This window comes from Echiichthys vipera (assembly GCF_963691815.1).
Source record: "Echiichthys vipera genome assembly, chromosome: 11".
In the NCBI taxonomy this organism is placed as follows: Eukaryota; Metazoa; Chordata; class Actinopteri; order Perciformes; family Trachinidae; genus Echiichthys; species Echiichthys vipera.
The window spans coordinates 15,743,310-16,031,667 of NC_139836.1; the positions used below are offsets into that span (position 1 = coordinate 15,743,310).

General features: G+C 39.5%; 14 protein-coding genes across 35 annotated transcripts in view; 9 read left to right on the forward strand and 5 right to left on the reverse strand.

The window, feature by feature from the left end:
• Positions 1–3,567: 3,567 nt before the first annotated feature.
• On the forward strand, positions 3,568–18,231 carry fam135a (family with sequence similarity 135 member A). 3 transcript variants are annotated; one of them, XM_083922358.1, is made up of 21 exons: positions 3,568–3,796; positions 6,032–6,161; positions 7,002–7,081; positions 7,825–7,988; positions 8,694–8,764; positions 8,882–9,055; positions 9,380–9,506; positions 10,576–10,729; positions 11,290–11,367; positions 11,759–11,808; positions 12,693–12,851; positions 12,951–13,024; positions 13,187–13,341; positions 13,484–15,389; positions 15,502–15,662; positions 15,748–15,839; positions 15,960–16,057; positions 16,352–16,503; positions 17,299–17,409; positions 17,494–17,607; positions 17,749–18,231. In XM_083922358.1, the coding sequence occupies exons 2-21, from the start codon at positions 6,085–6,087 to the stop codon at positions 17,952–17,954; spliced, it is 4,203 nt and encodes a 1,400-aa protein (XP_083778484.1). In that variant the 5' UTR covers positions 3,568–3,796; positions 6,032–6,084; the 3' UTR covers positions 17,955–18,231. The 3 variants fall into 3 exon arrangements, with proteins under 3 accessions (XP_083778484.1, XP_083778485.1, XP_083778486.1); XM_083922359.1 differs by having other exon boundaries at positions 7,849–7,988; XM_083922360.1 differs by lacking the exon at positions 11,290–11,367.
• Positions 18,232–20,050: 1,819 nt separating this feature from the next.
• On the forward strand, positions 20,051–31,870 carry LOC310953641 (FERM domain-containing protein 6). 3 transcript variants are annotated; one of them, XM_083922732.1, is made up of 14 exons: positions 20,051–20,184; positions 22,986–23,167; positions 23,345–23,435; positions 24,699–24,778; positions 24,979–25,055; positions 25,175–25,370; positions 26,226–26,381; positions 27,488–27,553; positions 28,037–28,105; positions 28,206–28,380; positions 29,304–29,567; positions 30,152–30,283; positions 30,706–30,776; positions 30,862–31,870. In XM_083922732.1, exons 2-14 carry the CDS (start codon positions 23,090–23,092, stop codon positions 31,150–31,152), a joined length of 1,746 nt encoding a protein of 581 aa, XP_083778858.1. In that variant the 5' UTR covers positions 20,051–20,184; positions 22,986–23,089; the 3' UTR covers positions 31,153–31,870. The 3 variants fall into 3 exon arrangements, with proteins under 3 accessions (XP_083778858.1, XP_083778860.1, XP_083778859.1); XM_083922733.1 differs by lacking the exon at positions 20,051–20,184 and adding an exon at positions 20,820–21,035; XM_083922734.1 differs by lacking the exon at positions 30,706–30,776 and having other exon boundaries at positions 30,862–31,002.
• A 2,125-nt stretch (positions 31,871–33,995) lies between these two features.
• On the forward strand, positions 33,996–42,195 carry rab23 (RAB23, member RAS oncogene family). The gene is made up of 7 exons (XM_083922776.1): positions 33,996–34,265; positions 37,698–37,925; positions 38,017–38,102; positions 38,384–38,540; positions 38,628–38,710; positions 38,803–38,895; positions 39,012–42,195. The coding sequence occupies exons 2-7, from the start codon at positions 37,771–37,773 to the stop codon at positions 39,143–39,145; spliced, it is 708 nt and encodes a 235-aa protein (XP_083778902.1). The 5' UTR covers positions 33,996–34,265; positions 37,698–37,770; the 3' UTR covers positions 39,146–42,195.
• A 486-nt stretch (positions 42,196–42,681) lies between these two features.
• Positions 42,682–45,482, reverse strand: bag2 (BCL2 associated athanogene 2). The gene is made up of 3 exons (XM_083923490.1): positions 45,288–45,482; positions 44,860–44,969; positions 42,682–43,912 (listed from the first exon to the last, which is right to left on the reverse strand). The coding sequence occupies exons 1-3, from the start codon at positions 45,407–45,409 to the stop codon at positions 43,518–43,520; spliced, it is 627 nt and encodes a 208-aa protein (XP_083779616.1). The 5' UTR covers positions 45,410–45,482; the 3' UTR covers positions 42,682–43,517.
• A 1,426-nt stretch (positions 45,483–46,908) lies between these two features.
• znf451 (zinc finger protein 451) lies at positions 46,909–60,826 on the reverse strand. Of its 3 annotated transcripts, none has more exons than XM_083922831.1 (14): positions 60,732–60,826; positions 53,308–53,377; positions 52,949–53,038; positions 52,749–52,862; positions 51,931–52,042; positions 51,470–51,617; positions 51,242–51,368; positions 50,947–51,106; positions 50,642–50,789; positions 48,784–50,285; positions 48,641–48,703; positions 48,143–48,211; positions 47,773–47,838; positions 46,909–47,041 (listed from the first exon to the last, which is right to left on the reverse strand). In XM_083922831.1, exons 2-14 carry the CDS (start codon positions 53,371–53,373, stop codon positions 47,001–47,003), a joined length of 2,706 nt encoding a protein of 901 aa, XP_083778957.1. In that variant the 5' UTR covers positions 53,374–53,377; positions 60,732–60,826; the 3' UTR covers positions 46,909–47,000. The 3 variants fall into 3 exon arrangements, with proteins under 3 accessions (XP_083778957.1, XP_083778958.1, XP_083778959.1); XM_083922832.1 differs by lacking the exon at positions 60,732–60,826 and adding an exon at positions 54,633–54,641; XM_083922833.1 differs by lacking the exon at positions 47,773–47,838 and having other exon boundaries at positions 46,944–47,041.
• A 959-nt stretch (positions 60,827–61,785) lies between these two features.
• Positions 61,786–160,779, forward strand: dst (dystonin). 14 transcript variants are annotated; one of them, XM_083922814.1, is made up of 102 exons: positions 61,787–61,898; positions 62,055–62,268; positions 78,322–78,383; positions 80,117–80,206; positions 82,779–82,814; positions 84,106–84,183; positions 85,498–85,590; positions 91,896–92,062; positions 92,194–92,306; positions 92,489–92,595; positions 92,683–92,802; positions 93,177–93,272; positions 93,371–93,498; positions 94,854–94,947; positions 95,055–95,209; positions 95,298–95,766; positions 95,860–95,988; positions 96,123–96,200; positions 96,315–96,476; positions 96,791–96,895; positions 97,063–97,158; positions 97,242–97,367; positions 97,472–97,624; positions 97,701–97,855; positions 97,997–98,123; positions 98,253–98,436; positions 99,141–99,298; positions 99,397–99,575; positions 100,040–100,178; positions 100,264–100,457; positions 100,579–100,741; positions 100,827–100,910; positions 101,084–101,191; positions 101,290–101,388; positions 107,783–107,929; positions 109,455–109,543; positions 109,631–109,739; positions 110,357–114,451; positions 114,771–114,917; positions 115,019–115,234; positions 115,310–115,453; positions 115,541–115,774; positions 116,967–117,119; positions 117,233–117,466; positions 117,608–117,892; positions 118,480–119,028; positions 119,260–119,436; positions 120,294–120,417; positions 120,810–121,018; positions 121,116–121,433; positions 121,567–121,733; positions 121,852–122,008; positions 122,514–122,640; positions 122,806–122,856; positions 123,440–123,675; positions 123,820–123,949; positions 124,314–124,513; positions 124,619–125,117; positions 125,477–126,945; positions 133,724–133,885; positions 134,099–134,269; positions 134,554–134,720; positions 135,612–135,771; positions 136,013–136,339; positions 136,500–136,584; positions 137,387–137,628; positions 137,779–137,985; positions 138,094–138,213; positions 138,380–138,487; positions 138,572–138,790; positions 138,873–139,076; positions 139,607–139,838; positions 140,316–140,542; positions 140,631–140,753; positions 140,871–140,972; positions 141,672–141,773; positions 142,113–142,286; positions 142,976–143,131; positions 143,349–143,546; positions 144,169–144,297; positions 144,824–144,994; positions 146,595–146,750; positions 147,062–147,268; positions 147,495–147,614; positions 148,126–148,295; positions 148,382–148,541; positions 149,096–149,290; positions 149,372–149,500; positions 150,258–150,401; positions 150,615–150,803; positions 150,917–151,046; positions 151,247–151,410; positions 151,497–151,659; positions 151,752–151,906; positions 151,987–152,061; positions 152,254–152,271; positions 154,502–154,619; positions 155,822–155,935; positions 157,680–157,870; positions 158,100–158,210; positions 158,848–158,974; positions 159,726–160,779. In XM_083922814.1, exons 1-102 carry the CDS (start codon positions 61,896–61,898, stop codon positions 159,980–159,982), a joined length of 21,609 nt encoding a protein of 7,202 aa, XP_083778940.1. In that variant the 5' UTR covers positions 61,787–61,895; the 3' UTR covers positions 159,983–160,779. The 14 variants fall into 14 exon arrangements, with proteins under 14 accessions (XP_083778950.1, XP_083778940.1, XP_083778948.1 ...); XM_083922822.1 differs by having other exon boundaries at positions 155,822–155,887; XM_083922820.1 differs by having other exon boundaries at positions 114,786–114,917.
• Positions 101,454–107,822, forward strand: LOC310953707 (uncharacterized protein). The gene is made up of 2 exons (XM_083922830.1): positions 101,454–105,100; positions 105,422–107,822. The coding sequence occupies exons 1-2, from the start codon at positions 102,185–102,187 to the stop codon at positions 107,456–107,458; spliced, it is 4,953 nt and encodes a 1,650-aa protein (XP_083778956.1). The 5' UTR covers positions 101,454–102,184; the 3' UTR covers positions 107,459–107,822.
• Positions 160,780–162,271: 1,492 nt separating the features above from the next.
• On the forward strand, positions 162,272–176,300 carry LOC310954204 (uncharacterized protein). The gene is made up of 27 exons (XM_083923565.1): positions 162,272–162,355; positions 162,821–162,931; positions 163,991–164,114; positions 165,250–165,643; positions 165,747–165,824; positions 165,919–166,014; positions 166,087–166,140; positions 169,783–169,836; positions 169,931–169,984; positions 170,066–170,119; positions 170,274–170,327; positions 170,408–170,461; positions 170,543–170,596; positions 170,960–171,013; positions 171,137–171,181; positions 171,258–171,311; positions 171,401–171,454; positions 171,551–171,604; positions 171,727–171,798; positions 171,884–171,919; positions 172,201–172,245; positions 172,355–172,387; positions 172,951–173,097; positions 173,555–173,731; positions 174,462–174,552; positions 175,512–175,589; positions 175,889–176,300. Exons 2-27 carry the CDS (start codon positions 162,853–162,855, stop codon positions 176,089–176,091), a joined length of 2,292 nt encoding a protein of 763 aa, XP_083779691.1. The 5' UTR covers positions 162,272–162,355; positions 162,821–162,852; the 3' UTR covers positions 176,092–176,300.
• Positions 176,301–182,433: 6,133 nt separating this feature from the next.
• On the forward strand, positions 182,434–208,775 carry col21a1 (collagen, type XXI, alpha 1). Of its 2 annotated transcripts, none has more exons than XM_083923358.1 (29): positions 182,434–182,521; positions 187,348–187,475; positions 187,674–188,234; positions 188,521–188,686; positions 188,767–188,995; positions 190,082–190,255; positions 191,780–191,857; positions 193,838–193,921; positions 195,133–195,195; positions 195,588–195,641; positions 195,729–195,782; positions 195,888–195,941; positions 199,846–199,899; positions 199,983–200,036; positions 200,118–200,171; positions 200,511–200,564; positions 202,024–202,068; positions 202,162–202,215; positions 202,304–202,357; positions 203,941–203,994; positions 204,166–204,237; positions 205,368–205,403; positions 206,097–206,141; positions 206,857–206,889; positions 206,980–207,126; positions 207,206–207,260; positions 207,342–207,533; positions 207,608–207,685; positions 207,761–208,775. In XM_083923358.1, exons 2-29 carry the CDS (start codon positions 187,379–187,381, stop codon positions 207,946–207,948), a joined length of 2,883 nt encoding a protein of 960 aa, XP_083779484.1. In that variant the 5' UTR covers positions 182,434–182,521; positions 187,348–187,378; the 3' UTR covers positions 207,949–208,775. The 2 variants fall into 2 exon arrangements, with proteins under 2 accessions (XP_083779484.1, XP_083779485.1); XM_083923359.1 differs by having other exon boundaries at positions 190,085–190,255.
• A 1,192-nt stretch (positions 208,776–209,967) lies between these two features.
• Positions 209,968–219,622, forward strand: bmp5 (bone morphogenetic protein 5). Of its 2 annotated transcripts, none has more exons than XM_083922353.1 (7): positions 209,968–210,952; positions 213,364–213,556; positions 216,671–216,819; positions 217,138–217,335; positions 217,827–217,903; positions 218,029–218,139; positions 218,274–219,622. In XM_083922353.1, exons 1-7 carry the CDS (start codon positions 210,439–210,441, stop codon positions 218,421–218,423), a joined length of 1,392 nt encoding a protein of 463 aa, XP_083778479.1. In that variant the 5' UTR covers positions 209,968–210,438; the 3' UTR covers positions 218,424–219,622. The 2 variants fall into 2 exon arrangements, with proteins under 2 accessions (XP_083778479.1, XP_083778480.1); XM_083922354.1 differs by having other exon boundaries at positions 218,029–218,074; positions 218,274–218,425.
• An 8,350-nt stretch (positions 219,623–227,972) lies between these two features.
• On the forward strand, positions 227,973–244,010 carry hmgcll1 (3-hydroxymethyl-3-methylglutaryl-CoA lyase like 1). Its single transcript, XM_083922663.1, has 9 exons — positions 227,973–228,102; positions 230,755–230,832; positions 231,353–231,460; positions 231,846–231,941; positions 232,112–232,260; positions 233,637–233,700; positions 234,237–234,425; positions 243,309–243,434; positions 243,809–244,010. Exons 1-9 carry the CDS (start codon positions 228,007–228,009, stop codon positions 243,929–243,931), a joined length of 1,029 nt encoding a protein of 342 aa, XP_083778789.1. The 5' UTR covers positions 227,973–228,006; the 3' UTR covers positions 243,932–244,010.
• Positions 244,011–248,196: 4,186 nt separating this feature from the next.
• gfral (GDNF family receptor alpha like) lies at positions 248,197–251,513 on the reverse strand. Its single transcript, XM_083922503.1, has 9 exons — positions 251,447–251,513; positions 251,031–251,156; positions 250,468–250,623; positions 250,227–250,286; positions 249,780–250,095; positions 248,834–249,093; positions 248,661–248,741; positions 248,414–248,495; positions 248,197–248,314 (listed from the first exon to the last, which is right to left on the reverse strand). The coding sequence occupies exons 1-9, from the start codon at positions 251,481–251,483 to the stop codon at positions 248,242–248,244; spliced, it is 1,191 nt and encodes a 396-aa protein (XP_083778629.1). The 5' UTR covers positions 251,484–251,513; the 3' UTR covers positions 248,197–248,241.
• Positions 251,514–255,936: 4,423 nt separating this feature from the next.
• hcrtr2 (hypocretin (orexin) receptor 2) lies at positions 255,937–278,087 on the reverse strand (the record flags this gene model as incomplete). The annotated part of the gene is made up of 7 exons (XM_083923340.1): positions 255,937–256,094; positions 256,412–256,533; positions 256,755–256,975; positions 257,079–257,194; positions 262,831–263,074; positions 266,766–266,944; positions 277,871–278,087. The coding sequence occupies 7 exons, from the start codon at positions 278,085–278,087 to the stop codon at positions 255,937–255,939; spliced, it is 1,257 nt and encodes a 418-aa protein (XP_083779466.1).
• A 6,996-nt stretch (positions 278,088–285,083) lies between these two features.
• Positions 285,084–288,358, reverse strand: part of fam83b (family with sequence similarity 83 member B) — a 12,259-nt gene continuing 8,984 nt past the window's right edge. Inside the window, exon 6 of the transcript XR_014593400.1 lies at positions 285,084–285,962. The gene's annotated coding sequence lies outside the window, so the exon portion shown is untranslated. The remainder of the gene's footprint in view (positions 285,963–288,358) is intronic.

A 288,358-nucleotide genomic window follows, 5' to 3' on the forward strand; every position in this document is an offset into this window, starting at 1 on the left:
TCTACTGGATTTCTCCGTTAATAGTTTGTACACGAGAAAAATGTCTCAATGGCTTATTTGATGTATGTAAGTACCGGAAAAAACCATGGGATGATTTTGCACCGGAATTACACTTTAAGATCCAAAAAAATGTTTTTCTCATAATGTCTGTCTGAATATATATTCACCCTGCTTTTCAGACAAAACCCCGGTCTGCTCTGATTGGTCAACGTTTTCTGGTCTCTGCATGCAGTATGTAGCAGCAGTTTATACTTATATATAGTATAGTTGTGACATCACAACCATATGGCACATTTTCCGAGTACGGGTTTTGTGTGTTTCTTTGTGGATTGAGCGTTTTGATACTTTCACAGTATTTATATAAGTGATTTATATCGGCCTCCTTTATAATAAAAACATATATCAAAATCTAATGTGACCTTTAAGTATTGCTATAATGACTCTTTAGATACAAGTGTTTGTATTCATGTTTCAAACAATAGACTTTTTTGCTTTTTCCAAGCCATGGTATTATGATATTATATTTTATAGCTTTACGAACATACAGCCTCTGCATGATATGTGTAAGTTTTACTCTAGTATATATTCTTATATAAGACTAATAATATGTAGTTATTTTCTTGTGCAGGCAGGGCAGATGACAAGCAAATAAAAAAGCAAACTTTGCTTAGTTTTTGTGAATCCACCTGGAAAATGATCCTCCCCGATGCTGATCTGAGAGCACATAGATTGCTGCTCCCTATGAATACCAACTTGAGATGAAAATCTCACTGCTGCAAGGTGGAAACAAAACAATCCGTTAGTAGTGGCAGAGATGGAGACAAAGAGGGAGAAAGAGAGAGATAGAGAGAGAGAGAGAGAGGCTGTGTGTGTGTGTGTGTGTGTGTGTGTGTGTGTGTGTGTGTGTGTGTGTGTGTGTGTGTGTGTGTGTGTGTGTGTGTGTGTGTGTGTGTGTGTGTGTGTGTGTGTGTGTGTGTGTGTGTGTGTGTGTGTGTGTGTGGGAAGGGAATAAAAGCTTAGTGTTTGGAAAGCTGCACCGCTGCCTTGAATAAATATTAGGTTATCGCTGGATGTTTGTGGTTTCCTCTTTAACACTTTAGCTCTAGATTTGCCTGTTTTTACACATCTGGACAGGAACTTAAATGTTTTTATCAAGTTTGAAGAAATGCTTCACATACATACAAAAGCCGTTCACCATTTAACAAGTAAGTGACATTCTGTTAAACATCTGACACTGTTCACATGACTCAGGATTGATACAGTAATGTTATACGTTGATGCTTTTTCAGAATTGTATTAAACAGTCTATTTGGGTATTACCATTGAGTGCACAGTTGAATCTGTAATATACAGGCAGGCACACAGCTGGACTCCCTAACCAAGCCATGTTAGTGCTGCAACACAGGCCCACTCAGGATGCATGTCATAAAATATAGATAAGAGCAGCAGTGTAAACTGAGGGAAAACACAATGTAGTGCAAAAGAAACGATGTTTTCATATAACAAGATGAATATCAATTAACAGAGATTGTCAGCTATAAAAGAGTTTTGTAACATGAAACAGCTAATATAGCTCTTTAGACCTCATTGCATATGCATAAGAAAAACTGCACACATGTAGTGGGTTGACAGATACTGATAATTGGCATGTGAGTGTACACGACTCAATTTTGCAGCAATGCAGTGCACTGATAATTCTGTTACTTCAAAAGTTTTTACATTATTTTACTTACTCTGAGAATGAAGTCCTGTGCAAAGATATTGCTGGATAACATAGCAGCAGCATAATGAATATAGAAGGATATTTCTGCAATATAATCAGAAAAAAACACAAAACTTAACATTCAGTTTGAGTTAGACATGTATTGGTTTGCATTATGGCTGCCATTGTAGGATTAGAACTGCAAGACAGTAGTGGCATCAATTACAGGTCACATTACTCACAAGGTCACTATTAAGTAAATTATTTACCTTTTGGCTCCACCCATTTCATAGCTGGATATGAAAATGGAAAAATAAAACACCAGCTGCTGGATGTTTCGACAGATTGGCTTCCAGGAGAGAACACCCTGGACAGTCGCTCCCTCAGCAGGAGTGGAAACCTTCAAGTCAAAGTGAGGGGTCTCTTATAGGCTTGACTGTTGTCATTTATTTGGGGGAGTGAGTCAACAGTCACAGTGTCAACTTTACATTCCACTGCAGTTCTCCTGCACAAATCTTGCACTTGATGCTAATGTTTCTTCAAGCACACACAGTCAAGGTATTATACCCCATTTGTAGTGCTATTATCATGACTGTGTACCATAAGTAGGCCTAATACCAAGTAGCTTCGAAAAAAGAGAATGTTACCCTGCGGTGGCTTTAATTGCAAAGCACTTCTGGGATCTAAATTCCCTGTGATCTCCATGGTTGCGCAGTATTCAGACAGCATTGTTTCAAGTGCAGTCCAAACTGAAAATAAAAAGAAGCGGTCTAAGAAGAATATTAAAGACAGGTTTTTTCTGTCAGACCAAGAGACAGAAAAAGGAGGCAAATTCCTCAAATAAGGTGAATTATTTTTTAATTTTTATTACAATGATAACATCCAGAATCAATGGAAATGCATTGTTTATTACAAGGACACTTAACTTTGATGATGTTTTCACAGGGGATTTGTTTTAAGCATATGGAAATGTTCGATTCATAGGAAATAAGAAATGAAACTGCTGATTATACATTAATGTCCCTCCCTCACATTTGCTCAGCACATCCTGCTATTTATCACTTGTGACACCACTGACAAATAGCTTACTGGACAAACTGTTGCTACCTGCGACCTCAGACATACACACAGAGATCATAACACAAAGCACAGCCAGCCTACCCAGTGACCCAAACAACAAAGATCTTAGATAGCAGTATTCATAAGCATGTATTTTTAATCCACTAACAAGTGACATGCATAGTGTCACACAAGATGTGTATATATTTAAATTAAAAATGTATATATTTAAAAATGTATAATCCTTAAGTCCAAGTATTTTGAGAGAGCTACACCAGAAAATTACATATATTTAGCTGTTTGACAGTGTAGTTGGAATATAATAATAATAATAATAATAATAATAATAATAATAACATTTTTATAGTGCCAAATCATAACCAAAGTTATCTCAAGACACTTTACATAAAGAGTAGGTCTAGACTACACTGATTTATTTATGATTTACAGAGACCCAACAATTCCTCCATGAGCAGCTGCAAGTTTCAATATCTATAATAACCATCATAATAATAACAACATCTATAAACAGTATTTATAATAATCTACAATATACATTTAATAATAATAGTATCTGACAGGTCTTATGTGTATTATTATTATTATTATTATTATTATTATTATTATTATTATTATTATTACATGATATATAGAACTGTTCAATGTTTTCATGTCCATCTCCTACGGTCCATCCCCAGGCAGCAATGTTTCATGTGCGTGAACTGCGCCTGTGCTACGCGCAGTTGAATGCTCGTAAACGCGCAGGTGGAGCAGCGCCCGCTGTCAGCGCCTCAGATTGAGCACAGTTAGTTAGCTCGATGGGTAGCATACAGCACTGTTCAGAGAGGTAACATGACCAGTCTGCTCTGTGTATCATTTTTGGCAGTGTTTCTCCTATAACGTTAGCCAGACTAGGAAGTGAAATATCCAGTGTAGTAGTGTTTTCTTTCTGAGACTCTCAGTGAAAAGACGACGAGAGGACTGAAACTGGAGCTAACGTTGGTTAGCTAATGTTAGCTTCCCAACGCAATAATGGTGAGTAGCGTTAGCTCGCCTCTGCGGCTAATGTTAGACCCGGGGACAACTGCTCGGTGGGTGGCTAATGTGACGCTAACTTTTACCGTCAGCTAACTGGCTATCCAGTGGGAGTATTTTTCGTTTGTCTGTTGTGTGTTTGTCGGATCGTTGTTGACCTTTTGTGGGCCCTTGGTTAAAACGTTGGTTTGGTGATATATTCCCACCTGTAGGTTCTGTAGAAAACCCTTAATAACGTTGCCGGGATTCTGCCCACAATCCAGGGACCTTTGCCACTTCACTCACTCTAGTAATAATAGCATCAACCATGTAGCTTTAAGTCGTAACTTTAACAGCTGTTCTTAAACTGGTCTGCATCACTTTGGGGTTTTAGCTGGTGGCGTACATGTTCCACCTTTTTATTTAAAGAAGAAACAATCAGCCAATCTATGTAAGGCCTTGGCATGTGTACTTTAAATGGCACTAGCTAACGTCATATGTTGTAATGTTCCTTTATCCTAAATGTGGTGGGTTGTTGATAGATTTGCCAGCCAGCTCGCATTGACAGGTCAGTGGGTTTATTATTGGCAGCGACATTTCACCTTTTCAAACATTCAACGCCTTTGTTTTATATTAAGATAATATTTATTTATCCCAAATAAATTTTTGTTCCAGATTGCACCAAAATTGCAAGAACAATAACATAAGACGATAACAATAACAAAAGAGCATCAAAAGGGTGAAGTATTAAAAAGTGTCTAAGGGGTGAAGTGCAAATTACATAACATGATGTAATAAAGATACATTGCAGATAATAATGATCATAATATCGGCCATGGTATTGAAATTTAAAATATTGTCCATATTAATAGCCTTTACATAAATGTGGTGTTGCACTTTTCGGACAATGTTCTAAGACCTGATAAACCAGTTACTCTCACGACCCCTAAACATAACATTGGAATTTCACAGGGTCACATATCTACAATGTCAACCCTAAGTGTAAACTTGCTCGTTTGCATAACTTTGCAGTACAGTTGCTCATGTAAACATCTGCAGACCTCTACATTAGAAGTTGTAGAACTGTCTGGCTATTGTACATGTTCAACAATGACTTTTACATCCCCCTTCCTTCCCATGCCATTATTGAACACTTGCAGTTTAGTCACAAAGTAGCCTGAACAAAAGCAGCTGTCATTGGTTTGATACGAATGAATAATTTAGCTCGGTATAATGTGTACTTGCTTGCTTGATTGATATGAATGAGTTGCTGAATTGTCTGTCAAACTAATAATTTGTGTCACTGTATGTAAAACAATGACAAAGTGGCTATTTCAAGGTCTTAGTATAGGGTATTAACACCTAACTTAAAACATAAATGGATCAGGGCCAGCCCATTTAATCATTCAACTACTGGTGTGCGTGTGCGTCCTCGTTTGTGCTCTGTGTTGAGCCCAGTTTAATTTTGTTTTTAACTGACAGCTTTAAAAGATCACTTCTTCCAGGAAGGGATGCATATTTAGATATCAACATAACTTGGTATTATTTGCTCTGTCAGCCAGGTCAAATTCATGGTGGCCATTTGTGTCTCATATTGGTTTTCAATGGCACAAACACAATGACCAATTGTCTCCCAATGGATAATTTATTCATCTCACACATGACTAATTTAGGGACCCGTCTGTATGATTGTTTTTGCCAGTTTTATTTTGCCCCCGCTACAGCTAGAAACAACTACAATGACGTTTTCTTTAATCAGGTCTAAATAAACCTGGAGCTAAAACCGTTTGCTTTAAATGACAAGGATGTTTGTGTTTATTTCTAACTCCACCACGTATATTGATATTGTATTTCAGGGCTATTTTTGCAATGTTACTTATAGTATTTTCGCTTACCCTGTCATACTAATGCTATAATTGTCAGGGCTGTTAATGTTAACCAATTAGGCCCAGAGGACATTATGCCTCCTTTACCAGTGTAGACCTCATTCCCTAGTAATAATAATTCCCCATAAAAGTTGACCAACTCCCAGGTTTTGCATATTCTTAAACTTGCTCATGTGACAGTATGACCTCTGTTGATTTTTCTTTTAGTTTTTGGCTTCTGATTTTTTAAGACGATGAGGCATGGCCTTGGCTTTGTGAAACGTATATTTTAACCAAATGAAGAAAGTTTTGCAAAAATCTATTTGCTTTAGCTCAGATTCTTGAAGAGTTCTGGAGCTGAAATGACTCATTTGATTACTTTAACTTGTAGGCCTACAGGTGTATCCCAGATGATGTAAGGCACATCTGCCTGTAGAGACCAACATGACTGAAGTTCAGGCCACAGTGGAGTTTTCTGTGGAGCTCCACAAGTTCTACAATGTGGACCTGTTCCAACGAGGGTGAGTGTCGTCTCAGTGACTTTACATGCCTAATGTTGTACTCCTTTTTGTTGTTTCCAGCAAGTGGCAATGCATAAATGCTTTAACAAAGGCAATGTATTTTTTCTGAGCATATATTATAGACACAATTACCTTGATAATTAAAAGGTCAGCTGTGATGGTATGCTTTGAAGAGACTTGGAACAGGCTTTGGTTTGCAGCTTGTGGTAGGAGGCGTCCAGGATGCTGTTACAGAAAAAAAAAAATCACTGAACACATACCAACAGTTACACACAATTTGCTTCCCTGGTGTTTCATCTATGCAGCCTTGGGTTGAAAATGTAATAGAGATCTAGTTTTTTTTATAGCTTTGATACATTTGATACTATAAAATGTAGGTATTGCTTTGGAACACATGGTATTGATGCAGCGATACTTTTGACAACATTTTATACTGTACACTATATTTGTTCAAATAAAACATGAATTAAGGCTGTATATAGCGACAATAACAACAGAAACAGAATTTTCATGTTCATGGAAAACTGAGGAAAAATTGCATTGTTTAAACTGCACGGCTCTAACAGTGGTGTTCTTTAAAATCGGGAGATTCTTCCTTACAGCAGCATTGTAATGATACTCCGTTTTGCTGAGTTCGCTCTATGCTCCTGGCTCATCAGTGCTTTAAGAGCTCAGGTTTACTACTTGAGTGACTGCAAAAGAAAGTGGTCATTATTTATTCATGAAAGGTGTAGTGTCATTTTACACGTAGAGGCACTTGTGGTTAACCTGTGCAGTTTGTTCCCCTTCCACTGAGCCTCTGATGATTTTCCAGATCTAATACAAAATGTGTTTTTTCAGGTTCTACCAGATTCGTGCCGGTCTGAAGGTACCACCCCGGGTCCCACACAAAGTTGAGACCAGTCTGCTTCACCCGGGAGGTAGGGGCAGCCCTTTACCCTCACTTCTCCTAATAAAGCATAAAGTAATATTTTGGTAACTAACATTATACATAAAGCAACACACTGTTGCTTTGTTATCAGAGGGTTGATTGTTTCCTTGTAAAATTCAGGTATATGCATGTCTACATAAATTTCATTTAAGCTCAGATATTAGTGCTGTTGTTGCTGGTAGAGCACTGGCTTATTTCACAGGCCACTCCTTGTTCTCAGTGTTTCTCTAAGGCTTAGTGTGTATGCTACACCCCCTTGCTAATAGACCTGAACTGCACATTTCACATAAAGCACTCAGTTCTTTGTTTTTGTAAACAGGATAATCAAGAGAGTGTATAATTCCAATGCTTACATGTTTTATTTTCCATTTGTATGACTTTGAAAACCTTGCTTGATAGACTAGATGGGGAAACAGCACTTCACCACACTATCGTCTTCAATGCAGACCTAATTAGATATACCTTGTCAGATAATTCCTGACACAAGTTAAATGAACATAATTACCTGTAGACTGGCTCATTTCTAATTTTTATCTATACTTGGATTGACAAAATCCATCAAGATTTCTCTCCATCTTTGAACTGTCAGCCATGTGTTAAAACACCTGGCATACTTAATGGTTTTGTGCCTGGTCGCAGCACCAGATCATGTGTTTCTAAAGTGTATTCAAAATGATTTTAGTGCAGACATAGTGGTTATAACTGCTCAATTGTTATTTTTCATAAACGCAGTTAATCCTAGTGGCTTCTGTCCAGGCTCTGATCTGGCGTTTCCTGCTTCAGTCCAAGATGATGTCATCTGCAGCAAAACCTTCCAGATCCTTTACAAAAATGAAGAGGTTGTGGTCAACGATGTCCTCCTCTTCAAAGTGATGATGCTGCTGGATGAGAAGAAGGTAAGTTTAAAAAAGAGAGGTGGTTTTTGCCCTTGGTCCCAATCCAAAACATGTACTATTATATCCCATGTTGTGTTATATTTTTATACATGATGCGACTTATCTCTGTTCTTGTGGCGTAAAGAAGACATACATTAAAAGCCAATCCAATTTACATGAGTTTGATAACTGAATGTAGCCTACAGTATATTATTTTTTTCTGCAATGACTTTCTATAGTGTTTGTCTATTGTGTCCCATAGTGTTTTATATAAAATAAATCAAGAAAAGAGGCAATCATTCTTTACCACCCATTTGAACACAAACTGGAATCTCAGATGCTTTCTTTCACTAAAAGCAGTAAATTAGAAGCATGCGGCACCTGAAAAATGTTACTGGATTTTTTTTTTTTATCAACCGAATACAGCGTAGCTATCAGGATGAATGTCTTCAAAGAAATTGCTTCTACTTATTTGTTTGTGTGGCTCCACAGTTTACTCTCATGGGAAGCTTTGTTTAAGGAATGATGAGGTTCAACTGTTCTTCCAGGGAGTGTTTTTAACATCTGCTGTGCCTCAAACTGACAGATTACAACCACCAAAGGTTTTAAAATGTGTCAGGCTTATTAGTGCTGATTCCATCAAATAAAACCAATCTTGCAGATGTACTTGGGACATCACTTGCGTTAGCACACTAGCTCTAATTTCTGTTTTTCAATATTCTTCAGGTGGAAGAGTCCCTCAATGACATGGATTTCCAGCTCTTCTTGGATTTATATTTCACAGACGGGGATTACACGTAGGGGTTGCAACATTTTAACATCATGTACTTATGTCAGTGTTTTTGAATTTGCTTATCTTGTGTATATGTGGCTCTAATATGGGCCTCTGTATCTACCTTATTTGATTTCCACAGGCCGGATGATCCAAGCTCTCTACAGAATATCAGTGGCCGCACACTTCGTTTGCACTTTAGCCTTCAGCGAGGCATCCACCAACACGTCAATGTCATGTTTGACTACTTCCACCTGTCTGTCATCTCTGTAGCCATCCATGCCTCCCTAGTGGCACTACATCAACCCCTTATCAGGTACCTATAGTAACCCGATGAGTTACTATATATTGGACGCTCACTGAATAAAGTTATACTTTCATGCTGCAAGTGTTGCAGCTCTTTCATAAACCTTCATGTTATTTACTATTGTTGTTTGCAGTAAATTCCTTTATGAACCTTTTTACATTCTCCACACATTGTATTTAACATTACAGTTGAAGAGAATAACATAACTGTTGAATTTAACTTGATATCCATGACCAACAGTGAATGGGAAATGGAAGAAACCTCATGCGAAGTGTTCCATTAAGTTATTGTGGGGATTAGCTGAGTTTGATTTCACACTGTTGTTTTACACAGTTTGCCTCGACCAGTCAAATCCACATGGCTTAATCGTAACGCTCCACCACAGAGCAAAGACTCAGTCATCCCACCTCTGGAGAATGTGGTGTTCGGCAGCAGCTATGTCAAGCAAGTATCACCAGATGTAAGTGGAGCTCCTTTTTTAAAGCAAGGACAATGTCTGTTAATCTTTTTTTTTAGTAGATGCTACTTAACCCCAGAGCTGTCATGAAAGTCTGAAAGATTCCACCGTTGTATCATATAATCAGGTTTTGCTGTATTACAAAGGGCTAAATTAAGCACGTGATAAAAAAAAAAGTTGTCATAAACCTAATAATACTCCAGATATGCTGTGAAACTTGGGTTGTTTTCCTTTTTATGATGGAGACATAAACCTGAAAGGATAAAAACAACCCTGCATGTATTGTTTAAGCAAGGCTTCCCGACAGTGAAACAGGCTTTGATGATCACATAGACATGGCTTTGCACTTGGCTTTGACAGTTCTTTGCCTCAGGTAGAATAGTGTCTTACATTCGTTGCATTTGAAGCATGTGGAGATGTGTCAGACTGCTGACAGATAGGGCAGACAAGAGGAAGCTAATCAGACCACTGTCACATTTGGCCAGGAGTAATTGGCCTCTCCTGACAGAGAAGGGTGGCTAGCTAAAGCTGCCCCTGAGATGTGGTAGTGTGAATGTACCAAAGTCATCCAGACAGAACAGAGGCAATGCCCCATATCATTTGTTGATGCCGCACTAATGGACAGCTTGGGATAGCAACACATCGACCACTTTGTTTCACTACAGGTATCCGTGCAGAAGCAGCTGTGAAGCATTGTCTCGTAGAACTGGCACACAAAATGAATGTTAATCAGGTTAATCTGTTTTTATTCATAGAGCTTTAGTGATTACAGTAGTACCATTTTTTTGGTTTCACTATTTTCTTCTCAGTGTTGAATTCATCATCAGGAATCATGTTTTTAACAGTCATTTAACTGATGCACTACTGTTTTTCACTAAATCCTGTTTTTGACCAAGGACTGTGTAGCTATACACAGAATACATTCTATTTTTTAAATTGCTTTATCTTCTCCCCTGGCAGTGGCTACGGTCCAAATGTTTACAATTGCTCAGAATGTTCAGAACAGCATTAATATTGTTTACATAATTTAATCATCTGTATCTTCTTCTCTGTGTCCCTTGTGTTCCATCAGGGCAGGACATTCCTGGTGTCCGACCACTGTCTGCAGCATTCCTTCAGTCTGCACCATAACCTCTGCTCCAATCTCCTACTAGCCTACAAGGGCCTCTTTGATTACTTCACCTCTATAACCAAGGACCTGCCCTCCTCCCATCGTATGGAACTAGGTATACTGCACTGTGGCTTCACATTTACTCATGTCAGAGTGCGGGCTTAAAATGGGTTGTAAAGAAACCCTGAATCCCAAACTTATTACAATGTGTCTCTGCACACTCTTTATTATTATTTAATGTAAGCAGTGAGAATCAGCATGTATTCTCAAGGTTATACATTACAATATCTTCTGTTACATTTTTTATTTTGATTTGGATGGATTTTCATTGTTTTGTCTTTTCAGCATCCGTGTTTGTTGTATATGGCAAGTTTGTTGAGTTCTCATGTCATTTCACCTGCTCCCTACACGTTGACATATTCTACCCTTTAAACGGACTATACAAGTAGCAACCGACTATGTTAATTGAGGAATCTAACTGTTAACTCATCCTAGTTCACTATACTTACAAAAACATACTTGCACTCATTAGAATGGTCTGTTAACCAGTAGACTGAAGCCCACACAACTCATCATTGTAACTATAGCTCACCAAATCTAACCCACACAAGTGGACAGATATTAACCCATCCCAGAGGACCAAATAATAAAAAGGTTATTATGCAATCTTACTAGCCAAGCCCAGCATGCAAGTCCTATATGAGAGAGTACTCAGAAGACCCTATCCCCGAAGTCAAAGGCACGTCTACATAGGTATGTCCTGACCCTTACTGTACCTCAAATCAGCCTGCCTTTCTTTCTTTTTTCCTCTTGATTCCAGTTTCCTTCTTGTAGAAAACACCATGTCCTCTCTATGTTCAGCTTTCCAGAGACATGTTGCCATGTCATTTTTTTCACTACTTTATATAGACTCAATCTTTCTTTCCATCTTTATAGTAAGACATTGGTGAAAGAGTCTCATAACACAGTGGTTCTATAGAATTTGTAATCTCTGGTCATGTCATATAAAAAGTACCAGTGCTCTCTAACATCACTTCTGTATTCTGCCTGTATTATAGGCTCTTTTAAACACCTTCTGTATGAATAATTTAATAGATAAATTCTAAAAGTGAATCTTAGTAATGCTGTTCCTCTGCCTCCTCAGAACAACTCGATTTAGAGGCCCGTCTAGCCGAGTTATGTGAACAAGTCAAGGTAAGACCGGTCTCTGATATTTGTTCTTTAGTAGCCAATCATGCAACACATAAATAGGAAGCAACACGCCTGGTGCTTAGTTTATGGGGCAGGAGGGCTTAACCGGAAATATGGCAGAAGGCCATTAAGATGCTGTTGGAAAAGTTAAAAAAATCTTTCATTGGAACAGGGTGTCTCAATAAGTGGAGGGCTTGAGTATGAAGTGCTCTCATGTTGCATTTTTTATAAATAATAAAAGTAGTACTAAGATTGGGTGCCCAGCAGCTCACCCTATATACAGAGGCTCAAAGTCCTCACTGCAGGTGTATCACCAAATGATAGAGAGAAGGCCCAACTAGAGTCTGTGGTGAGAATCCTTTATAGATGCCAGGTGGCGACTCAAGGTGTGTCAGTAATTTATGAAGAAATTCCACTGAATCCTCTGTACTGTTAGAGAGTTTGTGAATTTGTGAGCAGACTGACAAACATTCAGATGGTAAAATGGAGTCTCTGAAACATGTCATAATTGTGAAGGTGAGATAACCAATCTTTCATGATTGGGTCCTTGAGCCCTGATAGGTCGTCCCACTGAAGATTAGGAGTAATAGAGAATGTTTTGCAGAGCTGTTGATATGAATTTCTGTAGATGGTGGTGGTACATTTAACAGGTCAAGTGCCTCTTGTATGTTTCATTGTATAGCACTTTGTTTCTAAATATAATAGGTTAGACAGAAACAGGAATGGAAATATATTAACTTGCATTCATTTTGGAGATTTCATATGCAGCTTTGTGCGGTTATAAAAAAACAGGTTTTAATGATGTATAGAGCTGGTCTTTATGTTGACGTTAAGGAAATATGTTCACTTGAGCCCTCTGTCGGATGCTTGTGTCTCTATGCTTTTAGCAAAAAGCAGAGTCCCCTGACGAGCTGGCAGAACTGGTAAATATGAACCTGGCTCAGCTCTGCTCTCTGCTCATGGCACTCTGGGGACAATTCCTAGAGGTTGTGTCCCTGCAGGAGCATGTCGCTGCCCTACTTGCTATGGAGCACCATACACTAAGAGTGAGTCACAAGTTCTTAAATCATCTACATCGTTTCAAACTATACTCAAATGTCTGTGCAAGACTTAATCCTGCTCTCTGAAATGTGGTGTTATTACAGGTAAGGCGCTTTGCTGAGGCTTTCTTTTGTCTCGAACATCCAAGACAGTCTGCTCTAGCGTATCAGGAACTACAGTAAGTTACAGTGGCATGTTCGTCTTGATTGTGAAATATAGTGTTGCTGTGTCTGTCAGTAACTGCTTGTCTGAAATACTATAGCCAAAAGTATGGAAATGTCTTTTTTTTTTCTCTGTCTGACTCTTACTGTCTCCTTTCCTCCCTCCCCCTCTACATCAGTGCTCACAGTCACCAGCAGATGACTAATGCTATCAAAAGCTCCAGCTACTTCCTTTCTTTGCCTCCACTTCCAGTGGAATGTGCAGACCTGGATGGTGATGTAAGCTCCCTGCCAATCATCTTTGAGGATAGATACCTGGATTCTATCACTGAAGGTCAGTGAAACATCATTACCACTCAACTAGATTGACAGTCAGGCACTGCATTTAAAAAAACAAACAAATATATTGGTTAATATATAAGAATTGTTTTTTTTCTGTTGCCTTTTCTTATGTTCAACTTGGCTTGATTCTGAAGACCGCGATGGACCCTGGCTGGGCATGCACAATACAAGGACGGGCTCAGTGTCCAGTAAAACAGACAAGCCCAACTCCAAGGAGTGTAGTGCAGCCAGCCCCATACCTGAGCCTCGATGTGCCCCCATGGATAACACCTGGCCAGACAGCTATGATCTACCGCCTAAGTCCAAAGGCAAGTCAGTCAAACTGAAGAAAAATTCAAAGACTGAGAACTCTAAGAAGCTAATTAGACAGGGCTCCAAGGACTCTGTAGTGTTGGTGGGCTATAAGAACCTCAAAGCTCCTTATGGTGATGCAAAGCACAAGGAAGGAGAAGCTCCACCAAACCAAGAAGAGGAACGAGATACTTTGCAGAGGGACTTGAGTAGTTATTTAAGGACTATTGCAAATTCAGTTTTTGACTCTGAAGCCACATCAGCACATTGTGGTAATAGTGCTGTTGATTCTGTTGCAGATACCAATATAACTACTGCTGCTTTTCAAAAAGGTTTTTTCAAAAAACCTACAAACTTGGACTCACAGAATAATCCTCAGGCGGGTACTGGGGTTATTGCTACATGCAACCAACCACTTTACAAAGATGAGCAAGTTGAGCACATTGGCCAAAAGCTGCCACAGTGGTCTGCTGGGCTGAAGCAAATTGAGGTAAAGCCAAGTAACAAGGATCCATACCAAGGGGACAAAGTAACAGTTCTTCTACCTGAGATCACTCAGACAGACCTCTGTGAGTCCAAACAGTCTGTGGTGGACTCTGTGTTTGAAAGGCCAGGTAGAGAGGCATCTCTGCAGTCCTGTCTGGTCTCTGTACAGGTGAAGAGTGATTCTATCAGGCTGCCAGATGTTGGAGCCCCCAGTGCCTCGTCTCGCCTCTCAGACTCAGGCATTGAAAGTGAGCCCAGCTCCTTCGACACTCAGCTTGTTCCAGGACTTCAGACTCGTGCAGGACTAGGCGTCGCTGACTGGAGTGTTACTGCCCCACAGACCGAGAGACCCCTCCTGAGTACTGCACCACGGCCTTCTCTGCAAAGCACAGTGCAAAAACCCAGTGGGCTTGCAGAAATTCTTAACCCAGAAAGTACCAGTGCTGTCAGTGGAGTCCAGTCCTCTCTCACTTCCATCAACTCCTTGCCTTCAGATGATGAGGGCGAAGGTTCCTCGAGGGGCTCTAGTGGAGCTGAAGTCCAAGGCAGAAAGTCCAGTGTGTTGGTGCAGGAGCAGAGTGTAGTCTTCTCTGGGCATATCACTGACAGACCTGTCATTAACGTGTCCTGCACCCCTGACTTTGTTGCAGGTGATTCCCAACTTAGAAAACCCTCCCTTGACTTGGAAGCAGAATCCAAATTAATAGGTATTACTGAACTCGGACTAGAGGGAGCAGGTGGTTCTGGGGCTGTTAAAGAATCCCGTAGCGAACCCCATACCGCCTGCCCCTCCAGTAACTCTGCCACCAGTAGCACCGACCTGGTAAAGCGTGGGATGGTGGAGAACTACTTTGGCTCGTGCTCAAGCGCAGATGTGTCCGAGATCAGCCCCGTGGAAACATCTGCTATCACACTCGGTATCCAGGCAGGACCACAGGTCGAGGATGATGAGGACGAGCCCGAGCATGAGATGATCGAGAACGGTTACTACGAGGAAGGTGATGGCTACGCTTTTGTTAATGGTGTTGCGGATGATGAGCAAAGCGGGGTTGGGGATGCAGCCGCTTCAGAGACATGTCTTCTGTTTGAACAGCTTGGCATCGGCTACCCCCACGAAGCAAAAGATTTATCAAAAGCTCCCATCTGCTCCAACCTAGCTTCCGGCAGTGTTGGGTATAGCTTGGGAAGACCTCCCTGTCCCTCCACCTCCTTTTCTTCTAGCCTGCGGTGGTATGAATGTGTACCCACACCACAGATGAAAGCGTGAGTCATCTTGCACAATTTTTCTCATATCCCACAATGTTGTACTTTAAGCAGACATTTGTCTTATCTCCCACATTAAAGTTGAATCTACTATTTAATTCAAATTATGCAGGTTCATTAAGGCCAAGGAAGAAATGAAACAGCTTAGGCTGCCTGGCTTCCTGTATAGTGAAGTAACCGAGCTGGCATCTACTGTGCCCTACTTCAGCTTGGAGGAAGATGAAAGCTGTGAAGAAGGCATCCATCTTATAGTCTGCGTCCACGGCCTAGATGGTAAAAAAAACCTTCTCTACCAGAGTAAATTGGTTTCCTTTAGAGTATTTTTTTCTTACTCCAAAAACACATTGATGTTTCACAGGAAACAGTGCAGACCTGAGACTGGTGAAGACTTATCTGGAGCTTGGACTGCCTGGTGCTCGTATAGACTTCCTAATGTCAGAGAGGAACCAGGTGAGTGGATAAGCACACAGACACTACTGCCATTAGCAATAATGAGCTGTGAACTCTAAATGGATCAAAGACACCCCAAGCATTGTCTTTTCTTTTCATTCAATGCTCTCTCGTCCACAGAATGATACTTTTGCTGACTTTGAATCAATGACAGACCGATTGCTGGATGAAATAGTCCAGTACATTCAGATATACAACCTCACAGTGTCAAAGATAAGGTAAAATGTTCCCTTCTACCCAAATGTGATGTATGTATATTTTTTTTAAAAAAAGGATATGTTGGTGGTTCATTAAGTAGCTGCATGATGCAGTCGGCCTTCCACTTGTGTGTAGTCACTCGTTACCTTAGCAGCCAGTTTCATTTTCCCATGTCTTTAAGGCCGGCTTTATCACTTGGATTATGTCGAAACATCCTGTTATTTAAATGTTATATCGCAGTCTTAAAGTGTGACAAATGTACATATAAATGTTGTTTGGTGTCATTATAGTCACTAAGTATTCCTTATTTGCAGCTTTGTGGGTCATTCCTTGGGGAACCTCATCGTTCGCTCTGTGCTAACTCGGCCTAGGTTTAAATGCTACCTGAGCAGGCTGCACACTTTCCTCTCCCTCTCTGGACCTCACCTGGGCACATTGTACAACAGCTCTGCTCTGGTCAACACAGGTGCGTTTCAAAACATTTAGCTGCTGCTGGGTGATGGCACATCTAATCATTTTCAGATGTTTCACTAAAACCTAATCGCTTCTCTCGCTCTCTTTCTCTCTCTCTCTCTGTCTACTCGTCATTGTGGTGAAGCCAAGAACGTTCCCATTATCATAATTTGTTGGTAGAGAAAGAAGTAAAGCAGTTCAGAACGTGGTTTCCAAATGTAACTGGCAAACTGCACACGAAACACGTTGATAAACTATTATAAACAGTATACATGACATATACTATATAAATGATCTGATACTGCTGCCCCTCTTCCTGCTGTTCTCCTAGAGTTTCAATTCCCCCTATTTTTACATGAGGATATAGATCAAAACCTGCCCATCCACTATATTTATTAGAAATAGCCTGGTGTCACTGCTGTATGTGCAGTTAGATTAGAAAACCGCAAAGGAGCAAAATTGCTGTTCCTAGTTAAAACAGCCAGGGGGCGGCTTGCCCTTCCCTGGATATATTGTGGTGCTTTGCTGCGCTTACACCCAAATTCAAAAACCTGCCATAAGCCAGTTTCGTTTACTAATTACGCCTCCTCCAAAACATGCCAACTTCGACCCCTAACCTTGAACAGCCAAGCGACAAAGATCAATGTCATCACGTTTCAGGCACAGTCTCGTACTCTGACCCAACCTGTCCACTAACCATATTTGGAAGTTCAACTTCTTTCATGTTTGTCCTCCACATACATGCTGCTGCTGGATATACTTGGTGAAGCCGCTTAAATAAGTGTTAACTATTTCTTTCTACTCCTAGGCTTGTGGTTCATGCAGAAGTGGAAAAAGTCAGGGTCTCTCCTACAGCTGACATGCCGTGATAACTCAGATCCTCGCCAAACTTTCCTCTACAAGCTCAGCAAGAAATCTGGTTAGTTTTGTTTCTTTTTTTTTTCTTTGAATATAAGGAATATGAAATTGTAGCAATAACTTTTCAATTGATCTGCTTTTGAAGGTCTGCAGTTTTTCAAGAATGTGGTGCTGGTGGGGTCACTGCAGGATCGCTATGTCCCCTATCATTCTGCTCGAATAGAAATGTGCAAAACTGCATTAAAGGACAAACAATCAGGTGAGTTTGGATTGATTAAATTTCTACACACTAATTGGTATACCATCATACAATTCCATACATAGGGGCTTAAAGGTCTAAAGAACATCAAATGGACCAAACCTTGCCCTGCTCAGCCTGTTTCACTTTTGTCCATACCAGGTCCTGTGTATGCTGAGATGATTGAGAACCTGCTGCTGCCAGTACTTCAGAATAAAGACTGTAATCTAGTGCGATATGATGTCATTCATGCCCTGCCCAACACAGCCAATTCCCTCATCGGCCGGGCCGCTCACATTGCCGTCCTTGATTCTGAGATCTTCCTGGAGAAGTTCTTCCTTGTTGCAGGCCTCAAGTTCTTTCAGTAGAACTGTGGCAGAATCAACCACGAGTAATGTGGAGCTAATACCTCAAAGCATCTGAACCTTATTCTGGTTATGGTATCTGAATTATCTCCTTGGTTGTTTTTGTTTTTTAAATACATACAGTGTAATCACTTTTCAAAGTCCTATGAGCAAAATCACATTTTCTTTCAGTTCATGTTTATATTGTAATCACAGTGGATACGGACATTTTTATTTTTCTACTGCCATCTTCGTGTGTGTGTGTGTGTGTGTGTGTGTGTGTGTGTGTGTGTGTGTGTGTGTGTGTGTGTGTGTGTGTGTGTGTGTGTGTGTGTGTGTGTGTGTGTGTGTGTGTGTGTGTGTGTGTGTGTGTGTGTGTGTGTGTGTGTGTGTGTGTGTGTGTGTGTGTGTGTGTGTGTGTGTGTGTGTGTGTGTGTGTGTGTGTGTTATTTATGTTATGTTTTTACTCTTTAATTATTTTTCTTCAAGTTATTCAATTGATATTAGATGCTGAACTGGAAATGTAGCTGCTACAAAAATGAAATGGCTGTTTTGGTGAGCTGGCCCAAGTCACGTCTGCACATATTGTCCTCACCATTGCAAATGTTTCCCACCAATTTTAAGAGACACTGCATTGATTTGCACCACAACTACATTTTACAAGCTTTTGTACTGAAAATGGTCATTTGTAAAAGTTACTTTTTTATCAACAATTTTCCATCATTTTTAATGGCAAAGACTGCATTTGAAATAGGATTGTTGCTCAGACTTCGTAGCCTTGGCTTTGGTATAAACGCTTTATGCTGTCCCTTGCCATTGCAGCATTCTGCACAACATTTACCCAAACTGGTGTTGGGAGTATAAAGCTTTGCCTACAACATGACAACATTTTATTACAGGGGTTTTAAGAAATGATCATGATTCATCAAAAGCACATGTTGGTATTATGAACTTGTCTTATTGAAAGTATTCAGTTGGTATAATTTGATGATTATGTGTTTAAACTGGAAAGTGTTGCTTGGAAATAAAAAAAATGTTTATATATCATCATAATCTACCATTAAATATGCGTACTATAAAGTTGGTTATGACTTCTTTCTTTCTTATGTGTCACTCCTGATCTCAGAGGGCTTGGTTCTAGGAAATAGTTGTGAAATGGTTTCATATCATCTTGTAATGCAGTCTTAGCCAACATGATTTAAAAGTGTTCCTGCAGTTTATATAGAGGAAAAATAATATTTAAATGAGCTTACTAATGTTAGCCTCTGTTGTTGGAATGCATTTCAAGGTCTATTAAGTCTAGTTTTGATTTACAGCCCTTGGGCTTGGTTCATTAATATTGAACAAATGTAGCAGTAATGGTAATACTCTAGTTTCTAAAGTTCTTTCAAAGTTTGTATTGTTATGGTGGTGCCATGTCTTTAAATAGAACACTCCCTTTATTATTTTAGATGTCTTTATTTCAATTGACCAAATGGCCCTGCAGATGGCAGTGTCGTCACAGTAATGTGTTAAAGTCCTACGATACATTTAGAAATTTGTGTGTAGTTTCTTAGAACCTGGTTAAGTGATTATAAAGAGGTCATACTATTTTAACTTGAGGTACCATGATTATCAATGATCCAATACCTAAAGTGTATGCATGTATTATGCATGTGTGATCTGCGGAATGTTGCATTGTAATTCCCCCTGAGGTACTTTATATTTTATAGTATTTATTGAAATATTAAACCTACATAAATACAGTAAAGACTACTTCATTTCCAGATCTGACAGTATTCATCGCTAACATGAGTCCTAGGGTCTCACCCATAGGTCTCAACCGATCAACACTTTGCTTGGCACCCCGTGTTTTACGAACGCAAAACATGGGGGTGGAGGCATGTCTGGTCTGTACTGTTTTAAATATATATTTATATTCCCTATATGAATAAATAAGGGTCCTCATTTTAGGTAACATACACACGATTAAAACTAAAATGATTAATTAATAGATCTCGAAAATGGTACGAACATATCCAACAAGGAGTCAATCAGACAGAGTACCCCTCCCAACTATCCAAAATGGTATGGTCCAATCGTTGAGGGCTTTGCTTCACGGTGGTTGAAAGGAGTTGCAACAGGCAAAACGGGTGTGCTCCTTAATTCTGTCATGTCTTTATTCGGATAAAAAACAGAAGATTGTGTGTCCGAACAAGCATTGAGAAGGCCTGCGTCTGAATTTTGAAACTCTTCGCCCTCGTATAATGTGATGGTAAGTAACTTACTGCTTCATATAGCCAGCTAATTGAAAGGTAACAGGGATGCACTTGTTGCGTTAGGTTGTAACGTTCACTTACCATCCCATCCAACCAAACACACACACACACTTTTCCCGTAGGAAAATGTCACCACGGTTAGGTGTAAAAACACTCCATCAAAGCTCTTGTTTTCTGATTTGATGCAGCTCACTCAAAAAGTAAATATGTGTAAGTTAATTAACTAACGTCAGCTAGGCTACACCGAAACTTTGACAGAACAAGCGGCTACTAACAGTTAAGTTAGGACGTTATGTTGCGTTCATTGACGTTATCGCCCGATATGTAAATACCAGAGTTTGATAATATGGCGAATAATCAAATGCACCTTAAATGCAAGGCTGTACTCCAGGGCCAAGTTCGTGGGGCGAAGTTTTTGTTCGCTGAAATGAATCATTGAACCCTGAATGTGCCTGACAGGGCTCTGAGTCACACATAACAAATGCACTGCTCCCCCCAAAACTGAAAAGATGGCTCACCCTATTGTTTTCAAGTGATGAGCGGGGTCCCGCCCCCTGTTTATTCAGATACCCCCTTCTTATCGTATTCCTTTATGGTTTTAGCGGGCTGTGGGGATTCCGGGAACTTCACAGAGCATGCACAGTGCAGAGGGGATGTTTTTTCCAGCAGCCAGCAGTGTGCTCAGAAGCAGGGATTATGACAGTCTTGGAGGGGAATTAAGGCATGGGCGTACAGATGGCTGCTCTCATGTGATGCCAGGTTTCACCCTGGTCAGCAACAAGGGGGACGTCTGAAGACGTCAGCCAACACTGGGCTGATAGTAAACTTGTTTTGGAGGTGTGATGCGGTGAGTGGGGCTTATACCTGATTTGTCCTCTGGGTGTAAGGCTGATTAAGGTCTATTGTATCTTTTTTCAACTATGCTCTTAAGTAAATTTGTATTGCATTTAAGGCAAGTGTGGAAAAAGTCTATATACATAAAAAATCAATTGCTTATTGGCCAAACATTACATTGCAAGTGTAGTTGAGCTGTCTAAGGAGGCCCATACTTATTTCTTAAACAAAAATGTTTTAGCTATTGAAATGTACAGTGCCAAACAGTTTTCAGCAAAGTCAGGACAGATGCAAAAAACACTCACAAGCCAATCCAAATTTCTTGTTTGAAATCTGTCTCTATAGTTTAGTCTCATTGCTTCACACACAATTTGCTTATAAATTCCTCAAATGTCTGCAACTACCTCCTCTTCCAATATATAAGTAATCAACAAATCAAATTGTATTATTATCATTTGGTTATCATCACAATCTGGTTATATTGCCTCAGTGTATAATATTATGATTATTCAATAAAAATACATGTGTCATTGAAGACTAAATGCAACAGTACTGTAATATTTGTAGCAGTAGGGTGGGACAACACTCAATTATAAATTATACTGAAGAAGCACTCCAAGAATGAAAACGTAGATTATGATTAAAACGAGTAACGTAAGAATTATTTATACATTGTCACTGTGGAAATAATAGTTGGGTTTGTTGTTGAGTTTTTGTACCATTTTCTACAGTGTCATTGTAAATGTACAATATAGTTTGACTCATAAACAACTCAAATGTTCAAGCTACTGGAATATCAGGTTTTTCAATGTCTGTTTGCTCTGACGCACAGATGTAAGTGGGGCTGTGTTTGAACATGTCCATAAATCATATTCTGAATCACAAATGTTTTGCTTTCTGAGCCAAGAACATATATTTCTGTAGTACCCACAACTAATTTTTTACACTTTCTTATGATTTCTCTCAACACTGAGGTGCTTTTAAACATAAGTAAACATCTGTTTCCCCTTATGTGAAACAAACTCCTGAAGACGTGTAAAAAGTATGACGCAAAGAAACGCCAGTTTTGTTTGAACAGAAGTCTCTTACCATGCTGTGGGCCTGTGAATGTTCTTATTTGTCCAAAGCAATTTCAGTCAAAAGCAACTGGACTTACAGTATATGTAATTTGTCCTACCATGCTGTGTTTTCAAATACTTTTTTACTTGGATAAGATTGCATCAGTTACATGTACATTTGTTTTTTTTGTCCCTAGTACTTTTTTCTTTTTCTTTTTTTAACTGGTTATCGTCAAGAGAAGGATTTAAGGGGATCAGAGTCGGCGCGCAGCAGTAATTAACCTGATTAATTGATTCTGAGACGTTAATCAGATTAGCCTCCGCTTGTACCAGTAGCTGCTTCAGATCAACATAGCGAGGCAAGCTTCAGATGAGCCCTGGTTGCAGTAACTGTCTCCTCCACCATGGCCATGTTGGAATACAAAAGAGTATGCACAATGATTATCTGATCGATTGTTTCCAGTGACTATTATTAGGATTACAGTATGATGAGCTCATTGAATTTGCTCAACTATATCCCTGTTTTTCAACTATACACTCTTGCAGTGTTTGCTGATCATTTGGTTCAAGATCCTTTTTAAGGTCGACCAACTTATGTCATGTATTCGATTCATTTTTTGGTCGCTGTCTCTGGAAGATCATTGTGATGGTTAAACATTTGGCCTCAGTGGGGACACGCCATGTCTAGCTAATCTTGGTTATGGGATAATGGGAGACATCCATGTACTTATGTCTGAGTATGGGATTGTTTTTGCTTTTAATGGTTGACAGCATGCAGGAGGTTGCCGTCAGACAGCAGAACCGAGATCTGTTTTAAATGTTCGTGTCTGTTTCATTGTTCACATCGAACCATAGTTGCACCGTCTTTTTCAATTATCTAACTCTGATGTCATCTATCTTTTCAGATACAATATGGACGAACTGCCCTGGAACAGATAAAAAGTGAAGCAAGAGAAGACTGAGGTTGTTTAACAGAGAAAGCACTTATCGCCGACTTACACAAGACATCATGTCCACCTCGATAAAGCAGGAGAGAAGCATTTGTGTTCTCCTCCCTAACAAAGAACAGCTGGACATCACTGTCGGGGTGGGTGTTAAATATGTCTCTAGCTGTCCTATTGACTATCACTAGAGGTCTTCACATGTGGTCAGTAGGTGAAAACTTCTAACATGGAATTTGAGGTCTACATGTTTACATGTTAACTACATGTAGTTTGTGAATGCATATTAAATACCGAAGTCTTTGTCTTTTCACCTGCTCCAGCCAAAGCCCACTGGGCAGGATGTTTTAAATCGAGTGGCCGAACTCCTTGGAATCAAAGAGCTGCACTTCTTTGGCCTCACAGTGGTCAGAGGTAAGTTCACTCCTCATTGACCCCTCAGCCTGTGAACCTGAAAGCACTGTTCACACTAGAGTACACTGCAGTATTGCCAGAAGACTGTTTGTTGATCGGTTGTCAGATTGTAAACAAGAGCATCATGTTTGGATTATGATTTACCGCGGGGCTTTGTGGTGTTACGCCTTTAATGACACTTTATTTTTGTTTATCTATTATTGTGGAAAAAAGTTTTCTGCCAAAAAAAGGCTTAGGTAAAGCCAAAACGTTTTTTTATACCCATTTCAAGTCTGCATAACTGAATGGTGTAATCCACTTTATCCACAGAGCAAAGTTCTGAACTTTCTGTTTCCTAGCATTTCTGTTCTCTTTCTTTGTAGAAATGCGTTGAAATGCCTTGGTAATCTTGTGTGGCTCACCACTTGAACAAGCAGCCTTTTGTTTTTGTGGTGTTGGTTCAGCGATCACTTGGGCCTGGATTCCTGCAATATTAACTTCATTAAGCCAGGAATGCACCCTTGCATTCCTGCTTTTCACTGAGGGGAGGGATGGATTGATGATGGGAAAAGAAGGATGAGGGAGGGATGGGGAACGGGGGGGCGTATTCGTCATGACACAGTCCACCTTACTCAACTCTTACTTCAATGAAGGATGAGAGGTGAGGGAGTTGGAGTGAGTCAGAAGAGAAGGCTGAAAAGAGAGATGGATGGTTGAAGGAGCGTGTTGTGAAACAGCTCGAACATGAGTTGGCTGCACAAAGTTGAAACAAAAGAGATAAGGTGGATCAAATAGAAATTGCCCATGTCATGACTCATAGGATCGGGTCGAGAGTGATGCTACGTACATCTTCATTCTCCGCACAGATTGCAAACAGCTTTTAAGCCCCTCCATTGAAATAGCAACATTAAAGGTAAATGTTATATTCGGGTGATTCTATGATAGATAAAAAATAAAATATCAAGATAAAAGCTATCCTATGTTGGATGCAACTATTGCACCCATCACTCAACACATTTTTACTGCATGTTAAACTGACAAAGTACCTAACAGCAGTTTGGTCTGTGCTGCCATGCAATAAATACGTTTAAAAAAGAGACATTAACATTAACATTGTTGTCATTTGCTTTCTAGTAGCCTCATTCACAAAAGAATGAACAAAGCGCTTTTTTTCTTTTACCCCACTGAGTCCCATTGTTGGTCAAATTTAACGCTTGGTCACATTCATGTTTTGTTTGCTTGCTAACTGTCTGCTTGTTTCCTGATTGTCCTTCTCCATCCCAGACAATGAGCACATATTTTTAGACACGGAGGAGAAACTGACTAAGTACTTTTCTAAGGAATGGAAGCAAGATTCAGGAAAGGTAAGGCAGCCTGTTTGAAGGGTAGAATATTTGATTTTGAGTAAATTTGGAGCATTTTGCATGTGACCTACTCTCCAAACTATTGTACGTGTCAGTTAATTGGGAGGCACAGTTCAGTGGCCTACATGCCCCAACTTTTCATTCAGCATGACAAAAAGAAGCACACAGGCCTTCTCTAACATGTCTCTTTCTGCATGCAGGGATTCCAGAGGAGACCCATGTCTCCAGTGTTATGCCTCAAAGTGCAGTACTACATAGAAAACGGTAGACTCCTTTGGTATGTCCTCTATATGTTTTATATGCATCTTCTTCACTTCTGGATAAGCTTGCTTTTTATTCATTTATTTTTCCTTATCGCTGACATTTTCTTTTTCTTTTTTTGGTATGTGGTACCAGTGAACGTAAGGCACGGCATCTATACTACTCTGACTTGCGGGAGCGAGTGCTTCGCTCTGAATGTCGTCAGCAGGAGGAGGTGTACTTCCAGCTGGCAGGTTACGCCTTGCAGGCTGACCTCGGTGACCATGCGCTCCACAGGGAGGATATGGAGGTCACTCCTTACTTTGAACCCAAGCAGTACTTTCCCCCCTGGGTAGGTGTTATCAAGTGGCAGCAGCATTTAAAAAAAGAAAAAAAAAACAAAAAAACTTGAGTCTAACTTAGATGGCAGTCTGCACATCCCCAGACTGGAGAAGCAGGCTGGAGGACAGGCACAGAAGCAAAGCAATGTGATGTTGTGGAGGGGGGGAGCAGCTAAACATATTTTAGCCACCTTAAAAAAAAGTTTAAGTTCACACTATATTTGATATATTTTCACAGCCTTACCTTGCCATCAGACAGCCCTGTTTAGGTTTAGACAGGGGATCTGAAGCCTTTCTAGACTCTCGTCAAATCCACCAGACTGGATTGACAAAAAAAGTAATTTTACCTTGCAGAACACGGGAGTTGCTACTCTGCCGCTGCCCGATCGGTTAATTTAATTGTATTGTAGACCAGCAACTCCCATGTTCTGTGAGGTAAAATTACAGTTTTTGTCAATCGAGTCTGGAGGCTTTGACAAGAGCGTAGAATGGTTTCAGTTTCCCCCGTGTACATTTAAACAGGGCTGCGTGATTGCAAGACAAAATTATGAAAATATTCTAAATATACCGTGCACTTACACGTATATTGATTTTAATCTAAAGTGGGTGGTTAAAATATATTTTTAGCTGCTGCCCCCCTCCACAGCAGTACATTGCTTAGCTTCGTTTCCTCTTCAGGGAGGATCTGCTTCTCCAAACTGAGGTCTGACCACCATCTGCCATCACTGACTATGGATAAATAGCTCATACAACCCTACTTCAACTAATCCAAACTATCCCTTTTTAATAGATTGTAATGTATTATATTTTGAGGCTATGTTGTGCTCTCTGCTCTAATACGTGTCTGTCCATTCTTCCTTCTGCAGATTGTAGCTAAGCGCGGAGTGAGCTACCTCCTCTGCCACGGGCCCAAGGTGCATCAGGAGCTGTGGGGCATGTCTACTCGTGATGCCATGCTGCTCTTTATCAGGGAGTCCTGTCGACTGGAGGATGTACCTGTCACGTTTTACAGACTGCAAAAGGTACATTTTTGTTTTTTAGTATCATAGATTGAGTGGCTTTGTAACACACACACACACACACACACACACACACACACACACACACACACACACACACACACACACACACACACACACACAAAAAACAAAAAACCCCTGTAATAAAATGTTGTCATGTTGTAGGCAAAGCTTTATACTCCCAACACCAGTTTGGGTAAATGTTGTGCAGAATGCTGCAATGGCAAGGGACAGCATAAAGCGTTTATACCAAAGCCAAGGCTACGAAGTCTGAGCAACAATCCTATTTCAAATGCAGTCTTTGCCATTAAAAATGATGGAAAATTGTTGATAAAAAAGTAACTTTTACAAATGACCATTTTCAGTACAAAAGCTTGTAAAATGTAGTTGTGGTGCAAATCAATGCAGTGTCTCTTAAAATTGGTGGGAAACATTTGCAATGGTGAGGACAATATGTGCAGACGTGACTTGGGCCAGCTCACCAAAACAGCCATTTCATTTTTGTAGCAGCTACATTTCCAGTTCAGCATCTAATATCAATTGAATAACTTGAAGAAAAATAATTAAAGAGTAAAAACATAACATAAATAACACACACACACACACACACACACACACACACACACACACACACACACACACACACACACACACACACACACACACACACACACACACACACACACACACACACACACACACACACACACACACACACACACACACACACACTACTGTACATAGAGATGTTTTTTTGCACAATTGCACTGGTGGGTCCATTACAGACGTATCCCTTCCATCTGACTGAAGTACTGTCTTTTCCAGCACAAATAAATTAAGTTTGGCTTCATTCGAGCTGTGCTGGACAAATGACTATGGGGTTATGTAACCTTCCATCTAATCTAGTTTATTGTCCTCCCCATTCCAAGATCAGCCATCTACTGAGTGATTTTTTGAAGGCTGGCCCGTCCATTGCATAATGCGCTATCCCTTTTTTAATTTGTTGTAAGCAGCAGCCGGTGAAGTAAGAGAGGGGCTCAACTGTGGAATAGATATCTTATCTGAACTGCTCACATGCCTCTCTGACATCCCATCATTCATTTGTCCAGGACAAAAAGGCAGAGAGAGGAACGGCGTTGCTCGGCCTGACCCTACGAGGAATGCAGGTTTATCAGGTACGTGCATGCGTGAGTGTGTTATTGATGCACAGTATATGCGTCAACACATACGTACATAAGACTGAATCTGCGTTTGCTCAAGGATTCAGTCTTTGTATCTGTAGCCCTATAAAACCTCTGACCAGACGTGTGAAGAATGTGTGGGATCACCACCAACAGCAGTGCATAAAGAGATAGGAGCCTTCTGCCATGCCCGTCAGTTGTTTGATCTGTCCATCAGAGGCCATCTGGGGAGGATTAGGGCTCCAGGCCTGGCTGATTAAAGAGCTAACAGACCGTGAGATACCTCGAGAAGCCCTTGGCCTCTTCGCCAACTCCAGATGGCTCCTGTGAACAAAGAGACAATTGATTGATCACTAATTTTAGAATATATCCTCGTAGATTACACATACAGAAATCCATTGTTGCTCAAACATAAAAGCTCACAAACATTTGAGCTATTTGTCTTAATTATATGTGTGTATGTGTTGTATTTTTTAGGAGGTAAACAACACGCGACAGCTGCTGTACGACTTCCCCTGGTCAAATGTGGGACGTCTCACCTTCCTGGTAAGTACACTGCTCATTTCACATTCTCCGTAAAGATTAAGGCAAACCGTAATTATTTAATGAGCTATGTATACTATCTCTAATATGTCGTCCCATTCAGGGTAAGAAATTTGAGATCCAGCCAGATGGCTTGCCGTCAGCGAGGAAGCTGGTTTACTACACTGGGTCATCGTTCCGCTCTCGTCACCTTCTCCTGCACCTGAGCAGCAGCCATCGCCTGTACCTCAGCCTCCAGCCCGCCCTCAAACACCTACGCCAGCTGGAGGAGAGCGAAGGTAGTGGAGGGAGAATATGAGGACAAGATTAGTATCAGTGATAATTACAGTTTGGCTGGGCACCACTTTTCCCTAGCAGAACACTTCTGTAGCCACTGAAAGTTAAATGTGCACTTTTTCTCCCACACAATGAAATCAAAAGGTGTTTGATTTGATTTGTTGGTCAGATTCTATAATGTGTCCCGATCAGTTTTCTGTGTGGACAAAAAGCTGGCCTAGAGGTTTTTTAGCATCAACGTAACTGTTTTGTCATCTGAGTCCAAACACAGTGTAGATGACCTGTTTTCAGTTTTTCAAAGACTGTTTCTTTTTTCCGCCATTGATTCCTTTTTTGTTGCAGGTTTCCGGCAGCGTAGACACATTAGTTTGACATCATTAGGTATGCACTTTGAAACTGTCAGCAAAATAAGCCAGCATCGATAAAAGGAATTGATAAGCTCAGGGACGTCCGATTCCAGTTCGGATTTCAGTTTGTTACCTATGATATCTATGGGGTAAACTTGATAAAATGCATCTCACAGTATAAGAAAAACACAACTCTTGCTCCTCCGATTGAATATGAGTATTTTGATTTGTCAAATATAGACCTTTTTAATGGAATTCCATTGCTAGTCAACAGCCTTGGTCCTTATTAACTTCCTGTCAGCTGGTGTCCTTCACATTCACTGCAACAGGAATCAAACTTGCACATAATAAAAATGCTTTTATTTTATTTATTTTTTTATGTATTTATTAATCAGAGCATTCACAATAATCACAACAGCAGTCGGTGATAAGCAGCTCGTTCACTGAAGAACTAGTACCTATTCACTTCAGTTCAATTCAGTTCACTTCACTAGTATTCATGTTGTATCTTCAGTACTCAGCTAACTTCGAAATGGTTTATCCTCCAATTAAAAAAAAAAAAATGTCTTCCATTTTAGATAAAAAGCGTTACAGAGAGTCCTACATCAGCGATGACCTTGACTTGGATCCTCCGGGCAGTGAGAGCAGCCCTGGTCTGTCCCGACACTCCACCAGCAGCTCAGGAATTGAAGCTGACGCCCGCCAACACAGCATGGCCTCCATGGAGGAGGGAGGTCGACGGCGAGCGGAGAAGTGTTTCGGCTCAGCGGCCAGCTCCTGCACCTCTGGGTTCGACACAGGCAGCAAGGCTCGAATAGAAGATGAAGGGTGGCAAGACGGAGGTGAGAGGATTTTTATACTGAAACATTTGTACAGAACATTTTATCTACCCCTCAGCATGTTTTTGGAGTAAACAGTTGCTTCATTTGGTGAATTAAATTGCTGAAAGTGATAGAGGCTGTTTGTGTGTTTGAGAGAGGGGAAGAGATGGTAGAATACTGCACACAATGCTTCTGTAAGTTATTAATGATTCAGGCTACTCAGAACGGTGCTTTGACACTTTTTAACCCTCCTGTCGGTTGACTCGGGCATCACTACTGTGTGTCTCCGCTGCCAACTCAGAGACGCAACAGATCTGTCCCCCAAATTTTGCCCCTATACCTTTCCCACAGATGACCTGGCGTAATAAATAGCCCTGCAACAAAAAGGCTGTGTAGAAGGGGTGAATGCTTCCTCGGGCTACGCAATTACAAAACACATGGCTCAATAAAGTTTACACTAAGTTATTTTTCCACATGCCTGTGTCCTTGAGCTATAGTACATGCTGTATGCAAAGTTATTCTCTTTTTTGTTTCATCTTAAATACATATTTGACGGTTTTATTTTCAGCTTTTTCATAATCAGATTTCTGAAACTGTTTTTCCAGAGATCAAGACCAATATTGGAAGTCCCAAGGAGGTTCTTGTGGATGATCCTGATGAGATGTTCCATTTGGCTGATCTTCTGGAAGGAGTGTCAGTGGATTGTTCAGAACTCACCTCGGGGACTTGCTCACCAGGTGTGAATCATTTGATTGTGACATACTAGATATTATTTAAACAATATTTTATTTTATTTTCATCCCATAAAATTGATATTTAATTGTTTGTATTCTAGGGGCGTAATGATTCGCAAAATTAACAGCTCAGTTTAGACCTAGATTTCTGTAGTAGATTAACTATATAAATTAATTTCCCATAAATTAACTAGATAAAAAAGGACCAGTAGATACATAGACAGGCAGACACTTTATCAATCCCAGCTGGAATTCTCATCTAAAACCACTGAGTGGGCACCGTCACTTGCTACTGTACGTCCCGGCAGCAAAGACGGAGCATGTAAACTTCCTCAGCAGATAATATGGATGGAGACTCGCAGCTAACATTTCGATCTCCATGTTACAGAGAGTTTCTTTGAGCAACGTCTTTTTGGTCTCTACAGAAAACAAAGTGTGTCACCAAGAGTGTGATGAAGACCTCGGTAAAATAAGTAACAAGGATTTGTTAAAACAGGTTTGTCATCTATATTCTTTCCTCAATCTCCTTTGGATTCTTCTGTTGTATTAGTTTTAATCTTTACCTCCTGTCTCTGTTCTAGATGCTGAAATCTAGGGCGCAGGTTTGCGTGGATCGGCACAGTCACAGTCTAGATGATGTACGTCTATTTCCACCTCCGGCACCTCTGGGGACGACACTGCCCCCTGATTCATCCCACAGCTATACCTTTGGCCTCCCGGTTGCCTCAACAAACACAAAGGCCCCCAACGAGCACAGTTATTGCCCCCTTTTTGACTACCAAACCGAACCTTCCTTCTATGGCCGCAGGTCTACTAACTGCCTGTCCCTGGACATGTTAGGTGATGAACAGTTCCTGGAATTCATACTTTGAATACGTCAAGTGCTGAAGGCCGCAGATACGCCAGTCCTCTTCCTTCATTTACAGCACATCCTAACTCGTAGGTTGCCAACACGTGAATGTCTGTTTTTTTCTACGGTATGTGATGATGATGACATCATGGGATGTGTTTCAAACTGCAGAGAGACATTGTTAAAAATGACGGGACCACTCATTCCTCTTAGAAAAGCCGTGGATTAGAAAAGTGCGATCTAATTCAGCAACATTTCAATCAGTAAACAGAGCATATTTATTAAAGTTGTATATTGTGTACATAGTATTTCTAATCGTTTTATTTTATTAAGTTTGCGCTGTTAAAATCTCTCTAAAATGTCTGAATTGGTTAATATGTGGTGCGTAACGTTTGACAGCAACAGATATTTTGATATTTTAAGGCTATGCAGTCATGTGCTGGATTGGACATTCATAAGATGGGACTTCCTCTGGCATTAGCTTACTTGCTAATGCAAAAACTTATATGTCCTTGTTTTATTCACAATAATCTCCAGACGCCACAGTGCTAATGTTGTACTCCTGTATTCCTTTTATCATGTTTTTTTTAAATAATATTTCATAATATACTCTATTTTTGTACACTGTGCTCTGTCATGCTTTTCCTATTAGTCTGCCACAGCAATGTACTGTAGCTGCCGATGTGGAAAATTGAACCTCTTTACAGCTGGTTATTCATCCAAAGCTTCCCTATTCTATACCCCCCCCCCCCCCCCCCACAGAACAGAAAAGTATTCTTTGTAAAGCACTATTTCTGTAACCAACAAGTGTATAATGAATCTGCAGTATTTTTTGCATTACGTAACCCCCAAACAAAGAGCCTTTCTGTCATCTTCCACTGTTTAATGATAATTGGTATGCAAAAGAACTGATGTCTTTAGCTTATATGAACTCACTTGGAAAGATTGTAAGTCATTAAACACAGAAAATACCTTTTTCTCAATGCCAGTCATGTATGAACTGTCAGTGTTTATTCACAATACTGAACAAAGTAATGTTTTTTTTTATGATAGTGAAAATAAATTCTTAAGCCACTAAAGGAAACCTTGTGTTTTCACTGTTTTGTACTGTTGCATATACACCAGTATAATGTTGATTTAATGATTCGATTTGATATCAATTTACCGTTCCTTAGGACAAATATTGCTAACTTGCCATTTGCCATTAGAGTTTTTTGTTACAAGAAATAGGGCAGACTACAAGAGGATAATCTCTCCAACATGATTATCAAGATGGGTTTTGCGCTCAACATTAGTGGCTCCATCAACACCCTAAATCTGTTTGTTTTTTTTCTCACTAAAATTAAATATTTCCTTCTTTTTAGTACTTTGTTAATATAGGGGGTCAGCAGCATATGTAAAGGACTAATGATATGGATATGAAGTATGATTGATTGATTATTTTAATGAGCACACAGCCATAAACATATCACGTAGATATACTGTACGTACAGACAGACACACTACATAATGCATAAGGTCAAGGCTTATTCGTATTCCTCACCGTTCAGAGTTTAAAATGATAATGTAACGCCTCCCAGAGGGCAGGAGCTGGAAGGCCTAGTGTGCAGGGTGAGTGGGATCAGAGAAGATCTTACGGGCTCTGCGAAGTGTCCGTTTACGGTAAAGTGATTCAAGGGATGAAATATGAACAAAGATTCTTTGACCTTGACAGCAGTATTTCTTAAAGACAAAAGCAAAATGACAGTCCCCTCATCCAATCTTGGACTGGGACCGCTCTCACACCTCTTTACAAATCCCAATTCAACCCCTGCTGGAATTGGAATTTCAATTTTACATCAAGAATCTATGCTTAGCCTATTTTTTTAGCTTGGACAACTGAGCATGAAAAATTGACAATTAGTAGGATTTTTACATAATTTAAAGCAATCTACATCCTTTACCAATGAATATTTGATAAAATGCCCTTCATGTGGGCTTGAACAGTGTAAAGTTGTTTTACACAAACCTAGCAGAAGTTTAACTGTAGCGTGCCAGGAACAGTCATGAGTTTTTAGGGGTGTTTTTGAAACCAAGAGAGCCAACTACCTGAATGCTTAACACACTTGAAGGAAATCATAGATGACTTTCAGGGAAAGGCTTTCAAAAATCCTTCCATGCGAAAAGACGGTCTGTGTCTCCATCTAGTGGTTGAATGAGGCCTAATGCATTCCCCTTAAATGCCTTGGCCCGCATTAGAGGACTGAGCTGTATGTATGTATTACCTATGATGATATGTAGATTACATTTTAGAAGTTTTACAGTTACCTACGAAAATTTCAGAAGGCAAAGGAAGACTTAAGATGCTTTTTAGTTTACAGATAACCTAAAGTTCGGAGAATCTTATATCCTCTTAAGGTTTTTTATATTTATATGAAACCTTCAGATAACCCTCAAGAGAACACCTGAAAGGTATTTTTCTTTTCTTTTTAAAAAAAAACTCGTTTAATGTCGGTGAAATGCAAAAACAAAAATGATTCCTCAAGTCACAGAAATGTCTATGGTTAGAGTTATAAGAAATCAACATTTTTAGATGTATTTTTATTTATTTATTATTATTATTTATTTTTATTTGATTACAAATATCCGCATTCAATACCAGCTGGTGGCAGTAATGCGATATTTCGTTGTTTGTCAACCGCGAAAGACTATCAAGAAGAGGGGAAGAAGACGGTGCGCTCCGCTGCTTAGCAACAAGCATTAGCGAGCTAGCTAGCCAGCCCAGTTGCTTGGCTTTCATACGCAACCAGTCTATGTACGCAACGTTAGTTAGCTGGAAAGAGGGCTTGCGGATAGACAACGATGCATGTCCATCCCGTTTATGTCACATATTTTACTCAGTTGTCGACGTTAATTATGCCAAACATTACCTGCCGTTGAAGCGGAGCATAGAGTCATAGCTATTAGATATCACTAACGGGCGGCGCAGAAGGGTTCTTCTCTCTGGGAAAAGTGGCTAACCTTAGCTAGCGTCGTTAGCACCGGAGTCACCAGCGTCTCCTGCCACAGAGAAGAGCAGTAGGAGGCGATATGTGATTGTGTGTTAGCTCATCTAATGTTAGCGGACACCGGATGAGTTAAAGAGTGCTTTTACAGGTAAGAAATTTAACGTTACACCCTTCCTCACCGGTACAGTCAGTCCTTCAGTCAGCATTAACGGGCTGTACCAGCAGCTGCTCGGTACCCGAAGACCCTTCTGCCAGCTGTTCAACAGTATTCAACAGGTCGTACCTTAACCAATGCTATGGATTCTTATTTCAGGGATTACTATTGCAGAACTAAACGTTGACTTAATACTCCTTCACAGCCTTTGGAAAAAACAGCTAACGATACAGCAACAGTTACCCTCAACAGAAATAAGTAACATCTAATAGCATTACAATGTTGCTATTCTCTCTGTATGCCTTTAAATATGGGTTTTATTGCCCCGCCTTGAGGCCTGGTAAAGTAATGGTGAGTCTATGAAGATGACTCACTGTGTCCATGAGGGTTGGTGGATTCTCTTCTAAATACTTATCAGAGTAATTTATATGTATGCATAGGATACCCTGCTGCCAACTATAGGTATTTCGGACTTCTGTCATGTCTTTAAATTATGTATGGGGTAATGGTCTCCTTGTAGGTAATAAAAATGATGATGTCAACCAGAAGACCCACAATAAACAGTAAATAGGCCAGTTGTCTGTGCAGTTATGGACAATCACTTGTGTAAATGTTTTATTGGTGTTTATCGTACTGGAGAGTTGATGGTAATGGACAGTCAAACTGGAACTGTCATTTTCAGCTGCCACTCTCTGGTATTTTAGAAATTATTTTTGGGAGAGGTATTGCATTTTTAGATTGAGCCACACTTTATGTAGAATATTCAAGATTTAAAACAGAATTACAGTTATAGACAATAAATGATCATTACTAATTAATTGTCCTATTGCTCAATCCCGGGACAGGCAGGATAAATCTGGACGGGGAACTTAGCTGGCAGTGCCTGCCCCTCCCTCATTACTACCGCTGAGATGCCCTTGAGCAAGGCCCTTAACCGTATCTGCTCCAGTGGAGCTGCTCAGTGACCACTAGATCAGACTGTGGTTGTACTGGGCAGCTCCCAGATGTGAATGTGATCAGGTCATTCCTGAAAAAGAGAGAATTGCTCTCAGTTTTGTGTTAGCTGACTTTCTAAAACTAGTGGTCAACTCTTCTCCAAATACTGATTGTTTATCCCCTAGTCTACAGGTGGTGAGACCAAGCAACAGCCTATGGAAAATACAGAGCTAGCTTTCCACTTTGACTCAGTTTCTGTGACCCTAAAACTAATTTTAACAAGTCATCTAGAAATGGATACACTGAGAGATGTTTGATATGTTAGTACACTGAGAGACGTTACTGCAAATGTGTAACTTGGCTTGTGAATCAAACTTGAAAGAAAGAAGGTGGTGCTGGATCGTTTTAAGAGATTGCCTAAGTGAAATCAAATTCCAAGTATACATACTCACACAGAGCTGGGCAATGATTCAACATGATCATTTCGATTTTTTCAGTGGAATCGTATCGTGATGAAATCCTTTATCGAGATATCGTGTTACACAATTACGTCAATTGAAATCAAGCACATACTTACTCCAATTTTCCAGAAAATCTGATGTGAAATATTGAGTTTTATATTTTTGCACTAAAGTTCTAAATAAAATTAAAAACTACATTTCATCTACACAGGTGTATACAAACTATGTTTTATTTCATACAGACAACTTATTTATTCAGTTACGAGAAAACATGCTATATCGTGTATATATATACGGTGTATATATACAGTGAGAGTGTATATCTGTAAAATATGAAATTACCTGTATCTAGGTAGAAGATTTTTGCCTTATCGTCCAGCCCTAAACTCATATTTAAAAAGTGTACAAATAAAGTGTAGGCTGTTTATTTTAAGCCATGTTTTGCCTCCATGTTATAACAAGTGTTGCATCATAAACGTCAATTATAGCTGATGAATAATGATTGTTTACTGTAATCCATATTGTGTGACTCAAATCCAGACTGTTGGACACCACAGTCACACAGTGGGTTGTCAGTATCCACTGGAAACAGCTTTCCCACATTATGTTGTTTAGCTTTGCACTCAGCACTCATACACTCATGTAACTGTGGAGGACCCAGTTGCTATGAGGACTCTGGAGTCTGCTGCTCTCACTTCTAATGGAACAATAAACACATTGCGCAGTTTCTCAAAACTAGAAATTTACAACACTTAGTTCAATGTGAGCACACATAATAGTTTAAAGGACAATTCCAATCATTATGAAGGCTATGAAAAGCCCTTTAAGAAAGTGCTTTCCCTCCATAATTAAATATTCATGGTAACCTGTAGTGCTGACAGTAATTACATTTCAGATTTGACAAGCTAATATCTAGTTTGACATATATACAAAAATATCAATTGAAAACACAAGATTAAAACATAATATTCCAAATATAGTAGTTTGCACTGAAACTGATTTTTCAAGATGGGCCTTTTTTAGGTGATTATAGTGCATTTTGCTGCTTCCCCCGCCAACAGCAGTACATTGCTGTGCTTTCATGTCAGGACTCCATTCTGCTCCTCCACACTGGGAGCGTGCCAAACGGCATCTACTGTAGGTAATACTCTGACTATGGACAAGTACCTCATACAACCCCACTACAGAAATTAGAACTATCCCTCTCTCTATCCCAAATGTAAACCAGATCAGACATCATGTGTTAAATTCTTACCTTTCTGGCATTTTTACACTTTTCTTTTGTGATCTTAAAATGCTCCTAATAAGCATATGGCACACTAAAATGTAAAAGAAATCCACCAGGTGTTGAAACTCATCAATATTCAATTATCATATATTTCTGATAAAAGTCTGACCAATCATTTGACTCGGTCCGAATCAAATGATTTGCAGAGCTTCCTGCCTGGCATCCGTCGCAGCGTCCCTTCCAGTTTCCTACTGCTGTCACTGCTTGCGAGTCGCGCGCCTCTCTGCACAGAGACAGTGTGGTCTGTGAGAGATGGCACAGAGCAGCGAAGAACTGATGCCTCAAGAGGCAAGATGCGAGTCAGCAATGGCTCTGCTTTCCAACGATGGCGGAGGCTAATGCAGCTTCATTCAGAGCTAAAAAAAAAGATCAGATAGTCATGGAGTTTCTGCTGGACAGGTACTTTTACTTTGCCTTATCCTAGAACGCAACATTACATGTGATAACGCAGCATCAAAATGCAATCAGTTCTGTAATACTATGTTATTTGTGCAAGGAAGATTAATGTTAGCATCAGCACTAACGTCTCCGGTGTTTGTGTTAACAAACTAGCCATTTCATTTGCGCTGCTCACTTTCTCATTGCACGCATCGGGGGAGGATGGAGCGTCAGATGTCAGACAGAGGGAAGAGTGTACGAGTTGTGCATGTTCAAATTTTTACTAAGTGCTGTACGGCATGCCAGAAAGGTTTGTGTTTAAACGTGTCGTATATTATTGTTTTTTTTATTCTACACTTTCAGGTGGTATATGTGTTCATGTCACATCACTGAAGCTACCCAGTTGAACTGAGTAAACCAGCCAGACGTCACCACCATGTTGGAGGAGGACATGGAAGTGGCCATCAAGGTGGTCGTAGTTGGCAATGGAGCTGTTGGCAAGTCCAGTATGATCCAGCGGTACTGCAAGGGCGTCTTCACTAAGGACTACAAAAAGACCATCGGAGTGGACTTTCTGGAAAGGCAGATACTGTAAGTGTAACTTTTTTCACAGAAGTTTACATTCCTGTTATAAATTAAAGCATATATTTTATAAATCCTCATTATCTGCTCCTGGTTTTAGTGTTAATGACGAAGACATCCGACTAATGCTGTGGGACACGGCTGGGCAGGAGGAGTTTGACGCTATAACTAAGGCCTACTATCGTGGTAAGACCCCACCACTGTGAAAAATATATATCACTGCTTCTTGAAGTTAGTGACCTCCCTGACCGCTGAGGTTAAGTCTAGATTTGTCACCGATATAATGGTTTACTGGTAGCACAGCATTTAACCGAAGCACATGCACTGGCACACATACTGCAAGCTAAAAGAATATCTCCATTGGGGCTGTTCTGAAGTCGACCCAATGTTTTTACATCCTTGAAGAGTGATGTTTCATGTTTAGGTTGTTTTTAGAAGAATTAACAGCTTGTATTCTTGCATTCCAGGTGCCCAAGCATGTGTGCTAGTCTTCTCCACCACAGATAGGGAGTCGTTTAAGGCTATTGACAGCTGGAAGGAGAAGGTGGAGGCAGAGGTCGGAGATATTCCCACTGTTCTAGTGCAGAACAAAATTGATCTCCTGGAAGAGACAGTTATAAAAAAGTAAATAGTAGATCCTTTTATGCAAAAATCACACAGCAAAGCAGTTGAAAAAGGGTAATAACTGAATTTTATTTTCTTGCATTGCAGCGAGGAGGCAGAGGCTCTGGCCAAAAGGCTCAAGATGCGATTTTATCGAGCTTCAGTAAAAGAGGACCTTAATGTCAACGAGGGTGGGTTACTGAAAATTTAACAACCGGTTTAATCCAAGTGAACCAGTCTCAGTGTGGTTATTGCAATGGTAACATTTCTGCTCTCTTTTTAGTTTTTAAGTACTTAGCTGACAAGTATCTTCAGCGACTCAAACAGCAAACGGCAGAAGAGACAGAGGTGCTCCATACAACAAGCAATAAAATAGGTGAGGAGTCTTTCTATATATGATTTTTTAATGTTACATTTAAAGTTTGAATTTTTTAGCAAGTAGTGAAAGTAGTGATAATGACATTATTCATAATTATTATTTTGTTCCCACAGGTGTTTTTAATACCACAAGTAGTAATGTCTGCAACCAGAGCTCCAGCAACGGCAGAGAAGTCATCACTTTACGACCTAACAAACAAAGGACCAAGAAAAGTAAAAATCCTTTTGGAAGCTGCAGCCTACTGTAGAGGAAATCATATAGTTTTAGTGACTGTCTATTGTTTCGAAGACTAAATTGGTCATTGTTGTATTTTGTGGAGGTAGCCACAGTTAGAGACCAAAGCCCAAGCCCACTGGGAAATACTACCCTCTACTACTTTAATAACCCAGACTGTATAAAGATGGTCGACAAATCTCCACTTCCTACCTCTATACAAAAATGAAGCCGTAATATCCCAGATACAGCTGCTTCCATTTTGCACTGGTGATGTCATTTGGAGCTAGAGTCTGCGCAATAGTTTTCAGGGTTTAAAGCATGCGGCAATCTCCCGGGGGGTGAAAAATTTAGCAAACATGGAAGTGCCAAAGACTGCAGTTCCTCTAATGGGCACTTGAAGCTGGTTCCAAAAGCCAGTCAATCGGCATAACATTTTTTACAACCTGGTATAAATATCTGTTTTGGTTTCTATTGCTAATTCCCTGTTCATGACAACTGTACACAGATTGCATCTTTATGAAACATAACCATTTAAATTATCTTAAAACTTACTGTAGATATGCATAATTCAGAATGTGGACGCTTTGAGTGGCAGGTGGGTGCTGTCACAGGAGGCTAGCATAGACTGTGGGCTAAATCTGAGTCGCGGGGCGGAAGGTGGCACAGTGGTTAGCAGTCGCCCCATGTAAGGAGGCTGAAAGTCCTCGAGGCAGCTGCCGCTGTCTGTCCTATATAATAAAAAGGCTTGAAACTGCCAAAAAAATAATCTTTAAAAAAAGAAAATTCGTAGCCGCGGTATGGAGATCCTACCCATATGCCCGCCACACTCGATCGAGTCAATCACCGCTGTCAATCATGACGCTGCACACTGTTTTTATAGCATCAAATGACATATTCCGCTAAGCCTGTCAACAGAATGAACACTTGTCACACATCAGCGTCTTTTAAAAACTACCTAAAATGACAGGAACCCTCTTTCCGGAAGAAATGATTTGACGTGTAATTTGACTTTTTAATTTGGCCCATATCCTGTCCACTAACATGGAGGGAACAGCCACCAAAGGGGCAATTGTAGTTTTTGGCTTCACTTTTGGGGAGCTGTCATGTCGTCCATCTTTATTTACAGTCCTTGTAATAACCTGATGTTTAATCTCCTTAAGTTGTTTCCCAACATTGATGGTTAAATTTCCCTTGATTCAGCGTTGGAATCTTCGCACAAAACCTGTCCTTGTGGTTGCCTTAAGTAACAGCAACAGCTGCAGCTACAGTAAATGCATTTTGTTTAGATATGACTTGACATATAATCCTCTCGTCAAAATATGTTACAGCAAAGGTTGCACTCTTGCTCTGTGAAAACCCCTGTAGGATTTTTAGTCACCCATTCCTGTTTCATTCACATTTAAACTGTGCAATATATGTTTGCATGTATAGAAGATACACAGATCATTTTGTACCATATTTTTCTGTCAGAATATGGTTCAAACTATACTGTTGATTGCGGGAAAGCACTATTGAATCCAGAGGGAAATCTATGTGCAGAAGTATTTTTGTACGAATCACAACAGTGTTGAGTGATATTTTCAGTTAAGTGTTGAACTTAACATAGTGCCAAATTTTGTCTTTCTGAGCTGTCGTTAAATATTAACACTGTAGTGATATGGATGCACCATGAAATTAATAGAATGTGCTTTTATGTATAACCAAATATCAATAGCTATTGAAACTAAAATGTTCTCTTACACTCCAGTTATTTACAAATGTCTTGATTTAAAATTCTAAGACAATGTTTAGGACTTTGTGATGTAAAACATGAGTTGAAGCCACAACCAGTTGCAGCACTATGTTTTTGATTGCAGTTTAAATTTTACGTTTAACTGTGCTTTTCTTTAGTGTTGATTCGGTTTTGAGTAACTCATTGATAAGCCTCAGAGTAAATAGGTTTCAGTACCTGTGTATTCAGATTTCACCTTATTTCTAGCATTTCAAACACTGAACATGGGAAAAGATTTTGGCTTGTATCTCTTGGTTTGGCTCGTGTAGTATCTAATCCATTTCTTTCTTCTCACTCCACGATCTAAAAAGATCCCCCAAACTAATGCTCAGTCCTTAATACAGCAGCTGTGAACTGTATGTTACTGCCTTGTCTGCATCGCGCTTTCTTACATTTGTTTTTCCAAAACTCGTTATCTGAGAGACACCAGGTTTACTAAGCACAAAGGAATATGTCTGAAATTATTAACATTTCCTTAATAACCGTTGTTTCATGTTTAACTATTTTACATGCAATTAGAATACACAGGGCATCTGGGAAAGTGGGAATACATGTGCATGCAATCTTTGTTTATTTTGTAACTGACCTCAGATCTGTGTTGGAAGCTTTTTTTCCATATTCAAATAGACTTTGTCAAAATGTTCAGATGGGACTGTTGTGAAAATAGGTGCTGAAAATATGTTCCAGTTATACCGTTGGTACTGACATTGTGTGAGTCACATTTCTAGCTTATTTGGTTGTCTGTAAACAGTGCTGTTTTGCAAGAAAAAAAGTGGGTAACTGTAATGCATGCAAGCCTTTTTTTTCACATCAGTGAATGTTCGACCATACAATGCCTTGTCCTTGTTTACATTCTACCCCCACAGACCTCCAGTAAGCATTTTAATCTCTACTCTTGCTGTTTAAAATGGCCTGCACAGTAATCTGTAAATAATTATTTCCCAAGCTTTCTCTTAATACAAACTGGTAACATTGTTTACTTTGCCTTTTTTGCTTTTTTTGGCTGAATGGATTTAGCGCACTTTATCATTAAGATGGCATATAATCTTAAAGAACCATGAGTTAAAACTAACCATACTTATGTGCTGTCACTCAGGTGTTGTAATAATATTTGTGTCTTAACTGTTAATCTACCTTTTTACACGACTTCATAAATCCGTTTCAACACATTTAGATAGACAAACCAACAGACGTATGCTTTCAGACTGACAAAAACAACACTCTTTGTTGGATTATTTGTTTTTCAACAGTAAAAAATGTATTATAACTTTTAAGTGTGCCACACAAATGGGCATCGGATGTTATGTTTGGGGGGGTGGCTGATTGTAATCTGACATTAATAAAATTTCACCTTTTTTTTTGAGCATCCAGTGTGTAATTTCAAATGATGATGAACCAAAACAATCTTCAAACCAAATCTTTACATCAAAACCATTTTGCTTTGCAGTATATAGTCAGAGTGAAAAAGGTCAAAAGCCAATGGATGTTGTTGAAAGCTCCTGTAAAACCTGAGTTAGGACTTGCACTATGTTACTATTGCCTTTACGTTTTCCTTTTGTCTAATTTCATACAGTAAAGGATTATGTCTAGGTTTCCATTTAAAAATATCTGAAGCCAGCAGGATTCGGTCTACTAACCTAAAACAATAACGATAGCTGCTTCATCTACTGTACGGTGTTTCCCTAATCTTGAAACAATAGGCCACCCTTGACAAAAGACTTGACTCCTTAGCACTTATAAGACAATGTGTTTTTATTTATGTTTTGACACATAATCTAACATAAAAACTGCTGTGTGCAAATATGAAGTAAAGTCTCACATCTTAATGTGATTGGTGTTGCCTTCACACAGAGGTAGTGTATGCACATCCAAAAAACAAGTGCCTGATATAAGGTTAAACAGAGAAAGATATTTTAACATTTGATTCATTGTACAATAATATGTGACCAAACCTCCAATGGGGTAACTATTCCATTGCATGTGTGAACACACATTGTGTACTAGGTAGAGTGGTAGGAGTACTAAGATCCTTCAGTAAAAATATCATGTCATGCATTCAAAATACATTTGTAAAAGTACAAAAAGTGTTGGCATCAAAATGTACCAAAAATAAAAGCACTCATGCAGAATGACCACTTCGAGAATAAAATATATAATTGGATTAGAATCACTGATGAATTTAATGTGTTCATCAGTATCAAATTTGAATTACTTTATATACTGCTGGGTAGTTTGATATATAATAATATATCATAATCTATGAGTTTCTAGTATTTACTATTAATTATCTGAATTTGCAAAGTAACTAAAGTTATGAAACAAATGTAGTGGAGCAAAATGTAGAACATTAACCCCTGGGTTGTATTGGAGTACAGATGTACTTTGTTACTTTCCACCACTGACTAGGTATACACATTAATCCATATTAAGTAGGTCAGTATAAATGACAACAATTTGAAGGAAAAATTTGATTATGTCACTGTAATATATGTATTTTTGGCCCTAAAGTTAAATATCAATATCATAATTCCCCATAAGGGCCGGCCTTGCTGCTACATGTAGAGCCCTCTAAAAGTTGGTAGTTCTTGGTGAGGTTAGTGGTTAGTAAAGACACATTTTAGGTTTTGGAGTCTTATTGACAGCCATTGGCTTTTGGATCCTCAAGTTTTTGGTGATCCATAATCTTGATGTTCTTTTCAGCATTTTCAACGTTCCTCAACAAAGTCTCCAGCCTCCGCTTGATGTTCTTCTGGTCCTCCAGAGCACAGCTGATCACTATGGCCTGAAACTTCTGGTTGATGGGGACGGGCGGTGCCTCGGTCACACAGGCCGCGTGCAGCGCCAGCAGCTGCTGCCGGCCACTTTCCATGTCATCTAGTAACTTCTTCACTATTTCATCGATTGCAGATGTGGCCTTGCTCAGCGCCTCCTCCTGCTGGGCGCTTCTGATCGTGCCAACAGAGATCTCCACAGACAGCGTTCGGCCCATTAGACGGTTTGCAGTTAAACTTAACTCTTCTCTCTCCCCTAGAAAATACAAAACAAGGAAGAAATGATTGCTGCATCTTTAAAGAAGTATACAGTTGTGGTTGAACACCTTTACTGTGGCTCAGTGTCACCTCACAGCACAAAGATTCTGGTTTCAAAACCTGTTGTCTCTACTGTGTGGAGCTCCACCCTCCTCCCACCACCCAAAGACATACAGCTCAGATGAATGTTATTATACTAATGCATGGTGGATCTAGTCTAAATCTGATGCAATGTAATTCAACAGGATGGCCCTGTTACTGTATGAACTTCCACTTTTTAAAGTGTGTGCCAGGAAGGTGTGAAAACTCTGATTTGTGGGGTTTTTGTTTAGGACATTGTTTCTTTTTACACAGCTGACAAAACAAGACTTCAGTATATAATATTTTGCACATTTTGTTTAGCAGTCGAAAATAAAACAAATGCTTTACATTACAACAGCCCATTATGGCAGGGGTACTGCACATTAAACAGTGTTCATGAAATGTCCAACCCCCTGTTTTAAGCTATTGTGACTATTGATGTAAGGCTGGTGGATGTACTTAATGTGAGAAATGAGGAAAGTGAAGGTAAATGTAATGATGATCATTTGAATGCAAGTTTCCTGTCTTTGTGTATACTCTGTAATATCAAGCATGGGCGGAAAAACAAACCCAATGAACTTAGGTTCTCTCTTGGGTGGGGTGCAAAAACTATCATGTTGCCTTGTTCCTTATTAAATCCATTGAGGTTCTTGAACAACACCACCCAACAGTGTATCATTCAAAGCATAACCTCATTGGATCACAATGTTAGAGAAATCAAAGCAGCTGGAAGTACTTTACAGTCAACAAGGTGTATCAGGCCCTGTAATAGTATAGTGATAGTAATTTTTAAATGTAAAGTCAATGTTAAAACACACACACACACACACAGACACACACAGAGTAAAGCTGTCTGTGTCTCACCGGCAGAGATGTTTCGCAGTTCCTGGCCGTTCTGTATGGTCTGGATCATTTCCAGGATGCACTCCCTTTCCTGCAGCATGGCCGATGCTTCTTCGCGTAAACTCTCCACCCTGACAGACACAGTAAGACAAGCTACATGTCCACAGACATCCAGTTCAAACCACACCCTGTCTCTGGAAAAATAACGGGCTGTTGTAAAGGGATAGGAATAATAATAACCATCTGAACATTATAATCAGTCCTCACACAGTATAAGAGTGTTGTTGTATTCTATTTTTACACACCCTTTGAATTAGACACAATCGGCTGCATCCGCTCTCTTCTGGCAAGGATTACATGTCTGTATTATATTAATAACATATGCGGGGAGTAATGACAGAAATGCCTTAAACTGCCCGTCAAACGCACATGGCACGGCCTAACTTTACCTCATTTCCAGCTGATCCAAACTTTCCAGGAGTTGTCCGGAGCGATCTGCCATGGACAGCGTCCTGCTGAACTTACTGCACACAGCATCGTTCATTTTCGCCTGTATTTTGGCTTGAGCCATGATGGTGAATGATGATTATGATTATGATTATTATGATCCGCCCCGGAGAGAGATCCTGTGCGCGGTACACACTCTGAGCTGTCCAGCTGACTGCAGCAGCGCCCCAGGGAGAACATTTCCTAACATGGGCTGCAACTTCCTCCACTAAGTCCTCCCAGAAGCTTCCAGGGGAGCGCAGAACTGGTACCCAACATCAGGTTCGAGGACCCCGACAGGTCCCTGAGAAGCTCCAGCAAGTCCCCTGAAGCTGCAATTTCTTTCCCTACACATTTTCAGATGTGTAAAAATATATATATTCTATATTAACACATTTTTGTAGGTCTGGTTCTCTGTGCCTAAAGTTTTAGAAAATGAGTACTCGTTTTTAGAATTAAGGGAACCCTGGCTCAGAGTGGACTTGGTTTTCATTTTAACTGGTTAATATTTAACACAAAGAAAACAATTGAAGGGTAAAAGAACCTGGCATGAGGGCAACATGTGTGTGTTGTTTGATGTACTGTATATGTGGGCATGTAGCCAAGTGTTAATCCTGGTGAATGTTTCAGGGCATAGAAGTCTTTAGTGCTAACGGAACTGCAGATGGGCGGCCTAAAATTTGGTTTTAGGGCTTAATATTCTCAGCACTTTAATCTACTCTGGAAACATTTTAGTGATATTGACTTCTATCAGACTGTTATAAAGGATTGTATATTTTACGTATACTTTAATCAGTGTTCCACCTGCCATGTTCTACACGACCTGCCAAAGGCTCTGTGGATGAATGTCTTTACATCTAAATGAGAATTAGGACTTTCCTCAACACATTCTATGAGATACAATTTCCCCTCTGACATTAGAGAGCAGCTGCCAAATTCTACAACTTGTTCCATGAAGTATATAAACAATCAGCACTCACTCACTAGGCTATAATCAAACTATGTACAAGAAATAGACAAGTGACTAAGAAGATGTGAAGAAAATAAGCAAATGAAACCTATTTTTGAAATATAGTATGTATATCAAAATTACGAAGGCAGCAACATAACATGCATCTGAATGCCATTTTGTAGTGCAAATCCACTTTTAAAAAGGACATATTTAGTCACCTCCTTAAACAGGATGTAGTTTCCACTTCATTTTGGAGGAATGGTCTAATATCCTGTCATAAAAAGATTCTTTAAGACAGCACTTCTGGAAAGAGTGAAACTTTTCCACACACAAATGTTGACTCTGCTACTTTTGGTGCATACAATACACTGGATTTCAAGTCTGCAGTTGGAGATACATTTAGCACTGTGGTCACAAGTTCAGCTTTGGCATTTCGCAGTGTCATCGATACCATCTATAGCACGTGTGGACAAACCAAAGTGTCACAACGGAGGACATAAATCCAGTCACAAACAAACCTTGTGCCGACTGCAGTATGATCTGGGTGGTTCCCTGTGATGTGAAAGTCCAATATAGATTTTTTTTATTATGTATTCATAAATTACAATAATTAAAAACCCAAAAATAGTGAAATAGCAACTGATATTTATTTAATAGATTCTGAACACAAATACCTGGTACAAAACATGTACACATGTGTCACAAAACTCATCACATCATGTCCTTAGAACTCCAGGAGACTTCTTTTAAGAGCTTCTTCCAACTCTGTAAAAAACAACAACCACAGAATTTAAGTAATCAAATTACACTTTTTCCAAGTGAAACATTGCAAACCACAACACCATAACTATGCTAGAAAAAAGTATATTAAGCAAATAATTGTGTGATTCTCTTTTTTTGTCTCCATACTATCACATTTATGTTTGTCAGTTTTAGTGTTTTAGTATTTTTTAAAGACCTTCATTAACCAATTAACCATTACCATTACACAAGCCTATTGGGTTGTTAAATGTATATCCACATAAAGCTCTCACAATCACATAAATGTTGCCACTGCAACAAACTTGCATGGCCAGACCTCACCACAGTGCTCTGTCAGTGCTGGAGTACGGTCTGGCTACACTGGTTTATCATTCAGAAAAAGGGGGAAAACGCTCTCGCTTGTTTTTATTTCATTAAAACTTTAAAAAAAAAACAATTGTCTTGAGCCAAGCAGAAAGGATGCCCTCGCAAAACAGATAGCATATGTCAGGTTTTATCAGAGCACTGTACATCCGCTTAGCCAGGCTACCGTTGCAAAGACTAAAGGGGGCCTTCACATGATAACCTCTTTGCGCTGTGCTCCCTGTGACGTTGGGCAGAGCGACCAAGCGAGGCTATATCTACTGACTTTTGTTTTTTTACTTTCGGCTTAAACTTGACAAGCACCCACTACATATTGGATATTTGCATACATTTAATTGTCTCTGCATCAGTCGCATACAGGAAACACATACCTGCTGACTCTCTTTCTTCTGCATTAGAAGTCAATTCATGGTTCATCTCCTCATCCTCCGATTCATCTGTAATAGATCACACAATAAATGAGCAACCGATATATAAAAATCGGTATCAATTAAAATGGAAGATACCCAAACACCATTCCTTATAAATGTATATGTAAGGGCCTGTGTCCAAATAGCATTTATGGCTATATGTACTGTCTTCGGTTTATCCTTGACTTGTACATTCTGGACAATCGTAACCTGACCTAGCACTTTTTTTTTTTTTTAACTACCAGCGTAGCCTTGACAAGCACTGATTACATATTGGATATTTACATAAATTGAATTGTCTCTGCGTCAGCCGCATACAGGAAACACATACCTGCTGGCACTCTTTCTTCTTCTGCATTGAAAGACGATTCATGGTTCATCTCCTCATCCTCCGATTCATCTGTAATAGATCACACAATAAATGAGCAACCGATATATAAAAATCGGTATCAATTAAAAGGGAAGCTACCCAAACACCATTCCTTATAAATGTATATGTAAGGGCCTGTGTCCAAATAGCATTTTTTTTCCTGACAGAAAGGCACTGGCTTGTTCCCACAAATGCGCTTTTCTGTCAAAGTCTCCTGAACAGTCAACTTGCAGATGTAATGCAGTATGCCTAGTCTGACATTTATCAATCAGGGTTCCCACACAAACTTTTTCATAGACACAATTTTAAAACTTTTCAAGGACCCATACTAAATGACCATGACCATTCCCAACGTATATTATAAACAGGACTGTATAGTATACTTAACCCCAAGTGTGTATTGTACGAACATGTAACCACAACCATTTCCAGTCTCTAATAGCCCTGTTTATTGCTTACTTTCAGATGCTTCACTCTCTTTGTTGTCCTGATCCATGTTCAACAGCGTTTCATCTTCAATCTCTGAAATTACAAAAAGGTAACAGGATTAAATGCTGCAAGCAAACGAAGATAATAAATGTCAAAGATTGTGACTGATTTACCATTGGTGTCTGGTATCTGTATCTCCACAGCATTGACTACTTTCACAGTGGTGGGTTCTACTTTAATGCCTTTACGGCAGGTCCTGGAGCTCATGCAAGATTCCAGTGTACAGTGTTGGGAGTGATAGTGTTTATGGAAACTTGGTACATCCGTGAAAAACTCATGGCAAGCTTTGCATTCTACATCAAATGTCTTGTCCAGGTTTAAGGCTGCGTGCTTTGTGTGGACGTGAGTCTTTATCTGTACAAAGGAAGGCACAGACACCCCGCAAGGAGCGCACACATACTGACATTTTCCTTCATTGGACAGATTCCTCATGCATTGTGTATATGTAGTTTTCCTCTCCGCTTTGCTCTTTTCTGAACCCATGCATGGGCATGTTAACAGACTGGTGCTTTCAGCAACAGCAGGCTGAACAACTTCAACATCATCCATAAAGTAGAAGTCCCTACTGTGAAGACTCTTGTAGTGCTCCAAGAACTCGTCCTCAGAATAAAACTGCATGCTGTTGCAGAGGCCGCAGAAGTGGAAGCTCTGTATCTGCCCGTTGTGTTCATTCATACAGTGTCTCCGTACAGTGGACTCTTTAAAAAACTTCTGGGGGCAGTGTCCACAGAGGAATCTCTGAAAGCTGTGACTGCTCATGTCACTACAGTGTTTGCGGACGGCCTGCTCTGAGTCAAAGATGTCCTCGCACATCCTGCACATCCAAGTCCGCGCTGCTTTTAAACACGTCTCGACTGGGTTCTGCTGGACTGTGGACTTTGAGGATGAACGGAGGGCGACCTCGCTGCTGGTTGACGGCTTGGCATAGGTGACTGTGGTGAGCTCCTCTGGCACTTCCTGTTCAGTGTAGTAGTTGTGTCCGCTGTGAGCTTCTGACACGTGTGACAGGATATCTTCATACCGAGGCATTTCCACTTTGCACTTGCGGCAGTAGAAGAGGAAGTTGGAGAGATGAGCTCCCCCGTGAAAGCGACTCATATGCAGGCGGGTAATTGAGGACTCTCCCATGTGTTTGCCACACACACCACACTGATGGAAAATTTGGTTCACAGCCAAGAGATGCTTAATGGCTGTAGCCTCCTCTGAGAACTGTATACCACACTCGCAGAACCACGCTGTTACTGACTTTCTCGTAGTGCTGACAGCCACACTCAGTCTCTTACGTTTGGCTGAAAATTCTTCACATTCACTTCTAGTCTTGTTTAATTTTTGAAAAGGTGTTTCAAGGCCAGTGGACTGTCTTTTCCTGCGTGCGTCTCGAGCCGTCTCGGTGTGCTGAATTTCACTAAACCTGCAGTACTGAAGGAGGGCTTTCTCCATTGTTTGGTTGACCTCCACATCGTGCTGGGTCGATTCTTTGTGCCTCTCAATTTCAGCTTGGCTGAGGAAGATCTTACAGCAGAGGGAGCACTGCCCTCGCACTTGCAGCTGTTTCATTACCTGCACTATGGTTTTGTCAGCCTTGACCACCGCGCAGCCCTGTCTGCAGTGCACACTAAAAGAAAAAAATGGAAAAAGCAGAAGGGAAAATCAGTTCCACAAAACATCTGAAGAAAATATGTTATTGCTATATAAAAAGATTAGTAGTATTTATATAACACCTCAGCCTGCATTAAAGTATAAAAACACTCAGAACAAGCAAATGCACACAGCCCGTATTCAGAAAGGTGCTAAAATGGAGCATTTTATACAGAGTGAATGCAGGTATTTTTAGATTGACAGTATGAAAAAAATAGTGTTTATGAGCATGTTCTAATAGAAACCCAAAATACAAGTATGTACCTGAAACTTGGCATAATATGGGTCCTTCAATACGTGCACATGTACTGAATAAATCCCATTTAAACTTACTTAAAGTGAGCTTGAGCTGCCTGATGTGAGATCAGTACTTTGTGACACAAAGAGCATCGGACATTGAACGTTGCATCCTTGCACAAAGTGATGAGACGATTCTTAATGTATTGTGAGACAGGAACTGGCCGTGGTCTTTCTCTGGTTTCTTTAACAAGAGGAGAAAAGTAAAAAGGAACACTTAATCTTTCATATCTAATACCTCAACACTCAAATAAGCCTAAAACAACAAGAGAGATTTAAGATTTGAATATATAGGTGTTAATGACGATGTATAGAAAATAAAAACATTAAATAAAACTTACCACTCATGGCGAGTGACTCTGTGAAGTGGTTTTTGGCTGACATGTGCTGAAGACACTCATCTCGGAGATTAAAGAGGCAGTAGCAGGCAGGGCAGGCAAAACACACAATTCTCTGATATGTCTGAGTGATGCTGTGGCCATCAGCGGTAGATGAGGACACCTAGTGATCAAAGCATGTTTCTCCTTAAAATAACTGTCATGCTTATGTAGATGGTTATCAAATACTGATTGAAACATTAACGAATCATTCAAATAGCAGGAGTCTTTCATAGCACAGTCAGAAAAGTGTATAAACCTTAGACTCGAGATGTTTCCTCCATGCTTCTTCAGTCGGAAAATGTTGACCACAGGCAACACAGGCAAAGAGCTCAGGTGGACATCCTTTAAGATTGATGGTTGGGTCACAAGGGGAGTGATCAAACCTACATACAAGATATTTCATTGCAAAATATGCCATATTTGTAGTCAGGGAAATGTTTCAAAGAGTGTTACACCTACGTTGAAATGAACAGAAAATTATTACCTTTTTAAGTGGCCTTCAAGGAGGGATTTATTGTCATAAACTCGACCACAGTTGACCACTGGACACGTGTGTCTAGAACTATTTCCTGGGAAAGAAGCAGGTCTTTGCCTTCTTCCAAAATTAGAAGTGATCACCCCAGGTCGAACACCTAAATAAACACAAATGGTACAGTATGATAAGTTGACAACTCTTCCAACATGTAGTATTGCTGCAAAAGGGTGCCCTGTTATTGACACCCCTATAACTCTTAAGACAAAATTACATTTCAATCATGCCTGTGAAGAAAGTGGATCATTTCAGCAACACAAAATAGTATACTGGTTAATATACCAAACAGTACATGACAGGAACAGGCTTTTAAAGTTGTTGAACTGGCTTGAATCAATACCAACACTGACAGATTTACAAGTGACAAAGTCAGAGATTTTGCAACAGATTTCCCATCAAAATTAAAAATGTACCTGGCATCTTTAACCACATGTCTACACAGTGCTTTGCTTCCCGATTCATTCCATTTGTAGAGCTAAAAGCCAGCTCCTGCTTTCCATGAGCTCTTTGTAAGATTTGCTTCTCCTGAAAAAGAAGCATACAGAGATGAAAGATAATGGAACATATTCTGCAGCTTTTTACTTATCTTGTATGACAGATAATAGATGCAAGTAGAAACCTACAGGCACTGTTCCCTAAATCCCAAATTGTATGATGCTGTATGACGCGAGTACACCACTGTTTTTCATTCTACAGTACCCACAAGGTGGCACTGTTGCTTCTATGACTGACCTTAATTGACCCGAGAAAGAAATACAGCACAAAAAAGAACATTTCTACTGAGCATTTAAATTGACATTTACTCCAGAAAATGTTGGATATAGAGTTATTAATGAAGTTCTTCGAGCAGTCAAGCTAAAAACAATGCTTTGCTTCGCTTTCCTCTGATAAAGATACGAACACATTTCTTATAAATAAAATGTGTATTTATAATACTGCACCACTTTTTATCTCTTCCAGCAGCCGTAATGTGATTTGCCACGCTGGATAAATGGGAAAGTTTGGATGGATACATGAGTGGAATACAGTTATTATCTTAGGATTATTACATTCAATTTTAAAATGGGAACTATAAAGTATTAATTGAAAACTTTTTTTTGCCCTTTCATACCATTTTGGGTTTTTCTTTTGGAAAAAAATATGAATAAAAACCAATAATCTAATGTAGACCAAAATGTTATAGCTCAATTACAGTCAAATAAGCAAAACATTTATTTTGAAGCAAACTTACCTTGAATGCTCTACATTTATCTAATCTTTCTTTTTTCTCTTGGGCCACCTGGTGTGCTAGTTTGTCCAATGTAGAGGTAACATGTGCTTTATGGCGGGTGATTTTATCTTCAATCTGCAGAGAATAAAAGGGCACAACAACTTAAAACTCTAGACAGATACTATTCAATAAAAAAAAACTGGTTCTATTCAGCAACTCACCTCCTGCTCGCCTGTCAATGATGAACAGGCCTCATCATCACTATCACTCAGCAGATCAATACATTCTGATATTCTTCTGACAGAGCCCTCCTGAAGCAAGTGCAAGACACCATGTAATTTAGAGGTGATCTATGTCTGAATCATGGCTACAATAATACCATATATGGAGCGGCAGGTTATGGTGTTCAGTTAATCAAATATGATGAACAAAGTAAAGTGGCAGGCTGGCAATCAGGCTATAATTATAATAATTATTATTCCTGTCAATGACAAGAGACAGAAAGTAAGCGAATGATATTTTTTAGTAAGCCTTTGAACCTACTGATTTTAATAGAAAATAAAGTGTACATGTGACTTACTGATACAAACTCCACTTCTTCCACCTCATCATCATCATCATCATCTGCTTGAGTTGGGGAAGACATTTGTCTGAGGAAAAACAAAATAATGTAACTTTTGAAGCGACAGCCCGCCAACTTTGAACATGCATGAAAGGGGAGTGGATTTGTAACTAGCTAGCTAACCAAAGCCAGATAATTGTGTCAGTAGTACAACTGGAGCTTAGCTTTGGACTTGCTGACTCAAGATCAGGACATAAATCTGTAGAATACACCTGTTAACAGTTAAAATTATGGTTTAGCCAACCATGAACAGAACAGAACGAAAATACTATCTGTTATTTACAGTCATAGTTGCAACTATGATGAGTGAACTGCATCATCGGGACAGCTGGCTGCCCGAGTACAGTTCTCATATGCAGCAGACATTGCTAGCAGAGGTTTCAGCAGGCAACTGCTTGGGGCCCCGGGGCCAGTAAACTACAGCAGTGGCGATGCACAATGCTTGCAATGATATTAGGAGCCATGATCACCCTAAGGGGGCCCCCACCTGGCTCAACCCAAGTTTTTAACATTCTGGTTTTGTTGTTTTTTTTATATTATGTGAGAATTACAAGTTTTTTTTATGTTTATATTTTGAAAATAAGTATGTTAACTTAAATGTGCACTTGTGCACATTTTTGGTTCTGTCAGGTTATTTATAGAAACTAATGGTGATGAACACTGGTTCTGTGAATTTTTGCCTAGGGTTGTAGGTATATCGCCTCTGGTTGATATAGTAACAGTTTCTCAAAAGGATAAATATTAAAATATTGTAAAATAAATCGGAGGACAGTAATTAGCCTATGTTATTATTAGCCTATCCTCAGCAACAGTTCAGGTAAAGTTACGAAGGGACGACCCCCACTGATGGGTGGCGTTGTTGTTGTCATTGTAGTACCACCCCCGGCCACTGAGCGCGCGAGCTGCTGCACTGCACTCCAACCGTAGAGCGAGGAAGACGTTGCGCGCCACAGCTAGCTGCACACACATCAATGAAAGTTGTACTTCTCAAACTCACACACATTGGTCATTGATGTTAAGTACCCCACTTATCTTCTAGTGTGTTTTTATTATCAATTAACTCCTGTTCAGCAACTTTATTGGTATCGAAATCTTAAGAATGGGTGCTTCACTAACGGCAGTCCAGCGTCCAGGCCATGGACATATCTGGGTAAGCTAACGGTAGCTCTCTGGCGCTTGCAACGTCGTAACCCCGCTTAACTTATACAAGGCAAGCACGCTTAAGTTCGACGACATGTGGTTGCGATTCACAGAAGAATGAAGTTGAACGCCACATTACCTACTGGTTATTCTTTCTGTTAGCTCCTCAGTTGACAGATTGGTAGCTGGCTACACCGTCTCAAATCAAGGTAAACGCAGCTCGTCTGCCGGGAACGTCACATGGAAGTGAAGCGCTCCTTTTGTAAGGAGGAGCGTGCCGTGCGGACGGGGTTACCGGTGGATGAGAGAGAAAACACGCGGGAACAAACTCCGCCCGTCTGTTCTTTTCTTGTCCGGATCGAAGTGTGAAGCTATCACCAACTTTCATTCTATTAATATTATAGTTCTGAATAACTAAATAGCTAACTATTTCAAGTACCAGAGGTCTCACTGCAGGGGATCCGCCAAATAGTTTGATAATCTTGCCAACGTTTTGTTTTGTTTTGTTTTTATGAGCAAAGATAGATTTGTGAAAAAATAAATAAATACATTTATACTACCTTGATGATAGGCCTACAGGCTTACAGGCAAGGCAGCCATGCACAGATAAAACTGAGCTGAAGGATTCAATGTCCCTTCCAATAAAATGCACCGTATTACAATAAATAAAACGGCATATGCAATACAGTGTGTAAAATTGTTGCAGATAACACATGTTGACATACTCGAGATTAACCACACATGGAAATTAACAATACAAAGTTAATTTATTTATAATTTTACAACACAGTGTTACACAATAAAATGCAAGTTAGCCTCTTCAGCTACACACATAGAAAATGACACAAACTGAACATTTACTCAATGTTGTCATGTACAGTAGGATTCTATATACCATTTACCACATCTCATTTAAATACGAATATGCTTACCTAAGGACTTATTCCTATTTTTTATTGCCTGTATGCAAGTGTAGCTTGTGGGAATAGAATACACACTTAATACTGTGAAGTCAGTATATATTCCACTAATGTGTAGGCCTATGTAACATGAAAAAATCTATCTTTTTTCAATAGGATATATTGACACATGCAATGTATGATATATATTGTTGTTGTTTTTTAACACTAGATGAATATGGCGGAAACAATAGCCTGACTTGCATACTGTGTGTAACATACTATAACCATGTCAGTGTCAATTTCAGCAAAATGGCTCTTTAAAAATTGCAAATAAAACGTTTTTGTCTCTCACTTTGCATGCCTGACTCTTTCATCTGAATGAAGAAAAACGCTCTAAATGGTATAAAAAAAATTACATAACCCATGTTGGATTATGATTAGAGTTGGTTCCTATTTTCTCCCTAATCCTGATAGTGTCTGTTCATAGCACCTGCCTCTTTCCACGGCCTGTCAGTACAACAGAGTACACATTTCACTAACCCTATACAGCAACATATACTGAAAATAAACTAGATGTTGTATTGCCGATAATAACATTTGCAATAACATTGTATACATGCCTATATCACAGGATACAAATGCTAAATATGTTCCCTATAAACTACCATGTAACTATTGGTCTTCACAGACAAACAGGGCTGTATTAGTCTTATTACACTTGTTGTTATTAATATGACAACATTATCCTTTTGGGCAGCCGACTCTGCAGCAGATTACTGCGATGCTCAGCTGAATCTGCTGACTCTCCCTACCCCTGGTAGAAAAAAATAAATAAATAAAACTTGCGCCTCTGCTGAGTCATGCATTGTACCTCGCAATAATGATATCAATAGTCGGGGCTGTCTACTTTGAACCTGTACGCTTTGCGCGGTTTGCTCTGCGATGCTTCACGTGTGTCAGTCGGTGTCTTTATTCTCATCTTGAGCTTTCAGCGACACATCGGCCGGAGAGGAGCCTGCTGTCTGAGGCTGCGGGGTCTGTCCTACATCTCGCCTTATGATGATTGCTGCGGCGTTTTTGGTCCTTCTAAGGCCGTACAGCATTCAATGTGTGCTGCTGCTTCTGTTGCTTTTGCTCGGGACTATAGCGACAATTTTGTTTTTCTGCTGCTGGCACCGCAGGCTTCGTAATGGAAAACATCCAATAAAATCAGTGCTCTCCGGACGCACCAAGAGCCGCGGTGAGTATAGCGCAGGCCAGCCGCATCTCTCCTCATCATGACAGCTCATGTCTGTACACTGCATGTTCTGGATATGTTTCATATTGTCTGTTTTATCTCTGCTAGCGGTAAAGTCATATCTGCGGTATGGTCTGTAGGATAAAACATTGCCTACTCATATCGGCGTTAATAGACACTGAGGGTATTATTTGCTTAGCCTATCTGGAATTACTGTTCATTAGAAAAAGACCATAGTTGATATGTGACATGTCTGCTTGATAGCAAATGTTAGATCATCATATCTCATTCTAACACTCTTATCTGTCCTGTAGTTGGCCTCCGAACACATCATTTTCGATCCGAGGTAGGATGAACTTTTTTAATTATGGGTTTGAGTCGGTCCCCTGTGATATGTGACAGCTAGGAGACACCAGGAGTTATTGTGTGGAAGTCTTATGTAAACTATGAGCTCTAAAAAAAATGATATAAGGAATGCTTCACCCAAAAGCATGTTTTCTTTGGAGTTTTACAGAACTGCGTGACTATTTTTAGGACTACGATGCAGTGCGCATGTGTTATCAATAAATAATGTAGGTGATGTTGCAGTTTCATTCTATAGGGGGGGTTGAAACTGTACAGTGTATTCTTAGAAACACATATTTAAACTGATGTAAAAGAGCCAATAGAGACCAGCTCTATTCTACGATTGTGCAGAAGCTATGTCATCATGTTTGATGCTTCGTCAAGTAGAGTTTAAGTCTCTGTTTCCGTTTTACGCACTTTGCTTTCAAAATAAAGCTACGAAAATGGAAGTCATCTAAATGAACGGGGGGAAAAAGCTTAAAACCACAACCGCCGCAAACGCCATTTTAGAATAAAAAATGCCTTATTATGGCAAAATCTGTCTTAGTAGAAATCATTTCTGTATGGCAGTTGATCGTCCTTGCATTGTCAATGGAACATATTTCCTTCAAACCAAAACTACAAAGGGGTTGGTCAAATCTAATTGTGACACAGCTCAGTAAACTTTTAGCAAACCAATTATTTATAAGCATATACGTTTTATTTCTGTAGATTACATTTGTACTTAATATACAGAGACCTACAAATAAACCTTTAGTGTTTTGTGGCTCTATGTGGATTAGAAGTTCCATACGCAAAAGCTTCAAAAGCTTGCCTTTCTTTTGCAGGTAGCCTTATTGAATGCTATGTTATTGAACCACAGGACAATGAATCCCTGCTGGCTCAGTATGTAGCTGGTAGGGATTCAGTGTCATGTTCAAGGGCACAACAGTTGCTTAGTGTTATTGTTGAAGAAAGCTCTCCCTGATCATTCCCTTCAAAATATTAGCTCAAACAATAAACATCTGTGGAAGAGAAATAAATGGTCTAGCAAAGAAAACAATAGATACAAACTCCAAATTGATACATTTGCTCTTCCTTCTCCTGTGGTGATTGGTGTTGCTGAATCATCTCTCTCTGAAAATTCTGACTCTGAAATCTAGGTCATACACCACAACAGTGCCTCCCTGGCTGCAGGAACCTGAATGCAATCACAGTTACTATTCATATTATGATGAGCGCTTATGATTTCTCTTGCCACGTCTGCTGAAAGTAGAATCTGTTGCCAGCTAAACATTTGCCCATGTCTCTAGGGCTTCAGGCACAGTCCACGTCACGCAAGAAGGAGCATACATGCTCGAGCGACAGAGGAAAAACCCAATCTGGTCGAGATCCCTGAGAGTGAACCTGATTCATCATCGACTCTCAGAAAACGCAAAGTGAAGAAGAGAGTTCTGCCAGAATTCTACCAGTCAGTACAAGTCACTCCCACACGAAAACCTGTAGGTACCCCCCCCCCCCTTTAACTGTAAACATATTTAATTCTGATACCATTGTGTGCTTGCTCTTCTTCACATGGACACCACTGTGCCTCTGAACCTGGTAAGGATTCAGTAACTTGTTCAAGGACAAAGGGCAAGTGTTTGTCAAGCCTACAGGGTGTAAACTTTGAAGGATGCTCTTTTAAAGGTCCTATGAAATATTTACTTTGTTATTGTCATGTTACCCTGTATCGCTGTGTGTATTGTTTAGTTATAGATCATAAGATGAAAAAACGTGGATAAAAAATAGTTTTATCATAGTCAATCTCCTCCAACATAAGGTTTAACAAAAAGGGAAAAAAAAGATCTCAAAGTAATTTCAAGGGGCATTCAAATGTAGGTGCTATATAACTTAACATGGAAAATTCAACATTTGTCTTATAGTTAATGTAATTTGACTTTAAATATTATATTTTAAAGAAATGTTGTTGATCACCAAATTAAACCATGATCTATCTAATACAAAGTTTTATATTCAAATTGGGTCCCCATACATATGCAATTTCTAAAGTGTGTGTTGTGTTAAAAAAGGTGTGATGGATATCTTATATCAGTAAATCACAGCACACTTAAGTCATTTGAAGATCATTAATCTAGTCTTTAAATCAAGTTGGCCGTTAAGTATTATCCATCGGGTGTCCAAAAACATATCTGACAGATTTGACTGATTTCCAGTTTGAATTTAAATGATAATCCAATCCAATAATGAATTTTGTCCTAGTCATTTTAGTTGACATCTAAGAATGTTTTTCGTGTTCCAGAGACAAGAATCCAGATCCCACATCACTGAGTCTGTGTCTGATCTTGAATGTCATGTATTGATGTCCAAAGGGCTTTAGCTGTTACAGTTGTATAAGCATTTAATTTAGAACAAGACTTTACATGTCAATCATGTTTGAACTGACTGAATAATTGATCTGTGTGAAGCTATCGCAACTCCAGCTCCCATTAGTTGTGTTGCAACAGTTTTGTGCTTTCACCTAATGACGTTGTCAAAAAACAACACACATCACTTTTACATCAACAGTTGTTCGGATGTCTCTCAATCAAGTATTTTGTTGCCAAGAGTAAATCAAAATCCACTTTTCCTTTGAATTGTATTGATAAATCTTTTATGCAGGTGAAATACTTCAGCTGGCAGTGAGCAGAAGGCTCAAGAGTTTAACATGTTACTTGAACCACGACAAGAATAGCAATTTGAAGATTTATAATCACGAGAGCTCCAAGACGTGCTGTAAGTGAGCCGACTTTAATATATATTAGTCCTTCATAAACTATTGCAGGATCAACTCACCATTCATTATTCACGATATATTAACACAAGTGTAGCCAACACTAAACTGTGCAAAAATGAATACTTCAGAATGTTTGCCTTGTCTTTGTAAAACCGTATTTTGTGTTTTTAACTGATAATCTCTTTGAATGACCCTGACGATTTTAAAGGAACTACTGCCTTCTTCACATATTCTTTTTTTTTTTTATCACAGCAGGTCATACAGCTGCAGTCCTGTTTTTCTTTTAAGTACATCACTAAAACAGAGTGTGCGACACTGATAAATCTGGTCATGAATGGAATATTTTGTAAAAGCGTCTGGATGTGTGAGTCTGAATGTGACTTTTATTGAATAAGAACTGCTCATTTAGCAAATAGGTTTCGAGTGTTCTGTCAGGGCTTAACCAAAATACTTTCTTTTGCCTGATGGATACCCTGTAGCAAGAAATATTAACAGAAAAATAAAGAATATAGATTTCTCATGGAGAGGATAGGCTTTTATAGGATGAAGTGATGGGAGTGAGGACCTCTAATCCTTCAACTATTCTTAACCCTGTACATTTGCTCCTTATCTAGACAGTGAAAACTGACTCAGGAGAACATATGCTTATTCCTATAGCAGCCCAACTAATATTATTTCATAATAGTGAGCATTAACTTTCTTCAAATCGTGTAGATTTTTCCTTTTACTGGTAAGAATTATGAATAAGCAGAAAGCTGATAAAAATGGCCACACTAAGCTGCCTTTTCAGCACTGACTTTTATCCTGATGAAAGGTGATGCAATCATGACAACACTGCTAATATTAACACCATATTGCTTTTATCAGCTCTGACCCTGCACCCAGAACAGATTCTAACCACTACTGCTGTTCAAAAATAGAAATGATTTTCTGTACCCCTGTAGAAACACAAAAGCTTTCAAGTCCACATATACATTTGATGTGCTATAGCTCCAACTTTTACCTTTTAATGACATCAAGGCAATCATTCCTTCATGTGCACAAATGAGCACTGAAGTCTTCAGGATCGTGGCAGTCTGCTAGGTTGCATTTCCCCTCTAAGTACTGTTTTATCATTAAGCAAATGAAGTATCATCAGACAGGTATTTTGTGCCCCACCCCTCTCCTTCCCCATTAAGTTGTGTTTACCTGTGTGTTGCTCAATCCCAGGTGTGTCAGGGTGCAGCAGGACATTGCAACACAAAGTCATCCTTTTCTAATTTTCTATATGCAAATTATAGTAAGAATAAAAAGCCTGCAAAGATTCAAGAAATGATATCCCCCAGAAGGATGCATTTAATGGTTTAAAGATTAATTCGATTTTGGTTAAGTGGGTTTAAATTTAAACCCGGTTAAACCAAGTGCAATCCTTTTTTGTGCTCCCTTGGTCCTCTCCATACTCTCAGTTAATTAGCTCAACATATGTGAAAGCTTTCACTGCACCCTGTGTTGTGAACACCCCCATCTACATGCAATTATGTAATTGTGTCCAAAGTCCTCTCAGCAGTCTAGTTCTTTGGATCAAATATGCATCTGTTATGAAGCCCTTGTCGTGATATGGTAGGCTGTGGTAGTAGCCCATGTCCTCTCATTACCAGCGCTTTTGATGTATTTTGGAGCCACCCAGCACCTTTGTGCAGGGATGGCGCTCTAACACCCCCGCCGCTGTTGGAGCTGCTGCTGTTGCTGTTGGCTGCCGGGTATGACGCGGAGACACATGCAGTCTGCTCTCCCATCACGGTCCAGCTCTGCCTCGACAGCACACAGCGCACCGTCGTTTCGGCCCTCTTGAGATCTGACATCACCTCACATCCTTAATGCGTAGATAAGCGACGAACTCGTGGCCAGAGCATCCCTAAGAAAGGGCGTGGCGCCCCTGTGGAATTGACGCACAAAATGTGTGACAAGGGTGGAAGCTAATAACGGGCAAACAGGATTGTTATTTATTTTTCTTCCAGCTGACATCTCTCCATGTATACAGTGGTAAGTCTTATTGTTGACCTGGCGGGGGAGCCAGATACTATTGATTTCACATTGCCTTTATTTGGCTCAATCTTTTATTGTTATGGATTATTGCGAAGCTGGTGGCGTCCTCACACCTACACGTTATTACGCACTTTGACCCGCGATGGTGAGAAATAATGTGATTTTGCGTGTTATTCCTGTGCCGCGTTCTCTTTCATTTTTAGCTGTGTGTGTGCGAGAGGGAAAAAGCGAGCGAGAGAGAGAGAGAGACCAAGAAAAGCATTGTTCTTTTGCATTACCCCCGTTGTCTTTTGTCTCACAGAGCTCCAGTTCGGGGAACCCTTCCCTACACTGCTCCATGTCTTCCTCGGCGGATATCTCAGACGAGGATGATTACAGTGTTAAATCGGGCTCGGCATCACCTGCTCCCGGGGACACTTTACCCTGGAACCTGCCTCGACATGAGCGGTCCAAGAGGAAAATCCAGGGAGGATCCGTGCTGGATCCGGCGGAGAGAGCCGTGCTCAGGATCGCAGGTGAGTGTCAGTTTCGTTGTTGTGCAGTTATCAGATGCTAATGTTCTTTAACGGGAGTAACAGGGAGCGAATATGCTGCAATTTAGCCTACGGTGCATATGCATGAGCTCATATAGCCACTTGTTAAGGTAGCCTGTCCCCGGTTTTATTTAGACATAAGCAGCGTCTGGGTTTGTGGTAGCCTACATGTGTCGGTATTTTGGTCTGCTCTTATTCTGCAAATGATGCTCTAAAACGGATCGTTTGGTTTTTGGATAGGCCTATGTGTTGCAATTTTTAAAAAGCCATTTATTAGTCTATTTTACTTTGATTTTCATCCAATCAGTTGCTGGAATACACGTTTAATGTATATCCATGTTAAGACTATTATTTTAACAAAAGTTGATAATAAAAGTCCGGCTAGGTTCAGGTAAATAACATGAATTACTCTAACATTGAGTCTTGTTAGTTTCACACTTGATGCCAGCTTGGAAGACTTAAGTTTTACAGCTTTTAATCACTTTATAATGATACTTTGGCTCTATTTGACGCTGTAAAATCCCTGTTAGATATACTACACTGTGTCAGATCTCGATATAGGGACTTTTGTGAGTGGAGTTTGGCAACTTAAGGGAATCTGTATAACATTAGTGACAGCTGATTTCAAACAGTAGTCTTTGAAATCCGCCAAAGTGTCAGGACAACAATGGAAAAGGTCCTGGTCCATGTTACGACCCGGTACAAGAGACACCTGACAAGGAAAACGCGTGCATTATTACACACTGTAAAAAAAGGAGAATCATTCAGTCTGGTTTCTTCTTATCTTATTTTACCTACTGATGCCAATCCATGCATTTTGGGTTAGACATAGGGATATTTAGCCTCTTGTGTTGAGAAAATAAGATTGCATTTTTATTCTTATTATAAATAAGAGTCAGTAGCCGATAATAGCGCAATAGACTTTTTTAAGACGGGCATTTTTTGCAGCGCAGCACGTCCGGCAGTCCTTCCTATCAATCTAGTGAACCCCGGAGAGGAAGTGTCGCCTATTGGACAGAGCGCAGACAAGGGAGGGATGTAGGGCGTTTCCTTCAGTGCAACAACAGCGCCGATCACTCTTGAGTCCTCAGCACATACACATGCACACAAACGCACACATACACACACTCCCCCACAAATACACACACACGCTGTGTCCCTGTCCGCCGCTGTTGAATGTCCCGTCTGTGGAGCCCCGGTTATGGCTCAGTACGCACCGCAGGCTCATGGTCTCTCGGACGAACAGGAATACCTCCAAGCCTATGAGGATGTTTTGGAAAAATACAAAGGTAGGATTAATGCTGATTGGGTCCCGTACAGGCTTTGGGACGATGAAGAAATTGCCCGATAGCTGCTTGACAGTTCAATAAATGTCAGCCTGCCCCCTCTCTCTGGTGACTGGCTGGTCTTAGTGTCTTTTATCCCTGCAGTGGAAAAGTGGGAATATTTCCTGCATGACATCACAATTAGGCTGCATTTTAGTAGCCAAGACAAAGGCTTTATTATTATGAGTAAAAATATTATCTCAGCTGATCTGGTTAGAGAATTATTTCTCTTTGTTAGCTGGTTTATGGAAATATTGATCTTGAATTATGTCTGTCAAGCCAGATGAATACAGTGCCTGCATTGTTCATTGTCAAATTGAAAGGTCGAAACAGAGAAATCAAGACTGTTGTTTAAGTAAGTCGCACTTTTTACAAAATAAATGGTCTATTTTTATATTTTGAGGGTGAATATCATTGACTGAATATTGCTCAACTGACCTGTGTGTTGTCACAAGGCTGACAGGGACAGTGACATACTGTAGCAGGGTGAGACGTTAGCACATTAGCTCATGTCACTTCATTCATAGCTGCTCCTTTTGAGACTACATCTCATTAATTAGAGCAAATCCATCACACATAAGAGGTCTATGTTATTCAGTGTCTCTATGACAGCTATAGAGCTCGCTGACAAAATCATACACACGCACTCTGAGGCCAGGCCTGTGGAGCTGAATTCAAACTGACAGCAGCGGTTTTAACTCTTGTGTTTCCTCTCCACAAAAGAAACCAAAGTAAAACGATAAACAGCATACACCATGCACTATTGTACTGAATCCTTGCTGTGTGCGTGTTCCCTCAGCTGTTAGCCAGCAGGGCCAGTCAGCTGTGGTATAAGGCTTAAACGCCCCGACTGGACTAATGGGATCATATGATGTAGCATCATTAGGAATCTGTGGCTGTTATCTTCGGGCAGATGAGCTGTGACACACAATGTGCCTCTATTACTAGCTACCATTCTGCAATTAGTTTTTAAAAGGTACATATTGATTTTTTTCGGGGATATTCGACACCCCGCCAGCTGTTGCATGGGCAATGAATTTTTTAAAGAAGGGTAAGGCATTTTTTTTGTATTTTCTTGATCATTTTGCCAACAAAGATTCAAGGTTATGAAAGCGTTATAGCGCCACAATAAGGGTGATTGTTTTTAATTGTAGTCTTAATTCAACAATTTCTTATAACCGTATTTAATTTAAAATTGAATCAATTTCATGTCATTTACTTATTAATTTTATTCTACACATAAACATTGAGAGATCCTGGTAGAAACATGAGATCAGTCTGTGGGCTAATCATTACTTCTAGCAAACTCACCTACAAATTACCTGTTTCCATCAGCTTTGATTACATTAGTCTCCTCATGAAAAAAACAAAACATTTTAGCTTTGACTGCTGCAGAAAGAATTTCCCAACATTTATTTACTAGACGTCAGTTAGGAGAAAGGGTTACCAAGTCATATTTTCTTTGGACGGGTGAGATGGTCACTTGCGAGTTAAGATTTACAAGAGTAAGAGAACATTTTATGTGAGAGGAAAGCTTTAGAAGGTTAGATCTTAATTTGTAGACGGTTAACTGTTCCAAATACCCTTTACATTCTTAAAACAATTTATTTCCCATCATAGGGCTGGGGGATATGACTATGTATAGTTAAAAATATCTAAAAAATATCTGTTGTATTTATTTTTTTATATCATTTCTACCACAGGGTCGAAAAACATGCAACCAAGCGTCATTTCAACAATGCTTTATGTACTGGTCCTTTTACGTTATTTTCATTTTACACTGAAGTTCTTAATACAATGAGAAAATACTCAATACCTTTCATTTGTCAGGTATTTAATTCACATGGAATAGGCTTAACCATGTGGTGACATCATATAGACTATTTATTTGTTTATTGAATTACCAAAGAACATGCTATATGGTGATATACCGTAGATCGTTATGGAGATATGAAATGACCTACATTGGGATAGAACCCAGGCCTATCTCATTGTAAATATATAGTCTTCCCAGTCTTGAAAATGGCTTAGAAAGGTGTATTGTTTTTATAAAAAAGTTTGTGTATTTGATTCTCCGTAGCCAAAATGTTTTTCTATTTGGGCGCTGGCTAAGTTTATTTTAAAGACGAGGGGATCATCCACAGCCCCAAGCTTCTGTCCATGTGATGCGTAGAGAAACACAGGGAGGCATTTTCAATAACAAAAACCAACAGTAACCACACAAACACAACCAAACAGCCAGTGGGCCAGCTATACACAATCATCTTTGTCTAACCAAGTGGATCATTTTCATGCTATAATGTGGAAGTTGAGGCAAATGTACTGTAACTCATTGTTATTATCCGTGCTGTTGGGATGATCTTTTTGTGGGTACTTGTTGTCTAGCTACAATTATAGACTCATCAAACACTTCTGAGTGAATGTCAGCTGTCACCGGCAGACAAAAGATAATTTAGATACATAATAATGTGCAGGCATCATTGTTGGTGTTATGTGTTATTCTGTTTATTAGGAGTGATTCTTTGGTTTTATCGAACTCTTCCATTGATATAAATATCTTGATAAAATAAAATAAATGCTGTATGTTCTAAGTTCTGTGCGGTGTTTGACATAAATGCGAGTTTAGGATTTTTGGTGATTAGTCGAGCAACCACCATTGACTGTGAGCATGCATGTTAGTCTTTTTCCTCCAGCTGTAAGAATGCCACACTAATAAGGTATTAGAGTTAATAGTACACTCAACAGAGGATTTGCTGTGGGTAGGGCTGAAATTCAACGCAGGCTTCACAAAAGACTGTAAACTTGAGGAATGAGCTAAAGATACGGTTTCTTAGACACACACAACAGTTAATGGCACACCGACAGTGGCTGTGTGATCACACTGTTCCTGCAGAGCCTGCTTGGTAGGCCGTCAGCACGAAGGGGCCATAGAGTTTCCCAACAGTTGATCATCCTCTGAAATCTGGGAAGATTTAATGGATTAGACATTTGGTGTTTCTGTCAGCTCTTCTTGCAGTTCATTTTGTTTTTAAGATGCCATATGGTGTAAATTGTCAGTCAGTCAATCAGTGTCAATCAGTTTGAAACAAAATAAACATGTTTTGCCTTTTCGGAGTACTGACAGCCCTTCACTTAATACCCAGAAAATGTTAATTCAAGCTGGAGATATATTTTATTTTGAGAATTTAACCTGCTTTTCTGTGCTTATGTTCAGATTTTAAGTGTCCCATATTATGCGGATTATATATGCTCATCCTTGTATTTTGGTTGTTTACATGTTTTAATGTAAAAAAAAAACATCTGCACTCTATGCATCTCTGCACCACCATTTCAGCCGGTGGAATGACTGTAGCATCACTGTAGTGACACTTTCTACCCATATGTACCGTATATAATAAAGTTGTGACATCACAACCGTACAGAAGTGTTGACGGCTTGTTTGGAGGCACAGTTTCTTACTAGCTTAAGCTAAATCTGTGAAAGGATAAATTCAATCTTTCTGTAAATGTGAACCAGACATACACAACCTATTATCTGCCATATATACAGCACAGAGCCAGTCGTTAGGATGCCAGCTCTGTGAGTTGTGTGTTATAGTAGGGTGTGGTCTGTCAGTGAATCATTGCGGTCTGCATTATGACTTAATCTCTCACTACAAAGGGGATTTCTGTAGATACATTTAGGAAACATATGGTTATTGAAATCAACCTTTTTACACTTGAATTATCTTGCATTATGAAACATAGAGACGAGTAAGAGAGCATTGTGTTTTTTGCACAGTCACTGCCTTTGTCCATCCTCCTGGGCCGTGCCTAGCCCAACCCCTCTGCTCTATGTCGACAGCCCACTCATCACATTCAAACGGCCTAGTGGCCCACACACACACACACACACACACACACAGCACGCTGCCTCTATGGAGACTGTCTGCTACCATACAAAAGACACTTTGTTTTTATGGGCCCAGCATTCAAGTTCCAGAGACTTGTCCATGTGTCAAGTTGATGTCAGTGACAATTCCTTTTTGGCTTTTCATTAAATGTCTGGAGCCCCACTTTGAAAGTGGTCTCTACCCACAGAATACATCAACATTACACACACAACATTAACCCACTAACTTCTATTAACATACAATAAGATCATGCTTCATAGGTTTAAATTAAACTATGTTTTTAAGATTTGATTAATAATGGTCAATAGAAAGAACACAAACATATTACATGTACATACATAAAATTACTGCCAACCAATCATTTTCCACTGTAATCAAATAATATCTTTTTTAAAGCAAGTGGTGTTTTATTATTATTTCCATACTAGGAGATGAGGAGAAAATGTGCTTGGCATTTCATGCATTTGATAGCTGGAAAACTAGAACTAACCTTTTTAAACTAACACAGTAGATCAGGTTTAATAAAAATGTGAACAAATATGATTTAGATAACTTTATAATAACCCAGCTATCTAATTTTCAAGAGTCATTTCACAGCTACGATAGCCAAAATCCTAAGTGCTAATGGCTAATTAAGTCCATTAGATTTTTGGATTGGTGTGCAACTGCGGCTCTGCTTTCCACTCCATAGTTTCACAAGAACTTCTTGCAGCTGCTTGTGGTTTCATTTTACAGGTTTCACCCACAGTAGATGTTTTCTCATATCAGTAGTTTGTATCTGAAATAATAAGCATTTGGTTGTTTTGCGCTCATCGTCCATCATATTTTATATGGAAAGCAAAATAATAAACCTACAGTAAATACACCGTACAGTATATGTACTTATACTAAAACATAATGTTTTTTGTCGTGGCTAAGCCCCTCATTGATCTAATCAATAGGCTTTATTCAAAAAGGGCAGTGTAATCTAAACCAGCAGAGCTCTCAGAAAGCTTTTTACTGCTCCATTACTCTTTAGCTAAAGAAATATGTCCGTTTTATTTAGTCTTTAATCACATATTAGTCTTACATTTATCATTTATAAATATACATGTATTCTCCTGGAATACATTTGATGCAGTTGCATTATATCTGCGTCTGATAGGAGCCTACTGTTGAAGTGTATTTATACAGAATGTTGTCATGGTGATGGGAAAACCAGCATGACTGAATCCCATTCCACAGCTTTGCTTAGCTCTTCTTACATGAGATCATCTTGTGCATCTGTGTTGGACCCCTGACTCATGCTCTGTAGCCTCACCTCTCTCACTCCAGCAGCACCACCCTTCTTTCCTGAATGCAGCAGATGCTGGGAAGCGATCCCATGCTAGCAGTAGGGAACAGATTTCTCCACTGTTTCATAGGTGGCCAGGAAATGATTAGTTCCATCTGTTTTCGTGTTGACTCTAAAGCCTAGCCTTTTAGAACCTTCGCAATACACACATATCAGTCGTGACCTGTAAAAAAAAGAGATCAGAGAGCGTGTACTGTGAACGGGTGACAAAATTAAAGCAAATACCTGAATAAATGAGAGAAGGAACACTATTTGCAAATGTTTCCATACAGGGCAAGAGATGTGACTGAATGGTTTGAGTATGAAAATGATTAGGGGTGTAACGATACATCGATCTGGTTTAATTAGTACTGGGCTAATCACACAATTGGATCAAATGCAGGTATCGTTTGACTGGAGAAGTTTCTATACTACTTGGTTTGGAGTACCGATCCCCAGCACCTTATTAAAACACTTAATTTTTGGAATAGTATTAGTTTATTTACATCTGTGGCACTTGTTGTTTTTTCTATTTTGGCATTGTTAAGCCATCTTTAGTGGTGTTGTTGTTGTTTTTCAAGATAGAAATCTGTTGATGTTGAATCACAGATAATTAAGACACACCGGATTACCTTTTAATTCTTGTTAAGGATTCTCCATAATCTGTGAGTGAGTGAGTCTGGGGAGGAAAACAGATTTTCTTACATGCACAAATACTCAAATGTGGAAGTCCAGCTGTTGCACATATGCAGGCTAGTATTGGACTGTTAGCAACCGTGTGAATGTGTTCATGCTTTTAAGTGTGTATGTATGTCCCATTAGCTGTCATTAATGCTTTCTCCTTTCCTCTGCTTGACTTTCCTGAGTGCTTTTGTAGTGATAGTTCATAAAACATGAAGGGGGTGGCACATTGCCATCTTAATCTTCATCCTCCATTTGCTTTTCACCAAGACTGATAAAATATTTCAATTTCACAAGAAAATTATTCGATTTTAACAACCCAAAACATAATGCTGCAGATGTCAGTAATATTATTGAGTAAGGAACAACTCTTGTTTGAAACAGTCCCTCTGCAATGTATGCTGTAGATACTCATAATCTGTTGACTGGAAGGGCAGCTTTGAAGGCTTGGCAACCTGTTTCAGTCTGTGAGCTGTTCCAGTCACATATTTCAGATGCTGCTCTGCCCTTCTGAGAAGACTGACTAGTGTATTCTCACTTACAAAAAATGACAAAAATGCACCTGCAAGTATCTCCCCCTCATCATCACACTTGTAATTTTGTTTCCTATCCAATTACCATGTTCACACAGCATGCCTATTAAAAGGCAGTGGAAGAAGGTAGCCATATTGAGCTGAGTCATCATTTCAGGGGCTTCTGTTGTAATTGGAAATGTGCATTAAACTGATTGTTATGTTACCTCACAAGGATAAAAGTTTAAATATTAGTATTTTAGGTTGCTGTAAATTGCAAAAATGCCATGCTGCCGGCATGCATTATGGTTACTGCTAATTTGCAAATATTAAAATGCAGAATATGGATATATAATACGATCTGGGGCTGGTTTCACAAAGACAGATAGACATAGACATCTAAATTCATACAACTAAGATGGCTTGTAGTCCACAGCTTGGGGAAAGGTTGGCTAACTTCTTAGGCTTTTAAAATAAGTCTAGACTTATCAAGCAGCAAATTAACAGTAAGACTGGTCTGACAGTAAAGACCAGTCTAAAATAGCTTTGTGAAACAAAAAAATCCCCTGCAGCCCAAAAATAATTTTCCCCATAGGCCACCATTATAAAAGAGACATCTGTAAAACTGTTGATAGGACACCTCTAACTGTCAACAAAGTCAATCATGACTCTTTTTATTATGAGTTTTTGATCCATGGAGTTTTCAGATTTGTTAAACTTTATTTGAAGTGAGAAAAACTTTTTATTTGACTGAATAGGCACCATCTTTGGGTCCGATATCCATTATAATACATCCATGTGTAAACATTAATATCCACTAAACATCTGCATCTTTGCATCTTAGCATTGTCACTGTGAGCATGTTAGCATTCTGACGTTAGCATTAGCGCAAAGCACCACAGTACAGCTTTACAGGGTTGCTAGCATTGCTGTATGTTGTAGTCTTTTTACAAAATATAACTTGTGATTTAACATTGCAGTGCTTTTGAGGAGACTCACTTCAGTGATAGTTTCGGTGATTCATGTCCTGTGCATTTCAAAACTTTGTCTATCAAAGTGCTTATATGTTGACGTAGATCAAGTACACAGTGATGTAGAACTATATTTTGAAATCTTTGCCTCTGCTATGCAACACACTTGTAGTCAAAACAAAACATGGTACACATGCCTTTGCTCTCTGAGCTGGTTGTCACACAAGATATGTGAAATGAAAGCTGTTTAGCGAGAATGTTAGCGAGTCCCTGTCATGGGCTGGAAGGTCTTAGGTCTTTTCAGTTCAGTCTTTAGGTCTGTTTTGATTTCCCTCCTATATGAGGTCAAGAGGATTACACAGGCTGGATTTTGATTGCTAGGACTTTTTGGCTATGCTTTGCTCAGAATTCGAGGATATTTTAGGCCCCCTGACATAACAAGATGCTAAAGGGTTCCACCGGCCCCGTGTGCCAGTCATTCTGGGAAATCAATTTAACCGTCCTCCTGTCCAATGAAGCTTGATTTAAAAAAAAGTGGTGTAGACTGTTCTGCTGCTGCTGGTTGCATTTCAAAAAGTCTGGCAGTGTGTTGTTGGAAGCAGTGTGTTAACTAACAGTCATGCAGACCCTCAACCAGTGTCATGTCCTAAATCTGTAGTTTCTGAGTATGTAAAATCAATACTGACCAAACATATCCTCACATCTAATAAACATTGCGTGTGGGATGGATAAATCACTTTCACAAACCAAAGAATAGCCCCTTTACACAAATACATAAAAGTCAACTCTACTACAAATTCAATTCTTCCTTGAGCATTTACTTCATCAGTCATAGTTCTTGTATGTAAGGAAACGAAGGACGTCACATAAGTGGCACAGATTATGTGGTCTGCAGTTGCAGGGGCAGCATGGTTTAGGGTTGTAGCTATTTATAGCCATGCACATGTGCTTTGCTGAGGTCTACAAATAAATGTCTCAGGAGCTCTATGCTGTCGGTTTGAATGCTGTGGTGGACTGAGCTCAGACTGTAGACAGGGTGCACACAGGCCAAAAACCTTTGCTTTCATACTAAACTGACTAAACTGAAACAGTGTTTCATCATTTTCAGTGTTGTCTGCTGTCATTGTTATAATAAGCGACATGCTTGACTGTGTTCATATACTCCATAGCAAATAACAAATACTACTTCAATACTACAATTTTAACCTCCTACCATAGGGTACATTTTCACCTCTTGAGTCTTAAATTACTACATTTTCTAGATAACCCCAAGGTATTAAATTAAACCAAGGAGTTCAAATGTAACATGAGAGGTGGTTAGTCAGGCTTTCCATGATCTGACGAACATCAAGCCATTAAAGTTAGAGGTCACAAGCTGTTGGTTAACATGTTTCTAAACTGTTCCAAATCCTCTTAAAGTGAGACAATTAAAACATCATAAGAAATGATGTGTTATTCTTAAATACTTAAAGAAATTGAAGTGTTCTCAGTAAAATCATGTTCGGTGTGTAGCTCTAGATGTTGTGAACTGATGTCACTGTCATCAAATTTTAGATGATGTATTAATGTTGAGTATCACACCAGAGCTAAAAAAGTTGTTCCCTCAGTCACAGTTGGATTTGCACCTTAGCGGTTGCTGTTCAGCGGTCAGACTCCAAGTTTTTGCAGAGACTTGATACAGTGGCTTAATTCAAATAAAACACACACCTGCTTTCTAAGTAGTGATAATTTTTCAGTTCCTCTGTGTTTTCGGGTTGATTACAGTTATGTATGTGTTGTTTTGTTGCTCGCTGGTGAAACCTATTGGATAATTTGATGTAGCTGTGTGAGAAATGCATTGTTATTAGCCATATGAAACAAAAATATATCTGCATAATTAGCTGTAGTATTATACTGTAGCAGTTTTATGGCTAAGAAAATCAAACCAAAATGGGTAAACCCTGCAAAGGTCCAAGTAGCATTAGCAAGTAATTTATTTGATGCGATTTAATAGAATGAGACTGATTTAGCTGATAAAGTGTATGATCATAATTGTTTTGAGATTATGGAATTGTTATCGTTACAGTGACCGAGCTGTTTTTTTTCCCCATCTGATATCTGTTCTTTACTAATCTTTACTACTGCTTTCATGTTAAGACCAAATAATGTATGACTACTGTTTTAAAGTTCACTCTCATTTGGACTGATATCAAACCAGAGTCCATGCTCACTTTTTTATTCTCATAAGATCCTCAAGAGGGCACCATACTATTAAACACACCCTCAGGTACAGAAATAACTTTATTTTAGATAATCTCATGGCATTTCCAAACCTGCTCTGTAGAACTGCTTCTGTTTAAACTGCTAGTATTAAATCCATTCAACATAAAGGGCAGAGATGATGAACATTGGTTTTCACACCTTTTGCCTTTTGTGGCTATACGTTTTTTCCTTTTTTCAAGTTTATTAAGTGTTTATTAAGTGTAATCTGTGCAATATCTGAAGTACAGTAGCCTTCTACTGACTTTGTCTGATAGCTGGTTGATGATAGACTCTTTTAGTTCCTGTCCTTTGCTTTGAGTTGGAGCATTTCCTGGAATGCTTGGCTAATCTATATTAATGAGTTTCTCAGGAGAGGTTTATATATTATGCAGCAAAGAGCTTAGATATGGGATACAAACCAAATTAGTGTCCCACTCCAGGCAGCACTGCTTTATTCCTCTGTGATTCTGATACATCAGCAATGACACAGCAGCACTGATTGCATGTTGTTTCAGACAGACTTGGATGTGATATGCAGATGTGCTGCTTCCTTTATTTGATGTTTGGCTCCATGTCATACCTCGATCTAGATGTAAAGACTATCATACAAGATAATTGTCAGAGCAACCCACTTTTCAATTCTCAGCAGCTTTTACACATGCACTATTTTTAGATGAACTAAATGTAAGAATCTGCAGAGAGTACAGTCACAGGGCTATTAAGGTACCCCCTTTATCCCGGAAATCCATGTTCCAGGACTTATGAAATTTCAAAAGCATATAGTATGTTTATTATATCATATATAATATATATATATAATTATGAGTGGAACACTTGCAAAAGGATATTAGTAGCATGATAACATTACTGTATATTGATATGCATCACTAAAGTCCTGCATGTTAAGACAGGAGCACTTTTATTTTCTGTACCTGTCCTGTGTAACTGGTATAACCACATAAAGAAACTGCTGAATAACTTGCTATAATAATTGCTGGTCCTTTTTTGTATTTTGTATGTCATATCAGAAAGGGTGTTGATTGTTATTTGCCTGGCTGTGTTCTCGGTTGTTTCTGCTCATGTAAATGCTGTAGTGAGTCTTGGCAGCTGCACAATAGAATTGATTACCTGAAAACTTTTGCACTCTTGAAAATCAAGGTATATTATAGTTGGACATATTGCTCAAGATATATTGCATGTTGTCATCAGAAATCATGGCATTGCTCCTAAATTGCAGCTTGAATAAACTTGTATCATGCCACAGTAAGTTGGAACCACCAAGAAAAATGTAAAGGAGGAACTTTTCTTCTTTCTTTTCCTTTTTTCACAAGAAGCACTTATTTCTTTCCGTGGTTTTGACTGCTGCTGTTAGATAAACACTCAATCGCGTGGAAACTCAAAATATTGAGGAGCCATGGAAAACCTGACAGGACTCGTTCTGGATGCTTGATGAGAAAGGGAGTCACGGCTGCCCTAGAGGCTGGTAGGCAGGCAAGCAGGCAAGAGGAAAGAGAATATTACTTCTTCTCTAGTCGCTTATCCACATGGCATCCGTCTACCTGAACCACGATCCTCTCGACAGCCCTCAGGAACTAGTGCAGAGGATGAAGTACCTGCTTAAGGCCGAGAGGGAGCATAGAGCTCACCTGGTAACTCTTATGTGCTGCATGGGTCAGTATTTATCTTACTGCTACTTATTGTCATGTCCTTGAAAGGTTAGGCATGTCTGTGCTTGCTCATTACTAATAGTAGGCGAGATATCCTTGAGCAAAACTTCTTTTGTAACTAAGGATTATTAAAAGAGAGGATCTTATTTAGTTAGTTAGTCCTGTGGTCAAAGTTCAGGAAAATACTGAGGGGAGTAAATGTGACCTAGCAGACAGATTGTTGTTAACGGAATCGATTGTACGTGTGTCATTTTGGGTGCTCCTCGGGGGATGATTGAGTGCAGTTGTGTCAGGCAGACTGGGAGAAGCAGTGGAATGAGTAACTGTGGTGACTGGCGTGAATCCTGTTCTGCTCTGACACTAGATCGAGGCCAATGTCAAGGAAGCACACAGCAATGAAAAACATAGGTTGTTCATCATGTTGACGAGAAAGCATTATACTGCAAGTTAAGTTTTTAGTCCTTTTCTTCACTACAACTGCTTGGAAGGTAGTCATTTTTAAAGAATTTCTATAATCGGATCCCTTTTCCTTTCTAATTGCACCCATTTGCGTCCTGGTTTCACATATCATTGGCTGAAGAAAGTCTGGTTGCTATGGTAATGGAAAACAAAAAAACATATTGCGGTCAAGAGCATGCAGGATAGAGTGATGTCATTTCAGCCTCTGGGAAATGACATCCTTCTTTTTACTCGCTGTGATTTGCACTCTTCATACAGTATGTCTTTTCTTTTCTACATCACTTTCATTGAGACATTCAAAAATGACACGTCACATTGACTCTGGGCACCAGGAAGCAAAGGATTAAGCTCTAAAAATGATCTGCTAAATGCTTCAAAACTTAAAGGTCCCATATTATGCTGATTTCTGGGTTCATACTTGTGTTGTGGGTTTCTTCTAGAACATGTTTACTTGCTGTCCCTTTATTCAACCTCTGTCTGAAACGCTCTGTTTCAGCGTCTGTCCCTTTAAGCGCCCCTCCTGAAAAAGCCCAGTCTGCGCTGATTTGTCAGTGTATTCAGTTCTTCCACATCTCCACTCTCTGCATCTCTGCACCATTATTCAGTGCGTTTACATTCAGTTAAAAAAAACCTGATTATATTCGGAATAAGGCAATACTCTGGTTTGTCAAATGCCATGTAAACTCTGTACCCTAGGTAAAATTTTTCAGTTTTTATACCCCAGTTAACAGACCTAGATAACTCTATTCCTGCATGTAAATAGCGTACACAGAGTAATATTGGGTCACGCTTCTGCACATGCTCCATGGGTTATAACTAGGGATGCTCGATATTGGCTTTTCTGCCGATATCCGATATCCGATATTGTCCAACCTTTAATTTCCGATACCAATATCACCCGATACCGATATCACCCGATACCGATATCACCTGATACCGATATATGCAGCCTTTTTACACCAAAATTCATCACATATCACCTATTATGGAATTAACACATTATGCCTAATTTTATTGTGATGCCCCACTGGATGCATACATAAATGCAACACGGCTTTTCAAATGTAAACACAGTCTGTACAAAATAAGTTATTGAAAAAAGTGCCATTCATTTAATTGTTTGTGTTTTTAGAGAGAATATTTTGCCTCAAACAACACTACAGACAACATCACAACAAGGAAGATGCATATCTTCAGTCCAGAGTAGTAAACAAACTTAGTTTTCTTTTTCCAGACTGAGTAACGACTGAGCCGTAACTTGACAAATAATACAATCAATAAATCAGCAGTTAAGCTCAACATGCTAACCTGTATTGGATCTAATGGATACAGCACCAGAAATTACCTTCTCGACGTGACTGTAAACAATGCTGTACAGTTCGGGTTCCACTGGTCTGAGAAATACTTGTGACTGGGCGTTATACAGACATAACGTGGCTCGAGGAACTCCACACGTTTGGTGAATCCGGCATCCTGAACGATAGAAAAAGTCTGTTTCTCGGTGTCGGCTGTTGCTTCTTTTCATCACTGTGCTGCACAGATGTAGCGTTTAACTGCGCATGATTCTTCTTGAGGTGAGTGATCAAATGTGATGTATTAAAGGAAGACGCCTTGTTTCCTCCTCTCATAACTAACGCCTTGCAGTAATTGCAAAGCGCACATTTACTGTTAATAGGTGACACTTGGAAATACTTCCAAACCACGGACATCTCATGCACCGGGAGAGCAAGCTTGTTAGCCACGGTTAGCAACCTACGAGTGAAGCGTGTTGTTGTTATACGTCATCAAGCACGCGCCTGTAAACGGCCCGTGTTGCATTCAGGTACACTCGGAAATGCTGAAGCCTACGGCCCGTGTTGCATTCAGGTACACTCGGAAATGCTGAAGCCTACAGAACTAACATCGGTTGTAAAAACCCGATACCGATAATTCCCGATATTACATTTTTAACTCAATATCGGCCGATAATATCGGTGGGCCGATATTATCGGACATCCCTAGTTATAACTCTTCCTCCCCACTCCACAGCAGTGGTTTTTGACCCGGAAATAGAATAAATTAGGGAGAAATGTCGCCTAAACAACATGAGACAACACAACAACAACACAAGCGTTACCTTTAAACCGAGGCTGGACTTCGGAATGGCAAGTAACATCACTACCAAGAAGACCCGTTTCAGTCCTAATTCTGTAAAAAAGTTGTCTATTTTCCCCCCACTTCCCAAGTTGTTTTGATTTTGACAAAGGTCAAGGAAGAAAAGGCCGTTTTCCGACCAAATGTATGTAGGTCGAGTACCAACTACTGTACCGAAGGTTACTCTCAACATTTCCCATTCCTCCCTGCTCATGTATACGAGGTGAACTTCAATAATCGGATTATTCCCTTAACCAGGGAGAGACCATCTTCGGGTTACTGCTGTGCATGTTAACACACTGATTGCAGCTGGGGAATGACTGTAACAGCGCTGAAGTGTCACTCTCTACCTCAATGTAGTACAGCTGTGACATCATAACTGTACAGAAGTCCTGACGGCTCGTTTGAATTCGCAGTTTCCAAATACGAGTTGTGTGCATTCCTCTTATTGAGCTTTTTTGATACTTGCACAGTATTTATATAGCACCTCAACCTGCTTTATGATAAAAAAAGACTTACTTTTTACAACATGGGACCTTTAAGTGAAGGGCTCTAAATATCCCCTTAACCGGGGAAAGACCATTTTTGGGTTACTGCTACAGTATGCATGTAAACACAATTGTGGACCCATCAGAAAGGAACTGCTGTTTCCTCATTGGCCTCTGTTCTCAGTTACCACTAAACATAATATGTTACATAATAAGCTTATACAAAGCAGAATTAGGCTTGTCTAATGAAAGCCTTCTCCATAAGAGATTTGTTTCCCAAACACATCTATGGTGATTGCTTTACAATGTAGTAAAAAAACACAGGTTGCATTTACTTTTTTCTCTCTTCCTCAGATGAAAGAGACAGAGTGCAGAAGAAGACATTTACAAAATGGATAAACCAACATCTGCTGAAGGTAAGAACTAATGTGTGATAGTTACATGTACAAATGTACAATATCTGTATGTGTCCCATGTGTTCCTATGGAAACTATATTAATTAATACAAAGGTGAAACCTAAATAATAGTTGAAATTCTCCCCAAAATTCCCCACAATATTTAGCAAACCATTTTTCTCTAACATAAACAATCCATTACAGAAGAACTGGCAGTAATAACAATTACTGCTCTCCAGGTCCTAACATGCTAACATTCCTCCCCAGATATTATTAAATGTTGGCTAAAAGGTATTTAGCATGACATGTGCTCTGCTGCAGCAACAGGTTGCTAATTGTTGTCAGGAATTTGAATCGCTTACTGTGGCACTTAAGGTGTGTGCGTGGAATTTAATGAAACACTTTAGCAGACACACAAGCACTGGCAAGTCTCATCTACAGGGAACTATGCCTTGAAAATGAATCACTGCCCGGGTCAACATCCATCATGTGTAGTGATTTAGGATTGATACATCAGTGGTGCATCAGTCACTAAAAATGTCACTCATTTAATTTATGTTAAGCATAATCGTGTAGTTATATGATATAGAAATTAAGGAGAATTCATTAATACATTTCCTTCACTGTTATTAATGTGCATAAAAAGACATGAGATGTTGTGAGCTCCTCATTGGTACTGATATAGATGCATTAGTTGATGCCATGAGTCCTGTATATTGGATGTCTTTCAGAAAGTAATTTGCTTGCCCGATCAAAATGAGCAGCAGCAAATATGGCCGACCATACACCAACATATTATGTAAACTTTGTCAAAATCGGAAGAAAGAAGGAAATCATTTTTTATTACATGTCTCTCACTGCAAAAAACATGACACGTGCAATGAAGGTGTAGAGAGACACAGCAACGTGTTTAAAAACAATATGCTCTATACTGTTTGAACCTGTTTGAATATATTTTTATTTCATGTGTGACAGCCTGATTGTGTACTCTTAAGCTTTAGCCTGTTTCATCCAAGGTGCTGAGTAATAGTTGGGGAACTGCTTTGTTGACCCAATAACACAAGGGTGCAAGTCTATTTTGGCTCCACAGCTGTGGCTGCTATCTGGGATTACAGTGCTGAAAGCCCTGTGTGAAAGCAGGTCAGCGGGCAGCAGGGTGATTTCAGAGGCGCGGTATTTAGGACAGGAAGGAGAGATGGGCCTGCTGGAAGGAGAAAGCCTCGGACTGGAGTTGTTAAGTGCCTCGCTCAAGTGCTAAGATAAATTGTCACATTGATATCCTGCATGTTTTATGCTTCATTCATTTCAGTATAGAGGTAACTGTGTGGGAAAAACACAAACACAAGCTTGTAAAATGCGAGGTTAACATGCCATGTTGAACGCCGGTCAAGACAGATTGTTGCTGAACATGGAGGAATTGTTGGGTCTCTGTTAATCATAAATAAGTCATACAGTGTGGTCTTTACCTACTTTATATGTAAAGTGTCTTGAGATAACTTTTGTTATGATTTGGCACTATAAATACAATTGAATCTAATGGCATAATAAAGAAACATTAAAGCCAGAGTCAGTTATTGTTACATCAGGTATAAAAATGTGAGACATTCAAGGTTTCTGTTATTATCCTCAAAGATCTCTTCTTTAGAAATTGAGATTATTATGGTTCATTAACTGCGATCAGGCTCAGTTGTTGTAAAGCTATATTTGTAATGAGTCATCAATGAACATTTTTCTTTCTCCCTCATGTCCGTAGGTACGGAAGCATATAAATGACCTGTATGAAGACTTACGAGATGGACATAACCTGATCTCACTGCTGGAGGTGTTGTCTGGAGACACATTGGTGAGTTTTTCTGTTATTTCCAATGGTCAGAGTTTCTTGAAGAGAAAAAGAACTCAGAACAAAAACATTTATGAAAAAACTGATGGTATTTATGTGTTTTTATGATCCTATTGCGTTCTTAGAACAATCTCCATTGAGATCAGTGTTATGAAATCCTAACACATTGACACCAGTAAGGAAAGTAAAAAATGTATTCCTCTGCCAGTAGAGTGACTTATCACACCTTTGCATGGCAGATGCACTTCGTCCTTCTCACTTACATAACTGATGATAGGAGGACATCCTGGGATTAGAGGGTCTGTAATCAGATCTGCTGTGATAGTCACATTTTTTGTTATTATCATGGTTTCAAACATATTAAAAGACTACTTTCTTTTTCATTCCTTTTTCCTTATCAGCTCTGGGATATCTACGAACATCACTTGTGTGTTCATCAATGTGATTAGTCAGGTGGTTTTACCAGATGTGTGTAATATGAAATAGGGTTGTACAGTACTTAGACTTAGACTTCTCTTTATTGATCCTTTGGGATGACTTCCGCAAGGAAATTGAGTACGCCCTGATTTACATGTTTTCTTGGATACACTAAGGGATGGGTCAAGTAGCAACATACATGAGTGGGATTTTAAATGTGGTGATTACCCGCAGAGGTTGTTGTCTTTCAGTCAAATGTAAGCATAAAAAGGAAAAGCTTGCAAGAAGCAAAACTAGCTCTCTTGTTTACCACTTGAGTTACCGGCGAGTTTGTGACCCTGATAATCCGTCATTAACAAAGTTTAACTTGCTAACTAGCCTTTTTTAATGCACTAACTGCCAAAGGCTACCTTAATTCTTTATTTGGATTTCCATTCCCCAAGCAGGAGCTAACCATAACATTTAAGCTTGGCAATAGGAATACTATGGTCAGTGACATCAAAAGCTGCATTAAAATCCAAAGGCACAGGCCCAAATGGTTTCCTGTCATCTGTATTAGATAACTGCTCTCATGAAAAATCCCCCACACGCTACATGGATACAATGGCACCAATGTATCAGTTTGTACAGAGTTTATTGTATTTAAATCATGTCTGTGTCTTGAACTCTTTGAGCACTTGACCTTCAGGAGACAAACATTGCTGCACTTCTGTGCGTAAATATCACATCACATCCTTTTGAGAATGCTCTGTTGCAAATATGGAAGCTAAGAAGACAAACATTACATGACACAGCCATCATGAAAATGTGATATAACCATCAACAACCATCAAAGCTAGGGGTTGGACAAAACGTCAATATTGCAATATATCGTATTACTTCCTCTTGCAATACATTAATGATACACTAGTGACAAGTCTAATATTCTATTTTAATCTAAGAGGAAAATACATTTAATGATGACATATGGACAAGTTGCAGTCAGCGTGTGTGTTAAAGAGGCACTAAGCTAAGACAGTATGCACTTTGTTGTACATCGTTTCATCCTAGTCGTTACATTCTGTGAAACTATGCAGTGAATAAATACAGAATTCCGGCTTTTGGCCTTCTTAGGAGCATTTTTCTTCTTTAGTTACATAGATATTGGGATGCACCATAGATGAATGTCTTACGATGTATCGAGTATCATGATACCATGGTTAACGTGGGCAGCATATTGTGATAGCATCGTACTCTGTGATTCCCGCCCCTAGTCCCCTAGTCGAAACTAGAAGTTGATTGTCTCTAGGTGTGGAACCTTTTTACAGATGCTGAGTAACCAAAACCTTACACATATGTGAAAGTGTTCTTGTACTGTACTTTACTCCAGATGCCCACCAGGTTAATTTTGTTATTTAACCAAAAAGTTAAAATAATGTGTGGAAAGTGGGCTACATCTTTTAGAATTGTCTAATGGTAAAGAAATGTAGGGGGAAAAAAGTAAATTTAAAGTCCATTTTTATATGACAGTGAAATACAGTTATAATAGCTTTTTGATGAACCCCATTTTTTTGTATTGCAAAACTTTAAATGGAGTTACTCTGTAATATTGTTGGTAAATATATACAAAATGTCCAAATATATAAATAACCAAAAGAGGCAAACTGTCTGACTTTGGTTTGTGACCTTGTTATAGCAGTACGGGGCCTTTTTTACGGGCTTAAATTCTGTGCAGTTCAGTATGTACATTTGTCTAAATCCTCGCATATAGAGCTGCACAGTATATTGTATGTAGATGTACTGGCCTCAGCAGTATTCTTTCATTTCTCTGTTAACATGTCATTCTTTCATCTTATATTGAAGTATGTTAATACAGTCTTTGTGCTGTCCTGAGCTCCATAATGTTATGAAGCTGTGATGTCCCTTACTGTATTTAAACTGCATGTATTCCTGTGCAAAGAGCCGTAGCAGTTACTCCCTTCTTCAGTGTGACTAACTTTCATCCTCTATGAGCTATCTATTTTCTGTTTACATCCTGTTACCCTTCTACTTCCCCCCCTCCTCTGTTCTCCACTCTTTGATTGCTTTCTGTCCATTGTCTAACTTCCTTTTGATTTTGGCCGCCGTGTGTGTCCATGTCTTCCTTTCTTCCCCCATGTGTTGCCTTTTCGGTGATAAGCCAAGGGAGCGTGATTTTCTGAAGACATTGCGGTTGGTGAGTGGGACAGAAGCATGTGCAGTTGAGCAGCATGGAGACACGGTGGATGATGATGATAAGGGGGTACGTGTGGCTAGCCCTTCCACCCCCTTTTAACAAACTAATTCAGAGTTGTGCTGTGGCCAGTTAACAGGAGTGTAGAAACAATCCCACTGTATGATTTGTCTTTTTCTAGACTTTCACAATTGCCTTAGGAGACATTGTAGTTATTCTATATGCGTATAGAGAATTGTTTCCTTTCCACAATTTAGCTTAATTTTTTATTTCTATGCAACATAATGTTTCATAATGCCACTTCTTCTGATCAGGAAATCATGTCAGAATCCTTGTTTACATGACCTGATGATACTGATGATGCAGAGAAATGGGCACGTGATCTAAAGACTCAGGCATCTTAATGCTCAATTTTTCTTTGTGAACATACACTGCAATGAATTCGGCATGCTGATGCTGCAAAAGCATTCAAAAGATGCAATCAAATATAAAGTGACTAGCTCATAAAGCTTGGGTCTTTACATCCATCTCACTAGGTTTGCCCATAATTGAGCCATCCAATCAAAGCACTACGGAATCTTTGTGAGCATCAGGACATTTTTCATCTGCTGCTTTTGGGTATTTCAAAGCCTCAAGGCTCTTCATAAATGTATGAGATTCATTGAATGAAAGCTATGGGAGATGGGTTTATTAAATATTGTTGCTTTTCTACCGAGATCAACGGGATTCATCTCTCAGCTTTTATCAACTTAGAAATACGGCTGAATGCAGCACAAGTGTTTCGCTGCTGCTGCTGCTGCTGCATCCTGGCTTCAACGCATTTTCCATTTCATTACCTCATGCTGTGGCTCCTGACCGTTGCATTTGCCACAAGAGATTGGATACTTGTTTGAACAATGCAGCATTCTGCCATAATTTTTAAAATGTACATTTAGTGTCCACAGCCAACCAAATGTATCAATGTGTTTTATGTACACTTTATCTGTTAGTGTGTTCACTAGCAGGGTTATTGGTTTGGTATTACACTTTGTGAGATATTTCCTAGCAATGCAAATGGTGGAAAATGTTCTGTACATGCACTTATTTTGAGTGGGCCTGCAGAAATGGCTGCTCATGTTGTGGGTAGAATTTCGTATATGTTCTTGAAGTCTTTATCTCACCAAATCAGCAGGTAAGAAAGTAGGCATGTTCTGTGTCTACCATGTTACTAATCATTTTTTTTTAAAGATATCTTCTGATACTGATAATAACTTGATTACCATACATGACCCTTCTTCCCTTTTTATGTCCACAGCCTCGGGAGAGAGGGAGGATGCGCTTCCACAGACTCCAGAATGTACAAATAGCACTGGATTATTTAAAAAGGCGGCAGGTATGGATCAATCCAAGCACACTCTCAAACACTTGTTCTGACACACTTTTGATTGGATTACACTGAGCCAACATTTCAAAGTTTACACTGATGGTTTGAGCCTGCAGTGAGAGTCCCATTCATCATGCACTGATGTAATAGCAAAACAAATACATTTTTCTGCATTGTCCTATCATGGATCCATATAAGTATATATTCATCTCAGTAACTAAAAATCCACATTAATAAATAACTTAAATATAAATAAATAATCCAATTTGATGCAGGAAGGAAATTATATTAAAGGTTGGAGCTGAATAGCTCACATGCAAATGTAGCAGTTGCTAGTGTATCTTCGGAGTTGCATCACATTACATGAGATTTGTTCACTCGTGACAACTAAGGCGGACAAATGCAAGCAGAGGAACACATGTAATTGAACTGGGAATGCAAGTGGGGGCTGAGACATACAGTGCCACATTGTGTGGGACAGCCCCATTCAGTGGTAAATGCCAATCCTCCAAAATCACACACTGTTGGACCCATTGTATTTTCCATCTTTCATGATGAAAATTACAACCTAGTTCCCCGCAAGTGGTAATAATAGCAGCGTTTTAGGAGCGCTGACTGCAAATCCCATCGATGGGGTTTCGGAGAGAGTGAGAGGTTTGATTGCCCTCCCCTCCCCCAACACTCAGGATGTGATGAGGAACGCAGCCCGACTGAGCAGCCATAGCCAGATGTGACGTAAGGCTTGAGACAAAGGAATCATAGATGGTCACAAATGAGTTGTTCTGTTGTTTTAGCTGCAGTACACGCAAGACACCTCCATACATCCTCTGTAGTCATTAAATAAAAAAACTGTTTACACTTCTTTAAATCTCCTCCTTCAGCTTATCGATTACAGATATTACAGATGATCAGGCTGGAGGGATAAATGGACTGCTCCATTAAAACTACTGCTTTCTGATACATATCTTTTTGTGATGTCATTAAACATGTTTTTTTTCCCATTCTGATATGAGGGAGATAAAAGAGTCATGGCAGCTTTATAGCATTTAGTAGCAAGCATTCGTTCTCTCTGTCACCACAGACCCACGTGATTACAGTAACATTGTCCTATGACATAATATATTGACTATTGTGCCCTCTTGTGGTGCTTTTCGAATGACAGGCATATGAGCCAAATAGACACACACACTTTGTACTCGATTAATACACCAAATTAATATTAAAAAGGTGAGTTTCATCATTCAGAAATTTAAGAGCAGTGTTTGAAACCTAAGACATATTGTAAATATGCAGATATGTTAATCATGTGTTTCCTGTCTTCAGGTTAAACTTGTAAATATCAGGAATGACGACATCACAGACGGCAACCCAAAACTGACCCTGGGATTGATCTGGACCATAATTCTGCACTTTCAGGTCAGTGTTTTGCAATCCTTTAGTATAGTATTATACTCTGGATTATCACTTTAATTTCCTTCTGTTATATGTAACTGTTGATTTCATAAAAAGGGCTGTTATACTTTCTCTTTACATCCTACTCCATGTTGATCTGCTAGGTATTTGAATGCAGAGAATTTGCAACAGTCTTTGTAGATGTTTCAGCGTAAAATAAATGCTGGCATGTTTTGTGACCAAGTTACATAATAGGGTTTCAAATACCCTCCAGATTAATGCTTTTAAAATTATTCTACTTTTGACCACAGGGTGTCAAAGATGTGCATCATACATCATGCTGAATGTTGTGATTGCTGTCGTATTCTTACAAGGTTATAGTTTAGTATGACGTTCTTGTTTACTAGGCTTTATTTAATTCATGTGTGTTTCGGCTAAAGTTGTAACTTAACGTCTGTGGTCGAAATGTTTTGGTATTAACAGAATGTATTGAGACGGAGAATGTCCTTGCACACAGTTATAATGAGTCCATGTCTGAATACAGTGGGAAATGACTTGTAAGCAGCTTTGCTTTGTTATATGTAGGTATGTATGTATTCGGTATTCAGCATTTCCAAGAATCTACATTTATTTAGAGGACAAAAATATCTGTAGAGTAACATCGCGAACAATTGTGCACAAATCAGTACAACCAAGCTTTTCAGTTTGGAGAGTTGTGATGGTTTTCAAGATTTTGCGTGCTCGTAGGCTGAGTTTATAATTCTCCCTGAATGTTCTAAAAAAGGTTCTCCCTGGGGAATTCTTGTCATGTTATTGCTGGAGAGGGACACACATCATGTCAAGTAGGTTAGCCTGTGTGTGTATGCCAGGAATATCCAGGTTTCTGAAGTGTCTATCCAAAATCCAATAGCATGCAAACACGTCACACTTTAACTGCTTCTCACTCACACTCTCTCTTCCCTTCTCTCCCTCCCTCTGATTATTAATATCTTTGGCACATGCCACAAGACATGAAGAATATTGCAATAGTCTTTCACACTCAGCTTTGATTGAGACGGTACTGAGTTAGCATCTGACAAGCGCCCTCAATGAAATAATGGGGTAGAAAGTAGTTAATATTATTTTGCCTGGACTTGCTGATAGGTAGCATCTGTGATCATGCCAACACCTGCTGCTGTCAGTCTCACGCAAGCCCTTGAGGAGCAATGGGCCTGTTTCTTCTTGATCAAGAAGGAAAACAGGGCGAGAGTCACTTTATAAACCTTTGGCGTTTTTATTCAGGCGCAGCTGACAGCAGATTGGCGTGTACAAACAGCTTTTATATGACTGGCTTTGCCTAAAGTATCCACGATCAGTTCCTGTAGTATAAGGACAGGGGTTGTTTTGGGGACACACTTTATGTGCTAAACTCCTCATAGCTGCGGGACATTTTCTTTTAATATGAACTTATTTAAACTCTACTCTACTGTTATACCTGAACGCTCTACCTCATACATGGTCCGTTGTATAACTGTTGCTGTTTTCTTCAGGTGTTTCAGATTTGCTGTTTAAACATGTCTGTACAGATAATAAGTTTATTTCATTCTTCACAATGGTGACCACACTGTATTTTCACCTGGGGCATGACGTTGAGAGAATGTTTATTTAGGTAAAGCTGGTGACCTTGCACATCCGTGACAATGCACTGTTGTCAGGTATTTCTATACTTGTTTGTCTTGTTGGTTTGTTTTGCCCTGATTGACTGTCATCGTCTCTGCGATGTCTATTGCTCTGCACACAAACAGGGTCATGATTCATTTATTTATTTCATTAACTGGTGGAAAAAAAACCCTGTTAACAGGTTAATCATATTGAATGCTGTAGACCATCATTTTACATAAATATAACATATGCAAACATAATCTAATGCTGCAGTAGTACCAGTATTTGATAGTTTGGCTCCCCCTACATAATCAGTACACTGTAGTTTGACCTGTGTTGGCTGTCAGGTGACGTTGACCTTCAGGGAAACTACATTGCCGTTATTCTTAGTCGAGGAGCGGTGTGGTGGCATTATATTTACCCTTTCACACACTTCTTATTTCTCTTTTGCCATGTACTAAAAGTATTGATAGATTCCTCTACAGTGGACTTGTGCCTCACGCTGTCAAGGCAATGTTATCTGGAAATTGTTGTAATGGTGAATCACTTCCTGGTCCGAGCATTTGCCCCCCTGTGAACTTGCAGTGGTGGTGATCTGTTCAGATAATAGTGTTTGTTTAAACCATTGGACTTAAGCCCCACCTCTGGCTATGCCATTGTACGTAGTTTGATTAATAGACAAAGTGAAAGCACTTTGTTGTCCAGCTCGGATTTGCCTCTGCTTCAGCTGCGCTCGTTGACCTAGGCTGTTTTCCAAAGCCCTTCTGACAGGCTGGGACTCTGTCTGGTTCACGCAGCCAAACTTGCTGAGCCAAAATTTCTCATAGCATAATAGGTGGCCATCAGCTGGCACCAACTTGCAGTTTAAACCGCGTCCTCCCTCAACCCCTCAATACAGAAACAAATATTTGGAAACCTAAGAGGCATCTGTGACGTGCACTTTCCTGTGTTTACTGTGTAGGCGAAGCAGACAAGCCGGCACAAAACAGGTCTGTCCACAAGTCTTTCCCACTCTTGCTCAGCTGAGAACTATAAGCACATGGGCTATGTCTCTGTGTGCATTTATGGTGTTTGTGCTGGATTAGCAAAGCCAGGGAAATGTTTCAAAGGTCAGCAAGGATTCCAGTGTCAGAGGAGAGACGCAAGAGAGAGCACGCAGGCAGGAGAGAAATGCAGGGAGAGGGAGAGAGAGAGAGGCTGACCAGTTCTCAGCTGTGAGTCAACGAAAGTCAACTTTGCTCTTAGTGGAGTGAGCTTTATGTCTAGCTGCCGGCTTGTCTGTCACTGTTTATTGTGTGCTTGTTGCACAGCGTGAAAATGGCATTCTGTCAATGGGATAGTGGCTCTTCAGAGCAAGCTGAGCTCACCGGATACTTTGCCTGAAAACAGCTCACTGTCAGGAGTGCAGCACTGTCAATGGATTATAGACTGTACGACTGTCAGCCATGGGAAACATCTGTGGTTGTGTTCGAGGCCCTAAAGAGGAATGCTATGTTGACCCCAAAAAAGCCCCACTGAGCCTTGAATCTAAAGAGCACAAAGGGCGCCGCTATTTTCAGAGAAAGAAGAGGAAATCAGAGGTCTTTCAGCCTGCTGGATCTCTCAGGAGTCATGGAAGGGAGGCTATTACAACCGAGGCCGTCTGCAGTACTGCCGATCCTCAATGTGCGCCAGATGGAAACGCAGAAGAGTCGCAAGCAGAATTGAATAAACCATCAGAGGTGGAGAAACGTCTGTCCAGGCAGGATAGCATCAGCACAGGCGTCTATGTTGGAGAGGTACCAGTTTTAATCCTCAGAGATCCCTGTAATCAATCAACCAAGAGGTTAGTTTACAGGTCGGGAAGGTTTTCCGCCGAGCAGACAGACAATGACAAAAGCAGGTCCACTGTAGAAGGAAAGCTTCGCTGTATTAACACAACTTCCAGAGGCGTCCCAGCTAAGGACGGACTGCTTGTGAAGAAGCTGTTACAGCGCCAGTTAAGGAGGGCTGTTAGCTTTGGAGCAGTGGAGCACATGCTGCGGTCTCCTAGGGGTAATGACAGACCCGGGAGTGAGGAAACGTTTGCCAAGATTATATGGGACTCTCAAGCACACAGGAGAAGGAGACGGAGGGCCTACACCTGCTCAGGTTACGTAGAACATCTTCAAGCTCCTGCCAAATGTATCCCCACCCAAGACGAGGTAAACTTAGAGCATGTTATTTATAGCCATTATTGGTGTGATTCATGATGGATTTGATTGGGGTAAAATGTAGCATGAACATGGCAGGGCTGGTGTCTAAATCATGGAAGTTATTGACATGAAAATATGTTCAAATAAAGCAACACCAGCTCACTTTGTTTAACTAATTTTCTTATTATATAATTTTAAACTTCATCAGCATGGTCTATTGTGCAGTGTATAGCATTATGTCATCGCTGCTGTGTTTTTCTGTCTGTGTTCACAGTTATTATTGTACACACAGTAACTCAAATCATAGGTTATAGAATGTACACAGGCTGTGGAGAAGATTATGTACTTTAGCTGCATAATTTTGCATGATTACCTTAAAACCTGTGTTCAAATATTTATGCCGCTCATCTGTATGTAACGACAGGAACAGTATGTTGACAGATTTTGTTTTTTGTTCAAGTCCAAACAATAGTTGACAAGTGTTATTACTTTGATCTTAATCAATTCTGGAGTGATAGTCGGCCCTTGTGTGTTTTTCGTGTGTTTTTCAGTTTCATTGGTGGGGCTTTGGTTGTGTAAACTGACACAAATGCTGTCTTATTTTATTATTTATATATGATCTCAGTGTAACAGTTGGTTTTGCATATTATAGTGATTACTGTGAAGTGATGAATGAAGTGCAGCACTCCTTCAACCCTGCACAGTTGCTGTTTGTCCCTCTTTATATTGGGTACACTAATGGCTGCCAGAGTTTCTATGAAAATTGTCACATTGTAGACTCTGCTGCTGACACAGTGACTGTCAGCCTGCTACAGGAACAGGAACAGGGTCAAGACTGTTAGTTAGAGTTTGTATCATATAACAAAGGACATTATTGTATTGTTTTCAGGCAACCTCCCTGTTGTTTAACATCAACTGTTATACAACGCTCTGAAACCACCCTGGTAGATAATTACAAATGCCCTGGGACAAATGTCAACAGCAAAATGTCTCCTGACTCAAATGGTAATTTTGTTTGCAAAAAAGAAAGCATGACAATGACTTTATAATAATAATGTTGATGCTTGTGAATCCATGATGGCTCAGTCGTATCCAAGTGTCCAGTATATGATTATGGGTAGGCTGGTTTGCGGGAGATTCTTCTTCTATCTTTTTGTCTTCAGGATGGCGCTATTTATGGCTTTAAGTCTGACCTAAGGCTGGGCAATAATTCAATATGATCATTTATTGTCATTCAGTGGAATGGTATTGTGATTAAATCATATATAAAGATATTGTGATACAAGTATGCCATCTAAATTGATAATAACAAGCATATTCTATTTCATTTCTAAGAAAATCTTATGTGAAATATGTTGAGGTAATATCATTTGCACTATTTGTGTGCATTTATGTAAACATAGTCATTGTATTGCATATTTCTTCTCTCTAAAATCTCACTTGAAACTGTTCTTTTGGTAAATTTTGCACAAAAGTTCTTAATAAAATATTAAATACTCTTTCTTTTAGTATATTTCTTATACATTTTATTTGTCATGTATTTAATTCACACAAGAGTCTACACAAATACCTTTACCATATGGTTATTTCATATAGACGTTTTATTTATTGAATTACCAGAAAACATGATATTTCGTGATATATATTGTTATCGAGATATGAAGTGACCTACTGTATAACGGACAGATAGTCATATTAGGGCATATCCAGCCCTAGACTGAGTTGTAGTGTGTCACTGTTGTTTTTATGGCTGATTGAAGTTCAACTTTTTAATATCCACATCTCTGTTTTTCTGCTTCTTGGTTTTTGTTCAAACCATGTTGTGAAAAATAGAAACAAACCTTTCAAGATGTATCCCATGTGCCTTCCGTGGCAAACTGAATTACAGTATTTCTGACATACTATAGTTGTTTCCACAAATTTGGTTGTTTGGGATGTTTGTTACAGGAAAAAAGTCGCTAAAGGCTTGAATCAATATTGGGGGTGAACTGTAGATATAAACTCCTGTTCAGAGGTGATAAATCCAGGTTTCCAACAACACTGTGGAACTCAACCTGTCAAGTGGCACTGTTTGTCTGAGGTCATCTTAATCCTAATAATAAAACGTTGCTAAGCTATTGGGTGATTTATTACACAACTCTATCTCACATTTTCCATGTTTCAAGTGCAAACAGGACTGTTAATGAGCCAAATAAGGAAACTATTACCCCATTTACACTTAATTCACACTTGAGTCTTGTCAACTATAACTTTCATTTTAAGTATGTCTCATTATTATTTGTGTTTTACAATAACTACTATCTCTGTGAAGCTTAAAACGTTACGCCTTTGGGACATATAGGTGTTTCTTTCATGCTGTGGTATTAAAGGCTGTAGCCTGTGTGTTTCTGATTGATATCACTCAGTAATGTTTATTCACAGAATTGTGGGTTTGAGTATCTGCGTCTCTGCACCAAGCCCCCACAACTGCACATCTAACGTCAGTGCATCTTGTATTTACGTCCTGTTTGACAGATCTCAGAGATCCATGTGACGGGGGAGTCCGAGGACATGACAGCCAAAGAGAGGCTACTGTTCTGGTCCAGGCAAATAACAGATGGCTACGTCGGCGTACGGTGTGACAACTTCACAACCTCCTGGAGGGATGGGAGGTTATTTAACGCCATCATTCATAAATACAGGTACTGTAACACCTGGAACTGCAGGGGTTTATTGGTCATTAAGTGGGTTTAATGGTCTTTTCTCCACATCTTTTGTTTCTTTCTTTTAGTTACTATGCCCTGTTGCCTTACTGATGTATTTTTCTCTCCAGGCCAGACCTGGTTGACATGAGCCGTGTGTCGACACAGGCCAACCGATCAAATTTAGAGCAGGCGTTTGGTGTAGCTGAACAGCTGGGGGTGGCCAGACTGCTGGACCCTGAGGGTAAGCTCCAAACACACTGTCATGTTTGCTTTGATTTAGAAAACCCGCTGAAACTTTTTCACACCTTTTTGTGCAATAAATCATGTGGAGTGAAGCTAAGAGATTTGTCTTGAGTAATAACTATTCTGTGCAGAGCTCATTGTTATGTGTTGCATCTGTGACCTTTTTACTTCCATCATCAGACGTAGACGTTCAGTCACCCGACGAAAAATCAGTCATCACATATGTCTCAACGCTGTACGATGCTTTCCCCAAAGTACCTGATGGTGTTGATGGAATCAGTCCTAATGTAAGTAGGTGGCATCAGCCCACCAGTGATTCCAAGTGAAAGCGCTGATAAGTGTGTCATTGCTGAAGATCCTTTTTCTCTAAACAGGATGTTGATATCAAATGGGTGGAGTATCAGAACATGATCAAATACCTCAGCCAGTGGATCAAACACAATGTGTCCATAATGTCAGATCGATCATTCCCCAACAACCCTGTGGAACTCAAGGTAAGGAAGAATATTAGCTTTATTTTGCAAAAGTTGAGCTTCAGCTGTCTCATTTTACAGAGTGCTTAGACTGAGCATGTTGTGTCAGTAAGGTGAAAGATAATTGTCTGCTTTAAAATAGCCCACGTGCAGTGACTATCTGCTGTAACTGAGACTTAAAGTGATATTGATGGATATGAGAGGGCAGCAGCATCCATTTGCTGCAAGAAGTCGATATTTTCTAACAGTGAAGACACTTTAATGTAGTTGTTTTAAAGAAAAAGGTAGAGTCCGGACAGATGCTTGGAGATCTTTCTTCTGCTTAATATCTTTTCTGATGCTTAATGGTACAAGTGTATAAACATATTTATTATAATCCCTGCTTTCGTTCACAGGCACTTTATACACAATATCTACAGTTTAAAGAACATGAAATCCCATTGAAAGAGAACGAGAAGACCAAGATCGAGAATCTCTATAAAATGCTTGAGGTAAAAGCTATGAATCCCAATTAAAAGAGCACGTTGCTTTGTTTGTAGTGCTATGCACTGTTGTGATAACAAATGTGGGTTTGTGGCATATCTGACAGATGTGGATCGAGTTTGGACGTATTCAGTTACCCCAGGGTCATCACCCAAATGATGTGGAGAAGGAATGGGGTAAATTAATTGTTGCCATGCTGGAAAGAGAGAAGAGTCTGAGGCCTGAGGTGGAAAGGTATGTGGAGGCACTGATTGTATTGATACTTTATATTTTATAACCTAATATAAGGTGTCATGTAGCTGGAGTCTTGATATGACCAAATGCATGATTTTAAGGCAACATACAAGGATTTAAAGCAAGAAATATTGTGGTCATGTGCTGCTTTTCTAAACGAAAAGTATTTAGATAAAGGAGCAAATATGAAGTACAATGTGTTTTTTTAAGGTTGGGGAGTGCATCATGTTGCAAGCTCACTAATGTCTCTACTGCAACCTGACACTGATGCTCAGAGATTGAGATTGATTAAAGTAGAAATCCCCTCACTGAATTTTTGCACGCTATGATATCATTTCTAACAACATATTTATGAGCTATTGTACACAGTATCTCTTGATCAGATTGACTGCAGAGTACAATGTATGATATGAGTATGATATGATTTAGTTTTGTTCTGCTTTAACACAAGATCAAGTGTTTTGCAAAATAAGCAGAAAACTAATGAATTTTGTGTAATAAAATAGTGGACATTAGGTGTTTTCAGGAACAAAATCATGACTGCTCTAAGATCTAGTTACTTTAAAAACAGAAAGTTACAAATACAAAGAACACAAAACAAGCTCAGTCAAGTTTTTGAGCTCTATCTGGTGCTCTGTTTCCATCAGTGTTTGTTTGCTGAGTCGATCTTGTTTCTATGGAAACTCAATGCTAAGTCGAAAAACTGGGAAGTTCTCTGCTGACTATAGTTTAAACAAAATTACATCTTCATCCCTGCCTCTGTGGTGTGTAAACACTACATATTTACAGCCTTAATGTTGGGTGTGGTAAAAACAGGCAGAAACAGCAATTACAGCAGTTTGGCAGTGCTTTGTACATTCTCAGTTCATATAACAGCGCACTGCCTCGACCTGCTATTTCATTTTTATCCCCTGAGGACAGCACATTATTTCAGGGTGGGAGGCACTTTACACACTCCACACCTGGCTCTGGCACTATAAATATGAGCAAGTTGAAAGCAGCTTCACCAGTTAAGAAACTGTCAAGGCTAGGTCAAGGCTTGGATCCATCCAGAGGGATGTTTAGGATGAGAAATGTAACATTAATTTGAGTCACTGGGAATAGCAGCAGCTGTTTACCACGCAAGATGGCCTATTTGAGTGGGTTCTCGTCCGTTAGCAACAGTAGCGTTACCAGTTTTGGCTCCAGTGACACTGCTCTCACTGAGCCATTACGAATTAACAGATCAGTCGTTCTCAATAACAGCATTGCTTATGGATCCAGGTGAAGTTACACCGTGTTTTGTGAAGATTTCTGGGATTTTGTTAAAGTGATAACAACTGCAAACTAACAGTTTAATCTTTTTGTTTTTGTAGACTTGAGATGTTGCAGCAGATTGCCAACAGGGTCCAGCGGGACTGTGTTAACGGAGAGGACAAGCTGGCGTTTGCAAGAGTTGCCCTACAGTCTGTAAGTTTTGTTCAATCTCGGTTTCCCAATGAAACAGCACTGTGTGTACATTCTTTGTTGTGAGTTTTTAAGTCTCTCTCTCTCTCTCTCTCTCTCCCCTTTTTAAGGATGCAAAACGTCTTGAGTCTGGTATTCAGTTCCTGAATGAAGCTGAGATTGCTGGCTACCTTTTGGAGTGTGAGAATATTCTTAGGCAACAAGTGGTGGACATCCAAGTTCTTCTGGATGGGAAATTCCCCTTTGCAGATCAACTTGTCCAAAGGTACAAAGTATATCCTCCTGCAAAAACAACACACTGAATGTTCTCATGCTTTAAGACATCTCATATTGTTGTTTTTTTTTGGATACAGGGTGTCCAAACTCCGGGATGACCTTCTTGCCCTGAGAGCAGAGTGTTCTTCTGTGTACAGCCAAGGTCGCACCTTGACCACAGAACAAACCAAAATGATGATTTCAGGCATCACACAAAGCCTGAACTCTGGCTTCTCTCAGAACATCAACACAGGCCTGGCACCAGCCCTTACTCCTGCACTCACCTCAGGGGGGTTAGGTACCCCCGGGTCCACATTCACCTCTAGCCTTACACAGTGCCTGACCCCGTCTTTAACCCCTGCCTTGGCCCCCGGTCTGCAGCCTGCTTCTGTCCAGAGCTACATAGGGAGTGGTGGCGGCATGGACCCAGGCAGCCTCAGGCATTTGAAACACATGCAGATCCGCAAGCCCTTACTGAAATCCTCACTGGCAGACCCCAACATGACAGAAGAGGAGGTCAACATGAAATTTGTTCAGGACCTCCTGAGCTGGGTGGAAGACATGCAGGTGAGTAAGCGCTATCAGTTTGTTTATTATGGACTGTATAGCTTTAATTGTAAAATAAGATGCTTATTATTTGATTTTATTTCTGCATTAAAGTTGCAACTAGATCGTTCAGAGTGGGGATCTGATTTGCCAAGTGTGGAAATGCATTTAGAGAACCACAAAAGTGTACACAGAGCCATTGAAGAATTTCAAATGAGTCTTAAAGATGCCAAACTGAGTGAGGTAAGCATGTTTGAGTTTTTCCTCTTTCTAGCTTCTAATCTAGATGGAGCTGCTGATGCCTTAACCCACTCTCTGAATATTTTATTTTTCTGAAGAGGAGACAAAAAAATGAAAACATGTTTTTCTTTTCTCAGATTCAAATGACCATCCCCCTGAAACTATCTTATTCAGAGAAATTGAACAAACTAGAAAACCAGTATGAAAGGCTATTGGTAAGGGATCTGTTTAGTTCAACAGTCACAATCTAAAGTTTGTGCTGCTATACATGCTATAAATTAAATTAGTGTTTTTTGCAGACTGACTTTATGAATGTCTGTTCCTTTCAGAGCTGTTCAAGAGAGAGGCAAAGTCACCTGGAAAGCCTGCAGGACATTGTGTCAAAGGCAACTCAGGAGCTCATCTGGCTGAATGAGAAGGAGGAGGAGGAAGTCGCCTTTGACTGGAGTGATCGCAACAACAACATCTCCAAGAAAAGAGATTACCATGCAGTACGTTTTCTTTTTTTGTTTTGTTTAAAACAATCAATTGTAACTCGACCTATGAAATCTTCCATGCAGAGAGATGAACAAGGGCTTGTTCAGGCAATTAATTTTTGGTCTATACAGTAGGTCTGGCTACATTACAGCTGCATTAATTAAATAAAACAATGATCTCAGTGAAGGGATTTATACATTGCGGCCAGAATGATTGGCTTCATACTCTGCTCTGTGAGATAGGATATGGGATTGTGTGAGAGGATGGAGTGACTGGGTCTTTGCTATGGCTGGATGCCAGAGATACTCAGCTTAATGTCTTTATACAGGACCTGATGAGGGAGCTGGATGAAAAGGAGGAAGTGATCAAGTCTGTGCAGGACAAGGCAGAACGCCTTATGATCAAGAACCACCCAGCCAGGCTCTCAATTGAAGTAAGCCCTATATTTTTTTTCTTTCTTTTCTGCATACTCAGCTCTGCGGTCAGTATGTCGGTAGCGTCTCCACCCTGCATACGGCTCCCACAATAATTAATGTGAAGTCCTTTAATCTTGTAATTTTCCAGCTATCCAGTCTTATTTCTGAGTTGCTTCTCTTCCAGGCATACAGGGCTGCCATGCAGACGCAGTGGAGCTGGATTTTACAGCTCTGCTCATGTGTAGAACAGCATCTCAAAGAGAATGCTGTTTATTTCGAGGTGAGTTGCTGCTTGTTTTTTTTTTCCAATACAGCACAGTGTATTGTGACCCATCTAATGTCTTGTTCTTTTTCCCCGTGCAGTTTTTCAGTGATGCCAAAGAATCCATGGACTACCTTAAGAGCCTGCAAGACACCATTCAAAGAAAATACAGCTGTGATCAAACAAGCAGCCTACACAGACTGGAGGATCTCATTCAGGAGTCCATGGTAAACTGATTGAAAGATGTGTGAAGTGCGTGTGCATGTTGAGATAGTTGCAAATAAAAATAAAGGACACAACCTTTTTTTCTTCCTATGTGGCGTGTCCGTAGGATGAGAAAGAGCAGCTTCTTCAATACCGCAGCACAATAGGTGGGTTAGTGGGAAGGGCCAAAAATATTGTGCAGCTTAGGCCCAGGAACCCTGAAAGCCCTGTGAGATCCTCCATCCCTGTCAAAGCCATCTGTGATTATCGTCAGATTGAGGTATGCAGAGGTTCTCTAAGCCATATTACACCATATTTCTTCTCAGTTTATGAGAAGTTTGTCCCAACTCTTTCAGATTACCATTTATAAAGAGGATGAGTGCGTACTGGCCAGTAACTCTCACCGGGCCAAGTGGAAAGTTATCAACCCAGCAGGGAACGAGGCCATGGTTCCCTCAGTCTGTTTCACCGTGCCTCCACCCAACAAAGAAGCTGTTGATATGGCGACCAAGTGAGATGCTAGGATTCATTTTGTGTCCTGCAGTATGCTTTACTTCAAAATAAATGTTTTTGAATGTTACTGAATGCACAGGCTCTGGTGACCTTACTTTGGTGGGATACATGACTATTTTGTCTCTGGCTTTTCCTGCAGAACTGAACAGTTGTACCAGAATGTCCTGGCACTCTGGCACCACTCCCACATCAACATGAAGAGCGTGGTGTCTTGGCATTATCTAATGGCTGATATACAAGCCATCCGCAACTGGAATGTGGCCTCAGTATGTTTGTGTTAATTTAGTTTAGACTCATACATTCTGATTTTTATAATCAGCCTCAGTTTTGATTATCATTCTAGGAAAAAATACAACGCTAATGTTTGTGTTATTCCCACTTTTATTTCTCTGCAGATAAAGACCATGTTACCAGGTGAGCATCAGCAGGTATTAAGCAACCTGCAGTCCCACTTCGATGAGTTCCTGGAAGACAGCGAGGAGTCCGAGGTATTCACAGTGGCAGATTGTGCTCAGCTAGAGAGAGACGTTACGGCCTGCAAGGAGTACTACCAGGAACTGCTCAGATCTGCAGAAAGAGGCAAGGCTCAGAGTCCCTTCTTGTCCCTCTGAACAAGCAGCTGCTAGTGTACATTATACACAGCACACGACGGAACTCATGGCTCTTTAAGCCTTTTAAGTCTTAAGTTAATGCCTTTTGGAATTATGTTGTTATTTTATGGAATCAAGAGTTTCTATGATGTTTGTTTTTTCTTGGAATGAAAAGAAAAATCTGAAATGTTGTCAATGTTTAGTTATGGTTTTTGAACAGGGTGGAATATCTGGAGAAAACTATACAGAATACTTACGTTGTTACGTTGTGATGTTAAATAGGGGACGAATACACGCATACAAAGTAATTTTAATATATGCCCCCTTTCCCTTTTCTCCATTAAGTTCTCATCATATTCAAACAATTTTCCTGATTTGTGTATGACCTCACCTGAGCAGTGTACAAAATGTCATTGATTTATCTGCATTGCAACAGGTCCTACTCCTTATACTGTGATAATGATGCCACCTAGAGGTGCTTTTATGTACCAGTTAATGTGTGTGAGTCTTAATGTAGGTTCAGCATTCCCTTTGTTTCATCATGTGGTATTGTCTATCAAATAGTTGTGATTTTCAAAAGCAAATGTATTCTAGCCCCCCCAACCCCGCCAAAAAAAAACCCAGAAAAAAAAACCTGTGCTTTCTCAGTTTGAAACTCAAATGTTTTTATACTCATATTTTCCCGATAAACAGAGGAACACGAGGAGTCGGTGTACAATCATTACATCTCAGAAATACGCAACTTCCGGATGCATCTGGAGGCACATGAAGAACACCTGATCAGGCAACTCCGCACACCGCTGGAGAGAGACGACCTGGAGCAGAGTCTGCAGCGCATCACAGATCATCAGGTATAATGTGCATCTGGGTAGCAATAGTCATTTCACTTTTTCAAAAATGTACTGGTTTTCTTATTTTAATTCTGATTTTCTGCCATGCCACTCTGTAGAAGAAGGCAGCGGAGCTGAATCAACTGAAGGGGGACCTTGACGTTATGAAAGAGAAGTGCGAGCTGTTCCTCAGACAGGCTGCAGGTTCTCCTTCTGTGCCAAAGCTTTCCTCTGAACTCACCGTCATTGTTCAGAGCATGAGCCAAGTGTACTCCATGTCTTCTATTTATATGGACAAGTAAGTTGCCATTGTCTGCAAATAATCATGGTCTCATTTGTTTAATATTATTTTTACTAGATAGATTTTTTTTTTGCATTAAAGGAATACTTCACCAGTTGAAACATTAATATCTATTGAAAGTGGACCTTATATGTAGTCAAAACGTAACATACATTTCTAATTTGGTGCCTTCATGGCAGAGAAAAGGCTTTATGGTGCTTGTGGATTGAAAACAACAACTCTCATAATGCACCACAATGCACAGCTGTGCAGGCAACGCCCACTGGTACAAAAAAACAACAAAACTCCCCCTGGACTCAAACTAAACAAACCAAAAGACGGCTCTCTCCTGTCTCAGGGGAATGACGCAGGACCATTCAAAAATATGACTTGGTTTCTAACGATACAAATCTTAATGCAAATGGTGAAGTATCCCTGGTGGTGAAGTAGCTAAATTGAGGCATGATCCCTTTGCACTGCAGGCTGAAAACAGTGAGCTTAGTGGTGAAGTGCAGCCAGAGTGCAGAGGCGCTAGTTAAGGCCTATGAATCCAAACTCTATGAGGAGGATGCTATGAACCCTGATGTCAAGTCCATCGAGACAGTCATTTCAACACTAAAGGTGATACTCTATGGGATTCAACATTTCACCAACATTGGCTGCATTTTAGTTCATTTTCAGTTACTATTTAACTTTCTGATCATAGCAATGGCGGACAGAGATTGATGAGAAGCAGGAGGTGTTCCATGATATGGAGGATGAGCTGCAGAAAGCACGCGTCATCAGCGACCGCATGTTTAAGGCACATAATGAGCGTGACTTTGACCTCGACTGGCACAAGGAGAAAGCTGATCAGCTGACTGAGAGATGGCAGAACATTCACTGCCAGATTGATAGCAGGTTAGTGTTATTTACTTCTTTTATGATTTTTTTTTTTGCTCTATAAGAATTTACATTTGCCATTTGTGTGCAAGTATTTTAAGTATAAGTGTGCTCATTCAGATTAACCGTTCAATTTCAGGCTTCGGGACCTGGATGGTATGAGCAAATCTCTGAAAAACTACAGAGACACCTACGGTAATCTTGATGAATGGGTTAGAGAAATGGAAGCAGTACAGCTAAAGGATCATGAAAACAAACCTGAAGATAGCAAGGCATTGGCTGAGCTGTTGAACAAACAGAAGGTACGACAAGAGTTAACTTTTTAACAACAAGATAAAGAAAGTATATACATGGTTGTATACATATTTTAAAAAATGTATTTTTCAGGTCCTTGTTGCTGAAATTGAACAAAAACAGAGCAGAATTGACGAGTGTCAGAAGTACTCAGAGCAGTACTCATCTGCCATAAAGGTTAGCTAATTTATCTTACATTTTCTCATGGTTTCTCTTATAAGATTATATAAAATAAAAATTAGCAGTTAGTTCCAATTCCAGCTTTGTTGGGAAACCACCAAGATATGATCTTAACTGAAAATTGCTGTAGTTAAGAAAGAAACAACTTTGCACATAAATCTCTTTTTAAGGACTATGAACTCCAGCTGATGACCTTCAGAGCAATGGTGGACTCCCAACACAAATCACCTCTCAAGAAACGGAGGATGCAAAGCTCTTCGGATGCCATTCAGCAGGAGGTAAACAAACAACTAGAATTTGAACCTTGGTAGGACTCAAGATGTGTGATCTATGTAGAGTGTGTTACACTTCTTTTTCTTTGTTTAATCTCACACAGTTTATGGATCTACGAACCCGCTACACTGCTCTGGTAACACTCATGACACAATATGTGAAGTTTGCCAGTGAAACACTGAAGAGAACGGAAGACGAGGAGGTGAGAAATTCATATTTTCAACACTTACTGACTTTCTACATTCACAGAAGCTTATGCAGAACATTTTAGACCTTTGGGGCTATGTGGACGCTTAAACCTGAAATGCCTGTTTAGCTTTACCTTCTTATCTTTGCATTGTTATTATGTCTTCCGTTTTGCATCAGCATATTTTGCAAACTCTGTGTAAATAATGCAACATTTCTGTATTCCCTTTGAGTTCTTGACTTCCTCTGAGGGTTGTTTTTATTATCATATATGGTCAGCTCATCACAGGTGAAGACATTTGTTTCATTGCGCAGAAGAAGCTTTGGAAATGCGTGAATGCGGTGCATGTCTGCATGTACAGTAACTCTTTATTGCTGGTGATGGTGACTTGCTGGGAAAAGAAACTTTTATATTCTTTCACAGAAAGTCTTTCTCATATGACCTTTCTGTGGGAAAATAAAGGCATCTCCAGGAGTTTGTGTAATATTATTTTGTAAGTATTAGTATTGACAAAGGTGCAATGATCAAGTCAGTGACAAGTGCAATTAAGATAATCTTAAATAAATCTAACATATTGTTAACCCTTCACAATATTTCTGGCTAAAATCATGCCATCTTGAAATTGCAAAGTCCTGGAGAGTTTGTTTAATATGGCTTCCGCAAACAATTAATTTCACAAATTATAATTTAACATGAATCAGTGGATGACTTTTTTTTTGCATTATAGAACAGAAAGGCTTTTGAGAGAGCAGAAAATACAAAAAGGACAGAAAGCGAGGAGCTCCAAAAATCTGCAGGGGAAATAGAGATTATGCAATTAAAGCAACGGCTCCAGGAGCAGGAAGCTTTGCTGGTCGAAAGACAAGCACAGATGGAAAACTTGGAAGGAGAAGTAGAGACACAACAGAAAACAATTTATGATTTAAACATTCTCAAATCACAGTTTGAGCATGATGTTAATCAGTATTGCACTAAGTTAGAGATAGCAGTAAAAGACAAAGCTTCCAGTAAGCAGGAATTAAGTCACACAAAACAGTCCATTGAGCAGTTGGAAGCCAAGTACTCTTTGGCTCAGAAGAAACTAGAAGATCTCTTTAAAAAAACCAATGATGGCCAAGATCTTAACAAACAGAGGCCCAAACTTCAGAGCAAAACAAAAGAGGATGATGGTACTGAGGAACAGGTGCAAAGTCGAGTCCAAGCTAAAGGAAACGATCAGGCTCAGCAGCCTTTGGCATATGACAATGAGACAGAGTTATCTGCAGTCAGAGAAAATGACAGCATGATGGCAGATGCCCTGCAGAAGAAAGTAGAGGAACTAGTCCTGATCCAGCAAAGAGCAGAAATTGCTGAGGAGAAAGCACAAAGTTATAAAAAGCTGTTGGATGACAGCAATAATAGGCTGAAGAAACTTCAGATGGACATGGGAACTGAAAGGAACAACATGAGACAGAAGGCAGAGGATCTCCAACAGGAAGTGCTGAACATGAAGAAATCCATCAATGAACTTCAAGAGGAAATCAGATCTCTCCAAAGAGCAAAGTCCTCATTGGAACAAAATGTTTTTTTCCAAAGCACTGAAGTTGAAGGCCTTAAGGAGCAGCTAAAGATCACCCAAGGAGAACTGCACAAGAAAGGCTCTATGGAGCAGGAACATATTCACAAGATTAACAACTTAGAAGAAGAGGTAGCTTCCAAGCAGGCAGTAGTAGATCAGCTGAAGTTTAAATGTAATGAGCTGACAAGCATACATGTCTCCTCTGACAGGGATTTTAGAGATCTGCAGAGCCAGGCAGAGTCATTGAAGAAAGACAGATCCCTTTCTGAACAAAAGATCAAGTCTTTAAAGGGTGAGATAGAGAGCTGGAAACAGCAGCTTCAAACAGCTAAGGAAGAAAACACCTTTATGAAGAGATCTGAGCAGGAGTCACAGCTCAAATGTAAAAACCTTGAAGCAAAACTTCTGAAAAGTGAAGCAGTTGCTTCTCAATTGCAGAAAAGTGTAGATGAGTTAAAACAAGTAAATGCGGAGATGGAAAAGAATCTGAAGAACTTAAGAGCCAAACTCGATCAGGTGACAATGGAAATTGACAGCAAGGAACAGCAAATTAAAATTTTAAAGTCTCAGGTGGAGGGCACCAAATCACAGGTTAAAATTATTGAGGAGGAATTAAATAAGAAAACACAGACTTCATATGAGCTTCAAATGAAACTTCAGGATTACAGTGAGGAGGTAAGGCAAATGACTGAACTGCAGCAGAAAATTAAAACACTTCATTCAAAAATTGCCAATTGCGAGAAAGAAATAACAACTTTGAAATCAGAGCTGGAGTCAGTGTTTGCTGAGAGGAATTCTGCGAATCAAAAGATCCACATGCAAAATGCTGAAATTAATGATTTGAACATGATGCTAAAGAAAAGAAACACAGAACTGCAAAAAGAATCTGCAGAGAGTCAAAAACATCACAATAAAGTCACGGCGTTAGAAGATGAGCTTTTCAAACAGAAGCACAGTATTGAAGGGTTAACTTGCAGCTCAGAGAAAATGACAGAAAACCTGAAGCAGGAGCTGTATGCTCTTCAGAACGACAAGAGAGCATCAGAAAGGAAAGTAGAGGACTTGAATGGTAAACTGTCAGAGCTCAGCTCTTCCCTAGAAAGAACTAAAGACGAATTGTTGAAAGAGACCAGAGAAAGGAAAATCAAAGAATCAAAAATATTGCAGATGGAGAGTGAGCTTCAGAAAAATAAAGTAACAATGAAAGAAGTCATATCAAGTTCTGATGAATCCCGATCAAATCTGCAACACGAAAATGCAATCCTTAAGAGGGAGAAAGCTGAGGCACTAGAGAAAAGCATGTCATTGGGATCTGAAGTTAGAATGTTGAAAGAAAATATGCAGCGCACCGAAAAAGAAGCTGAGGAAAAGCAAAAAGAAAACTCTGTCCATCAGCTGAGGTCCCAGCAGATGGAAGAACAACTTGAGAAGTGCAAGAAAATGCTAGAGGAGTTGAAAAGTAAACTAGACCTGCAGAAAGAGGGCTACGAGAAGCAGCTATTGCTTGTGCAAACTGAAATAGAGAAAAAACTAATTTTACTTCAATCTGAAATATCAAATGAAAGTGGGCAGTCAAAACAGCAGTCACATAGTGCAGAATTAGAAGAGATGCTTAACAAGTATTTCAAACAAGAAGTCAAACAGATAAAAACAGTGCATCAAACCAATGTAGAAACAAAGCAACAGCCGGAGCAACAGCTACAATTACAGATCAAAATGGACCAACTGCAGCAAGAAAAAACAAAGCTTGTGAATGACCTCTCAAAGGCAGAATCACAAGACAGACTTAAACTCAACTCAAAAGTAAGCACTTTACAAAGCCTTGGCAATGAACAGTCAAATGAGTCATCTAAGTTGACAGATGACAGTGAGCGGAAACTGATACAGAAGGAAAATGAAGCAAGAGCTCTTCGGGAACAAATTGAGTCCTATGTCAAAGAGGTGAGAAGTCTTCAGGAGAAGCTTTTGACGCTCGGGGTCAGGATGAAGACTGAAAATCAGAGGATAAACAAACAGGAGGTCGTAGAAACCAGTCGCTACTACGGGATAGATGACAAGGCCGCTTCGTTGCAGCCAGTACATACAGTGAAGCAGAAGATGGAGCCCTTGTATGAAAGTGGAAAATGGAACCTGGACGACGAGATTCTCAAAATGAAAGCATCCTCAGAGGTATGGTTGAAGTTAGTTCAGCATAACTGCAGCATAATATTATATTTATAAGAAATACAGTATATTTAAAGAGCTATTTTTCCAATTTTATTCCGGGTCTGTGTCATGGCAATGAAGGCACTGTGTTCACATGAAAAGTGTTTGGCCTGTCTGCGAGGAACGGTACACAATGCCCGTATTGACATGATACAGACCTGGATTAAAAATGGGTAAAGTATTTCCTTAAATGTAATGCAGGTTTTTCAAACATATTTAAGTTATTTGTTATAGTAAACTGTAGTCCTCTGTAACTTAAAAGTTCTTCCAATGTCACATCTACAGATGGCAACAATGGACAAAGTCAAACAAGATAAAATGGAGGTCACTCAAAGCCAAACCCTTCAGGATTCATTAACCAAGAAAACCTTGAATAGCTCTACTCAGACTCTCATACAAAAAGATGTGCAAGATGTCAGTTATAAAAGCCAAATAAAACCTGATGAGCCCATGACAGCTACAGCACATGGGTACATGGCTCTGTGCGGACTAACTGACCAACGGCCAAATGAAACACATTGCATCACTCAGACAAGAACGTATCGGATCAAAGAAACACGAGAAACTATGAAATCATCAGACAGTGATGGAAAACTGAGTGTGCTATATTCACTTTCACAAAAGCTCCCAGAACTCAAAGGCAGCCCAAGTATTCAAAACTTGATCAAGTTTAAGACCTTGGATGAAGAGGTTTTGCGAAAGTTTGAGATGGGCCTCATCACAATGGAAGAGTTGCAAGCGTCACTTGCTCAGTACGCTGGCAAACCAACTACTATTGCTGGAGTTTATGTGGAGTCAAGTCAGAAAAAGATATCCTTCCTGGAAGCTGCTGAGAAGGGCTTCTTAGCAAAGACATATGCTCTTGAGTTCCTGGAGGCTCAGGCTGCAACAGGAAGCCTTACAGATCTGGCCACAGGTCAGACACACTCAGTTGCTGAGGCTCTGGAGAAAGGTTTTATAGAGACAGGCCTAAAAGAGAAACTGATAGATGCTCAGAAAGCTGTTAGTGGTTATATTCATGCTGGCAAAAAGCTTTCTGTGTTTCAGGCAATGGAAGAAAGGATTCTCGATAGATACAAAGGCAAGAAGATCCTTGAGGTCCAGGTAGCCACTGGAGGACTGATCATCCCAGAGATTGGTGTCAGGGTGCCGGCTAGCATTGCTGTTGATCAGGGTCTTTTGAACAAGGAGACTCTACAGAGTCTTTACGATCCAGTCAGTAACCCCAAAGGTTTCCACAACCCTGACAGTGGACAGAAAGCATACTACTCTGAAATACTGAAGACATGCCTTTATGACATAGACGGTGGTGTGTTTCTCTTCCCATTTGGGGAGAAACATCTAACGAACACCTCTCCCATGAGCTGTCATAGAGTGTCCGTTGTCAGCAGCAGCTGTGGCATCGAAATGTCTGCGTATGAAGCATTCAAGGGTAGACACATTGACAAGAGGACCTATCTGTTTCTGTCACAGCAGGAAAGTGAATGGCAGGAAAAGTGCATAGTTGATGCCAGCGGAAGCCCACTTCACATCATCACTGATGTCAAAAATGGCCGACAATTTTGTCTAGAGTCTGCCCTGAGTCAGAGGTTTCTTGAAATATCTGAGCTCGAAAACTATCGCAGTGGGATTCTTAGCATCTATGAGATTGCGGACATCATATTTTCAAGAATGGTTGTTGTGGAAGATGTTAACAGCCCCATTGCTGGTCTCTGGGACATCACTCGGAGGAAGAGACTGTCAGTTCTTCAGGGTTTTCAACAGGGCTTCACTGATAGATCCACCGCCTTAAGGCTTTTGGAGGCCCAGGCCTGCACTGGAGGCATTTGTGATCCCTCTTCAGGGGAGAAAGTTACTCTTTCTGAGGCTCTCAAAAGAGGCCTTTTAGATGAAGCATTGAATCAGCAGCTCGAGCAGTTTGAGCAGGCATTTAATGGCATTGTTCACCCCAAGACTTTGAAGACCTTGTCTATTTCTCAGGCTCTTCAGGAAAATCTCCTCCCAAAGGATGCCGTTTTTCGCTGTATCGAATTCCAGCTCCTGACTGGAGGATTGATAAACCCTGACACTCATGACAGAGTCTCACTCGAAGAAGTAATTCACAGTGGCCTTGTTGACAAAGTTACCGCCTCTGTACTCAAAGATGAGAGGTTCCAGACCAAAAGCCTCACTTGTCCAAAGACCAAGAGAAGAATCACATTCAGGGAGGCACTTGAAAGAAGTGTGTACGACTGCCACACTGGGTTAAGGTTACTGGAGGCTACAAAAACTCATGGTTTTGGAGCCAAATCAACACTTCATTACGTTTGGACGTATAAATAATAAACACATGTAATATATTCTGGTCCATAGCATAAAAGAGAAAACCTGCAAATAGTATTTCCTTTGGTTTTGTGCTTGGTTGTGAAGTTACGTTGACTTCACTGTTGAATGTTCTTTTTTTCATTTTTTTTTTTGTTTACACATATTTTAATACAGTGGTTGATATAACTGACAAGGGCTCTTGAGCTTTGGTGGTTTTTAGTCTGATTATAAATGTATTTTGGCAATGCCCCTCCCTTTTAGGATTCTTCCCTCCAGCGTTTTTTGTTTGTTCACTTTGATACAAAAATAATATTGTCAAAAACCCATCTGTTCTAATTGTAGAGATCTGTTGATGAGGAGAAGAGAGAGCATGGTGATAAAGTTAGCAAACTATTGCACTGGATGTCCAATGTGAAACAGACCCCCAACAATGATGGGAATGCTATGAAAGATAGCAATGCCAACACAGACGCTTCTAATAAGCCCCAGGTAAATAATGTGTATTGTTTTGGTGTTTTTCTGGTGTGTCCTGTTTGAAAATGATATGTTGTACATGGGATAAAACCTTTCTAATCAAAATTATATCCCAGCCTTTTTGCTGTAGCAGTGTATGATTTCTAATAAAAACACACTGTTTACTTTCTGATTCATGTAATCCATATATTTTACACTTTAGGTAGAGGGTGTCATTTCTTTATCATATCCCCTGTACACAGAACGATGGTAAATATTATGGATTCCATGATATATTTGATGATTTCAATCACCCCCAACTGATTCAGTCACACCAAAGTTGCACAAGCACTCACATTTTAGAAACAACCTCAGTGACAAATAAAGTCACCTAGGTGGTAATTGAAACATTAGACTACACCTGAGATTTTTGTCCCTGTGCATTCAAGGAAACACGTATTATACATATGGTCCAAAGCTGACATTATTCAAGTGAAATTTGAAATACATTTAAAATTTCCCTTATGTGTCCTGGATTTCACACTGGATTTCACAATGTAACTGTGCCAGAAGCAGTTTGGTGATCCTGAGGGGATTAGTTGTCATTGTCATGGTTTGTCAGAATTAATTATATCCAGTGTGATAGAATAAACAGATACATTAAAGGAGTTTAGACTATCGTAACACATGTACAAAGCAACTTGCCAAAAATTAGAGCACTGACTTATTTAACACGTTGCTTTTTCTGCAGAAGGTGCTTTGCATCTCTGTGGCCAGTTTGTGATTAAAGTTTAGGTAAATTGTGTACATTTAACTGATTTGACATACACCACCCAGCCGAGTGTTAACTCTCTCCGTTCAATACCTTTATGTAATTAATTGTGCTGTCATCTTGGCCGTGAGCCCTGGACATTTGATTTGATTTTTGTTGTAAATATTGGAACTATTGTAATTAGTTATGTACTAGTGATTTTAGCACAAATAAAATATGCCAGTCAAGTGTCTTAAATGAAAATGTATTTCATCATTTACATTTTCTTGTACATTATGCACACAAAAATATAAATTCCATTCCAATTCTAACAATTACAAACTAATAATGACAGCTTTGGACCTCCTATTTTAATTTTTTTTTGTCAAATTATGAAAACTCTTCTCTGAAACGGTTTCTAATATTCTGTCCCTCTATTTAAGGCACTCAAATAATGCATAATGCAGTCAAATACAACAATGCCACAAATGACACTTGAAAATGAATTGTTCTGCACATTCTCGACATTTTAAGTTTGAAAAAAGTTAATATTTATTGCATAGGCTTTTAATTGGATTGTAGCATTTTGTGCAGGGGATTACATTTAATCTACTCAAATTTACAGTACACTTTTATTTTATTTATAATGAATTGATGTATTTTATATAAATAAGTGAGATATGCATCCCTGTTTACTGTAATCATATCCGTGACTACTATTGTATTAACTACTCAAAGAGTAGTCATGCAAAAGTAAAGACATTTTTTCTGTACTGCATATAAAGTATTAATACTCCACTGTTGTTCTAGGTGTCGGTCGAGGAAATGCTCACTAAGAAAGAACAAATTGCAGAAGCCCTGAGGGCCACGCAAATGATGCTGAACAAACACAGTGACAAGTAGGTCCTAGCTAATGTGACTGTCATGCACAATACTTTGTCAGCAGTTTCCAGTCTTAGCCGCATTGTTTGCATTTTATTTTACAGAATGACAGAAGGGGAAAGAGAAAAGGCCCAGGAGCAGTTGAAGGCGCTCAACCAGGCCTACAGTGAACTTTCCCAGCAGTGTTCTGATCAGACGACCTCTGCAGAAGAGGTTGGACGCAAGGCTGTTTCTTCTATTGAGTGGTTTGCATTTGTGTCCTTTAATGTGTTAGAAAACAGTGCCACCTGATGTTCAGCTGCATGACTAACCTTCTTCCTCTCCTTCTTAGTACAGTGTAAGCAGTTGTCTTTTCTGTCTCTCTTTTTAATTTTTTACGTTAGGGACAAAAAAAACAAGATTTATACAATCGAAACCCAGACGATCTGAGTATGCTGTAAACATGCGTAGTTGCGCCTGGCTTTGGTCTGACATTTCACCATTAATAATGTGCTTGACTTAAGAAGTCAACAGAATAACAGATATGACACATAACCCTTTACCTTCAGTATGTGATGGGACTAACTACCCTCTTTTTGCAAGATGAAGGATACTGCATTCCCAGATGCATGATTGCTTTAAATGTATTATCCGTCGCTCTCCTGTTGCAACCCTGATGCCGTCTTGCACTCGTGCACATGTTTTAACATGCACATATTTATCTGGTGGTGAGTATACGTTTTGTCTTGCTTTTGAATACTTTAAATGCAAATTTGACAAACAGCAGATAATACAGATTGTGATTCTGAAAGCAGTTCAGTAATTTGACATTTTTTTTTAATTTTCATTAGGATTCTAAATCCAGTGATGCTGGGCTTTTGGCCGGGCCCATGACTGGCCTGAATAATCAGATAACTGGGGTCACCCTCCCAAATTCCCAACCTGTGACCTCACCACATGTCTGTCTGGACTGGGATGATTCTTTCAAAGAACTAAGTTATAAATCCACCATGAGCCACATGCCAAAGTTGAACGACGCAAGCAAGTACATACAGAGTTCACAAGTTTCTTCCATGTCACTCTCTGACATCACATCGGCTAGGGAAGGGGCCACGTGTGAAGACCCGATCATCAAGATGATTGAGGTCAAAGAAGTCAGTGATGGATTGAAGGTGTGCTACACAGGGGACACACTGACCCTGGAGAAGGCTTTTCAGTGTGGTTTAATACCTGCTCCGGTCTATGTAGAGATTCTTCAGAGGCAGAAGACCTGTCAGGATGTGATGAATCCCAGCGCTCCTCAAGATGTGTCACTTTTAGAGCCTGTGCAGGAGGTCAACAGATTGATATTAGAATGCCTCAGCAGAAATAAATCACTGACATCAGGGAGGGATATTAACAATTTGAGGTCTTTTTGTGATCAGGAGACCATGTCAGAGGATGTGATGAGTGATGGGCTAAAGGTGGATGCAGCAGTTCAGTGTGATTTGATGAGCTCTAGTAGCACACTCATTGTGCTTGAAAATCATCAGCAGTTTATGGGACTTGTGTTGCCTCCTGGGGAAACCCAAACTGTGTCCACCTCATTCCAATATGACCAACAAATCACCACGGATGAGTTTACCAGCACACTGTTTGTAAATCGGGAAAGAATAACAGCATTTTACATTCCAGAAAATTCAGAGGTGGTAGACATCAGCACTGCCATTCAGAATGGTTTGATTGACACTTTTACAGCAGAGGTCTTGAAATCTGTAGAAATTCCTGATGTGTTTCCTGATGTTGATCACCTTAATGAAAAGTTTTCATCTTGGCTTATGTACAAAAAACTCATAGTTGATGGCTGCCATCATGCTGCAGATTGCATAAAAGTTGATAACATCCCTACTCACACGGAGGCAAAGCGGCTATTCATCTCCTACCTATTGTTGAACAGTTACATAGATCCAGAGTCAGGACAGCGGGTCTTAATTCTCGATAGACAGCTGAGTAAAATGGTTAAAATCTTTCTTGACGATTCAGTCTTTTCTGAAAACACTGAGAAAAGTGTAACTTCTCTGACTTTCAATGTTGGTCATATTTCAGAACAGGTCGATTTAGAGACACCCCTACACATAAATGAGGAAACGGAGGACTTAATGAAATACACGCAACACGCTTTTGATCCTCATGATTTTGTTTCCTCAGTTGACGGCAGTATTAGCTTTAATGAACAAACCTACGCAGATGACGATGCTCTTAAACAGGAAGTTTTAGTAGATGATGGCATTGACATGGATACCCCAGAGCCTGATGTAGCGGAGGAAACCATGTCTCAAAACAACACGGACTGCACAAAGTCAGATGAATATGCAGAGAAAATTTGTGTAAATAGTTTCCGAAATGATGTTGGCGGTGCTGAAGGTCTTGATATTCCAGGGACACCTGTCTTTCAAACGTTATGCTCTGTGAACAGAACAAATAACAGCTCACCGTCCATAATGTTTGACTCTGAGTGTTCAGTAGAATCCTGCCGTCAAACGCTACCGTACTTTGACGCTGAGTCACTGTGCAGTGAAACAGAAGGTACATATGTTACCCAAGGTGAGTTTTTATGCTCGGAGGACATGTTGGAGGGTGAAAATGAGCAAGACTGCGCTACTGGTCTTCTGAAAGGAGAACATCTAGATGTCACCTCTGGGCGGAGTTGTGACCCGAAGGCAGCTCTCATTCATGGCCTATTTGACCAGACGACAGTACTGCAACTGCTTGACCTACAGTCAGATGAAAAAGAAAGTGTTGTAGGAGAAGAACCCCCAGTATTAGATAGAGCCATATCCTCAAATGCTTTTTGTATAATGGAACAGCAGAACCTATTGATGTCTGGTGGCACCATTTCTATCAGCGAGTCTTTGCAGCCTGGATTAGTTCAAGAAGACCGTATTGACTTAGACCCCGAAGCCAGCATTTACCCAGAAGAAAACTGCACTCACTCCATCTCTGATGATCATAATCTGCATTTAATTAATCATAATGAAGAAGCAGAAAACAGGCAGACTGAGAGGGAGGTTACTGCTGTGTTGCTTGATCAGACCAATGAGGAAGCTGATAACAAAGAGACAGAGAGTGAAGACGGAGATGCAGAGGTAGATTGTGAAACAACAGGAAATGTAGGAGAGATGTGTAATGATCGACATGATTCCCCTCCTTCACTTAGCGGTCACAAGTCTCCGATGATCTCACCCTCCTCATGGAGTCAGGTTCACGCAGAGTGTCTTAGTCACATTGACAAATCGCCTTTACCGGCTGAGGACAGTGACTCACAGGGTGTAATCAATAGCCAGCCGACGGGTACAGCTGTTGTAATAGATAACGTTGCTCCAACTACCCAGTCATGTCCATCTAGCTTGAGTGACAGAACCTCTGGCATCAGAACTGATCCAGAACGCCAGACTCAATCTGCCACTTCAAGTAATACCTTTAGATCTTGCAACTCACCCACTAATGATGCTTTTTTTATTGCCGGATATGATGCCCAAGTGGGAACTCAGTCTGTTAGTGAGAGTGAATTAGACACGAAGGAAAGTAGAACTGATAATGACGCAGCTCAGTCACCTTTGGACGGGGAGCTAACTCCAATTATAGATTACTCATCGCCCAGAGATTTGGTCAAAAGTGCAATCGTCTCAGAGTCCTTGGGTGATGGTAACTATAACAACAACATTACAGAAGGTGGCAGCGGAATCACATTACCTCATCAAGCAGCACTCCATTCAGAAAGTGATTTGAACGTTGGATATGAGCCTGGCTGCTCTCAAAATGCTCAGAGCGCGCTCGTTGGTGAGAGATCTCCGCAGTCACCCGTTGTTTACGATGAAGTCACTGTAACAAATGCTATTAATCTGAAATGTGTGGATGTAAAAGAATCAGAGCACTGCACTCTAACTACCACCAGAGTTTCTCTTGAAACAGTTGTGGCCGGTAAAGATATGTCAGGTTCACAGCACAGTGCTGCAGACGGTGTTGAGTTAAGCACAGACGGTCTTTCCCCAGAGAGGCAACGTGAGGACGTTTTCACAGTCATCTGTGATTTGGAAGAGATCTCTGTGTCAAGAAATGCACAGGTAGCAAGTGATAAAGAAAATGCACATATTGGCGGAAATGTGTCTGCGTTGGAAATGAACTCAGGGCAGTCTGATATTATAAAGGGAGACAGGTTAGCATCAGATATTCTACCTGAAGAGAGGATATTAGCTGTTTATGCTTCTGAGCATCTCCAGGTAGATACTGACTTCCTCTCAGACAGCTGTGTTACATCTGATGCTTCCTCTTCAGCTCCTTCATTGTTTTTCAATGCTGCAAGGACACATGTAGATGACGACGGGGAAGTGATTGCAAAGGGGACTGATGTCAGTGATTTGCAAAAAGCACAAACTTGTGACAGTGAAAACACTTTAGCTGTGGTTCAGAATACTTCACAACCTTCAGACGAAGGTGGTTTTCAGGAGGATGCCACATCTCATGGACTTATAGAGAGCAGTCACCCAGACCTTCTCATGGATCTGCTGAAGCAAAACACCCTCAGTTTAACCAACAAAGAAATGGGAAACTCAGAACTGATACTGCAGGGAGAGGACATCAGTGAAAAGACAGAGAAATCGGATTCTCCAAATATCCAGCTGCAACTGCTGCAGGTTCTTAGAACTGTTTCCTCAAGCCAAGACCTTACAATGCTTCAGGAAGTGATGGACACCCTGAACATTGCTCTGGGCGGTGACTCTCTGGGGGAAGACACTCTTGAGGAGCGGCGGCACATATTGGAGAGCATCAAGGAGGAGAGCTCAGAGGAAGAAGATGAGGGGTCAGCAGAAGATGACTCGGGTCGCTCTGTTGCCAGAAGTCAACAACCATCTCCTCAGTCATCTGACAGCTCAGATGCCTGCAAAGTTGAGGAGGTCAAAAATAAGGTACTTTTTCATTTGTTTCAGTGTTCAAGGTCAGATATTGTAGAAAGTGAGATTTATATGGCATTTTTGATTATAAAACAGATCAAGCTGCTCCAGTTTATGAATGTTGTGAAAGTATCAAAAACACTCGATCCATAGAGAAATGCACACAATCCATATACCGTAACTGTGCCTTTAAACGAGCCATCAGGACTTCTGAAAAATTAAAGCATGTACACATGTTTATTAGAAACCCAACAAAGTATGAGCCCTATAATGACCTCCCTTTGTTGTAAGTAAAATACGCTCTACTTTTGTTTTGTGTTTTCTCTCACCTCAGCTGTTCTCCATCCAGGATTTTTTGGAGTGTGTTGGGAGACTGCAGGATCACGCTGATGTTTTGGAAGATATCAGAAAAGACCTTTTAATCCAGGCACCCATGAGCAACAACATGGAAGAACTGCAAATTCAAATAGAGGATTTCCAGGTTAGACATTAACAATATTAAACAGTGTATGTTCTAAAATATTCACGTGAGTATATCCATTCATACATTAGTTCCTTACCAAATGTGCTTTTTTTATCCAGTCTCTGGAGTCCCAACTTTCTAGACTGTCTGGGGTTATGACAGCAGATTTGGAGAAAGCCAAATGGCTCTTAAATTCTGCTGATGAGGACATTCCCATACAAATCCATCAAGATTTGGCCACAACATATCTGGATTTAGAGCCAAATCTTACTGCTGTTTCCCAAATGTGCGCAGAAAGGAGTCGCTCCCTACTTCAAGCAATGGAAACAGGAAAGGTCAATGCTCATTGCTAGAAATTAAATTGATGTAACATTTGCATCAGCTATTGACTAATTTAAATGTGATTTTAGGTACATCTGGAATCAACGTACCAGAAACACCTTAATGATCTTGATGAACTAGCAGGCCTAATCCAAAACAACTCAGAGATGTGTGATGTGGATTTGAACTCATGTGATGTGGACGCACTGAAAAATTTGATTCAACAGAACAAGGTATATTTAAATGAATGTTATTCAAAACATCCAGTAAATACAGTAACTACAGAAACGTAATTTGTATATTTCCATCTTTCCTTCCAGGTCATGGAGAGCAGTCTCAAAGAAGCCAGGCTCAAGTTAGAGGATGTCACATTTGATATCCAGTGCTTTATTTCTGAGCACGCTCAGTTTCTGAGTCCAACTCAAAGCAGCTACCTCCTCAAGTTCCTCAGCACCACACAGCGATCATTCAGGGACCAGACAGAGAGGCTTGTTACCCAGAGGAGTGCCTTAGATGTCCTTCTGGACACCAGGGAGAGGGAGAGCCAGGAGAAGGTCTGCATGTGGATGTATACAATAAAAACCCAAGATGTTTCCCTAAACAAACTTAGTATAGACGACTGGTTTGCTGAATGAAAATGAAAATTGATCATGAATGCTTACAGTGCATGAAGAGTGGGCTGTATAGGCCATGCTACTGGTCACATTTAAGCCTTGTTAGTATGATTTGGGGATTAGAATAAAAAAGTAGATCAACTCTCAAATATTGAATGAGCATGTGGAGTACATGCAGAATTATGAGCAAAAACTTTAAAAAAGATTTATGACAAACCATTTCACATATGTGGTTTTCTGAGAATAGGCATGTAAGATTTTTTTATTTTTTCTGGTGATCCATTTTCTAAATCATTTTTCAGTGTAATTTCTTTGGCAGGGAAAAACTTTTTTTTTGTCAGACTCAAGTGTTTGTTGTTGTAATACCCAATAGTGCATCTCTACCCCATGTTCTAAACAGACATTTTTTGTACAAATATTGAACTTCTATGTTGATTTTTGTGGATTTTGATTGGAAATTAGATTTTTTTTTCCAAGTAATGAGTATTTAACAGTACCCCCCATGTTTATAGCATTTACCAAAATATTGCAGTGTATTTTTTAAATATGTACCCTGAAGTGAATTATTGGCTTTTGTTTCCAGGATTTCCGATTGAGAGGTTCTGCTGTGAATGCCTTACATGTTTAGGAAAAATATTAACATTGCATGCTCACTTGCTTGATCACTCCTGCAGACTAACTCTATGTGCTGGTTGTATCCTACAGGCCTCCAAGACCCAAGTGAACAACTAACAGTGGACAATGCACCTTCTCTGTTGGAACACTTTCACACACAACAAACCCATTAACACGCTAGACATGATCTGCTTCATTACGAGACCAGTGGCGAATGGCGAAATAGCATGTTTACAGCATACTAGATTTTTACACTATGAGGATGAAAGAAAATTTAAACTAAAGAAGATTTCTGTGGTACCTCTAGTGCTTGAATATCTTCTCCTCCCTTGTTTTGACGTATGCGTAATGAATTGACTGGGCTGTTTGGACCATAGGATCAACACTCTATGTGACTGTTGTTGGGTTTGGGGGTTTGTTTCATGTTAATGAATTGATTATGTGTGTGTTTAATGATGGTCTTTCATTGCCAAAGTGTGATATTTACTTGGTGTTTTTTTAAATTCTTAATTAACAGTCTTTGTTGGAGAAACACAAGGAGTTTGCAGAGAAGTTGGAGGAAGTGTGTGACAATCTCACCCTGACAGAAAACCAGCTGATTGGTCATCAGCAACAGGCTGAAAACGCTGAGTGTGTCACAGATCTGCAGCAGTACCAGCAGGAGCATCAGGTTTGAAATACTTTCCCTTTGCTTTTAAGAAGTACAGTATGTATCCAAGTTTTCATAATCAGTTATAATCATTTCCCCTTGTGACAACCCTATTCCTTCTCTCTGATTTCAAGGCTCTGCAAAAAGACGTATTGACAAACGCCAGTGCCTTGAATGAGGTCATCACCAGTACCAAAAAGTTTCTGGAGGAAAACCGGAGCAAGCTGATGCCAGATCAAATCGCCCTCATTGAAAGCAAGTTGGAAGAGGCTAAAAACAAAGCCAAGCTCATCAACCAGCGGGCTGAGGAGTCCAGGAAAGATTTGGAGAAGGTTGTGACCACAGCCATAAAACAGGAGAGTGAAAAGGTCAGAGTTCAGATTACCCCAATATATGTACAAACTATGTAACGTATCAGAATTTGTGTTATTAGTTACCGTGTAATTAACATATTCCTAAACTGGATTTTATCTGTATTTTGTTAATATGTAATCCATCTGTCTTTTCAGGCAGCAGCTGTTGAGCGGCTTGAAGAAAGTAAGAACAAAATTGAAGGTCTCCTGGACTGGATTTCCAACATAGGCAATGAAAAGGAGAGTGGTCTGGATCAAACTGACCATATAAGTAAAGAGAATGGAAACCTGCCAGAAGAAACCTCAGCCACGGGACTGATAGGAGAGGATGACGATGCCAATGGAAACGCTTTACAGACAGCTGAAAATGATTTTGGCAGAGAGACCAGCGGGAAGAACGCCGCCCCGCTGGACCTGGATAAGCAGTATGACAGGGTCAAGGTATAGTTGGTTTGTTGCAAAGATGTATAGAGAGTGTTGTCTAATGTTTGTACCACAGCTGTTCTTACTTACATTTGAGGCTTTTCCACAGGTACTGACTTCCTTTCTCAACAGTACACAGTTAATAAAGATCCCAGGGCATTAATAATAATAATAATTGAGGCAGATCATCAGGCTTGAATGTAAAGTTGAAAGACACAAGTAGTAATGAAATGCCAATATTTCCAAAGTCAGATTAAGTAATATATGTTGTAATTCATTTTTAAATCTGTTGAACGGTAAATGGCAACATTTATTAAAGCAACAAAATTGAATTTCATAGAAAATGAAGAACCTACCTAGAGCTTGTTATCTGGAAAAAATTAAATGATGACAACATTTTTTTTTAATTAAAATAACATGTTAAAAAAACAGATAATTTAGTTTAATAGTATTTAGCAGAAATGTTATATTAAAGAAACAGGGAACGCCAATACAGCATACGCGCCTTTGAAACCAGAAAAGAGTTTTTAATAAGTGTAAAGAGAGATAATAATTGTAGCTATATGTATTGGTATTGTGTCCTCAAAGCTAAATTGTTCCCACAGGCTCGTCATGAGGAAATTCTGTCCCAGCAGCAGGATCTGATCATGGCCACCCAGTCGGCTCAGGCTCTACTCGACAAACAGGCTAACGTGCTGTCTCCGGAGGAGAAGGAGAAACTGCAGAGCAACATCCAGGAGCTGAAGGGGCGCTACGAGGCCTCGCTGACACAGGCTGAACAGCAGATGAAGCAGGTGCAGTGCGTCCAGGAGGAGCTGAAGAAATTCCAGGGTGACTGTGAGGAGTTTGAGAGCTGGTTAGACCAGGCAGAGGGAGAGATCGAGGAGATGAGCGCTCCTGCAAGCTCCCTCAATATCCTCAGCGATAAACTCCAGAGGCAGAAAAGCTTCTCAGAAGATGTGATTTCTCACAAAGGGGACCTACGCTTCATCACCATGTCGGGACAGAAAGTGCTAGATGTGGCTAACGCCTGTGGATTGGCTGACTCTGCAGCTAAGAACGCTCTGCTGGATGTAGATACTTCAGGAGCCTGTTCTGCTGTCAAGGACAAGTTGGCATCAGCAGCTAGCAAATACAAAACACTACATTCACAGGTATTTAGTCTGTGGTTGAATGGATCTTTAGAGGTTGCAATGACTTATTCTTGCCACTGAGTGGGAGCATTTGTCTTCGTTTAAAACTAATGCGTCACAATCTCTTCTGTAAGCACTGTGGAAATGTCAGAGAAAGTGATGGTCATTTATGCATTGAGCCTGTGCACTTAATCATCTGTTATCTGAATATCTTATCACACACACAGTATCATATAATTTTCTTTGTTTCAGTGCAATCAGCTCGGCAACAACCTCAAGGATGTGGTTGACAAATACAAGAAATATGACGACTCGAGCGCTGGTCTTTTGATGTGGCTCAACAGCTCAGAGGAGGAGGCGAGAAAGCAGCAGTCAGAGGCTATAGCAGCTGACCCGCGGACACTACAGAAACAGTTGGAGGAGACCAAGGCAAGACAAAGTGTTCAGGCCTTGCCTCGGTATCGGTACAGATTTATCTCAGATTGGGGTCTTTTTTAAATCTTGTTCTGTCCAGTTTTTCACATATCTGTGAGGCCTCTATAATTCTTGAGTTCAACAAAGGGGTCACATGAGAAAAGGCCTTTTGATCTCTCTCTCTCCATGTAATGCATTAAGTTTTGCTGAAAATTAGATTATTACAGATATACAGTTCAAAGAGGAAGTGATAAAATGGTATTTGTCCCCAGGTGATTTTGCTCTGCAGCAATTATTTAACGGATATTAGGTTATGACTAGTCTAAGTAAAGAAATAAAGAATGGCTTTGTTAAGAAGTAACATATGCAGAATGTGGAGCATTGACCGGGTTATAAGATCATAGCACAAAAGACCTGCCTTACCATATACAGTGTTTCCACTGACTTAAGTACAACATAGTTATTTTTAGCTCTGTGTTCAAATTCAAACCCACATGTGAATAGTTTAACTGTGGCCTACATACTCCTACAGGAGGATAAGAAACGATGCTGTCTCTGTCAGAGCTTTTGGCAGCGGGTAGCTTAAACATTTCTCTGTAGGGAGGTAGTGACTTACAGCATAGATATGCCCAGATAAGAGGCGCCTGTGGGCCAACCAAGGAACACTATACTTTGGTTACACTGCATATAATCTTAAGCCTTTCTGTAAGTGTAACAGTTGAGGCAGACAGGTACATCTAACCATATCTGTGGAGTGACTCAATATTTCCATAGATATTATCCAGATATTCTTGTGCTGAAAGGCATAATCTGTACAGTATAAATATACAGTTTTATTTTTCTCTGATCTCTTGTTACTCATTGATCCATAGGCCCTACAAGGTCAGATGACAGGACATCAGACTGCTATTGACACACTACGCAAAGCAGCTGAGTCTTTAATAACGTCTGAAGGAGACCTGCTGAGCAACTCGGATGACATCCAGGAGACAGTAGGTGAGGAAAGAATCCAAGCAGGGAGCAGGTTGTATTTTGAGTGTCTGCTGGTACACATTTATATGCTTTTTTTTATGTTCAAAAAACATTATTTTTCTCATACCCTCTGTCTGAAACGCACTGTTTTAGCGCCTGTCTCTTTAAGCCTCCCCTCCCCAAAAAGCCAAGTCTGCTCTGATCTCGGGGCGTTGTGCATTTCTCTGTGAAGATTTCACGCTTTTACTCTACCAACATTTTAGTAACTGTAACCCTCTGTTATGATCACAGCCCTAATAAACTCATAAATGCCAGATCATTCTTTGGTTTGAAATGTTTGTATCACGATGATGTCCCAAACAATGAGAGTATTGTTCAGTTTTAAACATGACCTGATTTGTTTCTCCGTGTTGTAGATGACATAGTTGAGCGCTATGACAACCTGTCCAAGTCTGTGAGTGATCGCAATGAGAAACTGCAGATCACCCTAACTCGCTCCATGAGTGTCCAGGATGGTTTAGATGAGATGATGGGATGGATGGAGGGAGTGGAGGCCAGTGTGAAAGAGAAAGGAAAAATTCCCCTGGACTCTGCATCTATTGGAGATATCCTCAGCAAAGAAGTAGTATGTATTCTTGTCATCATTTCAGCCGTTCAATAACTAGACACTGTATGTGTTATTTTACGCTATCAGTGTTTTGATTTTTTTCTTTTTCTTTAAGGCTTTAGAGCAGGACATAGCAAGTCGCCAGAGCAGCATCTCAGCTATGAAAGCCAAGGTGAGGAAGTTTGTGGAGACAGCAGATCCCTCTGCTGCTGCCCTTCTGCAGACTAAGATGGAAGCTCTCTCCCAGCGCTTCTCTGATGCTTGTGACAGTCATAAACAAAAGGTGTCCCAGCTGGAGCAGCTGAAGGAAAAGGTGGAACAGTTTGAGGAGGTTGCAGATAAAGTTCAGCAGTTTGTAGTGAAGCGTTCACAAGATCTACACGAGACAGATGGGCCGGGGAAAACTTTCAATGAACTGTCGCAGCTAATGCAGGTAACTAATGTAAACCGCTGATGCTATTTATCACCATACATGGATACATTTGGTGTCCTTAAGTAATGTAACGTTTTTCATCAAAAATTTAATTATATACTGCTAATGACTGTTAGTCTTAATTTCATTGTAGGATACTAAAGCTGAGATGGCTGAACATGCCAGTGATTTGGAGAAGCTGCGGACTCTGTCCAAGGAGCTGTCTGAAATAAGCCCTGATGGAAACAAAGCCCAGATCCAGAGCAAGATGGACAATCTCTCAAATATTTTCAGGACCTTCAAAGACACTGTCAAAGAAAAGTAAGTTGGGACAGGGGAGAGAAAAATAAGGTTCTTGTGTCCACTTTTAAGAACTAGAACAAATGTTTGTATATCGTACAGACTTGTGCGTGATATGAGTGATTCTTGTCTGTTACAGGGAAGAGGAGGTATCATCCTGTCAGGACCAGCTGGGGGAGTTTAGATCTGCAGCTAACACTCTGACCAAGTGGCTTGAGCAGACCAATGAGAAAGTACCCGCAGCTCAGCCAAGTAGCAGTGTGAAAATTCTCGAGAAGGACCTACAGATAGTCACTGTGAGTAAGAAGAGAAATAAATAAAGTCTTCTATGGAGACAGTGTTATTCTCGTAGATATTTTTTCTAAATGCACTTAAAGTGCTGGAACAAAAGCCACTGACGTTACACTTTGCATCCGGAACAGTAGAGGAGTCCATGTGTTTCGCAATATATAGATGTAAGTGTGTTTTTAATAGATTAATAGTCCTATCCTCCCTAAACTCTCCTCCATCCCAACAGAACCTGCTTTCTGTGCCAACTAATGACAGATGGATGGTATGTGTTTACACAGGGCAGATCTGGGAGTGAAACATTATGTTGTCCAGCAGATAGACTATTTGCTTCACAGGATGTTACAGAAAATATCACAGAAGTAGCAACAAATGCAGATAAAGAACCTTAGAGAAGCAAAGTCATCCATTTTTTTTCTTGTTTATCCCGTTTTCTCATGTGGTATTTAAGATGTCACCGTTATTATGAGTGAGTGCCATACTCCTATACCATTTGTCTGTCTGATTAATCAGGGATTACTAGAAGAGTGGACATCTAAAGAACCTGCTGTCCAAGACCTCAACAGTAAAGGATCAGTGCTTTGCAGCCTCATGACATTCCTCACGTCACCTGCCAAGACGAAGACCCCTAACAAGTCAGGTACAACATCAGCTTACTTCACCTCATATGTTTGACCTTCAGTGGAAAGGGGAAGCATGGTGTTTGGGTGCACTGTCTGAACTCTCACTAACCATTAGAGATCTGGGAAAGGACAGACAGTCTGCCTGTCCTTTACACAAACTTTGTCTTATGTCTTTGCATCAGCTCTTACTAATGGTGGTGGTCCAGCGAGCCATTCCTACTTAACCAATAAAGGTAATCAAGTGTATATGAATTACATTGTATATGCATTATTTGTGTGCTGTGGAGGTATTATGGCTGTTTTTCAAAGCACGACTATGGCTGTGGGGGCTCTATGCTAAACAACTTTTGAAGATCACCGCAACAGTATGTTCAGATTATCAGTTATGAAGTTGCAGGAACTTAGACAGTTATTACTTTCTTAATGTCTCAATTTAGCAATAAAGCCTCATCCTAACTCCATAGGGAGCAAATGATCATTTCCCATTGAGATTTTTCATAAATGAATCGACATTTAAAGGCCCAATCATCCATTCACACACACAGGGGGACATATGATAAGTTTAGATAGAAGTTATATTCATTGGGCTTCATGGAAGAAGATGATTGAGTCTATACATCAGCCGACAATTTCCACAAATATTTCAATTCCATTTGCAGGGAGTTAGTGTTCCTTTCCTCACTTATATTCTGAACATGCTGTACCATCAGACTGCTAGTACATTACCAGTGCCTCACTTATAGCCTAACCTCATGAGGACAGTGACTATAATCTCGAGGTAAGGAAACTTGATTTAATTTTTTTTGATGTCCTCAGAGCTGATGGTAATTCAGCAGAACATGTCATTCGTCAATGAGGGATACGCGAGCCTCGGGGAGACGCTCAAGGGTCGAGTGGCAGAGCTAGGCAGTTCGGTGCAGGAGGTGAATGAGGCCCAAAAGGAGACGGACAACATGATGACATGGCTGAAGGACCTGAAAAAGACTACAGCTTCCTGGAGCAATGCAGCCACAGAGAAAGATTCAGTGAAAACACAGCTTGAACAGCAGAAGGTACAGAAGGCTCGCTGGCACTCAGCAAATGGTTTAATTATGTTCTGAAACTGCACACACTCCTCACTGATTTTTTTTGTTCTGCTGCGAATGAGATCACAGGATTTTAGCGATATATATATATAATTTGCTTTATTCTCTCAGGCATTTGAGGATGGCATGAAGCAAAAGCAGGAGCAGCTCCAGAAGCTCAGAGAGACGCTCCTCAACTTGATTAAGACTCATCCGAACTCCCCAGAGGCAGCAAAATGGAAGCAGATGCTGGCTGAAATAGGTATGGGCGCCAAGGTGTTGTCTCCAGATGGCCCTGTGTGATTTATGTCACTGAAACTGTCAGAAGTATGTTGAATCCCGCTGACGAAAAATGTATCTCATTACAGCACTGGCCTTTGAGTAAAAGCTTTTACAAAATAATATGTTCAACCAGCTGCTAGAGTTTATCTAGTCCTCTTCCCACCATGTGCATGCAGAACCTGTCTCAGTACCTGCTCTCTGACACACCAGTTGGATTAACACATTTGCAGTGCCAAGTCCTGCGCAGAGGGAGGTTCGCTTGGAGAACAGTAGGAAGGTGGATAGAAAGGTGTTGTTATGCTGACTAATGCAGACTGGTGTGATTGTCCTGCCCTCCTGCTCAGATGCTGCTTGGGAAGATATCAGTGGCTCTGTAGAGGAGAGGAAGCAGCACCTAGAGCAATCCAACAAGAACCTGGACATCTTCCAATCAACTGAGCTGCAGCTTGGTCAGTGGCTGTCAGAGAAGGAGCTGATGATGAGTGTCCTCGGACCCCTCTCGATTGACCCGAACATGCTTAAAATGCAGAAGCAACAAGTTCAGGTAAGCACGGTGCCTGTTGTTGGGAATAGCTTGAGGCTCGTAGGAACAAGAACACCTTGTGGTTTTCTGAAGGAATGTTTATCTCGACTGCTTTTTGCCCTTCAGATACTCCAGAATGAATTTAAGAGCCGCAAACCTCAATATGAGCAACTGGAGGAAACCGCTTCTGCCATCCTGAGCTCCTCAAGCAACCAGGACCCTTCAAGTGGGAAGCTGGTGAGGGATCAACTCGCCTCCATCACCCAAAAGTGGCAAGGCCTCACAGGACAGCTGGACCAGCGGGACAGCCTCATCGACCAGGCCGCAGTAAAGACGGGGCAGTTTCAGGATTTACTGAGGAGTGTCAGTCAGACCGCCACGGAGCTGGAGAATCAGCTTACCACCCATCAAGGCCACAGCACCCAGCCTGATGCTGTGAAGAAGCAGTTAGAGGATGTTCACAACATCTCGGCACAGCTGAGAGAGGAGAGTAAGAAGCTGAAGGAGGCTGAGGTCATTAACGCGGAGCTCACAGCAATGGTGACTGAGGACTATCTCAAAGCAGACTTGGCCAGGCAGCTGGAGAGTGTCAGCAAGCCTTTCAAACAGCTGGAAGAGAAAGCAGGTTGGCCTTTTAACTTAACCAAATATTGAAGTGTTGCAGTGTTTGGAAAGAAAGAATCATTCCATTTGTGTTGATTCACACAACAATGTATTTTGTTTACAACTTCCCAACAGGCTAAATGGTAGAAGACACAATCACTCGTGAACTAAACTCTAGTCAAGGCTCTTTTCATTCCTTTTTACAATTAATTATATTGATAATTCATTTGAAATCTTGTATCATTATAATCATTATCATTATATCAGAAACGTAGAATGATTTGTATGCAACAATATTCTTAGCTACCCTTTTGATTCCACTTTTTGCTTGAGAGGTGTTGCAGCATTTAACTCACTAATTGTCACATTTCTCTGTTGAAGCAAAACGGATCGAGCAGCTCAACTCAACCTTTGCCAGCTCTCAGCAGTTCCATCAGACCTCCAAAGACTTCCAGTCATGGCTGGGTGAGAAGCTCCAGGACCAGTCTAAGCCCCAGCCTATCTCTGCCAAGGTGGATATCCTGCAACAAACTCTGGAGGAGCACAGTAAACTCCAGAAGGCTCTCAGTGAACACGAGGAAGCTTATAAAACAATCATTGGGGAAGGGGAGACACTTCTGCAGAACACTGACGGGGCAGAAAAGTTGGCACTACAAGGGCAGCTTACTGCACTCTCTTCCAACTGGGAGGAGGTGAAGAAGAGCTCTGTGGAACAAGCTGACAAACTCCAGACGGCTCTGCAAAAATCTCTGAAGTATCAGGAGCACGCAGGGAAGCTCGGCTCTTGGATTCAAGAGTGTGAAATTAGCGAGGGCCGAGTCAAACTCATTGTTGATCCGGTGGCCGTGGAGAGCTCGATTTCACAAGTGAAAGCTCTCCAAAAGGATGTCGACAAGCACAGAGGGATGGTGGAGCAGCTCAACGCGGCTGCAGATAGCCTTCTCGAGGTGGCCAACATAGACACTGAAGCTATCAAAGAGGAGAAGGCTAGCATTGGCAAAAGAGTGGACAGTGTAGTGGAGGGTCTGCAGAGCAAAAGGGAGTCCCTAGAGAGGATCGCACACACAGTTAAGGAATTTAATGATGCCTATAAAGAGGCAAATGGTCAGCTTGAGGGGGCCAAGAAGCAGGTGGATTCTTATGAATCACAGGGAGTGCAGGCACACAGCAACAAGAGCCTGACCAACATGAAAGCCCAACACAAGAGTTTAGAGGGCGTGCAGAACCAAGTAGAGCACCTGAAGACCTTGGCCAAGGACCTTGTGGTTGATGTCCCAGATGCTGATGGAGTGACAGACCTCTTGCTTCAGGCTGACAGCATGGAAAAAGACTACAGCACTCTTAACAAAAAACTAGAGGAGACGTGCCAAGTGTTAGAGGGCAAACTGCAGGGTATCGGGCAGTTTCAAAACCGCATCCGTGAGATGTTCACTCGTTTCACAGACCTGGATGATGAACTGGACAGCATGGCTCCTGTGGAGCTCGACTTGGCCACTCTCAAAGAACAGCAGGACAGCATTCAGAGCTTTGTGGCTAAGCTGCAAGAGCTGACAGCCAACACGGCCAATGCTGGAGACAGCTGTAAGAAGATGCTAGAGACTGAAACCTCACCTGACCTGTTGGGCCTGAAAAGAGATCTGGATGCTCTGAGTAAGCAGTGTGGGAAACTGTTGGACAGGGCTAAAGGCAGAGATGTGCAGGTGCAGAGCACTCTCACCAAACTGGAGGAATTGTACAGTAAACTCCACCAAGCGGAAGATACACTTTGCAGTGCTGTGGGCAAGGAGGCGTCGCAGGAGGCAGTCGGCATGGAGACAGACGTCATCAATCAACAGCTGGAGGCCTTTAAGGTATTGTTTCCCAATTTAACAATTATTTCATTGTTTAAGCCTAAACAAGGAATGCCATTAAATTCAGTCGGCTGAATGATGATAACTGATGGAGTTGGATGATGTATATGTGAAATCAGAGCAGCAGTTTTTGTCAGTTATTTTCTTTTTTTGCATAAACTGTCTTTCCTATATAGACTAGGGCTGTACCCAATGATTATTTCAACACTTGATTAATCTGCTGATTATTTAAAATCGTTTGGCCTACACAACATTAAAAGAAGTTAAAAATGAGAGCCCAAAGTCCAACTGTGGAGGACCAACTGGCTAATACCCCCAAAATATACAATGTACTATAAGCTGAAATGTCACATTCAAGATTCTTAAACAATAGAATCTTTTTGAACTTAAAAAAAAATGACAACAATAATAAAGACAACAGTGGGATGAATTGCTGAAAGTAATAACATGTAATTAGGCCGAACATAAAGCACAAGAGTCATGTGGGGTCATGACTTACAATTTGTTCACATAAAGTAGAACTAAAACAAATTTCAGAAAAGCCTTCCTTTTCTGAACATGCATACATTGGTTTTGGTTAATAAAATTCTGTTTTTAAACATAAAAACCTTCATCTTATTATCTTTTTCTTTTATCCAAATTTTATTTTGACCAGTGTGACAAATGTCCCCTTTGATATTAAAACAGGCAGTTACTGTTTCTTTTTATTGTTGCTATGAATTAGTCTTAGCTAAACACTTTATTCCTTCCTGGCTTGCACATATATTTAAAAAGGTTAATATTTTTGTTATGTTGTCTGTCCACAAAACCTTGCATTGGGGCAGCTTAAGCAGGCTCTGAGGCACTGAGCACACTTGCTATATACATGGCAATCCTCTAGGGACGGCTGGTTCATTAAGGGCATCTGGTGTTAACAAAAGAACTGTGGTCCATATGCAACGATGGTGCAGGAGGGATGGACCGTCACAGCCAGGTGGTCGCCAGCAGGGTGTCACTTGATTCAATGGTCTCAATAATGAAGCTGGGCCTGCATCCTGATCTCTTAACATCGATATTCTTCTTCTTTTACATCTGAACCTTCATCGCCTGACGTTATCTCAGGCTCTAAGATTAGAGTAGCCTGGTGGTAATTTGACCATCTTGACATACGCTGGACTCCAGTTTGTAAAATAATGGTTGACCACTGTGTGACCACTAAAATGTCCTGAAACCCTCCATTAAAGCTTCTGGTCATATTAAGACACTAGCAGATATTATAGCTGGTGCAAGCCCAGCAGTCCAAATGTAACTTTTGTGTAATTGAATATAGGTTATCATATATACAATAGTACAAACATACCACACATCTTCCTGATTGTCCTAATGGTCTGTCTTCAATTACTCTGATTCTGCACATTATCTTTAAAATTGCGGAGGCCTTTGTTGGCATCAGTGAGGGATAAAACAAGGGAAAGCCATTAGCAAGATTTACCGACAGATGCAAAATATTTTAAAAGCCTGTAAATTCCTGTGGAGGTTTCCAAAAGAGGATTAACCTATATTTAGAAGTGACGTTATGAAACACGTCTTCATTTATAGTATTAGGTAGTATTAAGATACAACAATGTAAACAGCAAATGACACAGATGTGTCCATAGATATAGGTCAAGAGATTTTTGTTTGTAATTACCGGGGTGCTGCACTCATGCAAGTGGGCTTCATCCAAACCCCCAGTTGAGATGGATTAAAATATCACTGGGGTAGCAGTGGTGGGGTGGGGTGGTGGGGGTTGTTTGGTGGAGTTTGATTTAAATGCTTTGTAGGGAAACTATTAAAGAAGTGATTGATTCAAATTGTTGCTGAGCAGCGTTGTCATGGTGCTCGTTTTTAACCTCCTCTTTGTCCTGTCATAAGTCTGGGTTGAGAGGGCATATATGGCCTCAGCTGCTGGTGGAAAAACCCCTTTGTACTTATTCATACCAATACTTAGCATCAGAAGAACTGCCAAAGTCCAATCCAAGCAGTACTGGAACTTGAGTTGTTTCTTTATTTAGTTGCAGCATGAAAACATTAGATGATTGTGTCATATTCTGTTTTATGTGCAGCGGCTCAGGCTCTTATTTCTGTAGATAAGTGGGCTTTATTGGCAGCTGCTGAGAAAGAAATAAACAGAGAAAGACAGCACTTGGATCTGTCTCTTTCATGTGCTGTTACCATTTTAGGTCAATTTTTGAAAGAGACATGCCTGACTTCATGTGTTTACTCTTGTTTTTCACATGAGATTCGCAGGAGGGGCTGAGGGAGTCCTGGCGTATGTATATTGTACCTTAAAGGGCAGCTCTAGTGACTCAACACCACTGGGGGTTAGCGTGGGTGTCTGTGCTCTCAGACATTACATCAGTGTCTCTTATAAATTCAGAAAGGAGTTTCTTCCATCTGAATCATACTACAGCCATCCCAGTTGTATGAAGTTAACGAGGGCAAAAAGTGTCATCGTGACCACCTGCAGTCGTGTTGGCGACTCACTGCCACATAGTAATGACACACTCTTTTAAAGTGAAACATGAAACTTGTGTGGGAGAGTTGCTGTGCAGGCAGAGTACACATTGTTTTGCTGTAAAGAAATTATGTTGAGTTTTCTATTCATCAAAATTTTCTAGTCTTTGTTTCCAATGCAGACCTACATCTTCAGTATTAAAGTAGTCCTAAACTTAAATAAAAAAGCATTGCAAGGTTGAAGACAATACTCAGTACACTCCTCAGTTGAGCAGATTTATCCTATTTTATAGTAAATATAATAGTCGGCCTTGTTGGTTTGCTGAATAATAACTGAATAAATCTTAGCAAGTGTATGTATAAGTAAATATAGTTTCTTTTTTTTTACAAAATCTACAACAATTGTTGCTTCTAGCTTCACGAAAATGTATTTTTGCTGATTTTTGTAGTTTTCTATGATGGTAAACTGAATATCTTTGGTCAGACAAAACAAGCAAATTAAATATGTCAAATTTGTTACTATAGTATGACATCTTGTTTTAGATCAAATTACTATTAACTGATTAATAATGAAAATAAGCAGCACATTTAATAATGTTGAACATAATTAAAGTATTTATGCACGTTACAAGTTAGTTAATGATCCAGGAAGTTCTCCTCCAAGTTATACTTTATTAGGAGTTACAGCTGAATACAAATAATCTGATTTAAAGATAGTATTATTTATCTCAGTGCGCAGATATCTGCTACACAGATAGCACGTTTCTTCCATTGACTCAGGTTTGGTTCTTAGATGCTACTGCACTGTTATGTGAAGTGCTTAAATGGAATGCAGTTTACAAAGTATAGAAGATATTTGGGACAGTCAGTAAAATGAGGTGTTATTTGAAAATGTGTATTCAAAAGCCTAAATATTTAAAAAAGTATGCAGGTCTCAGTGGCTGAACATCCCTTTTTAAAAATCCACCAGATCTTAACTGCTTATTTATCTCTGCCAGCGTCCTCTTTCCGTCTCCTCTCATGCGTGCAGAACTGGACAAAGAAGTCGTGATTGTTCAGCTCCTTTTCCGAGCTACTGTGGTGTAGACAATCCCGGAAACAAAAATAAATTCCTTTCATTATCTCCCCCTGTTCTGCTTTCTTCTCCCACCCCTGGTCACTGGACATAAAAAGAGCCTTCATGCACTTGGCAGAGCTGTCGGTGTTAAATTACCTGGGACCTGTGCCTCCCTCAGCATTCCACAGTAATTAAGAATATCTGCAGGGTCCACAGCAACCGTCCACGACAAGAAAACAGAGGGCAAAGAGAAAAAAAAGGAAAAATGTGTATCTATTTCAGCATAGTGTGATGTCATCAGAGTGGGAGCCGCTGCTGCCTCCTGGTCTAGGTTTTTTTTTTTTTTGTGAAGTAGAAAAACTGGTGCGTATCGCTTCCCCTCCCCATTCCCTAAGTCACTGAAAGAAAAGATGAAGTAAAGTGAGTGATTGTGTCAGGATGCAGGAGAAGGCTTAGAAGTGAAGTCATATGGGCCATGCTGACATAAGGGGGAATTAGGAAGGAGGAAAAAAAAGGGTCATGTGTCCACCAATCAACATGTGCAGGAGCGGCTCTCAGCACAAATGGAGTTGTGGCAGATGTTGTCTGAATAATGAGCGGGGGCGGGGCATGTAACCCTCTGCCAGGAGGGTGTCTGTCATAGCGAGGGAGCAATGAGAGAGAAAGGGCAGGCTTTTTTTGTTTATCCAGGAGTACCAGCTCTCCCCTGAACTACCCATGGTGTTTAGAGCCTGCTGGATTTGCCTGTGGATATTTTCACTTTGCACTGAAGATTTTCCTTTAACCCGCTTGGATGCTGCAAGGATTTCAGGAAAAAGAAGCACTTTGGACCAGAGGAATAGTGATTACATTTTGGCAAAGCATGGAGAAGTCCCTAGAGGAATATTTCTGGGATAGGTGACTGTATTGAAAGCCTGGATAATTTATCCCTAATATTGAGTATAATGCTGCTTTACAGTCCAAAGCATTTCTTTGGGATTTTTTAAATATTCTTTGACATATCTGTTTTTCTAAAGCCTTTATTTAAAAAGAAATCTAGATCAACTTAATTGTGTTCATTTAAAAAAGAAAATCTCAAAGGGCAATTGTAGATTTATAGTAATTTTGAATAATATACAGATACGTTTACTATTTATTTGTGAACTTTTTATTTAAATGAAGAGAACATTGTTATTTTGCACACAGTTACTTCTCATGTAAAGCAGTCACTTTGTGCTCCTTTTTAAATTACTAGAAAATAGAAGCGTGCACTAAAACAACATACACCTCAAAGTATTTTCACTACATCCTTAATCTTTTCTCTGTAGTGAATAGTGACAATTGTTTTAGCATGGGCAAACCGCTGAGCAGACCAGATTGCCTCAGACAAAACCCTTCCTGTGTGGGGAAGGGGGAGGAGGAGGACCTGAACATTGATGACTGCTATGTGCCCCAGAGGTCCATTTATGACACCGTCCGGCTCAACGAGCAGATAGACTCGGGCTCTAAAGGCAGCCTTTCTTCCCGGCACTTCACAGGCACCCTACCGTACACTCACCGCACATTAGACCTCAGCAGCCTGTGTGGAAATGGAGCTCTCTCTGCCTCCAGTTCGTTTGAGCTACGAACCCGCAAACCTGCCATGCTAGATGAACGTGTCGTCTTTGATGGACTTAAACTCAATGGGCACATAATCAGGGCGACTGATACAGTGCTGCCTAAGTCACGTATCCAGGGAGGAGAGAAGAAGGATCATCCACATCATCGACGTTCATGGCGAACTTTTGCCCCCACTAATATGGGCGAGTATGCAAGCCGTAGTGGGACCTTGTGCTCCGGGAGTGTGGAGAGGCCGGGGTTGATCAATGGCAGGAGAGGACAGAGTATGACAAGCTCACTGACATCAGAAGAGGACTCAGGTCTGTACAGCCCAACTGTGGAGAGGGAGCGACATGCTCATAGATCCCACAAAAGAGCAGGCCCTGGTACAAGGAGCCTCTCGTCTTCAGAAGCGATGAATATGTCCGGGGACCTGAGAACTGGGAGATCGCTCAGCTCAGGTCAGGAGGAGTTCCCTTTCTCACCTGAGAGGGACAACCGGTCTCTTTATCACAGCAGCAGCTTGGTCCAGGAGCTGCGACAAACAGAATCCGGTGTGGTGGATCTAAATGAAAAGGATACACTCAGCAATGGAGAGTACAAATACTCCACAGGGAGGTTATCCTCGGGGGCAACATCCAGAACTCAAAACGAAAACTCTGGATGGCGTTCCAGGACTTTAACAGACTACGATGAGCTGTCCACCGCTGAGCTGTTAGAAGACGTGTCATCTCAGGAGGACTGTGAGTTGGTCAGTGTGGTGGTGACCCAGCCTGAGACATACGGAAACTCTGTAACTCTACCCATAGATAGCCGCCAGCAAACAAAACCATGTACTGTGCAACAAGGAGCAGCCAAATACAACATGGAAGATCTGGAGGAGTTCCTGCAATCAGTGGAGGCCTGTCTGCCTAAAAGTTTACAGACCTTCCAAAACGCAGGAGAGCAGGAGATAGAGGCCTTACTAAATGCCATCGCTGCTTGTCCTGAAATGGAATCTTTGGGTCATTTCTCCCCACAGGTGCCCAAAAATACCTTATTCCTTCATGCTTCACTAGCTCATGTATCTCTTTAGATTAATTTTTCCCAGTTCTGGCTTGGTTGTTTTTCTTATATCTGATTAAATAATGAGTGAAATAGGTTTTGATCACTAGCTCAGACTTGAAGTGTGTCTGTAATAGTTAACTCAACTTTTCTAGAAGCTCCTGACTGATTAGAAAGTTTATGTCAGTGCGATTTCTAACACCAAACTTAAGGTGATGTTGCGACAATCGTGTCTCTGGATTCGGGATAACTTCCTGGCATTGTTTTGGACTTTTTTACCCTATTAAATCTAGATCTAAATCATCCAATTTTACTTATTTTCATCCTTCCCTTTTTGATCTGTTTCAGAGAACAGATTTATGTAAAGATCAGCAATACAAAGTTATTTTTAGAAGACGTGACAGGGAGTAAGATTGTAATCAAACTCACTTTTTAAAAAGGGGAAATGCTCAGAATGAATTAAAATACTAAATGTGGTCCAGCACTGAAACGAATGCGTCATGAAATCTCTGATCTTTACAACTGGAACGGCAATCCACTTAACAAACCTCCACATAAGACTGAGGACATTGTAATTTGAGCACTTATAAATTATTTATTCAGATTTGTTCCGTTTGTCTTTAGGCCTTTCAGAAAGAGGACATTGATCCGTTGCAGACGCAGCTTCAAGACATCAGTTCCCTCGGCCAGCGCCTGATCCAAAATGCATCCAAAGGCACCAGCACCAAGAAGCTTGAAGATGACCTCGAGGAAGTCAACACAAAGTGGAACACCCTCAATAAAAAGGTTGTTTGTTTTATAATACTGGTCTGACTGATATCTGATCTTTGCTTTTGAATAGTGGGCATTAATGAAACTATAAAGAGATATTGTCAGTCTAATAACTCATCCGTTTGTTATTTGTTAGTGTAATACCGTGTTATACTTTGATGAGTCACTTGGTGCAGTTTTGAGTTGGCTTAAAACAGGTGACATCTATATTTACCATGTGGTCTGCAGATTGCTGAGCGTTCAGCCCAGCTGCACGAAGCCCTGTTGCGTTGTGGGAGGTTTCAGGATGCTCTGGAGTCGCTGCTCAGCTGGTTGACTGACACAGAGGAGCTTGTGGCCAATCAAAAACCTCCATCTGCAGAGTTCAAAGTGGTCAAGGCACAGATACAAGAGCAGAAAGTAAGCTGGTATAACGTGGTGCAAACACATAAACACACACTTACACTTCTGTTTGAACTCTTTCCACTTCAACACGAAAAAATCCACACAACATCATGACTTTGCCATTCATCTTATTTAATTGACATCCATTGTTAAACGTGAGTGTTGTACAAAAAGCTTTTGGTTTAACGGGCACTTAATTTGTGACTGTTAGATTTACTGTTCTTCACCACCAAGCATGCTCGCGGTCAGAGTGTGTTCAAGGCGCCCAATAACTCTCCTCCTTTGTTCACCTTTGACAGCTCTTACAGAGACTACTGGATGACAGAAAGCCAACAGTGGAGCTGATAAAAAAAGAGGGAGAGAAGGTTGGAGAACTGGCAGAGTCTGTGGATAAGGAGAAAGTTGCAAAAGAGATCGAATGCCTGGGGCAGAGGTGGGACACGCTGCTCAAGAAGGCTGAAAACAGGTCTGTATAGAACCCATGTCAAGTTAAACATCCTTCTAAATGCAATGCTTCAATGTGCTTCACAGTTGATTGTTGCTCATCAAAAGTTTTCCTAAGCTTTAAAGCATTTAGATTTTTCCCCTAAATTGAATTTGTGTTTTTTTTTTCCTGGGTTTGGATCTAGGGAAATATTCAAAACTTAAAAATATAAAACTCCTAAATTCACCCTAGCCTTCCTCCTACCAAAGCTTAAATGACTAGTTCAACATTTTAGGAAATACACTTATTCAATTCTCACCCAAAAATAGATGAGAGGATCAATATCATTCTAATGTTTCTGCTGTAAATATGAAGCTAGCCAGCAGCCGGTTAGCTTAGCACAAAGACTGGAAACGGGCTAGCCGTCGCCCCTTATTTCAAGTCTTTGTGCTAAGCTAAGCTAACTGGCTGCTGGTTGTAAGTAGCTTAGTGTGGTAGCATACCTATCTTCCCCGGGTCCTATGTTCCCCGGGTCCTATGTACCCTGCTTTGTGTGTGACCGGGAAACATCGGACCCTTGTTTAAGAAAAGGGTGGTCTGTTATTTTTTCCACAAACAATGCCGAATTCTCCGGCAAGTAGGCCTTTGTAGACCCTAACCCTAATCCTGACCCTAACCGTGATCCCTAACCCTAACAAAATGCTGAATTAAATCACCGGAGGCATAGGCTTATGCAACTGGGGACCATAGGGATGACCCCCTTAGTGTTCACTGTACAGACACGAGTGAAAACAAGGTTGTAAAAATGATGTTGTTAACATTAATAACATATCTGTTTAATAGGTTTGGTTGAAATAAGCTTGTCCGTCACTCTTTCCATTACTATGCTTAGCTTCTAATCCTCTGCTTTTACTATTTGCATAAATGTGTCAGGCACAAGCAACTAGAAAGCATCTTAGTGGTCACTCAGCAGTTCCACGAGACCCTCGAGCCCCTAAGTGAGTGGCTCGCCGCTACAGAGAAACACCTGGCCAACTCTGAACCAATTGGCACCGAGACGTCTAAACTGGAAGATCAGATCTCTCAGCACAAGGTAGTAACCATAATCTTAGATCATTACCATATGTCTTTCATTTTTATGACAATCAGTTTTGTCCAGATTCATTATTTTTAATTTTGTTACTTTAAGTTTGCGCTTTTGAGTATTTCCCATCCTGTAATTCATTAAATTTCAGTTTCTTATCTTTGTTTTGTGTGTGTGTGTGTGTGTGTGTGTGTGTTTTGTGTTTTGTGTCATATTTCCCTGGTTTGTTTTTCCCATCCCCTGTGGTCAGGCCTTAGAGGAGGAGATTATGAATCACAGTAAAAACCTGTTACAGGCCGTCAGTCTGGGTCAGATGCTCAGAACTGTGAGCTCGGTAGACGAAAAGGAGTTTGTTCAGTCCAAACTGGACGTCGCCCAGGCAAGTTACATAGAGCTCCAGGAGCGATGCAGGAGGAGGGCCGAGATGCTGCAGCAGGCTCTAGCAAACGCCCAGCTTTTTGGAGAGGACGAAGTGGCCCTCATGAACTGGCTCAACGAGGCCCACACGAGGCTGAGCGATGTGTCCGTGGAGGACTACAAAATAGATGTTCTAGAAAAGCAGCTGGCAGAACAACGGGTACACACTCCTCCTCAGGCCACACATTATGTTATCCTTTCATTTAAGTTGCATCAATCATGTTTCACTTTATTTTATTACGATTTGTGTGTCATGTATTGTTTATATTAGAGAGTTTCTTGTCACTCTCAATGACTTTCAAAGTTGTTTTTCCTTTTAGGCACTTCAAAGTGATATTGAGTTGAGGAAGAGGAATGTTGACCAAGCCATTTCTAATGGGATGGAACTTCTGAAGCAAACAACAGGCATGTCTGACTTTATGACTTTCCTATCACTGTTCATACCGTTGACTCTCAAGAAACAATGATGTCTCTGTAGTACACACCAAAGGCTTCTTGTGTTATTCATGGTACAGTACAACAGAAGACAAGGTCTTTTTCAGAATCGTCAATAAGCATTTTTGGAAAAGCACCAGGGTATTTAGACATTTTTCTTCTTTGGGAAATGCAGTTGGTTGCTGAGTTAGATGAGAAGATACCACCACCAGTGTTGTTGTCACCTTAAAGACTAGACTCCAGGGTGTTACCTTAGATAAAGCCAGACTAGCTGCTTCCCCATTTCCAGTCTTAATGCTAAACCAAGCTAACTTTCTGCTGGCTCCAGCAGACACAGAACTTACCATTGAGATATGTGAATAGTATCAATATTCTCATCGAATTCTCTCTGAAAAAGAGAATGAGTGAATTTCCCAACAAGTCAAACTATTTATTTAATTATAAAAGGGTTCATAATTGGATGCACATCAATTTCTGGATCCTGAATTGCCCCCCGGGGACAAATAAAGTTTTTTGAATTGAATTGAATTCTTTAATGTGTTGTGGGGGCATTCTTTCTTTTTTGACATGTTCCAGGCACTATTGCATTGAAATGTGTGGCCTCAAACACCTTTTTGTCTTTGAAACGTCACGGTCAGAATTTGTACGAGACGCTTCACACCTCTTGCTCCTGCTCTGTGTTCAGTCAAGCTAGCAGTATACTTTACTTCCCCATACTGAGGCAGAAATACGAACCCCCCTAAATTAATTTATGAAAATTGACTTTCTATAGGTGATGAGGTGGTTGTTATCCAAGGCAAACTGGACGGAATAAAAACAAAGTACTCTGAGATCAGCTCCATGAGTGACAGCGTTTTGAAGACATTGGAGCGGGTTTTGAGTCTCTCCACCAAGCTGCAGCATACTCATGAGGACCTGAGCTCCTGGCTCCAGAGAGTAGAGGCTGAGGTCAGCGCTTTTGCTGCCCAGGACCCAGTGGGCGAGCAGCTCATTCATGCACAAAGCAGACAGAAGGTAAGAGTTTCTACAATAAAAGTTTAAGGAGGAAATTAATACCACATGTAATAATAAAGATCAAATACTTCTGACACTCAGTGAGCTGCTTTACAAAAACACATCTGTGCATTCATCAAGCTGAAGTGTGTGTCATGTAATCTTATCCAGGCCTTATTGAAGGAGAGCAAAGGCCAAAAGCCTGTGATGGACAAGCTGAATGAGTTGAGCAGCTCTCTCCTGGATCTGATCCCCTGGCACACTCGTGAAGCACTGGACAAGCTGGTGACTGAGGATAATGAGCGGTACCGAGCCGTCTGCGACACCGTCACCCTGCAGGTCGACCAGATCAACGCTGATATACTCAAGTCACAGCAGGTAAAACAGAGGCACTATTATCGTTTTTTCCCCCTCTTCAACTTTAATTTCCGTATTCAATTAGCAATGGAAAATGATGGAAATGAGGTTTTTTTTGTCTCTTTTCAGTTTGAACAGGCCACAGACACTGAACTCTCCTGGCTGACTGAAGCTGAGAGGAAGTTGCTGTCGATGGGCGAGATCAGGCTGGAGCAGGACCAAACCACAGCCCAGCTCCAAGCACAGAAGGTTAGCCTATCAAGCCGTGTGTGTGTGCGTGTGTGCGTGCGTGTGCGTGCGTGTGCGTGTGTGTGTGTGTGTGTGGATAGACACAGGCCTCCATTTAAACAAAGTACAGTAAACACATCAGCTTGTTTTGTAACATCCAGCTGAACTCACTCTACCGGTTTTCCAGATCTTCTCCATGGACATCATGAGGCACAAAGATGCTGTGGATGATATTGTGAGAACAGGAAAGGCCATCATGAACAGCAAAAACCCAGAGGAGAAGGCAATCTTGAGGGTGAAAATAATTTATTTCCAGTTTTGAAACAGGTAGTTAATTATTAAGAATAAAAGTTAACAGATCTTCTTGGTTGTCAATCAGGCCAGGACCCAGACTCTCTTGGAGAAGTACGGCTTTGTCAGTCAGCTGAACTCAGAGCGCTGTCTGCAGCTGGAGCGAGCCCAGTCTCTGGCCGGTCAGTTCTGGGAGACCTATGAGGAGATGGGACCGTGGCTTCAGGAAACCTTGAGCGCCTTCGGCCAGCTGCCTCCACCGTCCATCGAGTATGAAAAACTCAGGCAGCAGCAAGAGGAACTCAGGGTAAGAAGCCAACAGACGCAGATGTTCAGTCCAACACTTTTATTTCCACAACGAAAAACTTAATGTGTTATATCCTCTCCAGCAAATGCGAGAACTGATTTCTGAGCACAAGCCCCACATCGACAAGATGAATAAGACCGGGCCTCAGTTACTTGAGCTCAGCCCGGTGGAGGGAGAGCCAATCAGAGAGAAGTACACAGCTACAGACCAACTTTACACCAAACTCAAGGCCGATGTCAAGCAGAGAGCCGCTACTCTGGATGAGGCCATCTCCAAATCCACCCAGGTGAGGAGCACCAAAAAACACATTTTATATTTTCAATGTGATGTCATAATGAAGTTTTTTTTTAAGTGCCAGGATTCTCAACAATTTCTGACATAGAGCCTTTTTGCTATGTGTGAAGTAGATAAATAAATAGAAACAGAAGAATACATTATTATAATATGTAACATGATATTAGTTTTACATGATGACCACGTTTTACCATCTATAGCTTTTTGAATCATGATTATTTTGTATTATGACTACAACGAACTATTATTTTTTGATTAATCTAATTTATTCATTATTTTCTTGATTCATCAATTGATAGTTTAGTCTATGAAATGTCAGAAAATGGTGAAAAAGGTCCATCACAATATTCCAGAGCCCAATTTGACATCTCCAAATGTCTTGTTATGTTAATCTAGCACTCCACAAATCACAGTTTCAGTTTTTTCAAATTTTCTGAGCCCATTTCCCCATCTTTCTTTAGTGACAATACTACGTAAATTAGAAATACAAACTGAGGCATTTCCTTCCCTCTTCTCCACCAGTTCCATGACAAAATTGACCCGATGCTGGAATCTCTGGAGCGGATCGCTGAACGCCTGCGGCAGCCTCCGTCCATCTCAGTGGAGGTGGACAAGATCAGGGAGCAGATTACTGAAAATAAATCCGTCTCCGTGGATTTGGAGAAGCTGCAGCCCTCTTATGAGACACTGAGGCAGCGAGGCGAGGAAATGATTGCACGATCTGAAGGAGCAGACAAGGATGTATCTGCCAAAGGTATATTATATCATCTTATTTGTTTTGTTTTATTCCCTTTATTTTTTATTTAAGTGAATCCAGTTAGAGGGTTTTTTTACTATCATGGGGCTTTGGAGTGATTACAAGAGCCAATAAGACAAATAATAATAAAAGGTCAACTGTAGTAAAAATATCAGAGGTATACACAATCATTGGCCAAAGCTTTAATTCTCCCCCTATCAAAAAATGTGCAATCATTCTTAAAATCCTTGGCTTAAGATCTCAGTTTGAGTTTTGGATTGGACATTTTTGGTTTACAACAGCTTTTCTCCAGGTGTGGCTTTAATGGGAATGGAAAAATCAAAGAAAGAGAGAAACAGTTTCTCATTAAACCTGTGAACGTATGATATGTGTTCCCCAGCACACACAGTTGAGGAATAAATGCTGCATTCCACATTTAACACATTTTATGTTAATATGTATTGTATATCAACCCCTCCACCCTCCACACACAAGTTGTTCAAGACAAACTGGACCAGATGGTGTTCCTCTGGAACGACGTCCAGGCCTTACTGGAGGAGCGGGAGGCAAAGCTGCTGGATGTTTTGGACCTGGCAGACAAGTTCTGGTGCGACCACTGCGCTCTCATTGTCACCATCAAAGATAGCCAGGACCTGCTGAGAGAGCTGGAGGAGCCCGGAGTCGATCCTTCAGTTGTCAAACAGCAGCAGGAGTTTGTTGAGGTAGAGAGATCCCCAAAAATGAAATTATTGAATCAACCAATGAGCGACGGAGCATTTTTTTTTAAAACTGCTGTTATTGTTTCTACAGGGATTTAAGGAGGAGATTGACGGGCTGCAGGAAGAGCTCGATGTGGTTCAAAACCAGGGCGCAGAGCTTATGACTGCCTGTGGGGAACCTGATAAACCTGTCATAAAGAAAAGTCTTGATGAGGTAATAAATACAATTCAAAAACCATCATCTTTACTCAGCCTTTTTTTTCTTCTTCACTTGCTGATACTTTGGAGTGTCCACATGGCTTGTGGTGACGTGCTTGTGTCATTTTTCCAGGTGAACTCAGCGTGGGAAAATCTCAATAAGACTTGGAAGGAGAGAGTGGAGAGACTGGAAGAAGCAATGCAGGCTGCTGTGCAGTTTCAGGACGGTCTGCAGGTACTTTGATCACTGCCGGATTGAATTTGAAAGGAATAACTTGAAATCATTTTCTGAATGAAGAGACGCTTTAAATTCTAAAGCATTGAAAACATCTTAAAGTTTAAGATGTTTTCAATGCCTCTGAAACGTACCCTAAATCCTAATTTTACTCACACAACTGGCTGTGTTTCATTACCGTTATTTCTATTCATCTTTATTATATATCTAATTATAGAAAGTAATTGTTCATCAAGACATGCACATGCATTTGAAAGTTGAACACACACAAGGAGCCAGACAGTTTTAAGACCCTCAAATTTAACCACAGTGCTTTTTTTTATTGGAATTGATTTTAGTGATACATTTTATGAGAGACCTATTAATTCTGAAACAATAAACACCAACCGCAGTGCTTTGCTATAATTGGCTCAAACTTTGACTTGTGTATAAAGTTCTTCTCTTCATGGTAGTAAACGTACGTCTGCTCTAATTTGACTAACTTTAAGGATCACACTCCTTTTAAGATTACGGTACTTTAGTTCAGAGCTTGTTTTTCATTTTTATTGCGTTTGTTTACATAGTTTGTCAGCTATATAGATTTACTACAGACCCACTGTTAGACTTAGCGCAAAACAGGACACTAGGTGTGAAACATGACTCTCAGTGCCTTAAGCTTTGTTTTTCTCTCAGTAACAATGGTTTCCCACATTTGCGCAGGGTATGTTTGACTGGGTGGATATTCTGGAGAGCAAACTGGATTCAATGTCACCCGTAGGCACAGACTTGGAAACTGTCAAGCAGCAGATTGTAGAACTCAAGGTAAAGTCTTGTTTTTGTGTTTAAATATACTTATATTTATATATATATATATATACTTATCTTATAATTCACTTCTGCTCTAGCTTATTCATTTAATTCCTTAACATTGCTGCTGTATTCAGTGCTACAGAGCTTCTTTCATATAACAGCCGTGTTTATGTTCAGTGCTTTATTCATAACCTGCCCTAGCTGGTACAAAAGCTCTATAAGAAAAATCATCTTTGATGTACAATAAGACGAATCTTGTGCTGAAGCGGTTGAGTCAGTAGGGTCAGATGTATTGTCCACATAGCTTTGTACTTGTGTTGACAGATTGGGTTGTACCACTGTATGTTTCAGGAGTTCAAAGGGGAGGCGTACCAGCTGCAGATCGAGATGGAGCGCTTGAACCACCAGGCAGGCCTCCTGCTGAAGAAGGTGACGGAGGAGGCAGATCGTTGCGCCATCCAGGAGCCAATGTCCGAGCTCAAGATGCTGTGGGACAGCCTGGATGAGAAGATCATCGGCCGCCAGGTCAGAAAAGAGAACCATGTAGATGGAAAGCGTCATTTAAAATGTAAAATTCTTGGCTAATGGACACTTTGCAGTTTGTAATTAAAGGTCCCATATTGTAAAAAGATTTCCATTTCTTTATGATAAAGCAGGTCGAGATGCTATATACATAGTGTTAAAATGAGCCATCATCACTTCTGTATCGTTATAATGTCACAATTATACTATATATAGGTAAAAAGTGGCGCTACAGTGCCATTACAGTCATTCTCTTCCTGCAATCACGGTGCAGAGATGCCAGGAGCGCAGATACGGAAGACCCAGAGAAGCTTACCAATTAGAGCAGACAGGGAGAAAGAGAAAGGTGCTAAAACGGAGCATTTCAGGGAGAGGGTAAATAAAGATTTTTTTCAGCCAGACACTATGAGAAAAATAATGGGATTTTTTTGAATATTAGAGCATGTGAAATGTTCTAGTAGAAACCTAAAATTTAAATATGAACCTGAAAATTGGCATAATATGGTCCTTAAATTCAGCATGTAAAATAACTCTTACAGAATCATATTTGCAATATACATTTACAGCTTTCTATGGACTATAAAACAGGCTCAACAATGGATCAAATAGACTGTGTAATATGCTGTATTATGTGCATGTCAAGTGTTTTCACGCTCTGCAATATCTATTGGTTTAATCTGTCATTAATCCAGCACAAACTGGAGGGAGGCCTTCTGGCTTTGGGCCAGTTCCAGCACGCACTGGACGAGCTGCTGGCCTGGATGAGCCACACCGAGGAGCTGCTCAATGACCAGAGGAAGGCTGGAGGAGACCCGAAAGCCGTCGAGATAGAGCTTGCTAAGCATCATGTATGACAAAAGTTTTTTTTTTCTACAAGTAAATTGACACATGTTTCACTAGGCAAAGGTACCTTTATATGACCATGAGATTGGCAAATGAGCATCGGAAAATGAACAAGGAGACGGTAGATTTATCCCATGCATATTTAGTGTTATCCTTTGTGCTTCAGATCCATCCATCCATCCATCCATCATCTTGCCATTTCTGGCTGCTTTATCTCTACAGGTTCTCCAGAATGATGTGATGGCTCATAAGGCGACAGTTGAGACGGTCAATAAGGCCGGTAAGGATCTGGTGGAGTCCAGCGCTGGAGAGGAGGCTTCTGGTCTGCAGAGCAAACTGGAGAACCTGAACCAGCGGTGGAAAGCAATCCTGGAGAAGACAGGACAGAGGAAACAAAAACTAGAGAGCGCTCTGCTTCAGGTATGATGATCACTTGCGGCATAACTTGATAGGCTGTGATTGATTATTTTCTCCCAGGGGAGCAAGTAAGTTATGTCAAAGTTGAACATTTGTTTTTGGAGGAGTAATCCCTATCTCTGTCCCCCTCCCTCCTCATTCTTTTTCTATTCATAACTTTGACCTTTAGAGGGGCGTCTGCATGTGAGGGAGGATATGAGAACCAGATATATGTCCTGGTTTTAAATCTCTATTCAAGAAATGTTTTTAAAAAATTCTTTGAAAACATAATCTGTTCCAGGATGAGAGGGTTTTTCATAGATGAGAATATTTATCGTGGAATAAGTGTGCCAGATAATCCAATCAAAGTAGGTTTCACTTGGTACCCAGCTAACTTACAAAGTTCAACTGTTTAAACCATTAATTTAAAATAAAAGCTACACTTTATTATTTTTGTGATTTTTTTTCTAATCTTCATTACATTACTTTTTTAGCCTTCTTCATTTATACTTCTGAATACTGCAGATAGCCACTAAATGAGTCGAAGGAATCAATAACTCAGACATCCTCCTCTCTGAGCCATAGGTTGCTAACAATGAGTGTGTGTGACACCTTTTGTCCTGACTCAGGTTGTATTGTGTTGTAGGCCCAAGGTTTCCATGGTGAGATAGAAGATATGCAGCAATGGCTGAAAGACACAGAACGTCAGCTGTTGGCATCAAAGGCTGTGGGAGGCTTACCAGACACGGCCCGGGAGCAGCTTAACGCCCATCTGGTATGTGTTTAACAATATGAAAGGCTGCATACAGATGGCAGGCTTGTGAGGAGACGACGGTGTCTTTTCTGTGTTTTAGCTGAAGTGTGAAAATTAAATGACACTGCAAAATACACTACTTGCATCCCCCATGCAGAAGACGACAAAAAAGCCTTTAAAGTGTTTCAAATTGATTCAGCCATGTCCGACTATAATGAATTTAGGAATGTTTCCCTTCTTTGTTTTCCCTTTCTCTAATGGAGAAACCAGAGACACTTTCACAACAAACTCTCCCTGAAGCAGCATCAGTAGTGGCATTTTATGGAACCAAAAACAGAGGGATTACTTGTGGGAACAAGTCTCTGAGCGTTTTTCGCCATTTTCGGATTAGATGTGGACATACAAATAAAATGTCATGAGAAATTCATCACACACAAACTTCAGCCATTGCAGACTCTCATATTGTTATCCAAAACTCAAGCAGAGCTGTAATTTAGTCTGTTTGACGAATGCATTGCTCCCCTCATATCATTGAGTTTTCTTGCAGGAGTTGTGTTCTGCCTTCGAGGTGAAGGAGGAGCTGTACCAGGAGTTGTTGAACAAGGGTCACCAGCTGCTCGCCATAACACCGGAGGGTCCAGACAGCAACACAGAGCAGGACCTATCCAACCTGAAGGACAAATGGGATGGCGTGCAGGGGAAGGTGGCTGAGAGAAAGGTAGGGAGTTAAGAGTTGTGGTGAGGGCGGTAGTGCGAAGCTGCTGTCAGTGTAATGATTCAAAACTTCAGCTTCTGAGAGATCGCTGACATACACTTGAGCCATGACTCTGTATTTGTAAGCCTCTAATCCCAGTGTTGATGATGAATGGTGTAAAGATGGCGTGCTGGCCATGGACACACAGGATGTGGTTACACTGTAGACCACAGCAGTCTGAGTCAGTGTGGAACAACTGTGGTCTTGTCTCAAACTGTATGTTGCCACAGTGACACTTGACAAGCATTGAGTAAGTAATAGAGCTTAGATAATATTAAAGCCAAAATAAAGACTCACTATCTTGTTCTTTTTGAAATTTTATTTATGTGTTATTACTTTCTGACAATGTTTTCTCACTTTTGTTGCTTCAATAAATAATCATCATCATTTAACATGACTAAACCTCTCTCCCTTACTATACCACTCTCGCTCCAGATATGGAGCTCCTCATTCTGGCCCGCTTGAGAGTTTGCTGTGACATTTTGATTTTGCTTCCTATTTACTTTGGTCCTGTTCCCGGGAATTCAAAGTCTGGTAAATCTTAGAGCTGCAGAGAGTTGCAGCTGCTGGCTAAACTCTCTTCAGCAATGTGACACCTCTCTAGTCGAGTGAGTCGGACACATTTTCCAAAGAGAAAAGAGTTTATTCAATAATAGAATAAGTACTGTCTGTAATGCTTTACATTGACATCCTTGTAATAAGCGTTAATAAATCCGTAGTAAGGGCCTTATAATTCCTTATAAGATGCTTAATTATAATGTGTAATATGACAATATAAGTGTTAATAAAAGCATTATAAACCGGTTTATTGTTAGATTATAAGACATTTAAAATACACTTTTAAGAAATGTATTATTATGAATTTATCAGCAGTTAACTTTGCACTGACCAATATTAACTATACTCTTTGCAAAAGCAAGAACAATACCTTATTAGGGTTTATTGCTATTATTAACATTTATATAGTCTTATTAATACATATTTTGAACAACCATTTTTTTAAGGACTTGTAAGGCCCTATTACCAATTATAAGGATATATAAATATATATAACGTTACCGTACCTTCTATTAAACTTCCATTCCATATTTAGCAAGACTCTCAACATGACCCACACGAGTAATACACAGAGAAAAATACATTATTGTCCATAACTGCCGTCAGGTTTGTAATGTCATCAACACAGCATTTGCAGCCATGTGATGAGCCAGTGGCCTCAGCTATAAAAAAAAAAAAAAAAAGAAGAAGAGGAAGAAGGATATTTTCCATTAATGGAGTCACTGTGGATGTTTCTCTTATTCAATTTAAAGCTCATCATTCCCTTTCTGCTCCGCCATCAGCCTCTCCAGAGATGTTAACTTCCTCTGTTTAAGTAGAGGTCATGTTCAGCACAATTGGAGTGTAATTGTTTTTTCCCCCTCCTCTTCATCTAGTGTTGTGGCAACCAAACGGTTTGTTTTTTTCAGCAGGAGGATACAGGTTATAACAGTGCTCTGTTCAGAGAGACAACAGGATTATGTCCATCTCTGTGTGTGGAGAGCCTGATGCAGTGTTGTGTCTACAGGTGAAACTAGAAGAAGCCTTGACGCTGGCCACAGATTTCCACAACTCGCTGCAAGACTTCATCAACTGGCTAACCCAAGCAGAGCAGACACTTAACATGGTTTCCCCTGCCTCCCTCATTATGGACACCATCATGTTTCAGATTGATGAGCATAAGGTAATGTTTGTACAAAGAGGAGGGTTACACGGCGTCTGAAGTGAAAATGAAATGCTGATGACATCAATGCTTTTACTGTTGTTTCTGATTCTAAGCGGAGGTGTTTTTTCAGTTCCCTACTTTTATCCAGCTGCTATACCAGTGAAAAAAATAGACATTATATAACTGTCATATAGAAAAAAGTTATTTGTTTACTAATTTAATATTCAGCTTTGCAATAAAGCCCACATTGACTGCTTTGTTATTCAGAACAAAGCTATTTTGATATTTTAACAACTGACCTGTACTTGTTTTCTTTCTGCACTGTGCAGATGTTTGTGACAGAGGTGAACTCCCACAGGGAACACATCATTGAGCTGGACAAGACAGGAACACATTTAAAGTACTTCAGCCAGAAACAGGACGTGGTCCTGATCAAGAACCTTCTGCTCAGTGTGCAAGGCCGCTGGGAGAAGCTGGTGCAGCGGTCTGTCGAGCGGGGTCGTGTGCTGGATGACGCCAGGAAGAGGGCGAAACAGGTACTTTTGTATTTTATTATCACTGGAAAAGCTCTTGAAATAGTATATCAAACATGTTTCATATTCTGTCTGCAGCTCACACAGCATGTTCATTAGTGTGAGCCCTTTTTTGTTACTTGAGCCTGAAAAAGCTAATCATCTGAACATTTAACAGGACTCGGCCATAAATCAAGTGAAATCATACCTCTTTTCAAAATGCCTTGTTTGTTTCTTTATCCTTTATTAGTTCCATGAAACATGGAATAAACTGATGGAGTGGTTGGACGAGTCCGAGAAAACTCTGGACTCAGAAGTGGAAATTGCAAACGATCCAGACAAAATCAAGACGCAGCTGGCACAGCACAAGGTGACTGAGCATCATCTTGTCATGCTTTACAGAGAAAATAATTAAAGTTATAATAACCAGGCACCTCTGAAAGCAGAGTTCCATTCATTTAAAAGAATGAATATTGAGGCAGCTGTTTAAGAGGCATATTAAACATGTAATAAATGAGTGTTGGAAGGACACGATTCAATAGCAAAAGCCCACATTGGAACACAGGGAACACATCATTGATGTATCTACAAAATGCATTAGTCGTGCATTTGCTTGCGTTACATACTACCCAGTCTCCTCTTGTGGACTCTTCAGTGTTATGTGGGGATATTGTGCTAATCCAGTCATAATCCCGGGATGCACCAAATGTATTAAGAGAGATCTTACTTTTGCATACCTTTAATCTCTGTGGAGCAGTGGCTCTTGAGTTTTGACCCTTTTTTTGATCCCTCACAGTCTCCTTAATCACAAAGCACACACACATACAGTGGCATTTCTTTAATGCATGGAGCTTTTTGATGACAGTGTTTCTCATACACAGGATTTCCAAAAATCAGTGGGCAGCAAGCACTCAGTGTATGACACCACCACTCGAACAGGACGGGCCCTTAAAGACAAGACCTCCCTTCAGGATGATAATCAGAAGCTCGACGACATGCTGAGTGAGCTGAGGGACAAATGGGACACGGTTTGTGGCAAGTCAGTAGAAAGGTAAAGATACACCTTCCCGCATTTTTGCTGTTTTTTTTACCTAATCAATTCTTCATTCCCCTTTAATGATTTGTTCTCTCCCGCAGACAAAACAAGCTCGAGGAAGCCCTGTTGTTCTCCGGACAGTTTACAGACGCTCTCCAGGCTCTCATTGACTGGCTGTACAGAGTGGAACCTCAGATGGCTGAGGACCAGCCCGTACATGGAGACATAGACCTGGTTCTCAACCTGATAGACAACCACAAGGTAGGAAACGACACCAGACCACATCGCAGCAAAGCTTTGTTGATCTGCTGGTCAAAAAAAAGTCTTTAGCGGCAGCATCAACTTTAAAAGCATAAAGGTTTTCACTGCTTTATTAACCTCACCCATTTCCTTTCATCGCTGTTTGTTTCTCATCATAATAGACAACAAAGGACACTTAAACCACACCAGGTTGGATTATTAATCCAAACAACAAAAGGGCTAGCATTGTAGTACCTTTCCACAGAGAGTCCCTGTTCTTTGAAGTTTTCTGTCCAGCAAAGATGTCTGTGAAACTGATGTTATGTTTGCTCATCATGTTGTTGTAATAATAAATGCACTCAATCAGTGACGGAAGTAATTCTGTGTATTGTTGCACCAACAGCTCTGACTCTCTTGAAGTTGAATGTTCCACAAGTGCAATTTCCCCCTGTGCCTTTTCATTGAAGTTATAAATATCCGAAATACACTTGAATTACATAAATAGTAAACTAGTTAATAAGATGTATTTAGGTTCATGTTGTTTGACAGTGTCCTTACCTGATTGGTGGCTCCAGGTTTTCCAGAAGGAGTTGGGAAAGAGGACAGTGAGCGTTCAGGCCCTAAAACGTTCAGCCAAGGAGCTGATTGAGAGCAGCCACGATGACTCGTCGTGGGTCAAAGCCCAGATGCAGGAGCTGAGCACTCGCTGGGAGACGGTGTGCAACCTCTCAGTGTCCAAACAGGCCCGACTGGAGCAGGCCCTGTGTCAGGTACTGTGGATCTCCTACAGGGGTTAGACAGAAGGTGAACTGACTCTGTGAGCCTAACTGATCTGTGTCCTCTGGCTGCAGGCTGAGGAGTTTCACTCGACCGTTCATATCCTGTTGGAGTGGCTGGCTGAGGCAGAGCAGAGTTTGCGTTTCCATGGCACTCTGCCTGATGATGAGGAGGCGCTACAGGCGCTCATCGAACAACACAAGGCAAGCACTGCAATTATTTATATTGTTTTATCTTCAAGCCATATTTGCTCATTTTCAGGTTCATACTTGTGTTTCGGGTTTCTACTAGAATATGTTTACATACTTGAATGTTCAAAAAACAAAAACTGCAAAAAAAAAACTCTGATTCAGTCAGCGGTTTCCAGATCTTCCACATCTGTGCTCTCTGCATCTCTGCATTGTCATTGCAGACTATAACGGCACTGTAGCATCACTTTCTACCTATATATAGTATAGTTGTGACATCACAACTGTCCAGAAGTCCTAACGGCTCGTTTAAAAGCACAGTTTCTGAATACAGGATGTGTGAAATTTCTGTGTGGATTGAATGTTTTGATACTTTTTATACAGCTCCTTGACCTGCTTTATAATAAAAAAGAGAGATGGAAATCTATATGGGACCTTAAGATAAATTCTAAGTTTTCATATTTGAATTTGACATTTTCACCGTTTTGGTTGTTTTAATACATACATTTAACATGCTGGCATCTTTTTTGTCTTTTGCTTGAGTTAACAGTTAAGACCCTCATTCTGTAACTGGATCATGTCTTCAAATAGATGCCATGTCATCTTTCGTGCCAATAATGCAGTGCTGTAAACATTTGTCTTAGCTATGATTCCCTCTTACTGAAACAGCTCCAACTCCAATATAAAAACAACTTGCAATCTATCATTTTAATGTTTGCTTAAGAGAACCCGCTTGTTAATCTAAATCTTGTTCCCATTTGCTGTTTTTAAGGAGTTCCTGAAGAAACTCGAGGATAAACGAGTGGCTTTAAATAAAGCAACCGGTATGGGAGAGGCCATTCTGGTCATATGCCATCCAGACTCTATCACAACCATTAAACACTGGAACACCATCATTAAAGCCAGGCTTGAAGAGGTCAGTTCACAGCTGCATGCATGCCTTTCATACCAACAGGTATAGCAGGGCACAATTACACAATTTGGATGCGTCAAACTACAACAGACTTCCTCCGGCTTTTTTTTTCTCAAATTTTAATTTTATGGTTGCCTCTTATGTGCGTGCCTCGTCACACAAAGGGAATTTCTCTTTTTCTATTTAGTGTGAATAATGTGTGTCATGTTACTACAGGTGCAGGCTTGGGCAAGGCAGCACCAGCAGCGACTGGCCTCAGCCCTCACTGAGCTGTTAGCCACTCAGGACCTGCTGGAGAATCTGCTGACCTGGCTGCAGTGGGCTGAGACCAACCTCAACGATAAGGACAAGGAGCAGCTGCCGCAGGAGATCGAGGAGGTCAAAATCCTCATAGCAGAACACCAGGTAAAGTAAAGCTGCAGAAAAAATTACACAAGCGTAGGGTTTTTTTTCTTTCAGTAGTTGATTGATGTGTACATGAACCAAACTGGAATCATACTTATTGCTTTTCCCTGCAGGCATTCATGGAGGAAATGACCAGGAAGCAACCAGATGTTGACAAAATCACAAAGACACACAAAAGGAAGGCTGCTTTGGAGACCCCAATCCAGTCACACATCCCCGTGCTCGAGAAAGGAAGAACTGGAAGTACGGTTCACACAAATAGCCCTCATAGAGCGTGACCCGAGCCATCTGGCCTGTTGTTTAGTCACTGCACTGTTGTTTTGTGAAATGACATCCTCATCGTGTACATTTTAACACCTGGAATGATGTCACTGCTATTCTATTCCTCCTGATTACACGATGAGAGCACAGTCATTATGAAGATTTTTGTCTCTCACTTGCAGGAAAACGTTCTCCCACACAAACGATGTATGCGTCAGCAACACAGCCTCCCATTGAAACCAAGAACCCGCGTGTTAACCTGCTTGTTACTAAGTGGCAGCACGTGTGGCTGCTGGCTTTGGACAGAAGGAGGAAACTCAACGACGCCTTGGACAGACTGGAGGAGGTAATCAAGCGTTCTAAGTATGATTGCAAATACTTTGTCTTTTACTGAAAAAATGGCACTCATATCACCCTATTGTTTCTGTGCAGCTGAAGGAATTTGCCAACTTTGACTTTGATGTATGGCGTAAGCGCTACATGCGCTGGATGAACCATAAAAAGTCTCGTGTCATGGACTTCTTCCGCCGCATTGACAAAGATCAAGATGGCAAGGTGACCCGACAGGAGTTCATAGAGGGCATCCTCTCTTCCAGTAAGTGTCCGACATTTAAACTCACACCTGAACAGCATGTACCCCAGCCAGCAAAATGCTCATCTTGTACCACTCTAATGGCTCTTCAATAGAATTTCCCACCAGTCGTCTGGAGATGAGCGCCGTGGCAGACATCTTTGACAGAGACGGTGACGGCTACATTGACTACTATGAGTTTGTGGCGGCTCTTCATCCCAACAAGGACGCTTACAAACCGCTAACAGATGCTGACAAAATTGAAGATGAGGTGAAATGAACTCTCATGCTCAGTTTTTCATTTTAACTGTTTAGGGAATTGCTATTTGATAAAATGTTCTCTGTTTGTAGGTTACACGGCAAGTAGCAAAATGCAAATGTACAAAACGATTCCAAGTGGAGCAAATCGGTGCCAACAAATACCGGGTAAGCACATTTTTAACCAAATATTTTACTAAAAGTCAATGGTTCAACACATAAACACAGTGCTACAATTGTGAAATGTTTTAAATACTTGCTGCTCAGTTTCATGGAAAGGTAAGTGCTGCATATACAGTGAAGGCAAATGCATGGTAAAAACTAACTTTTCTATATTTTTACTGTTCCTCACATCACCAGTTCTACCTTGGAAACCAGGTACATATGAAAGTCGTCTTCTGCTTTCACCCCTCTGTTCTGTGCCTTATCAAGCCTTATTTCATACACCATGTTTGCTTTCCAATTAACACTCTCTGCCCAAAGACCTGGCTGATGTTTACAGACTGAAACTCATAAGTAGAAATAAGGCTCTATGGCTGTCTGAATTAATCTATAAGGAACTTTGGCCTAAGATGTGTTTTAAGTCTATGTATTTTTATTTATTTAAAATGACTAATGAAGGAAGCGTTTAAGGTCCTATGTGTTTCAGTTTTATGATATTGATTGTAAAACAAAACAATCCAGGTGAATAATAGTGCAGTAGTTAATCTGCTTTTGAGTTTCAGAAAATACAATATTACAAGCCAATATCATTTCAGCCCATATTTTATTAGTGAACGGGCATAAATTCATCTGCTGGGCAGTTTGGACAATAAAGCTTTCTGTGTGCTTGCCTTTGGCGCTTCAGTATCATTGGAATGATTTACCTCAACACTGGCTGACATACTTTTGTTTAACTGTTTTATTAATTTATTTTCATAGTGGGGCAACCTTGATGATTTCAATGAATACTTTGCTTTTCATTTTACCCACTGAGTTAACATGTCTTGACAAATTGCATGTTGCAGTTTAAAAGTCATTACTGATTTGTATGTGTTCATATGCCACATGCTTCCTGAAGCTTGTTTGGATTAAGATTAATAATGGGAGGTGTTAGTAAGAGGGGATAGGGGCATTAGTGTTGGTTTGTGAACTAGTTTGTATTGATGTGTTACACAACAATGAATTTAAATAATTCTTTTGACAGTTTGGTCTGGTTCACTGCTTACATGACTCCTTAATCGGCGATGAGACAATAGCAAACAGGGAAAATCAAAATCTTACCCCCCACCTACACGTTGCAGTTTTGGAAAGCTGTATCCTGGTAAATAGTTGCTCTTAAGATGTTTCTTGTGCCTTTTTTCCTCCAGATCATCATCACATTTAATGTATTTGATCACTTAAATCACCAGTGGCATTAAATCATTATAATAATCATACATAAGTTGCAAGATTTTGTTCTACCAGTTGAATAGACATCATGAGATTATAGGCACCTAGCGGGGGGTCATCATTGTTTGGTCATGTCTGCGTGTCACACTGTGGTGGATTAGACGGAAATGATTTGAACCATTCCTCATGTTGTTCTCGCTGTGCCATTGGAGCTAGCTGCATTGAATCTGCATCAGTGTACAGTAAATGCATCCTGAGCATTTGAGTCGTAGTTGTAGAAAGTGCAACAAAGTGCTGAATTGCAGGAGATTGCTGTGTGTCTGCTTGATCAGTACGTGGAATTGTTTTTGACAGAAAGCATGCGGCTGTGATCGTCCTGTGTCAATTATGTCTTTGTGCTTATGCTCGTGGTCACATCCAACTGGCTGACTTCTGTCTGTTACCTCATAAAGCCTGAAGTATTCACATCCATAATCAGTGTTCTTGTGATTGGTATGTGTGGTTGGTATGATGAAAGTAGGTTATTATACACTAGTGCCTCCTGGTGGTAAAATAATGTGCCTTCAGTTTATTCTTTTTTTCACAGGTTCAACCTTCAGGAATTGCAGCAGACACTATCGGACCAAACTCATACATTACAACTAGAAACCACACATTACCGGAAATTCTTTAATTTTAATTGTTTTAAGTAACAAGGAGTACTTTCTGTTTTTTATTGGCTAAGATAATACACACAGATACCAATATACAATAATAAGCAAATATTAGTTTATACAATGACTAAACTCATCAAAGCAAGGTATGAAAAAATAAAGTCACTTTAGCATGAACCTATTTAGAATGAATGGACTTGCATCCAGACACACCAGCAGTCACTACTAGAAGAAAACCAGTTGGATTGACTTTTTGTGTCATTTGTCTTTAATAATGAAAAGTGAAAATGTACGTTTTTGTCTCATAATCCTGTTTGTGTAAATCTGTGCAACATGGAAGAGAAATCAGTACTTAAGTGGACAAAAAAAAGCATCTTTGGTGGCTGTTTGTTTATGCATGGAAGATTTTGATTCAAGGTGTCTAATTCCCCCCAAAAATAATTAATTGGATCAAATGTCATTCTCCAAACCAGTTTGGTTTCCAGTGTTGCACAGTTTCTAACCTGCAGTTAGAGCGCGTTCAAACAGAGGTCAGTGTTTTCACACGACCCCTCTCTGCTTTTCTTCCTCCCCCCAAACTGTAGTTTGGAGACTCTCAGCAGCTTCGTCTAGTACGGATTTTACGCAGCACTGTGATGGTGCGAGTGGGAGGAGGCTGGATGGCTCTGGATGAGTTCTTGGTGAAGAACGACCCTTGTCGAGGTGAGTTCAAAAGTTTAACACTACAAGTCTCAAAGCAGGGCTTATGAAATAATCACTGACACACTGTAATGTGTAGTCATCTAATTCAGCCAAGAATTACTTGAAAATAACAGTTGGACAGTAGGTCATTCATCCATTTAAAAAAAAATCTCTTTAGGGAGGTAAACATTGCTGGGGTCTCCATTTTGATTGTCCAATTTCTGATTTACAAAAAAAGCAACATTATGTTATGAATATATAACAGAGAGTGAAAATCAAAGCCACACTGTGTCATAAATGATACTGTTTAATTAGTATTAAATGTGAACAGAAATCATTATAACTTGTTTAGGGTGATCATACATAGGTATACCTTACATTACTTAATATAATCTGTAATCTTAAGTAATGTATGGTACAGTATAGTCACCTAATTTCTCAGTGAAGAGAGAAATAAACTGTGATATTGTTTTCACCAAAACCACATGGAAAATATTATTAGCATTCAGAATAACGGGCTGTAAAGGGATTAGTACTTTCTCAGCTTCAGATCCATCAAAAGTTTTGGAGAGTTTTAAGCAGGACTGCCCAACCCTGCTCCTGGAGGGCCACTGTCCTGCGTGTTTTAGGTTTCTCCCTGCTCTAACACACTTGAGTCTAAAGATTTTCAAACCTGTGTGAGTTTCAGCTGCTTGATAACAAGCACATCATTAGATTCAGGTGTGTTGGAGCAGAGAGAAACCTAAAACATGCAGGACAGTGGCCCTCCAGGAGCCGGGTTGAGCAGCCCTGGTTTTAAGAGTCTAATCCTCAGTTTGAATATAAGTGGAAGTAACAACTGTGTCTGTCTTTTATCTGATTTATACTTTAATTTAATCCGAATCATGTTAGTAGTTATTTGCTTTCTTCTTAAAGTATTTTCTCTTAGTGAAATAACACAGTAAGAATAAAATTATATCTTAGAAAATGACTTTAATATGTTTGCAGATTTTTAGTATGAATTTGTCATTAATGTTGAGAGTAAGAATAGTTATTTATAGTTTTAGGTAAAGTGCAAAGTCAAAGTACAATTACTGATCACAGCCCTACATGTGTATTTTATTTTAGTGCAAACGCTTGATGTACTCCGCTTGTTTCTGCTACTGTAACTTCTGTATTATTGATCAATTTCTGTATTTCCTGCTGAGCCTTCCTCCTGCTGAACATGATATCATTTTTTCTAGTTCATCACCACGGGAGCAAAATGTTGCGCTCGGAATCAAACTCTTCAATTACTCAGTCTCCTATAGGTTGGCAAATCTCAAACTTTCTCACCTTGCTCCATGAACCCACCAGTGGTATGTGTGTCTGCACATCCGAGTGTGTGCCGCTTGTGTTGGTGTACCGTCGCTGTGTGTGTCTGAGGGGGCTTGTGGTGAATGGCATTCTCAAAAACCGGCTCCACTCACAATCAACTTTCATTCAGCTCCCGGCTGGTTTTCATGCATGCTGTAGTTCTGTGTGAGTCACATCACCTGTTGTCACTTTCTCTCAGGCGCTATTTTGGGACTTCATTTGCTAAATTAGCTCTTTGTCTCTCTCTCATGAGCTGAGCTTCTTTTGCACTTTTCAGGTTTGCTTGACAATCAAACAAACAAAACCCCATGAGAGATCTCACAGATGCTTAGCGGAATATATTACCTCCAAATATAAAACTGAGTAACTTCGTCATTGGGGAAAATGATGAAGATATCTCCGTATAACACACACACACACACACACACACACACACACACACACACACACACAACAAAACTGAAACAGTATTTATTGCACTGTTTTCTTTGTTTGACAGTGTAGCTTAGTGATTCAATCTGCATGTAAGCCAGTTTGTTTTTAACACAACTGATGCAAGGTCTGTTTGGTTTATTCTGTTTACGTCATGTTTCCTTGGTTTTGTAGTTCCTCTAAGTTGAGCTGTTATGGTGTGGGTGTGTTTGGGCACACTTTTCACCGTTTGTTTATCAGTCCAAGCAAACAAAGACGGTTTGCTGGTTGAGAAACAAAGATTTATTCCACTGCTGTTGCAGCAGTCTGGATGAGATGTGAAACAGCATGTGTTTTCATTGTTCATTGAGTATTTGAAATGTTCTGCTTTATTTGAAATCACATCATGTAAACACTTTATTTTATGTTTCCCTAATAATTTTCCAATAAGTTATTTAGACGTTCCCCGGAATAACTATGTAATGTGTTGCTAATGGCAAAAACATAGACAGTGGCTGTGTTTGAAATTGCATCTGCATACTACACTACATACGGCACACTGCCTGCTAAATTTTTGATTAAACGTTACTGGTCCGAGCCACCGTTCAATGAATCTTGTTCATCACAAATGTAAATCAACATGACTTTTTCGACTCTGATGTTGTCAGTATTATTTTACGGGAAATTATATTTATGAAATATTTCAGTGTTAAATATGTTTTTGAGAACATAATATATTTGAGCTTCACGTCACTCGCCACAATGTTATTATTTTATCCAACAGTTAATTATTTAATTAACTGCGTCTCATACACAGAAATTCTTGCTAATCTAATACACAAAAAAGAACAGAAAATCCACATACAATGCTTTGGGAATGCACTGCATACTCAATTTTAGTAGTTCTAAAATACTCATAATAGTATTAATAGTAGTTTAGTGTGCGTTTTTCGAACAAAGCAAGTGTTCAATTTGTACATTTCCAATGAACTCATAATTATTTCCTAGTGTAGCCTACAAAAACGATAAGTTGCCAAAATTAATTTTGGGATTTTTCTTCCCACAGCCAACCATACAACTCAACACATGTAAAAAAAAATCATTTTAAATAATTGATCATGAATTAATATTTGTTTGAATGTAAATAAAGCAGATATTTCAAGGGAATTTATATTTTGCCTGTAATTATAATCAAACTATATAGTGTCGTTATTCCTTGGAAATTAGGGAAAATAAAGTGTTAATTCACATCATCATCAACAACACAAAAATATGAATAAAACTAATCCCAATTGTATTTATGCAGTATGGCTCATTTGGAGTGTCATTTCTTAGCTAAAGGCAGGACTAACCTGGAGCTGCGGGAGAAGTTCATCCTCCCGGAGGGAACCACTCAGGTGATGGCGAGCTTCCGCTACCGAGGCCGGAGATCTCGGCCGTCGTCCAGAGGAGCTTCTCCCAACAGATCCACGTCCAGCCAGAGCTGTGCGGTCCCATCAGTCCCAGCAGTGACCAGTACACCCAAGGTGAGAGGCTCCACTCTGCTGTGAGAGCAGGTTCTCCAGTTGTCCGTCACACTGTTGATTGATCACTCCCCACTATGATTTCCCTCTCATTTATCTGCCTTCATTTGCTTATTTTACATTAATTGATCACTTTCTTGTTTTTTTTTGTGCTCCTTCCATCTAGTGTTTTTTGGTAGTTTTTGATTTGTGAATCCATGTCTGTGTTTTTTGATTTGCCATTGTTCCCCAGACTCCACAACACATACCCCGCAATTATGATAAGCCCTGGCTTACAAACAGCAAACCCTCCACTCCTCTTAAATCATCAGACTCCTTTGGGAGCCAAGGTTCATCCTCAGAGGTATAGTTATATAGTATAGTCAAATACAGCACATGATGTGGGGCGCTTTAGATTTATGACCCAACGGAAATCTAATGCAGAATTATTCAAAAAGAAACAAAGTCTACATAAATAATTATTACCTGTAAGCCCAGATAAAACTCCTAGACTGTAAATGTGTATTTGTTAGTGGTATATATTTACGTTCATGCTGATTTACAATTTTATTTTCCAATGAACAACAAAACAGTGACAGATCTGTAAGATGTTGGTTTTATGTGTTAGAGATTTCAGTTGGGTCTATAAACTTTAACTTCTTTGACTACTAATGGGCTGAATAAATGCTTCTTGTCTGACTCATATAAATGTAACTATCATATGAACAAATGTTTATGTCATCTATGCATGTGTTAATGTTTAATGACTTCCTAACTACAGGTTTAACATATATTCAAATACTAACGGCTTCCAAAAGAGATTTCCATGGTGTTGCAAAAATAAGGATTTTTCTTTTTGTCAAATTTCAAACTAAAACATTTTAATTTTAATTTTCTTGTACAACTTGTTATGTTATTCAGGTGAAAATTAGTGTTTTTTTTATATTAAAAAAAAATAAATTAATTACAAATAAAGGTAATTAAGGTTCTTTCTTTTGCAGAGTACACCAGTTCAAGGCAGCAAATTACGTCTCCCTGGGTATTTGTCAGGCAAAGGTTTTCAGTGTGGTGAGGAGGGAACCTTGATCAGCACTGCTGTACTGAAAGCTCGAACACAGACAATTGGTGGTGAGTAGAGGGAAACATCAGTGACTCTTTCATTTCATAGATCATTATATTTTGAATTAAATGGAGTTTTGTCTTGTTTGAGGAGGACTTGCAGCTCTTTAGAAGTGTGTGAATGAAAACTTTATAGCCACAGATGAAGAACTAACCTTTTTGATATGTTTGAATGTTCACGTAACCTTTTCAGGGGTGTTAAGATCCAGACACACCACACCTACATGGAAGAACTAGTGTCTTACCTGTGTTTGGGCCAAAAAGTTGCTCTTGAACAAACTAAAGACTTCAGCTGGCAGCCAACTTGCACATACGTTCTGTTCCTGCATGAGAAAAGAAATAAATCTTCATACCAGCAGGCGGCGGTAGATAGTCGGCCTAGTTTGTTGACCCTGTGGCCTTGAGGAGTGATCTCTGGTCTGTAGGAAATGATGGGTGAAGCATCTGAGATGTCACCCACAGGTCACTGAAAGTGTTGCAGAAATTGCTTTAAATAAATGTCTTACTTTAGCTAAAAGGTAACACATTAATCTCAGGCAGGTTGTATTTGTTGAAGGGCTAGCTCATTAGCCATCAGCTGAAATTACAGACAGCAGTCACAGGAAATTGTTAGAAATTAAGTATGATAATCATCTAAAAAGGGCAGTTGCCACTAGCAATAGAATGTTCAACTGAAACCAACTGTCCGTGGAAAACCTCTACTGTTTAGGCTCATTCTTAGAAGTTCATTAATCATCGTCATGCTATCTATCTATTCTAGAGTCAAGAAAGAATTCCAGCCGACCTGGAAGTAAAGCTGGAAGCAGAGGGAGCAGTCGCAGAGGAAGTGACGCCTCTGACTTTGACATCTCAGACATCCAGTCTGTGTGCTCAGATGCGTCTGAAACAGTCGGCGACTCGACCCGAGCGACACCGCGCTCCGCGTCCCGTCAACACGGAGGAAAACCCTCCAAGATCCCCACTCCTCAGAGAAGAACCACTCCCACGAGCAAACTGGCCAAGGGATCCAAGCGATAATCAGTGGCCTTGATAACAAACAACCCAGGAGCTAGTTGCACCCTAAACACGTGACGGACACTGGAGTTCTCTAACTTAAAGACTGCAAAATGTGTTGAGTGTTATTTAAATTGTTGCGAAGATGTAAAATATTCCGTTGAGAGGCAATATGGTTTAATATTATGTGTGAATGGAATGTTAATGGCCTTGTGCATTTGTTTTTAATGTATTTTATTTTTTGTGAAAAAAGTCATATTGTTTTTATCGTATTTTATTTTATGATGCAAAACCTGTAGAGGTTTGACGAACACTAGAAAACCTGGGAATGACTACGTTGTACGGTTAGCTTACATTTCTAAACACACTAATGAAGGGCAACACGCGGGATAGCGCTCTGAGTTACTGAATGTACTGTAATTTATGTTTGCTAATGTTTGGAGTCGATGGTGCATTATGGCACCATTTCAGGCACTGCATTTATCTATTTAAGTGCTATGATATACTGCCAACATGCATTTAAAGGGCAATGCAATATACTACAATAAACCCCAGTAAGCACTGCAGAAACCTTTGAAAAACACTATTTAAGGCAAGTAGCAGAAACCTCGTAATCATGAAGCTTTTAAGTCCTGTTTGTTTGTGAGCAGCTACAATCCCTGTTTTGTTTGACCACTTCACAGCAGTGTGTGCATTGACCTCGAAGAGGTGCCACTCCATGTAGACATTCTCTTGTGCATCCATGTCAATGTATGGTTAATTTCGGTAGAGCTGAAATTGTCACTGTAACATTACTTTGTAATAAACCTGCTTGCAGAAAGCCACCAGAGTTGGTGTGGACCATAGAATCCTCTCTGCTTTGATGGTTTTGGATCAGTTTATTAGCAATGCTCATTCATACACACATTCAAGGTTCCAAAAGAATGAATCCTACTGACTTTGGTGATCCCCTGACGTTTCCTCTAGCACCACCATGCAGTTAACATTTTGGCAGTTGTAGTGAAAGAGCTCAACAACTTCAGAATGGAAATTGCTACAGATATTCATGATCCCTTGAGGATGAATCCTAATCGTGTTCCCCTGATTTCTCCTCTACCACCATTTTCAGATCATACCTTAAAAATCCTGTGAAATATAAGTAAATATATGCAGTGAATATAGTAAACATAACAAAGATCAGCCTGTTAGCATGCTGGCATTATCATTTAGCTCTAGTACAGCCTCATAGAGCTGCTAGTGGGAGTGTATCTATGTTCCCTGTTCAATATCTTCTTGATATTACACATAAGGGAGACCTTTCAGCAATGCTCTTTGCCTAGGTCAAATTGTAAATGTATGTTTCCCTTGGTCAGTATGTTAAACTCGCCCATCTCCCTTTGTTCTTTTTCCATTTGAATTTCAAAAACAGTCCAATAAGGACCTTGGGGACATAGGGAGGACCCCCTGCTGGCATGGCTGTAAACTCTGGTGTTATTTTCTCCTCACCCCTGTCTCTCACTCCGTCTCTGCCTCCCACGGGTCTTTCTTTCATGCTGCTGAACTAAAGTTATTAATGGGCCGACATGTTGCTTCATGCATGTATAAGAAAGTAGAAAGCAATTGCTCGGTAATTGGACAATTAAATCATTATCACTTAGTATTCATATATTGAAGCAGTTCTGTACTGTATATGTGTATTATTCAATAAGTCTCTTTCCACAATCTCCCTATAGTCTGGTTATTAGACGCGGTGTGGAGGTTTAGATCGAAGGTGTGGTTTTCTCTGGGTGGAATGTTTGCAGAGCATCATCTTGTGTTTAGCTGTGACATACTACATCTTTCTCCCAGTGAGACTTTGTGGATGGTAAAACGCAGTATTGAATGAACATACAGTAAAAACGTGTGACTGTTTTTTAAAGCAATTATAGGCTAAGTTTCTACAACAGTCCTCACAAAAAGTTTTTTTTCTAACTGTACCAGTGAATGTTAAGGGACCTACAGAAACTCTGCCTAGTGAAACACACAAAACATTTTTCTTTTTAGAGAGAGAAAGAGAGAGTTGCAGTGAAGGAAACTTTGCTATTCTTTAACATTACTGGGTCTTTTTTCTTTCAGTACCCCTATAAAGTCCCTGGTATTTTCATCTACATTTCCTTAATGTGATGATGACTCGGTTTCCAGGACATGTGGTGACTGTAGGTGTAACTGGCCTATGAGAAGAGACAGAGCCCCTGGGGACGAAAGGTGGAGTGGAGCTGAGGGGTCAGGCTCCTCTGAGACCCAGAGCTTCTAGTTTGAATGGTTCTCCTGTTCAGCTCAAACACTGGGCCGGGGATGGCACTTTAGAGTGGGATATATCTTCACACCAGGAACTGGAAGAGACCCATCTCCCATTCAGCTTTTCTTTTTCATGAATATGTGAGTAACAGTAACAGTGGTTTCTGTCGTTTTTCCTTTTTTTTCCCACTATATTTTGATCTAAATATGGGTTGTATATGATGTCAGGCTCTAAATCATAAGTTTGATGAGCTGTGTGTTATCTAGTTATTAGAGTCATTGTTTTTTTCTATTTAGTTAAAGGTTTGCATGAACAAATCAATTCAGTGGATATAACTTTTGATATTTCTTTTGTAGGAGGATAATTTTATCAGAAACGAACAAAAAACAAGTCAAAGAAATGAAAATACTTTATATTTAAAGACTTAAAATAACAATTTGACTTGTTCTGTTCTGTTCTGTTTTTAAAACTATAAATCTTTTTACATTCATGCATAGAATGAATTCGTTTTTGAACAAAGTGTCTATTTCAACACCTACTGTGCACTGAACTATACGTTAATCTGATTGATTGAATTACTGATTAACTGAATTGCTGTACTGCAGGCACTTATAGAGCTTACTTCAACACATTGAAAATGCCAGTCTACGAAGACATGTTCGTGTTTGCAGCACTCTTTGCCTTCCTCGGACTGACCCAATGTCAACAGTTGCCAAGTAAGTCTTATTTCATTCTTTTCATACTTATTGGATAGCTACAGCAAATTCCTAAGTGGATCGATATAACACTAACACTGGATCATCCCTCTCACAACACACTGGTTCTATATAGTTGCTAGAAAATAGTTGTTAAACATATGTCTAATTTCTGTGAGGCATTTTTCTGTTCAATAAAAACATCTAAAACATCATTAACAATAATCACATACGCATATCAAATATGCTATGACTATAGTTTTCCAGGTTGAACGATGTATGGTACTTTGACCAGCAGATGTCAGTGTTTGTCAGTTGATACTCCATTTTTAGCCTTCACAGCAGTCGACCCACTATCGTATTTCCTGCTCCTAGTCCCTATGAGGGCACAAAGAGGTCGTCCTGGGGTTAAACTGTGAACATGAACCTTTGAAACGCGAGTCTCTAATTAGTTTTACTGTTAAATAAATGAATCAGTTAACACAATGTTTTTTTCTACCTGTGGTGTCCTACGCTACCCACAGATAAAACCGTCATAAATACATAGTTTGAGCAGTACTGAGCAATAATAATCCCAGTAGTAATAGTGAATGTAAACTGTTGTCAAGTCGACTTTAATATGTTTTGCTAGACTGTAACACATGGCAGTGAAATGTATGTGCAATGAGACAAGCCTCAGCAGATTTTAGACACAGACAGCAGGTGATTTCAATATCAAAGCTTGTTAACATGCAACAGTAGGTATCAGGTTTTTCATTATTGTAGGGCAGTAATTTGATTCTTTCACCATCTTTTACCCCCATGTTTAACCTCACAGTTAACACCACATCCACGCTGATTTAAAAACTGCATTAAATCTGCAGCACCAAGCATCCAGTAGCCAAATCCACCCATGAGATTCATGACATTCATGTTAATGAAGTTCATAATGATCTCACTGTATTTGTGAAGAGATGGTATTATTTATGCAATTAAAAATATCTGTGATATCAGCGCAGATGTAAGATTTAGAAGTAGTCCGGCACCCTTTGATGTTGAATCCTCATGACGTCAGACTAAGCTCAGTGTTTGTGCTGTGAGGTTTTGATCTGCTGGAGGAGTTCCGTGTGCCTGAGTTGAGAGGAGTGAGGAGAGTGGATGGCTCCCAACCTGAGGCGATGGCCTACCGTGTCAACCCCTCTATCCATCTACGGAGGACCATGAGGTACGGTACTAGACTGCCTGAGCCCAGTTCATTTCAGTGAAGCTGTAAAAATAATTAAAGAGTAACTTGACACAGAACAGAAGTGTTCTCCAGGGTGTGTCAAAACACCGTCAGATTGTGAGTGTGGTTACAGGTGATTTGTTACTTTTTAACAGGAAGGACAGACCCAGTTTGTTACGTACTAGCCAACTGCCAGCTGACAGAGGGCCGCAATTACAAGTCTGTCTGCTACTGCAGAACCCTGAACAGTACCATGGATTTATCAATACAGTTAGGCTACTGATATTTCAGAGCCATAGATTCTAACTTATGCAAACCTCAGTCTGATGAAGGAGCATTGAGTCAAACATATTCAACAAAACAACCCCTTTATTCTTGTACTCTCTCTACTACTACTACTCCAGGTCTTCTGCATCTGCACTCATTGCAGCTGGGGAATGACTGTCACAGCACTTTAGCGGCACTTCCCACCTATATATAAAGTATAGTTGTGACATCACAACACAGGTCGTTTTAGCGGCACAGTTTCAGAAGACAGGCTGTGTGCATTTCTCTGTGGACCAAGCATTTTTATACTTTCACCGTATTTATATAGCACCTCAACCTGCTTTATAATAAAAAAAATACATGGAATCTCACTTTATATGGGACCTTTAAGTTACTCTTTAAAGCTATATTTTGACACATGAGCATTGTATTGTGAGCATGATTACATGAGAGTTAATTTTGGGCTCAAAGACCCACTGTGTCTCACAGAGCTGCGAGCATGGCTGTAAACTATGTGTAGTGTTTTTCTCTGAACTCTCATACCCTGACAATGAATGAAGCATTGCCCACAGATCCTGAATTGTTGCCCATCCTTTAGTTTGGTGAACATGTGCTTTGGTCATGTGAAAGAAACAAAGAATGGCTGTCTGCTAAACAGTGCATCATCAAACAAAATCACAATAAGTTACAAAGAAATGTGTCATATGCTAAAGTGGAAATTAAAATCCAAGAAGCTCTGTTTCAACTTACTCATGTCCTTTTTAAAATAAAATCCTTATGCTCCTACAAAAGCCCTTAATTGTTGTTGTGAGGAAGTTGCCTCCCTCTGATGTTACCCAATTCCCTAAACCTCACTCTCTTGCCACAGTGATGTGTATCCAGATGGACTTCCCTCTGACTACTCCGTCATCGCAACATTTAAGGTGACCAAAGACACGGCCAAGAAATCCTGGGACCTGTGGCAGGTCAGCAACCCCAAGGGACGAGAACAAGTTGGCCTGCGTTTCCAGGGGGCTACACAGTCGTTAGACTTCTTCTACACCAGCCCCCATGGGAGCAAGATGCTGAGGACCTTCCATGGTGTGGAAAAGTTGTTTGATGGAGAGTGGCACAAGTTGGCGCTGAGTGTCAAGGGCAGCAAGGTGAAGTTGCTGATAGACTGTGAAGAGGTCAGTGTGGAGTCCATTGATGAGCTAAGGCCAGTCATCCACCAAGGGTACACCTCCATCGTCAAGCGGGCTGCATCAGATCGCTCTGTGTCTGTATGTTCACAGCTTGGATTTTATATATCTAAACTGATATATCAACTTCCTTCGATTTGGTCTACACCATTTATTTCTTGTTTTATCTCCTGTCTCTTTCCAGGTGGACCTCCAGCAGATGGAGGTATCATGTGACCCAGAGCAGGCCTATTCAGAGGGCTGCTGCGAGCTCTCCAGTGTGGTGAGTCAGCTCCCATACAACACAGTTTAACTTTCTCTGTTGGGGATGTGTTTGTGTTTTTAATACCATTGTATCACCTTTCTATCCATGGCAGTGTGGAGGGTACGCAGAGATCGGCCTAACAGCTGGAAGAGCTTCTTGCAAATGTATGCACGGACAACCCGGCATTCAGGGACCTCCAGGGCCAAAGGTGAAAATTGACTGAACATATTGATAAGACAAGTTGAATCTGTGTTGACATATATTTTTTATCCTTCTGCAGGGTCACATAGGTCTTCCAGGAAAACTTGGAGACCAAGGAAGACAAGGAAACTGGGTGAATACATTTACAATGTCTATGAAGCGTAGTACACACCTACACTGGTATTTTTGAAAGCATAGCTTTTTCTGTGCGTTTTGGCCTTTTGTTCACACGAAAACATTGTTTTAACCCCCCGGAAAATCTATTGGAAAACTCCGGCCAGGATGAAGATTTTCAGAAACCCTGTTTTTAGTGTTGCTGTGCGGACAGGGAAAACAGAGCTTTTAACTAATCTCAGAGGGTGCATTGTTATCTCCTTTTTGAGGTTTCACAAATGAGGTAACATTTGGTGCCATGGCGGACATAGCCAAATAGTCCTGGTTCTAACTGCTAACAGGACTTTTTACATGTTTACACATAAATGTACAGTTACTCTTCCACTATATAGAGGAACAGAGGCAATGAATTTGTACAGAGTGATCAATGCGCCATTACACTCTTTTTCAGGCTTCTGATTGGCCAACATCTTCTTCGCATGACTGGCCAGCATGGCTTTAGGGTTAAAGTTATATTGCAGCCTGTTGGTTGGGCCTGCTCTTGACAGTGCTTCAATGTGTTTTTGCATTTTAATTTGGAAAGTGACAGTGCTTGTGTGGACCTGTTTTTTTTTAGAACGAAGGAGGCAAAAACTTAGTTTACCAAAACACCTGTGTAGGTCTGGCCTCAGTGCTGCAAATATCGACACCTTGTGCTACACTGGATGAATGGTGTTTACTTTCTCCTTCATCTTGCTGTACAATAAAGAGTTAAACTGAGATGTGGGTGAGTGGCATTGTAAAACTTTTACTTGTGAGACAGCAGCGAAGCTGTGGAAAATGGCAATAGAAGTGCAACTGAGACTGAAACAGGATGGAAACAGATCTGGAAGCAGAAGCGCTTAGCGATAGTAAACAGAGAGGCTCCTTTCATAGTTTGAAAACTTGTGTCCGCTTTGCAAAAGATTTAGGAGGAAGCCAAGATAAATGCGAGCCAATACAGATGTGACAATAAATTTGTTTTCATTGTTCTGAAATAGCCATTTGCATCTTAAAACACAGGCCCGGTCTGTTAAGAATATAGTATTTAACTCAAACTGGCAAAAGATCACACGATTTGTAATGGTTTTGCATTTCTATTGGGAAGACACTGAGCCAAATGTAATGAATCCCACACACAGGAAAACCTTGCAGTTGAGCAATAACCATAACCTCCAAGTGTCTGGTAATAAGAGGAATTAGAGTGCTTAACTTTTGTGTGAAAATGTGTCTCTTAAATGTTTGTTTTTACGGATAAGGCTGCTTAATTCACCACAGGAAGACTAAATTGTGAAAGAGGAGAGGTTTGAGAAAATGATAATGAACACAGGAGTTACACATGCATCAATGAATGAACAAACACACTCACATTTGTATCCTCCAGGGAGCCGCCAAGATAATTATTTCCACTTCAAATTTATGACTTGTTAATCTATTTCTTGCTCAGCAGTCTGTGTTATGTGGGAGAAGATGAACGTCTTTTTAAAAAACAGTCCAAAGAACATGTGTTTAAACAAGGACTATTTTTTATATGTATGTGATCTTTTAGCATTTAACATGCCCTTTACTCTCAAGGAAATCCCCCATGCTGCCTGAGCAAACACATGTATTCCTGCAGACCCACGTACATTCAGAGCATATTTCCAGAGCTGTACATGCTACATGTCCTGAGCTGCAGCTGTAGCTCAACTGGGAGTAAACATCTGTCTTGTGTAACTCGTTAGAGTTTTGACCTCCTGCCAGCTTGTGAATCACAGAGCCCCAACATGTTTATCTCCTCCCCTGCTGGCATCCGAGGAGGGCATTTCCTGGCACAGATATATGAACTGTCCATCTCAGGTGGTGGGTGGTCCTTTGCTCATCGGAGCTATACCGCCTTAGAAACTCAAAAATGTCGTAAAGTTCACGGTCGTGCCTCCCGACGAACTGTCGGCCATCTCTGAGGTTAATCGTCGCCTAGCTGACTCTGCTTAAAGTAAGGTGAGGTGGTCAAATAAACTGACAACACAAAGTCTGTTTAATCTGTTTGGTGACTCAGTGAAATACAGCCAACTGGAAAACATACTTTTCCTTCTACTACTGAGGAAGTCAGCATCTGTGCAAACAATACTGGTCCATTTTGTTGTATTCACGACTAATGTTACCTAAATCCTGCTGAATATGCTTGTGTATATTTAAGCAATAGCTCACGACAAGCCATGGCTGTGATCTAATCACAACATATCAAGACCTGAAGTCTGACAATATGAAGTCAAGAGTCAATCCAATTTAAATGGATTTGTGTTCACAATAAAAAAGACCCTCCTGGGCTGCCTGCATGCACTTCCCGAGGCAGCTGCTATGAAACGTAGCCTACAGAAGCTAGCATTCATCAACGTCACACAATAACAGCAACAACAGACTGATTGAGGCAGTGGTTGACTAGCAACTCCAGGGTGCTGTTCATCTATTTGTACACAGAACCCTCCGCTCGCGAGCTGGCAAAACCCTGCTCAATCAAGCAGACCTGGTGAAGCTAGCATTACTTTTTCTTTTGTCGTTCATCTGCCTATACTGCCCACACTGCAGTGACACAGCCAATCAGATTACTTGATTTCAGCTATGCATTTTCTAATTTCCACAAATGTGAGTGTGCCTTAAACCTATAACGTAGTTTTGAAACTTAATTATGGATATTTTGTCATATGATTGTTACAGCTTACATTAAAGAAATCGTTTTTGGGAATACACTTGTTTTCTTGGAGAGAGTTAGATGAGACGATCAGTACCACTCTCATATCTGTGCTGGATACAGCCAGGAGATGGTTACATTGTAGCTTAGAATAAAGATTGGAAGGAGAGTGGAACAGCTAACAGCTGATTTTACAGATAATATGTTTTAATTAGTGAGCTTTAGAGTTGCTGGTCACAGATTTTTTTAACCGTTTCTCCTTGCTTCCAGTCTTTAAGCTAAGCTAACTAACTCTAAGCTGTAGCTTCATATTTAAAGGATTTTTTTTTTTTTTTTTTTTGGGGGGGGGGGGGGGGGGGGGGCTAAGCATTAGATGAAACCATTTATACCAGCCTCATAACGGTCTTTTAAATATAAAGCTACTGCCAGCAGCTGGTTAGCTTAGCTTAGCAGAAAAAATTGGAAACGGGGCTAGCCTGGCTCAGTTCAAAGACATAGAAGAAGTCCAACTCTTTCACCAATTTGAATGTTACACTTTTTGTACAGCCTAAACTAACATGTTAACCATAGTGAGCTTTAGAGCTACACCTAGGCAAATCTTCCAACCTTGGACAGAACCAGGCTAGCTGTTTCCCCCTACTTCCAGTCTTTATGTTAAGCTAAGGTAATCCTTTCCTTTCCCGAGCTTCATATTTGCGATACAAGCATAAGAGTGCTTCTCTCAACTGTTTGCTCAATGTTTTCCTTGCCACATCTGCAGAAAGATCAACAGCTAATTCGAGTATTTAACTAAGGAGAAAATTCTGTCATGTCTCAACAGGTTATCCTTCTGATGCATCCAAAGTTTAATCTACCAGAAGTCATTAGTGACTTTCTCTCTGGAAACAGACGCTCGTGTTTAAATTTTTATTTCTTGATTGATCACAAAAAATCTGTAGACTTCCTTGTGACTGAGCTAAACTTGTCTTGAAGGGGATCCGGGGAAACACAGGAGACTACGGCAACATTGGCGAGACAGGCCCAAAGGTGAGATCTGCCTTTATTTGCTCTTATCAGGGTTACACTTTAAAGGGCTCATTCTCAAAAAAAACCAACACATTAATGACACACATCTCCTCAGGGTGAAGAAGGAATCAAAGGCGAGAAAGGAATGAGAGGACTCTGGGGCCAAGAGGTAATTTATCACACTCAGATTTATCCTTCTCTTTAACCTGATGTGTTACAGATCTGTTTTATTGACATGTTGTGTTAACAGGGAGACAGAGGAACTGAGGGTCTGAAAGGATTACGAGGGGCAGCAGGCTTCAAGGTAAACACCTTTGCTAGGTTCAGGCTTAAAATGGGCTTATTTAATTATGCATGCCAGCTTATGAAGTTACCCTTCATTGGATTTGTATGCAGCTTGCTGTTAAAGCTGTACAACTAATAGATAACCTCTCATTTCTACATTGTGCTAATTACAGGGAGTTCGTGGACCACCTGGAGACATCGGAGAGACTGGGAAATCAGGAGAAGTTGTGAGTTAAGCCTTTAGACACAGTGGTAAGCCCTTTTCTAATGTAATCATTGTATTACTCACATGTTGGCCTCATTGAAGGGTGCTAAAGGCGAAAAAGGACATGAAGGGATTCCCGGATTTCAAGGAGTTAAGGTATTCATACGTCCTTCCTTTCCCTGTCTTCTTTTTAATTTACATATTGTGATTTAATTCAATCATGCTTGTATTTTTAAGGGAGGAAAAGGGACCACTGGTGTAGCAGGGCGTGCTGGGCCCATAGGAAAGCAGGTGGGTTGTTGTGTGGGATTCCCTTTTCCATAATCCATATTGAGACGTTCTTAATTATTTGACCACTACCTTCAAAATCCCCTCATGTGAGCGGGGAGAGCCAGAGACTGATTTTGAATGTGGTTAAACACTGGAATAGAGCTATGTTTTTGGCTTATGTGCCGTCTCCATAAACAACATTAGTGCATGTGGGCTTGATTCTGGCTGAGATCTAAAGGCCTGAACTGTATCAACATAATCTGGTGAGTCACTGAGAGAAGAGCTTCGACCGCAACGATAACCTTCTCTATTGTATATGAAGGAAGTATGTTGCTTACTGAATATAATGTATAACTTATGTTGCTTCAAATGATGATTTGACAGGGTATTGTGGGAGATCCTGGAGAGAGGGGCACTCCTGGAGAGAAGGGGAAGCCTGTATGTATCACACAGTAATCACAATAACATGAAATTATGTGTCCCAGTACGCAAAAATCTTAATTGTTGAAAAATTGTTATTTTGATATATGTGTCTTTTATGTCTGACCTTGTGAAAACTAGGGGGTCCATGGACCTGTGGGCAGGGCTGGTACCATCGGACCAAAGGTGATTTACTGCTGAGTGCTTGCTTACACTCCCAAAATCATGTGTCTGTTTTATAATTTTCATATCTTTTCCCTAGGGCATTATTGGAGATCCAGGGTTGCCAGGCAGAGATGGTGATCCAGGAATAGAGGTATTATATCCTGCTGATGATGCGATAATGAAGTAATGACGCAATACACTTGTATGTGTTTTTTTTTAAGTATTATCTTTTCCTCACAGGCTTATCAAGGACCACAGGGTCTCAGTGGAAAACTCGGAAGAATTGGAGCAAAGGTAAATCTCTAATCTTGTTTGTTTTTGTGAATATATGCAGGCTATAATTGAGTTGTTTTTGGCAGATTCATTTGTTGTGGTTTGCGTCTTTTACAGGGAGAGAAAGGCACCCTCGGGCCAGCAGGAGAAATGGGTCCCCAAGGCCGAACTGTAAGTTATTTTTTCAGAAGACATAATACATTTTGTACTTAAAGTGGTTTGCCATCTTAAAGGAAAACGACAAAGAATAAAGCAGTCCCTTAGGTTGGTTTAATAAATGTTTTATTCTCGAGGGCCCAAGAGGTTACAAGGGTTCTGCGGGGAAGCCAGGAAGACCTGGATTTATCGGCCCACCAGGACCTACTGTAAGTGCTCCAGATGAATTTTCTGAACTCTTCCAAACACTAGTTCATTTTCCTCTGGCCATTAAACCATGTCATCTCTTCACAGGGACACGTGGGTGTGCCTGGAAAACCAGGGTCCAAGGTAACTGCAAAATCACCATTTAATGCCACAATTAGCTTCAGAAGAAATATTAACTGGTTCATGGGCTGAATGCAATCGTATGATTCGCAGACTATTAACAGCTGTGTAGTGTCCTTACCGCTCTGACCGAGACCCTGGAATTTCACTATGTTCATTTGATAGATGCTCTTATTTACCAGCTAATGAAACATTCACAGAGCAGAACACCTGTGAAATTCTGATGCAACAGAGCGATTTGCAAGCTTCAAAATGCTGTTTATTTTTTCATTTGCCTTGTGCAGGGTGCCACAGGAATCCAGGGAATCCAAGGAGTTGAAGGTGGACAGGTACCTTAAAGTATTTAATTCTCTCTGTTAATCATTACAGCTGCTTTGCGTTTTTTCTTTGCTTTGTGGTAACCCCTAACATTTACATAAATGTTTCTTTTTTTTAAAGGGGGAAAAAGGAGTTAAGGGCCCAAAAGGAAAGGTGAGCTGTGACCCTGTTGTTGGAGCCTTATTGAAAAATATAATAATGTTTCCAATAGCTATGAGCACTCCTAAATTATAACTTGGCTGTGATGACTGGGGTCACTAAATACTGTTTCCTAATCATATTATGTTCCTACTAGACTGTCACTGTATTATGCTACATTCATCACATTCTCTGTTAGCAAACTGAAAAGTCTGAAAAATCCAATATCATTCCATACATATTTGGAGCATCTGTAGATGTGATGAGGGCAATAACACCCACACTTGCACCAATATGAATATTGCACATTTCTGTGGTGAGATTTGTTTTACATAAAAAAAATACGGTTAGTTTATGCATTTGTGTATTTTTCATTTTTATTCTATGTAGATTGAATTACTTCCATTTTGCATGTCTACTAATATTTACTTTTACCACTGAGGTTTGCTGAACTGTCTGTGTTTAGTTTAGTTTACTCCTGATATGGCACAATAAGCATTTCAAACTATCTCTGCTTTCAATAAACTTAGTGTCCATGCTGAACTCATTTCTCATTGTATTATGATGCATGCATCTAGGTCGGAGACAGAGGTGAGCAGGGTCCTCAGGGGGGACGAGGGAAGCGCGGCCCGGCTGGCCCACCTGGACGTTCAGGTCCAGTCGGAGTCAAGGGAATTCGAGGTGAAGGAGGACCAGATGGCTTTCAGGGGCCCCCGGGTCCACCAGTGAGTAAAAATACAAGCCTCTGAATTTTTTGCTTTTTTGGCTGACACCACAAACATCACAGAGCTACAGTATAATAGTGCTGCTCTTCAGTCTCTATTCAAAATTTGCACTTCATCTATTTGATTATGGCACAGAAAAAGCAAAGTAATCATTTGCACCAGCAGTCACACTGACTTGGCACACACAGTGTTTGGTAACAGCTTCGGTGTCAAGAACACATTTAAAGAGTTTCACTTAGCCTGTAGTATTATGAGACTCACAGCAAGGGTTTCATTTAGTGTGGCAATAAATCCATAATGAGCCTAAGGAAATATTTTTGGCTTCATTTCTTCATTGCATTTCCTCTGAAAGGCAGCCATTGCTTCAGCATGCCCCATCCTGTAATATTCCTTATATTACTGTGTCCCACAGTTGGGTCCCTTCCAGTAATGGATGTGGTAATGATTTGTTACGCAGGGCCCGACCTTGCCGGCTCAACACGTGATCGAGGTCTGTAAGAGGGTGGTCCTGGAGCAGATGTCTACCTTTGCCAACTCAGTGAAGAGGACGTGTGCCGCAGTTTGTCCTCTGTATGGGGACGTGCCAATGGGTGCCCCCGGTCCCCCCGGACAGAAAGGACCCCCAGGACCTCCCGTGAGTTTTACAGTTTGGTTGTTCATTGTTCAAGATCAATCAGCCTGCATAGACACAAGTCATGGCAAGTCAAGTGTCACGTCACCTCCTGTAGATCTTTAGCTGAGACAAACTGCCAGAGCGCAGTACATTCTCCATACATTGTTCACTTTGTGTCTTTGAGTAAAATGCAAACACATTGTGAGGTTCTGGACTGGACAAAGAGAGCTGAAGTATTTGGCAGAAAAGCTTGGAATGAAAACATTACAATTTTCCACGTCTCCATGAGGACAAATAAGGAGTCACAGACTAGACACTTGGTCTGTGTCGAGCAGTTTTTGGAGAGTATCAAGGCTGTCGTTGGATTAGAAAGCCTTTTCCACATTATTATACAGTCAGTGTAGAACCCATTCATGTTCCACAACTTCTTTAATCACAACGACCCCCGGGCTGATAAATGCTCTTGAAGCCATGACTAATATTAGATTATGGTCAGTAAGCCTCATGTTGTGGTGTGTAATGCCAAACCGAAGACAGCGATGCACCAGTACTGTACAGGGTTTTTCCAAACAAAGTATTATATAATCAGACAAAAATAAATCTTTTCAGCTTTTGAGATGGTCAGAGGTGAACGGAAACTTAATTCACGATGTGAAAAAAGCACCTGAGAAGAAAAAAAAAGCACTGCGAGGTTTATACTGAAGACACACAAAAGATTAACGATGTATTTTCCTATTGATGATGTTGTCAGGGTGACTCTGGTAATGATGGCGTTGATGGAGAAGTGGGCCTGCCGGGATTCTACGGAGAAGCCGGGGAACTGGGCCGAAAAGGAGAAACAGGTGTGAAAAAGCAACCTGACAGATAGTATTTATGAATATGATGAACACCAAAACTATAACTCACCAGCACTAGTTTAATGAAGAGCCAGTGGTGGAAAAAATATTCAGATCCTTTACTTTCACCTGCATTAATTGATTTGTTGGCTACTTACTGGCAGGACGACAACACATCAGTAACATATTATTACATGGTAAAGTTGCTCTGGTGTTAAGCAGGTATAGTACAGTGGGTTCATCAGTGCCTTTTCAAAAAAACAGCTTGTAACAACATGCTGAGAGCAGTGAGAGTGAGTTAAAAGGGGCTGAAATGCACGGTAGCATGGTAGAACTGCAGTTGGGTGATAATTCTATGTGTGTTTTTCATATATATATATACATATATATATATATATATATATATATATATATGTATATGTATATATCTCAAAGATGCCATGTTATTTTTTATTTTTATATATATTTTTATATAAATATATATATATATATACCTGGGTGTGTATATATATATAAATATTGACTGAAACAGCTTTAGTATCAAAACAATCAATACTCAAGTCAAGTCAGACCCCAGTCAAGGCCCTTTTAAAATGTCTTTCCACCTCTGGAAAGAACAGACTCGACCACCTTTCATCATGAAAATCACTGTACAAAACTGTCAAATCCAATATTGTAAAACTCATATAGGCTAACGGCTACATTCTCGGCTCTAATTTATGGTTAGAGGTCTGAGCATGATGTCACACTCGTGCCACATACCCGTGCCAAGCCAATGAAATTGAAGAATATTTACAAGGTGTTTTAAATATTTATTTAACAATGATCTCAGTAACACGGTCTTTAATCAACATGTATGCTGTGTTCTTGGGTGAAGCTTACTCCTGGGAGAATGGCATTTCAGCCTGTCTGCTGTCAAGACCAATGTGTGTGTGTGTGTGTGTGTGTGTGTGTCTGGCTTGCAGGTGACGGAGGAGAGAAAGGTGATAAAGGACCTAAGGGTTACGGCCTGCCTGGCTACTTTGGAGAACAAGGACCAAAGGGTAAATTAATCTTCCAATGCTTCATACTGTTTGATGACTTGGTTAAAATTAGGCATTAATAAATGTTCACATCTGGGCCTGTGCGTCATTTAACAAACTTCAGCGGCGTCTGTGTTTCAAATCCCAGGAAAGGGGAAAGGAGAATGGTTACTGTAAGAGGAGTGTGTTGTTTGCCAAAAAAGAAGCTATTTTTCTCTGTAAATGCTCTGCTACTTGGAATCTTTGAAATAGTCTTAGTCAGCTAACTGAGCAGACTGAGAGGCCTGGAGACTAAACAACATTTTTGGCCTCGCTTGCAGGTCAGCGTGGACGTCCTGGCAGAGCCTTCAACGGTCAGCCAGGGAAGGAAGGTGAGAGGGGACACACGGGCCGGCCTGGACTTAGGGGCCACGCAGGTCTCAGAGGACCTCCAGGCGTTTGTGTCACCTCTGGGTGTGCTCAGCTGAACTCCACCAGCGGGACACCTCCGCCAGCACCGCGGAGGTTGAGGAATCGCCCGTAGAGGGGAAATAGAGGTTATGTGGATGGTGAATTGAATATTGACCTTAAAGGAGGAAACATGGTAGATTGTTTTTGTTAATATGTGTCTTTTCAAATAAATTGAAATTTCCATGTAAATACGCATCCCAACTGAAAAGTGAACTGAACTTCTGGGAACAGTTTGATCTTCAAGGTTACCAGAGACAAAACCTCTGTGATTTGAAGGAGAGTGGTAACAAAATATATTTGTATAAAAAGGCCGTCTTCATTTGAAAGTTTTATTTAAACTGATTTCACAAGTCTGAATTGTCTTTAAACATCTGTTCTTTATAATAAAAATACTAAAATTATACAGATTTTTTTTTTACACCATTGCGTGAAAGCCTTATTTAGGTTCATGATCACATTCTGCATTCATACGCAAAAATCTTTTGAACTCTTGAACTCCTGTTGTGTAAATAAGTACATATTTAAATTACAAGATTAACCATATAACTTGCATGTTACACAGCACACATATCTTTATAAACTATACTTATTATTTTCCATTGGTTTAACTTTAGTGCTATGGCAGACAGCCGTACATCCTTCTTCTGATTTTAGAGTGGTGGTCACTGTATTGCAGTATCATGTGATGCATACCTGCCCAATAATACTATAATTATCACCACTGTAATGTCTGTAAAGTTCCGCAAAGACCCCCAAATTACTCTTTTTACTATCAGAATTGAATCCATCTAAATCCATTTTTTCATGAAATTCATATGGAGTGCTAGCTAGCTAGTCAGCTGGCTTGGTAAGAAAAAAAGTCTCTAATGTGCACGCTCTCAAAGAACGTGGAAGGCTGAAAAACTTTGTTTGGTAATGCATGAGCAACTTTTATCAAATGGTGTGCTATCTTGGAACCAAGCCGCAACCTCTCGGGTGCAAGGTCATTCCTATTTTATTTGCTTTTATAAACTCTATTTAGGGATGGGGGATATGGCAAAAATATAATATCGCGATTTATTTACAGCAAAGTCACAATCCCGATTTTAACACGTTTTTTACATTCATTTTTAATTATTTTGCAAGTGACTGAACAGTACAACCATTGCAAGTATTTCCCTATGTAATAATATAGCCACAAAAGAGAAAATATATAACACAGCATTTAGGCCAAAGAACCTTTCTGAACAAATTTAAAACAAGTTTGTGCAATTTTGCCAGCTTGTGCCAATGGTACCTAAAGCACCTGTTGCCTCTGCTGGCTGTGTTGTGGCTGTTTCACTCTCAGCAGACTGTTTAGGATGCTGTCTCTTTAGGTGGTTGAAAAGGTTTGTTGTGTTACCATCCGATGTGCGCACCTTGTGAAACTGTGTGTGTTTGTGTGTGGTAGGTTTGGGCAGAAAGGTGGCCTCTGTGAAGTTGAGACAACGGTTGTACAGGACATTTGTCTGTATTTTAGGCACATATTTTACAGCTTGTTCCACACATTCTATGAATGAGTGTGGACAGACAACAGCAATGTGACGGAATAGCCTGACGTTTGCGTGCTGTTAGTTTTGTTTTCATTTTTTCAGCCATCACATGAGAAATCTTTCGTTACTGCCTGTAGTTCACTATGATTGGTTAAATCTTTAGGGCGGTGCATGACGCGGACTAGCCAATAGTGCCATTTGGCTGAGGAAAAAAACCTGATGTATCTGTGCAGACGATAAAACAGCAGTGGATAGAATATGCCCTACAGACGATACTACGATCTCTCTGCAGATCGTCAGAATGTTCGAATCCTTCACAATCTAATATTGTAATATCGCCCAACCCTAACTCTATTTGTCCCAGATCCTCAAATTTTAAGATTGGGTTTGCAATGGTGTACTATAACAGAATCAGGGAATGCTCCTTTAAATGTACTAGAGCAAAGCATTTCCACGAGTGGAAGGTTTGTGAATCACGTACCTGTGATGATTTATGGTTACAATAAAAGTGCTTGCAAATATCAAACATATCAATGGACTGTGCCTGAGTTAGCTGTCAACAGAAAATTTACTGACCTTCCACCTTTGCTAACTCTTTTTTAAGACGTTGTTGTAGTGATGAGAACAAACAATGACACAAACAGCAGTGTTTCCTACATGCTGGCTCGGCCAATACTATTGTAGCGCTGTTGCTTGTTGGCCGGTGTCGACTTTCCAGCTGAAAAACCTGTTGGTCAAGTGGAATAGAGATTTTAAATTGCTAGAGGTGCCGCGTCTGTCTCTCTGTATTAGCCATGCATGGACCAACGCCCTGTCCGGGGCATTTCCCTGCTCTATGATGAATGCATGCTTGGAGAGAAATGACTTAATGAGTTGAGAAATATAATGATTGTTTTCCAATGGAGAAACACTTCTAAAGGGAGAAACTTACATGGAGCGCTGCATGCGGCTCTCCTCAGTATCTTTCCTGGCTCAAATTTGTTTCCTCTGAGAAGCCCATCGACTGTAGATCGTCATCCTCCACCCCCTCTGCGACTGCAGCATCATGTGTACCATGCTGCTCTGGATGCTACGGCTACCTCTGGGCAACCTCTGTCATGGAAACTATTACTAATCCCTGATTATCCTTTGATTTTTCTTTCTGGGCTTAACCACTTGCTTCAGACATGCTCACTATTTATCTCTGTGGCAAACCATACAAGTTATCAAGATAAATATGGCTTAATGCTTGTTAGCTGATTAAAACAACCCAGGATGGTTGAGCTTCAAAGCGATGGCACAGATTGAGAGGTTTTTAGAGAGAGAGGTTTTATGTGGTCCTCAGGCAGTTCTTTAAAGAGTTTCAGAGAAACTGCCAGACACTGTCAATGTTAGTTGATAGAAGCAATAAGCCAAATGTCCATCCATCCATCTTCAACCGCTTGTTCCTAGCTGACATCGGGCGTGAGGCCAGTCTATCACATTTCACATAAAGACAAACAGAGACAGACAACCATTCACACCTACGGGCAATTCAATTAACCTTACATGTGCATGTCTTTGGACTGTGGGTGGAAGCCGGAGAACCCGGAAAGAACCCATGCAGACACGGGGAGAACATGCAAACTCCACACAGAAGGGCCCCAGCCGGGATTCGAACCAGGAACCCGCTTGCTGTGAAGCGACCATGCTAACCAACATGCTGCCACAATAAGCCAAATGTGTTATTGTATTTTGTAGAAGTGACAATGAGCAGAGCACTCATGCTGTTAGGCACAACTGTAGATTTCCTTAGATACACTGACACAACTTTGCACGTTTTAATATATTGTCAGAATGAGATGATGTGCTGTGGGTGGATGACAAAAACTGGTTGATTTGATAGTTCATTATTTGGATGTACAATTTCCTAATTTGGGCAAACCAATTGCACATTTGTTTCAAGCATTTGATTCATTCAGCTTATTAGCAGACCTCAAACTGCTTTATGGTTGAACTTTGTACAAAAATGTTCTCTTGTGATCATGTGGGGAAAAGACTTAGAGGGCAGTTCACTAATCTGGTAAAAGGCTTTTATTCTTTGTGTCAGAGGCTGTGGGGCCGTATCATGGGAGCAATTATTAACATCCAGTAATGAATTAATTCAGTAATATTTTAGCCTGTGTCTTTTCCTACATGATTTCCTGATGGAACATTTGTTATCGAGAAGTTATGATGTTTGTAGTCATCAGTTCTGTTGATTTCTGGCAGCATTTAAGGGTCTTTAACACCAAATCCCTGAGCAGTGGTCAGTATGATTGTACTGATTTCACTGTGTGCATAAACCTGAAAAATGTGCACATTTGACATCAATTCCCATGTTGTCAATGCCAGAGGACCACATTTTATACACCATTCACATAAAAGACATGCATGAAATGGACAAACTATAATTATGTCTTCACCAAATAAAACAGTTTTTCTTCCTGGCCAATGGTTGTCGCAAGATGATTATTCCGGTAGAAAAAAAGAAAATCAAAATTTTGTGACACAGCATTCTGTTTATATTGCAGACTTTTTCAAGTATGTGCCCTTTCTCTGTAAACTACTGGATGTTACTACCTCCTGAACCAATAACAACTGATCTAAAATGCCTTGTATTAATGACACACAAGCAAAAAACATTAGGGAGCACCATTGTGGGTTTCCACTGCATCACAAAGTCCAGGAGCAACTGATCAAATAGAAAAAAAATATTTTTCAGTCCACAACTGCACTTGAGATAATGTTGTGTGTACATCGAAAAAAAACAATAAATTGAGCTCATGGCCTTGCTAGGATTTGATTGCTTGTGTCACATCTTTACTTTTATTCCTTTGGACTGCAATCACTTAATTTATGTAAACAAATTGTTTTACCTGTTCCCACAAATGAATATAATGAGCTGTTTGTGTGTGGCATTTTTTTAAAAATTACAGCTGTTTTGCTGTAGTTTTCCTGGGTGCAATTCAAAATATGACAACTAATACAATGTGTCCTGTTCTCCTAACATTGGCCTAGTCTAGCCAAACATATTCATTATATAATCGTGATCAGTTTACTGCTAAGTGTAATCAATTTCCCATTTTCAGATATGACCACAGTGATATTGATCAATGTTTAGGCTTCAGAAACAGCTAAAGTGGCTTCTTGTTTGAAAATAAGCACCAAGATTTTTTTTTGCACATGGTTTCCTTCATGTTGGTTACAAACCAGAGACCAGTACATAGAGACAGAGGATTACTCAGCATTGGAAAGTGTACTCTCACCAGCAGGTTGGACACTCCCACGCTCCAAATACTAACTCAGTATTTGCCTGTGTGATCCACCAGAGTGTGCTGAGGCTCAGGGTCAATAAGGCCAGGAAACCACTGCTACACAATCTCAGCATGAGACGAAGTCTGAGTTTTATATACTGTTTAATGATTTGTACTAAACTTATACACAAAATATACGAGTGACAAAATCTTTTTAAAGTTTTGAAAGTAAAGGTGTTATTTAAGGATGACCCCTTTGAGATGTGTTACATTTTTTTATATTTTGTAGTACTGGACTTTTACTAATGCTGTTGCTGGCCAGTATTATATATACTTTAACAATGACATGTAAAGTCTTAGTATGTAAAGTAATTTGTAGTTATATCAGCTGGCAGATATTCAAGAAAATGGATAGAAGTATGACAGAAAGAGAGAGAGATAGAGAGAAGGAGAGAGAGAGTATTCATGCTCAGAATATGGCACAATATTAAAGGTACAAGTATCTCAGAGACATATTAAAGTATAGTACATGGTTTTATGTATTTTCCACCCATGGATACAATGAAAATGTCCCATAAAGAACTAAATGTATATTGATTGAAGTGTACTGTCCAAGCAATTGGCCAAGTGGATGCAAATAAAAAATATCACCTTACTTTATTTAAGTTTATAATGAATATAAAGCATTATAATTAATGAAAAAGTGATTGTTTTTTCTCATTAATCTCACTTTTCACTGGCACCATTAATAGTAGTTGCTTTTGGTCCCTTCCTTTTTAGATGATTTTAAATTATTAAGAACATCTATCTTCTGTACTGCACTGTAGTTATCAACAAAGCCTCCTTTTCTTTTTAAACTGGATATGCTATTGTTGTGTTACACAGTACAGTGTTCGGTACACTATCAGGCTTCAAGAGAGCATGCAAACACTGAGGCTGCTCTGGGTTGACACAGCGCAGGCTTCCACTGAATACAAACATGATAAAACTTGTTAGAGGGGATCAAACTGAGATCTGCTTGCTCTACACATAGCAGATTCAGTTCTGCATTTCTAACGACTTCCAGCTGTTTGTGCAGGATAAAAGCACTGCAGTAGCTTTTCACACTTTGTTCATCGCTGACTTGTAAGAACATAATGTTGTGTCCATTAGGGTGATAAAGTGGAGTTCAAAAAGGAGCAGTGACAAGCATCGCTGAGCACTTGAGGAACTGCTGGCCTGCCTGCTGAGGGTACCATGAACAGTACAGTATATGTGTCTGCAGAATACTAAAACTTGTTGGCTGATCCAGTTCTTGTCCTGCATCCAGAAAACTCCATGTTCTCTGGTTATGCCCCTAGCAACCCACTCATGATCCAAACCCTCAACACTTGGAGGGAGGCTGTGTTCATTACTATTATTTTCCTTTTAGACTTTCAGAGATGGGCTGTCTGCTTCACTATTTCATGCTCTTATCTGCTTCTCTTTCCACCCATGGTAATTGAGGGTGGCTGTAGGCCAATAAAAGTCCGGAGTGAGAGAGAGAGAGACGGGGGGGGGGGGCAGTGGAGAGGAAGAAGGACAGAAACAGAGGAGAGAGAAAGAGCTGCTGGAAAGGGCAGGCTTTCATTCAGCAGAGAAACATGTGCACTTCTCGCTCAGTTCAGTTAGTGTAAACCCAGGGCTGTGAACAGTATTGATCACTAGCTCTCAATGAGAGGATTAACAGGAATTCACACAAGGGCTTGGAAGCTTACTGGTAACCTTTTGCTTACTTTGTGTCATTGTTGTGAGGCGACTTTTTGTATATCTGAATTTTAGAAATTCCATTTTGTTTTGATTGTTAATTTTTTTTATGCACAAAGATGCAACTGTCATATTTATTGTAACAGTGAACAGTTACGATAAAAGTAAAATAATCTATGGAGGAAGTTTTTGATCATTTGAGTGAACCATTTGTATTTTTACTGTCAACTTTTTAGAGTTTCTGCTGCTGCAGTTGCATATTGAAGACATTAAGCTCAGTTGTCAGTCCCTTGTTTGTGCTACTGTCATGCAATGAATGAATGGAATCAGCTCTAGATTTTTTCCCCCTGGCCTTTTCACTTCTCTTAAAAAGGATTTTTCTTTCATTTTCCTTGAATCTGGGCAAGCATAATGCAACACAGCATTGCGTGTTCTGTACTCAAACAGTTTTTACAGATGTGAGAATTACATGTACATGAGGGATAATACTCTTTGTGAGAAGAGTAGAAAATATCTGAAAGCATCCGAGAGGTAAGTGATAAGACTCCTACGAGTCGACATTTTACAAGAAATTATTAACCTCTTGGATTAGTTGAAAAGATTTCTACAGAGCCCAACTGATAGGGCTTGGCTTCCCCTTGTTGCTTGAAGAATTTGGCAGCAATAAACACCCCTGACGTTGGCAACTGTTCAGCATGAACAGCAGTTGTTGTTTTTGGAATGGAACAACTTCCTTTTGTCAAATGTACAGCAGATAAGTATAACTTAAGTTCAAGCAGTGCATTACATAAAGTGTCCAAAACATATAGGAAATATTTTTTTTCTTTCTGAGCTCCATAATTCAAAACACTTGTTATGGTTTCTGCTCAATGAAATGTGTAAAATTCAGACCAAAAAAATCTGTGGTCTGATACCGTCTTTTAAATATGTCACCCACCCCGAACAAGTGTAATGTTATCTGGTGAAATGGGCAAAATCATTTGTTCAGCAACTTCCTGAATAGCATAACCAGCTGGAACTAAAGGCTAAATAAACTAAGTCTCACATAAATCAGTAGGTTTGCAAAATACTGCAACAAACTAGTGGCTCAACCTAGAATTAATGCCACGTGTAGTTATGTTCACACCTAGAAAGTCTAAACAGATTTTGTTTTGTGTAATACTTACAGTATACCAATGTTAAATTTCTATCACTAAAACCTAGATTAAAAACAGTGTCTCTGCTGCCAGAGATCAATGGAGTCTGGTACTGACCTGCAACACAAGTGCACCTGTTAATTCTGCTACATTATGCATGCATTCCAACTCTTAGCATTTTAGCCTAGCACGTGTAATGTTGCGTTTTTATTCCTGGATGAAGGTTGCTTCCCTTCATCATGACTACATGTGTTTGGACATAGTCCACAGTCGGAATTTCACTGTCTGATGGTGTAAATGAATTCCATGTGGCTCGAGCAGAGGTGTAGAAACACTCCGTTTGGGGAAAGTCAGTCGAGGGGAAAGTCATCCTGGCTAGACCCTGCCAATGAGGGGGTTTTCCAACAACCTCCTCCAGCTCTCTAGTGGGGAAAAATTATGAAGAAAACGGCTTGCACAACTATGGCAGCTAAACGCCTCCTTTCTTACTTCAACGCTGAGTTTACACGGTGGAAAAATGCAGTCATGTTAAAGAGTGTGACCCCTCTTTGGCTGCGTAGGAATAAAAACACGACGGAGGCCAAGGGTTATGTCCTAGCCACTGTTTCGTTGACCTTCACGTGTCACAATCAGAAATAGCTATGAATGAGGTGTAGGGTCAGTTCCTTCCTATCAAATTCCTTCCACAAGTCCTGCTTCTTCTACTGTATGCAGCATATCTGGTCTTCATTTGCAACTTAGGATGTTAGCAGTTTCTTTCTTACACGTGTTGGAAACTACCGTAAAGATCATTTAATAGAGCAGCCACAGAAACGATCCAATAAAATGTCTACCCTCTGCTCACATGCACAATGTAAACACAACTTTTTTCATTGTTTCACCTGGTTCTTAGTAATATACCATTTCACCTCTTATTCCATGAGCATGAACATAACCCCCATTATTCTCCACCATAATGCTACATGTTGTTTGCAGCACATGCAATGATATTAGTTTCTACCTGTTGTTCAACTGAAATTAACTTACAAAATACAGTAAATAGCACGTACTGTATGTAACATGCCATTGTTTTGTATTTGACATGAATCGATGTTAAAGGACAAACTGCATTTTGTTATGTGTTGCACTTGCCTTGACATTGCTTCATTTAAATCTGAGAGGTATGGGCTTGCTCTTGTGTGGTTATGTGAGCAATACTAAGACTTTACAGCCATGCTAGATGTAAGTTAAAATGCTAATGTCATCATGCTAACATGATCACGATGACAATGTTAACATGCTGATGTTTAGTAGGTGTAATTTTTTACCATGTTCACCATCCTAGTTATAAACCAAGGTTTTGGACATTTACCATTTTTGACCTTATAATGGCGCAAGATGAAAAGTCAGGGTATCATCAAAAGTCTTTGGGAAACATGGTTTGGTACAACGGACATCGATACTAATTTTCACAATTTCCACTAAAAATCACAACTAGGGCTGTGGCTGTAGTATCACCACGGTTTGGAGGTGCATTGACAAATTACCAGGTGGTTTGAGAACTTGTTGCTAGGCTATGCTAGATACCATATCTACATAGTTAAATTAGTTTCTGATCGGACGGTCACATAACACAGAGGTTACATAGGGACACCAGCTTCTATGTTTGGACATCTTTTTTTGAGTCCCTGGGGTGTAGGAGCAGCTTTTCAACACTTAGCCATTTAGCAAGGATGTTGTTGTGCAGGTGTAGAGTGGGGAGCCTTTAGGGCTATGCAGCGAAATCATTACCGATTGAGTCATTCGGGTAAAAAAATGGTTGTAGGGCAAAACATCAAGAAAAGGGGGGGCTGTTTTAACAGAGCTGACACAACAGATGAATTAGGAACATAAAGAAGTACAGCTGGAGGGTATTGAAGCAATTTAAAAAGAAATGAATTATATATACAAATTGTTTCACTAACATCTTCCCAAAATGTCAGTTCCCCATCATGTTCAGACTTGCCAATGTTTTGAAACATTATTCCAGTGTGTTAGATAATTATACTCCAAATATGACACACCTGGTGACACAACTGTAAGTGTTTTAGTAGCATGTGACAGTAACTGGTTAAAATTACTTCAGCTGCTGATGGGAAGGAAGGTATTACAATTGGTTTTATCCAGGAAGAAGGGAAAGTGAAGTGAAGCTTTTCTAGGCAACCTAGGGAATGCTATCCAGGTTGTATTTATGCCAAGCATGGGCAGAGATTGAATAATGGCAGTAGATTTGAGGAAACAGCTGATAATCCCACAGGAAACAGTGAGCAATAGTTTAAGGGCAGTTGTGGTCAGTGAATTGTTTATTTAGTTAAACTGACAGTGCCATGTGAGGATGTGGTAGATGAGGCTTGACAGGAAAATGCTTAGGTGTGCTGAGGCTGTGCAGCAGGATTGGTAAGATAAAGGGCGCCGCATGGAGGTTGGATGCAGAGCTGAGAGCATAATTTTGTGGTACAAGTAAGTGAATTAGGGATTTGTGAGAAGTACAGCAGTGGCGACAGTGGGAGGTAGGAAGTGAATATAACTTAGGAAGGAAAAAATAATTATGGGCAGATGGGATTTGCATTTGATAGTCCCAGTTATGACTGCCTGTAGTTGTTGTCAGCAACAATAATAACTCTTACAAACCTACTGTACATACCTGCTCAGCACCAAACAGCAGATACACAAAATTACCCACCAGCTGGTGAACTCAGTGGAGCATTTGGCAGCTATACAGTCAAATATTTTTGTCAGGTGTTGGTATAGACCAAAAACAGAGCTAAAAAGATGGTGAATGTTGGATTAACATTCCCAAGGTTGATGTTAACATGACTCCAAATAAATAAAACTGTCTATAAATAGGCAATTGTTCACCATATCACCTTTATAAGGTGATATGTCAGTGTTCTTTCACTACCCCCAAGTAGTCAAAGAATCAAAGAATGCAGTTTTTAGAAAAAAAACCACGTCACCCTCTTTTTGGCTCAAATAAATTGTTTAGCATCTTTCTTCATTATTTTTACAGCTATTTTTGTACCTTTCATACAAAAATTTCAATTACCACAACAAATTGACACTCCTATCTATTATGTGCTTCACTTGAGCCTTGACCTACACACAATGAATACAGTATTGTTTGCACCAAGTCAACGTGTATGTGTGCACTTCTCTGTATTAATGCCTATCCTGGAGATGGCCAGGCTTCTTCCAAATGCACAGCTGAATTGATGAAAAATGTAAATCAAGACTTGTCCAATTCCTGCTGTAAAACAAACTGTTGTCACAAAACCTAACCCAGCTAAAAACTAAATCAGATAAAAAGTCCATCCAACACTTAGGTTGATGTATCACCAGAGACAACATTGCCTGCATTTGTACACAATGCTTAAATTATTTATTGTTTGAACTAATTCATATTTCGCAGAGTCTGACAACATCCTTGTCATTAGCTCAGGGTCACAAACCCTTTCCAATGACTTAATGTATGTGTAACTGCAGGTAGTGGGGTCGTTTTGTATTTAAAGTCTGTGGAGAAGGGACAAGCCAGAATAAGTAGCAGCCAAACATCTCAATAATGGAAAAACAGTAATCTGAGCCATTAGCTTCTGTCAAGGCAAGAATAACACAGGTTACAAATGCTTGCATTGTTCTTTTTCTTTTTTTCCCTGCAATACAAAGCATGTTTTCCCTTTTCCTGTAGGTGCACAATTGGAACTTGGTACTGCTGCATAATGGGTTACAAAGCGACATCCATGCATTGTGTCTTAAGATGCCTGTGCTTCATGCTTCTCCATTTGTTTAGTGCAACTCAAGATGAAGACATAAGAAGTAAGAATGCTTCTGTCTTCATTTTCTCACACTTTGTTTTGCTTGTTGTCCATAAGTCAAATGTCAAATGCATACAACTGGCAAAGGTGATTTCATGTACTGTAAATGCATTTTACTTGATGTATTTTACCAAACTAGATAGGTTTTTTTGAAACCATTATTTTACACTGCTCATTGTTTATGTCCTGTTTGCTTTAGGTTGTAGGACCGCACCATGCGATTTGGTCTTTATTCTAGACGGCTCATGGAGTGTGGAAGATGTCAATTTTGAAATAGTGAAGCGTTGGCTTGTCAACATAACAACAAGCTTCAACATTGGACAGACTTTTACACAGGTTGGAGTCGTCCAGTACAGCGATGACCCGGTTTTAGAGATACCTCTGGGGAAGCACTCCTCTACCAAAGACCTCATCAAGGCGATGGAGTCCATTGAGTACATGGGGGGAAACACAAGGACAGGTACAGCCATTAAGTTTGCTACAGACAAACTGTTTGGCCTGTCTGAGCGTGGACCATCAGGCGTTTCCAGGATTGCTGTTGTCCTCACAGATGGGAAGTCTCAAGATGATGTTCTGAAAACGGCAGAGGAAGCGAGAAAAAAAGGAATTATTCTGTTTGCAATCGGTGTTGGGGCAGGGACAGAAGCGGCTGAGCTGAATGACATTGCAAACAAGCCATTTTCAACTTATGTCTTCTCTGTTGAGGACTACAAAGGTATTTCCAGGATCATACAGATTATACGACAGAAACTTTGCGAAGGTAAGCAGCTACTGATCAGCGTCTTGCGCTAAATGTGTTCTACTCAAATATTGTGAGGTCAAAAATTACTTTCATGACAAAATAAAGACTCACTTATGCTCCCTTTATATGCAAAAATAGACATGTTCATTTCAAACTATGTAACTTTCACTGCCCACATACTGTATCGAACGATGAGCATAAATGGGCCTTTAGTGGTATCTCTACACCTCATACTACATTTGTCTTTCTGTCTCTCATCCTTCTCTTCATTATTATTTTATTGCACTGTGTTTGTCTGTTGCAGAGACTGTTTGTCCAGCAAGAATTCCCATAGACTCCCGTGATGAGAAGGGTTTTGATATTCTGTTACATTTAAATTTGGCTAAAAAAACGAAGAAGACACAAGGGGCATATTATGGCACTAAGGCCTATGAAGTGACATCCCGTGACGACTTGAGTGAAGCTACACGGTAATCACCTTTCTTTTACTCTTTCTTTTTCATCACCAGTGTATTAACAAGTTGACTGACCTGGATATTTGGTCATCTAGGACACTTTTTCCTGATGGCCTGCCTCCATCATATGTTTTTGTGGCCACACTGAGGTATAAAGGATCAGTGGCAATGGAGGAGTGGGACGTGTGGAGAATACAGACGCGTGACGGTAGACCTCAGATGGCGGTGACTCTCAATGGAATGGAGGGCACGGTCATGTTCACCACAACCAGCGAGTCAGCAAGTGGAACTCAAATGGTTACATTTTCACAACAGACAACAAGGGTACGGTAACACTGTGTTGTACTTCAAGGAAATAGTCTGAAAAGGGCACTGCACTGATGTTACACACCAAGATCAGTTTACTTTTCAAAGAGAGTACTACACAGTTGACTTCTGTGGCTGTGTAGAAGCTTTGTTAAGTCTGACAAAATGGAAATGTGGGAATTGTGGGTTATGTTTAGATGGTAACCCTGGATTTGCAAAACTCTCACAAGATGGTTGAGGTTAGGTGGTTAAGGCTAGGCATTGACCTTGAGTGGTTAAGGTTAGATGGTTAAAGTTAGGCATTGATCTCAAATATTTATGGTAAGGATAGGTCGTTGGTCTGCAAGTCTTGTGAGAGCTTTCATAATTTAGGGTTTACTATCTAGACCGTTTACCAGATTGTCAAACAAATAGACTTACTGATTTGCATTATTTGAAATGTAGGATCCAGCATTTTAAACTAAAGGTTTGGATATCTCAGCCTCTACTGCTTTGATTCTGACCATTCTTATTTGAATTCTAAATAATGAGTTGAATGCTTGTAATTTGCACACTCCTATTGTACTGGTAATCAAATGGTATGCTTGTGTTCAAACTCTGGCAGAAGCGATTTTATTTCAATTCACCACCAAGGTTTAATCATTTTCTTTGGCCACACATAATACCCTTTAACCTGGGCTCAGACCACAGGAGTTTCAGGCCAATATAACCCTGATTCACCCCTCCTGACAATTGGCGGAGGTTCAGCCCAGATTATCTGGTAATGTGAGTGGTTTACGGAACTAATCTTAAACCTCCCGAACTATTCACAGCCTCGTCTGGACCACCCCAATAATTTCAAACATATTTGATATTGAGGTGTTGAAATCTGGAAGATTACGATTATGATCACGCCTGTACTTTCAGGATAACTAATGAGAAAGAGTGCCGGAGCAGCTGATGGTGTTACCAAGCAATGCTAATCATTATAGCCCTTGTGGCTAACGGAAAGTAAACTACTGTGGTCGGATTGTTTTATTGTTTGGTTGTATAATGTCTTCAGCAAACTGCCAGCATGTACCATTGCATTCATTAACATTTCCTGTACCTTTTCTCTAACAAAAGAAGCTGTTTGATGAGAAATGGCACCAGCTGCGGCTGCTGGTCACTGAGGAGGATGTTACTCTTTATGTCGATGACCTGGAAATTGAAACCCAATCCTTGGAGCCCCCTGTTGGTATTTTCATCAATGGAAAAACCCAAATTGGAAAATATGTCAGAAAGGAAACAACAGTGCCAGTGAGTTTATTAACATCTACAACCCTATTTTTAATACAAATATATGTTTGGTTTCCAGAAAAGCAAACTGGCATAGACTACACTTGACGTACACTTGACTATAGAAAGAGGGAACAGTTTGTGTAATGAGCAGCACTGATATATGTACGTTTAAACAACATCGCACAATTTATTGCTGCCTCCTGAGACCCATGCTTAACTCTTTGGGTAATAAATCTTTGGCAAAAATGAGCCCTTTTCTCCACAGTTTTTTATTAATCTTTACTTTATTTGTCTCAATTGGCACATTTTACGCCAAAAGGGCTTCATTTGTAGTAAATCATAATTATGCTGTGTTGTAATTTGCTCTGCAGAAGGCTATATAATGTGCAGTTTCAATGCAAATACATCCCTGAAAACACATAACATTTTAATGTAGTGATAATAATATGGAAAAGAAGAAAAACTGCTCTGCACAATACATCATTTTATTCTTAGTGTTAATATGATATAACACTTTTTTATTGTGAAACAATAGCATAAATGGGCCATTTAAAATACCTCAGACACATATGTGATCAATTAGGCAGGTTTGTCGCAGTTGCATTTGTGGTGAAAATAACAGTTAATTAAATAAGATGCATGTACAATAATGTAAATAATACTAAAATATTAGTACAACTAGCTGTAGATCAGAATGTATAGAGAAAAATATGACTTAATCACTAACAGGATTACAAAAGAATTAATAATAGAGGGTCTGTGCAGAAAGTCCTTTGTTTAAATAGAAAGAAGGAAAGAACATAATTCATTTGTGATTTTTACATCGCCTATGCCAGCCAGTATGTGGACACATTATTATAGCTATGGATATTAACCTGAGCTGCAGCTTGGCAGTGAATGTTATGGTGTACTGATCCATTGTTATAAGTGCAGTTTTAGGCCAATTAACAGAGTGAATGCACTTAACTGAGTGTAATTTCTGGATAAACACATATGTAATTGGCAACAGATTTTTGTAATTGGACCTCTAAAAGTACTACAATGCGATTTTAAATAACATTAAATTAGCATGAACCACCAGACCACACCAGTCACTCTAATCATGTTTAAACCTAAATAGAAACCATTGTTATCATTTACAAAATGAAAACTATATATTGTTTTTCATGAGGCTGGAATATAAATCATATGTAGGGAAAGTCTTTCTGCTAACATGGTAACTGAAGTGAAACAGTCTATGGAACATACTGGAGCCATTTTACCAGTAACATCAACAAAATACCAAATAATGGAAGAATAGTGTAACGTTGCTGCAGAACACTTCCAACACTGAAGGAGGTCTGGCAACATGTAGCTGCTCAATGCCCAGTGCGAGCAATTTAACAGTTGTACAATCGCAATTTTAATCCATTAGTGCACTGATAAAACTGAACTAAGTGTTGCAAAATTACCCCCATGTTCGTTTAGTTAGCTTGTTCGGAGTCTCCTACAGTGGAGGTTGTGTTTTTAACAAGAGTTCTTCTCTTTTTAAATCTTGTTTAGTTCGAAATCCAGAAGCTTCGCATTTACTGTGACCCCGAGCAGAATAACCGTGAGACTGCATGTGAAATACCTGGAGTCGTAAGTACAAGAGTCTGCTTGGCTCTGAACTTGTTTTTTTTTTTTCAGTCCAAAAGCAACAAAGATAACATCTTCTCACCTACTTCTCACCTTGTCAAACAACATCTGTTCCTGATCTGAAACGCACAATTTTACCATCAGTTAACTCCACACCTCATACAGCATGGCATTGAATTATTTTTTGGCTTTGTATTTCATCAGCACAGTGTATTGTGCATTGTGCAGTTGTGAAAATGTAAACTCAGCATATTAATTTCAAGTCACATCTGTTTATGCATTAAATGATTTGTTGGAGGAGGACCCATGGCTGAGCTTCAAACACTTTACTCAGTTCAGTTTTTTTTATTTTCTTCTGGCTCTAACTGTGTTTGTGAAGCAGTGGCCCATTGTTATGTTGGCTTCAAAACTGCTATTACCGATAAGGATGTGGACTGAAAATATCAAAAGAGACAAGATGAGTAGCCTAAGTTTGCGAATGTTTGCCAAGTATACCACCGCTTCTCTCCTCTCTGTGTGCTTTTTAAATGGCTTATTTACAATGGAATCTAGGAGTTCAGTTTTCCTTTTGGCGGAGGATCAGATTTTCTGTCAAAATCTCACACTATTTGATTTAAAAAAAGAAATATGTCCAATTTACAGGGTATATTGTAGCTGAAAGGCATACTTGTTTAAGGTACATTCCAGATTAATTTTGAGAAAAGCAGGTAAGGTAAGATTTTGCGATGAAAATAGTTCATATTTAAAACAAAATGTTTTCATGAGTTTTCAGGTCTCCGTATTGGATTGTGTTAAGTACAAATCATTTTACCATTAATTGATGAATCACTCAGTTTTACATGTGTAGCCAAAATAGCCAAATAAAAAAAGATATTCAGTGTATAATCATATAAGACTAAGGACTAGTCCACACAACATACTCTATGCGTTTTGGCCTTTGTCGACAAGCAGACAGTGTTTTAGGTCACTGAACACTTTCTTTTTGGAAAAACTCCAGGGTGATGATTTTCAGAAACTCTCTTTTCAGTTTTGTCTTATTGACAGTAAACACAGTTTTGGGATTGTACGTCAGAGTGTGTGCCGTTATTTCCTTTTTGAGGCATCACAAATGAGGCGACAAGTCAGCCCTGGCCAAAATAGTGCTGGTTCTAACAGATAACAGGACTTTTTACATATTTAGTCATACAATTGTACAGTGATACTTCCAGGAGCATCATAATGGGCTACGGAGAGATCAACGGGCTATTCCAGAGAAAGCTAGCCTTCTGATAATAGCTGTATTTCAGGCTTTTGTTTGGCCAACATTGGTTCAGGGTTAGGGTTATATCAGAAGAAGAAGAAGAATTACTTTATAAATCGATTTTTTTAATTTTTTCACTCTATTATTATTATTCATGTTACACACACACATGCCCGAAATACACACACATGCACAAACAGGACCTATATACATGCAATCAATGGAGAGATGTTAGAGCGAGGGGGCTGCCAGTTGGCTGCCTGGGGGTTCCGTGCCTTGCTCGACAGCACCTTGGCAGTGCCCAGGAGATGAGCTGGCACCTCTCCAGCCACCAGTCCACGCTCCATTCATGGTCCATGCAGGAACTCGAACCAGCGACCCTCCGGTTCCCAGCCGAGTCACCCTGTTGGTGCTATTGACAGCACTTTTGCAATTTTGCATTCTCATTTGAAATATTTTTTTTAAAACAGAGCTTGTGTGGAAAAGTGGAAAATCCAGTTTTCAATAATACCTGCAGACATGAGGACTAAGGAAACGGGCAGCAACAGAAACCAGAGAATTGTGGCATTTTCTCTTTTGAAATAACTTAGAATACTTAATGAATTATTAAAATTGCTGCCGATAATTTTGCGATGGACTAATTAATGAATGTACTCTCTAACAACAACATATAATTCTCTATCTAAACTCAATGTCTGGTGTTACCTATTTTCTATTAGAGCCTTATATTTTGTTGATTACAGTGCTCCAACAATCCTGATTACACTGAACCAACCCAAGAACCTTGTGTTTGTCCTCCTGGACCCCCTGGACATCCAGGAATAAAGGTCAGTTATTAAAAGATGTTTCCTCTATATATTTTCTTTCATTCTTAGTCTCATGTAATTTTGTTGTTTTTTTATACACAGCACATACTGAAACACTGAAAAGACTTCAAGCATAATTAGCATTCAGATATAAATGCAAAAATACACATACAGTACTATGCAGTGAGATAAGAGCGTGTTCCTGGTTTAGCACCAAGCTCAACCTTGTCTCGCTCCTCAGTGTTCCGACAATTGGTTAAATTTTTACTTTAAACCGTGGTATTCTACTGAGATTAAATGAGAAGATCATTAATATCTAATAATGTTGGTTTATGTGTGAACTCAGGATAGACAAAGAGACTAAATAGCTTCTGTTGAGAGAAAGAGGACAAACTTTCTCTTCCTCACAGCTTAGCCTTCAGCAATGTGTGCTAAATGCTGCTCTCTGTGTTGGATAATTATGTGATGTGCACATGAGTTTGCACATTACCAACAGGTCATCACAGCCTGCAAACACAGACTTTCTTCGTGCCAGAAACAGTACTGTGTGGGAGGCTTGAGCACTTTAAACTGTTGGATACACAGTTACCTGCTGAAACTACAATTTATGGACACACCAAATAGCCTCTTTTCCCCAGTTGGGCAAATTTGCGGCTTGCCATTGCAAGGAAGTTATGGTTAGCCTTGTAAGATCCTGCTGTAATGGGCTGTTTGCTTGAAGCAAACCAGACCACAGCATAAGATAAACACTGGTTAGAATGGAAATTTTCCAAAATAGGGAATAAAACCTACAAGTTTCTTTTAATTGATGGCAGGGTATCAACCAAATAATAGCAGTGTAGTCATTAAAGCCTTTACACATTGACCTGAGAGAGATATTACCTTAGCAACAAGAGTCGTTAAAATTTACATGGGTTCAAGCATGTTTGTGTTTATAATGTCACAGCTCTAGTTTTACTCAATTTACTAATAAATCCAAAATGCTGGGGTCATAGGTTGCAGCTGTTCCTTATAACCCCACATAGTGTTCAAGAGCATCTCACATTAGATAAAGGAACCCAGCATGGCTTAAAAAGATCAATTAAATCAAGACTCTAAGAAGAAGGAAGAATATTGATACCAGAGTTTTTTGGGTTTTATCATGCTGTTTTTAGGTTACAGGATAGATAAAGATATGCAAACAATTAGTCTTAGTTACATATTATTAAAATACCTCATTCCACTTTCTTTAGGGTGAACAAGGAAATGCTGGTAAACCTGGTCAGCCTGGACCTGCTGGTGCTGATGGTAAGCCTGTGAGTACTACATAGTTCAATATACAAACATACAGATCATAACCACCAACAACACTGTCACAGCTTCTGAGAAAATACCAAAACCAATTGAGTTTTTGTACCCATTAAGTCATGATGGTTTCTGCTTGTTGATTCTATGTGGTCAGGACCCCTTCAGTGGTAAACAAAACTTATTTACCAATTTTTCCAATGGATAAATAACTAACGTCTCTAATTATACAACTTGTGGCAGCACAGTGGTGATTTTGTGTTATAAAAAACACACAAAAGTGAACCACATCCAAAACTTACCCCGTAGCCTGGAATCACCCAGAGAACATGCACACAGATGATGGGGTTAAAATATTTAACCAAATGTGGGCATCTCTTGTTTTTTTTTCTTTTATTTAAAGGGTATCCCTGGCATTAGAGGAAGTCCAGGGCTGACAGGTCCACCAGGAGTAGAGGTAAAGAAAATCGTACTTAATTTACCTTAACATTAAATCAAGCGTCCAAAAAGATCATTTAAAGCTTGTTTCTTTTGTTTCCCCCAGGGTCCACGTGGGTCAACTGGGTACAAAGGCGAGCAAGGGAGGCCTGGTGTTTCGGTAGGAAGGTCAAAAACCACATTTGTGGCACAATTGGTTTCATTATCTTGCAATAACTTGTGACCACTAAGTACCAATTTTTATAACACAAGTCTGTTCTTTTAGGGTGAAAGGGGTGTGCCTGGATTAACAGGACCGCCTGGCCAACTAGGAGAGAAGGTGGAGATGTTAACTATTCAAATGTGATTACTGCCTTTCTTATAAATGAAAAGTTGTTTGGGAAGTGCCTAGAATTGCTAAATGCACTGACTGACCAAAGCTGAGGGAAAAAAATTAGATAGAGAAAACAAGTGATCGTTACAAAGTACAAAACACGTTGAATTTTCAAGGTAAATCTTCTTTTTATGAGATCAAATGGAGGATTAGCAGGAAATCCCTGCTATACACATTAACTTAAACCATTTGAACATTGTCGCATCAATCACTCTAGAAACCATATGTTATGAATATAAAGCCAGATCCCCTGGGAGAGTAAAAAAACGCAACTTCTATACTGTCGAACAAGAGCGCTTTATAGACAGAGAGAAGTGAGAGAGCACAAGGGCTATCAGAAGCTTTTTAAATGTGTTCATATTTCCTGAGAAAGCACCAACCGTTATTCTTCAAGAGCCATTATATTGTTTCTCTTGTTGCGCCTTGTTCTCTCCCCCCCACCCCCACTTCCACCTCCTCCTTATCCTTCTAATCCCACTAAGATGTGAGGTAGAGATGCACACAAGACAGAAAACCCAGTAGGGTCGATCAAAACAGGTCATACGCCAACAGACATGACTGTATATCTCACAGAGCTATTAGTGAGAAATAAAACCTTTTTTTTTTAATTCAGTGTGACCAACTTTGTTTCAGTGCCCAAGGCGTAGAAATGGATAAAAAATACAACAGGAATGAATTGTCAAACCTTAGAGCTCTACACCTTTCAGATTCAAGGCTAGGGTGAAAATCTCTGAGCCATAGATGACAACAAATTCAAAATATCAGGAAATGAAAACAAGTCCGACTCTTCCAGTCGCACAGACCAGAAAACATACATGTTGTTGATGCTGTGTGATTTAGTAATACACTCTTTACGGGTATCTGCTGCTATTCTTACTGAAGAAACATATGCAAGAACAAGCAGTTTGAGCTCACTGGGTACTATAAATGCCTCAACTACAGTCACAGCAGACTTGAGCAGAACCTGACAGTCCTACAGCTTTATCAAGAACTTTTTTAATTGCTCCGATCGCTGTGAACATTTAACTTTTAGTGTTATTTTGAGGTATACTGAGGTAATGCTTTTTCTCTAGAATGCATCGCCTCTGTCATATCATCCTGCCTTGTAATCAGTGTGACCACAGGGGGTTCCAGCCAGTTGCCTGAAGTGGGGAACAATTCAAACGGTTAATGCCATTTTGAGTTAATGTCATTAGGCATGTCTGCACCTGGAGTGAATCCTCCCATTATTCCTATTATTAGGTCCAGGATGCAATCAAATTAATTTATTACTAGTGCTTGGACTGTCTTCTCTTCTTTCTTCAATAAAGTGGAATACTTTGGATTCTGGCCACACCCCCAAAAAAGAGAAAGAACACAATTGGGAACTGCATTCCTAAAGATCAGGTGGATTTACTGTATCATGAAAATCTTCCGTGTTATACTGACAAGATAAAAGGATCATGACTTTTACTGGTCTTTTAAAGTACTCTTAAAATCCCATGATCAGACATCTAATTACCCTAATGGTCTGATGCATCTTGAATGACCAGATGAGCATCTGGAGAAGGTGCACAGATTTTTCAACACTTCTTACATGGCAAAGCAAGACAGCTGCCAAGAGCAAGTTCTGGAGAGCTCTGGTGAAAAAAGGTTCCACAAATAGGAGAAATGTACCGTGATAAGAAGGTTAATATATTCTCACATCAGCCGCTCTGTGACTTTTTCCTTAGTCACAGTGGTGCTTTGAGGTAAATACTAACATGGGCATGCTAAAATGCACACAATGGCAATGCCAACATGCCGAAATTAAGCAGGTACATGTTTACTGTACCATGTTCACCATCTCAACTTTGTTGATATATTTGAGTGGTGGACTGACCGATCAACTGACTGACCAACATCATCATTGTAAGCCATGACATACTGCTACCATATACGTAAAGCATTTCCCTTTATATGAAACAGTAAAAAGCTCAGAAGCCTTTGGCTTCTTCACAATACATCCTCAACAGTTTTGGCATTCAACTTTCAATTAATTTCCATAGTCGCCAACACTCTAAAACTTTTGGTTTATGTAACTAAATACCCCTAATATCTGGGTCAAGAGCACTCCAGGAAAAGCTGAGGAAGCTCCATGCACCACAGAACAATATTGGCAGACAGAAAGGTCTTTAACCAGAAGGAAGACACTTTAGCTTCACTCCAAATTAGAGGGAGTCATCTTCTGTTAGAGTACAATATTTTCTTTGGATATAAACACTTAAACATATATATTTCCAAATTGTTCCCATATTGTAAGACCACACAAGGATGTAATCTCATTTTCCTGGCAGATGATCTAGAGTACGGAAACATATGATGTCTGCTTAATGAAGTCAAGTTCATAATTCACGGACACAAGGAATGTTCGCCACTTCCCCAAAATTGGTTTTGTTTGTTTATTCACAGTCTGTGATACTTGTTCATGACCATAGTCATTCATCACCTTTGAAGGAACATTTTATTGCTTATTTATGTGGCCATCCAGGCTGTGCTAATGATCTCTGTTGCTGATTAACATTCCTTTTGACAGAAATCTGTTTTTCTAATGGGAAACTCACAGCTCAGCACACATTGCATCTTTCCTGCACACCTGAAATGCAAACCAGTCATTGCTTACAATAGCTGTTCATGTTTTATGCTCCATGTCATCACATGGTGGTACTGCCACCACAGTCCAACCAAACAACAACACTTACTGCAGCATCAAGACAAATAAAGCACAAGCAGCACTACCAGGCAGTAGCATAATACATTTGTCATAGCTCATAGAGATTTTTGATATATGTTTTGATAGCAACGTAACATTAACACGTTCCTGGGACCTGTTTGTTAACTAAACATTGAATGAATCAGTTGACACTTAAAATGACAATAAAATATAAAATGTATTTTTATATAAAACATATTTTTGCAAATGAAGCAACAATAGCCAGTATTTACTATGTCATTTGGTCTTACACCGTACAGTCATTTTTTCCCCTGTGAGTTAATAAGCATATGTTAGAGTGGGGGAATGCAAAATCTAAGAAAACAAATGATGTTATGTCCCGTTTTGTTTCCAAATGCTTTTTATTCTGAAAATGGAGGGAAACATCATTACAAATGTTGGCACTATTCAACAAATACTTGACTAATGTCTACAATCAGGTCAACCAGTGCAATTTTAAAAATGCCAGAATGACACAATGAAACATGTCACTCCCTTCAGTTTCAGTCCAAATAGTTGAATAGCTAAGTTAAATTCATTGTCTATCCCAGAAAAACAAGACCACTGCTGACTAATGTCAAACACTGATTGCATCACTGGCGGGGCGGCTGTAGTTTACGAGGTTAAGCGGATGCGGGCAAGATACTGAACTCTAAATTTCTTCCGAAGGCTTTGTCATTGATGTGTGACTGGTTTAGATTAGATCCTGATGGATATATTGGCACCTTGTATGGCAGCCTCTGCCATCAGTGTATGAAAATGTGTGAATGGGTGAATTCAGCATGTAGCATAGAGTGCTTAGAGTGGCCGAAAGACTGGAAAGGTGCTTTATGTTGTAAACAAGTCTTAAACAAGTCTGTTTACATTTACCATTATTGTGACCATGTAGACTTAACGTTGGGTCTATGAAGTGCTCTTGTATGTCTTCTGATGTGACTGGCGAAAGGCTGTTGATGTGTTTTACTAGTTTCCTTTATTACAAACATGGATGATTCTTTCAAATGAGTGGCATAGCCATCACCACGTGGAAGTTTAGATAGGCCAGGCTCAGACCAAGGAAGGTAGGAGCCTTTTTTTCACACATCTAATGATCATTTCAAATCTTTTTACTTTTCTCAGGGCTCGGTAGGATCCACTGGAATTACAGGGTTACCGGGAAAAGCTGGGCAAATGGTAAAAGTTCAGACAATCCTGATGACTACTGAAAATAACACAAGAAGTTTAACAATCTTAACTGTATGGCATTATGTTTCCAGGGAGAAAAAGGAAGTTCGGGACCTCCAGGGCCACCAGGTTATCCGGGAGACCCTGTATGTATAAAACGATTTAGAGTCAAATTCAGAGCTTGTGTGCCATTATAATTTGTATGTATAATCCTTGTCTGGTTTCAGGGTCTACCTGGGAGAGATGGAAAAGTTGGATTTCCTGGGGGATCTGGTCAAAAGGTATGTTAGTTTTGACAGTGAAGAACAATATGTTTCAAAGCCCATTCAGGGGTTTGGAGAATAATAGAGACATGAGGCTGGCTAAGCGTGCACATTCTTAAAAAGACTTTGCCGTTCCCAAGAGTTGTGTTGTTGATGTTTGGCAACCATGGAAATGTAGTCATACAGTGCTGGTGTCTCCCTCGTCTTTTTCCAAACCACATTTGACAACTTTTCTACACATAAAAGTTTAGATGGATGCCTATAATAAATCCAACGTGACATGTAAAAAATATGAGGCAATGATGTGTATGATGATGATGTATCAATGTAATTTTTTTGTTTCTCCGATATATTAAGGGAGATGCTGGAGCTAGTGGTGTTCCTGGTGTTGATGGAAGAGAAGGCCATCCTGTGAGTTGTAAACAAAGACATTATTCATTGTGCATGTTTAGTATTTTGTAGGTTGTTTGAGCTGTTGCATTTTTATTGATTCTTGTGCAAGAATGTGTTTTGAGTTAAGACTGGAAGGAAAGAAAGGGGAGATTTATATATGTGGTACTTTACATTACATTTTACAAATTGTAGCTGATGCAGAAGATTCAAACAGGCAGATACTGTGCAAGTCCTGGTTTTATGGGTCACATAGATTTGCACGCAGTAACGTGTTTTATTGTAGTAAGATTGCAGTGTGTTAACATACTGTCAGCAGTACGGAGAGTAGCCCTGGCAGCCTGTGAATTAGGGGTATTTCCCCTGTAGTTCATCCCAGGATAACCCTCTTATGTAACGGCTATAATCTAAGGCAGTGAAAGTAACTCAGCAAGGGAATGCTGCGGTGCTCTAGCAAATCTGTTTTAGGAAGAAAGTGTTTCAACTTGGCAGCAACCCCACTGATCATGATCATAAGTGTTATGCAAAAGTTTGTGATGGGTTTACAAAAGATGAGTCAGTTGCTCCACAAGGCTGAACTCCATTTTTCCCCCACCAGAACAATATTGTTAGTGATGTATCCAAGGAAGTTAAAACAAGATGAAGTTAGAGCTTTGGTGTTGGCCCCAAGACAGGGATTTCTTCCCCTATAGGGAGTGTGAGAGTGTGTGTCTGGGTGGCTCTATCTATGTCTCTCTGCATGCCTGTCAGATCTATTCACTAGGAACATATGTTACTCAAACTTCAGTTTGAGGCAACTGCAAAGCATCTGCAAGCATTTATCTCAGAAGAAAAAAACATCCAAACAAAAAAACTATAGAAGCTCTCCAGGGTTATTTTGCTGCATGTGCTGAACCACATAAACTTCCAATGTATTAAACCACTTATTTATAAATTTGGATCTGCTTTCTTCTTTTTTCCCACATGCAATTCAAACAGAAACTATTTTTTTATTATTGCTTTTATCAGCAAATAAAACTTTCACAGTTCAGGTGCAGTTCATGGGATTCAGGATCATGCACTTTGACATAGCGTTAAAACATTAGGTAGTGCTGTATTAATGCACAGAACAAGGAAGTTTAAGAAAATAAATTAAATGAAATATTCTTCCTTAAAGCCCTAAACCATGTGCCTCTATAACTGGCCAACTGTAACTAGAGAGTTTAATATTTTGAAAGACATTTTTCAGTGCACTATATCAATTCAATCCATTCTTTTTACTGAACAATTGGCTACAATTGTTAAGAACACAATGAAGTAATTGTTTTATTTTGAAAGGACATAAACTGAAACCTGTAGTCCTTTATGCTACTTTTAGAATCAGTTCAGAAACATATGAAAACATACAGTTTTATGAAAAACTAATGGACAAACAGAAGCTTTTAATATTTTTTGAGAATATTTATCAGTAATACAGTATAATGCGTTTCCTTGTTCCCAGGGTATGCCTGGGTTGCCAGGAATTGCAGGCCTCAATGGACAAAAGGTGAGCTGATGTTCCTTACACATGTGCAAAATAAACTGATGAATGGTTTTACATCATTCTTTGTGATGTTTGACTGACATGATTTTCATTTAGGGGGAAGCTGGTTTGCCTGGACCCAGGGGCTTCACAGGATCGACTGGACCACCTGTAAGTTAACAGCTGTTGGACTATTTTTGTGTAAGTGTACATATTGCATCTGAAGAGTTACTGAAAAGATTTCTTCACTCTCCTGTAGGGTGAGATGGGTTTACCTGGTGCACCTGGGTTAAAGGGATCAATAGGACCCAAGGTAATTATGTATGCCTGTAGAAAATCCCCTTTGAGCTTATTCAAACAGCTGTATTGTCAGTGATGTAAAGCTACAATGAAGCTGGCAGAAATAATCACTGACTTTCATCTTACCGGCAGTCATCAAAAGGATTTCATAAAGTATTGAAATGGATAAACTGTGCACTAAATATAATGTGAGTTTATCCCTCTCTGCATCCCTGGGGCTATGAGCACACCGGCTCAACCTGTGACCCAGAAAATTCAACACTACGGATCAGTCCACACAAGCCAGCCTTGGCAACTGACAAGCTGCAGGTCAAGCCATGTCATGATTTAAATTATAACTTTTCAACCTTTTTCAACCACAACTTCAGCCTGTTCTTATCCAAGAGGGTAATTTGTGAAACCAGCACGGACTGATACAAAATTTTGTTTGCCCAATTTGTAAATGCGAAAACAAGAACAACTGTTTTTATCGACAATATTTAGATAACACAAAGCTATGCTCTCTGTACTCCAACACAACGAACTCTCCCCAGCACTCTTCTCTCCAACTCCACCTGACTCAATGTTTCCACCGTTGTCTTCCGGAAACAGGTCACCTCTGCTGGGATTTCATAACGAGACTTCTCACATCTTTCCATAATGTGGTCAGACAATTATAACAACGATCTGAGCCTGTTAGTGGCAAAAACAAACACTTTTAGTGGACATACATTGGCCATGATTATTGCCTCATACAGTAAGATTACATTGCAGCCCGGTTCACAGCTGCTGGCTGCAACACTTTAGGTCAATACTGGACCAATTTTGAAAATTGTTGTTCTCATTAGTCACTTAGAGACAAAAACATTGGAAATAGAGTCCAGGTTGTTCCCCCAAGTTCCCACTTTAAGTTGAGCCAGAGCATCCTGTAGTACAGTTAAATAGCTGCCAATAAGTAGTGTATCACTGTAGCGTTGTATGGCACTACATTTCCAAGCCCATCTAGCCAACACAACATGCATTACAGTGCACAGTGTCATTAGTTTAGATAAGGTCAAATCTTTTAAGCTTTAAAACCAATGAATTGGTTGAAATGCACAGAAAGCTGCTTGGGTCTGGAGCACTGCATGTTTTGTTTGCTCACTGTTTTTCAAAATGACGATCTCTTGGCCTCACAACACAGTGCTAAATTAAGCAGTGATCCGGCCCTATTGCTTTCGTCAGTGGAATTTTCATGGAAATGTAAGCAGTCTGGGCTAGTCTGGTCTGGACGCTCCGTCTCCTAATCACTTTTCATTAGCTGATCTGCCTTTAACAAGCCAATGTGTATTGGTAAATGGCACACATGTGAAAAGCTAGTTTATGGACAGGCAGGCAATACTTTGATTTTGTGGCTGCGCTTCAGACTGCAATTACAGATGTTTGTTCAACGAGAAAAGAAAGCACACAATAACACATAATAAAATGCCAAGCTGCAATACACCAAAACCTTGTGAAAGTACTGTATGCTAAAACTGTTGCACACATCAATGAAAATAAATCGGGACAAGGAAGTGAAAATACCAACTGCATTGTATGTTTTCTGTAACATAAGACATGTTTTATGTCTTAATCAAGGGGAATAAGGGTGAAAGTGGAAGTCCAGGTATACAAGGAACACAGGGGCCTACGGTATGTTTCCATTTAAATAATCCAATATGAACCAGGTCGAATTATGTCTGCTGTAATACTTTATAGAATCAATATGGCTGCAAGTAAATACAAGTGTTTCCACAATGCAAAAATAAAAAATAAATGTATTATTGTTTTTAATAACATGTGTTAAATGTGTCACTATTAAAGGGGGGAGCAGGACAACCAGGAGGAGCAGGTCAGCCGGGGCACCCAGGCATGCCAGGCTTGAAGGGCAGCAAGGTATTTGTGATTAAATTTTTTCTGCCAGTCACTAGTCACTAGTGCTAATTTCGTTAACAAAACTATGACGAAATACATTCGTCAACAACATTTTTTGGAGACAAAGACGAGACGGCACCGACGTCATTAACACTTACTGTAATGATTATCATCCTGCGTTACTGTTGAAAAAAATTCCGGGACTAAAATGTAGTTTACGAAATAAAAACTCCATTCATTTTCGTTGAGGCAAAAAGAGGCCAGAAATTATTATAGGGTTTTTTTCCTCAATGAATTAGTTCTGTTTCCTGCGCTGCTCGTGGCTGATATTTACCCTGTCAGTGCTGCGTGCAAAAGCTTTGATACACCGGCAACAATACACAACACTGGAGGAATTTAATTTAATAAAAGAAAAAAAAAGCAAAGCATAATGACAACAGGGCTTGGAAGAAGACAAATGAACTCATATATGGGCCCATTTTTGTTTCATTGAGGCAGTGAAAAATACAAAATGCATCTTTTTATCAGACGGGAAGCAATGTGGTCATAGAATAGCTGGGAAGAATACCCCCAACCTGAAGGGACACGTCAAGGCTCACCACAAAGAAATTGAGACCAGACACGTTATACAAAGCTGCATTCTTAATCATTCAACCTGTGTTTTTCATCATGTAAGGATAAGATAAAGTCTTATGAAAATGTTTTTGGATAGACTAGATTGACTGAAATGTTCAATATAAACTGATGACTTGAAAAAAGTAATGTCAACAGTTTTCATTGACTAAAACTAGATTACAATAGTTATTATTTCCTTTGACTAAGATAAGATCAAAATGCTCAGACTTTTGGTTGACTTAAACCTGACTACACAAAAACAGGATCATGTTGACAAAATATGATTAAAGCTAACAAGGACATTTGACACAGGAATAAGACTAAATTAAAAAATAGCTGCCAAAATTAACACTACCCCATACTATTTTTTGTATCTATCTATCTATCTATCTATCTATCTATCTATCTATCTATCTATCTATCTATCTATCTATCTATCTATCTATCTATCTATCTGTAAATCATTTGGAACCTTTGTTTGTGTAGCTGCCACAAAATGTTCTCAAGTTATAATACATGTCATTATTTTTTATCAGGGACAAAGAGGAAATTCAGGTGAAGGAGGACAACCGGTAAGACTGAAGACAAAATTAGATGATATGACATGATCATGTTGACCTCTGTAATGCTTATCTAAAAAAATAACACAAATTGAAAGCTTGAATGTTGAATGTAGCTCATCACCATTAGGTGTCTGATTAAGACTTTGGTCCGATAGAAATCGCTAGCATAAATTATTAAAATGTGGAAAAGTCTGAAACTTAATCAGTTATTGTTCTAAAGTTCTAAACACTACAGACAGTCCATACTGTAAGTAGCGTTCCTCTATTAGTTGAGAAATATATTGTCTTTAATTAATTTCACATAGAAACAAATTTCAAGAATCTAATGGCAGTAAAGCCTCCCTTGCTGTATCACATATTGATTATTTGTTTTAAAAAAGCATGTGTTTTTTAGAAGTATAACTGGATATATGCCATTCACCTGACTTTCAACATGGTTTTCTCCATTAAGCTAAACTGGATCAGTGTCATGTCCTGACAATGCAACAAAGAAGTGTATTCATGTTTATGTAAAAAAACTAATCATGCTGTTTTTTTATTTAAAACACATTATCACCAATGAATACTACTGCAAATATCAATCATCATGTCTTGAATGCATGTTTTACTGTCCACCATGTGCTGCACATACAGTATAGACTGGTGCTTGAAACAATGATTTCAGATGCTTTAATGACATTAATGTAATGATTTTCTCATCAGGGCCTTAGAGGTGAAAAAGGAGAGCATGGTCAGCCAGGGGAACACGTGAGTCTCTTTGATCAGCTTTGTTGTGTGATAAAGACTTTTGACAAATGGACACAAGTAGTGCAAAAAAAAAAAAAAGCCCATTAAAATTGCTTCGATATTTTATAAGATATTGTACTATGCGTTTTGAAAATTGGTTTCTTTTAATAATGTGCGAATTAGAATACAACTTAACAATATATTACCTACTTCCCTTTTGAATGTCCATGTCTGTTAATCTGTTACACAGCAGGGAAGCTCAAAAACTGTAACTTAGTTTTAAATGAAGATAGCGCCACCATGTGGCCGTTTGGTAAGCACTTTAAATCTTTACTCACAACTCCTGAACTGTGAGGTTAAGCATTATTTTATTTATTTTTTGGAATAAGGAGTTATCGCAGCACATATCTTATCTATCCATATAGGCAATACCCATAGTATGGTGATTTTATTTATTTATTTATTTTTCCACAACTCCTCATCCAAACCATGTTTGTTTCATAACATACTTGTATGACCCTATAAGGATGATCCTTTTACTGACTCAAATTCTTGAAGGCCTATTTGACATAAATTCTGAACACATGCAGGTGCAGCTGTAACGAAATGTAGATGTGCATACCAGAGTGATACCGCCATATTCAATTCTATTTAGCCTATTGTTGGTGCTACAACAATTTGACACCCACTGAGTGGCCATGAGTGGGTTTTTAATGACTTATCCTTTCATTGACAGGGCTCCAGTGGTCCAATGGGACTAAAAGGAGAGGTATGTGAAGCTAAATCCTTTAATAACTGTACCTCCTTCCAACCTGAATTGTTGTATTTATTGCTAACCCTGGGGTGGTATTTTTGCCAGAAAGGGACAGCTGGGGATGCTGGGCAGAGGGGTCAAGAAGGTCAAGTTGGACGGCCCGGACAGACGGGTCAGGCAGGCCCACCTGGTCCCCGAGGGCTGCTGGGGGAAAGCGGTCCACCTGGCTCACCTGGACCTGAAGGAAGATCTGTATGTGCTGCACATTGTGTTTTATCTGATACTGGCAAATATAATGGGCAGATGAATGATCCATCACATTCTATTCCAGGCAAGTCAAATGTCAGACAGTCACATTCGGCAAATCTGCAGAGAGATTCTTCTGTGTGAGTATCATTACAGACTGAAGATGTATGTCTGTGTGTTTTCATCCCCATCTGAAATATTTTCATTGTCAACCATCCTAGCTGAGCTTCCTACATTGTTGCTGAGCAACCAGCAGAGTAGCTGTTCCAGATGTCAAAGCCGGCCTGGATCTCCTGGTCCTCCAGGTCCAATTGGGCTCCAGGGACTCAGGGGTCTTCCTGGACTTAGTGGCTTCAGGGGACAGCCGGGCCACCCTGGCCGGCCAGGACACCCTGGTATTAATGGGCTGAAAGGTAAAACCAGTGTCTACAGTATGTTATTAAAGCTGTTTTGCCGAATGCTCAAACAGGTCCACTTGTATTTGAAGGAGAACCAGGTTTCAAGGGTGAGAAGGGGAGCTCTGGTCGAACCACCATTGGAGACCAAGGGCCACCAGGGCCTCCAGGTAAATATTGTGGATTTCATCCTTTTAACACTGTTCCATTGAAACGGTCATGGCTTAATGTTTTTATCTCCACAGGTCCAATGGGTCCGGAAGGGTACAGTAAGCCGGGGCATCCAGGTAAGCCTGGATCCCCCGGTCTAAACGGTGCAGAGGGTCAAAGCGGTAATCCTGGCATCCCTGGTCGGCCTGGGGTGTGTGATCCATCCATGTGCTACGGTAGCATAATGAGGCGGGATCCTTACAGCAAAGGGCCAAACTATTAACGTAATGCAGCGTCACTGCAGGCACCAGTCTAGAGCTGATGTGGAACAGCCATTCTCAGGAAGATCTCATCTTTACAGTTTCTCTCTGTCGTGGACACAAACCGGACCTCCTCTAACACATTGTATGTGATCTCAGACAGTCAACAGAACTAGATCCTATCACATTTTCTCTGTTGGTATTTTGTATTATTATTCACATGCCCTTAAAAATGCTTGGAGGTTCTAATGGGGTTAAGATCATTAATAATTGACTCCATTTAAAACCTCTCATCTGAGCACCTTGAACTCATGTACATCATGTATGTCTGGATCTCTCAGTGCAGCTGGCGCTTTTTCCCATGTTGCCCTGCTGTTGCTTTGTTGCATGTTGCTTTCTAAATTTTCACTGCACATTGGGTGGGTGATATATTTTCCGTTGAAAAAAACCCACAACTTCTATGATCTATAATTCCATGTTCAGTAAATTATTTCACCATGAATTGTGTAAAAATTGGCATGTTTCAGCACAAGACTGTGATTCCCTGTAGCTGATTATGAGCTGCTGTAAGCCTGTGTTTCTAAAGCATTCCGTTTTTTACTGTTAAGCACTCTTCATGAAAACCTTTTAACAGCTAACATTGTATATCACACAAATGAATACTTTCCCCCGTATCACAGTACATGTTATTTTATTCCAATTAGGAACAACATTATTAAAAGTTTTACTTTGAAATTTGATGTAATTTATGTTCCAGAGGCATACCTTTCATTACTGTAGCAGGTATTTTATTGTTATTTATAAAAGTAAAAAAAGTCATAACTGTGTATTTCAGCAACAACATGTCTTAAACAGCTTTTGTAATTATATTATTTTGTGTTAAAGTGACTTTTGTATGACCATTTAAAAAAAAAAAACTAGAATTAAAACATCTTACTGATTGTGAAATTTGTTTGGTCTGTGCTTTGGGCCTTACTTTTCAGCTACATTCCTGGACTCTATATTATCAATCTCATCTTTCTCTTGGATTTTTTAAATTGTGAAAAACTTTGGTTGTTTCGTTTGCTTTCAAAGTTTCCATTTTTACAGCAGCATCAGGTCGGATGATGTGTGGAGCAAAAAAGAGATCAGTACCTGGTTTCTCCTCTAAGGACACATACAAGTGCAGTTCGAAAGCTGGCAGTGTATGCGTGGGTGGGTGGGTTGGAAGTTAACCTTCAGAAATGACAATTTAAGTGCTCTGTACACTAGATGGTGCTATGTGGTAACATCCCAGCATGTCCAGGAGTTACTTTACCTAAGAGAGGGCTTCCTTTTTTTCATGTTGGACAGCAGCCACCCATCACATAGAAACTCTGAGTATTTATGTTTTTAATTATCCCAGCATACTTACTTCAAACAGTTGTTTGCTTAATGCTCCTCTGAGAAATAAGCTTAGGCTTAGGAACTTTTCTATACAACTGTTTGTGGTATTTTTTAAAAATATAATTATGAAGATGGAAATCATTGTAGACAGCAGCTGAGGCTCTATACTGAATTTGCAGTATCCTTATTAATCGTATAACTGTATTAATATTTGTATCTCTTCCCTGATCTGTTCCTAATGGAATTGTTATTATACTGTATAATTTTGAGTGCAGGCCATTACAAGATGGTACACTTGTTTGATTGTGCATTTAATAAAATAATATTTAACACCATCCCAGTAGATAATGTTTAAGCCCATATGGATACAAATAGGATACTTGTAGTTGGTGGTGAATGCAGCTGGAGCCGTCTCCCATAAACATGCGGACTTCAATAAGTTGAGGTGATTAAAAGCCTCTGTCATTATTCTTTCACTCGTTAAGACGGGCTCTCGGATTTCAAGTGTCTCCTTTTACACTCCTGAGCCGCCACATTCATCATGGGACTGGGCTGAAGTTTTATTGCAGCCGCGAGAGGTGGATGCAAAAACAAAAGTTTGAGAGTGGGATGGACTCAGAGGGCAACTAGCCCCAATACACTCCCTCGGGAGGGAAAGTTAAGGGGGAAAAGAGGAAAGAAAGTCGAGCTGCTCTCTGTTCATTTTTGACACAGTTCAACACAGTTTCATCTACTGGAAATTTAAGGGTATCCCTCGACGTTATGGGCGTAACTACGCGTTTCTGCATCACAGAGGAGTAAGGTGAGGGACGGGGTCATAGCTCCATAAATACTTGGTGTGGCAGTGGCAGAAGCTTTGGATGGACCCTGGAGGAGTAAATACTGCCGGAGGAAGCTCGCGCATACGCGCACAGGAGAGGAGCGGCGACTTTTCTGCAAGCTGATACCTCATTAGCAGACGGGCTGACTGGTTTAAAAAAAAAAGAAAAGAAAGAGCCTCCTCAGTTACCACCGTGAAAGTTGCGGTGCCTCTGTCTAATATGGAAAGTCTATGAGTTCGTATTGGCAGATATATAAATGATTTTATTTTTCTCACAGAGTGCGATGTAGTTCAACTTCACAGCCCCAAAAGTGAACTATTTGTCAAGATGACAGCGCTTACACCTCTGAACCGTGCTGTACTTGGACTTGCGTGGAGCTGCTTGAGTTTTCTGTCTTGCGCCCATTGCGGGTTAAGTGACAACCATGTGCACTCTAGTTTTATTTACAGGAGGTTGCGCAATCATGAACGCAGGGAGATCCAAAGAGAGATCCTCTCCATCCTGGGCTTGCCTCACCGTCCGAGGCCCTTCTCTCCCGGTAAGCAGGCGTCCTCCGCGCCGCTGTTCATGCTCGACCTGTACAACGCCATGGCCGTGGAGGAGGAGGAGGGGGTGCAGCAGCAGCAGCAGCAGCAGCAGCAGGGCGCAGGGAAGAGCTTCGGTGCCAAGGCTCAAGGGCAATCCAGGAAAGGTTACTACAGCCCCCAGCATGCCGGGTACTCCCGTGTGGCACAGCCTTACCGAGCGGCCCCTCTGTTAGGCCACAGCCCCGCACTCACCACAGCGCAGGACACCAACTTTCTCAATGATGCCGACATGGTGATGAGTTTTGTCAATTTAGGTAAGTGGCATTAACATGTTTTCGTTTCTCACCATGGTTTCCTTAAATCTATTTTATGAATTTCGTAGAAATTGGATTGCGGGCCAGGTTTCAATATTATTTAGAGAGATCTCAAAATTTTAAAAACTATCTGCGCACTAATGAAAAGCCTTTAACTTTGTTTTTTTGTTTTTTTTTAAATCCTGCAGCATTCAAGTATTCATTCGTGTATTTGAACAGTTCAAGAGTATATTTCAGTCCATTAATATATAATTAGCCTGACTATGTTGCTTTCAGCACATGTGGTTAATTGATTTTGTCAATATAATTTGACACATGCACATTTTGTTTAAATAATCTGAGATATGTGATCCTATAAAAGAAACTATACAAACTTATTTAAGTTTTACAGTTGTTCAGTCCTCCTTACTCATAAGCTTATTTATTTTATTTCAAAATCTAAATGTGAACATGTGAGTACATCTTCAGACATCAGTCAGTTCAGTTGCTTATGTCTTAGAATATTTGAGTATTTATCAGATTTAGGCCCAACATTTTGACCTTATCAATTTGTGCTGCTTCCCATTAAAGAGCAGCTGATCTTCATAATGATTGTGTTTGTTCAGTAGCAGCGACCCTTAACCCAGCAGTTCAGAGCACCTTATCAGATGACTGTCTGACCTTGAGAAAATTGGTCTAAATTATTTCCTGTTGTTAAAAAGGGAGTGATATTGACTGATGCCTTTATTTCTTGAGGTCCTGTCACTAAAACAAAGCAGTAGCTCCATTCTTAATACATGTTCTTTGTAGCATTTAGGCTATTGTTCTGTAATGGGAATTATAATATTATCCATGTCATGTTGAAAGTTAGTCTGAAATTAAATATGAAACAGCACTGCAGAATCCCAAATGAAAGATAAATAAATCACCATAAATAACATTTAGGTAACATAGCGTTGAGGATTTCAAGGACTTAAATATAGAGCAAAACATGTAAAAGTGAATTTGTGTAGAGTTGTTGGAAGCATAATCCCTCACCTTGGCCTGAGCCCATCTGTTTCCACTTACCACTATACTAGGGCATGTACACTGTCAGCCTTGAAAGCTCTGCTCTCGTTCTGGGGACTGTCAGTGAAGTGTTCAATGGGGCTCTGTCTTTATTACAGTACACTCAAATATAGCTACTGACCTCAACTGTTTAAGAAACGTCTATGTGGCAATTCATGCAGTTTAATATGCTTACTGTAACCATTTGAACTTCTCGTTAATAAGAAGTCAGCTATTGAAAATCCATGAGATTGTATGCAAAGGGAGTAAAGATGAAACACAACACCGGTCATTTAATAAACTTGTTAACAAAAATACTGGAATGAATATGGATACTGTCCTGGTAGAACAAGCTGAATCTATATGCAACACATCAAGAATGCACCAGAGAGTGAAGTCATTATTATTTAATACTTATTCTAAGAGCTAGTGGCACCTCTGCTTCAGATTACTGCCTGTGGCTAATATAATGGAACACGCTCAGTGGGTAAAAGTCAGACCTGACCTCTGGCCTGTTTGTGCTAAGTAACCGCAGGCGTTCTCTCTCGATAAAATATCAGGGAAATGCACTGCATGATATCACCGCGGATGTCAGAAAATCCACTGACCTCAGCCACATGCTCCTTTTCTGCTACTAGGCAGGGGTGTGAGACAGTTAGTGGCCGCCTTTTTAGCAGCATCAAAGTATCTTTTGTCACATGTTGATACACTAAGGCTCTTTGAGGGGGTTTATTTTATCCCCAAAAATACAGTAGATGCAACCCCTTGAAAGCTGTTCATATCTTTTATTTTTTAAATCTAAAACAATTATACGTGTTATACGTTTTTAAACATTTTCAAAAATGAAAGTCCGGACAAAATATGTTATGTTACTCATTATATAAGGAATATTTAGTTTTAAAGGTTAAGGTTCGTTAAACGCTCTTAACTCATTGTAAGAAACCTACAAGAGGTCAGTATGAGGTCAGAGTAGACGCTCACATGACGTTGAAGAATCCTGTCTGGTCTTTTCTCACTTGAGGAGCAGACGAAAGTGTCTTTAATTGAAATCAGCCTGTTTTTCTAAACTGACAGCCCATTCATCATGGCCAGAGAATGCAGTTAGGCACACAGTAGAGAGCCTGTCTGGGAACTGCTACCTGTATTCAGTTGACTGATTTAATGAACTGGAAAGTGCTTTTGTTGGTAGTCAAAATGTTTGGATTGGACCTGGAATGTAAAAGAAGATGTGATAAATTACTCTCTTTCTGTGCGTTAATGCTGCCATATTTTCTCCTCAGAGCAACGCGCACAGCGGTTCAGGAGTTGAAGTCATATTTTTTGGTCAGTTGTGAGCTTTTGCTGCCCGTAAAAATGAAATTAATTATAAAATATTTTCTTCCCAGTGGAAAAAGATAAAGATTTTTCCCATCAACGAAGACACTACAAGGAGTTCCGTTTTGACCTGACGCAGATCCCTGAAGGAGAGGCGGTGACTGCGGCAGAGTTTCGGATCTATAAGGACCGCAGTCATGCTCGCTACGAAAATGTTACTCTGAAGGTTACCATATATCAAGTCATCAAGGAATATCAAAACAAGTAAGTAGCTAATCAACCAAAACCAAAAGACAATGTGGGATTGAAACTAAGTAGATTTACTTTAAGTACTGTACCTACATATATTTTTGAGGTACTTGCACTTGAGAATGTCCATTTTCTGCTACTTTATACTTATACTCCAAACAATTTTAGATGCAAATAATTTATTTTTTACTACATTTATCCGACAGAAGTAGAAGAAGTTACTTTTTATGATCTTAAATACCGTACATACACACTTACATACACATGACCTGCTACCCAAAAAATGTCTTGTTATAGATTAAAATAGCAACAACATATAAAATGGTTAAATTAGTTCGACCTCCACCATCTAAAACATTAAAATGCTGCTTTCTAATCAGTGATTTTAGTCCAGTAACACTCTGACGGGGTCCCAATCAGTACTTTGACCCCACAGTTATCCTATTTCAAAGTTAAAGAGGCAAATAGTCCAACAGCTATTGTCTTGCGCAGTTAAAATTTTACACTCAAACAGACCGCCCTTCTATCTCCAACTCTGTTCTCCTTCAGTCGCACCATGTCTGCCTTACAAATATAGTTCTCGGATAAAGAGAACTCCATTAGCAAGTTGGCCACTTATGAGGCTTGGAAGGTCCATCAGTTATCACTCGTCTTGTGTTGCCTGCCAAGCTGGCTGCGTCCCAGATGAAATCATGAGGGCCCACAATAGGGGGGAAGGGGCTCCCTTGGGTGCTGCTGTGGTCACTGTTATGCCCACCACCTGCCTGTCTTAACAATATTCCGGAAGTTTAAACCATGACATAGCTGAATACACAAGGGTGTACTTAAAAGTGGGCCCACATTTGCTTGTCAAAAATGTGTGTGGGTGATTGAAGGGGAGATACGGCCCTCCTGGGCTTTGAAAAGGTCCAAGTCAATGGACTCTGGCATCTTAAAGGGGGAGACTGCTCAGTCTGAGTTTTCACACACATTTTCATGGGAAATGGTGTGTTTGAGTTAGTGTTAACACAGGAGAACAATTACTCCCCAGTGCAAGAAATCTTTGAAATAATATTGGAGTATGTTTTTAAAAAATCAGTTTGCTGTAGTGTTTCCTGCACTTAAAAAGCCACACTAAAATCAAATGGTATGAGTACTATTAGTTTGTAAACCTTTTTCTTCAATATACAGAATGTTAATACCGTACACACAGATTGATGGTTATTTCGCAAGTTAATGGGGTTAGGTAGCAAAACTAGAACCCCTTTGTTGGGGTATTTTAAGGGTTGTAGATAGTGACCATGTACAGTACAGTAATAGTAATGTCCCTAGTTCCAGTCCATCCAACAGGGACTATCTCCCCTCACTTCCTGTCAATTAAAAACCCCTTTCGTGTGGTTAAATAAAGATTGTGGTAAATGTTAAATACAGCAAACTATTACTCAACTCTACTGAACTGGAGATGCCGGTGTTAAAGGTACCTTGTAGTGTTTTTTTTCTGAACAAAGTTATGTTTTCATTCATTCTTTCTCACCAAAACACATTGTCTGTTCATTTTTGTTAGAATTCCAAACCTACAGTTTTAACATCCTTGTTTGTTTGCTAGCAGTTGTCTTCCTCACTGCCATTGTTGGGACATTGCAAAATATTTTGGTTCTTTATTGCCATCGTCCTTGAGCACATGAACGGAACAAACAAGGACATACTGCTTCACATACTGGTGGTCAAAAACTCCACAGGGTACATTTAAAGTCAGACAACTATGCACCGCACTGACCTCCTTTTACTCCACTACATCAGCGTCACATGATGTCCTATTCTGCTTCTGAACTTTGCTGCTGAACATAAATTGCTAATGGAGAATAGTGGCACGTGAACATAATTTGCAGGAGACAGGTTTGTCTAAAGAAGAGAAGTTACCTCTATCCCTGGTATCCACTCACTTTAACTCACTCTCTGTGGAAAAGTACATCCAGTAATCAGATATGAAGGGGCAGGAGAAGCATTTTCCTCTCGTGAATTCTTAACCGCCAACTAAATTATCACAGGATATGAGCTTAGTACTTTACATTTCAAAGAGGAAGTTCACCAGTATGTCACTCATAACAATTGACCTCATGTGGAATTCCATGAGGTTGAGTTTTATTACACCTGTAATAAACACACAAATAATTCCTATCACTATTGGGGCCACATGGAAACTCTTGGTTCTCTCTGACCAGCACCATGTACTGTAACCACAAGAACTGAAAAGGCACTCCCTTATCCGATCTGCCACTTGAAAGAAATCTGATGCAAATTGTAAAGCGGGGCTTTTTCGACTTAGGGTTGATTGATACCTTATGTCAGGCTCATGTTAAAAATATTCAAGGGCTGATATACATGATTCATAACTCCTGAAATGTTTTGCCCATCAAATAGCTGAAATCTTGGCACATGTTGTACCACTAAACTCTGCAGTTTATTAAGTCACAGCTTATTCAACAATAGTGGTGCTGCTTTCTTTCTTTTTTTCCTCTAGTACAAAGCTAGCATATAAAATTCCCAAATTACTCTTACACACCAAATCACCAGTTTTCAATACTGAAAGCCTTTTAAGAGACAAATGTTTGATTTCAAAAGAATTAAGAGAAGGAGAAACCAATAAAAGTCCCTCAGATTGTTGACTTCTGCTACAGAGTTTGATCCCAATGCTGGAAGGATGCTTTTTCCCAGTCACTGATACCTCGTTTATCTGTTCCACTCTAACTGGTTAAGACCTCTTGGAATCAGATAAATGTTCTCAAAGAAGCATATGGTGTCCTTTTTGTTTCCCATTAAAGCTTTGCAACATTAAGGTACACAGACAGTTTTCATTTGTTCTAGAGTTTAATGCACCATAGCAGGCACTGAGGTTTTCTAATGACCACATTCATTTCCCTGACACCTCTCCCAAACGCAGTAATATCTTGAAAACCAACATACCCACAGAGACTTATTATGAAAATCTTTTCAATGGATTATTATATGTTTTAAATAATTAGAAGACATACTGTATGTTTTAGTATTAGCAGTTGCTGCTTGCACGTTATGCACTGTTTGGGCGTGCATCATTTTAACTGCTGTTTATTTAATGCAGATGTTCATTTTATTGTTTTTTCTTACCTTCAGAGATGCAGAGACGTTCTTGCTCGACTCCAAAAAGGTCCAGGCATCCGATGGGGGCTGGCTAGTGTTTGACATCACAGCCACCAGTAACCACTGGGTGATGAACCCACAGCAGAACTTGGGCCTGCAGCTTGGTGTAGAAACTGTAGATGGCAAGTGAAGTTCAGTTTTTCTTTCAATTAATGTGTTCTTTTACTTGTAACATACTTTTGGAATACACAAAGTTAAGGAAGGTTAAAACAATATTTTCATTGACTTCAGGACAGACGTGACTTGTATATTTGACAATCTGTGGATTTTTTATTATTTACCACCAATAAAAAGGCATAAATATACAAAAAAGACAAATGGTTTGAACAAGTATATGTAAAGATACTGGACTTACCTTGAAAGCAGTCATAAAACAGGACAAAATCCCATTTTTCTTTAGTTTTGTTTTGAAAGTTTTATTTACCTTCTGTGTTTTAAAGGCCGAAGTATCAACATAAAATCTGCTGGAATCATTGGGAGAAACGGGCCTCAGTCCAAACAGCCTTTCCTGGTAGCTTTCTTCAAGGCCAGTGGGGTGTTGCTTCGCTCTGTCAGAGCTGCTGGTGGGAAAAAAAAGAACCACAATCGCAATAAATCTACTAATCAACAAGAATCATCTAGGGCACCAAAAACTGGAGGTATGTGCACTTATATTATAGTTAAGATGTTATAGGTAGTAAAGTAGTAATAGTAATATATATATTTTTATAATTCCTTTTATCCTACATACATCCGATCTCTCAGTTATATATATTTTGATGACATCCTTTTACCCTGTCCATCCATTAGTCAGACTAACCAACTTAATTTCCAGCAGCAAGACATCTCTACAAGTACTGGCCAGATTGCACACCGATGTGGGAAAGAAAACACAACTCCAAATTCATGGAACATCCATTGTTTTTCAACAGTATAACATTTAAAGGGAATATTTATCATAATAATGTTGTGATCAACAGAACACTAGGATGATCTTGTGTACTTCCAAAAGTCTGTAGTTATGGACTACATTTATGTATTTATAGTGCATTTCTTCAGAAGCTTTAAAGGCTTTATATAGGAAGTTAACAAAAATATATAAACATGAATTACTTTCTGTTATGATTAGAAATCTTTGATTGTTTTTCAGATTACAACACAAGTGAACAGAAGCAAGCCTGCAAGAAGCATGAACTTTACGTCAGTTTTCGAGATTTGGGCTGGCAGGTAAGACAACATTATTTCATATCTCCAAAAAAATTCTAATAATATTTTATAACACCACAATGAACAATGCATTTTGATTGATATTATAAGGTGTCATAAATAAAGGAAGCTCATGTTTTGTCCAGGATTGGATCATTGCACCTGAAGGCTATGCTGCATTCTACTGTGACGGTGAATGTTCTTTTCCACTCAACGCACACATGAATGCAACAAATCATGCAATTGTGCAAACCCTGGTAAGTACTCTTTAGAGTGCTTTGTGTATGCATATTGCAATAAAAATCACGTTATAAGCTACTATAATGTTCTCAGCAGTACTAATTCATTTGAAACTCACTGCTGTTGCACCTCTTTATGCTATCATTTATAGGTCCATTTAATGTTTCCTGACAATGTGCCAAAGCCATGCTGTGCCCCGACCAAGCTCAACGCGATATCGGTGCTTTACTTTGATGACAGCTCAAATGTTATCCTCAAGAAATATAGAAATATGGTAGTTAGGTCGTGTGGTTGCCATTAGTGACTGGCCTAACTTTAATTTATGCTATCTGGTATGGGTATCGCTGGAAAACGCATCTGCTGCAGGTGTGATGTGATGTACAGTATTATGTATATAAAGTTCTATTATCTAATTTATTTTGTTGTTTTTTTTAAATAGCACTGAATATTGTGATATTTAATTCATATGGACAAAATGTTGATTTTACTTTACGTCACTTACCAGTTAACTTTTGTGTCCGTTGGCATATACTCCCTCTAAGTTACGTCTGCATAACTTTTATGAGTTAACTATTCACTGGAGTCATTATGATACGTAAGATCGCTTGCCCTTCTGCTTGTTTTTCCCCTTTATGAATATATGTGTGCTATAAATGCTCACTGAGCTAGAATAATACATGGATGTCAGTATATGATGTATTAACCCAATACAGAGTAGTATTGAGACTTCTCCAGTCCAATAATACCTGCCTTTGATCCTGTTTATACCTAGACCTAGAAAAAAGACTATTTGTATAGTTCTTACTTGCAGCCAATCAATCACCTCAAGTGTTCTTCGATTTAATATGACATGTAATTGACTCACTACCGCAGCAGCTACAACCCACGCAGTCTGTGTTGGGGTGAAGTCGAGCAAGGTGTATTTGACAGAGTTGGCAGCTCAGCGGGCCGAGATACTTCCATTCACATGATGCGTATCGAACGAAGTAGGGAAAAAAAAGGTATCAAATGAAGTACTCTACTGGTATCAGTATCATTAAGTACAAGGGTAGTGGTAATATTTTAAAATACACTGCCCTAATTAGCACTTATATCACAACTAAAATAAGCTGTTGGAGAATCAAATTGGATTACTGGAAAAGAGTATTCTCTAATGTAAACCAAACTGCCCAAAGTTATTTTCAAGCTGCCACTGTCTTTCAGCACTGATACTGTTTCACCTTTTTTCAGGCCAACTTTTTTTGTTTTTCAGAACAGAATGTGTTCGCAGAAGGGGATTATGTCAGTTTGGAATGAAACACTCAAAATGTTGAGTGTTCACTTATGAATGAAGTCATTTTTTTTAGACAATGTTTATGTAAATCCCATCCACAAACACTATTTTCTCATTCCTCTGCAGACTGGCTGCACATGTTGTTTCTCCACACTAATTCTATCTTATGTTTGGGAAAAATATATCTTAATGTAGTTGTTGTTGTTGTGTATTTTAATAAATGTTCAACTTTGAAACTTGTATTTTTTACTTTGCCTTTACTTGACCTTACTACTTTTCCCGCTCAATTCATCACCTTAAACTATATGCAGAAGTCTTGGAGCTTTTTCCCCTCCTCCAGCTGCAAGTCCTCCAGCCTTTTCAAAAATCAAGTTGTTCTTTTGTATTTCTGTTTGGAGTTGTGCGGATGTTTTACACACTGTTGCTGGACTACCGTCTCAGATTTATAAATGTTTGACAAGTATGATATAAACTAGGGGTCCACCCAGGGAGCCTGCTGACATGCTCTTGGGGAGTGGTAATGCTAGTGGTACAGTTCTAGCAATAAAGCAGTGCTGTGACCTCCAAAGAACGCCCCAAAATGTGATTATCATGAGGCAGCCAGCAGAGAAAAGTATATCATTTTGTAAGTAACCCCTTCCTGAGTATGGGGAAAGATACCATCCATCACATGATTTATGGGATGTGTATGGCACACCTCTGCTTGCTTGCATTCTCCGTACAGGTATTTTGGACGTTGCCATTTGCTCAGAGCTAAGATTCACCCCGGGAAACAGAGTAGAGAACATAAACTAATCTGAGCAAGTGTTGTTGCATTTCCTCCTCATTCAGGATATACAGAATTTTCATTAAAAATTGCGAGAAAACGTGCTGTTTCTAGAAAAGTACTCTGGTTACGCATGGATTTTCAATGGTCTTGGAAATCTAGGGATTAGGTTAAGGATTAATATTTATTTGCACAACTGTGTTGACCTTCACTGAACACAGGATATGTACTGTTGCACCTTTTCTCCCCCTTCACTCCCACTTCTATAACATTTTTTTTCTCTGACATGGCAGAACATTGAGTGACTGTATTTCACTTAATTAAAAGCAGTGGCTGGCCTGCCCAGATGTTATGTGGGCTCCATCTAAAAGGAGTGTTGACATTCAGTGAATAGAGGAGGCCACCTGCTAACTTAACTCTTGGCTTGAGGGGTGATTTGCATTCCTGCGGCCTGTTGCCTGGCATGATTACTCCTAGCACTTCACAATCCCATCTACTGTTTAATATCATAGATTCTTTCCAATTCAGCTAAATTTCTTCCTTTTCTGTAATGCAGGAGCTGCTATGAATGAGCTCTCATTTAAGTTCTCCAATACTACACAACCCTCTCGGCAGCAACCTTTTGACCACATGAAAGGAAACGGTAACAATTGCCATACTAAGGGCAGATTATTATAGTGGCCCCTTCTCCTCTGAGACCCCTGTGGTCCCAAACAGGCTGCAGTGAGTCAGAGGTGCCTCGGCATTCATCAGATCAGCACTTCCACTTCTAAAACATGCTGGAAAAAGGTAACAACCCACCGTAGTTTACTTTTCGTGAAGGGTATCTTGTGAATAATTCATGAATCATACTCTCAGGTTTATAGTATTTGTCACGACATACTGTTGGCTTAACGTAAAGACTTACATAATGTCAGGATGTGTTTCCAGGTGCTGATATTAAGATTTTTTCCACCACAAACATGTACTCTTCACTTGATTGAGAAAACAGACATGTCCACATGAGCGGCTGTTGAGAATATGTTCTTTTGTTCAGCAAATGTGATATATTTAGTGAGGAGAAATCATCTTGAAGCTCTTAGCTGGCTGGATGACTGGATGACTGGAGTCATTTTTTTTTAATCTAATCCAAACCATCATAAGCAAGAATTATGTTGACAAATACTGCAAATCAAAAAGCCGATACAACAAGCCGCTCATTTTGTCAGACCTACAGTGGTATTTGTGCTCGGAGATGTCCTCACAGATCAAATCACAGAGGCTACATTATTTTACAGTCTGTTTTCTTTTTCCAATAATGTTTGAAGTGAATTTTTAAGTTGAGTGATGCCACAGTCACCCATTTTAAAAAGTCTATAAACATCTAAGATTCAAAGTAACTCAAGATAATTAGCAACAGTTTCTGACTTTTTGAAAGCACGCAATAGAAATGGTTTAGAAACAACATCTTTTTCTAAGCCAATGGCTCTTACACTTCCTGTAGAACACTTCCCATAATGATTTATTTATAGTGTAGTTAAAGTATTTGAGTAGTCATTCATGTTGTAAACAGGTGTTCTAAATAGGAACATTTGCAGTTGAAATGAAAATCACGTGTGGGTAGTCCATGAAAGACGAGTTGGATTTTACATAAACACACTCATGAACTGTGAAACTAAACATTTGTTCACAGTCTTAATGGTGTTTAGAGTAATATGCCAGTTACTGTAAAGGCACACTTCCAGTTAAACGTTATATTTGCGACTTTGACTGTCATTAATGTGCTCAATTAGTGGTGGAGTCAGCTCTAATGCAGGCAGGTCAAATGGTTTTGACCATTTTGTTCAATCTGATACAAATATAAAGCAAAATAGTTATTGTTCGTTTGGTTTAGTAATTCCTGTTTCATAAATCTAACCTTTGCTAACTAGAGGTCTTTTTCTTTCGAAGGCTCAACGTTTATTTTCAAAGTGTCACCTTGCAGTCCATTGACAAGGCAAGTGAAATTGTATCTAATAAAAATGTTGTCCAGTTTACCTAATTCATCTCCCCACATATGGTTCTCCTTATTTGTATTCTGTGGGTGGGCTATGACTTCCAAACAGCTCAATCAGTCCCTCTTGAAAAGGAAGACCATATGGGTCGCATTTTTACATGTTGTTTGGTATGACAAGGCTGCAGCAATACCAGCAAGGAATGTGTCCCAACAGAGGGCAACTCAGAAACACTGTTATGTTTGCTGGTTATTCACATTATGCACACTACCTTCCACCGCCAGAAAAAAAAAGGGGGTTTGGGTTTTCAGAGTTACGACAGACTGTTTGTGAAGTCAACTGTCACTTCCCATTAGCAGTAGAGGTGGCACCTGTTCATTTCAACCATCTCTATAGTTTTCAAATCTTGAATTTTTAACATGTGCATTAAAATAGCTGAATTTCAGTGTTAAAGTTTAGCAGTGCTTTTTGGAGGTGATTTAGTTAATAAAGTCGAATTATGAATTCCAACACTCTGTTTACTTTAAATAACTCTATAAAATGTTTACCCACCGTTGTTTTTAATGTAAATCTCAGCTGGGTTTTCCGTTTCCTTTTTTTTCTATTGCGTGCAGCATTAATGAAATATATTTTCCATGAGAATCCAGAAAAAAATGCAAATATTTTTAAGATTCTTTTGAGGGTTTGTCTGAGCAGAAATAAAAGCTTCTGACATGATGTGCTATTCATTTCTGCTCTCTTCTTTTTGTGCTGGTTAGTTATGCCCTGCTGTCACCCATCTATCATACAATTTATGTGTAAGAACACATACAATAAAAAAAAAAGATTTAAAGGAAAAATACAAACCAAGGCAGATGTGGGATATAAACCTGTTTCTGAGGCCAAGGATGTTTCTGTCCTGCACTAATCATGCGGATTTACTGTATCACCGAGCTCTCAAACTAATGTTTAAAATGCTGCCAAAAAGGTACATCAGAAGCACCCGGGCATATCTGGGCACAATTATGAACAAAGGACTGAAAGAAAGAACAAAAGCAGAACATAAAAAGATTCACTCTATAAAGGTAAATTATTTCTATAAAAACCTGCTGCTCTGCTTGTTTACAGTAAACAATGTAAGCACTACAAAAAAGCACGGAATGAGTTAATCATGGTCATAGCCAAGATAATTAAAGGATATCGAGTGTCCATACCTTAGATTAGAGGTTATACTCTGCTTAGACAAAGTGCAACCTCCAATGTGTACTAGCAGAGTCGGCCTGACGCATAGGCAAACTAAGTGGCTTCTAGGGCGTTTGAAATGTCCCAATTGAGTGCTTGAAAGAGAGCCAGTTGGCCCATACATCCCCTGATTGTATGAAGGTGTGCATGTGAGTATGCCCTCTGATTGCATGAAGGCATCTAAATATGTATGTCCCCTGATTGCAGATAGGTGTGTATGTCCCCTTTGTTAAGCAGCAGATCAGGATGTCCTCATACCGTAGCACGAGTCGCAGATTTAAACACATGGTTAACATCAAATGGTAGCAGTTTGGTTAGGTTTAGGCAACAAAACTTGTTTTTCGTTAAAATAAGTAGGTTTGTTACATAACTTCTGTTGCCTTTTGGCACAAACAGTGAACTACTGGGTCCTGTGTTTGTTCAACCCCTCCATCCGACCCGACCTCCTTTCTATGTGGACCCTATGTGGACTTTGTGTCGGTTTTTAAACTATTTCACCAGACTCTTGTCATAATTACTAAGGCTAGAACTCGCTACCCAATTAAATGTAGTCTTGCTCACTGAATGTACAGTGCTAGTATAAAGCCTGACAGCTATCTCCACTGTCTGTTTTGAGGAAAGAAATACAAACAAGCTAGAGTGTTTTTCCCCCACCAAGACCATACCCCAGCTGTGGAGTTTTGGCGATAGGTCTGGCTATGCAAGACTACAATATGCATTAAAATGGGTCGTAATAAGCTGCTTGTATAAACAACCTATGGGGTCTGTTTTTGGTAGAGGGCAGTCTCCAGACCTCAGTCCTTTTTTGGTACCAAGTGAAATGAGTTCATAGAACCAAAGTACCAGAAGCTAGTATTAAATGTCTGGTCGGATTCAAAATCTTGTTTACTTTTTCTTTTATTGTACAGTTGAATGTAATGACACTATTTTATCAAGGGATTGTAAGGCTGATTGTGTACAATAATGAACATTGACAAACTTTGGCTTCTTTGGTTAAAAAAACAAAACAAGATTTTGTAGAAAAATATGTTATGCCTCCAAAAAAAGTAAGGTATCAAAAAATATGCTGGTATCTATACCGAAACAAAGGTATCATATTGACCCGAGTATAAACAAATGTTTACTTTACCAGGGTGATTTTTATCTATCCTGTCATTGCCTTGCACCCCCATAACAATAATGAACAAAACATGCTAGTGTTCCCATTTAGAAAGGAAATAGAGATGTCAACAGCCACCACTTAGCCCAGTTCATGTGTAGTCTGGCTGTTGTAAATTTCTCTGTGAAATTCAATTTCTCCCACCAAGGATACGGATACACTGCATGAAACTCTTAACTTTATGATCCAGTCGGAGCAGTAATCCAGCCATGAAGTCCTCTGTGGTACAATGTAAAAATCTGTACAATAAATATCTGGCTGCTTAGAAACATCCGCTTGGATGTGTCTGTGACAGAGTGGTGTAAACTAATGCCTTTGTGAAGATTGTAGCATAAATGAATGATATGGGTATAAAGTATTATAAAATCTAGACTAATGTTCATTATTCTGAACTGGCAGGCGCTACAACCTTACTTCAGGCTGCAGGGAAATGGTATTTTATACATCAATGCTCAGCAGTTATGATCATGCGTGGACGCAACACACAGGTCAGTGGCTTTTGTGACTGAAAGCCACAGGACGCTCTCCGGTGTGATTACTGTGAGGATAATCTTTACCACACATGCTGTCTCTAAGGGGAGCTGTGGAAAGTTGGCTCAGAGCAGCCAGCCTTCCTGAAGAAACTGTAAGGTAGGCTGCTATTTTTAAAAAGGCTTTACATTTTATTTTGTTTCTTAAAAGTGTTTGTGGTCATTTTTGCTCTCTTAGAGATAACATGCGGGTGGTGATGCCTTTCCTTCCACAAGATTTTATATACGCACATTCTTTGCTCTTTTGTACAGCGTGTCTTATTCATGATTCAGTTTCAATTATACACCATCCAGTGGTCTGTTTTTGTGGGATTGGGTGTAATAATTCTAACTATGTAAAAAAACCTTTCATCTTCTTTGGGTATGAAAGACTGTCATGACTATTGCTTTCAGGGTGATGATCATGTGCTATTCGCCCACCATCAGGACTCTCTTGTTGTTACAGTTCAGTTAAATCCATGATGTATAAATTGAAGACGGATGGAGGATGAAAATTGATTTAATCTGGTTCCTGTTTTCTTTCTCTCACTTTGTTTTCAGTATATATCTCAGAGCTTAAAACCTCTTTCATGCCTTGCCGAAACCTGCACTCTATAAAGTACTATTTTTCACATCTGTTTCTTTCTTAGTACAAAAAAAGAATAGTCTCTTTCTTTTATAGGCAACGTTTTCCAGTTTAGAAACACATTGTGACATTTTCACTGTTCCATTCTTATTTCATATTTTGAGGCATTCATCAGGTGCTTGGTCTCCGAAATCCTCATGTGTAAAATATATTGTTTTCAAGAGACAGTTTGCAAACTAACGCAGACACGTCCTTTTTCCTGTCACGGCATATCCGTTTGCCTAATTTACACAAACTCTGAAGTTTGTGCAATTGTTCTATTTGTTAGAAGCCTGATAATTAGACTGAATTGCCACTTTATTTAACTTCATTTTCCCACACTATTTTGTATGAACAAATCAAACACCTGGTCAGTGGTTTCTGAGATCTGGAGTGAGGCTAATTAGTTAATGCTAATCTGATTGCCAAATGCCAAAATCATCCATCCTGTGTACACTGAAAAGTACAGTGTTTATTTACCTAATGCCCAACAACTCACACATGATTTTGTAAGTAAGATCCAACTATGCATTTTTATAAATGTACTACAGAAAATAGTTATTATCGATGTTCCACATATCATTGTTAGCTTGAAACTACATCCAATTTGAAATATTTCTCTAACAGCTTACAAAAAAAGGCTATTTTCTTTTTCTTACAGATGTCAGATGACATGTTCTATCACTATTTTTGTAAAATGTCATCCACCACTTACATACTATTTTAGACTTTAAAGTTTCCACTCACCTGTATTGCATTGACTCCTAAAGGCAGGAAAGCCCCTGAAGGCCACTTCATTAAAGTGACCCTCTGCATCTGGTATTTGTCAAGATAAAACGTAGCTGCCGAGTTTCCTTGAAATAGAAATGTTAAAAGGCCAGTTAGGGTTAATTGGTTGATTCAGTCATCATGGATTGAAAAAGAGCCATGGAGTAAGCAAGTTTTCCTTGAAAAGTTGTCATTTTTCTGACACTAGGCAAGGAATACTAATGATGATTTACATTTGTTATGGTGATAATAACAGATATCATTAGGGATTATTGATCATTATATTGAGTTCCCCAACATATTCATTTCAAAGTTTCAGTATGCATATCCAACACGGTGCACTGTGGTATTAGCCTTTTTACAGAAATAATTTGCACTGATTTAGTGCTTCCACAAAATGCCGTTTTCATCATTTCCACATTTAACACACACATTTACAGACGTCTGAATAGAATTTAAAAGCTAACAAACCACTCAAACCATGAAATTATGTCAAATGAGTAATTATCTGCAGGCAAATATAACTACAACAAATTTCTTTTTGACAGAAATAATTACCAGCACTGATTATTAATAGTTTAAACATTTATTTAAAAGTTGTATACTTCAAAATTGAACCTTTACTGTCCCCTGCACTGTTTTGTGAGAAGGGCCATTAATAAGTCATTAGAGGCAATACAAAAATTTAGGGGCGGGCAACAGATAGACATCAACCTTGAAGTCTGCTACACAAAAAAAGGCTTTTTGAGGGCTGATCATGTGATTCGCCCTCCTCTCAAAGAGAGAGGTAGAGGTCTCTCATCACAGAGCAGTTTAGCGTGGTGAGATGGTTGAGTGCTAGGACTTCATTAAGCCCCTCTATTGTTAACATCTGGGTTCAGAAGAATGGCTCTTTCTCTGGCAAATGTTGCCCTGGCTTAACAAGGGATTTTATTACACCAGTTGACATTGGCAGCAGTGGCACGTCTGGCAATGGAAACCCTGTGGAAACTGTTCAGGTCACAGGAGATCAATCAAAGCAGTATGTTTCCCTGAAGTCTTCAATTCTCACTCGAACAGGGAGTTGAATGCGTATCTGAAGTTGATATTGAATCAAAATTGTTTTTAAATAACATCAACTGTGAGAGTTTAATGCTGGTTAAAATGCATCCAAAGTATAGAAAGCAATCAGTTCTTTCGGGGCTGATTTGTTGTTGTACAAACTCTTCTTACACTCACTCTTCGTCTGCACCTGCATCCCCCTTTTTGGATGCACATATATCATTCCGCAAAATCTTTCCACAAGAATTCCCTGACTAAGGTACACCACTAATCTTCCATATATCGCTCCATTTGCAACTTTGATTCACACCATTTCCTCTCTCTCTCAGTCTCCATCCCCCCATCCCCCTCTGTGTTTATATCCCCTGCCTGGGATGGGGCTGCCATGGCAACTGCTGAATCATCCTCCACCGCGTGCAGCCGTCCTCTCATTCAATCTCTCTATGAAACCAGGCTTCCATTAGCATATTGATCTGGCGCTTCAATTTGTTGTATTAGTTGCAGAAGAAGGACACGGAGGTGCAGCAGGGCTGAACAGTAGCCATTCGGATGGGTAACGTACCAGCTACAGTGAAGCACTGCCTGAGCTATGAGCAAATTATCCAGGACTACCCATGGCTGAAACGCTGGCTGCTGGAGGAAAAGGTGGGCGTTTTCATTTTTCTTGTTTCTTATCTACTGCACATGCTCTGCCACATGACTCTACCTCGACAAAGAGGATGCAGCCAGCCACCGATGACAGTGCTGCTGATGCTGCATGCTGCTTATGTAATGGACCCCGTCAATGGAATGCTGCTCTACTTTTACATATTACTGTATTTTTAAGGATGCGTATCTCTAAATAAGAATGGCAAATTGTTATAATCTTTCTGAAGAGACAAAAGATGCAGGCTAGATTCTTCTGTCTGGTGTGTTGTATAATGCCATCTGGCTCCCTCAACAGGATTATTTGATAATAATTTAACAAGAATATTCTTTTTTTACTGCAAATGGGCAAATAAGCTGCACATAGAGATTCCTTTACATTCAAATAATACTCACTGATCACATACTAAACTGAAATAGATATCATACATTGAATCAAATCATTCAAAAATCATCTAGTACAGTAGGTCGTTTTTTAAGCCTCTTTTAGTTTTATGATCTGCACATTTCTTGAATGGCTGAGGCGGAGCTGCTCTCTTTCAATTGTTACTTTCAAACGGTAGACAAACCACATTGTAAAAATACTGTGTTAGAAATAAAAGCCATGCATTCAAAATTTTACTCCAAGTATTATGGACAAAATGTACTTTATGTACCACAAGTCAAAGATGCTACAGCTGTTTTTGGTGGAGTCAATGAAAATGTGCTCTACTGTTGATAGCTAGTTGTTAAATATATGACACAATCTAAATATACTAAGAAATGTGAATGAAAAAGTACAATATTTACCTCTAAAATAAAAAGTAAAGTAAAAGTAATGAAATGGAAGTTCAGTATCAACAGTGGTGGAAAGTAACTAAGTTCATTTACTCAAGTACTGTACTTAAGTATAGTATTGAGGTACTTGTACTTGAGTAATTCCATTTTAATCTACTTTATAGTAAAAATCTTTTTTACTCCACTACATGCATTTGGCAACTTTAGTTACTAGTAACTTTATAGATTAGGATAATTAATACAAAATATTACCAACAAATGAAATAACATATATTGTTATAGATGAGGCTATATTTTATATAAAGTAAATAAAAATAGCCCCACTTTTTATCAGCTGCACCATTAATGTGGCATTAATCTATCCATAATTATAATCTGATAATATAATATAATATAATATAATATAATATAATATTCTGAAATGGGCGATTCTGCATAATGAGTTCTTTTTCTGATGCTTACACTTTTGTTTTTCTATTGATGTCACATTTTCAATGCAGTACTTTTACTTATACTGTATTTCTACAGTATGGTCCTACTAATTTAACTAAAGTAAAAGCTCTGAGTACTTCTTCCACCACTGAGTATAAAGTAGCATAAAATGGAACTAACCAACTCAAGCAAAGGACAAGTAAACTCAACATAAACACAGTTATACACTAACTTCGTCGAGCTCGTCGAGGATGTTAATGTACCTGTACATAGTTAACGGCTGTCTAAGCTAAGCTAGCAGGCTGCCGTTAGCGAGTTTAGCTGAAGACAGCTTAATGTCTAGCAAGTTAAATACACAGTTACTGTCAGCGGAGAACAGTGAATATTGGACTTACATTCGTCAGGTACGTAGACATAAAAACGACTCCAAATGAATGCTAATGTTGCTCCATGTCTCCTGAATATAAAAGAAGAAACAGCTTGAAAAAGTGAACATGTTAGCCGTGACACCTTCATTAGCTGCTACTATGTCCGGTTGGTTGGTTGGTTAGTTTGTTTTGTTTCTAGATGAATCAAAATCGATCAGAGCAGAGATCTTCAACTGGGGGTCCTCTGAGTTACTGCAGAGGGTACCGTTTTATATCTTTTTTCTTTATTTTGATGTGTTTGAACATATCAAACATTAACATTAATGAAACGTATTATTAGCAAAGATACATTTGTGAATAAATAAATACATTTACACAACTTTGATGATAGGGTTACTGGCATATAGGCACTAAGCTGAAGGATTCAATGTCCCTTCCAAATGTATGTTTAACATTTATATATGATGTATAAACACATGAATATGTTAATAGTTATCACTGTAATATCTTAGTATTGTATGCACCATAAAAAGCTGTGTATAGGCTTTAGGGCAACCAAGCTGTTAGGCCTACTTTAATATGTAACTCAGTTTACTACAATATTAGTAATTGGGGGTCCCTGCTCTCTTTGGCCTGAAAACGTTGAGGACCCCTGGATTAGACAACGTTAGATTAGTAGTTATTGGTTAGCTTTAATGTCTTAAAGCTATTATAAAATTATATAATCTTCAATTTCCTGAGGTTTTATACTTGAACTCAACAAGGGTTTTTTCTCTAGAATTATGAGGTTCAGACCATAAAAATACCATGATCCTCAGAATATCCCTTGTGGTTTGTGTGGAGTTACCCTTATCCTTCTTTTTTCTCTATGAGACATATCCTGAGTCAACATCCTAATGTCATGAAAGGCTTGTGTTTTGGTTCTCAGGTTTCATCTGGTTCTGAGGTAGACAGCTCTCATGTTAGAAATAACATGTCCTGGAGCATCCCATGCCAAAAGGATGACTGACTGCATGTGTTCAGTGCCTTTCTTGTGTACTTATCCTTATTCTCCTTTCTGTTTATATTTTCCCAGACTATTACAGGACATGAGTATCCAGCGTCCATTAAGATAGTTGAAGTCGGGCCGAGAGACGGACTTCAAAATGAAAAGGTATACACTGTCTTTAAGTCACGGATCTCATTTATATTTATAAATAAGCACCTTTGTTTTGTACATAATCACTGCGGGAAACCCCATTTTTCATACACAAAACAATCCATAACATATGGGTTGTGTGCCATAATTGCCAGGAGCATATGTTTCACATTTTCTTTGAAATTGAATAGGAAAGATGACACGGCTTCTGGCTTAGTTTACTGTGCTTAGCATGTCACTGCTTTATCATTTCCTTATTGCACGCCTGTAGTTTTACAGATTGCATGAGATGCAGCGATAATTTTATTTCCCACTATGTGTTATTACCATTTGAGAAATGCTGTATATTATGAGAGATCTACAAATAATCAGCAAGTGTAAGATTCACTCTGTGTATAGGCCTATAGGATAGCAATGTGATTGGCAAGCAGTGTAGTAAAAAAAAGAGAAATCTGCCAGATATCTGCTTGTTGTACCTCCCATCTTGAGTGGAATCAAATCCAGAAAGAGCAGTTTCAGTTTCATTGTCCTTCAGGAAATTGTTCCGACAGGGGTGAAAATCCAGCTGATAGACATGCTCTCAGGAACAGGCCTGCCTGTGATCGAGGCCACCAGCTTTGTCTCTTCAAAGTGGGTACCACAGGTAATAACTCTTCTTTGTGCACAGCAAAAGAGTGCTGAGTGATTTATTAGGCTCCCTTTCGTGTTTGCATAACTACAGAGGAAAAAATGCTCCTATAGCATCCTTATTGGACCCATAGATGCTTTTGGAAAGAATATTTTAAGATATTCTTCATGTAGTCGCCCTCTCATTTCCTGTCATAAATTGTGTCACTGTTCACTTTAAGAAAAAGAGCAAACACGAACATGTCCCATTTTATTTATTGAGAGATGTGAGATGAAAAAGTAATTATTTCCTTTATGGAATGGCTGCTGCCTACAAGCATGTAAAAACATTTGTGAAGGATGATGTAGATCATGTTAAAAGTTTATTTTTCTGCGTCATATGTTTTTCCCCCTTCATTTAGATGGCAGACCACACTGATGTACTCAGAGGAATCCAGAGAGCACCTCATGTCCGGTACCCTGTTTTGACACCCAACATGCAAGGCTTCCAGGATGCTGTAAGAATTAATTTTCAGTTCAGCATGATGATCTAGTCCATAAGTTATAGCTATTAATCCATGCTTGTGATTTGAGTTAACTGTTGGCACTACATTCTTTATTTTCCCAGATAATTGCTGAAGTGTTCAAAACGGTTTTACAAGTTCATTTTTTTCTCTCCTGTTTTAAGGTTGCAGCTGGTGCTACTGAAGTGGCGGTGTTTGGGTCAGCGTCTGAAACCTTCAGTAAAAAAAATATTAACTGCTCTATTGGTGAAAGCATGCTTAGGTTTGAGGAAGTCATTAACGCTGCCAAAGAGCGACAAATTCCAGTCCGTGGGTCAGTATTCTGGATATGAATTGTCATTTACAATAAGTGAAAACCCATATCTAACGTTTTAATCACTATGTGAATGTTTTTTTTACATTTCAAATGAAAACAGTTGAAAATACTGCAGTTTCTATATGAAGAAGGAAACACAATTCAGTAATGATAGCTTTATAGCAAACTTCCAGATGTTCACCAGGTTATATCTATGCATTAGTGAACCACAAGTCCAGATGGACCTTCATGTAAACCAAACAGGCTAAGTTCCTGAAAATAGTTCAGTCTTAATGCATGCTTTCTTAGAATATATTAACATTTCTGTCCAAAACAGATGAACACACCAGAACTCAATATTACTATAAGGATTAGTGTAAACACTGTTTCTTTCCAAGTGCCAAATACTGACAAATAGTTAACAAATGGCAAATCAAGATCTGGATCACCAGTGTTAAAATTGGTAACTTTCTGTAAAACCACATGTTTTTTTTCATAGTGTATTTGCCAAAACTGTCACTTTATTCTGACAGCAGATGAGACAGACGGTCTGTGTAATAATACCTACCTCTCTGTGTGCTTCTGATGTCAACTCCTAGATCGACTGCACCTGACCTACAACCTTCAGTCTTCTGATGCAGCGTCAATAACTACTCAGTAACTCTGATCAAACTTTGAAACTAGGCAGCACTGATCAAATATGAATCAATATTCTGTAACTGTATTGCATATTTCTCACAAGTGTTTGTAGAAACATATTATATAGTGTAAGGTTTAGCTGTGAAATGAGAATGTTTGTCCGGCCAGTTGGTTGGTGGGCGGGGCTTGGTTTTGGCTTGACAACCTTTCTAATTTTACAGCTACACAGTATTTTGATTCAATATTGATTCATATTTGATCAGCGCAGCCTTGTTTCACAGTTTGAGCGGAGTTCAGAACACTGCATCAGAGACTCCTCAGAGTCAGAGTGGTTGATTTTCATGGTGGGAGCTTGCTGTTTATGTAGCAGATGCCCTTATAAGCACACAGAGGGCTCTGGGAGCAGACAGGAACAGAAGATGGCTTTGCATGACTTTTTCACAGTCTCATTCTGCTGTCACAGTATTGTGACAGTTTCAGCAAATGTAAAAAAAACAACATATTTTTCACGGAAAGTTACCAACTTCAAATCTTGTGTAAAAACAAGATATTGTGCTTTAGAGATCTCACTGAAAAACAGATGGACAGCCAAAATAACAAAAATTAACAAATTTTAACTATCAATCTAAAACAAAAAAAAGAAAACTGTGAAATATTGTTTGTTTTAAATGACTGTGCCACAGCAGTTGTTTAGTTTTATACAGTTTGTCAAATGCAAAGACATTACAATTCTCACAAATGTTGTCCTCTTTCAGATATGTTTCTTGTGCCCTTGGATGCCCCCACGAGGGACACATTGAACCTTCCAAAGTCTCTGAGGTGAGATTAACCTTTAACATTCTTATTATACTTTAATCTTAACTGAAACACAGGTTGAACATGCAAACTCCACACAGAAGGGCCCCAGCCAGGTTTCAAACCATCTTGCTGTGAGGCGACAGTGCTAACCACTACACCGCCTTGCCGCCCTTAGTGCATTAGCAAACATTTTCAAAATAAAGGTTTTTCTAGACTGTACGCTGGGACCCTTCTGTGTGGAGTTTGCATGTTCTCTCCGTGTCTGCGTGGGTTTTCGTGGGTTCTCCGGCTTCCTCACACAGTCCAAAGACGTGCACGTGTTAGGTTAATTGATGACTCTAAATTGCCCGTAGGTGTGAATGTGAGTGTGAATGGTTGTCTGTCTATGTTTGTCTCTATGTGCCCTGGCGCCACTGGCGTCCTGTCTAGGGTGTACCCCGCCTCACGCCCAATTTCCGCTGGGATTGGCTCCAGCCCTATGCGACCCTGATAGGGAGATGCGGTTGAAAATGAATGAATGAATGAGAACATTTTACCATTTTTTCACTATTCTTTAGGTGGCAAAAAGGTTATATGAAATGGGCTGCTATGAGATTTCCTTGGGGGATACCATTGGCGTTGGTACTCCAGGTTCCATGTTTAAGATGCTGCAGAGTGTGATGAAGGAGGTGCCCACCAACGCTCTAGCAGTTCACTGTCATGACACTTATGGGCAAGCGCTGCCCAACATCCTTACTGCACTTCAGGTAAGAACTCATAATATATAGTATAAAGAGTAATTTCAAAACTATGACTACTAACCACAATGATTTATCATGTTATGATCATTACTATACTTATTATCACCAACAGCAGAAGTAGTGTGTCTTAATATTGCAGTTACAAACAAGGACTTACTTTTATTCTTCTGACAACAAAAATAAGACTTTAGCCTATGTAGCAATACCTCTTACTGCAGTTTGCATTTTCCGCATCAACTTATTCAACTTTGACACCCTGTACCTTTATAGTTGTTGTCTTATGTGAAGGATGACTATAAAATGCAAAGTTAAGTTAAACACATCCAAAAATGAAAACAGATACAAGCCCCTGAGCGATCTCATTTACAAGAGGGCCCTTAAACACAAAAGACATACATATGTTAACATTCAAAAAGAAATCTAAAGAGAAAAACAAGGGCAAAGAAAAAACAATTTAAAAATATAATACACACACACACACACATACAGTTTACACACACAAACAAGAGCTCAACCCCAAACTCGAATATAAAACAATCTATCCATCTTTCTAAAAATACATTGTGTTAAAGGTTTATAAGATGCTGCTCTCTGAACAGACTGTGCTGCCCTACTAATTGCTCAAGGCATCTGGCATTTCTGAAAGTTCTTAAAATGAAGGGGAAGAGCTCCAAGACTTTGCCAAAAGTTGGTTGGAGGAACCTGTGAATTCTGGGAAACACAGAGGAAGAACCTTTGAAAATTCTCAAAATCTGCCAGACATCAAATGGATGTCTATGAAAATAAGATTGACAGAGAGACCTGACATCTTTGCAAAGTTGGTGAAGTAATGTGGCATCCCTTGAAAACGAGCTCTGGTAATTATGTGAGGACAAGTGTGAGTCGCACCTCTTTTATGAGAAGAAAAGTATGAAAAAAAACATCCCGTTCTATGTGAGGGGTGTGAAAAGTGCCAGTACTTTCTCATGCAGAGGTCTGCAGAAGGCTTACAAATACTAGCATGTAAGAAAAGGAGGCCCCAGGAGACCTCAAAGCTATCCTCTGTATAAGCACAACAAGACAGTAATGCATCATCTTCTTGATCCTCACATCCTCTCGTGTTGAATTGTTTGACAGTTTTACTTTCTGCAGTGGCTTGGCAAGGATTCTCAGGGCACCTTCTTCTTCACATGCACATCTTTCTCCTCATGATGGATATGAACACTCTTGTGGAGAACCACAGGGCGATTATGGATAAATGCCCAGCCTTTACGTAAATCAATGTTCTTACTCATGATGACATGAAGAGGAGCAACCAGATGTGGGAGAAAAGTCGAGGTGGTGATTCTTGCTCCAGGATATCATTCAACTAAGTAATTGCCAACATTATAGACATCACAAGTCTTTTCTGAGGCTTTAAATTCTTATTTATCCTGGGGATATCCTATGTTGAGCTGCTCCAGTCCCAATCCAATTTTAGGGACAGAAGTTACAGTACATTCAAAGAAAGCATTGTTTCTTCATTTTTTACAAAGAGCAAAGGATGAGTAGTCTGTTTACACTGGAATCAGGAAAAAGGAAGTTCACATATCATCACAATGTTAGATTAGGCTTATACAGATTCATTTTGTGCATTTAAAGGGCCCATAATTGTCTCCTTTTCAGGTTGTATTTTGGGTTTCTTCTTTGTAGAACTATTTTTAATGTAAGAAAAAAAAATACATTATTATTCTCACGCTGTGAATGTACAGTACCAGTTAAAAGTTTGACATGCTTTCCCATTCAAGTGAATGCGAAAGTGTGTCCAAACTGTGACTGGTACTGTACTAGTATTCACTCTCTGTCTGAAAGACACTTTTGCGCCGGTCTTTTTACTCCCCCCTCCTGAGAAAGCCCAGTCTGCTCTGATTGGTTAGTTTTTCTGGGTCTTCTGCATCTGCGTCCTCACCCAGTTATTGAAGTTCCCCACATATACATGTGAGTGTGTTAAATGGGAAAATGACAGGAGTAGCTTGACCTTCGGTACAGTACGTGGCGCTCTGCCAACATACAGCTGGTCGGAATACGGCTTTATACGACTTTTGGACAGAATTACAACTGAAACGGGTCTTCTTGGTAGTGATGTTACTTTCATGGCGAAGTCCTCCCTTGGTTTAAAGATAACGCTCTATTGTTGTTTTCGGCGCCGTTGGTTCCTCGTTTATTCTATTTCCGGGTCAAAAACCACCACAGCGGAGGGTGTAGTTCTAACCCCAGCTCATGCGCAGGTGAGAAACCTGATATTACTCTGGGTAAGATATTAACATGCAAGTTTACATGTTACTAAAGAAGTTATCTAGGTGTGTTAACCGGGGTATGAGAACTCCGATTTTACCCGGGGTATGGTGTTTGCATGGTGTTTGAGAAACTAGAGTATGCCCTTAACCCGATAATAATTGGGTTCTTAAACTGCATGTAAACGAGTGTACAAGTATCTCTGCATCGTCAATGCAGCCGGGTAATGAGTATAACAACACTGTAGCAGCACTTTTTTTACCTATCTTGTGACAGTGATGACGACTACTTCAAAGGCACAGTTTCTGAATACTAGGGGTGTCGCTGATTAAAGATTTTCATAGTCGAATCTGATTCGTCACGTGTTGTCTAAAGTCAACTGATTGTCAAACCAGTTTTTGTTTTTTGTTTTTTGCAAATGAAAACAACATTTTGCACATTTTGCACATTTTGCACAGTTTGCACAGTTTACGACGATTTGACTGTGAGATTGTCACTCAATCAGGCTCCTCGGATCACCCCTACTGAATACAGTCTATGTGCATTTCTCTCACAGTATTAATAAAGCACCTCGGCCCGCTTTACAATCCAAAAGAATAGAATAGAATGGAATAGAATAGAATAGAATAGAATGACTTTAATGATCCCAGACTGGGAAATTATTTTGTAACAGCAATAGTGTAAATGTACATGGAAGACTCCCTTTTTACAAAGTCAAATATTTTAGAGCTTACACATGCAAGTGTTCCTCTGATATAAATCTCAAAAATACTGTTGACATTCTCCCCTTAACAAATACTGTAAAATGAGTATGATGCTTAAAACAACATATCGCTGTCCGAGTGTTAATGAAACTGACTATAAACCTGAATCTGCCCTGAGCTTTAATAACAATGTGTCAGTTTACGACATAATGAATGTATCCTCTGTTTTTGGGGAGTATTGAGAAGGCACTAAACAAATGTGTAGGTTACAATAGGACACACAGAAAAGCAGGAACCATCCGTCAACAGGGAAGAGGGGCATTAAGAAACATGATCTTAGCCTCCCGACAAAGCGAGATGATTCACAAACTGCCCACTAAAAAAATCCCAGAATCTTAATGAACATAAGGTATTTCCAATGGGCCCTTCCATCACAGTGCACATGTATTGTAGTGAAGAAAACAAACTTCAAACTTCACTATTACAGTAATACACTCTATACAGCAAAATTTAAGGTTGTAAATCCCTGTGTGGAAGAGCTATCGTCTGGGTGTTTTTAACTACTTCGCCTGTAGCGAGTGTAAAACTGACATAAATCCAGACATAAAACAGAAGCAACACAGATATGGCTGTATCATTTCTCTGGAGCACATTGTCATTGCAGAGGAGGAAGCCCACTGGGGGCTGGGTGGGTCAACAGATGTGAGGGGGTCAGCACAAAGGCTCACCTATTCAGTGTCTGCTGGACAAAGCAACTGAGAGCTAGGTGGATAGAAGGGCCCTGGGGGGCTTCTAACTCATCTGTCGCTTGGCTGTTGAACTCTCTGACAATGCTGCGCTTAAAGGCCGATGAAAAATGATCCTTTCATTCGCTCGTTTGCCAAGCATGTGATGAATGGTGCTGCAGCTGCAAACTCTAGAAACTATGATAGCACTTGGAAATATGCTTTGTGACTTGTTTTTTTCTAAATGACTGGATAATGTGATAATGTTATTCATTTACAGTGACACACAAGAATAACAAGATTTACACTCCCACCAAAGACAAAGCACCTTAATATTAATACTGGTAAATACAATAATTAGTTACCCCGTATATAGCTGATGTTTCACATATTACACACACATTTCCTGAATTTTTATTTTAAGTTGGCAAGTTATTACTTCTTACTGCACGGCTTTGTTGAATACTTTATTCAGATCAATAACAGCATTCTATTTATGAATAACATGGCGTTGCTATGCACATAGTTCTGATCATAGCCTCTGGAGGATCATTTTTAAATGAATAAAATATTAATTATTGATTTCTTTAGTAAGTAGGCAGATATTAAGCAGGTTTATGTAGAATAAGCAGGTCATTATTGCAAATTCAACCCTGATGACTCAATACCTTCTTATACTTAGTAGACAACACAGTTAGTGTTAGTTACTATCCAAAACTGTTATTTTCATATTTGCTGAAATGGTCACTATATCCTGACAGCATTATGAGACAGACCATCTTTGCAAAATTGATGTACACATGCATTAAGCTGCTTCTCTCTGACCTGAAGGATTTCACTGCGCCCAACAGACAACCAATCAGGGCAGAGGAGTTTTTGATGATGAGAAAGTTTGTACGGCAGGTCGGTCAATGGGCTGTGCTTGCTTTTGGCTCAACCTGGTAACAAACATTCTCTTTTTACAGCTTAATAGTACACTAAAATGTTTCTTAAAACACTTTATGCCAGAAATAGGTCAGTCTTAATTCATATTCAATAAGCGCCGTCTATTGTTTCACAGTTTGATTGGAGCACAGAGCAGTCACTGCGTAAGAGACTCCTCGACTCTAAATGGTTGTCGGCGGCCGGGCACGGTGAACTCTAGCAGCTGCCATTAGGAGCACACAGAGAGGACTGTGGGAGAGCTGACAGGGGGAAGCAGCTAAATGCAGAGGTACATAACATTTTCACAGATTGTTATAGGGCTGTCAGGATATGGTGACAGTTTCAGCAAATATGATGAAAAAAAACGTTTTTCATTGAAAGTTGCCAACTTCAGCTTTAACATGAGAATTATGAAGATGCCTTCTTACTGATGTGTAATAAATGGATTAACTGAGTTTTCTGAGCAAATATTTTTGAAGTTAGCCTTGATTTTGGATGGCGGAGTGAAGAAGCACAGAGGGACAGTTAAATTCCTCTGTGGATCATATTAAGAATGATTCATCACAGCTGCCCGTGGCCACAGAAAATAATAGCAGCCGGGGAATCTTTTGCCTACCCATTTGCTCACCCGTAAACAAGATGGAAATGAAAGATTTTATCATTGCTTTTCATTACTGTGTGCCAGAAGTCCACACCACCAACCGAGAGAGAAATGAATTCCCCCAGTGCTGTCAGCCCTGAGTCACCTCTTTTGTTCTTGATAAAGACATTCCTCAGTCTTTGTACCTTTTCCCTTTTTTTCTCAGGAGGTATGGGGGGGGCTTTGTTACAAACCTACTCCTGGCAGGTCCCACAATGACAACGTATGTACTTAGATTTCATAGGCTTGGCATCGAAAATGTATTTATTCTTACCCTCAATTATGGTGTAATGTTTACAGGGAAAACAGTATAATCTGTTTGTGCTCACACTTGAGCAGCATTCATCTTCAGTGAGAGTAACTTACATTCACAGATCTACCGGGAGTGTGTTGATACTTTCTGTACAACTTTATGTTGAATGTCCTTGATTTAACATTGGCACGTGTTTATGATGATGATTTATATTTGGTTGTATAACTTAAATATTATGATCATGATGGTCACACCTATCGTGATCACCATGTCACCTGTTTTTGAGATGAAAATTAACATAATCAAATCTAAAAAAAATACATTACATTAAAATTGTATTTAATCACAAAATAATATTGATAATAAATTGTATTCATCAGGCAAACTACTGTTGGTAAAACAGACAACACAATATAATTGCAGAGTTCTATTATTATTTTATTACTGAATAGTATGAGACATAAAGGACATAAATTCATACGTGTAGAGTACAGTATGTTACCTATAGTTTTATCATCTACTGTAGGTCATGCACATTACACGTTCACCTTGTTCATTTATATATCAGGGACAACACAAATGAATTAACATTCATACGACGCACTGTAGATAGTTTTCATTTTCATCTGCAGCCCCGGGCAGGTTTCATTAAGAAGTGAAAAAAACTTTTAAAAAGCAGACAAAATACTGGAGCACCAAGGCATGTACTATAAGAGGATAAAATGTAAAAAATAAATAAATAAATAGAAGCACGTACAGTACGACATTTAGAACTTTATAATAAGACCAAACATTAGTGTAACTTTTCTAAAATACATAAAGACGTATGAAACAAACACACACATATACACACACACACACACACACGCACACACACACACACATTATTATTATCATAAAAAATAGAATAGGTTGACAGTTATAATATTAAATATTATAAATTAGTTTTTAAAGGTATTTGTATTACAATTGAATTCAATTTGATGACAAACTATACAACTGAGGCTTAATATTATAGCCAATTAGTAGTTTTGTACCATTTGTTTTGTTTTTATGATTAAGTTTTCGGTTTTCGGCTTTTTGGCAGCTCTGACCAAACTAATTCCTTTTTTTGTTAAAGTTAAAAATGGTCCAATTTGATAGAAGTCTTTACCTGTTGTCTTCCACCAGAACATAAACCCTTTTAAAACACCAGGATCTTAGATTAGGATTTTTTTTTCTATCTATTAGGACTGGTTGTCATGATTATTAGTTGTTCTGCATTCATGGAGCCCAGTAATCCATGAAGAGGTTGATATGAAAGGTGAATGATGTGATTATATAGTTTAAAATAGATATGCTTGAATAAATTAGGAAGTAAAAATGACATTTATTTATTCTTTATATGTTTGTTTTGTCTATCTCCTAACTGCTCTCTAATGTCCAGTAGCAAGCTTATTTATGCGTTCCTGGAGAGAGGCAATATATGTGTCAGCGGTGGATCTGTGACAGTTTACTTCAGCTTCCCAGTTTATGTAAGAGTGGGTAAAGCATCACTGCTTCATATCCTTCCGTGAATGCACTCTCTCTTTCTTTCGCTCTGTCTGACGCAGTTATAAAACCGAAATGGGAGCATGTCCATCTTCAGCCTCGTCCACTCAGAGTGTAGAATGTCAACAAGCTTATCCCGAATCATGCGAGTTTGAAAATGCACTGTGTCTTTACCCAGGAATGCATTGTTTTTATATGGCCACAGCTCATTGAATATGGCTTTTTTTACACAGAGTGCACATCTGGTTTCTGGGCAGTGTGAACCTAACTGAGCGTTGGCAAACCTGAGTTGCTGACCACCAGTTCCTGCGCGATTAGTGTCCAGAGGAACAGGGCACGCTGCTGAAGGGTCCGTTTTGTTCCTCTCGAAAACAGTACGCTTTGGACCCCTGACCTTACACGGTTGGCAGCTGAAAGCGAGAGGATTGGCATGGTAGATTACAACTCTGTGTTTATACTACCAAAAAAATCTGCCTAGTACAATATCCTGCTCTGGCTTTATCCAAGGTCTGGAAATCTCGTGCACAGCACACACCGGAGTAGATCTCCTCCTACTTCTACCCTACCTCCTCCTCCTCCTCCTCTTCCCTTGCCAACACAAACAGCAATTACGGCTGGCTCCGACATCCCATGAAAGAAATAGGTTCTTGTCCGAAGGAAAAGCAACCAATTAGCAGCATTGTTAAAAAGAAAAAAAAAAGTAAAAAGGCAATAGAGATTCTTTTAATTAAGCTCACTTGGTTCTGCTCCATGGGGTGAAAGTCCTTCATGACCCAATGCCACTGAGAGGATCAGCGTGTTAATTTAGCCTCACGGTGGGATCCTCTGACATCTGGTTCTGCCACGGAAGCTGGAAAACATCTTTAATATTCTCATGACAATCCCAGGGACATGTGGAAAACATCCCGAGACCTTAGTCCATAATGACTGAAAACTCAAGGTCTGGCTTTATCATTTTTTTTTTTTGGTGTGAAAACAAAGGTTACACTGGTCGTTAGGTTATACACAATTGCAAAGAACTGCAGTTTATCTCTTAAAGTAACACGTGAATTCAGAGAAATTGTAAAATATATCTACATGAATGTAGCATTAACATCAAAACAGCAGTAAACTGATATTTCCTATGAAGTTCAACAAAAGAAAAACAACTGAAAATGCATCTTAATTTTCATATGGAGGACACTTGGTGTTGTTGGCAGTAAAAAAGAAAACAACATAAAAGTTTCCCACGAAATAAAACAATTACGTTGATTGTAAGCAGCCAATGAGCCAAACAAAGTCAACAACCATAAAATTAATTTCTTGCAGGCACCACCACCAAAAGACAGGAACTTTTGTAACCAAGGTCATCAGTGAAATAATTTATGACATTAATGATTATTTGTACAACTGCCCATTTGAATGGTACAATTACTGTATTGTTGGCGTGGTGTAAGAGGACACCATCTAGCTTAGGAAAAAAAAATCTTCTCAATGTGGCAAGAAAGTGAATCCCCATGGTTAAGAGCAGAGTAGTGCTGTAAAAACATGAGTAACTCAGAGAATCAGAAACATATGAAATATTTTGCTCAGCATTATAATGTTCCTGTCGTATGGAGAGAGCCGTGATTATGTGGTGCTCGTGGTTTAAGCTGACAAAGAGGATGACTAAGCCGTACTGTGGGACATTCTGTGCCCACTCATCCTCTGGACATAAGCCGGCAGTTCTCCTAAACAGCTGTAAAACACGGCCGCAGCCCTGGCAAGGCATGCTGCAGTGGGCAGAACAATCCAACTGAACAAGGATCTTTGTTCCTGGATTTTACCTGAGGTGAAGCCGGTATGGAGGTCCTGAATGGCTCTGTTGTGCGTCCTTTGCAGATGGGGGTCTGTGTGGTGGATTCTGCAGTAGCTGGCCTGGGAGGTTGCCCATACGCTCAGGGTTCATCTGGCAATGTTTCAACAGAGGATGTTCTCTACATGCTCCACGGCATGGGCATTGAAACTGTAAGTATACTTTATATTTATGTCTCTGTAATACAAACAGATCAGCAAAACCCAACAATCTTCCAGTGCTTATTCACATAAGCAGATCACTCTGCAAACATGCAGTTGCTCTGTAAATGTTTATTTTATAATATCAGTGGTTTTACACAACCCACAGTGTTGCAAGCCTTGAAACTATTTATTTAACAATCCCTACCCCTGCTGGTGGGATATTTTCACTACACTTTTGTTTTCTATCACCTGTTGCACACGTTCATTTAAATTTGCAAGCAGCATGCCTTTAAGTTGACACTTTTTTTAGTTTGTCTTAAGAGAAAATCAGCTTAGTGACATTTATGGCATTTTGACTGATACTACTATATGTTTCTTTGCAGGGTGTGGACCTTGACAAAGTTATAGAAGCTGGGGACTTCATCTGCAATACTTTACATCGCAAGACAAACTCCAAGGTTGCCAAGGCAAGAGGTGGACCACCGGGATGTGCTTCTGTAAAATAATATATTTTAATATTTGACTCCCTTCAAAGTGCTTCCCCTGTTGTTGCTGCCTTCAGACGTGTCGCCTATGCTTCTGTATTTGAAGTACATTATTCTTTGCTTTAAACTGTCAGAGGTGTCGCATCAAATAACCTCAAGAATTAGAATACATGTTTTTTGGCTTGTGTTTCTAAATACCAGCTCTTTTGAGTTCAGTTCCCTACCGTTTAGAGTCATTTTTCACATTTTGGAGTCTATGATATGAAGTACAAAGGGCCATTATGATCAACTGCATCATCTAAATTTTTGAGTGATATTTTGGATGGCTTATGTTTTGCTCTGTATGGTTGGATGTTTCAAAAGCAAATCAAGGTGACTATTCATATTATTCACCTCTTTTACAAAACGTTGTCATATTTTTTTAGCCCAGTAAAGGTCAGTCACTTTTATTACTTTACGTAGCTCAGTGGCCTTATAAAATGAAGCAACAGAATAAGAATTGAATCTGTTTTGGCAACTTGCTGAACTCAAGTAACATTCACCACGGATCCTTCCTGCTTTTTTAAAATATGAATCTCTTTATGCACTTTACTTCTTCCTACCCGTGTAAGTTCATTCATAAATAGCAACTGAAAACATAACTCTAGGTACCACAAAAATATCTAGTATTTGAATGCTGTCGCTGAAGATTTTTTTACCTCAGGTTTGCCAAAGATCATTTAAAAAGTGCCCCTTGATTGTTTTTGTATTTCTTTGCCATTACAAAAACTTTTACCATGACATAAGCTACTGTGTGGGAGGATCATCTATGTGTTATTCTGTCTCGCCTCTCCGTTTACACCTTGTGCTATCTGTAAAGCATAATAAAATATTATAACATTGAAAATGGAATGTGACACTTAATTTTAGGGATTGTATCTACGGTAAGAAGGCAAAGAATATATGTTGTGTATATTGTGCTTGAGAAAAATGGTGATTATCAGGTAATGTACCCACCCCTTTCATGTGGGTGTTTTTCATATGCTGGAGGATTAACATGATCCAAATAAAGATTTTCTTCTATAGCTCTGTCAGGGTCATCAGGACTCAATGTACCCCTGGATTTCATCTAGCTGTGTCATTAATTGCTGGCACTTTGCCCCACTAATTAATTAGTCAAATTAAAATGCCAGAGTCAAAGCTGGCAGGACTCTGGATGCGAACCAGGTCTGAAAAAACTTGACTCTAATGAATAGCTGTGAGAGAGAACTGGCACATTTGCATAAATGTATTAAAATGTGGCAACCGCCTCCCCACAGTTGTCCATCTTCATCATGTGTGCAAACAATTGTGCATTCAAGTGCAGTCACACATGCTCAGATATATTTTGGGAAAAGAGATACTTTTAGAAGAAGAGGAATCAGGCTGCAGCAATCCAATAATGAGCAAGCTGATAATGAGTGGAAATGGAACAAAAAAGTCCCAAAGTTTCACAGGATAAATAATTCCAAAGACAAAATACAGTTTTACTGGTAATGCAGTAAAAATCTGCCATCATTTTTTATAAGAACATGAATATTTACTTCAGTTGCTGATAGTTAACAGGATACTGTTTCGACATGGTGTAATTTAATCAATGTGCCTTTCTGCTAGGAAGGTTGTTTAAAGGTCCACACAATTATGTCTGGGTCTTGTATAGGGCCTGGGGATTAGCATTTAGACACAATATTTCTCACAGTGGCTGTTTGATTCAGATTTGAATTGAAATGTGGAATATAGTTCCTCTCAGTTTGGTCAACAAGTTATTGAAATTCATCTAGAGGTAGACATGAATGTGAGTACCCAATTGCACTTTTTTTCAGTGAAAACTTGACCTGTTGGTGGCGCTACATGAAATGTCAGGGGACCAAAGTCATTAGAATTCATCCTCTGGGAACAATACAAATTTACTAGCTGTTGATATATTTTCAGTTTGTACAGTTAGGTGTCGTGACCCGTGTCATCATCATCATCATTATCATCATCATCCATAGAGTCACTCCGCCTTCAGGTGTGTGGGTACGGTAAAATAATTCACTCATTCTCAAAGTGTAACGCTTGGTTATAAAAAGTTAGAATGTCACTAGCTGAACACTACCTGTATATTTCAGCTTTTTGCCCATGCGATGTACCAACGCCCCCTCCCTCTCATCACTGGGAACTTTAACTGCACGCTACCTCTTGCACTACTTGTGTAAATACATATGTGTATACTTTCTATTTTTATGGTTGAGTTTATTATGCTTAGGTTTATTTTTATGCTTATATTTATGTCTGTTTCCATGTGAGCACCGTCAAATCAAGGCAAATTCCTTGTAATGCAAATTACTTGGCAATAAACCTGATTCTGATAAGGCCAGGACATAAAAATGGCCGCACTACTTGCCCTTGTGCCGTCACCATGAGACATCATACTGTAAAAAACCAAGGGATCCAGAATCATGGGGAGATTGCATCTCACACACAGGCTTGCAGGCACTTAGAAAAACCATGTTTTCAGCTAAAGCTGCTAACAATAACCCAACCTCTCAGAACATCTTTCTGTGGGATGAAAATGTGAGGCGAACCAGCACCTCTGAAACCCTCAAGGGAACCTAGTGTGAGAGGAAGCACAAAATGACGATGAGAGAGACAAGGGACTCCTGGGAGAAGAGCCGGTTAACATTCTTGGACCAGAGGTCAACCCCAAAGAAAGATGGTGGAAAAGACGAGAGTGGAATAAAAGTTTAACATGACGTTATCTTCTCTGCTTATATTTCAAAACTCCTATGCCCATATCACACTGTCAAATACCTTGGATCCTCTAACTGTAATCTGAAAAAATGTGGTACACCGTGTATCACTGCAGGCTGTTCTTATTCTCTGTTGAATAACTTCACTATGAAAAGTAACACACTGTAATTCGTACTGTATGTAATCCACATTTGTTTTACTGTAGAAATTATACCCAGAGCAAAGTAATACATCAGGTGACGCAGTATAACAGCAGCAAATCCTCCTAAGGAGGATGGTCGGGGTAGTGGATGTGTCCCAAAAAAACAGAACTTTCATTCGGAGGACCCTGAAGTACTAAGTCAAATCAAAACCTTTTTTATAATCTTGACAAAATTGTTTTGGTGCCTAAACATAACCATCACCTTTTGTTGTTCATCTTTCGTAAGATCTCATACAATATCATACATTGTGTTTACATTACGTTTTCATAATATCTCAGAATACATTGACCACTGGTGGTGCGGGAGCTCCCTCTCGTGGTAGAGGGCTTCCTCAATGGCTGCTTCAAAATGGAGGAATTGCTCTTCTCCTCCTTTACTTTTTTCTTACTCTGTCGATTGATATTTTTTTAAATTTCAATATGGAAACCACCTTGTTGGCCTCTAACTGTGCCAATCATTTTCCTGCTTATTCTTTTTTAGCGTGTGCAGATTAACAGTGTTTGGCTTCCCTCCGTGGCAGAAATCCACACAGAGCGCAGGAGCGGACTCTTGCTCCGAGCCATATGCTGTGCTGTGGAGGGAAGCAAAACACTGTTAATCCGCGCACACTGTCCGCACTGCCATGACACTGGATGTAAATCAGCAAAATTTCCCTGTAGGACATTGGATTAACCCTATTTTCAGCAGTTAACGTGCCTTTGTCAAAGAGAGTAGAAAACAGCAACATTTATTTTTTATCTTTAATAAAGCAACAACCTTGGCAAGTTTTCTTAAACCTGCCTGTTAAAAGGTTTAACTGCAGGCTTTCCTTTAAAAACTGCTTTGTGAACACGTCACTGGAGAAATAATACAGAATTTAAATAAACTGAAGCTTCAAGGTGTACAGAGTGAAGTTTATTATCAGATACAGTTTAAGCCTAGAGCACCAATTAATCATCAGAAAAATACAACAAATGGTGTAAAGCAATCTCAGACGTGTCAGATGTGTTGCGTATCACAATGATGGATGGCGCAAATCTGTGTGAAACAGATGAAAAGATTGTGAAGATCGATCATCTACTGCAGAGAAAGGTTTATTTCTGAATTCGCACAGTATTTTAGATGTGCAATAAATATAGATGTAAGAATATATGTTTTTATCAACCCTCTTAATTTCTTTAATAAAGCACTGACATTCAGACTGATTACTCTCATAGTAACATTGTCATCTGTAGTCAGAACCAAGGTACAACACTACATGTATGAAATATATATCATTATATCACATAATGCCACATACTAAAGTATCTGTGAAGATTTGATGACATACATTTTTATTAACATTGTGCATTTAATCAACCAACTTAATTTTGATGCTATTTAACAGATGAATAAACATCAGGGAATAACAACACAATTGCTCTTCTGCGGATGGTGAAATTTAGTTTTTTTGTCTCTTCTTCTCAACGTCCTACAAGACAAAAGAAATAACAGTTAAAATTCATACGTTGGAATGGATCATTAGATATCAGAGAGACTTAATATATATTTAAAATGTGGATCTACTTACCATATTTTACTGACAACAGCCAGGGGCATTAATACGACAATTCCAAAAAATAGCACAGCCGCAAAAGCATACAGTAGATAATCTGAGAAGACATAGTATTGAACATTAAACATTTTAGCCAATCCCCGCAGACAATGGGCGAGAGTGCAAACAACTGCATCACTCTGCCTCTGTATTGATGTATTGGATTTAACTGTACCAGTATCATAAATCGATGTAAAGAGCTGAATTTCAAAAGTAAATTTACCATGTGACCATGTGTGACCTTGCTCGGATTCAACAATTTCAGGAGGTTTAGAAGGACCACTGCTACCTTTCCAAGATGTCACTGAAATGCAGATAAAAACACTTAAAAATTATTCTAATAGACACACTCAACCATGAAAATGTCTGTCTTTTAAATAAAAAAATCCTTCTTACTGAAGCGTGATCTGTTTTGAAACACATCACGAATCATGTTGCATGTCAGTAGATCTTCACTGAGCAATCCTTCACATGCACAAGGATAGTGAAGTGCTGTGCCCAAAGTGGCCATGAAGGCAATTTTACATTCAGAATCTGCACCAAGGATGAGAGCTGGATCCATCTTGGTGATACATTCATCATTTTCGAGCTCACTGTTGCTGCATCGGGCTTCTTCGGGACTCCAGCATTTGGCTCGGAAAGTTTTTAACAGGTCTCTGGTTAATCAGATGAAAACACATGATGCAGTCGCTTGGTGTTTCGCTTTATAGATGTTTGGAGAAAAATACTGTACACAAGGCACACCTATCATCGTTAACATCCTGTGATAGTATTTAAATGATTAATTAAGTTGTAAATAAATTGGGAAATGCAAAAATAAAGACAACCACAATGGTGATATAAAGATTGTGACAAAATGACATTTTCTTTAAATAATTGCCAGTGGAAATTTCATGCAAATCGGATATGTGCCTCAAAAGCATGTTCACTGTGACAAGCCAGCATGGTAATGTGCTCTAAGCCACTAATTCATGAGTTCAGCCACACTAGTCAGTCCATTACTTTTGTCCGGTCTGTATTATCTCGACAATTAGTGCGTGCGAAGCATCAGGACGAACTTCTGTACAGACGAGCCTCTCCCAGGTTATGAATTCTAATGACTCTGGTGGTCCCCTGACTTTTCCTCTAGCACCAACACAACGTTGACATTTATTTTGAAATTTTGTGGTCAAACCTAAACTTGCTTCATCATCAGGTCAACATTTTAATGTGTCAAATAGACCTACTTTGGTTGATTATGAGTAACAACATTACCATCAGGCTTAATTTTATGGCATCATTAAGTGTTCTTCTGTAGTATTCCTGCAGAGTAAGACTGAATGGAGACATAATAGAAACATACCTGCAGTTACTGTCCTCAACACACTGGTTTACTTTATCCTGGCAGATCCAGTTCTGGGGTCCACATGTGCTACTGTGCAGGGTAGTTTTCATCTCCAGACAGTTCTTATCTAAAGCCTCACACTCGCACATGACCAGCATCTCTGCAACATTGTACGGCATGCTGCCATAGAACTGCTGAGTCACTTGCTGACAGCTGTCTCGGTCACACTGCTGTGGCATACATGCCTTAAGAACAGGTGCTAGGTACCTGTTGCAAACAGCATCACTGACACAAACACTCATGTGTTCCAAGCAGGATGCAGAACCTTTGTGTACTGCAAAAATAAATAAAGAAATTAGAGTTATTAGATTTCAGAAACATCACTTTTATATTAATTGGTTTAAGACAACCTTTCTACCTTCTCATTATCTTTCAGTTGAGATTCAACTACAGTGAAATATTTACCAAAGCCTATTAAACTGCTTGACTGCCAGTCCATCGCTGTCCGGCTCCTCTGCTGGGTTGCTGTAAGAAGAATTGAAAATATGATTAGCTCTTCCCCAACAAATGCCTATTGAAGCCAGCCTGCTGTTCATTCAGTACCACAATAGCGTTTGTTCACACTGTACATCAGATCGCCTTTTGTAAACAAAAATGCAATTTCATCTATAAATTCTTATCTCAGAGACTACTGAGAATACTGCACCTGGCTTTTGGTGGCATTGTGTGGCTAGCGCTTGTATAGAGCCACAAAGCTCCCCCTCCCAGGCACACACACACCCGTGCAGAGAGGGAAATTGGTCCAATACAGTCTGGATGGTCAAGTTACAGACCTCTGAACCTTTTATTTGGCACCCTTCATCTTGAATAAAACAAACACAAGAGGGAGGCAGAAAAACAGGATTTTCAATAAGCGAGCGAGGTCTTGTTTGTGCAGTTGGTGTTTTCTCATATGCCTGTTGCTCTCATTGTCTGTGATGGCTTTTTATATGCAGATAAAACTTTAATGTCAAAACAGACATATTTTAAAAGCACTTGACGGCCTATTTATCATCATTTATTTTGTTGTCTGTACAAACTTTACTCCAGGCTATTGCCTCAGTTATTACATTTAAGACAAACTCCAATAAGTGCAATTCAATTAAGCCGCCTCATGTCCTGAGGAAATGAAATGATTACTTTTATGATGCCACTAAAAACATGATAAAGGCACCATGCTCCAATACGCCCTGCAGCAGAAATGGTAAACTGGAGATGTGGCATTTTTACCCTCACAGATGCGGCCGTAAAATGCCTCTTGGCTCCATTTGCATAGGTTTGACATGCAAGTGTCCACAGCAGCGGAGCAGTCAGAATGTGGAGATGAAATGCTGGATGTCTGAGGAATCACTATCCCTGAAATACACACATTACATCCATTTATTTATTTATCCTTCAATTTGATTTTGATGTGATTTTATCGCATTAGGCTATATTAATCTACACACCATTTAGATATATTTTGTATTTTTCTCAAGCTGTTATAAAAAAAGATAGGTTCAATGGTTCAATTATAGACAAGACATGTAGCTCTAATTGAAAGCCTTCGTTTTAGTTAGATTCTCTTTCAACACTCAGCGCTGTTAAGATGAATTTAATAAAGAGTGTTTTACTGTCAAAAATCTGTAATTTAATAGTCAACTTACCAAGTATGACCGCAACTTCCAGGCGTATCAGCTGCATGATAGTTGTTGTAAAGATGTCAGTGGACAACTGAAGCTCTCCTGCAACTGACCTGTGCCTCTCGTTGGGGCTGGTACTTAAGCTGGGAAACACCGACCTCAGTCAACAGGATGTGGCACATTTACTGGTGGCTGCGTCGTGTAATCAAATGACTCATGCAATTCAAGAACAAAACAGACTTAAAAGAACAACAAAAACAAATCTTTCATTCTGATGAAGTCAGTGTGTGTGTGTTTGACTTTCCGAATGTTTTTTCTGAATTTGGGATCAAAATGCTTTTGCAACTACAATAATAGATCAATTTTATATAGCGCTTTTCTCTGAATATGATATGATATATTTACATAATTAATGTGTGATGTTAGTATCTTTTGTATGATTAATGTAAAGTAGCTATAATCAATATTTGTATATGAACAATAGCTCATATGACTGCTTAGAATTAGAGAATTATCACCCAACTCTGCATCTCCTCAGCTCTAGTGTTTTACTATCTTGCAGCTCATTGTCTTGCAGATGCAGTATGCAGTATCCAAAAACTGCTACACATTCAATTCATTGTAATTTTATTTACAGTGCCAAATCATAACAAAAGTTATCTCAAGACACTTTACATAGAGCAGGTCATGACCACGCTCTGTGACTTATTCATGATTTACAGAGACCCAACAATTCCCCCATGAACAACAACTCGCAGAAAGGAGGGTGAATGTTGTACTCTCATTTGCTTGGCTGCCAAAAACATCCACTGAATGCTAATGTTGCTCTGTCTGCTGGATGCGTATATAGGCAACCGTTTGCTGTGTTCAGCAGATCAACTTAAAGGGTAATAACATGTCAGTGTTTTGTGTACAGCTTGTTCCTGCTGTTCTCGAGTGGCAAAAAAAAAAAAGTATTTATTAATTAGATTATATGCAGAATATCGATGCTTTGTTTATTCAAAGAAAGTATACTGGATGCTACTCTTGGAAACTGAATTGAGCAACTTCCTCTTGGTTGTTTACATGGCCGTTAATATGAGCCGAGACAGCAATGCTGGTACTGTATACTCACCTTGTGAGTCTGTGTGTGTGTCATCATGACAAAATGTAGTCCTGGAGACACCTACTGTATAGCGGACACAAACACACGCTATTTGCTTCCTGCTACTATTACTATGATTATTATTTACATATATTATCATTACCTTTATTAGTTCTAGTATTCACTTCCAAATTTCGTATTTCTAGTAGTAGTACAGCTATTATGACTACTATTCATATAATTTCATCATATTCACCACCACAATTATTATTATTGATAATTCTATCACCATGACTACCATTATTAATACTATTCATATCATGCTACTATGTTAACTGGCATAACTTGTAACTAATTTTGTGGTGGTTTGCATCCCTGGGAGTGTCTGTGTGTCTTTGTGTCTGTCTGTCTGTCTCTCTCTCCCCTACTGGTCAAAACCGTCAGCCGTCCACCGTAAACCTAGGTCTGTTCGATGATGCAATTTTGGTGCCACTGTGTGCACAAGATTGCTGGATAAATACTGTATATAGAAATTATTATTGTCATTATGATTATTATTCTTATGTGTACTTTGCTGCTGCTACTCATGGAGGAATTGTTGGGTCTCTGTTAATCATAAATAAGTTATAGAGTGGTCTTTACCTACTCTTTATGTAAAGTGTTTTGAGATAACTTTTGTTATGACAGTGCAAGATACAACAACAACATGTTACAGGTGTGTAGTTGAGATTAAAATAAAGGCTGAATTCAAAATGGGTGTGGTCTGAGCAGGGGCGTCAGAAGCACGGGGGCAGGAAGTAGGGAAGGTAACATTTTTTCTCACCTCTGGGCCAACCCTACCATGAACTAAAATGCTGCTGCTGCATTGGTGGTGTATTTCTATTTGTGTAGTGTGAGTGTTTTTGTGAGAGATTAGACCCAAATATAGAAGACAGCAGAAGATGAACAATGTAGTATAATATATACTTTATTGATAAAAGATGTGCAGGAACATGGACACTGTGAGGAATAAACAACTAATTAATACACTTTGGCTAATCACAACTCTGTTCTGAGCTTTTACCTTTTAAGTTCCTTGCTGTTCCTCTCCTAGCTTTCACTGTTCACCTTAATTTGACTTTCAAAGCCTTTATAACCAAAAGCCACAGATTAATCATTAATTAGCAGCCATGAGTACACTGAAATAAATTAGCTTTCATTAACAAATATAAACACATTCACAGATGTAATTATTTCAACCTTCAGAAAAAAAGAGACACAAGGAGGTTCCAAATACAGATATACAAAGTCAGCACAAAGCATAGACAGGTGATATTATACTGAAATCCATCACAAAAAGGAACATTTACATTACAAAATATACAGCAAAAATGTGATTATAATGCATTAGCTTCATGTGGACTTAAAAGACACGATGGGGGGATTTTGTAAACTGTTCCAGTCTGGACAACGTTGAGGAGGGGAACTAAATGCCAGTGCATTGCATTTCTATTCAATGTCTTCTTAATATCACCATTAGGGGGCACACATCGCAGATATTTTCTGAATATGCAGTTGACTTTTAAGGATAGAATGTTCAATATACTGTACATTAGCAAGAAATATGAAGAAAAAGATTCACATTCAAACCAAGAATAAAGCAATCCTGCCCTAAAAAACTACCAAGAGTTACAAATCTACTCTCATCAACAGCTGTGGCAGAGTTGATTGCAATTATGTAATTTGCATGAATTTGCTTAATTTGTTGAGCATTTTCCTTGTGGATTTTTATTCAATGGCTACATCTAAGGTCAAGGTTCATACTCAAAGGTGAGTATCTGCAGTCAGGGCACTTAGACTTTGGAATGACCTGCCTGAGGACATCAGGGTTTCCTATGGCATGTAGGCTTGTTTTATTCTGTGTTCTGTTCCTGCGTTAAGATCATTTCACTCTGTTTTGTCTATATTTGTTTTAATCATTATTCTTACATGTCACTATTATTTTTGATTATTTAAAACATTTCCCATTTGAACAGGCGCATTCAAATTCCATCCATCTACCTTACTGTGTCAGAGATTTCCCCCCGATCAAAAAGGTCTCAAAGCTAAAAGCTTTGGAACAGTATGCTGAATGAATTCGATGTGGTTTAGTGTTTGAAGATACAAACTAAGGAAACTGTGCATGGGCACCTTCTTCTAGGTTTTGTATTCCAAAATTATTATTATATATTATTAGTATTAGCTCCATTGCAATTATCTGCTGGTTATAAATATTCATGAGAATAATATATGTTTAATATCCCTCAAACAACAGGATGGTTGTGCTTTTATCCTCTGCTAGGGAACAATTCAGTATGCCTCAATTTTTTAATTCTTAAAAATTGAAGGTCAGTAGAAGACATTCACCGTAAATAGCACAATATACTGCAATATATGTTGCCATATTTAGTTTTTTTAAAAATGTAATATTGATTTATTTGGATAATCAGTTCAATGGATCAAAACAAAAATACAGCCGGCTTACTAAGGAGTTTGATGCTTCAGCTATACCGTAAATTCCAAACAGCGGCTTGAGGACAGACATTGATTTATACCACAAAACATATCTCTCAATGTTTCGTGACTGCACATTTTAAAGTGTAGTTTGGTATAAGTATAAAAATAATTGCCATGACATCTGACATTGTGTTTTTTTTCTGACAGCACAATGTCTCCTGGGCTCTGAAGCTGTCAGTAACAATGACTGACATAAACATTTCAGTGCATTTCAAAAGGAATCCTTTAAATGGACCACTTTGCTTTGGTGCTAAACCCAGTGGGACAGCTACAATAGAAAATATCACAAAGTCCTCTTTTCGGATGTTGTTCAAAACAAACACAGTGTGTGTCAAGTGAAAGGAAAGACGCTTCTTCATAATGAGGGCCACCGGGACACATTCATGCAGGTGGATATACAGAGGTCTGATGGATGTCTGACCTGGCATCATTTCCATTGTGCACAGAATCATACATTCAAGACTGACCAAAGATGGACTTTAGGCAGACTATCAATGCCACGAGTTATAAGACTCAATCTCTATAGCACCTTACAATCTGATGTTGTAAAAAACAAAAACAAACAGTAAAATGAGAAATAAATACAACATGTGCAATTAAAATCATGTCACTTAACCCATATATAAAAATATACAGTAAGAGTTAATAAATACTAAACATTCCAATGGCGTCCTTTGATAATAAATACAGTTTCTGTGAATTACAAGTGATTGCAATGTCAGGATCAAGTAAAAGAAGCGAGAAGGACCCAGAAAACAGTGGTCAGTTCTCTAAAGCTCCTTATTTCCATAAAATCTCCTTGGGAGCATACAACATTAATTTTGAGACATTTTTCTTGATTCAAATTAATGTTTTCGATGTCTACCTTAATGATGAATGCGTCATTAACAGAAGACTACACTATCTGATCTGATATACGTGACACATTGTCCATGTTGTTCGCTTGAGTTGACAGGGACTTCCGGCTGTCTGTGCTCACTCTGGGCCTCGTCCTCGGTGTTCCATTTTGACCTTGGCAAGAAAAGGCTGCTTTGAACTCCCCACGGAACTTCCCTGGTGAAAAAAAAAGAAACACAAAACCTTCTCAGAAGCCATTAAGTTTGACCCTTTTAGACACCCTGCATGAAAAACAGCATTTTCTCAGTTTCATTGGCATCATGCAATAACAGCTTATGTGTAGTATGTATCATTACCAGGGCCACAAAACATCAAAAACTCTAAATTAACGTACATTTTTTTGTGATAAATACAACTTCATCTTAGATAATATTTGAATATGCACAACCTAATATAAGATGAGTAATGTAACTATCCACTAGAGGGTAGTAATGACTGAAAAGAAGGGGAAATGAGGCAGGTTACAAACTCACCGCTGAGGAAATTGTAAATGATGGGATTTGCTGCACTGTTGGCATATATAAGCCAATGTGAGAAAGTGAACCATGCATACACAGTCTCTCTGTCATTTGTCTTCTTGAAAGTCCCAAAGACTCTGCAGGTAAAAGTAAGACATGCATCGGTTAAAGATTCTTCTGTATGCCTTTCATGCTCCACTATAAATCACATTATATTAAATCAAGATTGCAGAAATCAAGCAACACTTCAGTACTTCAGGCCCTGTATGAGTCATTATAAAACATAAAACAAGCAGGATGTGCTCTGCATTTGAAGGGCTTTTGATTTTTGAAGCAGCAGAGCTCAAGATATTTTTACCTTTTCATGACATTGAGGATGCTGATTGGCAGGTAGCACAGGGCGAAAACAAAGAGCACCACCATTAGCATGCGGGCTGTCTTGCGTCGTGCTCGGACCTGTTTGATCTCAGCACAAACGGTGCTGGTCCTGAACCTCACCGGCTCCCCTGGCCCCGGAGCCGCAGCTGAGCACTGGATGGACCTCCACTTCCGCTGCATTACTGATGTGCTTCCAGGAATCTGTTGAATAAGTATGTGGATACAACAGGCATTGTCAGCGTGGCTTAGTAAGAGCTGATGTGATGATCATTTTATAGAAAACATTTACAGCTGGAATACAAACCTGTTGACACCACAGCTTGTGACATATCTGGATATACGCCAGGACCATGAGACATAAGGGTGCAAAGTATGTGACAATGAAGAAACACGTGTGGTACACCTTTGGATAGATCTCAGCTGTTGAAAGAATAAAAAACAAAATCAGTAATTTGACTGAGAACTGTCTAGATAGTGACCATTATCTAAGACTCACGTCTCTACGCTACTACTGCTTTGCCTTTCAATCCTTCAGTTCAGCACATTTACAAGGACAACGTGGCAGAAATGTATCATTTGAAATGAATTTAATTTAGATAGGCAGTAGAATTAGCATTATCCAGAGATGACTGGTCGGGAACTTGCTAATGTCTCAGTATTTTCTGAGAGTGATCTCTTTGGTGTTCTTTATCACTGTGTTTTAAGCATTTCAGACAGTTATACCTAAATGTGAAAAAAAAAATCAAATTTATTTTCTAATGTTAAGAAAAAAAGGACGAGAGTCAAATTCACTATGTCAAAGTCGATCAAATAAAGTACGTACTGGCAACACCATTGGATTCCTTTCTCAGTTTGATATTAGATGTTCTTACTGAGAGTTAGGGGTACATGCAATATTCAGCAGACGTGATTGTAGCTTTCGAGTAAGGCATCCTTATCGAGGTTGTTTACATCGTTGAGCCAAAAAGGGCCCAAAAATGTGGGTTTGATTCATATACATCTCCAGAAAAGTTAGAGTATGATTGGATTATGTGTCAGAAGAAGGATGCATTCATTTGCAGCAGGTATTTTAGCCGAGACGATTGTTAGATGTATGAAATTTTCACTGCACAACAAAAAGAGCCTAAACTATGTGCTGTTTGCTCAGTTTCCAGGGACAAAGTAAAAAAGTCGATAGAGAATTTCAAATCAAAAATAATTTTTAGATATTTCTTGAGTAAAATATAAGAAATGATACAAGATGATAATGAGCTGTGAAAATAAATAATTACATGTGACACCTTCACTCCTTATGAATGCAAGAGGAACATTTTTATGATGGGATTCAAAAGGTTGCGTTAAAACTCGAACAATCATGGTTTAGACTGTTGTGTTTGTTTGTGTAGCAACATTTCAGTCAATGTGTAACGTGTCATGTCGCGTAAAACATAATTAAATCCTCTGGGGTTATAACTAAACACCCGAAGGACATTTGTTACTTTACTTTCTTAACTGTTTGAGTTGGTGGTTAATAACAGATTTTTTTATCTGTATGTGTTTCACATCATTTTGTCACAGGCAGATTTTGACAGTATTTGCACTGTATGACAGAGCTGCCACGTGGAGTTAAACTGAGGCAGGGAAGATGTCGAAACCCCAGCAAGTCTGAAACTAGGTTCATCTAAGACGCCACATGATTAAAATTCTCTTTTCCAAAGAGCTCTTAAAGTACTGCATGGATATAACATGAAAACAATGGAGTCAAACGCACGTAGCAGCAGTCGCCATGTTAAAAGAGACAAGAGCATGATTTGACAGGAGCAATATTATGTATGACGGCAAAAATAATACCTTTTGAGTGTACTGAACATCCTGTTTTATCAGTTGCTGAGTTGAATTGCACACTGCATATTAATGAGAAATGTGTTAAACTGAATGTCAACATGTTATTTAACATATTTACGGTATATTCCAAATCTACCAAATCTATTCTAATAATTCATTCTGGCTCAGGAGAGGTTTTAGATGGCATCTCTTAAGGGAAATGTGAATTGGATATTATGTAAATGTACTTTTGACTGGTGTATTTTTTTAAACCACTATAATTTATGGAAAGCCAAAAAGTCGTGGCTGTACACACTACTGTACACTATACTGACTACACAGGTAATAGTAATTTAGTTTTAGGGCTATTTTTCTTACCCATTTATATTACCCTGTTCATTCCCGCCTAGAAAAAGTGTTCAAAGTTCTTTTCTAGCTACTGCGAGCTCCTGAAAATCTATTAAAATGTCTTCTTCTACACCACAAACTTTTTTTTTTTTACATCCATACCACCTAGAAGATACATTAGAGAGTAAATAAACTATGTTACATGTCAATACTTAAAAGTGTCCAAAGTGATAAATAGGTAGCCTTGAAACTAGACGACAATCCGTCAAACTCCGCTAAAATTAAATATATTTATCAAGATTCTGTCACTTTATTGGCTATGTCTCGGCGAAAATGTTTTCGGAAACACATTTAAGTTATCTGGTTAGCTGTAACAATGTTTGTGAACCGGCCAGCATTGTTTTCCTGCTTCGCAACAGACCAAGCACTGCCTCAACTTTCGTCACTCGGTGCTACATTGTTTCAATGCTCCAAAAAGGTATTCTGGTCTGTGCCTGTTGATGTGACCCTTTGAAATGGAAAATACACTGAGAGGTGAATACACATTTGTGAATAAGTCTGATGATGATGCCACGCTAAAAAAAAACAAAAAACCAGGCTCTTCTATAATTGATGACTGCTAATTAAACATAAATCAAATACTTCTTCAATTGTAATCATCATATATACAGAATCAGAAAACGAGCAAATTATGCTTGCACATACAATCATTTTGACTGCAGTTGTCAGAGGCTATCAATGTACCAACATACCAACAGTGGCAAACAAACCTTCAATTGCTCTATAGCTCAAATACGTAACCAAGCAAATTCACCTGCAGTACAGATGAAGTAGTTTAACAATATGTACATGCTGGCCTGGTTGATAACTGAGCAAGATTGTTAGTGACATGTCAGGATAACATACAGACAAGTTGGAGAGGAATGGCAAAATTCCCTACTTTTAAACTTACTCATTGAATTTCCGACTTTTGTGCAATATTCCCTTGTGTAATTGAGGGTTCATGTTCTCAAAATGAAAACTGGCTGGTTAATTAGCAAGGCTGCCAACTAACACGCATTCATCATGACATTCGTGTAATTTACTCCAGTCATATTAATGCCAAAGCTACTAGAAAATCCATGCAGCACTTTGTTACTTTGGGATGCAGGTGGTATGATAAATGCTGTTTGATGATGATGATGATGATGATGATGATGATGATGATGATGATGATAAAAATATCATGACAAGCCTGATCAGATCAGTGATATACTCTCATTCTGTGTGTGTGTGTGTGTGTGTGTGTGTGTGTGTGTGTGTGTGTGTGTGTGTGTGTGTGTGTGTGTGTGTGTGTGTGTGTGTGTGTGTGTGTGTGTGTGTGTGTGTGTGTGTGTGTGTGTGTGTGTGTGTGTGTGTGTGTGTGTGATAGAAGAGAGGATGTATTGGGTCCAATGGGTCTCCGGCTTCATAACTAGTAAACATGAGCATGCTTCTCATTCCTAGGTGAAGACTGAGGGTTTTGTCTGCAGAACTGTCGCTGGCATATTTTATCAGCCATTTTTCAGATGTTTGTGTTCCATTTATGCCAAAATGATGTCGCATGCAGACCGACAAGACACTGTCATGAATTCTACGGATCAGGGTGCCATCTTTGCTAAGTTCTCTCTTTGTTAGACACTGACAACATGCACCACACAATCATCATAACATTCATACACCCTCATACACCACTGATTCCGACTTCCACACCTCATTGTTTCTATGTTTGCACCTAACAACATACATCTACCTCTTAACAAATGTTCAAAAGCAGAATATTTTTAAATTTAAAACTTATTTCCTGCATTTCTAACCTCTTGGATTAAGTGAAGAAACAGCCATCTGCACTGGTCTATATTGGATCGCAAATGATAAAATCATTGGCTGGAGTCATTGGGCCAAGCAGGTTCATTCAACATCCACTAGCCGATATTTTCCCATGTTCTATTTCCAGCCCATGATCAGTTAGACTACTGTGTGGATTGACAGACAGTGATTGACAGCCAAAGCATGCTGCCTGTGGGTAATTAAAGAGTAATTAAGGATGCAAGCAGCGATGAACGGGCCCTCGCACCCGGCGTGCGTCTAGGGAGATGGCTGGACTTCTGCAAGAGGGGATTTATTTTGTGTGTTCAGACTGAAAATGTCAGAAAATACAGCCTGAAAGAATATGTGGCCTCTACATCTTTTACTAGGAAATGAGAAGTTTCGCCATATTTACTAGCTTTACTATTTATGATCGGAAATATGTGCAAACTTTAACACTTGATGGTATGACATCATCTGTGTGTTTCAGAATGGAGTTCATTTTGTAGCAGAATGAAAATGTCATAAAATGTATGGTCAAGTTATAACAACTTTCTGTTATATGGCAAAAGGTGTAACTTTGATGCCATGCCAAAGCCACGCTGTTCCATGAAAGAGCAAACCACTGAGTAACTTTTCATCCGACATGTCTTTAGATGGTACTGAACGATTTTGAAATTCATTGGGTTAAATCTCTAGGAGTTTGGGTTAAAGTATGAAAACTTGACTTCCTGTCACCAGTAGGGGGCTCAGTATGAATCTGAGTTGATATTATGATTGGGTTGTGTTCACGCCAGGACTTGGGAATCATGAGAAATTTGAGGGCAGACTACAGCAACACATTTTCTCCCTGAGGAACTCACAGTAAAACAAGTTTTGCAGCACATATTTAGCCATTTTTTCCAAACATTAAAAGTGTCATAAACATAACATTTACCTGGTCTGCCAAAGGATGGGTGCAATTCTCTGACTAATAATGCACCCAGTCTATAACTTTACTTGTGGGGAGTTATGAACGAAATGCTTTATGCAACAACAATGCTGAAATGATAGAGGATGCATAACTCAGCAGCTAAAACCTCTTCTTGTGAATATTGGAGGCACCTTCTTCTTCATATCATATCTCATATCATAACGCATCGTATCACATCTTATCGTATTGCATAGCATGGTACTGTATCATATCGTATCGTATCATTTATCATACTCTTTATTTAAAAATGCTGTTATAAGTACATACTTAATTTAAACTACTTTTACTTAACAGAGTGAATTTGACTCCTGACAATCATTTTTTCTGCATTTCAAAACCTTATTTTTGAACAACATTTTAGCATAAGTGTTTGAAATGCTTGAAAACACAGTGATAAAGAACATCAAAGAGTTCGACCTTAGAAACAGAAATTTATCAAGGACACCTTGCAAATTTCAGACCAGTCAAGTCTAATAAAACCTGTTAATATAGACAACTCTACTGAAGCTTCATGAACCATTAGTTGTATTTGTTAAGTTCACTAGATGGAGCTCTTGTTTTGAAGAAAAGGTCTCAATGAGTTGTAATTTAATGTGTTTTCAACCCGTTGTTGAACAGAGAGCTCCAACTCGGGGACCCGTTTCAAAATAATGAAAACGGTTCACGAAGCTTCATTTGGACATCACTACAGAGCTAATAACAGACCCATCGCTTTCCTAATAACGCTGAGTTACTAATAAACGTACATATAAGCCAGTTAGCCGGGAATGCCAATGTTTGCAAATTACATTAGACCAGATAAACACATTCTTTAATCAATTCCTTTCATGTTTCTTTTTTGGTTTTAGAGAAGTTATGAAAATACTGCCCTTCACACTCTTACTCTTACTTAGTCCCATGCACACCATTTCAGCATATGGAGGTATCCAAAGTAAGACAGGGCTGCTATGCCTATAAATAAATGTTATTTTCTAATTAAAGTGCATTAACTGTTGCTTTGAGGCAGTAAATAGTACAGTTCCAATGTATTTAGTTAAACATGTTTTTGTCAATGACCTTTGGCACGATGTTTTCATGTGTAAAAGGTGGATTTGTAAAAACTAACCTGCCCAATGTTCATCGCACACTGTGAACAGGCTGGTCTTGTTTGTTAGTTCAGGCAGCAAGCTACTGCACTCCATCACAATAGCCTGAGGGATCATGATAATGCACGATACAACCCAGATGACAACAATACTCTTGCGCGCCCTCTTGGCTGTGCTTTTGAACAACAGCGGGTGGCAGATAGCATACCAACGGTCTTGGGCAATACAGCTCAGTGTTAGGACTGATACAGAAACAGAGATCGTCTGGAGAAAAAAGAAAAAGAAATGCCAGTTAGAGACAAAACTATTGTATTTATTTAAGTACAGTATTGTTAATTTAAAGTCAGAAACCAGAAAATGGATCCCGAAGCTTCTCATTTTATTCATGGTTTGCAACTGAGACATATGAGACGCTATGAATTTCATAGCTACATAGTTTTTGGGTTTGATTACAGGCAAACATTTATGATGAACATCATTTCAAAAAGTGTAGTTGGGGATTTGCTTCAAATCTTGCTTTAGAACTTACTTAACCAACAGCCTTCCTGTTTGACTCCAAGCTCTTTTTTTCTTAAGGCAGTTGCAGCAGAGCATATGGCATTTCCAGGTTAAATAGATAGATATTGGTGCATTTAATACATGTGAGTCAGCAGGGTTCAAAGGGCGCACTCGCAAGACTATTCCTTGTCTCATTGATTGAAGTGTACTATTATCACTATCTGAATTACACACCTGGGAAAGACAGAGTTTTACCAGATTTCAATTATTGGTCTGTGGAATTGGGCCAACATCAGATGTGACATGCTGATACATAAACAACTTTCACTTTGGGAGATGCTCTCATCCCATTTCAACATGTTGCAGATGGTTGTCCTCAGAAATCTCAGTGAGTCCAATTGGTTCACAGCGGCGCAACATATGTGGGAGATAAACCTGTGGATATGTGGGTTCATGTCCTGTGGGAAATACATTCTCAGCTCCATCACTTTGAAATGTTTAGCTCAAGGATGACAGAGATTAACCAAATCCCCTTTGCTGACTTATTTACTTCATTTAAAACGAAAAGAGGGAAAAAACATTGCCTTGTAAGCAGAAAGGGACAAATCCTCATATAATTGTCCTCTTCCTGACAGGAAATCAATAGTAGATTGACTGGAAGGTTTGGTACTTGGAATAGTAACCTTGGTGGAGATGTTAAAGGCTGAGTACACTGAATGTGATGCAAACATAGAAACCAAGGAGAGTGTCATGTTCTTCCTGCATGTACAATAGTTAAGCGTACAGCCTATTCATAGACATCATGGATAAATTTAATCCTGTTATAATTTGAAATATAAGCCCTCTTTTAAAAATTACATTATGACATGTGAATGTTTTTTTTGCCCCTGCTGTGAACCCATTCATGTTATTACAGACCTTTGAAACAAGCTAAGCCGCAGCTGAGCCATAGTCCCTCTTGTATACTACAATATTTGATTAAATGCAACGACAAATAAAGAGACTTACTGAAGTTTTAACATTAATTCATTGATCATTCCATGAGTTCCTAACAGAATAATTTATGTCATTGGGTTTCCAACACACTGTACTGGACAGAAACAGCAGTATTCAGTTTCACTTGAGGATCATCCCCCTGAGGCGATAAAGCACTGCTGCACAGAAAACCTAGCAAAATGTATAAAATGCAGGGAGAGCTGAGGCAATTTTAAAAAAGTTGGAATATATCTGGGATGAACCGATCCTCCTAGGATCCTAGAAGCAGCCAGCGACAGAGTGAGTACATCCATGAGGAGCTTCACTTCAGTAAGGTGTTATCAGAGCCAGCACAGTAGAATAATTTGTCCCAAGTCTGGAATAAAGTCAATCACTGTAATCCCTGTGGTTTTCAAGTGCATCCATTCAGAACATGTCTGACACCATACTTTGTGTTATGGTGAACTTAGGTGTGTGTGTGTGTGTGTGTGTGTGTGTGTGTGTGTGTGTGTGTGTGTGTGTGTGTGTGTGTGTGTGTGTGTGTGTGTGTGTGTGTGTGTGTGTGTGTGTGTGTGTGTGTGTATGTGTGTGTGTGTGTTAGTTCAATATAGTGGTATTTGTTTCATGTATAGGATGCGTGCAGGATTATGTATGATTTTGTTCCACTCTCAACAAGTTGTACTGTATACATCAGTGGGACTTGCTTGATGTGGATGTGTGATACTTTTGCAGATGGGTTGGCACAGTGTGGATGAGATACTGCAGTGGAATTTAAAAAAATAAAAGCAAACAAGAAATCAAACCACCTGCCCCAGGCATTACATCACCATGGGATAACATCAAAGGCCTCACACACAAAATAATACTCTATATAAATGTAAAAATAATATCTACAAACACAGATCTTGCCTTGTGTAATAATGACCACGCTGCAACCTTCAGTGCTGAAACGGCAGTTTTGGTCTCTAGCTAATTTCCAAGTTCATGACAACTTTACAGGGGATACATTTTTGCATATCTCACCCATTAAAATCATATAAAGGCTTAAGGCTCTTAATTAAGGGCATTGCTGCTTTGATTCGCAGCTCAGGTGCAGTCACTCTTGGCTAGCATAGAGTGTGTGCTTCATTTAGCTCGCCTCAGCTCCAACATGTGATGTTCAAATGAAGCTTCATGTACCATTTTCATCCACTAGATGGAGCTTTCTGTTCAACAAAGTGTTGAAAACACATTGAATTACCATTCATTGAGCCCTTTTCTTTAAAAAAAAAAAAAAGAGCTCTACCTAGTGGACTCAACAAATACAACTGGTGGTTCATGAAGCTTCATTTGAGCCTCACTAGCTCCAACCATGCTCTACCTCTTTACCCATTTTTGGATTAGCTGGGAATTAGGCGATGCCAGGAACTGCCAAAATGGCAACAGCCAGAGCCAGCCACACTAAGCTTCATTTTAATTTATGGAGACTGTCCATTTATGGTAATTTTAACCAATCCTGCTTGGCTTGGTGAGCTTGGTCTTCTTTCTCCTCAGCTTTCAAAAAGAAGCCAAGCAGGGACTTCAAAGCTGTTCTGCTCTGTCATTAACACATAACGACATTACTGATTTCACATATAGATTTTTTATGTAAATAGTTAAAGATATGAACTGTAAGATTTTCATCTAGTTAATTGTCTGCTAAGTTACTATCGAACAAAGAGTGAGTTAAAACAATGGTGATTTATCATATGACACACTAATGAAAGAGTATTACAATCTGAGTGTCTGTGGAGACATCCCTCCCTAAACGCAAATGCGCCAACATGTTAGTGACGCTGCTGACAGGTAGGATCCTCAAAGCTGGTTAGGCTGCGTTCACTTGTAATCGGAAAGCGTGACATTCCAAATTCTGAGTCAGGCCAGAAGTTTAATAGTAAGGTGTGAGTGTGTGTGTGTGTGTGTGTGTGTGTGTGTGTGTGTGTGTGTGTGTGTGTGTGTGTGTGTGTGTGTGTGTGTGTGTGTGTGTGTGTGTGTGTGTGAGTGTGTGTGTGTGAGTGTGTGTGTGTGTGTGTGTGTGTGTGTGTGTGTGTGTGTGTGTGTGTGTGTGTGTGTGTGTGTGTGTGTGTGTGGATTTAACAGGGTAACATGGTATAGGGGCCAGACAGGGATAAGAGAGGTGAATGTGTGTCAATAAAGTTTGCAAAAGAGCCAAAATAAAAAGTCAACACACATAGCGTCTGCAAACCTGATTAGATGGAGGGCTCTGGGAGAACAGGCTAACCTGCAGTTACATCTTACTGCCAAGGAGGCCGCTAGAAACAAGGTATCTCAAATCTTATGGATTATGACTTTGATTTAATAAATTATTTGTTATATGAGTTTTTGTGTGTGTTCCTCCTCCTTTTACTTAATATTCAGAAGCCGTTTTTGTATGGGAAATTGATTTAGATTTGGTCAGAATTTTTGAATATCCTGTTTGAAAAAGCAGCTGTCGATCTCTTACCTGCAGATAAGGCACAATTTTGCACAGAGTGTTTCCAAAGAACCAAGTCTCTGTGATGTCTACCACAAGACTGGCAGGCAGGCAGATGATGGTGACCAAGACATCGGCAAAGGAGAGATTCACTATGAAGTAGTTGGTAACGGTGCGCATGTGACGGTTTTTCCACACTGCAAAACAAACTGAAAATGATGCACAATCATAGACTGCCCTAAGACTCAATAAATGCAAACATTTATCACATGAGTGCAGGACATTTAATGTTAATCACAACTGTCTTGAAGGCATGCTGTCAATTAAAGAGTTTAAATTAAAAGTCAGTAATGATCCTGTTTTATGTCCTTGGTCCCATATGTTAAATGTCAGTCAGTCGGAAATGTACATACAGACAATTAAATATGAATAACAATTAATGAACATTACGTTCTGAGACTGTCACAATACAGTGTTTTTTCATTCATAGTGGTGACTCATCGGTTTAGCAGCACCATTACGAATCTCATGGCAACTACATCTAATAAAGTGTCAAAATCTTGTGGATACATAATTGTTTTACACACATTACATGAAAACATTTTAGCAAGTACAAGTTAGCGTCAGCTAATGCCTCATTTATATATTTTAAATAACATTCAAGAAAACTTGGAAAACAAAAAGAAAATATTTTGTCTTAATGTTGTATTTTTCTTCTTTTTGTCCAGTTTACACAAATGAAATTGGCAGTGTCTTGTGCAATTTCTCAAGACAGAAATGTACAGCGCATCACTTTTTTTGTAACTGCAAAAACAAAATTTGTGAGGATGAGTACATAACGTATAATCTTAGTAAATGCAGTGGGAAACTGGGGCACAGCTGTTTTTCCTAAAATTCTTGAGTAATTCATGTTCATTTGTATATGGTGTAACCTGTCTGCAATGTGGATGAATAAAACGACAATGATAATTTGGATGCTTTGTCTACACTGAGCAATATGCATGCTTCTGAAAAGTAAGTATTTGTAAGAGAAGCATTGATGGATTTTACTATAAAGAGCTCACTGAGAGAGCTGCTCCTGAGAGGGAACTGCTGCAGCTGAAGGTAGCTGCAGGAGAACCACCGATGGTCAAAAGGGATAATCACTTCACTGACCCAGAGTTGGCAGAGGACAGTGTGCACGATCAAGAGAGGGGTTGGGGGGGCTTCAGTCAAGTGTCTCTCTACCACTCCTGCAAGATTTATGCATGAGATAATAAACCACACTCCCCCACACGACATTTCAAAGACTCCACATAGTTGTTTTCAGGATCTGTGCTCCGTTTGACCGTGCCATTATGTCGCTTGTTATGTGGCAGCAAAGGCAAGAAGACCCTCTTACATAGAGTGCAGGCAGTGCATCACTGCTGCAAAAAACACGTTGTCAACAGTGGTAGGGCAGGTCTGATTACTCTAGTGAAGTGGTACAAAAAATGTTTTTTCTTTTGATCCAGCCACAAGCCATGTGAATGTATATTTATTAACCTGTATTGTTAACAATGCTGTCGATACACATGCTATTCTATTTACCTACTGCACATGCCAATGATATAAGTCGGCACTAGCAACCTGTCATTTTTCAAGACCTTGAAGCAGCTACATTAAATTCAACAAACATTAAATGGATCAATTGTTACACCTGTGCTTGTCCTGCCAGTCACGTCAAAATGATGCACAGTCTCGCAATTTTCATGAAGCCGGTAATGTGGGTCAATGTGGAAAATAATTTGTCTGGCTCTTTTCCACATTAAACGAATGAGGCGGAAAATCCGGTCTGACTGCACCTTTGCACTAGGTAAAGAAATATAAAGATGAAAGCTTGGCTTAACATAATAGCTAGAACAGGAGCGTGGAACATGTCAATCAAAAACAGTTCTTAGAGGAGGTCTTTCTAGGCAAACAAGTGAAAATACCATCCAGTAGACTTTAGTAGACTCCTCATCTGTGTATTCAGTGTGCTGTGGATTCCCTGTTCCCTTGTGTTTACTATTTCTTCTTCAAGCCACATGTGTGAGATGATAACTTTAAAATGCAGTGGATATTATTATCAGGATGAAAAGTCTAGACTGTGACTGTACCTTCGCACAACATCAAAGACAAGTGAATGAATCTTTGGGCGCATACTGATCAGCACTGGTGATATGAGCAGTTGCAACAATACCACGATTCGATCACTGAATCTGCAATGAAGATCTAAAATTACTACAAACTAAAAAAGAGAAATATTGATAACATCTGCTGCAATATAGATAAACATTTGGGCTGCACTTTCTTCCTTTGTGCATCAACAGTTGCGATAAGCTACTTAAGTTGGATGTGTTTTTTCTGCTGGTAGAAAGACATGGTGAGCAAACTCCTTTTCCACCGTGTCTACCTTACAGCTCCCCATGCTGCACAAAAACACAGACATATCTAGATCATGTCTCATCTTTGAAAACCTTACATGAAAGAACACATTATCATAAATCCCTGGAGGACGGACGGTTGGATCCACATTAATGCAAACAAAGGCGTACCGGCTGTTAATCACGACCACCCACCACCATGCAATCAGAATTGAGAATGGGACAGAAATATTTCCACCCAGTCAATTGTTCTGTTTGTTGCTTCATTTCCTGTTAGGTAGTAGAGTCCAGTGTCTATTTCTTGTAATTTGCTCTTGGAAAATGTATATAAATGAAATCTTACTTAAGCCTTTATTTTTATAATGTAAATAATCTGACTTCACTGTTGTGAAAAATCATTGGAATAAAAGGGAGAATGTAACCTTCACATGCAAATATCTGCCACAAAAACAAGAATCTCCAGGATTAAAATAAAACTGGGACAGTGCTACAACTTTCCTAGCTAAATAGGATACTTCCTCTGGTTAACATCTCTGCTTGGAGTTTTATTGTAATGTGTCAATGACATCATGATTTATGCTCAGTTTAGCACATCAAACACATGTGTAACTATCGGCTCCATTTAATTTAGATGTGCCAATGTCCTCTGGAAAAGACCCTTATAACAGCAGATATTTTGACTTTTCAACACAGGAAAAGCACATAGACACATGTATGACATACTGGGACACTTAACGGAGCCATCGTTAATGTGATTGTTGACACCTGTGCAGGACCTGCTTTAACAGGTCAAAATGTGAAAAAGGCTTACTTTTGTCTTACTGGTATGGATGCAATTAGTTGTACGAGTTACACCTGTGCTCTACCTGCCATGCCGGGAGAAGTTTAGTGCCCTGCTAACAACAGCTATTTAGCCTGTGCACTACACACCTGTCACTCACTTTGATCAGCCGTGTATTAGCCCTCAAATGTAACCAGCTATTTGTAACACATTTAGTATTGTGCTTGCATGGACAAAATATTTTTTCAATGGAATTCCATTGCTAGGCAACAGCCTTCGTCCTTGGTAACTTCCTGTCAGCTGATGTAATTTACGTTCACTGCAACAGGAAATAAACTAGGACTGTTTTGGAATGTTTAGACTTAGATTTCTCTTTATTGATCCTTTGGGATGACTCCTGCAAGGAAATTGAGTTTCCATCAGCTTACAAAATCACAAGGGAGGTATAAAAAAAAATAATACAGGTTAATATAACCAATAAACTCTCAGACAAGTAAATACAGAAAGTATAAAAAACAATAAACAGTGAACAATAAACTCTTAGTTAAATATATATGATATATATATATTCACGGAAAATTAAATCAGATAAGTTTATGTTTACATCTATGAAAAGGTCCATAGATATAAGGAGCTATTTATAGCTTTTAGTTGTACAGGGGGTCCTGTTTTCCTTGGCTAGGTATATCTCAATATATCCTCTTCATATGAAAAATTAAGTAGACCTTTCAAAGGGTATCTTGCACTCAGCAATCGTTCTGCCCTTATCAAATGTCCAATGTACGTTTCCCTGGGTCAATATGTTGAAATCCCCCACCTACAGCATAATGGATGCCATTTTGAAATCTTAGCCATCAACTTTACGGGTAAGACAGTTTTCTTGATTTTCGACATTGATATTTCCACAGTAGGTGAACAGACTAAACCCTGGGAGTATATGACCCCATAGAGACCAGAGATATCTGCTCTTTGAAGGAGTAAAGAATCAGCAACAGGAATTCTGCTGGGAGACCTATTTCCTTTTAATAAACACATACAGGACATTAGTTAAGTGGGTTAAATCAACAATACCAATAAACTTAGCTAAGTAGAAGTCAGGGCGGTGGGGAGATCAGCACACAGTGAGCATGAACGTCAGGTTACAATGTCCATGGTGTACACCTGCATGATTACCATTTGTTTGATTGATTACCAGTCAGCTTGCAGCCAAACAGCTGGGGCTGAGTGGGGGTGATGCACAAATGAAGCAGCTGATGTCAATCAACTAGTGCTACTAACAAAGAGGGATGTAATACCTGTTTGTATGTATGTGTATATGTGTTGAGAAGATGTATATATCAACAAACATTTTTACATTGCACATGATCAGCTGACAATCGACAAGTCAGAGCAGTGTCTCAATTAATATTTCAATATTAATCAGTGCATAAAGCCTGATCAAAAAGTATTCGGGTTGTCCACGGAAAGTACTGGTTTGAGTTTATTATATCTTTTGAATATTGTGTGCTTGATTAGTTAACGTCACACAGCCTGACATAAAGAATCACCCCATCTTACTTTTCTTCTATTTAGCCTGCAGCAGTCTGCAATACTGTAACTCCTGGGTGTAGTCTTCCTAAACCTGTTTTTGCAGTTTGCACATACGCTCTTTTTTACATTTCCACATCTCATTGATTCACTCTGTTGAAGCAACATGAGGACCAGAATTCTCATACAGCATACAAATGAAAAGTACCTATTTGTATTCCTGTAAAGTGTAAAGTGTTTTATCCTGCACTCTGGCTACAAAAAAACTTTTTTCGTTGGAGTTTTGTTTCCCCCCTTTAATCAAGCCACAGGTCTACCAAGAAAATCAGCAGTAAAGTGTGTCTGAAGGGGATATCCAATTGTCTGTTTGTGACAACATTACCAGTCGCTGATCTTTTTGCTGCAAAAGTCTCAAACATACAGTAACAGCAGCACACCTCTTCTATTTTGACCCCTACCACGAGTATTTGTCCTTCATATTGTTGGCCCCCTTTAATCAAGCCCCTCTCAATGTAAGTCCTGCCCCAGCATCCTATTTCAAATCAGGTCAAACCACTGAGGAAAATTACAATCTCAAATCCGTTTCATTTTTAGGTCCAGAACAAGCACATCTTATAGGAGCTACAGCAAAAAATATAGCTTATTTTGGTGTGACCTTTTCCAGACAAAACCTTTTGTTATTTGACAAGTCTAATATGGACTTATGTGATATCTAAATTTTATTTTGGCGCAAGCAGTATAGCAATTGGTATGTGGTCTCATTTATATCTTTAAAGGTGCTCGACTCAAAATGCTGAAAAAAGTGGACTGGCTCTGATCCCATTACGTAGAATAAGAGAGTTTTTTTTTAATTCATTTCATGCACGTGCATGCCATCTAAATGACATCTTGTGACTGTCTATCACAACTAACAATAGACAAACTTGGATTTCAATACACTAAGAGGGAGAGTGACTTAATTCTCTGCTCAGGACACCATTACTCCACTTCATCTTTAGGTAGAAAAAAGCACACATAACTGAAGTATGCTGCTTAATGTAAATGGTGGTTTGACAAGGTAAATGAGGGTCTTCTAGTTGTCAGTGTTATTCTTAAGGTTGCCATCCGGTCAAGATATATGGCCACCCACCATAGAGCCAAGAGATGGTCTGATTGGTAAAAGTAAGGTTTTCATCCCAACTGTTGCTCATGGGGGAATTGTTGGGTCTCTGTAAGGTGTTCTGAGATAACGTTTGTTATGAGTTGACATTATACTTAAAATAAAATTGAATTCAATTGGAATCTTGCATGCCAAAATTATCCAAATCATGTTGGTAAACAAAACCAAGGCAATGGCATATGTACATTAGATAGCTTACAAAGCAGAGTTTGGGAGCTGGATAGCTACTAATGACGTTGTCACAGATATTTTGGCCTCACTCAAGTGGTTTAATCGTTGTCATGGTAACTAATGGCACAGACCAAACCTGCTGCTTTAGGCCCATTTCAGGCTTTCTTACTATAATGCATTAAAGAGACAACTGTGAGGAAAAGTGAAGCACTTTTCATACAGCAGCTCATGATAGATGAAAATACTGCATCACATAGTGACAAGTGATTTAGAGTGTGTGCCATGACATTCATTGCATTGGAAATATAATCAATGTCCCACTCAGGCTATAAAACAGAGCTATTAACAAACAGCAGGTAGCTAATTACCAGTACGGGTAAAATGTATTGTTCATGTTAATTGTGTTGACCTTCTTTCATATATCTGACATTGCTACGTGGACTTGAAAAATGGGCCACATTTGTGAATAAAACAGTTTTTATGAAAAGCCATAATATGACCGTATCATAGATCAAATGACAGATAATGATCAGCCCTTTAGTTTAAAAGGAAATAAGGAATTTGCATTTAGAAATGGCTCCCATAATTACATTTTTTTCTTTGTGTATTTATATTTTTGCATTTTTCATATCCCCTTGCAGTTTTCCCACAATGCACATATTTTCATCAACAATAGAAACGATACAACAACTGTTAAAGTTAAAGTTAAATCTCCAACTTCCTGTTTCAGTACCAGTGTAGTGCCAGGTGTTATAAAGGTGATGTTCAATACTTTGCAATCCTTCTACATGGCTCTAGAGAGTCACTATTTTTCAATCAATTATTACACAATGGATCGCAAAATACACAATACAGCTATTAATATGAACCAATTCAACCTTAGTCTGGTAAAATTTTGGTTCTTTTTATGAGATCTGAAAAATGTGTGAAACTAATGAAAAAGAGTTAACACATTTGAAAGACAAGATTCCTGCTGTGATTAGAAAGTGATGATGAAGATCAATTGGATCCCAGTTTAATTAAGTTTGTCTTGCAATTAAAAAAAACTGTAAATGTAATGTATGTTTGTTGAATATTTTCTGCCACATACTTACTTACTACTTGTACATATATTATTTTTTGTCGCCTCACAGTGAGAGGGTTCCTGGTTTGAATCCCGGCTGGGGCCCCCTTGCATGTTCTCCCTGTGTCTGCGTGGGTTTTCTCCGGCTTCCTCCCACAGTCCAAAGACATGAACGTGTTAGGTTAATTGATGACTCTAAGTTGCCCGTAGGTGTGAATGGTTGTTTGTCTCTCTGTGCCCTGTGATAGACTGGCGTCCTGTCCAGGGTTTACCCTGCCTCACGGCCAATATCAGCTGGGATAGGCTGCTTTCATCATTACTATTTTGTATGAGGTATTATACATCAATGAGGTTTACTCGTACACATTAGCATGTTGTGAAAGTGGGTCAGTTGGGAATCAGGTATCATTTAAAAATGCTCTTTGATTTCAACACAAGATGAAATCCTTGCTAAGCGACCCAGATCTGACATGTTGGCACACACACAAAAATAATTAACTTGTCTATCAGCTGAACTCATCCTAGTTTTAACCAACTTAACTTTTGTAGCTGTGCTGTGGCCCACAGCCACAGTTATGTACACCTACGTCAACCCCATTTTGATCTCCTGTTACTGTGATCATTACTAAATAAATGCAATTTAGTATTAAACCCAGAGGAAACGCAAATGCATGCGTCTGATGCTGACATGTGCAACAGGTGTTCATCAGCCTGTAGCAAAGGGCAGTTTAAGTGGTATAACATAAACACACAAAAATAAAATATAGACTAGAAACCGTTTTGTGATGGGATCACATCAGTTGCAACGCACAATGGCAACTTTTTACCCCCCTACTTCACGAAACGACACTGATGAGGGAAGTGAGAGTGAACCAGAACAGTGAAGTTATGCAACTTATTGTTATCATCAACAGGTTCGTATGATATATAATGAAATACGATATTCTATTTAACGCTGTGAAATGACGACCAGTACAAGACAGGTAAAGTTTAGGCAACAAAAGATGAAGCTTAATGGTCTTTCCCCGGTTAAGGGAATAGTCAGATTATTTAAGTTCCCCTCGTATGCTTGAGCAGGGGATGAATGGGAAAAAGGTGGAGTAACTCGACCTCCGGTACAGTAGGTGGCTCTCCGCCAACATACAGCTGGACTGAATGCAGCTTTTTTCCGTTTCACCTTTGTCAAAATCACAAACGGCCTACTTTTGGACAAAATTACGACCAAAACAGGTCCTCTTGGTAGTAACATTACTTGCCGTTGCAAAGTTGTTTAAAGATAACGCTCTATTATTGTTATTTTTTCAAGTTCTTCGGCGCTGTTGCTTCCTGGTTTATTCTATTTACGGGTCAAAAGCCACTGCAGCGGAGTGGGGATCATGCCCTGACAAGAAACCCGATAATAATCCAAGAACGTTGTTTACATGCACGATTAATCGGGGAACTGAAGGAGTTCTCTAGGTCTGTTAACCGGGGTATGAGAACCCCGATTTTAGCCGGGGTATGGTGTTTACATGGTGTTTAAGAAACCGTAGTATGACCAGGGTATGACCTTAATTGGGTTTTTAAACTAATAAAAATTAAAAGTGGATTTAGTGTTTTTCCCAGGCAAAAGTCCTGACTGTTGTCAGATGATTGAATGGTCTTTATAATTTCCTTATCACTACCATGGTTACGAGGTGGTATGCCCTACTCTACCTCCTAGTTGCCTTAGTAGGCTGTTACCAAGCTCCATCACCCATCCACCAGCGTTGCTTTAACCTCACCATGGCCCTGTATGATGACATAGTACGATGGTAAGAATTTTAAAAAGACCATAAATCCCACAAACGCAATCACAGACCAAGGGGTTATTATGGCGACCATTACCATGTGAATAGATGATAACAGCCGTCTGAACCTACCAGTAGGTGTAGCACACCCCTTGTAATCCATATCTATAAGACTGATAACCACTGATTACAACCATTCAATAGAGTGATAACATCTGAAGCGGGTGGGTACTTTATGAACTTTGTTGCTCTTTATACTACTAGGAGGCGGGGTAAGGGCCGGGTGTAAATAGCTGCTGTGTGACTATTCTCATCTTGGTGCAAATGGACATTGATAAAAGTAATGATTATAGCAGCTTTGAGGAAAGAAGAATATGTAGCTGAGTACCAAGTTCCAAGATACGTTATTAATGATGCACAGCAAAATGCCTCTGGACACAATATGATAGCTCTATAACCAATCATAGCCACCTAACAACGGTTCTTGGTCCATTTTTATTGAGCCTAAGCTGAGCTGGGTGGACCTGGAGGCTGGACGTCATCATCCTAAACCTGCCCACATGAGATAAAAGGCTGTGATTGGTTTTTCGGGTTGCAAGCTGTTGGAAATCAGTCTGAATGGAAGAATGGGCCAGATGTATCTGTCAGAGCAAATGAAGCATGAGGCAGATTCCAGGCTACTCATGTCCTTCAGAATACGAACTGCTCCCATCCCGTAGACCCTACATGTGTCCAATTAGATACAGGAGAAGTTACCTGAAGAGGAATAACAACATTTTAATCCCTCTATCAGTAAATCTCCTAAAGTCAGGACATACTGTAATGAGAGTATAAAACGAGGGGCTGTGTTGCACGTATTTGAATGCACTTAACATAACTTTACATCTGCTACTCCACTATAATTATGTATTTCTGTGGGGTAGCCTTACAGTCCAAGACACATTTCCCTGAAGAAAAATAAAGCAATCCTGAATCTTGGGTCAAATGTTCAATAAAGTCAGGGGCACGAAGATCGCAAAGAAATAGACGCTAAGATGATTTCAAATCCCTTGCGGTTGCTGTTTACAGTTGTTTACATTGTGCTTCCTCGTCTAATGGGCTAACTAATAAGAACCTGTCAGCTGTGGCTCTGAGACTAATGGCCCGTCTCATGAAGCATGCCAGGACTCCCACAATATCCCCGGATATTCTAAATTGTGCTAGCCCATGCTATTAACAAGACCTGCAGGACTGAGTATGGCATTACTGTGAGCTGTCTGCAACACGTAGCACGGTGTTATTAGAAAAGGCACTATTGATCATTTAAGTAGTGTTCCTTCAATATTGTGTTTCATTTATTTTTTCAACCCCTATCGATCAGTTACTTTATATGCAGTGAGAGAAGGTCTTTAAATATGTAAAATCATCAAACATTTATCTCTTTAAACAGGTGGAATCCTCGAATGGGGGAATATAAAGGTAGGAAATTGATGCTCATGCCTTATCTGAGTTGTGTTCCTATTCTTATATTTAGATTTATTGTAAGCCTCTTTTATTTTGTATCTACACATTTATTGTATCTTTGTTTTATTTCATTATTTATTTGTTGATTTTATTCATATTCTTTGCTGGGCACCACCAGTGGACTCCCTCATTGATACAATAAATGAATAAATTATTGCCAAAGATTTCAAAGTAGTTTCACATTAAATTGCTATAGGCTACTGTAGTTTAAAGCAATGGGAATAAAAGTCAGAGAAGCAGCTGCGTGGTCACTTTAAGGATGTCTTTAGAATTCTTTCTCATTGGATTTTTTTCTCGTATGAGTTGTTTTCCAAATACATCCCATATCTATCTACAGTAACGGATCATCAGATGTATGACAGTATTGCGAATTTCGACGTCAAATGTGTGCAAAACCTCCCCCCCATCCCGACATGTCGTGTCCTGGGAGCAAAGTATGCCCACTTTTCCCCACAGTGGGGAAAAAAAAAGATAGGCTATAATTTGCACAATCTGTATCTTCAAACGCATCTGCGGGGGGCAATTGCGAACACTTGGAGCTGTGCTGAGAGGCGCGCTATGACTTCCTCCTTGATCCTTCTCCATCAGAAGCTGCAATCCCATTGAACATCAAAAGATAAACTACGATTTGTATTTTTCATCTCTGTGGCAGTAAGCTTTCAAAATATGCTCATTCATATTCTCGAAAAGTTGTCCAAAGTGTAGCCTACTACTGTCGGATTTTTTGCTGGGCTGATTACGCACGAATGGAAAAAGACAAATATATAGAATAACTTACCAAGCGAGTTCCCAATGAGTGAGACGAAGAACACAAGGATGTAAGCCACGATGAGAACCCATTCATACTGCTTGGGGTGTAAGTACTCTCTCCAGATGTATCTCAGAAGTTCATCGTCTTCATCCACCGTGGAGTGCGGGTGTAACTCCGTGCTGTTGGCCACATGCGCCGAAGATAAACACTCTTCACAGTCCAAATTCCCAGTGATCCCAGACATCCTCCGAGTTGTTTATGCGAGTGTTGTAATGTTAACCGAGTTTCGGCAGTGACAGCAGGTTTCAGAGCAGCGGACTGACAATGACGCACCTCCCGGACCTCGTCTGTGTGCAGATTTCTCCTCTGTCTCTTCATGCACGACCGCAGCAGGGGCATACACCAACACTGCTCATTGTAGGGAGAGAGGAGCTATGCGCTATTTCAACCCCCCCCCCCCCCCCCCCTCAAAGACATGTGAGTGAAGCAGAGGGATTATTGGGGGGGGGGGGGGGGGGATGTCATTGTCCTTGTGTGTGTTGATTTTTGTTATTTTCCTGATATGAACATTAAAATATTTCCACAGGGGATTTGCCCTTTCTATAAAACTGAAATTATGACACATTATCATCATTAGAAAAGGCTTTATATCTCACTGCAAAAGTTATCTCATTCGACTTTGGTGGTCAAGGTAATGTAAATGAATGGTATTGACTGGATAATGAGCTGCAGCAGCGTACTCTATTTTGTATTCAACTCCAGGAGCCTCTAAATGACAAGGACAACTTAAGGAAATCTCACTATTACACCTGCATGATCAAACATGAGCTTGACCCTGCACTTTACTTAAAGATATTGTTTGAATAACCCCAAAATTTGGGCAAAACATTGTGACATCTACAGACTGTCGTATAATGAAAAGACTAGATCTTTATAAAAGTACATACAGATTTATGGGTAAACTACTGTTGTTGTTTGATTTTAGTAAGAGTCCCACTTCTGTGGTGCGTGCGATGTCCCAAGCAGAGGAATAATTCTGCAGTGCAATAACTGCAATTAATAACTCCAATAACCCATCTTAGCAACAGTAAAAGTGGTTTGTCCTGGTTTGTTGCAGCAGCAGCTCTGAGAAAAATATGACGTTGTTGATAATGGTTCGAGTGAGAAAAGAGGCCTCAGATGATGAAAGTGTTTGAAACCTGCAGTGAGACAAACAAGACAAAACGGTACAAATGGCTGCTGAGAGATGGGGTCAAAATGGATCAAATCACAAATTTGAAGTTTTTGTTCATCCATGGTGTCATCTTTTGTTGCACCGGTGTGCACACTGTGAGATTAGAGGGGCGGTTTCAAACCTACGTGTGTGTCAGAGAGTTTTCTGTACTACACAAATGTTTTTCATGAAAGACAAAAATGATTGGGAATGTATTTAGCCAGTTCTTTGTTTATACTACTGCTGGCTGGACATCACAGTCTTTTTAATTTTAGTTGAATATTTCACATTGTCTGCTTGCTTGCTAACTACGTAGTTTTCATGCCTTCTCAATCAGTTTGATATTTTGGGAAATAGACTTGATCGCCACCAAGGGCGATGAGACACACTACAGGAAAGAGGTAGACCTTCTGACCACGTGGTGTAGGAACAACAACCTCCTGCTAAATGTCAGCAAGACGAAGGAGATTGTTGTTAACTTTCAGAGAGGCCACACCGACCACCCACCACTAACCATCGACGATGCTGCTGTGGAGAGAGTGAGTAGCACCAAATTCCTGGGGGTGCACATCAGTGAGGACATGTCATGGACTACAAACACTACATCACTGGCAAAGAAGGCACAACAGCGCCTCTACTTCCTGCGGAAACTCAAAAGGTTAAGTGCTCAACCACCCATCCTGATGACATTCTACAGAGGCACCATTGAGAGCATCATTTCCAGATGTATTACTGTATGGGGCGGGAGCTGCACTGAGTACAACAAAAGAGCCCTGCAGCGCATAGTGAATACAGCGGGGAAAATCATTGGTGCCCCGCTCCCATCCCTCAAAGACTTGTACACCACCCGCCTCACCCGGAAAGCGGTCACAATAGTTAGTGATCCAAGCCATCCCACACACAAGCTGTTTAGCCTCCTGTCCTCTGGAAAGAGGTACAGGAGCATCCGCTCCCGCACCACAAGAATCCATAACAGCTTTGTCCACCAGGCTGTTAGGCTGCTGAACTCTCTCCCCTCTCTACCCTCAGTCTGACCCAGCAGGGCGTCAAGATAAAAGTAAAACAAAATAAAAAAATAAAAAATAAAAATCCGAGACATGCTGAACTCATAATAGACACAGAAAATGACTATGCAAATTGCACATATTGACCTGCTGCTATAAATTGTTTTGCACTACTATGCCACCATCTGCACTTTTATTGTTATTTATATTATTACTATTGTATTGTTTTGTTGTTACTATAGCAGTTAGATAATTTATGTTGTGTCACTTACCATTGTGTCTTGTCTTTGTCTTGTCCTGTCTACGCGGAACGAAATTTCGATTCCTTGTATGTCTTGTTCATGTGAAGAATTGACAATAAAGCTGACTTTGACTTTGAAGAGTTAAATGAGAAGTTTGATACCCCTCTCACAACTGCACGCAAAATATAAAGTAACATATTATCTGTTTCCAGTCTAAATGCTAAGCTAGGCTAACTGGATGCTATTACAGCTTCATATTTTTCTAACAAATGGTATCCAAGGGGTGGTATCCAACTGCTTGACGGAAAAGCAGATCTCACTAGCAAACAATCCTCCAGCAAAACATAGATGTGAGACACAATGCAGATAAGCATCCCTTCATAGAGCTCACAGCAGGACTGCAGACAAAATGATTGCAGATTGTTCTGCAAATAAAAGTATGAAAAACTGCAATCACGATCACCAGCAGCTGTGAAATTGTGATTCTGAAATGGATGGATTTTACTTTATTATTTGTGTGACACATAAAAAGGAACGGACTTCTCTCCGGTGTCAGTTTTAAGGCTTGTTATCAGCCATGGCCGCCACGCTGGCATTGCTTTACAGATTCTCCTCATTTGCTTGATTGGTCCACTCAGAAAATATACGTTTTCAACACAGTTCACACAGATAAACTGAAAGTGTCTGGCCAAAATGACAGATTTTGTTTGCAAAATGTTCTCAACACTCAAAACATTTAACACATGCAACAAAAGCAAATACTTCCATTAAACAACACAACTTGTGGCCATTTTGAAATACAGTTTTATTCATTCAGTTTATTTTTGTGTGCAGGTATCTGCCCATGAACTGTTATTGACATGTAACAGTCAGCACCTATAGACAAATTCAGACATTCATTGTGGTACAGCTTTTGTCCTGCATCCTTTCTTAACTAAAGGACCAATAAAGAATTTCAACTAAATTTAAAAAAGGCGACTCAGAAAGGTTTTATTTTACGTCATTCTTTTTGACTGGACCAGAAAGAACAACACTATTATTATTTTGTTACCATCGTTTTAAAACTTAGAAATTCTAAATACTGTAAGTAAAATAAACACAAAAGCAATCAAAAAAAAGGGGGAAGAAATGGGAAGAAATATCTTATTAACAAAATAAAGATTTGTACGGAAGCCCTTAACAGTCATACACAACATACATTTTATTTAGTGTTTTCTCATGATAATGAGATAATTAATTTGAGATCTGGAAAATCAGTGTAGCAATGTCAGAGGAGCAGGAGAATATCGACACAGACCAAACCGGCCTTTTTATTACAGATAATGTTCACATTAGAGTGCGTCAGCTAAGAAAACGTTGTTTTACCACTACATAAATACCAGTACAGGGAAGAGTTTTACAAGGTGCACATAAAATGCACAGATTACAGTGTAATTTTATAACAGAAAATAAAGAACTGAACTCGTCTGTCAGTGTTGTCAATAGTGTTCTTCAAGATATGAGAAGTCTTTATGAGGCATGACATGTCAGGTGTGATGGAAATCCCAGGCCTATCACTTTTTATTCATTATCTATCTCGTTATCTCAGGAAACAGAGGAACATTATCTTGTTATAATGAGAAAAGGGATCATAATCCTCTTGTTATCACGAGAAAACAGAGGGAAATTATCTCGTTATCACAGGAAAACGGATCAAAATTATCTCGTTATCAAGGGAAAACGGAGGAAATAAAATGTATGTTTTGTATGACCGTTTAGGGTTTCTCTATTTGAAATACTCAGAACATTCCATTTATTCCTGACTGATTTCTGATTGAAGAATTGTGCAAAGAGGTTTCACATAGGTGCATTAAAGATTCAGAATTATGAAAGTATTATATAGCATCTGGGAATAGATGTTTTCCTTTTCTTTAACACAGTTGATCCAATAGGGTTGTTGGACTGTTTTGAGAAAGGGTGTGAAAAATGTGTGAAACCAATGAAAAACTGAAGACTTCCAATGTGCTCAGAAAGTGATGATGAAGATCAGGTTTCATTAAAAGTGTCGTAGCAATCGAGAAAAACTTTAACCATGTTCTAAAATGTGGTCCTGGAGACAACTACTGTAGTGGTAACTAGAGGCTGGTAGTGCGGTCTCTCTGTCTGTCTGTGACCACAGAAAAATAAATACAGAAGTATAGAAAGTAACAGGAATAAATAACAAAAGTTACATGAACTAAAATAAGAATAGAATAAAAATAGAAACTATACAAGAGTAACTATCTAGAGAAACTAGAATAGAGACTACACAGTATTTGGGGACAATATGCTGTAATATAAACAAAAATGTGTCCATGCAGAAAAAATATCAATGAAATCACAGGCAATGTTCTCCCTGACCAAGCAGCAGGGAAGTATCACCTAGCATTTCAAATCCATCCTGAACAGCTTCTACAGCTATCCGCACATGCATCATCTGTTGTTTGCAGAAGAGGTAAACATACATGGCAGGACAAATTGTTAGACCATGGTTCAGCACACGCTCAACCAAAGTTGTGAGAATCTCATTAGAGAATAAGTCTCTCCTTGGTCTTGCTGCTCTTCCTCATCTTTCTCTCACTCCTATTGTCATTCCTCTCGACATGTGTTTGTTCATGTGAGGAGTCAGTGGACTGAAAGAAATTAAAGTTTGAATGACAGGGTGTTCAATGTGAACACAAGGGATTTTACTCAAGGCGATCGTGCCAAATGAAGAAAATTGTGGTTTAGAACTGCAATCTAAGTGGAAGCAGGAAATGTGTTTGTATTTTAGCAGAATTGGTTCAGGGGGTTGGTACATGAGGTACAGGTTGTGGTCCTTGTATTTCAAGTACCAGTCTTAGTGTAAACAGTTGAGAAAAACTAAGTACGTAAGTTACATAACAAAAGTAAGTTAAAGGGGAATTTCGGTATTTTTCAACCTGCACCCTATATCCCCATGTATAAATCTATGATTAGATTTATCTCGCCTAAATCTAATCGTTGGAGGCAGTCCTGCACTAACCTGATGCACCAAATGGTTTGTTACACCGAACCATCTGAGAAGCCATTATTGGAAACCACTTAGAAAAGGGCAGGTGATTGTATGAAGCACCTGTCTATCAATCTCTTGCTGAAGCCAATCAAGAGAAGAGTAAACATCTTTTGATTCTAAAAAATCCTTTAGTGGCCTCATTTGCTCTTATTTTAGTGAGGAAAAGTCTCCAGTCCTGATTTAACGGGTGCTATAATCAACGGCGGATGTAGACATTTTTACATAAGGTGGCACGGGAGGATGATACACAGGAATCCCCATATGTAAAAATACTTTTAAACTATATATTGTTTTATCATGTCCTAACACACTAAGCATTCTTAACGCACAACAGGAACAAGCCAGACTTCTTCCCACTTTTAGTTTTCCTTTTATTTTTCTGATGCTTCAGCTACTCTCTCCAGCTCATCTGGCCTGCAAGAGTCAAGATGGGAAAAGCTCTCTTTTTTCTTGTGTTACATGACACTGTAGGGCCATGTAGCTGATAAGTATAACAGATATCAAATGAGAAAAGAATTATCATACAACAGTTGTGTTCAGACAACTTAATTCCATTGTATTTGTTGCTGTTATTTTCCAAGTTTGACAGTAAATGATGTAACCTGGTTTAATTTGTGCAGCCTCAGTGCTGCGATATGTGAGAGGAAGTGGATTTTATAGTACTGCTTAGCTGATCAAATCAAAATGATCAATCTCCGAGCTAGCACTGTGCAGTGTGTTAAAACTTAACACTGATGAAACAATGAAACAATTCTATGGATTCAAACATTTTTATTTAGCTTTTCTTTTCTTTACTAAATCAAAACTAATCAAGGGCAAAATGCATATCACAAGTGAGCGATTTCACTTTTGGCTAATTATTGGACGAGCTGTTATTGTTGATGCTAAATTGCCTTTAGCATAAATTACATTCATCACAAATGGAACCTTGAAAGTTAAATGAAAGTGTTTCACTTAATCTGGGGAAACTGACTTCACCTTCAGATGCGCGGGGCAGTCAGAGTCGCTTCACTCTTTGCCGGGATGAAAGGGTCACCGCAGAAGACTTGCTGTGTGTGACCTGGACCCTGAGTGCCGCTCTGAATGTTTGATGCAGAGCCGTAGCCAGTAGCCAATTGTTACCTTTTGGATTATTTATTTTTTGGTTCAATGCTGGTGGACAATAATGGATGTTTGTTTTAACAAGTACAGATTTAAGAACACAAAATAAGGGGGGTAGTTGAGGGCCACCCCCTTGCCCCCCTGCAGATCTGCCCCTTTGCTATAATGTGTTATTGCTATGACAGTTGCCTCTCTGTGTTGAACACACCTAAAGCCACTAAACCGCCCTGCGATTATATTGTGAGAATTAAGCTGCCCTTCAAGATAAGCCCTGCACATCCTTCATGATTACATGCTATTCAAGTTTACTTAAATAGTACATTCTTTTTGTAGGTATAGGTACAAACAGTGACTAAGAACAGTCTGTTGCAGTTCATGGTTGCCATGACACCCCAGTGTTTTTTGTCTGAATGAAAAGAAAGAACCAATCTTTAGTTTATATTGATTTCTTCATCTTCATCATCATTTGTTCTACATTTTCATTCAAACACCTGTCAGTATTGACTTGTTTTTAAAAATATATTCTCATCAACCATCCGTCTATATTCTGTTGTTCTTCATGTCTGACATGAAAATAATCTTCAATCTTTATGATTGTTTGTCATTACAAAAATGACTCATACTGGGTTTAAAGTTGAGCGTTCTGCCTCTAAAGCTTTTCTCCGCTGACCAGAGAAAGTTCAGCACTGAAAGATTATCTCAAAAAAGCAGCAATTTATTTATATTTTTAGTTAAAATAATGCCTTCAGGCTCTTAATCCTAAATCAGCTCATATGAAGCAAATAAATTAAATTCCATCAAACTAATTATGAACAATGAAGTAATGCACCAACTGAATTAAAACTGGAGCATATAACCACTGATTTTACAACATTTGCCATCCTTTTGATTCCTGCTTTTATTTTTTCAAATGTATTGTCATCTAAAGAGTGAACAATATTGAGTCAGTTATGTAATATCAGATATTTCCAGGACAATTATAAAGATCTCAAAACAATAAACAGCGTCTTTACATTTGAAACAGCCGATATCTGACAGGAAATTACTCAAACTTACTTACTACTTACTTACTGTCCCAAAACTGTATCCAGAAACGTGAAGCTGCAGGTATCGTGCTGCAAAAATAACATTAGCGTTGTGGTTTTTAATTTGTTTTCTTAAGCATGATTTGCAGGTTGGGTTGGTTGTGAAGTACACCTTAACCACTAAGGGTTATAGTGTGGATGTTATATTTATTTTATTGTGTTTCAGTATTTACCAAAGGTTTGGTAAAACTCTAAGTTCTGTTTGAATTATTCCTCATTGGCAGCGGCTGCAGGTCTCCCCCTTGAAAAACTGCAAAAAAATAATCTAAAAAAAACAAACTGTATACATCTCTGAAAAAAATTAAAAACCTGTGCCTGCAGTACTTTTGCTCCATTATGTTAGTGTTACAGTTGCTCAGCCAGTTATTTTCAAATCCAGCATGGAGACTTCCTGTGTGTGTAGTCCCATGTACAGTATGAATCTGTGGATTATAGTAAAGCAAAAAGGATAATATTAACACTTAAAAAAAGTAGTAGCAAAACATAGAGGTATCCAGACAGTAATTATACAGTTACATTAGTTCAACTATAAGTCATTATCACTGTCTTATGCCACACCTTTTCATATTGTGCCATGTTCTTTTGTGCTTCTCTGTAAAACATCACAAAGAGAGTAAACTTGTAGAATATATTCATGTTGGTGGAGGAAATTTGAGCAAAGAAGCAGGTTCAAGGATAGACAGCCCAGTATGCACTGATGCTGGTTAACACCTGAAATTGCTTTTCTGGGCATGAATATTTAAGACTATTGTCAACTTTGTATTCCTATCAACAGACACAAAAGGAGGCAAGCTCTATTATTTATCCTTTTGAGTTGCAGAAACCGCCATTTGCTACATTTTCCAAAACGTACGGTGGTCTAGACCGGGACTGTGGAAGTGATATCCTTCAATCATCTCTCTTACATTGGGACAGCAATGCACTCACATGTATTCACCCTAGTGATTAATTAAATTGCTGGAGGTGAGCCGCATTACAATAAGGCTCACTGGAATGCCAGCAGCATTGTCAAGCTCAGTATCAGGAGGTGAAAGTTGTGCCTCAGGTGTATCCAAAAAGTTCAGTCTCACATTTTGTTCTGTGAAAGCATCTGTAGCCACAGAATTGAGGTGGAGGAGCACGTCGTGTTGCTGCATTGCATCACATAATATTGAGGCTATTATTGCTAATGTATCTCCTGTTGTTCTACAATGAAAGACGGGATTGGATACAATATCCTGTACGTATAAAGTGGTTTGATCATAATGAAAAGGTAATAGAGACAGAGGACAGTCAAGCTGGAGAGGAAGTATGGCAGGATATTATTTATAGTGTTGAATGGACCAAAACAAACTTCATTCCATTCGACTCCCTTCTCTATATTAATGGTGTTATACAATAAATTGGCAAAAATATGTTGAGTATATATGTTATGTCCTAAATTATTGTTTATGCATCTTTATTTCCTTCTTACTGTGACCAAACAGCATCACAGATGGCAGGTTTTTCAACATGTGCATTGATCTAATTGTATTGATCTAATTTTAAAAACACTAGCACATATTCTTAAAATTAATAAACCATATATAAATAGTTTTTTTTTACCTTCTTTTCTTTTAGCCACCTTGGATAAATTATGTTAAGTGTGCAGGCCATTAGTATTTTGATTCTTTTGGTTGTTTATTATGACGCCTATGCTTGACTGTGTCTAATTGTTTGCGTTCTCTCACAATTGCTTTAAGCTCTTTCATTAATTAATTGCCTTGCAGACCCTTTTTCAAAATGTCTCCAATAATAAAAGCCAATGGGAGCTCTTGTTTCAGTATGGAAGTAATTTTCTATTTTTTTCTCTTTGAACAATGAACACATTTTAAATAGTCACTCTGTCATTTTCATCCTGAAGATGCAGTAAAACTGGTTGGTCTTAGAACTGTACTGGCTAAGACCAGCCCAAAAAAGGAATACAAAAAATCTGTCACAGCTTCATTCTTTGATTCTTTAACATGGTTCAACAGTAAACGCCAGACAGGAAGAAACACGTTAATCTTTTATCGTTTTTTATCATTGTTTCATTGGCATCTTCAAGAGAAAGTGCACTAGACACTAGAGTCCATCCATCCAACTTCAACCGTTTGTCCCTATCGGGGTCGCAGGGGGGGCTGGTGTCGATGCCAGAACCCACGCAGACAAGGGGAGAACATGCAAACTCCCAGCCTGGTCTCACCAAAAGGCGTGTGAATGACACGCTATTTCTCTCAAGCCATCTCGCGTATAATTACAACACATGTCATGTTTTTTGCGTGTCGTTTCACGCCATGTAGTCTCAATTGACTTGTATAGTGCAGTGCGTGAAATGGCATTGTCATTTCACGCACAAATGTCATTGAGGGAAAACCCACGTGTTTCTCCGGAAGGTGGCGGAGAAATACGAAGTGGTGGAGCTTTCCTGTCAGAGGGTTGTTTTTAAATCAATATTTCATGTGAAGGATGGCTGAAATAACGGGCGTGAAATGCCCTAACCCTAACCCTTACCCTAACCCTAACCCCTAACCCTAACCCTAACCCCTAACCCTGGCCCTAACCCTAACCCTAACCCTGGGGAACTACGGGCGTTAAATGACACGCGAAAAGCTTAATATGCGTAGACATGCAGGCGAAAAGTCATGAAAGTCATGAAAAGTGGCGTGCTATTTATACGCCCTCCCATGAGACCACGTAGAAACTCCACACAGAAGGGCCCCAGCCTGGATTCGATCCGCAACCCTCTTGCTGTGAGGCGACAGTGCCAACCACCACACCTGTGCAGCCCCAAAAACTAGAGTACACTAGAGTATCTTCT

Coding starts and splice junctions, on each gene's coding strand:
- bag2 (XM_083923490.1), bottom strand. CDS start 45,409: ATGGCTCAAGCCAAAATACAGGCGAAAATGAACGATGCTGTGTGCAGT. Junction 44,970..45,287: donor TTGGATCAGCTGGAAATGAG/GTAAAGTTAGGC, acceptor TGTGTCTGTCAG/GGTGGAGAGTTTACGCGAAG. Junction 43,913..44,859: donor ACTGCGAAACATCTCTGCCG/GTGAGACACAGA, acceptor TGTATTTTCTAG/GGGAGAGAGAAGAGTTAAGT.
- rab23 (XM_083922776.1), top strand. CDS start 37,771: ATGTTGGAGGAGGACATGGAAGTGGCCATCAAGGTGGTCGTAGTTGGC. Junction 37,926..38,016: donor TTTCTGGAAAGGCAGATACT/GTAAGTGTAACT, acceptor TCCTGGTTTTAG/TGTTAATGACGAAGACATCC. Junction 38,103..38,383: donor AACTAAGGCCTACTATCGTG/GTAAGACCCCAC, acceptor CTTGCATTCCAG/GTGCCCAAGCATGTGTGCTA.
- col21a1 (XM_083923358.1), top strand. CDS start 187,379: ATGGGTTACAAAGCGACATCCATGCATTGTGTCTTAAGATGCCTGTGC. Junction 200,037..200,117: donor CAGGTTATCCGGGAGACCCT/GTATGTATAAAA, acceptor GTCTGGTTTCAG/GGTCTACCTGGGAGAGATGG. Junction 207,534..207,607: donor TGGTATTAATGGGCTGAAAG/GTAAAACCAGTG, acceptor TTGTATTTGAAG/GAGAACCAGGTTTCAAGGGT.
- znf451 (XM_083922831.1), bottom strand. CDS start 53,373: ATGTCTTCCCCAACTCAAGCAGATGATGATGATGATGATGAGGTGGAA. Junction 51,618..51,930: donor CATGTGGTTAAAGATGCCAG/GTACATTTTTAA, acceptor GTGTTTATTTAG/GTGTTCGACCTGGGGTGATC. Junction 47,839..48,142: donor AGAAGAAAGAGTGCCAGCAG/GTATGTGTTTCC, acceptor GATCTATTACAG/ATGAATCGGAGGATGAGGAG.
- hmgcll1 (XM_083922663.1), top strand. CDS start 228,007: ATGGGTAACGTACCAGCTACAGTGAAGCACTGCCTGAGCTATGAGCAA. Junction 231,942..232,111: donor TGCAAGGCTTCCAGGATGCT/GTAAGAATTAAT, acceptor TCCTGTTTTAAG/GTTGCAGCTGGTGCTACTGA. Junction 234,426..243,308: donor ACATCCTTACTGCACTTCAG/GTAAGAACTCAT, acceptor CGTCCTTTGCAG/ATGGGGGTCTGTGTGGTGGA.
- LOC310953707 (XM_083922830.1), top strand. CDS start 102,185: ATGCAATTAAAGCAACGGCTCCAGGAGCAGGAAGCTTTGCTGGTCGAA. Junction 105,101..105,421: donor AAATGAAAGCATCCTCAGAG/GTATGGTTGAAG, acceptor TCACATCTACAG/ATGGCAACAATGGACAAAGT.
- bmp5 (XM_083922353.1), top strand. CDS start 210,439: ATGACAGCGCTTACACCTCTGAACCGTGCTGTACTTGGACTTGCGTGG. Junction 213,557..216,670: donor ATCAAGGAATATCAAAACAA/GTAAGTAGCTAA, acceptor TCTTACCTTCAG/AGATGCAGAGACGTTCTTGC. Junction 217,336..217,826: donor TAGGGCACCAAAAACTGGAG/GTATGTGCACTT, acceptor ATTGTTTTTCAG/ATTACAACACAAGTGAACAG.
- dst (XM_083922814.1), top strand. Junction 82,815..84,105: donor TTCTGAAGACATTGCGGTTG/GTGAGTGGGACA, acceptor TTATGTCCACAG/CCTCGGGAGAGAGGGAGGAT. Junction 107,930..109,454: donor ACGCTTCTAATAAGCCCCAG/GTAAATAATGTG, acceptor CTGTTGTTCTAG/GTGTCGGTCGAGGAAATGCT.
- fam135a (XM_083922358.1), top strand. CDS start 6,085: ATGACTGAAGTTCAGGCCACAGTGGAGTTTTCTGTGGAGCTCCACAAG. Junction 11,809..12,692: donor AGTTATGTGAACAAGTCAAG/GTAAGACCGGTC, acceptor CTATGCTTTTAG/CAAAAAGCAGAGTCCCCTGA. Junction 12,852..12,950: donor TGGAGCACCATACACTAAGA/GTGAGTCACAAG, acceptor GTGTTATTACAG/GTAAGGCGCTTTGCTGAGGC.
- gfral (XM_083922503.1), bottom strand. CDS start 251,483: ATGCAGCTGATACGCCTGGAAGTTGCGGTCATACTTG. Junction 250,287..250,467: donor ACAATGCCACCAAAAGCCAG/GTGCAGTATTCT, acceptor TTCTTCTTACAG/CAACCCAGCAGAGGAGCCGG. Junction 248,315..248,413: donor GCTGTTGTCAGTAAAATATG/GTAAGTAGATCC, acceptor TTTGTCTTGTAG/GACGTTGAGAAGAAGAGACA.
- LOC310954204 (XM_083923565.1), top strand. CDS start 162,853: ATGCCAGTCTACGAAGACATGTTCGTGTTTGCAGCACTCTTTGCCTTC. Junction 166,141..169,782: donor AAGGAAGACAAGGAAACTGG/GTGAATACATTT, acceptor CTTGTCTTGAAG/GGGATCCGGGGAAACACAGG. Junction 173,098..173,554: donor AGGGGCCCCCGGGTCCACCA/GTGAGTAAAAAT, acceptor TTTGTTACGCAG/GGCCCGACCTTGCCGGCTCA.
- LOC310953641 (XM_083922732.1), top strand. CDS start 23,090: ATGTCCACCTCGATAAAGCAGGAGAGAAGCATTTGTGTTCTCCTCCCT. Junction 23,168..23,344: donor AGCTGGACATCACTGTCGGG/GTGGGTGTTAAA, acceptor CACCTGCTCCAG/CCAAAGCCCACTGGGCAGGA. Junction 30,777..30,861: donor ACAAGGATTTGTTAAAACAG/GTTTGTCATCTA, acceptor TCTCTGTTCTAG/ATGCTGAAATCTAGGGCGCA.